Source organism: Puma concolor, chromosome E1 (genome assembly GCF_028749965.1).
Source record: "Puma concolor isolate L17-30 chromosome E1, mPumCon1.1.hap2, whole genome shotgun sequence".
Taxonomy (NCBI): Eukaryota; Metazoa; Chordata; class Mammalia; order Carnivora; family Felidae; genus Puma; species Puma concolor.
Genome location: NC_141680.1, coordinates 36,188,616 through 36,476,973, shown reverse-complemented (window position 1 = coordinate 36,476,973; position 288,358 = coordinate 36,188,616). Strand labels below are relative to the sequence as shown.

Genomic DNA, 288,358 nt, shown 5'->3' with positions numbered 1-288,358 from the left:
CAGCAATGCGGCAGAGGTCACAGGCAGGGACCAGACAGCAAGGAGTCCTGGACCTTGGAGTCTGGACCGAATCCTCTAGGCGATGGGACAACACGCATGGGTTCGAAGCATGAAGACCAGATCCAGTTTGTGAATTAGGTCATCCTGGCCGCGGTGGGCGAGCTGCTGGGCACTGGGAATGACTTGGGAGTCACCGGCAGTGTCTGTGGTCATCAACCCCGCGGAGGCATGGGATCATCTGGGCAGGGGCCTGGGTGAACTGTCGCCTCCAAGTTCGAAGCGCATGGCAGCGGTCTGGAGACCCCGGTTACAAGAGCGACCGTGGCTGATGAACTACTGTGCACCGGGCCCCGTGCTCTGTATGCACCGTCTCCTCCAACTCTTGGAATCCCGCACAGAGGTTTCGTCACCCCCATTTTGCTGCGGTTTGGCGAGGTAGGGAACTCGCACAGAGAGACCCAGCTAGCCAGTGGCAGAGAGGGCGTCTGAAGTCAGGACTCCTTGTCACCGAAAGTTCCTTGGCTTCATCCCGCTGTTGCCCCAACTCCTGAAGGATGTGGTTGAGAAGTTCTCTTTGGTCATTGGTTGTTGGGTGGTGGGTAGTCGAGGGGAGACGATGCTTGTCCAACCTGGGAGGGGAACTGTGACTTCAGGGAGCTGAGTCATTCATGGAGGGAGAGAGCTTCTGCAAGGTAAGTGGAAGTGGCCGGGGTTGGCGGGGGTCAAGGTGGAGGATGGACGGTGCTCCCAGGGTGGTGAGACAGCCACAGAGGCAGTGGAGTGCGGATGGGAGGCTCATCTAGAAACCCTCAGCCATGGTACCCTAGAGAGGCTCTCAGTTTGGGGTCAAGGTCAAGGGTCCCAAGGCCGAGACCACATGATGGGCAGAGCGTCCAGCATCCAGGAGGGCCATGCAGAATTTGCCCTCTGATGAGCGAGCACGGAGGAGCCAGCCTTCCCTGGAGGGTGGGGCTAGCGGGTATAACCTAGCAGAATTTATAATCTGGTGCTCCCTAGGAGCTCCTCCCATGGAAGCCGCCAGGGTGGTTCCGGGCTTCAGGAGCGTGGATACCACACACACAGGTGAACCTCATATCCATGGCAGCCATGGTTGGATGGTGTGATGAGATTTTCCGGCTGCTCTCCAAACTGGTATCCTCGTCGTTCTGGGCACACAGCCGGAGGGCACCCCACCTCCCTTGGAGTTAGATGTGGTCATGCGACAGAGTTCTAGCCTGTGAAATATGCCCATTCTTCTTCTAGGCCTGCTATAACTATAGAAGTCTTCCCCACTTGTGTTTGCCCTTTCGTTCCTGGCTGTCAACACCAAGGCCATCTTGGAAGCCATGTGGAAGGTGACAGAGCCCAGGGACTTGAAGATCTCCACCTCTAACCAACCATCAGACCTGGGCCCGCCTGGGGCCATTTATGTGAATGGGAAACCAACTTCACTGCGCTTACGCGCTGTCATTCTTGGGCTTGTGTTTCGAAGCATTGACTTACCCTCATAACACAGGTAGCCACGAAGCTTTCAGGCCACAAGATCTCTTAGCTTCCGTCCCCAGCTATTCTGACACCCGCTCAGCACTTTCGGCTCCCTGGCCTGTAGCAGATGTAGAAATTCTTGGGGAACAGTTCCATCTCACTGGGCACAAGCCGGGTCACTTGTCTTGGTTGACTGAGCTATGGAGGTTGGATGCACCCTCTTGGGGAGCCAGGGCCCTGTAAAATGGTTTGCCCGCCCTCTGAAGGTGGCTTAATTACTCCTTCCTGGGACACTGACCTCAGCGAGGACCAGCTGTCTCCAAAGTGATGGTACACCTGTGCTTTTGCCTCCTATTGGATCTTCTGTCCCTGACAGCACACAAAAGGCACCACCTTCTGTAAGGCCAGCTCAGAGGAGACCAGGGTGCCCAGATGTGAATGGGTGTCCCAGCTCCCGGGGGCCCGTGGCTGCCATTGAAGGCCGGGCCTTTCTCCTTGTTGAGGAGGCTGGCTATTGGGCGATAGGGCTGTGGCAATGGCAGTGGAGTTTCTCTCCCCTCTGTTGAGCCCCGGAAATGTTGGGGTCTCTTTGACAGTCTACTCAAACTGGTTAAAACAGAAAAAGGGGCCTCTCTTGGTAGGTCACCAAGGAGAGCCCCAGAGTGCCCTCAGCCAGGGCGTCCCTGAAGAGCTTGGAAGTCGAGTTGGGGATGTGGTTCCTGGAGCTTCATCAGCTCCAGGCTGCAGCTTCCTGCCCCGTCAGCTGAGGGGCCGGAGCAGAGAAGGGTCTTGATGCGTCTGGCATGGCAATCACTGTAACCAGAGTGGGGTTCAGCCTGAGTCACCGCCCAACCCCGCCGCCTGGGCGGGGTCTGGGTGGGAGAAGTTAGAGCTTTGCCTTCACTGAAACTCAGAAATAGTGAGAGGCACCTTCATTCTAAAACCAGTATCTGCAGGGGCGCCTGGGTGGCTCAGTCGGTTAAGCTCGGACTTCGGCTCAGGTCATGATCTCGCAGCTCACGAGTTCAAGCCCCATGTCGGGCTCTGTGCTGACAGGCTGACAGCAGTGAGCCCGATGTGGAGCTCAAACTGATGAACCGTGAGATCGTGACCTAGCCGAAGTCAGACGCTCAAACAACTGAGCCAGCCGGGTGCCACCCAGACAGTCTTTTGTCCTAGAAGCCGGAGAAGAGTCTCCTTTAGTTGTACTCGGGACCTTTGCCTGATGAGTTGGATAATCCGGGCTCTGTGGACTCCACAAGTTCATTGATATTCTCCAGCTTTTCTCATTAGCACAAAGTAAGCAAGCTATTTTAATAACCTCAATACTTCTTCTTGGGGGCATGACAAGGACATTGCTTGGTCCATTGTTCCCTTTTAAAGAAAACCAAACAAAAGAAGTTTCTATAATTGTCATTCTGCTCTTCTCATCTTTTTTTTTTTAATTTTTTTTTTTTGAGAGGGAGAGACAGAGAGAGAGATCGTACATGCTTGGGAGGGGCAGAGAGAGGGAGACAGAAGATCCAAAGCGGGCTCTGCACTGACAGCAGAGAGCCCGATGTGGGGCTTGAACCCATGAACTGGGAGATCCTGACCCGAGCCGAAGTCGGACGCTCAACCGACTGAGTCACCCAGGCGCCCCTGCATTTCTCATCTTTAAAGGGAAGACTTACACTTTCTGATTTCACAACTCATTACGAAGGGGAGGTAGGGAGGATTGCTCCTGGGGAGGCCCTGGCTAGACACAGCAGGGCCCGGGAGGTCTACACTGGGGATAACACGGGCCTGAGGACTGGCTGTCTCGGAAGTGACACTGCCCTGGCCTGTGACTCTTCAAGGCCACATTGGGCAGCTCCCAGGGAGGTTCTCCGGGTCCAGAGTGACCCACTGCAGGATCCCATTTGTTTCCCATTAAATAACACGAGGAGTGTGGGTAGAGCCATCCCACAAGTTGAGGGTTGATTCCCAGCTGCTTAACTGTCCAAGGAATAACTAGAAAACCTTGCGCTCTTGACCTCCAGGGTCCAAACAAGGCTGTGCATGCCCCCCCGCCCCCACCTGGATTTGAACTCCACGCAGTTTGTCCTGCACATTCAAAGTTCAGCAAAACGCCTGGGATCCCACAGAGTCATTACATCGAGGTGACAGTAGTCTGGGCAAAGGTGAGGTTCCCCATCTTCTCCGCTTCAGAGAGCACCAAGCCTCGTGGTGGCAGAGGGCTGAGGATGTCCCAGGATCCTTCGAGTTAAAAGTGACAGAAATCCAATATGAAGCAGCTTAGGCAGAGAGAGGAATTTACCAGAACCAACCAACCAATGGCAGGAAAGCCTTGCACTCAGGCACAGTGGTTTCTGGGACATCCCCCCCCCCCCGCCCCTCCCAGGACTCTCCTGTCTCAGCCCTGCTTCTCTCTCCCCACATGGTTCATTCCCTCCCCCTATGGACTTGGTTCCTCCACTCCCGGGAAACACCGAGAGCTTTGGACTTCTGTATCAGTCAAGAACACTGGGAGGGCACGGAAGACCCACTAGAACCACAGGGTCAGAAGAAGGATGGTTGTTCCCTGAAGGAGGGATTGGGGAGACCAAAAGGCAGGTGCGCATTTCATTAAGGAGCCCGGCTTATCACGGCCACATTCTTTATGGCCAACATTGTACAATTCCCTTTATAGGAAAGATCCAGATGGGCAAATCCATAGAGACAGAAAGCAGATTAGGGTTGCCAGGACTGGGGGAGGGGGTACAGGAGTGACTGGGTCTAGCTAATGATCGTTGCACAGCATTGTGAATGTCCTCGATGCCACTGATCTGTCCGTCCTTAAATGGCTAAAATGGTGGTGTTTATGTGAGATGTATTTTGGAACAATAAGAATAATAAGACAGGCCTCCTTCAGACAAATAGGTGGGGGCCTCAGGCGTCGAGTTTTGGATGAAGATGGGAGTGGGCTCCAAATGGGCTCCCTCCCTGGGGAATTGGAGGCACCATGGCGCACCGGCCATGGGGCCTATCCTGAGCAGGCGTGGCGCGGGCTTGACGGACTGCCGCTGGCTGGGCCCTCATATTTTTCAGAAGGCCTCACATGAAGATTTTAGATGCTCTCTCTAAGTAAGGTTGTCCATGCAGAAGCAGAGAGGCACTGGTGGGACTGGAAGTTTCTCGTACAGACTTGAATTGATGCTCTGTCCCTGGACCACGGCATCTGCATGAATTAATAACGTCTATAAGTCCTGTAATTATCTGTGCCTGGCACCATTGTAGTGTAGGATGTTTTTAAAAGATTGAAGTCTGTAGTTCCCCCGTGTGTGGGGGGCTGAATGAAGGTTCCCAAAGAAATCCATTCCTAATCCTTGGAAGGTGCGTTAGCTTCTACGGCCCAAAACGTGATTAAGCTGAGGATTTTGAGATGGGGAGATTATCCTGGATTATCTCGGTGGGCCCTAAATACACCACAAGTATTCCCATCAGATCGAGACATCGGGAGATGTTACTCAAGAAGAGGACTTGGGGGGGCGCCTGGGTGGCGCAGTCGGTTAAATGTCCGGCTTCAGCCAGGTCACGATCTCGCGGTCCGTGAGTTCGAGCCCCGCGTCGGGCTCTGGGCTGGTGGCTCGGAGCCTGGAGCCTGTTTCCGATTCTGTGTCTCCCTCTCTCTCTGCCCCTCCCCCATTCATGCTCTGTCTCTCTCTGTCCCAAAAATAAATAAAAACGTTGAAAAAAAATTAAAAAAAAAAAAAAAAAAAGAAGAGGACTTGGGTAGACAGAGGCAGATTGAGGTGGTGCAGCTGGGGAGCTAGAAGGCAGCAGAAGCCGGAAGAGATTCTCGCTTAGATCCTTGCCCAGTAATGGGTCCTCCCCTAGATCCCCGCCCGGCTACGGGTCCTCCCCTAGATCCCCGCCCGGCGACGGGTCCTCCCCTAGATCCTTGCCCAACGATGGGTCCTCCTCTAGATCTTTGCCCAGCGATGGGTTCTCCCCTAGATCCTTGCCCAGCAAAAATTGATTTCAGACTCCCGGCCTCCAGAGCAAGAGGGATAATAAATGCTGTTGAATTAAGCTACCATACTTGTGGTAATTTGTTATAGCAGCCACCAAAAACTAATACACAGTGACACAGAGCTATCATGAGGTCACAACTAGTACAATATTCTGTCTTCCTGGAAATGCAACATGGATGTCATTTTTGCTGCAAAAGTTCTGACATTTTGCATCGCTCAAAATAACATCAATTTTTGTTTCCTGGAGCCCCGCGTGGTCAATACCAGTGACCTCCCTGGGAGATCCGTTTGATGCTGGTGTACTGACGACTGTCAGCGGGTGCCCTGTGCACCAGATGCAGTAAACTTCTTTCGGTTCACTGGTCCCCTTTCCTCAGGTAGGTGACTGGGGGGTCAAAATCCTGCACGTGGAGGGAGGCAAGTAACTGTTGGGGCCACACACTTCCAGACTTGTGCCTCTTCAGTAGCCCAAGCATTTGGAGCCAGAGCAACAGTCTGAAAGGGAGGGGACAGGCAAGAACAGAACTTCCAGGGAAATGAGGCTGAGTATCCGGTTCCGGTAGGACAAGGCTGTTGAGGGTTGAGCAAACAGGAATTGAGAGACCAGAAAGGGGAGTCAAGGCTGGTGGTTCGAAATGGAGACTGTGAAAATGCCTGGCGGTCCAGAGGCTCCATGCAGTTCTCCTGGTCCTGGGTTATTCACAATGCTTCCTCTCTATTCTTGACCGGTCACATTAAGCACAGAGCAGACCCTCAGCCTTCTGGCACCGATTTAGGTCGTGGTAGTGAGGGTACAGAGTGTGTGGGGGGAGATAGAAGGGAAGGAGCCAAGGGGAATGGACTCTCAGGACTGTGGCTCCAAGGATTTGGGGGAGCAGCTGGAGGGTTTGAAGACCCATGAGCGTCTCTGCCACCCAACCCAGGTGGCAGAGATAAATAAATAAATAAATGTTTTTAATTTATTTTTGAGAGAGAGAGACAGAGAGACAGAGCGTGAGTGGGGTTGGGGCAGAGAGAGAGAGAAACACAGAATCCAAGGCAGGCTCCGGGCTCTGAACCATCAGCACAGAGCCCGACGCGGGGCTCGAATTCGTGAACCGCGAGATCATGACCTGAGCTGAAGTCGGACGCTCAAACCACTGAGCCACCCAGGCGCCCCTCAAGTTCATTATAGATAGATGAAAGAGAGAGAGAGGTGTGTGGCGGGGGGAGAAAGATACGGACTGGTAATTAGCCATTTTCCAGCACGTCACTGTCGGTACAGGTGGAAGACACTACTCAAAACTGATGACCCGTTTTCTACATCCTTCTGGGCTCCGAGTATCCCTTCCCAGACAACGCCCAAGTTGTGTCTTGACTAAGAGGAAGTTCCATCCCTCCCTTCACCACTGAGGACACAGTCAGATTCGGGGTTTGCTGGGAACGGAAGTGTGGCGGCGTCTGACCTCCCTCGAGTCACTGCATTAGTGGAACTAAGCCAGGACACGCATCAGGGTTCCATCTCTGCTAAACTGTCAGCCGAACAATGTTGCAAAGAGAAAATCACCAGAGCTGGAGCGGTGGGTGTCTGGAATTCCTCTCTGGAAGAGGACCGTGTGGTCTGGGCACAGGGCTGCTGTGGCGAACAGGATGATGTTCCAGCGTGGCCCGGGGCTGGAGGACCAGGCTGGGGTCTTCACAGATCTCCCGTGAGAGATGCTGCAGAAGGAAGCCGGTGGGTGGGGTGTTATGGGTCTGTGGCATCCAACAAAGGTATATTTTAGGATGGATTTGTCCTGGAGAGGGAAAGTAGATTTGTGGGTAAATTATAGTGTTCACAGGAAGTAATGAGACCTGCTGCTTCCTGGCCAAGAGCCGTCCTCACCTTCTTACTGAGAAAACTCTGGTTCTTTGTCATGTGAGCAGTCCTGGGCCCTTGGGCTCCTTCCTGGTGGGGGGGATCATGATGTCTCACTCCTCTGGCCAGTGATTGATTTAGGAGTGGAATCTGAAGGGAAGACTGTGGAGATGCCTTTGGGAAGGATTTAATCCTCTTCTAGAAAGAGCTGTTGAGGGAAATGTCCCAGCTCTTTCTGGGTGTGTTGGTGTTTTGTGGGGTTTTTTTTTTTGGCGGGGGGGGGGGGAGGCTGGAACTGTTGCAGCTACTTTGTGACCATGAGGAGTCAAGGCAACATGGTGAGGGCAGGTGACCTCCAGTCACAACCTTCATCTTAGAGCCATCCTTGGGGGACAGGAGGTGGGAAGAGGCCGAGAGGCCTTGGGGTTAGTCGAGGGGAAGGCTACGATTCCCTGCGACAGTGATGTTGAGGGACTTCCGATGAACCAGAAAAAGCGAGTAGGGGAGCCACTCTTGGACAAGACGACGGTGTCATAAACTAGATTCATAACAAAGAGGACAAGGGAAGTAGACAGGCAACAGGTATCTTGGAGGCAACTCGGGAGTCACTTGACTAGAGAGGATGAAGCAGAGAGGAGTCGCAGATTTCCCTACAGTCGAGAACCAATGCGTCACCGTGGACCACACAGCCCTGTCCTCCATGGCCCCGGCCCGTCCTTCCAGACACATCCTCTCCCGCTCATCTCCTCGGCCTCTAGAATCCCGTCAGTCGTGTGCATCTTTCAGTTCCTTCTCTCTGCCCTCGGCCTGTCAGTCCCTCTGCCTGGAACATTCTACTCACCCCTCACCTGCCAGACTCTGACTCCCCTTGCAAGCTGCCTCCTCGGCAGTGCTCCGGGCCACCCTGGTGTGGCTCACCGGCCGCCCTGGGCTTCCTCAGCGTCCCCTCCTCCGAGACGAACCTGAGTCCGCTGTGTCCACGCTGCTGCTCCCTCGCTGCTCTGCACGCGCCCTGGGCCTGAGGTCAGCTCCCCACGGCCCAACCCCAGCCTCCCGGGAGGGGAAGGGGCCACAGACTGAGTTAATCACTAATGGCCATGATTCACTCAATCCTGCCCAAGTAATGAAATCGCTATGACCCCTCACCACAGATGATGGGGTGGGGAGGAGGTTCGGAGAGCTTCCGGGTGGTGAACACCGGTCCTGGTGGGGGGTGGGGGGGGGGAAGGGTGCACTTGGCGAGGGCTCAGAAATCCTTCCATGTCTGGCCCTACGCCTCTCTTCCATCTGACCGTGCCTGAGCTGTGTTCTTTATAATAAACTGGGAACAGTACGTAAACTGTTTTTCTGGGTTCTGTGCAAATTATCAAACCTGGGGAGGAGGCGGTGGGAACCCCCCCGAATTTATAGCTCATCAGTCAGAAGTCCTGGTGGCCCAAGACATGCACTGGCATCTGAAGCCGGGGCAGTGTTGGGGGACGGAGCCCTTAGCCTGTGGGGTCTGATGCTAACTCCAGGTACTTAGTGTCGGAATTGAATTAAACTGCAGGACGCCCCGTTGGTGTTGGAGAATCGCTTAGTGTGGGCCCCCACCCGACCCGCATTTGGTGTCAGGAGTGTTCTGTGGGTAGAAACAGACCACGGTCGTGGGTGACTGGGAGGCACAGGGGTCTTATTGTTTCTGGGCGTTCTGGCTGTTGCCCTGGTTTGGGGAACCAGACCAGCCCCTGGGCTGAACGCCTAAGCCTTTGAGCTGACCGGTGGTGCCCAGCCCTGGGGGTTCTCACAGAACCACGAGGGGTCCACAGAAAACACTGTACTTACGAACAACTGTACGTGTTCTTTTTTTTTAAATTGTGGTAAAATACACATAACATAAAAGTTACCATTTAAACCATTAAAAAAATTTTTTTAATTACTATTGATTTATTTTTGAAAGAGAGAGAGAGACAGAGCATGAGTGGCAAAGGGGCAGAGAGAGAGACACACACACAGAATCGGAAGCAGGCTCCAGGCTCTGAGCTGTCAGCACAGAGCCTGACATGGGGCTTGAACTCACAAACCGGGAGATCACCACCTGAGCCGAAGTCGGATGCTTAACCGACTGAGCCATCCAGGCGCCCCCATTTAAATGATTTTAAAGGGTACGATTCAGGAGCATTTAGTGCATTCACATTATCGGGCAACCATCACCATTATCTGGTTCCAGAACCTTTCCATCACCCTCAAAGGACATTCCATACCCATTAGCAGTCACTCCCCATTCCTCACAGCCCCTGGCCACCACTAATGTGCTTTCCGTTTCTCTGCGTTTGTTCTGGACGTTTTATACACATGGAATTGTGTAATACATGGCCTTTGACTTAGCTTCTTTCACTCAGCACTATGCTTTTAAGGCCTATCCACATTATAGCATGTATCATGTTCTCAGGGTTGACTAATAGTATAATATTCCATTGCGTGGATAGATACCACATTTCGACATCTGTTCTGGAAGTCACTGAAAGGGAGAGGGGTCTCCTTGGCAGGGCAGATGTATGCTAGGGGCTGGCGAATACAGCCAGGAGCACACGGGACCCAGGAAGCACCTTTTAAACCCTGCCTTGTCTCCCTCATTTGGATGATTTATTCGAGCCTCCCTGGGGAGACAGGAGGTCCCCTGGCCCGGTAAGGGAGGCCTCTGGTCAGCCCCTGGATGCTGTCTGTGCCCACGTGGGGCTTCCCCACCCCAGCAAGGGGCGCTGGGGCAAGTTTGGTGCCGAAAAGTTGTTTTCTACCTGGACTGCTGGTGAATTTCCACCTTGCAGTGCTTTTTCCCTCAGTTTACTCCCTAGATATTTGAGTGATAGAAACTTTGCCCTTGGGGACTGCCAGACGTCCCTCAATTCTGGTCTGCAGCCGGTGGGAGTGTGTGAAGAGACAAACTCCCTACCCCAGTGGGATCGGGACAAGTTTTGCAAGCCCTCCGGGTGATTCTTACGTGTGCCAGGCTCCGGATTCTCTACAAGACCCTCCTTCAAGTTCATGCTCAGACGAGGACCATGTACTCTCTGCAGACAGTGTAAGTCTGCCTTCTAAATTACAGCTTCTAGACTAAGAGCTCATGTCTCCTCTTTCTGAATCCACCCAGGGAAACCAGCCAGAGTGGTGGCTTATTCTGTGGGCTATACTTGTAAAATTTTATGCATCTATTCATTCAATAAAACTTTACACCGGGCACCACGCGAGGTGTGGGAGACGCAGTGGTGACTAAGGCATGGTCCCTGCCTCCAAAGATCTTGAGGTCTGGCTGGGGAAACACGTAGTCACCAGGACAGGACAACTTCCCAGGTCAGGGAAGCAGGAAGCAGTGACTTTTTTTTTTTTTTTTGAGAGAGAGAGAGAGACAAATTGAGAAGAGAAATGCACCAGAGTATCATAACGCCATCAAAGGCATTTTAGCATTCTCGATGATTTTCATTCATGATTCAAGATATAAAAATAATGAATTTGGGGAAAAAATAAATTTGGGGATGCCTGGCTGGCACATGCCATGGAACATGTGATCTTGGGGTCATGAGTTCAAGCCCCACATTGGGCATAGAGCTTACTGAAAAAAAAAATAATACACTTTGTTCTGGATGTGCTATTAAAGTCTTAGGCCAGAGAGAGAGAAAATATCTTCCCATTATGGAAGATTACCCATAGATAAGAGGAAGAACCATATGACCTCAGTATTAGAATAAGCTGTTGGACTCTGGAGTGGCTTGTAAACTGAATGGACTCCCTGTATGAGAAGACATCTGACTAGATGCCTCTGGGGAACCAAGAATGCTTCTGGATGTCGCAGGGTGTGCAGATGGGACTCTGAAGTCTCCTGGTGCTTACATGATCAAGGTCATCTGGGGAAGCAGCTCAAAACCCTGGCTGCACCTTCAGAATCATCTGGGAGCTTGAAACCTCTCACACCGGGGCCCCATGCTTGTGCCTTTGACTTAGTTAGGGTAGCGTTCAGGTGCTGGTACTTTTTTTTTTTTTTAATTTTTTAATGTTTATTTTTGAGAGAGAAAGAGAGAGAGACATAGAGTGTAAGCAGGGGAGGAACAGAGAGAGAGGGAGACACAGAATCCGAAGCAGGCTCCAGGCTCTGAGCTGTCAGCACAGAGCCCGACGCGGGGCTGGAACTCACTAGCCAGGAGATCATGACCTGAGCCGAAGTCGGACACTTAACGGACTGAGCCACCCAGGCGCCCCTAGGTGCTGGTACTCTTTAAAAGCTCCCAGATGATTCTGAAGGTGCAGCCAGCGTTGAACCACTTGCTGTGGCGGGAGGAGAAGCGTGATGTGAGAGGAGAGGTTACTGAGGACGCAGTGGGGACAAACCTCTCTGCACAACAATGTGGGGTAGAAAGGAGTTGGAGAAGGAGCTACCAGGGCAGTAGGTGGAAATCTGGGTGGGGGGGGGGTCATATCCCTAGAGCAAAGGGTTTAAAGGTCACGGGCTCCAGACAGATGGAGAAAACCGGGACTGGGTATATCATTTAGGGTCAAGGCCGCCGCTGGCGGCTTTAGCAGCAGGTGCATTGGCAAAGTGCATGCGGGAAGCTGGATGGGAGCACGTGGATTCGGGAGGCAAGAAAATGGACACAGAAAATGCAGACCGAGGCTCCAGGCGGGGAGAGAGGCAGGGTTGTGGATGGAAGGGGAATGTGGGATCAAGGGAATGATTTCGTTGTGCAGGATGGGTGAGACTTGAGTGTGTCCGAGTGCTAATGGAAATGGTGCAGGAGAGAGGAGGCCGTGAGCGTTTGGGAGAGAGGAGACATAAATGATGATATCAAGTTGCTAAGAATGTGGAAGAGGAGGGAAGGGGAGGGAAGGGGAGGGGAGGGGAAGGGAGGGGAGGGGAGGGGAGGGGAAGGGAGGGGAGGGGAGGGGAGGGGAGGCATGCAGCACATTAAAACCTTCAATCGAGGGGCGCCTGGGTGGCTCAGTAGGTTAAGCGTCCGACTTCGGCTCAGGTCATGATCTCACGGCTGGTGAGTTCGAGCCCCACGTCGGGCTCTGTGCTGACAGCTCAGAGCCTGAGCCACCTTCAGAATCTGTGTCTCCTTCTCTCTCTGCCCCTTCCCAGCTTGTGCTCTGTCTCTCTCTGTCTCTCAAAAAATAAATAAATGTAAAAAATACAAAAAAAAATAATAAGAAAAACCCCTTCAATCGAGGGACGCGTCATCTGTTGTGACAGGATGGAAGATGGAAAGGGTGGACAAAGGAGGAAGGCTCATCTTACCAGGCGGGTTCCGAGAACATTCATTCACCCACAGTTTACTCGTGGATGGGGTTATTTTCAAGGGCATGTGTGTGGCCTTGACACATGCCCTCGGGTCCACTTCCGCTCTTCCAGGAAAACAGTCTGGTCCTTTCTCTTTCCTCTCTTCTCCCCCCGTGGCAGCCAGACCTGGAGCCGCTGTCCCAGGACGGGTTCGCTGGTGGGGGCCCCAGCTGTGCCCTCTTCCGGGCCATCTTTGCCACCTGTGGCCGGGTGTCCGGCCAGTCAGCCCGCCCTGACCCCGTGGCTCGCACCCTCGGGAGGAAGCTGGGAGGTTGGAGCCGTCCTGAGGGCCCTGGCCCCAGCTGCCCCCTCGGTCTGGGTCTCCTTTACTAGGGAGTCTTGCGGAGAGAAAGGGGCTCAGGCACAGCCAGCCCCTAGATGCTAAGATTGATGAATGTGGTACTGTGCTAGGTCCTAGCACCAGGTCCCCTGGTCGGGGATCCCCAAGGGGAGGACTAGCCGTCGGGTTCAGACATGGAACCCTCATCCCGACACCCTCATGCCCATTGCCCACAGTGGAGGGCTCTTTGCCTCCTCGGATCCTTGGGTTCCTGAGGCCACACTGGGCAGACGGACAGATTCAAGGTCACTGCTCCTGGGTTGGAACCTGAAGGGCGGGAGGGACCGACTCCCCGGAACAGGCGTTTCGTGCCCCCTCTTTCCCTTCACGCTCACCTGCACTTCCCTGCTGCTGACTGGGGAGTAGCACCTCACAAATCTTCGGGGCAGCCCTCCCTGTCCTCTGCCATGATGCCTGCCTGCCGGGCTCGGCGTCAGAGAGGCCCGTTCGTCCAGGGCCCTCCCTGGCAGGACATCCTCCTGGTGGCTCCTGGCGAAGGGGCCTGGCCCGTTCTCTGCCCCTGTTCTGTGTGCCACTGACCCCGGCCTATTTCGCGCTCACGGGAGATTCCCAAATACCGACACAGTGAGTGGTTCTTATGTTTTCAGCTGGCAGCTGGCGAGAGTAGTGCTTAACCGACCGGTCTCCTGTGGTCCAGCCTTCACTGAGCCGCACACCGGGTTTGTTTCATGTGTTTGTTTGTTTTCGCAAATCCCCACTCCCACACCTGCCCAAAACAGAATCCAAAGTGCAAAGGAAACATTTTTTAGATATATATAAATAACTATTTATATATTTTTACATAAATATATATATATTCTTTTTAATGTTTATTTGTTTTTGAGAGAGAAAGGGAGTCAGAGTGCGAGTAAGGGAGGGGCAGGGAGGGAGCGAGACCCAGAATCCCAAGCAGGCTCCAGGCTCCGAGCCGTCAGCACAGAGCCCGACGTGGGGCTCAAACTCACGGACCACAAGATCATGACCTGAGCCGAAGTCGGACGCCTAACCCACCGAGCCACCCAGGTGCCCCGTTAAATATATATTTTTAGGGGCGCCTGGGTGGCGCAGTCGGTTGAGCATCCGACTTCAGCCAGGTCACGATCTTGCGGTCCGTGAGTTCGAGCCCCGCGTCGGGCTCTGGGCTGATGGCTCAGAGCCTGGAGCCTGTTTCCGATTCTGTGTCTCCCTCTCTCTCTGCCCCTCCCCCGTTCATGCTCTGTCTCTCTCTGTCCCAAAAATAAATAAAAAAAAAAAAAAATTGAAAAAAAAAATATATATATTTTTAAGTTTATTTATTTATTCTGAGAAAGAGAGAGGAAGAGAGAGAGAGAATCCCAAGCAGGCTCCATGCTGTCAGCGCAGAGCCTGACACAGGACTCGAGCCCACAAATCATGATGAGATCACGACCTGAGCCGAAAACAAGACTTGGATGCTTAACCTACCGAACCACCCAGGCGCCACAGGAAACAAGTTTTTTTTTTATTATTTTTTTTAACGTTTATTTATTTTTGAGACAGAGAGAGACAGAGCATGAATGGGGGAGAGTCAGAGAGGGAGACACAGAATCCGAAACAGGCTCCAGGCTCTGAGCTGTCAGCACAGAGCCCGACGCGGGGCTTGAACCCACGAACCGCGAGATCACGACCTGAGCTGAAGTTGGACGCTTAACCGACTGAGCCACCCAGGCGCCCCAGGAAACAGTTTTTTAAACGGAAGGTAAAATCAGGGCTTCCTTCCTGGTGGTGGTGTAGGCATGGGTTAGAGACTCTCCCCTCTGAGTCGAGACCACAGGGACTCATGTGGGCTCACTCTTCTCCGGCCTCCATGGCTGTCTTCCAGTTCCCTGAATGGTCCATGTAACCAGGCACCTCACAGCCTATGCATGTGCTGTTCCCCCCTTGCCTGGCTGCCTACAGTTCATCGTTCAGGGGCCCAACGTCCACATCACTTCCCCTGGAAGCCCTTCCCTGACCCCAGCTCTAAATTGGAAACAGGGCTCCTAAACCCTGACCCTCCCCCCTGGAATCTGAGCCAGCCAGGTGTTCAGAGTCCACTCCAGCTGACTTCCCACCCTTCGCAGGTGGACAAACGGACCAGGCAGAGGAGGCCAGCCCATATATTTCCTTTAATCACCCCCGAAATGTGCCATTTACCTTTTGTGCGAGCGTTTGTCTAGTATCTGTCTCCTCCACCAACATTCCAAATCCACGACCCAGGAGGCCCTTTAATTCACTCCATCCGTCTCCCCAGTTCTAAGTACAGCACAGGACACACTCTGACTCCTGAGAAGTGCTTCATGTGTAAATAAGTGAAGAATCAATCAGCCAAAGGGTGATTGAGGCTTAGGGTCTGTTGATGGTTAAAAAAAAAAAGTTGTAAAACCCTTGTTCTAGTTACGGACATGCATACGTGTCCTGAATCACAGCAAAGAACAAACATTTGAGAGCCTCAGCCGTAGAGCACTTTCCTTCCCCAGGGTCCCAGACGGCAGGTAGGGCTCAGTTCAGCCTCTCCCTCAGCACCTGCCTCCTGTGATCCCTCCAATGCCAGTAACCCTCTTGCCCTATGGGGCAGGTCAAGGCTTCCAGCTGCTGGGCCACGTTCTCGACTGCTCTGGCCTCCCAGGTTCTGCTGGGTGCCTTTACTTTGAGACCATCTTGACCCTCGGCTCCTGATAAAGAGTAAAACGGCGAAGAGAACACACTCCAGGGAAGCAATTAGCTGGGCAATGTAGGAGGCACTCAAAGGGGCAGGTCGCAGTGGTCGTGCTAATGAAGCCTTGACCCTGGCCTTCTGGATTAGGTAGCATGAGTCCACAGGTTTGTGCAGGGTTGATTGAAGCAAGCCCCCATGCTCACTGGGCAGGAAAGTCTTCCGTGAGGTCTGGCAATGGGCTGGCATCTGAGCCACTCCGAACCCGGGGGCCTTTATCAGCCTCAGCTGGGTGGAGGAAGTTGGGAGGAAATCCAATTGTGAGCTCAATCCCATCGTCATCTCTCCCGGGCGAGTGCTGTCCTACATGGAAGGAGTCTCTTCTTCACCTTCAAGGGGCTAGTCATGTCATTCTCTTTCCCCTTCTCCCCTTCTCCCTTCTTCCCTCCCCTGCCAGCCGGCAGTCACTGATGACACGTGGCCCACCCTTCTCCACTGCCTCTCCAGCCTCAGCCTGGAGCAGAGAGCTGGCCTCCCTCCCTCCCTCGTGATACTAACCCAGGGCCTACCCGAGTGCTTTGCTCCGGGTGACGGGGCCTCCCTAAGGCTCCCCACCCTCCCCTATCACCTCTTTGCCGCATCTGACCCTCGCCACCTTTCAGAGTCTCACTGACATAGTCCAACCTTAAAATTACGTCCGAACCCCTCACCACGATCTATAAGCCCAGCAGGGTGTAGCCCCTGCCCACCTTGGCAGCCTCAGCCACTGGCTACTTCTCTTTTTTTTAATTTTTTTTAATGTTTATTTATTTGTGAGAGAGACAGAGACAGAACGTGAGTGGGTTAGGGGCAGAGAGAGAGACACACACAGAATCCGAAGCAGGCTTCAGGCTCCGAGCCATCAGCACAGAGCCTGACGCGGGGCTCGAACCCACCAGCCGTGAGATCGTGACCCGAGCCAAAGTCAGACGCTCAACCGACCGAGCCACCCAGGCGCCCCGACTTCTCTCTCCTTCTGGGCTCCGGCCTCACCAGCCTTGCGTCGGAGCTGGTTAAGACTCTCCTCACCTCAGTTGAACCCTGCTTGACCCACTCTTCCCCTCCTGGTAGGCTCCCTGCCCCCCTCCCCCGCCCTGGGCCCCTTGCCAACATGCACCGGTTGTAGTTGGATTCCTGAGCACGTGACTTCCATACCTTCCTCTCCACCTGGACCGTCCACTTCCTGAGCACCAAGGCTAAGCCTGGTTTCTGTCCCCAGGGCCTCGTATACTACCCGGCACGCAGCAGGTATAAAATCAGTCTTTCCCCAGTGAATGATTATTGAATGACAACCCATTTCCCTGCGGCTGGCCCGGTACCCCTGTGATCATCCCAATGTTTGGTACGTTGTGAATTGTACAGTGACTCCCCCACCCACCTGACCCCCTCCTGACCCCCTTCCCACCCCCCTGCCTCAGTTTCTGGGGCTCCGTCCTAACGCAGACTTGGGACTGTAGACTTGAACACATCCCCCAAAGCTCTGGTCTCCCCTGACACAGGCCTCCCTTCCTCCCTCAGGGCCGGGTTCAGTCTGTGAGGTATTTATTCACTGTCAAGGTAGGCGAGCTAAAAGTCCCCTTCCCAGATACCACCTTGGCTCAGTTTCTCTTGGGGTTACAGTCACGAGCCAGCCCTGCTTACCAAAGCCCGTCAAACCCTCTGCGTACCGAGCACCTTACCAACCTCTGCATCCAGGGCCTCTGGGGCTGGCTCAACCCGGCTTTATTGTAGCCCACTGGTATCCCACGACCCATGGGGATCGCTGAGAATCTGCATCCTTCTCCGACACCCCATCATCCTGCATAGCAGTTGACTTTCCAATTCTAAAACCAGAAGCTAGTTTACAGGGCAGACAAGATGAGACGCCCCTCCAGCTATTGGGGAAGGAAGGAAGGAAGGAAGGAAGGAAGGAAGGAAGGCAGGAAGGTAGGCAGGCTGTTGTGACAGCTGTGGATTGCCCACCCAAAGCCAATCAGAACCTCTTTCTCCCCTTGCTGCAAAGCAAGAACCATCTCCAGACTCCCTTGCAGCTACAGTCATGTGACACAGTGCTGGCCAGCGTGTGGGTGTGGTCGTGCCACACTCTCGGGAGCTGTCCCCTCCCTGAATAGATGGACGAGTTCCAGGGGCTTCGGCCCTCCCCCCTAATCTGGGCCTGGAATGAGGAAGTATCCAGGGGAGCAGCCACCATTGGGTGTTAAGGACAAAAGGCACATGCTGAGGGTGACAGAAAAGGCAGGAGTCAGGGCCCTGAGGAATCAGCCAGGTTGCCTGGGACTTCCTGTTCTGTGAGAAAAGTAAACTCCTAGTTCTTTAAGCCGCAGCGGCTCAGCATCTGTTACACGCAGCCGAATGCACTCCAACTTGACGGTTCTTCTGACCGTTGATCTTTAACCCTCAGGGTCACTGGCCTCCTTCTGCCAAAATGCCTGTGACCGTGCCTCCCCCACCCACACCCAGCAGCCATGGCGGTGACCCCCACCCACAGTCACCCTTCTGTCTCCGTTCACCTGCACCAGCGCCAGCTGTAACACCCCCCAGGAGGCCAGAGCGACTGTCCAGCTGCCACCCCACCCTGGGTCTTTGTTGCCCTTCCTGGCGGCTGGGGCCTGACCTCTGCTGCCAGCTGACTCTGGGTCCCCGGCGAGACCCAGGGGGTCTCATGGTTCATTGTGTGGTCCAGCTGTGACTCCCTGAGGCCTACCCCAGGGCTCTGGACTGCCCCACCAGCCCCTTTCCTGGTGTTACCCTGCAGTAGAGCTTCTTGGACATTCTGGGCAGAGAGAATGGCCTGAACAAAGGTATAGACCGTATGGTACACATAGGGGGCCGACTGTTCTGGTGTGCCCGGGTCTAAGGAGTCTCCTGGGAGAGAGGAGTTTCAGGGCTAAAACTAGGCTAGTCGCAGGCCAACCAGGAGGGCTGGTCATCCGAGTGGGGCATTTGGAGAACACCAGTTGTTCTGTCTGGCTGGACCATCAGGGTGAGCAGTGAGGCTGGAAAGGTGGTAGGGGCAGATCTCAGAGGGCCCTGCAGGCCGTTAAATTCTGACCGGGAAGGGCCTTGAAAAGCTTTCAGCAGGTGTATTCGTTTCCTGTGGCTGCCATAACAAATCGCCACAAACACAGTGGTTTAGACCAACAGAAATGTATTGTCTCACAGTTCTGGAGGCCAGAAAGCCAAGGTCAAGGTGTCAGCAGACCTCCTTCTCTCTGGAGGATCTAGGGGAGAATCCCTTTCTTGCCTTTTCCAGCTTCTGGTGGATGGAAGGCTCCTGGGCTTGTAGGCCACATCACTCCCATCTGTCTCCTCCTGTAAGTGCCCCCCCCGCCCCAACCTCGGCATCTCAGATCTCCCTCTGCCTTTCTCTTACAAAGACACCTGTCACTGGATTTGGGGCCCTCCTGGATAATCCGTGATGAGCACATTTCAAGATCCTTAATTCCCTCTGCAAAGACCCCTTTCCCAAGTAAGACCACATTCACAGGTTCTGGGGGTTAAGACATGGACATAACTTTTGGGAAGCCGCCATTCAACCCTTTACAGCAAGGAAGCACGTGTTCGAGTTCGGAATTTGGAGAGAAGACTCTGGAAGCAGAGAAGAGCGTGGTTGAAGAGGGGCTCATGGAAGCCTGGGGAGGAACCAAGGGCCGTGGCATGGTGAGGGTGGTGGACCCCACTGGGGCACCTTCCTTCGCCTCCAGGGATGCCCCCTGCAGACTCTAGGTTCCTTCTTGCCCAGAATGGCTGGCGGGCCCAGGGGTGGGCATACTCTCCCTTGCCTGCCTAAAGCTGGTCTTTGGAGTTCTGGTTTCCTGTCCTAGGACCACTGGTCTCTCTCCGGTGTGACTGACTCCAGGAATATTCACTCCTGCCCTGCAAGGGCCCGGTCTGCTTGATGGGATCGTCCGTTCATTCAGCATACACGGGTAGAGTGCCTGCTCTCTGCCTGCCAGGGGTCCGCAGCCCAGTCTGGGTGATAGATGAGAAATAAGCAGTTTCGGCGCCACATAAACGGTGCTCAGGTGTATGTATCATGGGCAATCCCAGGAAGGTGACAGGCCAGGCCATGCTCACAAGGGGCCTCAAGTGTGGATTTTTGACATTATCCCTGAACCAATTTACACTCAAACGAACAGCGACCTGTCCTGACAGCGTGGAATGATTAAACCTTGCCACGGGTTTTATACCCCAGTTTTGGCCTTTTGTTTTGTTTTGCTTTTTCATTGTAAAAGCAATACCAGGAACTCCGCAAATGAGAGGTGGCGTGGACCTTCCTCAGCCCCTGAGATCAGGAATGCCTCTTGAAAGACTCGGGGCTGCCAGATGGGCTGGGAAGGAGTTGGCCCGGAGAAGGAAGAGTGTCCATGGCAGACGACAATGTCGGGGGTGGGGGGGTGGGGGGCGGTGCTGGGGGGGGGCGGGGGGAAGACTGCGTGGAGCTTTTTAAGGATCTGAATGAGGCAGCTTCCAGAGTTTGAGAAATGATAAGACTGGAGAAGGATACTGAGGCAGAAGTTCATGGTGATCTGGGTTAATTGCTTTGGCCTTCATCTTGAAGAGGTGGGAAGCCATCTTTAAATTTTTTTTTTTTAACGCTTATTAATTTTTGAGAGAGACAGAGCATGAGCAGGGGAGGGGCAGAGAGAGAGAGAGAGAAAAAGAGAGAGAGAGAGAGAGAGACAGAATCTGAAGCAGGTTCCAGGCTCTGAGCTGTCAGCGCAGAGCCCGACGCAGGGCTCGAACCCACGAACGGTGAGATCATGACCTGAGCCAAAGTGGGACGCTTAACCGACTGAGCCACTCAGGCGCCCTGGGGAAGCCATATTTAAGCCGGAAGTCTTCAAGTAATGGTTCAGTTGGGAAGAGGCCTGTTTCTCACGCCCCACCCCCACCATGTGGTACCCTACAGTGGGGATCAGGAATGCATCTGGTTTTAGGAACATGTGTCCCTTTGCACAGCAGCGTGCAGGTGAGCAGGGAGACCCAAGGGTCTGAGACCTTCTCATTTCGCTTCGTCTGGAGGGGAAAAAACAGTAAGGCAGAGAAGGAGGGAGTGTGTGGGTGGGGTAGCCAGAAGAAGCTTCTAGGATAGGGACGGGCTGAGCAGGACGGAGGCTGTGCCCCTATTCGTAGCATTCCCATGAGCCCCAAGGCCTGGGAAAAGTGGAAACAGGGGCTATGGCTCTCCCCCAGCAGAGGAGAGCAGTGGAATGGACAGTCACTCTGCAGCCCTGTGGTCTTTTGGCTTCTACACGCCCGTGTTTGTCTTGGCTGAGAGCTGTTTGGGGCTTTTTGAAGCTGATTCCATGAAGGCAAAGCTGGAGGAATCAGGACATGGGATCGCAGAGGAGGGAGCTGGAAGGGGCCTCAGATGGGGAAGCAGAGGTGGTCGCATAGTGAACTGATGGCAGACCAGGCTGAGAACCCAGGACTCCTGACTCCTTGCACAGTCAGGAGTGCTCAGCCTGAGCACCATGGAGCTTCCCAAGTGGGCAAGGGGTCCGACACGGGGCTGAAATCCACTGAGCACCTGATGCCCACCTTCTCCAAGGAGGCATCTGGGGGCTCAAAAGTGCCCAGAAGTTGTGTCTCCTGTTCTTGCTTCCTGACACACAGATCTGTTCAAACACTGACCAGCTTCCAGGGACTCAGCCCCCTGTCCCGGGTCTTAGGGGCAGGGGTCTAAGGAGGCCAGGCCGGCCAAGGGGGCTGGGCTATGCCCCACCACAGCCAACCCCATAATTCTCAGATCTCGATTCAGTGTTGCCTCCCCCGAGGCCCAGTGGGGACCCTCCCATGTCCTGCTCCGCACAGATGCCTGGAGTCACGTGTCCCACAGCTGAAGGCTTCCCCTGTTCGCCTCCACCATCTGCTGAGGCCCCATAATTATTCCGAAACCCAGTGCAGTCTCACTCGGAGGGGAGAGTTCACACAGCCCTGTAATGTAACCCAGGCCCGCGGCCGCTCTGGCAGGGGGTCCCCAGCTGGGTAATGAGCTGCCCGCTTTATTGAATTCCCTGGCTTGGGTCTGACGAATCACAGCCTGTAGCCAGTGCAGCCCGGGCCTTCTGAGAAGGCCTCTGAGCACCCTTGCTGGGGACTTCTTTCTCCCCAGCACCCTGCTTCTTGGCTTCTTACATTCTTCCTCCTCCCACAGAGGTTTAAATCAAGGATCAGGGCAGGGAGGCTCCCAGGGGGTTGGCCTCCCCCAGCCATTGGGGAGAAAGCGTGGCTGCCTCGGGTCCAGGGGCCCAAGCAGGGTGGATCAGCGCGGGCTGCTGCTTTGCCTTTCCTGGGGCCGCCCCACGTAGAAGCAAGACCTGCTGCTCCCACCCCCACCCCGTCTCCCAAACCTACTGACTTTCCCCTCACCTCCCCTTTCTGGAGGCCTGGGCCCTGCAGAGGGAGGGCCTTGGCCGAGGAGGCTGTGCTGCGGGCCAGGCCTTTCCGAGGGGGAGTGAGTGCCGGAAAGCACCTTCTGTGCTCCGTCTTGCCTGCTGCTCAGGCTCTGGGACCCACCGGGCCTCACATCTGCACAACAGCAACCCCGGGCCTCTCTCCCCCTCCCTGGGCCCCCAGCATTTGTAGGGACCCCCCCCCAACCAAGATGGCCCTCACTATCCTCATCATGCGTTTGCATGCTGTGCTCTCTCTGTGGACAAGGACGGTCATCTCTGTCTACCTAGGAATAAGCACATAGTAGGTGCTTTAAAAACCATCAAGGAAAGAAAGGGGGAGGAGATGCTTCGAGAGGTAAGAGGTTTGATCCGGGCGTCCCCACATGTGTGGCCGGTCCCCAGAGGGGAGAGGCCTGGGCGATCTGGGAAGTGGTGTTCCTGTGTTGTCCCGTCAAGGCCCCCGCGGCTTGCGAGTTGTTATGTGAAGGGTGAGCCTGAGGTCAAGGGTCACCCAGAGCCCACTGTCCGGGGTGGCTTCCTGCAGCTACACCTAGAGTTGGCCTTGAACCCACCCTGGAGCGGGTGAAGGGGCTGTGGCCGCCCCGCCCCCGACCTCCGCAGTGGTGGGAGCTGGAGAGAGCTCTTCCTGAGTTCGAGTTCAAGTCCAAGCGTGCCCACTGTCCCCCCCGGGGGGGGGGGGAAGGCAGGTGACACTCCCGAGGTCGGGGCCCTGCTCAGGTGACTCAGCCCAGGCTCCGCTCCAGGGAGGCTCACACTGGCTGGTGGGAAGGAGGCCTGGGGGATGGTACCAGGGGTGTGGTGAGGGTGGGGTCCCTGCCGCCCTCCAGAGAAGACAGACACGAAGCAGTCAGATCTGAGGAAGTGTGGGAGGGGCCCAGGAGGACACTTCAAAGTGCTCCCAGAACAGCTTATAAACAAGCTGGGCTGGCGGGGTGGCCTGCAGGGGACCTTTCTGGAGGGGCTGGAAGCAAGCATGGCTTGTGTGAAAAGCATAGGACAGGGGTGCAGCAGGGAGGGCGTGAGCCTCGGGACCCTGGGCAGGCCCAGCTAGCCGCTCGGTGACTCGGTTTCCTCTCTTGTACAATGGAGGAGCTCACAGCGACATCTCCCGGGCTCCCTCCTGGGGCTGGCGTGAGGGTCGGCGGGATGATGTAGGTGAAGACACCGTGTGGGCTCCGAGCCCTGATCAGATGTTATTTATTACTCTGAGCTGTGTTTTGGTGGGAGACTTGGAAGGGCTGAGAGGGAGAGCTGGGGCGTTGTAGGCCCCTTCTTCCCTGATGCTGTTTTGAAAGTTCTCAGAGTGGAATGGCCAGAAACGGGGCCCTGGGAGGGAGAGAGGCCCGTGGCCCTTGACAGGGCTGAGCTGGGAGGACACAGGCCTTTCTCAGTCAACCCCAAGGAGTGGGGGGGGGGGGGGAGCCTCCCCGTCTAGGCCACCTCTGCTCTGTCCCCACTCCCCTGTCCCTGCCATTTCCTCTAGTGGTCTCAGGTGACTCCCCAGAAACCAGTCTCTTCTCCCTGGATACTTGTCCCCAAGTAACAGGGCCGTGACAATTCCTCTAAGCCCTGCTTAGAAATGTGTCACCGTCCATTTCCCTCTGTGATTTCAAAGGAGGCTGCACAAACTGCATTTGTCAAGTGCGGGGCTCAGGCCCCGCTCCGAGCAGCTGGAACACGGGTTTATGAAATTACAGGCAATTCAGAGCAGCCGGCGTCGCCACTGTCTGGCTTCATTACGGGGACCGGCCTTGGAGGGGGAAGTTTATTCCAATAATTTAGGGAATTGAGACCTGACACCCTGTATTAGCTCTTCGACATAAGCAGAAAAGACAGATCTTGCGGAACGACCCGCACTATGGGGAAGGATGGGTGCAGGCAGGGAAAAGGCCACACACGCAGAAGAAAAGTCTGCAGGGCGGAGAAAAGGGCTGTGCTTTTTCTACAGTCAAATTAGATGGCCAACGCTAGCCCTGAAGGGGAGAGTCGACCTGGGAAAGGAAGGTCCTGGGCTCCGGACTCAGTTTCTCCATCTGTGAAATGAGAGCACTGCTGGGGGCCTTCCAGGTCCCTTCTGGCTCCGACTAGTGCTGGGACCGCGCCATCTAGTCTCCCTGGGACACAGCATCTCCGTCGCCGCTCCTCAACTCCTGTGTGGTTGGGCCTTTAAAAGGTACCTCTCTTTTCTGGGGATCCGTCTCCCCGCTACCTCTCGCCCTCTGGGGGTCAAGTGACCAACGCAAAAACATGTTGGCCAGCTCACTTTTCGGGGGCGTTTGACATACCTGCCCTTTCCTGTCAAACGGGAGAGACATGGTCCCTAACCTCCCGGCAGCTTCCGACTCTCTCCCTGCCCCCCTCCACCAAGACAGCGTCTGATGTTTCACCAACTGCCCCTCCGGCCTATAAAAACCAGAGCTGAAGCTGCACCTTGACAGCAGACCTGACAGCCAGGTGGGGGAAGGGAGGTTCCCAAAGGCCGCAGCCCGCACCCGGCAAACTGGCCGCCCCGTCTTCCCGGTCGACGGTGGCATCCCATAGCGCTGTGCGATGGGGGGGGGGGGGGAGTTGCTTAGCCTCTCTGGGTGTCTCTTCCTCAAATCTGCCACGAGGGTGGTTGGTTGTGAAGATGAAGGGACGTGATGTGTGCGGAGAGCCTGGCACATCCTGGGAGCCCCGTAAACACTAGCAATGAGTCACTGCCCACGGTGGCTGACCTTGGGCGAGGTTCTCCAGCCCGGAACCTTCTCCTTGGTAAAGTGGGGGGAAGTGACAGGACGGCCGAAGTACACTGCACCGCTGGAGGGCTCAGGGAACCTGTGTGGTGGTTCGCGAGGGCGGCCCCGCCGCCCAGCGCTGTCCTGAGACACTCACCGCGGAGGTTTTCTCGGAGCGGACGAGTGTGTCAATCGAGGAGCGAGGAATGTGATAGGTCCCGGCAGCTGGGGGAGCCGGAGCATATCTGGTATGTGTCTCTGGAATGATTTGGGGGCAATTCACCGAAGTTGGAACTTGAGCCGTGAACTGCCCGGGACAGAGAGATAGGAAGCTGTCCGAGCGCACACCCCCCCCACAGGGGGACCTGGTGCGGGGGCGGGAGGCGGCTTACACGGCACAGCGCTGCTGCTCAGGCCCGCCCTGGAATGGCCGTGAACTTGTTGTTTTTCCACGTCATTTGCTCTCAAATGTGCTATCGGGCCAGGCGATGCTAACCCTGTGGCTGCAGGTCCCTCCTCGTAACAAGCGATTGTGTGTTCTTCAGAGGTGGCCACGGGGAGGAGGGGGCCCGGCCCGCGGAGGTGGGGGAAAGGGAAACAAACCGCTCCTTTACAGTGAGCTTGCGTGTCCCGGAGCCAGCTCCCCCCCAAAGCACATGCCATTTCTGGCCCTTGAAGGGGTTAAAAGGCCTCCTGGAGTCAAAAACAAGCAGGTGTCCCACCGTGCCAGATACGCCGCCTAAACCGCTTCCAGCTTTTTTTTTCCCCTTCTGCAACAAGTCTGTGATCAGCCACGGGACAGAGGAGCCAGCAGCCCGCCTGTGACAGGCATCAGGTTAGCTCGCTCCCACTTGGGTGGCGCGCCCAGGATATAAATCCAGGCTCGGGCCCCCGCCGCGGCTCCTCTCCCTGCACGCTCAGGAGAGGGAGTTTCCTTGCGAAGACCTTTCCTTTATCTGAAGCCGCACGGCCCAGCGGGCTGCACTGACTTGTTGGAGGCAGCCGGAGGCAGCCCCACCGAGAAAGCCTGCTGGGGTGGCGGGGAGGGCAGGTGTCTGTAGCCCAGAGAAGGAGAAGGTCCTGGGGGGCCCCAGCCCCTGGCCTCGTCCCAGGGGAGGTCTCTAGCCACCATAGACCGCATCATGTGGGCCCCGGGGTGCTGCCGGCTCTGGTCCCGCTGGGCGCAGGTGACAGTGTTGCTTCTGCTGCTGGGGGTGCCCCTGAGAGGCCTGGCAGTGCCACCCATCCGCTACTCTCACGCTGGCATCTGCCCCAACGACATGAACCCCAACCTCTGGGTGGACGCCCAGAGCACCTGTAAGCGGGAGTGTGAGACGGACCAGGTGAGTGGGAATCCAGACGCCGGACGCGGACCACGTGAGTGTGTTAGTGGGGGCCGTGGGCTGGGGAGGCTCAGGAGCACCTGGCAGGGCCCAGGAACACAAAGGAAGTTGGGCCCCAGGCCGCATGGAGATACGTAGGGCGTGATGTCTGCCAGGGTCCGAGGCTCCGATGAAGAGGTGGGTGTGATGTCCAAGCCCATCAGGGATGGCGAATCCTGGGATTCCCAGTCTCGTGTTTGCCGAAGGCTGCTCGGAGCCAGAACTAGGCCAGGCGTGTCGTGTGGTCTGGCCCAGCCCTTCAGCCCCCCATCAGCAGGTGAGAGCAGACCCTCAGGGCAGTGCAGCGAGTGGCACAAGGTCCCGTAGCCAGGGATGGGAGGGTGGGCATAGAAGCTGCGTGTCTCTGACAACGGAGTGAGGCCTCCAGGCCACCTGCCCAGGGGTTTGCACCCTGACCCGGAGATCAGACCAGGCTGATGGGGAGAGTAGGCAGGAACAGCTCTGAATAGACTCTCTGGTTGGCCCTGGGAGGGAAGTGGAGTGAGCTCCAACCTGCCAGCTTCCTCGGTCCTCCCTTCTGCTCTCATCAGAGCAGCCTGGGCCAAGCAGGGCAGGGCTGGGGTTAGAGCAATTCTCTCCCGGCTCCCGAGTCCAAGGGCCATTCCTGCCACTCCCCACAGGGGATGGAGAGCGTGCTGGTACCTAGCAGCTGCCTGGACAGAGGCGCTTCCTGCCGGCCTGGCCAGTTCCTAGGGCTCGGGGCTGGGCTGGGCTGGGCATCACCGGGGCACGGGAGAGACCCTGGTGCGGCCTTTTCCAAATGCATGGAATCCCCAGAAAAGCCCAAGATAGCCCTGCAGAGAGTGGCCTCTGCCCCATGGTGTCCAGGGGACAATTGTCAGACCACTCGGGCCAGACGCTGCCAGTGAGCGATGGTGGTGACGGAGGAAAGGGAGATAAGGAGTGTGGAGGCAGAGCACTCCCATTCAGCTGAGGTCACGCGGTTCACTGGCTACATTTGCAGGGAAATCTGTTTCAGTGGCTCAGGCTGGCCTGATAAATCGGGTGGCGCGTGGGACAGGGAGACTCTGGCTGATTTGGCGTGTCTTGGGGAAAAGGCACCTGTGTGGGGCTAGGGATTCATGAGCCTCTGGGTATATTCTGGGCCCTTAAGCAAAAACTGTTCTAAGAAGTCCTCCTAGGTTCCCTGTGCTGAGACACCTGCCCCTGGTCTCTGAGGACCCAACCTTTCAGGGACATCGGGGTCCTAAAGGAGCTTCCTGGGCCAGTTCTTAAGGAATTTGATGACCCTTGGGCCAAGGAGCCGGGGCTCCTGTCTGTTCCCAGTCCCTCCTGCCCTCCAGCGCCCACTGGGTCTCTCGCCCTCAGACCCCAGCTCTGAGATTCGCCCATCCCCGGACCAAAGCCTCGCCTGGTGTGGCCCAGAAGTCTATGCCAAGCAAGGGCTGCAAAACAAAGTCCCCATTCTGAGCCGAGAGGGGAAAACAGTAAACAGGTCAAGCGGGCAGGCTCCACACAGCTCCGGTGGGGGATTTTTTTTCCCCCCTCTTAGCTGATGTGGAATGTCAAAGAGGCTGAAATAAAAGTCAGAACCACAAGAGGCCAGCCCTAGTGGGGAGTAATTCACAGAGCCACTACCAGGGCGAAGGATTAGGACCGTTGCCCGCCTGCCCAGCGAGTACGATGTGTTATTGTCGAAAACACCACGTGAAGTCCTTGTTTGTGTCGGCCCCAGAGCATGTTGCTAATTTCGAGGAATTAAACTAATGCCTTATGTGGCTCCACAGAGAATCAGGGGGGATTACAGCCTAGTAAGTCCTCGCTGACGGCTTTGCTGACCTTTGCCACCCAAGGGGACTGTTTTCCTTGTTGATTTCCCCATGAAACGTCCCACACGTCGGAACTGAGCACCTGGGTCTGGCACAGCCCTCTGTGGTGAGACCTGGCGTCCTGGGCCTGTCCGGCCTGCCCCTCCCCTTGGCTTTGAGCGAATGCGGTCCCTTCACAGAGCTGTCGTTCCTGACGTGTGTGTGTGTGTGTGTGTGTGTGTGTGTGGGTGTGTGGCCGGCCTCGAACTTCTGCCCCGGAGGTGTCCGATTTTTCCTTCTTAGGGTTTGGTGTGACCTCTTCAATTCGGCCAGGGCGTCCTCACCCCAGTGGAAAAAAGACAGAAAGGCAGGCTCATTTGTTCCAAACCAGACCTCAGAACCCCATCCACCTGGAGCTTGAAGCCCTTATCTGCCACTTGCCGGCTCTATGGACTCGGGCGTCACTTCTCTGAGTCTCTGCCTTTTCATCTGTAAAATGGTAGTAAGAAAACTTCCCCTCTCAGAGGTACGTGGTCCACCTCTTCTCACACTACTGGCTGTGTGACCTTGGGCAAGTTACCTAATCTCTCTGTGCCTCAGCTATCACTACCTGTGAGGGGAGGATGATGATTGGGCCCACCTCCCGGGCTTGTGATGAGCCTAAGTCGGCAGGCAGAAACGTTCTTCGTGCCTCCCTGGCAGATAGCAGGTGCTATGGATACGCCAGCCACTCTTACTGTGAGCACTTTTGGCTCACGGTAGGCAGTGAGCAGATACCGTCTCCCTTCCACGGGAACTGTGGGGTAGGGGTGGGGGAAGCCTGTCCGCTCTTCCGGCTCGTCCTCACTCGGGCCTCTCGATCTGGCTCCCTCTGCAGGAGTGTGAGACCCCCGAGAAATGCTGCCCGAACGTGTGCGGGACCAAGAGCTGCGTGGCCGCCCGGTACATGGACGTGAGAGGCAAGAAGGGCCCGGTGGGCATGCCCAAGGAGGCCACATGCGACCACTTCATGTGTCTGCAGCAGGGCTCCGAGTGTGACATCTGGGACGGCCAGCCCGTGTGCAAGTGCAAAGATCGTTGTGAGAAGGAGCCCAGTTTCACGTGTGCCTCCGACGGCCTCACCTACTATAACCGTTGTTACATGGATGCTGAGGCCTGTTCTAAGGGCATCACGCTGGCCGTCGTCACCTGCCGCCACCACTTCACCTGGCCCAACACCAGTCCCCTGCCGCCCGAGACCACCGTGCGCCCCACCACGGCCTCCCCGGAGACCCCCGGGCCGGATATGGTGGCCCCCGCTCTGCTCAACCACCCCGTGCACCAGTCGGTCACCGTGGGCGAGACGGTGAGCTTCCTCTGCGATGTGGTGGGCCGGCCCCGGCCCGAGGTCACCTGGGAGAAGCAGCTGGAGGACCGAGAGAACGTGGTCATGCGGCCTAACCACGTGCGCGGCAACGTGGTGGTCACCAACATCGCCCAGCTGGTCATCTATAACGCCCAGCCCCAGGACGCTGGCATCTACACCTGCACGGCCCGGAATGCCGCCGGGGTCCTGCGGGCCGACTTCCCACTGTCAGTGGTCAGGGGGGGTCAGGCCGCGGCCACCTCGGAGAGCAGCCCCAATGGCACGGCCTTCCCCACGGCCGAGTGCCTGAAGCCCCCCGACAGCGAGGACTGTGGCGAGGAGCAGACCCGCTGGCACTTCGACGCGCAGGCCAACAACTGCGTCACCTTCACCTTTGGCCACTGCCACCGCAACCGCAACCACTTTGAGACCTACGAGGCCTGCATGCTGGCCTGCATGAGCGGGCCGCTGGCCGCGTGCAGCCTGCCCGCCCTGCAGGGGCCCTGCAAGGCCTACGCACCTCGCTGGGCCTACAACAGCCAGACGGGCCAGTGCCAGTCCTTCGTGTATGGCGGCTGCGAGGGCAACAGCAACAACTTCGAGAGCCGCGAGGCCTGCGAGGAGTCCTGCCCCTTCCCGCGGGGGGACCAGCGCTGCCGGGCCTGCAAGCCCAGGCAGAAGCTCGTCACCAGCTTCTGTCGGAGCGACTTCGTCATCTTGGGCCGGGTGTCCGAGCTGACCGAGGAGCCCGACTCGGGTCGTGCCCTGGTGACCGTGGACGAGGTTCTAAAGGATGAGAAGATGGGCCTCAAGTTTCTGGGCCGGGAGCCGCTGGAAGTCACCCTGCTCCACGTGGACTGGACCTGCCCCTGCCCCAACGTGACGGTGGGCGAGACGCCGCTCATCATCATGGGCGAGGTGGACGGCGGCATGGCCATGCTGCGGCCTGACAGTTTCGTGGGAGCGTCCAGCAGCCGGCGGGTCAGGAAGCTTCGCGAGGTCATGCACAAGAAGACCTGCGACGTCCTCAAGGAGTTTCTGGGCTTGCACTGAAGCCCCGGCCCCTCCCCGGCCCCCTCCTTGGCCCTCGTCCACCCACCCGCCCCCGACGCCCCTTGGTCCAAAAGCTGGGCAAGGTCAGGTTAGACGGTCTTAGGCCAGCAGGGAAACAGCAATCGGTGAAAAATGGTGGAAAAAATGGCACCAGAGGTTCTTAGATCAACGAGTCTTTGGGTTCGGTAAGGGGCCCGTATTTTCTTTAGCTGAGGGGGACAAAACGAGAAGCCTGTAGACGCACATTATTCCTGGTGACCAGTCTGCTTGTGTGGATGACCCTCTCTCTGCTGGCCAGCCCCCTCTGCTGGCTCCCCCTGTCCCCAGCTGGCTCCCATCCAGGGGTCCGGAGAGGGCATCTGCACGGTGGTCACCGGAATCACAGAGTGGATTGGTCTGCAAAAGGGGTAGGTGGGGAGAAAAGGAGGGCCCAGGGACTCGTTGGACAGATTCCCCACAGCCGCTATGGGCAGAGACTGCTTCACGTGAGGGCTTGTGGGAAGTGGGAAGGGCAAGGCATGGTCTGACCCAGCACACAGCTGGCCCTGAGGTGGCGGTCAGCCCATGCCTCGGCCAAATTGGCTCTGTGGTCCCTGAGGCCACCATGGCACCAGCAGAATACACGTGTTCCGTGTTTCTCCTTGGCTTTATTGATTGGTTTATTGACGGTCGATTTATGAATTCAGCTCTGTTCAGTCCAACTCAGTGGGCGCTTTGTGAACACTTGCTGGGTGCCAGGTGCTAGGGCACAGAGAGGTATTAGTCACCGCCCAGCTCCTAGTTGGCTGAACGTGAATGTCCAGATCCCAGGGCTCCCACCCCCACCCCCACCTGGCCCGAAGCAGACCCATGGCTGGCCCTCCCCATTTGCATCTGCCACTGGCTCCCTCGGACAGAAAGCAGATAGAAGCCCCAGGATCTGTCCTGGTGGGAAGGGAAATATAGGAAGAGGAAAAGTCGGGGTTGGGGGGAGTGGGTAAGTGAAAGACGAAGAAGGGAAGGAGGAGGGGAGACCGGCCTGGGAAAGAAAAGGAATGTTGCTCGATGCTTCCATCTGGTGGTGGCCTTGGGAGCTGCAGGGACCTGAGGAAAGCTCTAGGTGCAGCCCGGCAGGGCAGGTTTGGGGATGTGACAGCTTGTTGGTGACTTCTTGTTTCTGGACTTCCTGAACAGGACCAGCCACCCCCTGCCCCCCCCACCACACACACACTAAAGGACTTGAGAAAGCCACCGTCAGCTCTACATCTGCCCCCCATCCCTCCTCAGCCCTTCATTCTGTCCTGGCCCCTCCAAAGCTGAAGAAGGTCATTGTGGAGCCTTCCTCAAATGTAGGGAGGAAGATTCCAATTAAAAGCTCATAGTATCAAAAGCCCTTCTTGTGTGATTTGTTTGGCTTAATGTGTGTGGGTGGGGGGGTAGTGTCATTTGCTCCGGTGACCTTGCAGGAGGGAAGTCTGGCCAACGGGACCATATATGGGTGACAGAGGGACACTAGCATTCGCCCCACTTTGGAGCTCTGAGGCTCCTTAAATGCGGTGCTCACCGCAGCTCAGGAAAGCTGAGGCCAGAGAGGCCAGGTGACTTACCCAGGAAGATAGGGAGCTTAGGCCTGGATGTTCGGACTTCCGTCCCAGGCTCCCTGCCCGTCACGACAGCATGGTGGGCCAGGGGCAGACTCCACTGATGGTGTCGTGTTTGGAGGCACGATGTTGGAGGAGATATGAGTGGGGCAGGAAGAGGCAGGCTGCCCAGCTGTGGCTCCCTAGGGGGCCTCTGGGTGAGTCCGGGTCCCGAAGCCCTACGTGTGCTCAGAGCACAACGCTCTGTTCCCAAAATGGGGACAGCAGCACCTTTGGTGTCGGGCGCCTGTGGCTATTCCCTGTCCTGGGAGTTGTGGCCATGGCATGCCCCACATCTCGTCTGTCCCTGAGGCTGTGAGCCGCTGAGCACCAGGGACCCCTGCCCCCTTTCCACTTCCCCGGGGGGGTCTTCCGGGAGGAATCCACACCCAGCCCCATCCAGCCTGGCCAGGTCTGGCCCATCCCTCCTTAGAGATAATTCCTGCAGGAAGGAGGAGGCTGGGATCGGGAGACAAGCTGTTCCCCGACAGAGAAGAGAGGCCAGAGGAGTGGGGGCTTCTCAGGTCACCTTGGGGAAGATGCTAGGCACAACACTTAGCCACCAAGGAGGTGTGAGCACTAACCCCAGGCTCCCTCCCTGCTTGGGTCAGGGAACCAGGGAGGTAGGGGAGGACTCAGCACCTCACCTGCCCTCAGCAGTTTGGGGACGTTCTGCCGCACCTGCTTCTAGGTGGGGGTGCCCCAATAAATGACACACTGCCTTAGAGCCTGAGGGGTCAAGTGTCCACATGCTAGCACCTGTCACCTCCCTTCTCCCCGCCCCCTCCCTTGCACGGATATGGGGCCTGAGCCCTAGTGGCTGCCTGGTGGAGGTGTGACATTCAGGGGACACCAATTTCAGATCCACCTAGGTCTGAACGCGGGCTCTGACACTTTCCCGGTGCCTCTCGGAACCTCAGTTTCCTCATCTGTAAAACAGAGGGTGATAAGTGCACTTCCTGGAGACTTGGGGAGCTTGACCCTGTTAACCTTGCCAAACCGGGAGAAGGAGTCTGGCACAGATGGCTGTCCCCGGGCCTCCTCCTTGCCCTCAGCAGCCCCCTGGCCAAGAGCAGTCCCCCAGGACCTAAAGCCCTTGCCGCATCCTGTGGGGCCTGGGGTTTCACGGACGCAGTGAACATACAGCTTCAAATATTTTATTCTGTTGCTCACAGAGCACATTCAAACTGATCATCCCTCACGGGCTGATGTGGGGTTCAGAAACTATAGGCACTTAGGGAACGGGCATCTATTATAATTTTGGTCCTATGACATGGCATTCAGTTTTTCGTCCTCGAAACCAAGCCTGAGTCTCTGATCTCCGTTGCTCAAGTGTTACCCAGTAACTGACCTCTGATAGGTGCTCAGTAGAGCTTGAGCTAAATTCCCGGGGCCTGGTTGCCAGGTAAACTGGGGAGGCTCCCCAGCTGGGGCCCAGGACACAGTGAAGCGGGTGTGTGTTGGGGGGGGTGTCGGGGGATTGAGCTCTCCTCCAGGTCCGAGGCCAGACTCACCTGCCCCCCTGTCTACACTGGACACTCGCTCCTTCCCTCCTTGCATCCGTTGGCTCCCCTCCCCACCCTCCCTGCTCCAGTCCATCTCTCTGTTCGCCTCTTCAGAGGCCTGGTCTGGCGCCGGCTGTCTCCGGACCAGCCTGAGGCCTCTGGGGCAGGACAGCTTGGCTTTTTCCACCCTCCGCCTCCCCCAGCACCTCCAGCCTCCTAGGACACTCTGCTCCATTGTCTGGCCAGCTGCTCCATAGTCTGATGTCACCCCCTGGACAGTGGGGCCAGAGAGCAGGGACCAGGGGCGGAACCTGACGAAGAAAAGGGAGAACAAACACACAGCCACATGGTGATTTCCTTGGGGGGGGAGGGGGACGCGGGGGGGGGGGAGAACGCGTGGTCGCCAACGGTCCTGTTGTAACAGCAGCACCGAGCGGGCGCTCAGACACCGTTTCTTGTTGCCTCCGCCACAACCGTACAGGACAGAACCCTGCTCTGCGGGCGGGAAAACTGAGGCTGGAGGAGGCCCGAGACTTGCCCACAGTCGCCCAGCCGCTACGTGGCAGAGTCAGGACTTGAATGTAGGCCATCTGCTTCTCGCAGTGTAGGACACGCATCCAGCGCGTCGGCCACACGCACACGCGCACAGACGGCCCGCTCTTACGACGTGCCACGTGCCACGGTACTTCTATCACACACCTAAGCAGTCGTGGCCAGCATTCCTGAGCGAGACATCGGCCTTGCGCCTACTTGTCCTCCGAGACTCAGCTCCGCTGTCCCCCTTTGCGCTTGCACCATCCAGGCCAGAAGCACCGCTTGGGGGCCCTCCCGAGGCTCGTGGCGGGGGGAGCCCAGCACCCAGGGCTCGCCAGGGATTTGCTGGATGAACAAAGGGTCCCGGGGCCAAGGGCCACGAGGTGCACCAGAAGGCTCCAGGGCTGGGAAGGGGCTTCTCTGGGGTCTTCCCTGCTTTTTCCCAACTCCACTTCCTGATACCACTGCCTCCTTCCCCTCCTTTTCCTCCCTCTCCTCTCCCTCTTCTTCCTTCTCTTCCTCTTTCCCCTCCTTCTCCTCCTCCTCCCCCTCCCCTTCCTCCTCCTCCTTCCACCGCCTCAAGGAGGCTGAAGTCTCTCTCCTGCTCTGGGAATGTGTGATTAATATAGGCAGGATGGGTGGTAGGGTTCCTGGGTCCTATTCTTGGCTGTGGCCTCATTCTGGAATGTGCCCTGAGGTCAAGTGACACTCATCTCTTGGGCTGAGGAAGGAAGAATAACCCTCCAGCTGGCATTCTCCGGAGGGAGAGGGAAGGGCAGGCAGGTGGGCAGGCCCACCACCCCTCTCCTTCCCGCCTCTCTGGCTCCTGAGCTCTTCAGCATTTCTATTTCAGGGTTGAGTAGGAATCTCTGTGTCCACATCCCAGATTACCCCAGGACAGGACTATTGGCATCGTGGTCTCCCGCAACACCCTGGCCACGCTCAACCCCACTCAGGTGAAGGGAAGACAGGACTCAGCTCCAACATCTCCTAGACCGGACCCTCCTGGAGGTGGGACCTCTTTCCAGCACGTCTGTCGCGGGGGGGGTGGGGGGGGTGGGAGGGGGAGGGTGTGCTTGGTTGTTCCCTGCCCTTCTCAAGTCTTAATGTTGCCAGAGCCTTGACAGGATGTGAAGATGTACCCATCCTGATCATTCGTTTGCGGTCTTGGTGTGAAGGACGCACCCCGTTCTGTCTGAAGATGGGAGCTGTTTTGTCTCCTTTCTGTGTGGGCAGCCAGGAAACAGGGGGGACTGGGGCATTGGCAGGGACCCTCAGCAAGAGAGAAGCGCAGTCCCCCAAAAGAGGGAAGGGACACTTAACTGATGACAGCTCGGATCAGGCACTTTATTGGTTTTTTTTTTTTTTTTTTTTTAGTTTATTTATTTGGGGGGGGGGGTGAGTGGGGGAGGGGCAGAGAGAGAGAGAGAGAGAGGGAGAGAGAGACACTCTAGGTTGTGCGGTTGGGGACCAGCAAGCAGACACAGAACGTAGTAATGTAGTCGAGGTGGGAACCTCTGGGACAGTCACGGAGGCTCTAAGAGTGTTTCTCCAGCCTTCGTTCCTGGCCTCGACACCTCAGAGCAGGGAGCTGAGCTCTTACTGACTTCCTATTTCAAGCACTATTCCACATCTCAATGCACCACAGGGGCCAACAGAATAAAAGGGGATAATAGCCCTGGAGTCTTGGTGTGACCAAATAACTCAGATTCAGAACGGTCCTTAACAATCATCGTAACCAACGGTTTCACCTTATGACCCTAATAAGAGGAGAAAGCTGGTGTTCATGGTTGAGCGCAACACAGCTTTTGTGAGACTTGCACAGACGGTGACTCGTCCCCACCCCAGAAGGTGGGTGCCCTTTAGCAATCAGATGCCCCTTTACCATGACTAATAGCTAACAGCACCTAATATGTGCTCATACAGTATCTCCTTGAATCTTCACAACCCTGTGAAGGGCAGGGAACAACCAACTTACCACGATTTCGGAGACGATGACGTTGGGGGTCAGAGAGATTGAATAGATTGCCCACAGCCCCCTGGCCAGGCAAGGAACCAAGCCTAGGTCGGTCTGGGAGACTCCAGAGCCCGTGCATTCAACCACATGTACAACATCTTCCACCACGGAAGAGTGAAATATGGTCTGCTCTCGCTTTTGCTTCCTCTCCCCTCCTCACGAATCCAAAATTAAGTTTCACTGCCTAGGATTCTCATGAAAATGCATGTTTTGAGGCCAGCTGACCTCCCCTAAGAAGGCTGAGCACAAGCCCTCGAGGCTAAGCCACAGGAAGAGAGAGAGTTGGGGTGAGGGAAGATGGGGGGGGTCAAGCCCCACCTCACAGAAGAGTGGAGAGAGTTCAGGTTGTTCCCTATGCTTAATGCTCTACAGATCTCACACAATCTTCACAAGAACCATAACAAGTGGGACTTTTCAGAGAGGAAATCTGGGGCTGCGTAGCTTTAAGAGGGTGAGTTCAAGGGTGAGTTTGGGATTCAGTTCAAAGTCCTACTCCAAAGCCCATATTCTTTCTGGTACAGGGTTACTGGGAATAATTTTATTTGGAGGCTTAATGAGGCCCCTAGAACATTCGTACTTAGCTCTTATAGCAGTTACCAAGGATCCCGTAGGGAAAACCGTGCGGCCTTAGAGCTCCAACCCTGCTGGGGAAGGTGGGCTGAGGCATGGATGAGACGCTGGGGTTTCCTGTTCTAAATCCAGATGCATGCTTCTTTCAGAGCAGTGATGCTCTCTCAACAGGCGCCGGTCCCATGAAGGGGCTTGGCCAGCTTGTGGCGGTATTTTCAGAGGATGACAGAGTAGCTCAGCTACAAAGGAAACTTAGGGGAGCCTAGGGAAGGGCATTGACTAGGGAGAGTGACCCAGGAGAAAAGTTACTTGGGGCTGTTAATTTCTGGCTTAGATATTTATTAAGCTTTTCCTCCAAAGCCTCATTCTTTGATTTATGCTCAACCTGGAAGATAACTGTAGGCATCCAAAAAGCCAAACTGGAAAATGCAACAGCTGAGCTCTGAAAAGACTTGTTCCTTTGGTTGGTAGAATATGGGGTTAGAGGACGGCAGGTGGGCGTGCCCTGGGGGTGTGTGTGCAGTGAACATACCCATTCCACCCACACCGCTTCGGTGTGCTAGCCGGTGCTACCCGCTGGGAGCCCTGATATTTACAAAAACAGAGTTTTGTCTCTAAAGGTAAGAAAACAAATGAGATGACCCCTAGAGGGAGCTTCTAGCCTGAGGAGGTTTCCAGGGTAAGCATCTTGTAAAGATAAGAATTAGAGTCATCCCCGTGTGCAACCTACTTCCGCTCTTGGACTCCTCACCAGATCTCCCCATCCCACGCCTGGGTTTGATGAATAAAGTTCTAAACCAGCTCTCTTTCACGGTGTCTTTCTGGTCAAAACTTGTTACAATGAGGGGCACCTGGGTGGCTCTGTTGGCTGAGCGCCTGACTCTTGATTCCAGCTCCGGTCATCATCTCACGGTGTGGGGGTTCGAGCCCCGCATCGGGCTCCGTAACCGACAGTGTGGAGCCTGTTTGGAATTCTGTCTCCCTCTATCCCTGCCCCTCCCCCATTCGTGAGCACTCTAAATACATACATACATACATACAAACTTGGAAAAGGAAAACACTTAAAATATCCAAAGTCAAAGACAGCTTCTCCTGGGAGGGATGGGCTGCCAGCCGAGCTTCCAGTTTGGATGCCCTCTGCCTTTGTGAACCCCAAGGCTTAGCACACATTCTTCCCGCTGTGGACACATCAGATGGAGGAAAGGACCAGAACCAGGTTTTCCCTCCACCAGGGCTGGGACTTGGAGGGAGCCCATGCTTCCCCGGATGACCCATTCTTTATCACTTCATAACTCCCCTTGCAATCTAGAATCCCTCTGATGGACACGCCTCTCCTTTTTCTGTACATATTTCCACATTCTCCTGTGTATGATTATTTGGGCATGGGTGTTATCTTTTGTTAGAATGTAAGCCTCTTGAAAGGTCCTAAATGTTTATATGTATCATCACCAGTTCCTACGCCAATAGATGCTCAATAAATATATTGAGTGGATGAAACAGGTGTTGTTTGAAATGACATCTCCCTTTGTCTGAGACAATTTAGGGACCTGAGTGGACTTGGACCCCAGGGAGGCTCCTGAGTCAACCTCACTCTTTGGCTATGTAAGTACTAGAAAAGCCTGGGACTGAAGACTTCAGGGATGTGCAGCACCTCGCATTACCTCTCAAAGAATCTGAGTACCCAGACAGTAGTAGTGATGTGGATAAATACAATGAGCACGTGACCTTCAACTCTCACAGCCTGCTCCACCGTGTTTTTGCTGATTTCCCTTTCCTTGCTGTGCCGGGCAAAGGCTGATATTCAAATGAGGTTGGGTTGCCGAGGAAACCACCTCTTGCAGGACCATGCTGGGTACTCAGGGGGTCTTGTCACAAAGTGCATTTTAGATCATGTCCCCTAAATAATCAAGTATGGTTCTTTCATAAAGCCCTCCTATTGAGGCCAACCAAAGGAGCAGACTAGTGTAGTGGGGAAGGATCACAGACCTTGCAAACAGAATCCCACAGTTCAAATCCAATCCTGGCTCTACTGGCCATAACTGTCACAAGCTTCCTGCTTCCGTTTCTTTATCTACAAATGAGGGCAATAGCACAAACTTCAGAGGGTCCTTATGAAAGTTAGGTGAGTTAAAATGTACAAGTGCTTGGGGGCACCCGGGTGACTCAGTCAGTTAAGCATCTGACTCGTGATTTCGGCTCAGGTCGCCATCTCACGGTTGGTGAGTTCGAGCCCCGTGATGGGCTCTGTGCTGTAACTGCGTTGAGCCTGCTTGGGGTTCTCTCTCCCTTTCTCTCTACCCCTCCCTATGCATGCTCTCTCTCTCAAAATTAATAAATTCTTTTTTTTTTTTAAAGTACAAGTGCTTAGGACAATATCTAGCATGTAGTAAATCTGATAAAGTGTTGGCTATTATTACTGAGATTCTGACTTTGGTCATTCCCTCTGGACTCTCTAAGAGTCCAAATAATGCCCAAATCATCATCACCAAATAAGCAGCATGCAAGGTACAGGCACAGCTACCTACCCTCCCTCAAAGTCTGGAAGAACACAATAGCCATCAGGAAAGTGTGATGTGCCCGCGCCAGGTGTTGTCGTCTTGGGTCCCCGAAATTCTGCAAAGCCTCCACTAAGGGGAACTGATCTCCAGGACAAGTCCCAAGCCTGTGTGTCCAGAGGCGTCCTCTTTCACTGTTCTCTCACCTTTCCCAGATCCTGCAGGAAGGGCAGACAGAGGAGATACACCCTAGCCACCTTCCTACCGGCTGCCAGACCCTTCCCCTCTGGCAGAGGCTCCTGGGGAGGTAAGGTCTTACCTCCATCTCTCTATTCCTTTTACGCAGAATCTGAAAAGTTCTTTGAACAGTTGTGGCTCAGATAATAAGTCTCCTTCCCAAAAAACATCTCTTCCTAAAGTACTAAATAAATAAATAGATAGATAGATAGATAGATAGATGAAGTTTCCTTTGTATCTTCCAATCTGTTGTAGGTTTCAGGAAGATGACATTCCCTAGGTGAGCTTCTGAAAACTGGGTGGTTCTTAAAGTCCTCAGTTAAAGGGCCTCAGGTGACACCTTAGTTTCTAGAAAGGCCGCCCAGGGACCACAGCTGTCTTAAGCACTGGATTGAAGTGGTTTGGAAATCCCATCATGTTTCCTAGAAATAGAAAGGAGTTAGCAGAAAGTCTGTCCCCAGGACTCTACCGAACTTTACCTTGACAGGTAGTTTACAAAACAAAGAGTGTTCTTTTTGGGAAAAGAGCTCTGGGGTCAGTAGGCAGATCTCGATAATCTGAGTGAAAAAAGATGGGGCGCCTGGATGGCTTAGCCGGTTAAGCGTCCAACTTTGGCGCAAATCATGATTTCGCGGTTTGTGAGTTCGAGCCCTGCGTCAGGCTCTGTGCTGACAGCTCAGAGCCTGGAGCCTGCTTTGGATTCTATGTCTCCCTCTCCCTCTGCCCCTCCCCCCTCCTCTCTCTCTCAAAAATAAATAAACATAAAAAAAAGAAGAAGAACAGGCACACTCATTACAAAACAGATCGAAATCCAAACTTCGTCCTTGCTAGCAGTGAATTGGTGGGCGGTGGAGGGGTGGCAAGGAAAAGCAGTCTGAAAGGGGTGCCTGCAGGTAGAAACAGAGGCATGAGCCTGCATCGCAGGGCATCGGGGCTACAATGGACAATGTGATTCCATTTCGTGACCTATACTGACAGGAGTATCCAGTGTTCCCTTCCGTCAGTGTCCAGAAGTCATCCACGTATACCCATTTGCTACAAACTAAGCTAGACTGAGGCCACGTCCATGCTTGCCACATCTCTTTCTCTGTGCGCCCAAAGAGGCGATGGCCCCAGATTCTCCCAGCTCTCCCAACAGTGCTCAGGAAGCAAGAGGAGACTCAACAGCTCTAGGAGGGCATGCGGAGACCCAGGGCTTAAAAATAGCTGCAACCTGACGGCTGGCAAGGAAGTTTATGTTCGACTTGAACCTCCAGGACCTAAAAACCACAAAAGCAATGCCTAGCTCATTCCGTAAATGTGGTCTTTCCACAATTATTCTCGAAAGACTCGAGTGTATAGACAGAAGGGATGCGACCTACACTATATGCCAAGGTTTGTCTAAAAATATTTTACACCTGTTCTCTGTTCTGCACACTGGTCATATTTTATCAGTGAAGTAAAGTACTCGTAATGCCAGGAGGAATGTGTTTTTCCTTCCAAGTCCTCCATGTTTTTCCCTTCTGGAAAGCAAACCTCCTCTTCGCTTCTACCTGCACTAAAATCAAGCCAGCACCGTTATCCGTAGGACGTATCTGCCGCCAGAACCACATTTAACTACTCCTACTCTCAAGCCGGTGTTGTTTAAATAGGAACAAGCGTTTCAGGACTTTTCACACCAGCACGGACCGCTTGGCTGCTCCCAAAAGAAACGTCCACTTGTATTCTGGGTTTAAACCAACTTGCTGATTGAATGAAAAACAATGCTGAAACATGGGTTTCCCTACCCGCGCCTCAAAACTAGAGACACACGCTCGGGGGTATTTAATCACCAAAACATGAATCGAGTCGCTGTTAGGATATTACTGTAGGATTTTTATTGAATTCTCGGTGGATGCAAATTACAGATGGGACAACAAAATGTTGGTATAACAAAGATGGTTATGGTTTGCATTTACATTTCTGATGTCAGAGGTCAACAAACGGAGGGTGAAAGTCAGGACTTTGTGCCTTCTAAATACTGTAAACCCCGAAGAACACATGTTCCATTACCTCACGGACAACGTTTCATAGCGAGGGGATTAGCACCTCAGGAACTGCCTGAGGAAGTATATTGATATCATCGCACCCATTCTGCAGATGAAGAAACTGAGCCATCTGAGTCAAATAACTTAATATGCTTAAGGAAGGAATCAGACTCCATAGCCCCCAGGCATGAGCTGCCGCCTGATTAAATGTTTTCTTCTAGGGTTTGCCCGATTGTGAGATGATCTCAAAGCTCCACTTGCGGACTATGTATAAAGCAAGTCTTCTAAAATATAAATCTTGAACCTCAAATATTGAGAAATATTTAGTAGAGGTTTACTACTTCACATTCCACTAATAACACGACTTTTAGCCCAGGCTAAACCTCCAAGAGCCCAGCCAGGGGTTCAGCAATCCTTAGTCCATCGAATTCTAACCCTAAATCCTAAAAATTGGCACTCAGCCTAACGAAATTTAGTCCACATAGAAACTACTGAAATTCTTTTCAGCCATTTTAAAAACAGGTTTTTCTGGGGCTCCTGGGTGGCTCAGTCGGTTGAGTGTCCAAATTCAGCTCAGGTCATGATCTCACAGTTCGTGAGTTCGAGCCCCACGTCGGGCTCTGTGCTGGCAACTCAGAGCCTGGAGCCTGCTTTGGATTCTGGGTCTCCCTCTCTCTACCCCTCCCCCACTCATGCTCTGCCTCTCTCTCTCAAAAATAAACATTAAAAAATTTTTTAATGGGTTTTTCTGTTTATTGTGCAGTTTAAACATGTTCCAAACTCATAACAACACTAATGGGAATGCAAGTTCATCCATAACAGCTTATGCTTTTAAAGTGCAACTTTTTACAAATGCTTGTGTCGAGGGCTGACTTTCAATAGATCGCATTGAGGGAGCTGCTCTGCTGTGTCCGAAACCCTAACTCAGAAGCCGGTCATCTAACAATGGTTTAGCACTAGGTTCCCCACGAACCTAGTGCGTTGTGTTAGGAGCCAGGGAGTGGCCCCCATCCCTAAAATGTAATTTTATAAACCTAAGTGTATTTTGATTTTTTTTCAAGGGAGGCTTTCAGAACCAGTTTGGAATAAGAGGTCATTTGGTTTCCTTAGTGTTTTAAAATTAAGGGCAAAAAGACCATTTACCACAACATCTATACATACAGAAGTCATACGGTCTATACATACAGAGTTTCCTTAGTGTTTTAAAATTAAGGGCAAAAAGACCATTTACCACAACATCTATACATACAGAAGTCATACAGTCTATACATACAGAAGACATACGGATGTCCAAGTGATTTAGAAGAAAATCACAGGTCCTAGAAACACATTGTTGAAGACAAGAGCAAGGTGAGGAATGTGTGAGAAAAGAGCTGCAGGAGGTCAACAATTATAATTCTACTTAGAAGTAATGGGGCCACTAAGTCTACTGTCTTAGTCTGAGAGTATCATCCAGTGGCTCTAAAATGAGAGAAGCAACTTACATTATTGAATTAAGAAGATCAACAAAAGCACTGACTTAATGACTTCTAAAAACATTTCCAGAAGGCCTGTAATCATAGTTTATGGCCACCGGAAATATCATGTGTATCTCCCCCAATACATCATCAAGACTCCTGAGCATGGTCAAGAACCTTCCATTAGACTCTTCTCATTAACGCCCTTGTAGGGATTCTACCAGCCATGTGGCTAATACATCAAAAATAGTCTTATTCCCCTAACGTCAGGTCTTAAGAACAACTAATCCCAGGGAACAAAGCATCAAGTTGAAGAGCCTAAATTCTGGAACTTCACGGAGTTTGAATTCCAAGCCTGCCACTTATTGGCCCCACAATCGTGGGCGAGTTGAATGGTCTCAGCCCCGCTTCTGTGAACTGCGTCAGAACTGTGCATGGCATGTAGTCAGTGCTCTATGAGCATTTGTTACTCAAATGATTTAAAAGGTTTTTTTAAATGGCTTTAACAGAAGTGTTGTACTGATGTTCCAGGTATATGCACAGATACTGATCCAAGGTTCGTTAACCATGAAGAAAGTGTCTTCCTACGATAACACACCAAAAAACTGAAGACCTTGGATCTTAAGTGGCCTCCCGGGCCAAATCGATTAAGCATCAACTGATTGGCATAGTGAACACTATCAACAGTTTTATTCAGCAATGGCGATTTTACATACTTGTCTTCTAATGAGGCTGTTTTCCTCTTACCTGATCTTGCCCTAGCGTTATTATCCTTCTGATAACAGCATGCATTGTAGTCAAGCAAAGGTGCATTTGTACCCTACCATACCTATGCTATTTTCTGTGTAGGGAAAGGGTATGGGAGATCTCCAACCAGCATTTTACCTCATTAGCTTGACTATGTCCAACTAGAGATACTTTTTTCTGTATGTTACAGTGACTTTTTTTTTTTAAGTTTATTTAGAGAGAGAGCGCACACATGCAGAGAGAGAGGGAGAGAGAGAATCCCAAGCAGGTTCTGTGCTGCCAGCACAGAGCCTAAGGACGCAGGGCTCGAACTCACAAACTGAGAGATCACGACCTGAGCCAAAGTCAAGAGTTGGATGCTTCATCGACTGAGACACCCCTATTTTTTTAAGTTTATTTCTTGGAGATGGGGGGAGGGGTACAGAGAGAGAGAGAGAATCCCAATCCCAAGCAGGGTCCGTGCTGTCAGGGTGAGCCCAAAGTGGGACTTGATCTCATGAACAGTGAGATCTGACCTGAGCAGAGAGCAAGAGTCGGGCACTCAACTGACTGAGCCACCCAGGCACCCCCCCCCCCCACAGTGACTTGTTTTAAAATAACCTACCTCCAAGGGGTGCCTGGGTGGCGCAGTCGGTTAAGCGTCCGACTTTAGCCAGGTCACGATCTCGCGGTCCGTGAGTTTGAGCCCCGCGTCAGGCTCTGGGCTGATGGCTCGGAGCCTGGAGCCTGTTTCCGATGCTGTGTCTCCCTCTCTCTCTGCCCCTCCCCCGTTCATGCTCTGTTTCTCTCTGTCCCAAAAATAAATAAAAAACGTTGAAAAAAAATAAATAAAATAACCTACCTCCTAAACATTTGTGCGAATCTCTCAATTAAAATGCCTGTACATAAGACAGCTATATGAGAATGAAATTAACACAAACACACATTGGAACATTTTACACTTAGGGCACCTTTAGTTTCACCTTCAAAAGCTAAGAAGTTAACCACAGTAAATAAAGATTGTCATTATTCTTTAAGGAGGCGTTTTTGTTGTTGTTTTGTTTTTTTTAAGGAGGCATTTTGACTGAAGGTCTACATTTGCCATCTAATACAGGCTTAAAGCTATTCAAAGGAGATTTAACAATACACCTGATTTTAGAAAAGACAGTCAGTAAGGAATATTCTAAACCCAAAGAGCTACTTTTTGGTATCATCTTATTCAATCATCAATGAGCTATGCAATCTGTAAGACAGTATTTTGGACACCAAGAATGGGCCATTCAGAGGCTGCTATACCGACAGTATCCATAGTTATAGAAGTAAAAACAATGAGAAAGACCTATTAAGATAATTAACTCATCAGAAGTGCCTGGCTGGCTTAGTGGTAGATCCTGAGACTCTTGATCTCAGGGTTTGTAAGTTCAAGTCCCACGCTCTGGGTATAGAGATTAAAAATAAAATCTTTTAAAAAAAATTTTTTTTTAAGTTTTATTTATTTTTGAGACAGAGAGAGACAGAGCATGAACGGGGGAGGGGAAGAGAGAGGGGGAGACACAGAATGGAAGCAGGCTCCAGGCTCTGAGCCATCAGCCCAGAGACCGACGCGGGGCTCGAACTCACGGACCGCAAGATCATGACCTGAGCCGAAGTCGGACGCTCAACCGACTGAGCCACCCAGGCGCCCCTAAAAATAAAATCTTAAAAAAGAAATTAACTCATCAAATCGTCAACTAAAACATTTCCCACAAAGGGTCAAGAGTGTGACAGCAGAATGGGGAGAAAAAGATTTGGGACCAAGATGTTAAGTAAGCTTTTCTAAGGCTTTATAAGGTATGCTAGACAAAAGTACCTTTTTAAAAAAAAAAAAAAATTTACTTTTGAGAGAGAGAGAGAACGCAAGCAGCGGATGTGCAGAGAGAGAGGTGGACAGAGAATCCGAAGTGGGCTCCATGCTGATAGCAGAGAGTGGGGCTTAAACTCACCAACTGAGATCATGACCTGAGCCAAAGTCAGACACTCAACCAATTGAGCCACTCAGTTCCCCTGACAAAAGTGCCTTTTGAAAAATTTCCATTCCTGAGGATGCCCGTCTGGCTCAGTTAGTGGAGCACGTGACTCCTGATCTCGGGGTTGAATTTGAGCCCCATGTTGGGTGTAGAAATTACTTAACAATAAAATCTTAAAAAGAAAAATTTCCATTCCATGGCTAACATCAAAACCACAAGAAACAAGTGTTGGCAAGGATGTGGAGAAAGAGGAACCCTTCACACACTCTTGGTGGGAATGCAAACTGGTGCAGCCACTCTGGAAAACAGTATGGAGGTGCCTCAAAAAGTTAAAAATAGAACTACCCTATGACCCAGCAATTGCATTACTAGGTATTTATCCAAAGAATCAAAAATACTAAGTCAAAGGGACAGATACCTGCACCCTGATGTTTATAACAGTCAAATTATGGAAACAGCTCAAGTGTTCATTGGTTGATAAATGGATAAAGATGTGGTATATGTCTACATATATATACACACAAATATTATCCAGCCCTAAAAATGAAACCTTGCCACTTGCAACGACATGGATGGAGACAGAGAGTATAATGCTAGGGGAAAGAAGTCAGAGAAAGACAAAGATTCTATTCGTATGTAGAATTTAATAAGCAAAACAAATAAGGGGGAAAAAAGAGACAAACTAAGAACCAGACTCTTAACCACAGAGAGCAAACTGATGGTTACCAGGGGGGAGGTGGGTGGGAGGATGGGTGAAACAGGTGATGGGGACTAAGGAGTGCGTTTGTTGTGATGAGCACTAGGTGACGTATGGAAGTGTTGAATCACCATATCGTATACCTGAAAGTAGTATTGTACTGTATGTTAACTGGAATTAAAATAAAAATTTAAAACATACTTCCATTCCTAATGAGCAAAAAGGGCAGGAAAACAGTGCCTCTGTTCATTCTTTAAAAAAAAAAAAAAAAAGCCTTCAAGGACACCAAGTTCAAATTGAACTGATTTTTCTGAAGCCAATCAAGACTGACATATGGATCAATATGAAATTTCTCTAGGATCTTTTGGCAATACACACATCCATAAGATGTGGGAGATATTCATATTTACATTAAGCTCAATTACTTAGAATCTGATTGTATGTATTAGTGTCCCAGATTGTTACAAATTCTATGTATATCTACTGTCCCGCTGCCTTCTGATGGTCAGAAGAAGTATGTTAAAACTGGAGTCTTTCTTTGGGGCGCCTGGGTGGCGCAGTCGGTTAAGCGTCCGACTTCAGCCAGGTCACGATCTCGCGCTCTGTGAGTTCGAGCCCCTCGTCGGGCTCTGGGCTGATGGCTCAGAGCCTGGAGCCTGTTTCCGATTCTGTGTCTCCCTCTCTCTCTGCCCCTCCCCCGTTCATGCTCTGTCTCTCTCTGTCCCAAAAATAAATAAACGTTGAAAAAAAAAATTAAAAAAAAATAAATAAAAAACTGGAGTCTTTCTTTGTAAAAAAAAAAAAAAAAAAGATTCGTAAAACATTTTTTCTGGTAAGCCTAGAACCTCACCCAAGTCTCTAGCAGATACTAGAACTTAAAACCATTAGTGAGTGTTCTTATAGCTATTCAAAGTTGGGGATCACAAAAGCACATAATTGATGGTGCTGGCAGACCGGATCTCCCGGTTCCACTCACTATCCCAGTACCTCTTCATAGCCTCATTCTGTCCACTCAAGGACAAAGGCCTCACCATGGAGCAGACAGCTCGGCTCGGTTATGCCTAGTGCTTGTGTTTTTAAAACTTTTTATTGCTCTAAACTGCATGGGTAACAGACAAAAGGCTTTTTGTACATTGGTGTCCAAAAAAACTCATTTAAGACCAAATTTATTTCACCAGGAACCCAGACAGTGTTGGTTCCTACTATATGTACAAAGTTTTCCTCCAATTCAAGGCAAATTTTTCACCGATACGATGTCAACACACTATCAATGGACATTTAAACAGTGAAATGACTTATTTTACTTCAAAAATAGCGTCTTTCTCTTCTGACTCCTCACTTTTTAAGAACCCCCTTCCCAAGCCACTACAATTTGATGTATTATAGGTGAGTAATCTTTGAACCTCCCCTCTACTTCCAAAGCAGCAGATTGGCTATCCAAGTGTATTGAAAAAAAAAAAAAAAAAAAAGGTAAACTTTCTGGGAAAATGCACATGGAATACTAACATTGAGCAACCTGTCCAATCTTCAGATTTTGATCATATATTCTCCAGCTAAATATGACTGAACTTTAAGTGTGAGAATTAGTAAACACACCTAATCTTCTTAGTTAGGTCAGCTGTTTTGTCCAAGCAAGGTTTCTGAGTTATTCATCTCCCATGCAGAAACAGAAAACCGATCCAATGGCCTCCCTCTATACATTTCAAATAAACCCTCTCAGGTTACCAGTGAATTTCATTTTATCATGTGACTCTCTTACATGTCAGCAGACACACTTTAAAACTTGCTGTAAAATAGGGTTGGCTAGCCGTAGCATAACCATCCCTATCACAGGGAGACAGGTGTGGGCTGAAGAAAGCTGCAAATGAATGAATGAATGAATGAATAAAATCATCCCAAGCACTGGCCAGGCAACAGCTTCAAAATAAAGACCACAAGAAGTGCTTTTTAATTTTAAAGAATTTTAATACAAACTTAATATAAACTATTTCAGTCCCTCTTAACATGTAAGACACTGACTCAAAATACTTTTATACCGTTTTTTTCAAGTATTGCACAATATAGGTACAAAATTAATATTTACGATTACATTTCTTCCATAATATATAGCAAAAATCTTTAAACCTTTAACAGAAAATACATTTTTTTTGAAAAAGCAAATATTCGTACATTTTAATTCCACCACTAAAGGAATATCCTGTACACAATTTTTAGAATAGTTGATGTCTTTAAGATGGATATTTTACAATTTCAGTAAAAAAAATACAACATGAAGCTGCTGCTGTCACAGATCACTGTAGTAAAAAGATATAAATGCAATACCATGTCGTAGAAACAATATATATATCCTCTGATATTTTACAAACTTTGTACTAAATTAAATTATACAATTAGAAAAGACCAATAAACCCACTTATTAGTGCCAATTTTTTATAAAAAAAAAATCAGCCATGTCCTTGCTATATCTTAAATACTGTAAGAGGCCATATCTGAGAGTATACTTTAAAATATACAGTCAGTATAAAATAACTTTGTGCTTGGTTGGCAAATGAAAAATGATGCATGTTTTATTTTTGTAACCAAGCCTGAATGTATCCTTACTATAAGCTTTAAAAAAAAAAAAAAAAAAAAATCTCAAGGAGGTGAAAAAAAAAAATCCCCCTTGGGCCCGTGCATTTCAACTCATAAGATACATTTTTTTCTTTTTCTAGTTAGCCATGACAGGCTGGAATTGCTGGTTAGAATACTGCATGTTATTTAGGCTAAAATTCAAGCCGTCGACAAAAGACTTCTCGTTGAGGCCTCCATAGGCCGCAAACACATCAAAGGCATTACTGTACTGGAGAGGACTGAGGTTAAGGGGGCTGTCACCTGGGAACATTCCATTGGTACTACTACCTTGACCCTGCATGTTAGGAAAAATAAATTCCTTGGCATTAGGAGAGAGAGCAGAGGCTTTCTGCTGTTGCTGCTGCTGCGGCGGCGGTGGGGGCGGCGGTGGCTGGGATGGCTGCTGTTGTTGCTGCGGCTGCTGTTGGCTACCCAGGCCAAGCCCGTACAGAGAGTGCATTGAGGAAGAGACGGCTTTCTGCTTCAAGAGGTCGTTCACATTTAAGCCGAGGTTGATAGGAGAAGTACGTGCAACCTTGTTGCTGCGGCCGCTGTTCTTCATTTTGGTAGAGCCGAACTTGGTGGCAGCAAAAGTGGCAGTGGTGAAGGTTAAAGGCTGAGTGGACCGGGGCATGAAGGTAGGGCTTACAGCAGCAGAGTGACCAAAGGGAGGCGACGGAGAGCTGGACACTGATGAGGCTGGGTCACTGATGGGCATAAAAACCTGGGCCTCTGGGTTAAAGCTGTTTTTGATCTCCTTATCCAACTCACATCCATTTTCATTATTATCATCCACATAAAGCACCTTCACTGGTCCCTTTTCACCAATTTGGTAGGAAACCTCAAACGGGTCGATCCAAACACTAAGATCCTGTGGCAGATTGCCACGAACATCATCAATGTCCAAGCCACTCTCTTTGGATGCTTGTTCAATCACTGGGTCCACTTTCTCCCCTATGTGTATACATCTAAACCCTGATCCTTTGTATGGCTTTTCAGGATACCAGTGCCCTTCGTATTTCTTCTTAAGAAGTCTTTCAAGCTCTTCGCCAAAAATGTTGACACGTCTCCTGGGAAGCTTATTGTACAAATATGAGATAATAAAATTTAGTGCTACTTGGATTTCAAGCTGCATAGCTGCTATGCCACAAAGTGAGCTCTGTGTTTCAACTCCCCCCTACACACACACACACACACAAGTGTTCAGTTTGTGGCAGAGAAACAAATTCTCATTCAGAGTGCTGGTATTCTGTAGGTTATCCTTCACCTTGAGTGGTCTTGCTCCTTAAAGAAAAACAAAACAAAACAAAAACAAACATGTCCAAATAAGATAAATCTCAGTCCCACAACCTCTTCTACCCCCAGAGTAACGTTACTTTAGGAAAAGTTTAATAGGCTAGCAAGTCAGAAAAATATAAATAGCACAAAATAAAGGAACGTATAATAGAAAATTGTTTATTGAAGTTCAAAATCTCATGGGAAAACTTAGGATTTACACTTAAAACAAAATTTTCAACCCTATTACTTTTTTTTCTTTTCCTGAAAACAGTATCTCTCTAGCGCATGTAGCGTATTTCTTCCCTCAATTCTCACAAGATTATTATTTGGAAACTCTACTCCAGACACCCGTCCACCCACCTCCACACACATATATACCAGTTTTAGAAAGTGATCATATTCCTATTCACCAATTTAGAAGTGAATTTTATATTTCAATTCATTCTGGATTTATGCTGCTTCAATCTGCTGTATCGTTAAACATTTAGACATTTGAGGAGTTAGGGAAATTATTTTGATTTCCAAAGTACATGATGCTAAAATTAAAAATACTAAATACTAAATGAATTGCCAACCTTGTGAACGATAATTATGAAACAAATTATCCCATATAGCTGCCCTCTTGAATACTAAGGGCATACACTGTAATAATCGAGGTTCTCTGTGCCTTTTCTTTTCAATGTATATTTTTCTAAGTCTGAAAATTTCTCTTTAGCAGCAAGTGCAACAAAAGCAATAATTAATTTCAACACTCCATTGATTATTCTCTTTAAAGGGGAGGGCTTCTGAGTTTTATTCTGATTTTCAAAACCACCTCCCTCCTTCACGATAAGAGAACAGCCGGGGAGGCTGGTACGATAAGGTCGACCTTTAAACGTTTGCTGGATCAGCACTGGGTGGGGAGAAGAAAAGATCAAGGGCAAACAGAAGATATTTGCAAAAGGAATCTATTCGTACACTGAGGCTGATTTAAAAGGGCATTTAAAACTCAAGTTGGTATTAATCCATCTGTTCCATGTTCCATATTCGTGATGACAAAGGGAAAGGATCCCCGGCGGCCCACAAACTACACTCTGCAAGCCCAAAGCCGGAGTGCCGGCGAAGGCAGCTGATTAAGCCAAATTGCTTGAAGGTGCAGCCGAGCGAAATTCAGGCTCCGCGGAAGGTAGTTTTAAAGCAACGCCTTAAGACAGGAGTGTGAAGAATTACATAAACAGCCAGTTGGGTCTCATTAGATTTCAGCTCACAGCCCTCGGAGCCCAAGCGCTGGAGCAGCAGCAAGCAGCAGCAGCAAGAGGAGGAGGTGGAGGAGTAGGAGGAGGAGGAGGAGGAGGAAGAGAGGAGGAGGAGGAGGAGGAGGAAGAGAGGAGGAGGAGGAAGAGAGGAGGAGGAGGAGAGTACAAGTCTCCTCCGAAAAGGAGGAGGAGGAAGGCCACGAGAAATGGCAAAGCAACCACTCGGGGCCGGGCACCCGGCAGGTCGGGGCGCCGGCCGCTCCGGGTCAGCCGCTCCCCTCCCCCCGCCGTAACCTGACCCGCCGCTCCCGCCCCCCGCCCCCCGCCCGAGGCTCCTGGGACCCGGCCAGAGCCCGGGAGCACCGGCTCCCCCGCACCATTTTCAGTCCCGGCGGCCACCGGCCCCGCGGACCCCAGCGTCCCCCTCGAGCTCGCCGCTCCTCCGGGCGCCCCAACCCCCGATTCCCGTCAGCTCGGCCCGGGCAGCCCTTCCCTGCTCACCCTCCCGGCCCGAGCCGAGACCGACGCGCCGGCCGGCCCCGCCTCCGGGCCCCGGGCGCGCTGGGGCCCCTCGGAGCCGCTCCCCTCCGCGCCCGGGCCGCGACGCCGCCGTCCCCGAGGGCCCGGGGCTCGACGCCGCTGCAGCCCCTCCGCCTCCGGACCCCGCCCGCCGCCCTTCGATACTTACTGGCTGCTTCCACCACAGACCCGGCCGCTGGGCGGGGGAGAAGGGGCGGCAGGGCGGGGGCTCGGGAGGGTCGGCAGCGGCCAGTTGGCTGAATGCAAGACGGCGCCGCCGGGCGGAGGACGGGGGCTTCGGCGCGGGTCTCAGGAACTCGACCCTTGTGGCTCGGGGTGGCGGGGACGGGTCAGGCGAGCGCGCTCGCTTTTCCACACAGCCCGGTGCCCGGCCCAGCGTCCCCGTAGTGCGCCCACTCCGCGCCGGGCCAGAGCTTCGCTCCTTCTGCCGCGGCGCGCGCCCCGCCTCTCGTTTTATAGTCTCCTCCCTGCCCCCATCCCCTCCCGTAGGGGTGCGCGCGCGCCCGCCTCGCGTCACACAGCTCCGGGCCGCGTAACCATTCCCCGCCCTGCGGCCCCGCACCCCAGACCCTCAGCAGCGGCTCCGCCCCTGCCCTGCCCCCCGATGCCATTGGTCAAGTCTCGCCTGCCCATGTCCTGACGGGCGGCGGAGGGCCGAGTGGACAAGGCCACACCCCTCGGGCTCCACGATGGCCAATGAGCCGACGTTCTGGAGCCACTGTGGGTGGGATTAAGAGAAAGCTGGGAACGGGATTGGGGGGCAGACGTGCCAGTGAGGGCGACGGGAGTGGGTGGGGCGGCTGACGCTAAATCTGGGCGGAGAGCACCGGAGAGAAGAGGGGGGAGGGGAGCGAGGCAGGTGGCGGGGCGGCGGGGAAGAACGGGAGGAGAGCCTCGAGAAGGAGGGGACAGTTTACAAAAATGCACTACCCGAGTGGGACTGTGGCCCAGGAAAATCCCACTCGTGAACGAGCTACCAAATCGGCCTCCAGTGCACCCAGGAGAGCCTAGAGAAAGGGCGAACTGTGACAGGGACTCGTGCACCCGATTAATTGAATATTAATCACCTCAGGGGCCTAGGCCAACTGCCACCCAGAGAGTGGCAACAGCAGAACCCAAAGCTGCCGTGCCAGGCTGGGGGTGGGGAAGAGAGACCACCTGGCCACACCTCCCTCCCAGGTGACAGTTTAACTGCCTCTGCATCTCACTTCAGACCTCCCCATGCGATCTGGCAGCAACTCGGACGTGGGGTGGCTTGAGACTGTAAGAAGAATCACATTTTATCCCAAAGGTCCCAACCCAGGCCTCCGTGCCAAACTGCGTACGTATCCAAGTATATATATGCATGCGTGTATTCAAATGTATTTTAACATAAATACACACAATAAACACGGTGCCTTCCTGTAATGCACGTTTAAGATAATCTTCGGTTGAAATGTGAGCGGGTAAACAGGGAGCGGGGAAAGAGAGGGACTCCAGGGAGGCGGGTAAGCGCCCTTTTCACAACCTGCAGCAGAGAAATACACGAAGTTACAGTGGGAGTGGAACCGAGCGTCCCTCTCGGCTAAAAATATTACTCACAGGTAGCAACGACGCCTGATTGGCCGCACTTCTCCCTTAGCAACTAGGCGATTGGCTGTCTGGTATCCAGGAGACAGACGTCAAGCTCGCACTGGGAAAAGAGGAGAGAAAGTCTAGGCGGAGGGATGGTAGGGAGGGGGAGAAAGAGGAGCAATGAATGAAACGCCCGGCGCTTGGCCTTCTCTCCCCGCTTTCCTCTGAGCTCAAGAAGTGCTTCCTGGAAAAACACCAGCTGGGGCTCCGCCTTCCTCTTAAAACTGTGGGGCCTGAACTCTCAACCTGCTATAAGGAAGTTAAAGCGCAACTCCCCGAGGAGTGGGGTGTCCGCGGAGCCGGCTGTGTAGACCGGTTGTGCTGTGCCCGCACACATCCGCTTTAGGTGTTAGGCCTAGAGACTTTACGCTTTAGGCATGTAGCCTTTTTCTCCACTCTGACTCCCGTGCCCTCGTGCCTCCATCCCTGGTCCCCTTTAGAAGGAACCGAACTGGTAGAGGATATTTCGGAAATTTCTAAAGTCGCCATTGTGGGGACTGGCAGTGGGAGGAAGATTGGTTTGTAGAATGGTTTGAGGGTGGGAGTGGTCAGTGGCCGATTTAATGTTTATTGTACAGATTCCTAAAACTCCTGCAGTCTGTTTTAAGAACATAGAAATTTTACTCAATGAGTGATTTTTCAGTCTTTGGATTTTTTGTAACAAGGAAAAGTGGGATTTGATTGTGAAAGTATGGAAGCATTTTATTTTATTTCTTGGAAGCATTAAAATTTTTTTTTAATGTTTATTTTTGAGAGAGAGAGACAGAGTGCGAGTGGAGGAGGTGCAGAGAGAGAGAGAGAGAGAGAGAGAGAGAGAGAGAGGGAGACACAGAACTCCAACCAAGCTCCAGGCTCTGAGCTGTCAGCACAAAGCCCGACACGGGGCTTGAACTCACGGAGTGTGAGATCATGACCTGATCACAGAGTGTGAGATCATGACCTGAGCCGAAATCAGCCGCCCAACCCACTGAGCCACTCCGGCACCCCGGAAGCATTTTAAATTAAAACTCCCCTTTCTCTACATCAAGATATTCTTTCAGTGTTTTCTACTTTTTGCTCAGTTGTAACTTTTTGTTTTCTATAATGAGCATTCCTTCCATTTGTTATAAAAAATGAGTTATTTTTAATTTTATGATTAGCTGAGCACAGAAATTACAGGTAACAAGATGGGAAATTTGGGGAATGGTTTATCAAGTGAAGCACTTCATTTTTCATGTGCTCCAGAGCATAATTTCTCTTACCATTAGGCAAATGATATTACTGTACCAAACATCCAGAATTGCAGGACCATGTGTGAGGTCATGTGTCCTGATTTGTAATTTGGAAAATATATCACTATAATTAGAGGAGCATATTAGGCTTGGCTGAGATTAAAATGTCTAACCAAAGATAGATGAATTGTAATTTTGTCTACCTTATCTATACTTTTCAAGAATTCGCAAAAGGAAGGTACAAATTCTCTTTTCTGAATGTCCCCAATCTATAATCCCAGGCTTAAAACTCTAGAGCACTCGTCTGATAGGTTCTGATTAATTATCAATAGCGGTAAATAGAGTTTTTTAATAAAAAATTTAAATGCCAAAACTGTATGAGTTATTGCAGCTCAGCCCAAGGGTATGAGGACTTTTCAGAGCAGGTATAAACACACACGCACATGTGGAGGCCCCATGATATGCTGGGCAAAGTCCTGAAGGGCAGGTATCTGAATTTTACCCATTTCTATCAACCTTCATATCACTCATCTATAAAAAGTGTTGGATGACATAATCTCTAACATCTCTTTCAATTAAAATATCCCACATTTAAAACTCAATGCCTTTAAAGTAAATAACATAGTTATTTTATTTTATTTTATTTTATTTATTATTATTTTTTTATTTATTTATTTTTGGGACAGAGAGAGACAGAGCATGAACGGGGGAGGGGCAGAGAGAGAGAGGGAGACACAGAATTGGAAACAGGCTCCAGGCTCCGAGCCATCAGCCCAGAGCCCGACGCGGGGCTCGAACTCACGGACCTCGAGATCGTGACCTGGCTGAAGTCGGACGCTTAACCGACTGCGCCACCCAGGCGCCCCACATAGTTATTTTAAAAATATAGATCGCAAATACAGGGAAACCAGATTCATACTCCTCCAAGTCACGAGGTATAAAATTCCCCTTACGCAAGTTTACACTTTAAAGGACCCCCCTCATATGGCTTATTACTATTTAACATTTACTTTGGAATTGTTCAGGGGAGTGGACTGCTAAATGACTATTTTGATTAATGGAGGGAAAAAAAATAAGCGTTCGATAGGAGGCTTCAGGTGGTATTGCAACAATAGGTATTCCTCTCTCTGGGCGAGTAATAGTCACTGAAAATCACAGTCTTTGCCTTTCCCCACCTTGCGTTCCACAAGATTCCTAGAGCAATGCCTTACACTGAAGGTAAACGAGTATGTTCCAATATCATTGCGAAATACAGTTCTTGAAAGTGCGCTGAATTATTATCTTCTTCACACACACAAACACACACACACTCCCACCTTGATTTCTGACAGATGTGTCCTAAACCTTGTAATTCTCATTCTGTTTCTTTGCAAACTGAGGATTACAGGAGAGTCACCATCTCCTGATGTGTACTTAGCAAGGCTTATTTTACTTCTAGAGAATCAAACTTTTATCTTTATTTGAAAGTTAGCATGCAAGCATGATATCTTTCTCATCATTGTCATTCATTTCTTGCAGACTGTCATGCACACTTTAATATTATTGAGAAGGAGCAATTATTAAATAATCATTGAGTTATTAAAAACCAAGTAAACCAATTCTCTCCTAAACATTTTTCTTTCCTTTTCTTTTCTTATTTACTTTGAGAGAGAAAGAGAGCAAGAGCAGGGGAAAGAGAGAGAATCTGACACAGGGCTCAAACTCACGAACTGTGAGATCATGACCCGGGCCGAAACCAAGAGTCTGATGCCCAACCGAATGAGCCACCCAGGCGCCCCTTTCCTAAACACTTTTCAAAGGAAGTCACACACTTATGACTGAGGAAACCTCAGTGTGGTTTCCTGTGGCTTCTCATATGGGTTAGTGGAGGAGGGCCATACGTTGTCTAAAAGAGATGGGAACACAGACATTGTAATTGAAAGATAACTAGATAACACTGAACAAACCCATTTATCTTTGGAACAGGCAATCCCACTGAAGCAACTGGGTCCAACAGGAGAAGGTGCCCTTATAACCTGCTTACTCCCTGTTATCTTGGTGAACAACAATCCAGACCAAATCTTTGAATTTCTCTCCATTAGCCAAGGATGAGGATTTTGATCTCAGGCACAAATTACATTTGCAGATTCTGGGAATGATACAGTGTTTATAACATTCTACCTGCAAAGAACATTTATTCAAAGCCTCTGTGAGCTAATAGTGTTAGAATACTTTAAAAGTATGAATTCTAGACTTCACCTGTTGTAGCCTGTCTGCTAAGAAAAATGGAAAATGCTCTGTTAAAATGATATGTCAATTTCAAGCATAGATTGCATCCGTTATTACGCAGCTCTCCTTACTCAAACAGAATTACATAACAAAATTCTAGTTTAGAAAAGATATACATGGTCCAACAATATATATTGTATTTGAGAGAGAGAGAGAGAGAGAGAGAGAACACACACACACACACACACACACACACACACACACAAAGCTGTAAGAGCTAACTACATGTTTTCCCAGGCTTCTTTGCAGTGGAATTAGCATTGTGACACAGTTCTGACAAAGCAGTGTAAACAGAAGTCAGTGGGGAGGGTTTCTGAGAAAGCTTTGCTCTTCTTATGAAAGGAACTTATTCCAGTTACTAATGCTACATAACCATCCAGAACTTAGTAGCATAAAACACCCATTTCACTATGTTCTCGGATCCTGTAGGTCAGGCGTTCAGACAGGGTAGAGGGGACCAGATGGCCTTTCTAGGCTCCACAACATCTGGAACTTCAGCTTGGAAGATTTGAACATTCAAGAATCATCCGGAGCAGATGTGTCTAATAGAACTTTTCTCCAATGATGGAAACGGCCTATCTCTGTGCTGTGGCTACTGAGCACTTGAAATGTGGCCAGAGTGACTGAGGAACTAAAGCTTTCATTTAGTTTTAATTAAATGTACATTTAAATTAGCACAGGTGGCTAGCGGCTCCTGAGTAGAACAGCATGAATCTGTCTGGAGGCTTCTTCACTTATCTGTCTAGTACCTGGGCTGGGACGACCCAAAGGCTGGGCTCAGTTGACACCGTATTGCAGCGTCTACACGTGGCCTCTGAACCTTCCCTGTGGCTTGGGCTTCTCCCAGCATGGCAGCTGGTTCTCAGAGGAAGCACCTCAAGAGAGAGTTTCTGAAGAGCGAACATTCTAAGAGAGCCAAAATGGAAGTCGCGTGGCCTTTTACGACCCAGCCTTGGAATTCACAAAGCCCCACTTCTGCCATACTCCATTGGTCGAAGTGATCAGAAGCCTGTCTAGATTCAAGAGGAAAGCCCAGAGCCCCCCACCCCCCGCCACTCCCACCACCTCCAAAGGGAGGAATGTCAATAAATTTGTAATTCAGTGATTTATTCCTGAAGTATAGTTGACTTACAATGTTAGATTAGTTTCAGGTGTACAACATAGTGATTTGACAGTTACATACATTATTCAATGTTCATCATAAGTGTAGTCACCATCTGTCTCTACATTTAAGAGTCTGCTTAGTTTGTTTATTCATTTGTTTTGTTTTTTAGATTCCATATATACGTGAAATCATATGGCACGTGTCTGTCTCTGATTTATTTCACTTAGCATAACACCCTCTAGGTCCATCCATGTTGTCACAAATGGCAAGATTTCAGTCATTTTTATGGCTGAGTAATATCCTCTGTGTGTGTGTGCCTGTATGTGTGTGTGTGTGTGTGTGTGTGTGTGTGTGTGTGTGTATACCACATCTTTTTCATTCATCTATCAATGCACACATTTTACATATAAATCTTTAACTACATCTCTGATTATTTCTTTGGGATTGTTCCCTAAGTGTATTTATCAGATATCAAAGAGAAGGGATAGTTTTTAAACTTTTTTTTTTTTTTTTTTGAGAGAGAGAGAGAGAGAGAGAGAGAGAGCGTAAGTAGGGAGAGGGGCAGAGGGAGAGGGAGAGACCATCCTAAGCAGGCTCCATACCCAGTGCAGAGACTGACATGGGGCTCAATCTCAAGACTGTGAGATCATGACCTGAGCCAAAACCAAGAGTCGGACGCTTAACCAAATGAGCACCCCAGAAGGGATATTTTTAAGGCTCTTAATACATAATGACAACCCATTTTCCAGAAAGACTGTACTATTTTACACTCCCAGTGTATAATTATGTCTATCTCACTACATCCTAGCCAGCATTGACCGCTAGGATATTTGTTCTATTCTTGGCTATTTGATAAATAAAATGGTATCTCTTTGTTGTTTTGATTCACACTTCTTTGATCATGTGTAAGATGAATATGTTTTCACATATTTGTCAGTTCTTTGCACTACGCTTTCAATGAATTTTCTAGCCACGCTTTTTCTCCACATTTCTATGAGAGGTCTTTGAATTTTTCCTCTTTAATGCATGTGAGCACCTTGCATATCGTGTGCCAAATAGTTTGCTGAACATGATTCTGATCTTAAATTTCATTTTAGAACTTCCCCAAATGTTCTAGATGGTTTTTACTCATTTTATTTTTATTTTTTTAAGTTTTTATTTTAATCACTCAGTGCTCATGACACTGAGTATACTCCTTAATTCCCATCACCTATTTCAGTCATTCCCCACCCACCCCAGCTCCTCTATGGTAACCCTAAGTTTGTTCTCTGTAGTTAAGAGTCTATTTCTTGGTTTGCATCTTCCTCTTTTTTTCCCTTTGCTCATTTATTTTTTTCTTAAATTCCACATATGAGTGAAATCATGTCATCTTTGTCTTTCTCTGATTGATTTATTTCCCTTAGCATTATACTCTCTAGCTCCATCCATGTCATTGCAAATGGCAAGATTTCATTCTTTTTTATGCCTGAATAATATTCCATTGTCAATATATGCCACATTTTCTTTATTCATTCACCAGTCAATGGATACTTGGGCTGCTTCCATATCTTGGCTATTATAAATAATGTTAATATAAAAATCAGGGTGCATGTATCCCTTTGAATTAGTGTTTTTGTATTCCTTGAGTAAATACCCAGTAGTGCAGTTAGTGGATCATAGGGTAGTTCTATTTTTAGTTTTCTGAGGAACCTCCATACTGTGTCTCCAGAGTGGCTGCACCAGTTTGGATTCCCACCAACAGTGCAAGAAAGTTCCTTTTTCTCCACATCCTCACCAACACCTGTTGTTCCTTGTGTTGCTGATTTTAGCGATCTGACAGGTATGAGGTGATATCTCATTGTAGTTTTGATTTGCATTTCCCTGATGATGAGTGATGTTGAGCATCTTTTCATGTGTCTGTTGGCCATCTGGATGTCTTCTTCGGAGAAATGTCTGTTCATGTCTTCTGCCCATTTAAAAAAAAATTTTTTAATGTTTATTTATTTTTGAAACAGAGGGAGACAGAGCGCGAGTGGGGAAGGGGCAGAGAGAGAGGGAGACACAGAATTTGAAACAGCCTCCAGGCTCTGAGCTGTCAGCACAGAGCCTGATGCGGGGCTCGAACCCATGAACCATGAGATCATGACCTGAGCCGAAGTTGGATGCTCAACAAACTGAGTCACCAGGCGCCCCTCTTCTGCTCATTTAAAAAAAAAATTAAACATTTATTTATTTTTGAGAGAGAGACAGAGACAGAGTGCAAGTTGGGGAGGGGCAGAGAGAGAGGAAGACACAGAATCCGAAGCAGGCTCCAGGCTCTGAGCTGTCAGCACAGAGCCCGATGCAAGGCTTAAACCCACAAACCAAGAGATCATGACCTGAGCCAAAGTTGGAGACTTAGCTGACTGAGCCATCCAGGTGCCCCTCTTCTGCCCATTTTTTAATTGGTTTATTTGTTTTTTGGGTGTTGAGTTTTAAAAGTTCTTTTATGTATTTTGGATACTAACCCTTTATTAGATATGTCATTTGCATCTGTCTACTCCCATTGCTTAGGTTGCCTTTTAGTTTTGTTGAATGTTTCCTTCGTTGTGCAAAAGCTTTTTATTTTGATATAGTCCTAATAGTCTATTTTTGTTTCTGTTCTCCTTGCCTCAGAGGACCTATCTAGAAAAAAGTTGCTACAGCCAATGTCAAAGAAATTACTGCCTGTGCTCTCTTTTATGGTTTCAGGTCTCACACTTAGGACTTTAATCCATTTTGAATTTATTTTTGTACATAGTGTATGAAAATGGTCCAGTTTCATTCTTTTGCATGTTGCTGCCCAGTTTTCCCAACACCATTTGTTGAAGGGACCTTTTCCTATGAGATATTTTTTCTTCCTTTGTTGAAGATTAATTGACTGTATAGTTGTGGGTTTATTTCTGGGTTTTCTATTCTGTTTCATTGATCTATGTGCCAGTGCCATACTGTTTTGATCACTACAGCTTTATAATATAACTTGAAGTCCAGAATTGTGATGCCTCAAGCTTTGCTTTTCTCTTTCAAGATTGCTTTGGCTATTCAGGGTTTTTTGTGGCTCCATACAAATTTTAGGATTGTTTGTTCTACTTCTGTGAAAAATGCTATAGGTATTTTTATAGGGATTGCATTAAGTGCATTAAGTGTGTAGATTGCTTTGGGTAGTATAGACATGTTAACTATATTTGTTCTACCAATCCACGAGCATGGAATATCTTTCCATTTCTTTGGGTCATCTTCAATTTTTTTCATCAGTGTTCTATAATTTTCAGAGTATGGGTCTTTTACCTCTTTATAGAACCTCGATTTCCTTCTTTTTTTTTTTTAAGTGTATTTCTTTAAGAGAGAGGAGGGGGAGGGACAGAAAGAGAGGGAGAAAGAGGGAATCCCAAGCAAGATCCACACTGTCAGGGTAGAGCCTGATGTGGGGCTTGAACCTGTGAACCCCAATATCATGACCTGAGCAGAAATCAAGAGTCGGATGCTTAACCGACTGAGTCACCCAGGCACCCCTAGAACCTTGATTTCTTATCTATTTTAGACTTTGTAGCATTTGGCCTTATTGAAAGGTTATTAATGCTTTAAAAAAAAAAAGGCAATGGGCGCCTGGGTGGCTCAGTTGGTTAAGCATCCAACTTCAGCTCAGGTCATAATCCCATGGTTCATGAGTTGGAGCCCCGCATCGGGCTCTGTGCTGATGGCTCAGAGCCTGGAGCCTGCTTCAAACTCTGTCTCCCTCTCTCAGTCGGTTAAGCATCCAATTCTTGGTTTCAGCTCAACTCATGATCTCAAGGTCATGAGGTGGGAGTTCCTTGCTGGGCATGGAGACTGCTTAGGATTCTCCCTCTCTTTCTCCCTCTGCCCCTCCCCCTGCTCACATGCTCTCTCTCTCTCTCAAAATAAAATAAAATATAAAATAAAATAAAGAAGAAGAAAATGCTTGTGAACTGTAAAACCCTAAGTAGATATTAACATTGTCTTCCTTCCTCCCTCCCTTTCTCCTCATCCTGTTCCCCCTCCCCTCCCAACCTCCCCCCTCCTCATCTCCTCCTTTTCCCCCTCCTTTGCTTCTTTTGTCCAATGGAAATTTGATTCAGTTCAAGGAAGAAATAATGTGAAAGTGCTTGTAAACTATAAACAGGTATTAGCGACACTCTTTTCTCTCATATACAGTGTCACCAACTCTGTCATTTCCGTCTTCAAAACATCTCTCAGAACCTTATGCTTTGGTGTTTTAGATTGTTACTTAATTCTTAGGTTATCTTGCTTTCCATGTGTTTATGTCCTGTCTCCTATGTTGGATTGATTCCAAGCTTTTTTATGTCTTTGCACATGAACTCTGTAGGACCCTGCAGTTGATCAATATTGACTGATGGCTTTGCTCTGTAGTTGCCTAATCCAATGAAAGAACACAGACTATGTGAGAAAAGGGAAAGGTACTGAGACTCTAGAGAAGAGGCTGGATAGGCAGAAGCCAGATACTGAGGGCCTTGACTTAGGAAATTGGGAATTTTGCTTTTAACAGACAAGAAGACATCAAATGATTTTTCAGTAGGGAAATGACATTGTTGGAATTCTGTTTAGAGTATATTTTATTTAGCTCTGAACCCCAGAGCCTAGTACAGTGCTTGGTACACAGGAATTGCCCTATCGGTCTATGTTTAATTGCTTTTATCAATGGAGTATTCTTCACTTGTTCTATTATTTTGAAGACGAAATACTTTGTCTTTTAGCAAGGAAATAGACCCTGTCTATAGACCAGTATTTCTACCCACCTTGGTACAAAAGAAAAGGGAACAATTCTCTGGCAGGGTATAAGCCCAAAGCTTTTGGTTTCTGGAAAACCTAAAAATTTTCTGTGGAAAATTCTGCTGGGACCCCAGGAAGATTAATTCCTTCTATCTCTACTTTTTCTGTCCGTGCTGGGTATTTTAGACACTATCCATTCCTGTTTCCTCCAGCAACAGTCCTGGGTTCTGTTTGAACATCTACCATTCTGCCACTCTCCATCCATCTCCTTCTGTTGGGTCCTAAGATCTATGCTGAAGACAACTGGAACATGGCATTGTCCTGGCCACTGTGATGGGTTCAGGGATGGTCACTGACCTAGTTAGGCCAAACAGAATCAGTAACTCTCAATTGTGTTTGAGGCATTGGAGATAAGGACTCTTTCCCATGAAATGTGAGCCTGGAAGCATCCATTGTTGAGGCTGCTGCGGCCATCTTAGTACCATCAGAAGAGAGCCTACTGGAGAACTCAGCTAACACAGGCAAAACATGAAGGAAAACCAAGTACCCAAAAAAGACTTTGAGCCCCTACATCACCTCTACCTGGACTTTTCAGTTACAGGCTGTCTAAGCATGGGTCTCCCCAAAGAGCAGAGCCTGACCAAAGGGCTCTGTGCTACCCCTTTAACAGGACGTGAAATACTGGGGAGCAGGAGTGAAGGACAAAGGAAATAAAGCAGCAAAGGAGGGAGAACCAACCCTCCTTGGCATTATTGGGCCAGCCACTGTTGAGTACAACTGTTTGCCCCCCATAGACCAGTCCTCCAAGAAGCTGCATAAACTGCATCCCAGGACAAGCCATCTGAGAAAAGAAACAGCCAAGAATTTACTCACCAGTTCCCATTTTCCACTGGTCAAAGGGTGTGTATCATGAGCCGTTAACGCTCCCACATTTCTGGGTTTGGGATATTGGAAGACAAGCAAGGTCCTGCACCTCTACGTCAACTGGGGAGTCCTGAGGCAGGAGGCCAGTGACACAGCATGAGCCGAGGAGCCATCAAATTGTTCCCCTTGTGAAGTTAGAGCTTGTGCGGATCTGGTCACAGCCTCTGGAAGGAGAGAAGGTGAGGCCGAGAGAACCTAAGTGGTGCCTAAGAGGCACCTGATACTCCTGAGTTGATAATAAGTTCCTTTTTCGCTAAAGCCAGCTGGGTTAGGTTTCTGCATAAGCAATCTTGTGTTTACAACTCCCATCTCCCCACTCCCTAGGCTGCTGTCAACGCTCTCTGCCTGGGCCATCCACTTGATGTGAAAGTGTGTGCTGTCTTTGTGTTACTTAACTGCACTGTTTTGGTGCATGTCCTATCTCTCCAAGAGATCTGCATGGCCGCAAGGGCGGGGCATAGCTTCTACTGCCCTGTGCCTGTGCCATTCACAGAATGCTTACCGAGTATTTGGCTGAACTGACTCTTTCAGTTTCCTAAAATTCAGAGTTCTGCTATTGGACCTCTCGCATCCCAATGTGCTTTTCCCAATATATGCTGTTGTTTTAACCTGTTAAAAGTTGTCATTTGGGCAGTTCTTACACAGTGAATCACCCCAGGATCTCATGTGTCCAGCAGCATTTGGATTCTAAAGTTAAATCACTGTTCTTCTATTCTCACTATGGTTAATAAGAACAACTATTAAGCGACAGGTAGAGTAGCTCTAAGAGCTTTGATATTGACCAATATAGGAATTCTGGAAGTGAAGACCGGAGAAAACAACCAGAACGGAATAATGAAATCATGGGCAGGAACTGATATATTAATGAGATAAAAAGTAAAGATTTGAATAGTAATCTTGATTCAGTAGATATCTGTGTCCTTGTAGGACTTTCCAAGGACAGAGGTTCTTTTCAGATATCCATGAAATAGTTTAAAATTGCCTGCGTAATACATCATGAAGAAAATTTCCGTATTCCCAAGTAGAAACCTTCTGACCCAACAGTCTACGGAACCTTAACACTAGAAACTAACAATCAACATAGCAAAAAAAAAAAAAAAAAAAAAAAATCTATTTGCTTGCAACTTTAAAGCACTTTTTGCAATAGCTCTTGGCATTAAAGAGGAAATCAGAGCTGAAATTTCTGAAATTTGTAGCTGAATAGAAAATCAAAGCTGAAACGTGGATCACTTTAGACTAATGACAACACAGATACTACCTACCAAGTTCTATATGATACAGACCCAGTGATAATCAGGGAAATTTAATACCTTAAGCACACTTATTAGAAAATGAGAAACACTAAAACTAAGTTTTAGTTTAAGCATGCAGTTCAGGACGCTAGGAAAAAGAAGAAGGGTGCCTGGGTGGCTCAGCCAGTTAAGCATCCGACTCTTGATTTTGGTTCAGGTCATGATCAAACCCCCGAGTCAAACTCTATACTGTCAGCACAAAGCCTCCTTGAGATTCTCTCTCTTCTTCTCTCTCTGCCTCTCACTCACTTGCACTCTCTCTCTCTTTCCCTCAAAATAAATAAATAAACTTAAAAAAAAAAAAGAAAGAAAGAAAGAAAAAGAGAAGCAAAAATAGACCTAAATCAAGTAGAAAGTAAAAATTAATAAAGATAAAATTGATAAAATAATAAACATCAAGTCTCTAAAATCAAAAGCTGCTGATTGATAAAATAGATAAAATTTGTACAAGTCTGATTAAGGGAAAAGGACTCCAACTGATGATTTTATTTATTTTTAAAAATTAATTATTTATTTTTTAAAAATAGGCTCCTCACCCAACATGGTGTTTGAACTCACAACCCTGAGATCAAGAGTTGCATGGGTGGCTCAATTGGTTGAGTGTCCAACTTCAGCTCAGGTCATGATCTCATGGTTCGTGGGTTTGAGCCCCGCATCAGGCTCTGTGCTGACAGCTTTCTCAGAGTCTGGAGCCTGGAGCCTGTTTCAGATTCTGTGTTTTCTTCGCTCTCTGCCCAACCCCCACTCATGCGCGCACTCTCTCTCTCTCTCAAAAATAAATAAATGTTAAAAAAAAAAATAGTTGCATGCTTTATCACCTGAGCCAGCCAGGTGTCCCTCAAACTGATGATTTTAGAAACAAGAGAATAATGTGATTATAAAAACAGGTTATTGGGGCACCTGGGTGTCTCAGTCGATTGAGTGTCTGACTCTTGATTTCAGCTCAAGTCATGATCTTATGGTCTGTGGGATTGAGCCCTGCATCAGGCTCTGTGACAGCATGGAGGCTGCTTGGAATTCTCTCTCTCCATCTCCCTCTGCACTTCGCCCACTCATGTGTCCTCTCTCCCTCTCTCAAAATAAAGAAATAAACTTTAAAAAAAAGAAGCAGAGGCTATTAAATAATTTAGAAAATACTATGTACAACTGGATTAAATCTGGATGAAAATAGGGAAAATTTAAATTATCTTAATTGACTTAAGAAATAGTATCAAACCTGGGGCACCTGGATGGCTCAGTCGGTTAAATGTCCGACTTTGGCTCAGGTCATGATCTCGTGGTTCACGAGTTTGAGCCTCACATCGGGCTCTGTGCTGACAGACACAGGCTCTGTGTGCTCAGAGCCTGGAACCTGCTTTGGATTCTGTATCTCCCTCTCTTTCTGCCCCTCCCCAGCTTTCACTTCTGTCTCTCTGTCTCTCAAAAATAAATAAAAACATTAAAAAATTAAAAAAAAATTTTTTTTTAACGTTTATTTATTTTTGAGACAGAGAGAGACAGAGCATGAACGGGGGAGGGTCACAGAGAGAGGGAGACACAGAATCCAAAACAGGCTCCAGGCTCTGAGCTGTCAGCACAGAGCCCGACGCGGGGCTCGAACCCATGGACCGTGAGATCATGACCTGAGCCGAAGTTGGACGCTTAACCGACCGAGCCACCCAGGCGCCCCTTAAAATTTTTTAAAAAAGAGATAGTATCAAACCTAAATAGACCACCAACAATAGAAAAAAGTGAAGAAAAAAAAACTAATTTAAAATTTATCCACAGTGGAGCGCCTGGCTGGCTTAGTTGGTAGAATATGTGACTCTTGATCTCGGGGTTGTAAGTTCAAGCCCCATGATGGGTATAAAAAAAAAAAAAAGTAAAATCTACCCACAGAAAAGAAATGAGGCTAGTGTGGTTTTATATGGTAGGATCTTACAAACTCATTCCAGGTGGCTGACATAATGCTGCTATCAAAGCAGACAAACATAGAACAACAAAGAAGGAAATCAAAAGCTAAATTCGCTTATAAACACAGATTTTAAAAACCCTAAATGAAATATTGCAAATTGGATCAGTGTATTTAAATAATGCAAGGATGGGGGCGCCTGGGTGGCGCAGTCGGTTAAGCGTCCAACTTCAGCCAGGTCACGATCTTGCTGTCCGTGAGTTCGAGCCCCGCGTCGGGCTCTGGGCTGATGGCTCAGAGCCTGGAGCCTGTTTCCGATTCTGTGTCTCCCTCTCTCTCTGCCCCTCCCCCGTTTATGCTCTGTCTCTCTCTGTCCCAAAAATAAATAAAAAAAAAAAAACGTTGAAAAAAAAATTAAAAAAAAAAAATAATGCAAGGATGGTTCAACATTAAGATATTTGTTAATGAAATGTACTGCACTAATACACCAAAGAGACAACTTCTGATCATTTCAATTGGTATAAAAAAAATTAATAACATCCAATATCATTTGATGATTGGGAAAAAAACAAAAACAAAAAACCTTCTTATTAATGAAGCAGAAAAGAAAATATCTTTTGGGGGCACCTGGTTGGTTCAGTTTGTAGGGCATACCATCTGACTTTGTCTCAGGTCATGACCTCACGGTCTGTGAGTTCAAGCCCTGTGTCGGGCTCTGTGCTGACAGCTCAGAGCCTGGATCCTACTCCAGATTCTGTGTCTCCCTCTCTCTGCTCCTCCTCTGCTCAGTCTCTCTCTCCCTCCCAAAAACAAATAAACATTTAAAAATTAAAAAAAAAAAAAAGAGACTACTTAAGTAAACTAAAAAAAAAAAAAGAAAAGAAAGAATACATCGTTAACTTGATAAAGTCTCCATCAGGAACCTACAGCTACAACAAATGCTAAACTGAATGGCAAAGTATTAGAAACATTTTCTTTAAGGTCAGGATTGAGATAAACCGAGCTGATACTATTTGTTATTAGTAAACAAGCTTGGAGTACCTAGTCATTGTAGTAAGATGAAAAAAAAGAGGTACATATCAACATGAAAAGAGACAAAATGGCATTATTTCTAGCTGATGTGATTATTCATTCAGAACCTCCAAGATCAACACCTTAAAAAATGATTGTGACTTATGAAAGAACCTAACAGGGTGGTAAATCAGGAAGGAAACATATACACCCAGAAAAAGCTAACAGCTTTCCTATTTATCAGTGATAATAAATTAGGAAGTATGATCAAAAGGGTTATGAATCATATTAATAATAAAAACTATAAGGCACTCAGAACAAATTATCAAAAAATATACAGGACTTACTATGAAAAAGCTATAAAACTTTATTAAAGTATGTATGAATATTGAATATATGGAGAAACAGCTTATCTTCTGAAAATGATTTTTAAAACTCAGTATTAAAAAGAGATTAATTCTCCTCCAAATTAGTTCCTATTGACATTCTAGCAGGACTTTTTATGGATATGCTGATTCTGAAATTCATCTGGAAGAGTAAACATGCGAGAATAGCCAAGAACATTTTGAAATAGAAGAATAATGCAAGGAGTACCTCCTGTTATATATCAAGACATACAACAAAGATAACAAAGGTTATAAGAACAAAAAATGAGGGGCATCTGAGTGGCTCAGTTGGTTAAGCATCAGAGTTCAACTCAGGTCATGATCTCGCAGTTCGTGAGTTCGAGTCCTGCGTCGGGCTCTGTGCTGACAGCTCAGAGCCTGAAGCCTGCTTCAGAGTCTGTGTCTCCCCCTCTCTCGGCCCCTCCCCTGCTCATGCCCTGTCTCTCTGTCTCTCAATAATAAATAAACGTTAAAAATTTAAAAAAATAAAAAAGGATGTTTACAAGAATAAAAAATGAGGTATTGATGTAGGAATAACCAAAGAGGTGAGGAAACAGAACAGAGAGCCCTGAAGTATATCCTGTATATATAGGAACTTAGTTTATAATAATGATGGCAGTTACAATTTGTGGGGCAAAATGGTATTGAAGCAATTGGTTATCAATTTTAGGAGGAAAAAGTTATATCACAACATGCACAAAAATTACAGATGGTTTAAAAATCAAAACATTTCAAAGCCTATAAATCAACAAGAGATACATATAAAAATATTTTTACTTTTCGCATCTTGAGTCAGGGTAGGCCTTTCTAAGGAAGTCCCCAATCCCAAAGGCCGTAAGGAAACGATCAACAGATAGACTACAGATAGATTTATCCGTTGATAAGCAGATTAACAAACATTTAAATCTTTGGTATAACTAAAGAAACCATAAACTACATTAAAAGACAAATGGCCAACTGAGAGAAACTTTGCAACCTAAGCAAAGAGCAAAAGACTGATACCACAATATATAAAGAACTTCTACAAATCAACAACTGAAAGATATAAACTCAATGGAAGTTGCCCAACAGTAAATGGAGTCAATTCAGTGAGGGGAAAAAAAGCCCAACTTATTAATAAGCTCATAAAATGACAATCTCATAAATAACATGGGCAACAAAAATGAAAACAATGAGATTTTTTATCTTATCCACTGGTTTGATGACACCCAAAATTGCTAATTGTTAGCATTGACAAAAGAGTGGGGAAAAGGATCTCTAACAGGAATTCAAACTGATTAAGTAGGAGGGTAGGAGTGAGCACCGACACCATTTTGTAGTAAGAACCAAAGATATATCTTTAAAGATACTTTACAGATAATTACAGTTTAGAATTGCAAAGGAAATGGAAACAACTTAAATGTCCACCAACAAAGGGTAGTTGAATAATGTTGATCCACCTTGTACTTGAAAGCTCCCGAGGAGGTGGACCCATACTGATGGGGGAAGATCATGTATGTACCGGGCACTGTTCTCCATGTTTTCCGTCTATTTAATCCTCCCAGAAGCCCAATGAAGAAGACACCATAATTTGAGCTATTTCACAGACAAGGGAACTGAGGCACGGTGGAGTGAGTCGTTCACCTACACAGGTGGTTGGCAGAGCTAGGATTTAAACCCCAGTGATCTGGCCCCAGAGCCTGTGGCTTGACCATGACCCTAAATCCTGCTTCCATATGACTATGATATACTGGGAAGAAAATCAATCCACAGACAAATATTGAACGATCTCATCTTTATTAAAAGTGGAAACTGGGGCACCTGGGTGACTCAGTCGGTTGTGCATCTGACACCTGATTTCGGCTCAGGTCATGATTCCAGGGTGGTGGAATCAAGCCCCATGTCCATGCTGAGCGTGGGAATCAAGCCCCATGTCCATGCTGAGCGTGGGATTCTCTACCTCTCTCTCTCTCTTTCTCTCTCTCTCTGTTCTTCTTCCCTGCTCAAGAGCTGTCTCTTTCTCTCTCTAAGATAAAATAAAATAAAATAATTTTTAAGTGGAAACATGTTTTGGTGCATGGGAAAAAATATTTACATTTAGATAGAGAACTTTGGGGGTGTTGGAACGGGCACTTCATTTTGACACCATTCTTTATATGTTGCTGGAATTTTTCACAGCAAGGAGTCATTTTTGCAATTAAAATCATATCATCTTAAATATATTTTAATATATATTATGTAACATATTATAAATAATTTATATATTCTTTTTTTAATGTTTATTTTTGAGAAGGAGAGAGCGCATGCACACACAGCAAGGGAGGGGCAGAAAGAGGGAGGGAGACACAGAATCTGAAGCAGACTCCAGGTTCTGTGCTGTCAGCGCAGAGTCCAAAGTGGGGTTTGAACCCACTGACCGCGAGATCATGACCTGAGCCAAAGTTGGACACTTAACCAACTGAGCCACCCAAGTGCCCCTAATTTATATATTCAAAATATCTTTATATTTGGAGCTTACTTCTTTGTTTATATGGTGGGGGTTTTTTCCCAGAAAAGAACTATTAGTTCAAACTATTATCTTGCAAAAATGAGAACAGAATGCTATACCCCACCTAGCTGCCTACGTTCCAAAAGCGTTTATTTATCACTTAGGAAGGGATCTGATTTCTGTGTATTTGGGAGTACCTGTTAGTTACAAGAATTCTGTGAATAGCCTGGCTAAAATGGCTAGAACTTAACACCTGACATATTCCCTAATAGATTTTCCCTTTTTGTTCCCCGGTGTCTGGACTTTCCTTGCACAAGCTCTTAGTAAGATTCTATGCTGGGTGCAGAGGCTATAAGACTGAGGAAGTCCCAGGCTAGTGGGGGCATAGACAGTTCCCAAGTCAGACACCAGGGAGCCATCTTGGATACCCCTTCTTGCTAACCTGCCACTGAGCCCCTCAGTCTGACCTCCTACCTGTTGATTTGGTCCACCCACCACTGTCCAGGACACAAGCACCTCTTTCCTCGACCACGGCAGCAGCCTCCTGGGGCCTCTCCGGCCTTCACTCCTGCCCCATTACCTACCACCCCACAAGCAAATCAGACATGTCCCCATCCCTCCGCCCCCACCAGGCTAAACCCATCAGTGTCTCCCATTTCTCACAGGAGGGGGACCAGAAACCTCACTGCGGTCTGCAAGGCCCACAGCCCAGAGTTAACACAACCTTCCTCCACCTTCTTTTACTTCCTCAAGCTTACCAGCTTCCCTCCCGCCTTGGGGCCCCTCACCCCACCCTGACCTCATTAACCTCTACTTAGCTTTCAGCTGTTATTTCACTTCTTCACGGGAAACTCCCAACCCTCACTGTTCGAGCTCTTTGCCCCCATCAGTCAATAGCTGTCTGTAAGGCTGTCTATAAGGTCCATAATGGTAGGAATGGTGTCTGTTTTGTTCCCTGTGGTATCCTTGGAGCCAAGCACAGAGCCTGGCTCACACAGGTGCTCAGTGAGCACTTTGGAAGGAAGGAAGGAAGGAAGGAAGGAAGGAAGGAAGGAAGGAAGGAAGAAGGAAGGAAGGGAAAAAAGAAGGAAGGGAGGAAAGGAGGGAAGGAGGAAAGAAGGAAGGGAAGGTGGGAGCGAATGAATGAGTGATGCTGTTGAAACACCAGACAGAATATGCTGAGGCTGTCTTTGCCTGGGCGGTGAGGGAGGCATTGCAGAACAGAAGGAGGCCTTGAAGGGTGGGCATCTCTTCACAGGCGGGGAGGGAACAAGGACATTTCAGACTCAGGAGCTGCAGAAGGCTGATGTAGACCCCTGTGGTTGTCACGTCAGAGCGAGGAGAGGCAGAGACAAAACCGGCCAGCCTGGCTAGAGTTCTGCCTACCAAAAAAGAATTTAAACTTTCTTCTGTAGGTAATGGGGGAAACTGGGAGGGTTGGTAGGGAGTCCCTCCCCACTCCCTTGCCTTTCCCACCCCCTCTTCCTTCTGCAGACAGGGAACCATGTCTCCAAGTGCCGGCTAGCACGCTCTTGGTTGGGAAGGAAGCAGCAGGCGTTTGGACGGGACGGTGCTCAACGGACCCCTTTTCCTGGCCCTGTCCCCAGATGTACGAAGCAGAGCTAGCATAGTAGAAAGGGAGATGCTCCCCAGCGCCACCACCTTCACCCAGAGAGGTGTCTGGGAACCCCCCAAGCACCCAGGGCCCTGAGCCCTAAGGGCAGAGGCTAGAGGGAGGAGTTAGGTCAGGTTGAGACTCATTAGCGAGAATGACAACTTGAAAGAGCCACTGACGAGTGCCTGGGGAGGGTCCCTGAGGGTCTGCCCCCGTCCAGGGTTTCTTCTGCGCTGTTGGCTTTGCCTCACTCAGGGCAGTCGCAGGGTTGATTCCAGGGATCCAGCTCTGGGACGCAAACAGGTTCCACCTTCTCCCAAGCCACGCAGTCACCTCTCTCTGAACAAGGTTGCTGAGTAAGGGGGCTCAGGGAGCCACTGAGGTCCGAGGATTTGCAGCCTCACCTTGAAGTTCCCAGTGTTCCAAGTGAGGGCAAGGACTCCTGCCCAGGGTGGGGGTCAGGGGAGGCGAGTGCCTGCAAGGCCAGGATGCCACCGTGTCCATGGACATTTCAAACATTTCAAAATTTCAGAACCATGGGAACTACTGACTTCTGTGCTCCCCAGCCTGTTCTTTGGACCTGAATTTGCACTTCGATTCAACAGCATTTATTGGGTGTCTGCTCTGTGCAAAGCCCCGTGCCAGGCTCTTAGTCATAAAGGCGAGTGATTCATGATCCCTGCTTCCAAGAGGCTTGCAGTCTAGTGAGGGAAACCACATTCAAACAATGTTTTGTCATCTTCGGAATCCTTGTCTATTTTTTTCTTCCAGCACTCTTTTTTTGGGGGTTTGGGCTTGTTTGGTGTGGCTACAGAGAAGGTTAGATGTGCTTCAGAGTCAGCATGAGCTGACTGGGAGGAATAGGGCTTCACTAAATCCTGACCACTTATCAACTCTAGTGGCCATTCTTTTATAGTGGGTGGGGGGGGGGGGATGGGAGGGCAGCCATCTTTCCAGGCCTCATTGATCTCTCTAGATTTTGAGATTGTTTCAGTTAGCTATTGCCGTGTAACAAAGCACAGTGATCTGTTTCTCACCATGCTGTGGGTTGGCCGTGTGGGTGGTCCTTTCAGTCTCAGCTGCAGTCACCCACGTGGCTACGGTCACCTGACTTGGGCTGGGGGGCCCAGTGCGGCCTCATTCACACATCTGGCCGTTGGTGCAGCTTGTCCGTTCTCCCAAGTGGCCTCATCCACTTGGAGTGGCCTCCCAGGGGCGCTCTCAAGGTTATGAGAGGGTGATAGTAGAAGCTGGAAGACCCCTTTAGGCCTAAGCTCTGGACTTTTCATGTTATTTCTGCCATATTCTGCTGGTGAAAAATGTCATGAGGCCCATCCACATTCAAGGGGTGGCAAAATTGAATGGACTGCTCACTGTGGGGGAGCAGCAGCACCACACAGCCAAGGGGTGTAGATATAAGGAGGTGCCATTCATTGGGGCCATTGTTCGAACAGTCTAGAACACAGAGGCCTAAAAGATGTAACCTATCAAGCGTTTGCTTCAGGACAGCCGGAGAGAGAAGGTGTAAGTCCCTCTTCTCTGCCAGCATCTATTTCCATGATCTTGGAAAGGGTTCTGTTATCTTTTGCCAGCACAACATGGCCTACGGATCCAGTGGGCTCTGGGTTCCACGGAGCCCACCAGACTACATAGCACCATTTGGCTGACCCCCTCGAGTTATCCTCACCAGGCCCCAGTGGTGTGCTGGTAAACTAGACTGGGGTAGCAGTAGGGTCCTGATTTGTAGCCAGTTTCTCTGGTGCAAATACGCCTCCCACGGCCAACTGCAAGCTACCAATGTGACATCACCGAATGAGGAGTTTGGAATCAATACGCATAATTGAGTTTTGGCCCTTCACAAGCCAGCTGCACACCTTTTCCTTATCTCCGAATTTTCTAGAAAAAGCGAATACAGATTAAAGAAAAAAAAAAAGCAAAACCCTTCTCGGTGCTGAAAGAATAAAATGCGTCACGAAGACAGAGTCTTGTTCAGGTAGATGGGGATCTCCGTAGCCACGAGGCAGGCCGTGGCAGCCCCCGAAACTAGGCAGGGTCTAAACACGCCCAGTGATATCTGTGTGTGGGCATAGACCATTTCTGAAAGGGTGCTCACCTAACAGATCGTGGTTATTTCTGGAGCTGATGGTGGGTGGGGGTGAGGGACCCTGTCCTGATGTATTCCTGTATCATCTTCACTTTCTTACAGTGAACATGCGTGCAGTTTATAATTACATAATAAAACCAAAGAAGCAGATACAGACCCAGCAAACATTAGAGACTGATGTAGATAAGACAGGGAATTTGCCCTGGTCAGGGACGCAGCCGAGACAAGGACCCAGGTCTCCTGACGTCTGCTTCAGAATGCTTCCCCACAACCTTCAGGCTGCCCCCACTCTGTAAGCCACAAGTTGGGAAGAAAGTGATCACTCTGCCACCAAAAGCTCACGGAGGCTGGGAGAACCTTACCCTGGGAAAGTGGACACAGCCGGAAGGCAGCCTGCTGGGCGTAGCTTCTAGGCTTGGTGGGCCACTGAAAGGCAGTGCCGAATCCCTTGGGGACGTTCCCTCTAACCTCCAGAGGAGGTCTGAGCCCCCCCACTACCGTCAGTCAGCAGTGAAGTTGTTGTTTTTTCGGGGTTTTTTTAGTCTTGTTCATGTTGTTGTTGTTAAGAGTTTAAGCGTTTCTTTGATTTGTTTTCCCCGTTCTTGTGTCCTTTTGCTGAAACAACCTTCGGGCTTCAATAAAGCAAGTACAAGGCCAACCAAATTCAGCAGGAAAACAAGCGTCAAGAAATTAATGAAAATAACACACCAGGAGCACCCTTATCTTGCAACGGGGAGACATTTGTTTTCTTTTTTTTTTTTTTTTTTTTTTTTTTTTTTTTAAATTTTTTTGTTAACGTTTATTCATTTTTTTGGGACAGAGAGAGACAGAGCATGAACGGGGGAGGGGCAGAGAGAGAGGGAGACACAGAATCCGAAACAGGCTCCAGGCTCTGAGCCATCAGCCCAGAGCCTGACGCGGGGCTCGAACTCACGGACCGCGAGATCGTGACCTGGCTGAAGTCGGACGCTTAACCGACTGCGCCACCCAGGCGCCCCGAGACATTTGTTTTCAAGGAAAGTTCTTGCTGGTGTTGTTCAGGATGAGCGTGGGAGAGGGGTCAGGGAGAAGGAGCCCCAGCAGAGCAAGACAAAAAAAGAAAAGGAAAGAAAGAAAGAAAGAAAGAAAGAAAGAAAGAAAGAAAGAAAGAAAGAAAAAGAAGAGAAAAAAACCTCTCTGAACACAAAGCAAGGTGGTTGCATGGTTGGGATACTGACTCACCCTTGGCTCAGAGCCGTGTTCAAGGCCGAATGGGACGTGTTTGGAGACCCAGTGGGGAGATTTCTTTTCTGGTCTGGACTGACCCATATGGGCCAAACCACCCAAGCCCTTGGAGGTGAAATCAGTTCAGCCCAGCCTTCAGGCTCGTTTGGAAATAGTCTGTATTTTCGATTTCATTTCCAGTTCCATGGCCGTGTCCTCCCCCTGTGGGGGTGAAGGCTCTTTGAGGGCAGCGTCCTTATCTCCTTTGTCTTGGTGTCTCTCAGAGTGCCTACGGTGCTAGTGCATTCTTGGCAAGCGATCAGTAAATGTGTATTGAATGGAGGAATCAAATTCAAGGCAACAAATAAATACATGTGTCAGATGGACTTTACTAGTTGGTTTTGGGGGCAGGGCGGCCATGGGAAATTGGGAATGGGTAGGAAATAAACGATTAAATAACAGGTGGTCAGGATATATCGTCCACCTCAAAGAGCTTACACATCAATCCAAGAGACAAACTCCGACACAGATGTGGGTTAATTACCCACCTAGCTCTTGCCCTGGGGGGGTCTATTGATTTCTATAGGATGTGACCGAACTTGAGACTCAGTCTTGTCTTTCTGTGGCTCACCCCTGTGGGGAGAATACCAGCACATGGATGGAAGAAGTGTGGGGTCCGTATTGCAGTGGCTGTGAGGGCTGATCGAAGCTCTAACATTCCGTGTAGGTCCTCAGCATTCAAGGACAAGGGCCGAGGTCCAGGGGTGGGGAATGGGGCAGGAGCAGGAGGGGCAGAAGGCAGGTTCCAGCCAGGGCCCTTAAAAAGTGCCAAAGGTCGAACAGGAGAAAGCAAGTTCAGATGTCATGTCCACAGGGCCATCGGAGGGCTATAGGAGGAAGAGGACCCAAGTGGCCGTGGAATGGAGTGGGGTCAGCCTGGTCCAGAAGTGAGTGGCCTGGAAGTGTCTGCACAGGACTGCAGAGGTGCTAGCTGTGAGCACGAAAGTCCAGGGTCAGGACAGACACCTTGTACGTGGCCGCCGAGCCTTTCTCGTGTTCCTCCCGACCAAGCCCCACAAGGTAGCCCAGGTCCCAGGAAGGGGAGCCCTGGGCAGGAACGTGTCCTAGACTCTGCCCTGCCCATCAGCCCTGCTCCACGACAAAGTTTCCTTCCGTCTTCTGTGCACTGACAAAAAGACAGTGTCAATGAGCCTTTTGTAAAGTTAATTTCCATTTCCAATTTAAATGACTGTCTATTCTGGGGTGCCTCGGTGGCTCATTTGGGTAAGCGTCCACCTCTTGATTTCGGCTCAGGTCATGATCTCAGGTTTGTGAGATGGAGCTCCAAATCGGGTTTTGCACTGACAGTGTGGAACCTGCTTGGGATTCTCTCTCTCTTTTTCTGTCTCTCTCTTTCTGCCCCTCCCCTGCTCTCTCTCTCTCTCTCTCAAAATAAATAAACTTTTTTTTTTAATTTTTTTAACGTTTATTTATTTTTGAGACAGAGAGAGACAGAGCATGAACGGGGGAGGGGCAGAGAGAGAGGGAGACACAGAATCGGAAGCAGGCTCCAGGCTCTGAGCCGTCAGCCCAGAGCCCGACGCGGGGCTCGAACTCACGGACCGTGAGATCGTGACCTGAGCGGAAGTCAGACGCTTAACCGACTGCGCCACCCAGGCGCCCCTAAATAAACGTTTTTTAAAAATACACTTTTGGGGCACCTGCGTGGCTCAGTCAGTTGAGTGTCCAACTTCCGCTCAGGTCACGATCTCGCGGTCCGTGGGTTTGAGCCCCGCGTCGGGCTCTGGGCTGACGGCTCAGAGCCTGGAGCCTGCTTCCGATTCTGTGTCTCCCTCTCTCTCTCCCCTTCCCCCCCACCCACGCTCTGTCTCTTTCTCACAAAAAAACATTAAAAAAAATAAAAATTAAAAAAAAAATCCCTTAAATATCTATTCTGAGATTATGTCTGTATTACTTTTGGTGATGAGATGGATCTTTTATGAAATCATGGTGATGGTCGGTGATGCATGTTTTCGGTTGTTTAAATAGTCTCACTTGGCTAAATTAAGAAGTTGGCAGCATTGGGTCCCCAGATTGATGGAGGGAAATAATAAGACATCAAATCCCAGTCCGGATATTTCTGCTCTAAGGGACTGAAATCCTGTCAGTCAGAAATCCTCAGCCACAGATCCTGGCTGCCAAAATATCGTCGTCGTTGTCACCAACACATGCACAGCACACACTTTGAGCCAAGCTCTACCCTAAACTTTTGCATATGCTAATTACCTCCTGCCCATGGTGTGACCTCCCAGCCCCCCTATATCTACCTAATGTCTGGATTTGGCCTTTCCCAGTGTCAAATGAACTCCGGTGCTGATGGCTTCCCTACTGCAGGTGTCATAATCTTTTCCCTAACCCCCAGTCACCTAGAAAGTAGAGTTTCACCTCAAAATTCCTACCTAGTGGCTGTGTCTCTCTACTCCTTGCAGCCAAATCTTCACCAGACTCTTCTATTGCCTGCCTTGTTGGGCTTCCTCCCCAGACACTGGCAGACCCTCTGAATACTGAGCACAGTCCCTGGAAGGAGAGCACCCAGCTGCCTAGCTCCCGGTCCCCAAAATAACCACCAGTCCAACTAGCCCCTTCCTCATTTACCTACCTCCAACCCTCCGGGGCCCTCATTCTATCATCCCAGCAGGCTGACTTTACCGTTTGCTTCCTGCTAGAATCTTCCCCAAACAGATGCCCCGCCACCGTGTGAAGTTTCTGGGTATAGCCCTTATCCTGCCTCCTCTAAGCAAAGCAAACTTTGAGTCGAGCACTGTACTCTTGGGGCACCTGGGGGGCTCAGTCAGTTAAGCATCTGACTTTGGCTCAGGTCATGATCTCACGGTTCGTGAGTTTTGAGCCTCGCATCGGGCTCTCTGCTGTCCCTGCTTCGAGCCCGCTTTGGATCCTCTGTCTCCCTCTCTCTGACCACCCCCCCCCCAAATAAATAAAAATTTTTAAAAAATACTATGCTCCGCCCCAGGCCTGGAGCTGTTGCTCAAATAACCATTGAGAGCATTCCATGTGCCACTGTTCTACGAATTGCTCGCGCTAACTCCTGTGTGGCTCACCAAAACCCTACGAGGTAGGTATTACTGACTCTTCGTTTTACAGATCAGCAAGCCAAAGCCCAAAGAGGTAAAGTCACTTGCTCAAGGTCACACAGTCGAGAAGTGGCAGAAGTGGGCTTTGAACCCAGGTTCTAGAAGGTTCCACCACATCGCTTGGCTTCTCCAAAATGTCTGAGAAGCCCTGTACTGGGAAGTTTGGAATCAGAGGAACCTCTTTGGCTTCTGAGCCCCATGACTGTGGGAAGTCACCAGCTGTCTGAGTCTCCGTGCAGGTGCCTGCCATGGTTTTGCAAGGGTCGACACTCAGCGGACACAATGGTCTCCCGCACCCCCACCCCCTCCTTCCCTGAGGTGAAACCCTGGTGACCACACCATGCTGTGAGTGGGGCCTAAGGTATTTAATTCAGCACTCTGAGAATGTCCGTCTCAACTGAGAAAAATAAACCTGCATCTATCTGTGAAGCATTTGGCAGCTGACAGAGGAGGTGAATGTTGGTTCTTGAAGCGTGGAGTCTGAAGTCTGGTTGCCCAGGTTCCAATCCGGACTCTGTGATAGTGTGTGACTTTGGGCAAGTTGTTTCCTTTTTCAGCTTATTTATTTCGAGAGAAAGAGAGAGGAAGAGAGAGAGAATCTCATGCAGGCTCCACACTGTCAGCACAAAGCCCCATGAGGTGCTCGATCTCCTGAACCATGAGATCATGACCTAAGCCAAAACCAAGAGTAGACAACCGAATGAGCCACCCAGGCACCCAGACTTTGGGCAAGTTTCTTAACTTGCCTGTGCCTTTGTTGTCTCATCTGTAGGGGTGATAATAACCATATTGTAATACCTACCTCATGTAGAGTTGTTGCTTATTATAGAGACTATAGTATAATTAATATAATATAATATAATATAATATAATATAATATAATATACGTATAGACCTTAGAACAGAGCCTGGCACCCACGATAAGTTCTTCATAAGGGTACACTGTTAGTCTCTGAGGTTAAGAGAATGTGTACGTTACCACCATTTTAGTCAAGGAAACGAAGCATGTCTGAGGGGTTGAATGATATGCTTAATACCACAGGGCTTCTGGGCAGGTGGACTCAGAAGGGAAGTCCAGAGCCCCTGGTGAAAGACCTACCCGCTCCTCCATTTCTTCTGTGGTTCTTTTTTTTTTTTTTTTAATGTTTATTTATTATTGAGAGAGACAGAGACAGAGAGAGAGCGTAAGCAGGGGAGGGGCAGAGAGAGGGGAGACACAGAATCCGAAGCAGGCTCCAGGCTCTGAGCTGTCAGTACAGAGCCCAACGCGGGGCTCGAACTCACGAACTGCGAGATCATGACCCGAGCCAAAGTCGGTCGCTCAACCAACTGAGCCACCCAGACGCCCCATCTTCCAGTGGTTCTTAGTTCCATTTCTGATGTGACGAGAGTTGGCTGTGATTCCCAGGCGAGCTACCAGTTTCCGACCTCATTTGTCCACGCCTGCAAAAATCAGGCTCCTCCTAACGACACCCGGCTGCTCAGAGCAGACCTGGACCCACTGAGAAGCTGTCCACCTACACCTCGTGGCTAGAGCGAGGCCGGCAGTGGGGAGGACCCTCACCTCCATCAGGTGCCTGATTATGCAAATCTGGAATGTGCGAACTGAAGGGGGAGGACTGTGGCCTGCCGAGGGATGATTGAGGAGGCTGGCTGGTTTTATCTCCCCCGTTGTGCAGGCCCAAGGCCTCGAGGTGAGAGCCGCTCAGCTGCGGGATCTCCATTGCTTTATTGCGGGCGCTGGGGCAGGGAAAGCTGAACTGGGTTAATACAGTTCTCCGGTGACTCATCCCAGGAGCGGACCCGCGATGGATAATTAAGCTATCTTGGACCTTATTTCAGGCCCACGCCCCCAAGACGAATGCTCTAAATTTGTTTATCAGTCTCCAACAATGGGCCACTATTCTCCCTCCCCACAACCCAGTTACACAATCTTTCCCCGTGTCTTTCAGCCACCTACTGAAAAATCGGTCTGAGCGCTGGCTCCCCATTCCTCCGCCAAATGCCCAACGGGTGCATCATCCCGACCTTGATGGATTCACTCTGCTTGACCTTGGCGGAATCTCGACTCTGCTCACCAGGATCCCCCCAAAAGTGAGGCATTTATTCTCCTGCCTGGGTCTCCTGCGGACAGATTTTGGTCTCCCCCTAAATCTTCCCAGCATCATTGGCTTCAAACTGGAACTAGACCTCCTACTTAGCCATCTTACTGTGCCTAATAAGCGCCCTTGGATCTTCCAATTCTCTTTGATCCAAAGTACTTGGGTTATTTTTTTTACTTGTTTAATCCTTTTTTTTTTTAATTTTTTTTAATGTTTATTTATTTTTGAGACAGAGAGAGACAGAGCATGAATGGGGGAGGGGCAGAGAGAGAGGGAGACGCAGAATCCCAAGCAGGCTCCAGGCTCTGAGCCATCAGCCCAGAGCCTGACGCGGGGCTTGAACTCACGAACCGTGAGATCGTGACCTCAGCTGAAGTCGGACGCTCAACCGACTGAGCCACTCAGGCGCCCCCTAATCCCTTTTTTAAAATGTTTTTTAAATTTATTTTTGAGAGAGAGAGAGCAGGGCAGAGGCACAGAGAGAGGGAGACAGAGGATCCAAAGTGGGCTCTGTGCTGAGAGCCCAAGGCAGGGCTCAAACTCACAAACCATAAGATCATGACCTGAGCCGAAGTTGGATGCTCAATCGACTGAGGCACCCAGGCGCCCCTACTTGTTTAATTCTTTAGAAAAAATATATAAATAGCTCATGTCTGGGGCACGTGACGGGCTCAGTCGGTAGAGCATGCGATGCCTGATGTCAGGGTGGTGAGTTAGAGCCCCACGTTGGGCCTAGAGCTTACTTTAAAAAACTAAATTAAATTAAATTTAAAAAATAATAAATAAAAATAACTCATGTTTGTTGTAGAAAAAGGAATACAAGTCATCCATAATCCTGTTCTATATTTATATAGAGCTCTATATTTATAAGTAGTCTCTATAAACATTTTGGGGGTACATCCCCTTGGACCTACCTCCCCATACTCCAAAGTTTACCTCCGTCCCCTTCCTTCCTTGTTGGGGCACCACCGATAGGATCCTCCCCACCAGCCTGGTATACTGAAAGTGCGCAGATGTCATTTATTAATGAGGATCTACTATAGGATGGGATATATCTGTTAATTTCTACGTGGATCTAGATTGTGAAGCCAGCTTCTTTATGGCCTCGGTGTAGCTCCAGGTGAAAATGTCTTGCCTGCATTTCTGGAATCACTGCTCCACCCCAGGTCTCCTGTCCTCCAGCCTCCAGAGTGAACAACACAGGACACTAATGCCACCAGTTCATTCTTCTGCTTGCAATCTTCAATGGCCATCCATTACTTTCGGGATGGACTCAAGACTCCTTAGCCTGGTGCCGCCGGCTCTTAGTGACATGAGGCTGCCTTGTTTTCCTGTCTCTTCACTTGCCTCTGCACGAAGGGTACACCCCTCTATCCTTGTCAGGCAATTTGCTCTTCCTAGAACGGGGCTGCTCTCTGTGCCCCAGGATCTTTGTATCTACTGTTCCCTCTTCCTGGAATGACTTTCCCCTCCCCCTCTTGTGACTGGATAACTTCTACTCTTCCTTCAATCAAGCCCTTCCTTAACTACCTCATGTCCAACCTTGTCCCATCTCAGCTTAGAGCTTCCTCTCTGTGGGTATACCATGGTACCTGTAGAACTTATGACTAGAAACCTGCTGTCTTGTCCAGACTATGAGCTACAGTAGGACAAGGGCCCTGGTTGTTTTGTTACTGTTTTTGTTTTAACTCTGTTTTTCTAGCCACTAACAAAATGTCTGGCACATAGTACACACTCAGTTCAATTTTTTTTTCAGTCTAGAATGTAAGAATGAGAAATAGACCTGTAGCTGCCCAATGTTATTGCTGCTGACAAGGCGAGCATTTTTATCAGATCGAGATAGAGCGTATGTTGCAAATTTGATTCAGACACTAAGTTTGTACACACCTATGATCACATGCTGTATTTTGTGTAAATTCTCTCATTTAATCTCATTTCACAACAACCACATGAGACGGGAATGATTTCCATGTTCCAGGGCTGCAAGATTCAGGGATGTATCAGCATCTCATAAGCAGTAAATAATGGATCAGAATTTGAACCGAGGTTAAAAAAATCATGACCATTCTCTGAAGAAATGATTGGGATTTGATTGTCTTTAAGGTTTTTTGGATGCAGAAATTTGTTTCCCCGTCTGGTTCCGTGTAATTTAGCAGCGGAGTAATCGTGGGTTCACATCCCTTCTCAAAGGTAACCAGGAAAGGGACACCTGGGTGGCTCATTCGGTTAGGCGTCTGACTCTTAATTTCGGCTCAGGTCACGATCCCAGGGTGGTGGGACAGAGCGACATGTCAGGCTTTGCACAGGGCATGGAGTCTGCTTAAGATTCTTTCCCTTGGTCTCCCTCTGCCCTGCCCCCACTCACGCATGCTCTCTCTCTTCCTGTCTCTCTCAAAAAAAAAAAAAAAAAAAAAACTTAAAAAAAGGGTAATCAGGGAGTTTGTGAATAAATTATGGATGGAGCGATGGTCCTGGTGCTACTTTCCTGCTGACTTTCCACGATTGTGACCAAGTTGCCAAGGTCCTGTTCTTTCCTGTCCTGTCCCGTCCTGCCCTGTCTCACGAGTATGATAAGCTTGCTCCGGTCATGTTTCCTCAACCAAACATTTTCTGCTCAACTTGAAGAAACGGCAAATTGTTCCTCACAAAGAAGATACTGTCAATCCAGGTGACATAGTTGGTACCTTGACCTGTCTTGAAGATCCTAACAGAAGGACGCTAATACTGAATGTTCTTTGTTGCCAGAAAGTGCCTTGCTAGACTCTGTAGGCTCTCATTCACTCATTCCTTCAAAAAACACGTACAGAGGGCCAAATAATCCCAGTTAATAACAGTAGCTAACATTCATTGAGGGCTTAATATGTGAGAAGCACTGGTCAGATGCTTTCTAAGTAGTAATTCGGTTAATCCTCACGGTCGAGGATTCCCTCAGGCGGGAGCGATGAAGACAGTTTTACAAATGAGTAAACTGAGAGACAGAGAGGGTAAGTAACTTGCCCAAGGCCACACAGCCTATCAGATCCTGCCTCTTCTCCCAGGCACAAGACTCTGCCAGCTTTGAGTCAACGGAGGTGAGTAGGACACAGGTCCTGTCCTCAAGGATCTTATGTACTCATGAGATAGAAACCTGGAGCAAACACCGCAGTACTCTGGTCTTCCCCTATGCTAGGGTCCTGTGCAAGATGAAAAGACACATCAGAAAAGGATGCTTGCTGGCTCACTGATGACATCAGAGGAGTCACGGAGAAGGTGACACTTCAACTGGGTCTTGAAGGACTGGCACGAGGTCAGTAGATCAGAGAGGGCGGGGTTGGCCGAGGAGCACAGCTTGTGCAGAAAGGACTGGCAGTTCAGTGTGGAGTGGAGGAAGACTGGCTTGCTCGAAGAACAGTGAAAATTCCGGGGGGTTGGCTCACAGGGTCCCAGGGGAACACAGCAAGAAATGGGCTGAGTAGTCAGTTGGGCCCAATCACAGAGGATCTAAAGGAATTGTACTTTATTTCGTGAGGAAGGAGAGGTATTTTAAACACAGGAATGGCATGATTCGATTTGTGCTATACCTGTGAGCAATGGGGGGAGTGGAGAGAATCAAAAAAGGAAGCCAGGAATCAGTGAGCCAATTCCTGGTTGGAATTAACGAGGCAAGAAATGCACAGGTCCCGGGGCGCCTGGGTGGCTCAGTCGGTTGAGAGCCCGACTTCGGCTCAGGTCATGATCTCGCGGGTTTGTGAGTTCGAGCCCCGCGTCGGGTTCTGTGCTGACGGCTCGGGAGCCTGGAGCCTGCTTGGGATTCTGTGTCTCCCTCTCTCTCTCTCTCTCTCTCTCTCTCTGCCCCTCCCCCACTCGCACTCTCTCTCTCTCTCTCTCTCTCTCAAAAATAAATAAACATTAAAAAAAAAAAAAGTAGATCGACTGGACTTGATGGCGCTAAAGCCTCTCCCTTGGGCCTCATGTAAATCGGCTGGCATCAACCCCAGCGGGAATAGAGGAGGAAGAGATCTTTCATTGGACTGATTACAATACAAAGGAGTGGGTGGGCCATCCACAGAGTCAGGTCGTTGATGTCTGATGGCTGGAGGAAGGTCTTGAGGGCAGGCTCCACTGGCTTGACCCACCCTGGAGCCACACCGGTTTCCTTTCTGCCCCTCCTGCTCAAAGACCTTTGCCTGGGTTGTCCAGCCTGGTTTCCCCAGGGCCGAGGCCAGGAGCCTCTGGTGTGGATCTCCGGGGTTGGCAGGGCTGGTGCCTGGGCACAGCTCCTGTTACAGCTGTGCAGAAACGGGGCGTCCCACTGTGTGGGCCACATTGACGCCCCTCTGGGAAGTCCAAGAGCCAAAGGCCGGGAGGACTGGGTTGAAACCCCTAGTCCAAAGGGCCAGGGCTGGGGAGGCAGAGCCAAGCATTTAGAGTCCAGCAGATGTGAGGCAAGAACAAGCCAGAAGGGCTGGATGATTGGATTTGCTGTTTCCCCTGAAAGGCTGGTCTGCATATCATGCATGGGTTCTGGGAACTGGCAAAAAGGCACAGAGGTAGGGCACCAACCATGTGCCTTTCCCCAACGCTGCAGAGGAGTGGCCCTGTCCCCACATGCCTCCCTCGGCCTCCCAGGTAACGCATCCAATCCATCTGGGTGTGCTGTGGGTCGGAAGGAATGAAGACGGGGCTCTCTCTCCCGGGGAGGTGGAGACAGGAGCCCGGTGCACAGACAACAGGGCCTGTGAGAGACGGCTGTCCCCCATTCTCCCTCTCCAGTTTCCTCTCTTCACAAAGAGAAAAGGAATGAATGGGGTCAGCAAAAGCCAGAGGCTGTGTTTAAGCTGCCCGAGCCGCTGAGCCAAGCGGACAGTGCCCGCCTGACCGTTCGGGATGCCCACGGAATCCAGGGCCCCCTCTCAGAACATTCAGGGCGGATCGACAAGGTTGGCCACAGGGTGAGGAGGTGGGTGGGGAAAGCGATAAGGGGAAATGAGAGACGGCAGAATAGCCAAGGGAGCAGCAAAGAGGAACAAAAGAAATTGGGGAAGGAGCCTAGAAGTGGAGGCCCTGTTTCCTGTCTCTGCTTCCTGCAGCCTCGTTCCAAACAACGCACCGACAGCTGGGCCAGGCAGGGGTGGAGGGGAAGGCCCGAGCGGGGGTGGGGCGGTGGGGACCCACTGGGGCAACGTGAAGCCTGCCGGGCCTGATGGGAGATGACCCCGGGTGCCCCGGGCCGCAGCCAGGGGAAGGAAGGTGACATGGGAGGAGAGGGGCAAGGAGCCCCACCGTCACTGCACACACTGCAAGCTGCCTGCACCTGCTCGATCGGCTCTTCATTTTATTAACTTCAATTTGTAACTGGGCTGATCAGCCATTGTTCTTCCCGGAGGGTGTAATTAGGATGATAAATAAAGCCAAGTGGAGGGTCTGGACGACCAGTGGCTGTGTATTCTGTGTCGTGATGAGCCCAGCCCCCCCGCCACTCCCCCCCCCCCCCCCCCCGCACCCTCCCCGGAGAACCCATTTTCCAGCTATAGGTTTGTTGCTTCACTGGCTCTTGTGGAAAGCTGACGTCTCAGAGGATCCTCACACTTCACTGTCCGGAAGGAAGGAATCAAGTTGACAACCTCGGTCTTCTAGGGACCGATTAGCTTAGGGATTTACTGTAGGAGCCTTTTGAATTTAGAGCCCCGAGCCTCAAGTCGATTCCAGAAGTCACGTCTCCTGCATGAAACCTTCCCTGGCCCGGTATGGGCCTCTTTCCATCTGCCTCGTCCAGGCTGGACCCGGGAGTCTCTCAGACCCGCCCCTTCTCTCCATGACCACTGTCCAGGCTCAGGTTCAGGGCAGTGTGGTTTTCATGTCCACCACTCCCTGCTCCCGCGGGCTGCTCTCCATGCTTTCTATCTCACTTTGTCCAAAGCAGTGTTCCTCGAATGCAAGTCTCTCCACGTCTTGCCCCTGCCTGTGAGCCTTCTAGGAAAATTACATCCCCCGCCCCCCACCAGAATCACACAAAGCCTTCCATAACCTGGCCCGTCCACTTCCAAGGCAATCCCAAACATGGCCAGTCCCTCACACCTCTGCGCCTTTGCACATGGAATTCCCTCTTCTTTGAATATCCCTCTGCCTTCCTCACCTGGAAAACTTCTATCCACCCTGCAAGGTCCAGTCCCAATACCTCTTCTTCGAATGAGTTTCCTACAGCTGCCCCTCCTTTGAGCTTTCAAGGGACTTTACACTCACCTCTCTATTTAAAAAAAAAAAAAAAAAGTTAACATTTATTTATTTTTGAGAGAGAGAGAGAGAGAGACAGAGTACAAGTGGGGGAGGTGCAGAGAGAGAGGGAGACACAGAATCCAAAACAGGCTCCAGGCTCCGAGCTGTCAGCACAGAGCCTGACGTGGGACTTGAACTCACGAGCTGCGAGATCATGACCTGAGCCGAAGTCGGACACTCAACCGATGGAGCCACCCAGGCGCCCTACACTCACCTCTCTACCGCTGCTATCTCTTGCCCCTGTATGTCTATCTTTGCTCGGTCTAATATTGGCCCGCCACTGTCTACAATCCTGTGTGTCATTGTGTCATTCTGGAATTGTGGATGCATTTGGGACAGGGATGGTTATCTCTGAGATGTTTTTTCTTTAAGGCCCGGTCCAGATAAGGACCCAATGTAGAAGGTACAAAAAAAAAAAAAATGTGCTAGATGATAAAGCTGTTGTTACTGCATACCTGGCCAAGTGTTTCAACCAGCACTAGCTGATGGAACTTTCTGTGATGTTGGAAATGTCCTGCATCTGCATGGCCCAACATGGTGGCCACTAAACTACATGTGAGCATGTATTGAGTGCTTAAAAATGTGACTGGTGTAATCAAGAAACTAAACTTTTAATTTTCTTTAATTTTAACTTAATTAAGTTTGAACAGCCACGTGTGGCTAGTGGTCACCATAGTGGACAGCACAGATTTGGATCAAGCCAATTTAGAATAAAATGTAGCCTGGGGGCACCTGGGTGGCTCAGTCAGTTAAGCGTCCGACTTCGGCTCAGGTCAGGATCTCAACAGTTGGTGCATTCGAGCCCCGCGTCGGGCTCTGTGCTGACGGCTCAGAGCTTGGAGCTTGCTTTGGATTCTGTGCCTCCCTCTCTCTCTGCCCTTCCCCCACTCACACTCTGTCTCTGACTCCCAAAAATGAATAAATGTTTAAAAAAATTTTTTAGAATAAAATTTAGCCTAAAGACATCTTACCCGTGTCAAATTCAGTCCCTCATAACTATATTGCAATCTTTGAAAAACACAAATGCTGGGGCGCCTGGGTGGCGCAGTCGGTTAAGCGTCCGACTTCAGCCAGGTCACGATCTCGCGGTCCGTGAGCTCGAGCCCCGCGTCAGGCTCTGGGCTGATGGCTCAGAGCCTGGAGCCTGTTTCCGATTCTGTGTCTCCCTCCCTCTCTCTCTGCCCCTCCCCCGTTCATGCTCTGTCTCTCTCTGTCCCAAAAATAAATAAACGTTGAAAAAAAAAAATTAAAAAAAAAATTTTTTTAGAATAAAATTTAGCCTAAAGACATCTTACCCGTGTCAAATTCAGTCCCTCATAACTATATTGCAATCTTTGAAAAACACAAATGCTGGGGCGCCTGGGTGGCGCAGTCGGTTAAGCGTCCGACTTCAGCCAGGTCACGATCTCGCGGTCCGTGAGCTCGAGCCCCGTGTCAGGCTCTGGGCTGATGGCTCAGAGCCTGGAGCCTGTTTCCGATTCTGTGTCTCCCTCTCTCTCTGCCCCTCCCCTGCTCATGCTCTGTCTCTCTCTGTCCCAAAAATAAATAAACGTTGAAAAAAAAAATTAAAAAAAAAAAAAAAGAAAAACACAAATGCTAATGGTAATAATAAGGGGTTAAATGTTATTTTGATAGCTCAGACTGGGGTAATATCACAGGGTCATCATCCAGTCTGACTTTTGACCATCCAGGGCCATAGCATCTGTGGGCTCGCTTAAAACATGCTGGGGCCAGAGGGATCTTGCCAGTAAGTGCCTTCTAAAAATTTGGACCGTGAAAGCAGCTAAATGAGCTACTCCTGGGATGGGCAATGGTATTTTCCCAAGCAGGGGACAACGTTTTCCCGGGTATCCTGAGATCTGAGGGAAACTATAGGGAAAGAGTCTTACAAGGAAGAAGGTCTTAATTTATCCTGAAGGAGCCACCTGTTGGCCCAGGCCTAAAAACTTCAGATCAGGGACCAGAACAGGCCCAACTCAACAGACGTGCAGGGCCCGGCCCCCTGGTTTCCTTAATTCTTACTCCATCGGAAGAGCCTTTCTTTTGCCTGTACTTGCACCTCTTGGCAACTAACTAGCAAGGAAGCTTCACCCTTTCTCTCTGGCAGCTGCGTCCTTTGTAGCAGCTAGGGGAGCCCGGAGCTCTCTGGTGAGTGGGAGCGGGGTGGAGCGAAGGTGAGGGGACATGAGAGCGGAACAGGGCCACAGGCAGCAAAAAAGCAAAGTCCTCTGGCCATACACATCACCTACCCCAATTAGCAGCCCCGTACTTCGGAGAAGGGGGACCCGCGAACAGAAGCATTCAACGACCCTGGGCCTTGAAAAGAAATGGTTTCATTTTGGGGGGTGGCAGGCAGGGGGAGGGGAGTGAGGCTGCCAATGTGGCCGCTGCTCTGTTTAAAAACGCTCTCGGGGGCACCTGAGTGGCTCAGTTGGTTAAGCGTCTGACTCTGGATTTTGGATCAGGTCATGGTGTTAAGGTTTTTGAGTCCTAGCCCCGTGTCAGGCTCTGTGCCTGCTTGGGATTATCTGTCTCTCTCTCTCTCTCTCTCTCTCTCTCAAAAATAAATAAATAAACATTAAGAAAAAAACCCCCACACATTCTCACGTAATGGCGCGAACTAGCAAAAGGAAAATAATTACAGCATTTTAGCCAACAATGCATCTGCTTAAACTCAGGTATAAATAGATCCTCAGTCCTCCGCTCAGCATAACACTTGAATCTCAACGGTGAGCAGCCACGGGGAGGGGGCAGGGGACTGTCTTCTGGGGAAGTGAGGGGGCCCTCCCCACCCCTGGGCATTGTCTTCTGGCGAGGTGAGGGGGCCCTCCCCACGCCGGAAGCACCAAACCGCCGTAAAGTACCGCGTGGTCTCTGGGGAAGAGAAAAGGCCAAGACAGGGAAGGGCAGCATCCAAAATCCCTCCCTCCTCATACGTTGTAGAAGGGTATAGCCACTCTGGGAAACAGTTTTGGGCAGGGGGTGGTTCTTAAAGAGTTAAACAAGCTTATGGTACCACCCAGCCATCCCCCTTCTAGGTACTAATGCAGGGAAATGAAAACCTGCGTCCACATAAAGACTGCTATACAAATGTTCATGGCAGCTTTATTCACAATAGCTGCAAGCTGAAAACAGCCCAAATGTCCAAAAACAAGGGAACCAGTGAACACTCTACGATTTATCCATACGGTGGAATATTACCCAGCAAGAAAGAAGAAAGAGCTCCCTACAGACACAAGGATATGGATGAATCTCGAAATTATTACGCAGAGTGAAAAGACACAAGGGTCCAAACTGTCTGGTAATATACATGAAACGGACAAATCTGATCTATAGGAACAGAAAGCTGATCAGCAGACGCCTGGCAAGGGATAAGGGAAGGTGTTAGGGTAATGGACATGTTCTAGACCTTGATTATTGTGCTAGGTACAAAGCACATACATTTATGACTCCTCAAATAGTGCATCTAAAGCGGGTACATTTTATTATATGTAAATCAGAACTCAATAAAGTTGATTTAAAAAATCATCCCTTCCCAAGGGCCTGGCTGAGGGGGCCGGAGCCTCCACACTGATAGAAGTGGCCACAGGCCAGCCGGCTCCTCCTACGAGGTGCAGACAAACGCCTTTCCAGAAAGCCCAATCAAAGATCAGGGAAGTCTCCCTCGAGGCCTAGTAATACCACCAAGCTGGAAAAACAGCTCCCTGGCAGCCTGGAAAAGGTCCCTCTCTGGCCCTTGATCCTTAAAAGGCTGGAATTTCTGGCTGAACAAGAGGGCCTGGGCTCAGTCCCCGGCAGCTTCTCCTCAGCTCCGGGCAGGATGCCCAGCCACCCTCACACAGGTGCCAGCTTGCTGCCCAAGCCCAGGACCTGAGGGCCCCAGCAGGTCCCCACAGCCCTGCTGGGGGCAGAGAGAGGCCTCCCGATGCCCAGCCCATTCTCTGCCTGCAGAGCAAGTTTGCAGGGGAAAGAAGCGACGCCCCAGCTCCCACCCAGCCCCCCAACGAAGCTCAGGGAGTCCGGGAGTCACCCGAGACCTTTACTCTGAATGGGGCTGGCTGAACAGCCCCCAAAGGGAGTCAGAAAATTGGTGACAGAACAGGCCCTGGAGCCTCGGACTTTGAACCCTTAGCGCAGTGCCCTTTCCTCCACACTGGACTGGGTTCCCAGGTATTTGCCAGGGGAGGGATTTTTAATGGGGCTGGTTCTGAGCAAGAGCTCTCCGGGGCAGGGCCTATGAAACAAAGGGTCTGTGTGCCACAATGGCTGGATGGCCCTTGGGAGGGAGTCCTGTGGCTGCTGGTTTGTCAAAGTGAACATCACCTTTGCCCACTGGCTGAGGCCAGAGTTGGCTGAGGCCAAGGTCCTCCCTTCAGACCTTTCTTTCTTTCTTTCTTTTTTTTATGTTTATTTATTTATTTTGAGAGAGAGAGAGAGAGAGAGCGAGAGCAGGGGAGGGGCAGAGAAAGAGAGAGACAGAGAATCCCAAGCAGGCTCCACAATGTCAGCACAGAGCCTGATGCCGGGCGTGATCTCACGAACCGAACCACGAGATCATGACTTAAGCCGAAACTCAGATGCCTAACCCACTGAGCCACCCGGGCGTCCCATTCAGACCTTTCTGATTCCGCCTTTCAGGGCCTTTGAGGCCCATTTAACCCTCTGTGGGATCTCGGAGAGGTTCTATTCACCATGAGATCTGCCCTTTTGGACCGCAGGGGATCTTCAAGGGCCCCAAGAGCCTCACCTCCTCTGCTCTGTCTGCTTTCATCCATCTCTGTCTCTATGTTTGTTTCCCCTCCCCCACTCACTGTTATCACCTGCACCTGTTTTTCCTGCCCTGCTCAATCTCTCCAATCCACAGGCTGTGAATTCCCAGGGGTCCCCTCCCCTTATCTTCCAGGCAGCTGTTGGCCTTGGCCTGAAAGGTGCAAAATTAGCTCTTCCTCTCCTCTTACCCGCTGCACTTCCAGTAAACCAATAGCCACACATCACAAGGGAGAGCCCAGGGTTAGGGGGCTCAAGAAGTCCAGCGTCTGGCTGTCCCTGCCACGTGGCCCCTGCCACACGATGTGACTGTGAGCTGGCCACTCATCCTCTGCTCCTCAGTTTCCCCATCTATAAAATGAGAACACCTTCACTCTGTTATCTCAGCTCTGCACCACCCCCCAGCACTCTCTCTCTCTCTCTCTCTCTCTCTCTCTCCATGTTTTAAAAGTTTAGGGCTATCGGGGCACCTGGGTGGCTCAGTCGGTTGAGCGGCCGACTTCGGCTCAGGTCATGATCTCGCGGTCTGTGGGTTCGAGCCCCGCGTCGGGCTCTATGCTGACAGCTCAGAGCCTGGAGCCCGTTTCGGATTCTGTGTCTCCCTCTCTCTGACCTTCCCCCATTCATGCTCTGTCTCTCTCTGCCTCAAAAATTAAAAAAACGTTAAAAGTTTAGGGCTATCAAATTACATTTATTCAGTAATTGTTAACCCAGGAGCCAATTTCGTATGAAACAAAACCAATCAGAGCTTCTGAGCTGCATGCCACGGTTTTGTTTCATATAAAACAGGGTCTTGAATTAGTAATTACTGAATAAATGTACATTTATCATGTTCCGCGTTATAATTCCAGCAAAGAAACTTGACATTTTAGTTAAGCCTGTGTAGCCTTCACACAGATAAGCGTTCTATTTCTGCTAGGCTTTTCAAAAGATAAAAAAGTCAGCCCCAGGTCTCTCCCTCCCACTCTTTTCTGGGGGTGGGGGGAATGGGGAGTCAGGGACAGGTGATCTTTAAGACCCCTTGTGTTGCTGGGTTAGCAAGCCCCAGTGTGTCCCATTGGCCAGCACATCAGTCGCTCATTAGGCACAGTATCATTGGTCCCGCCTACCAGTGCCAGGCCTCCCATCAAATACCAAAGAAAACGGCCAGCAGGACCAGGACCTGGGCCCCAGGACCTGTCCCAGCACAAACCTCTCGACTCCTTGCCTGCCTATCCAACCCACAAGAATTCAGGGCAGTAACAGTGGAAGCAGGAAGGGGCCACAGTTGGGGACACCTTAGGAGTTTCCCAAGGGAAAGAGAACAGGTGCCTTGGCCAGAAGACAGCACCGGGGACAGAGGCTGTTCTCTAGACCATCTCACGGGGTTTAAAGCAAAGGTGCAGGAGAGCTGACCTCCTCACAACCCCCGTCAAGACCTTGTTCCAAAGATGGGAGACGGCGAGGCCCAGGGGTGTCACTTTCATGCTGTTCTCTTTCTCTGTCCCCTGTACCTCAGGTTCCCATGGACTAGGTCAAAGGCCCTGAGCTGGACAGGATAACCTGCGTTTCCAGTCTTGGCCCCACTTAGCCCTTCCCTACCCTCCCTACTGAACATCCCACCTCAGGGGCTCACAGGTGCTTCCCATTCAACCTGTTCAAACCAGCCCATTACTCTCTCTGGCGGAGGGGAATTGTCCCTCTGGCTGGGTTCCCCAGCTTTGCAGGTGGCCACCTGTCACCCCAGCCCTGCTTCTGACCCAGCCCTGATTCCTCCTCCTCCTGGCCCCTCCTCCAGATCTCCAGGCCAGGGTTCCAGGCACTAAGAGGGTTTCCTCCTTCACCTCTCTGCAGCCCCCCACTCCCGCCCCATCTTGTCTTCCACGCCCTCAGCCCAGGCCTCATCTAGCCCTCCTGGACCGTGGTAGGGTCCCACCTGCCCCCCGCCCTCCCCCCACCCCCCGCACTGGAATCAGACGAGCTTTTGAACTTTGCCTGGGACTGATCATTCACAGCCATGGTCAAAATCTTTAATGACTTCGTCATCCAGAGACTCAGCCTGTGCGAGAGGGAGAATGAAAGAAGTAAAGGCAGTAACCCGAGTTCTTGGAGGGAAAGATGAGGAGTCATCCATCAGGTGCAGAGACAGGAAGTGACTGGCTCAGGGTCACCCAGTAAGGCAGAAGCAGATTGGCATGTTCATGGGCCGGTAATGCTCTCCCTCTGACCACTCCCCTGTGTACCTACTGGACACTGCGCTCCAGCCACACAGAGCTTCCGTGTACCCTAGCATGCTGTTTCACAGCCCAGCTTCCTTCCTCATGCACTCATGCCCTTCCTCTCTTCCCCTACCTCCACAGTCCTAGCCACCTGCCCAAGCCCAGCTGAAATGCCGCCTCCTCCAGGAAGCCCTCCCTGAATGCCTATCCTGCCACACCTCTTTTCACGTCACTCCGTACTCTCAGACTTAGGTTAGAATTAATCCTGCCCATGCCCCCTAGGAGGGGCAGGACTCCTCTTACTCACCTTCAAGGCTCCAAGAGCACCCTGCAGTGTCTGGCCTGCCACAGGTGTCCCACAGGTATTTCCGGAAGGAACTATCATAATATTTATTGTTGTTAGGAATGACTGACGTTGATGGAGCCCTCGTCTGAGTCAGCCACCGGGCTCAACATGCGAGTCTGAGTACACGCATCTTCACAACAGCTCCACCGACTAGCCCCATTTCACAGATGGGGACACTGGGACTCAGCAGGAAATAAGTCGCTTGCCCTGGTCTCACTGCTGGAAGATGGCAGATTTAGAACTCGGCCCCAAGTGTAGCTGAGTCGAAAGTCTAGATGCAGCCCTGTGCCCCTTGATCTCTGTGCTCTGTCTGCAGCCAAGACGGCAGGGAGCTGAGGAGCTCATCAGTGCCCAGGACTCCACTGGCCCCGGGTGACCCTGCCAGTCTCGGTGGCCCCCGCAGCCCCAGGCCCGAGGACAGCAGCCCCTCCGGGGGCCACAATAGGCTTTGTGACACAATAGGACTTCCACTCGGTCCTGCTATGCCAATAACCCTGGTGGTTTAGACAGTGACCTGGAATCCCCAGCCTATGGTGACAAGAGTTCCCTGCCGGCCCCTTGCCAGAGGGACACAAAGTCCCTTTGCACATAACCTCTCTTTGTCCCCCCCGTTGGCAACAGCAAATAGGTCAGGCCCAGGGCAAAATGGTAAGGTGGCAGAAGGTTGTCTAAGACACCTTTTGCGGGCTCTCTGTTCTGTTCCCTTTCCACTCTTCCACTCGGGGTTTTCTGCTGGCTGACCCCTCCCTGTGCCTCGGGTGGACGTCGGGGCTTAACCCTTCATACCCCAGAGAGCAGCATGAAAAGGACTACAGGGAAGACTTCAGGCTCTTCCGGGGAAGCGTGGAATAAAAGCGGGGGTTCTCCTTGCTCGTGAAACCTGGACTGACCTGCACCTGGTCCCCATGACAGCCTGTCATTGTCTTGTCTCTTGGGTGCCCCCTGATCACAAAGCTCAAGGGGAAACACGCTCCCTCACTTGTTTCCCTCACTGGATCCGAGGCCCTGGGTCACGGCTCCCAGATAGGGGGCTGGACACCCCCCCCCCCCCCCCCCCCGCCCCGTCCCTGCCGCCACGCCTGTGCCCCGCCCCGCCGAAGGGGCCTGCTCCTGGTCACCCATCCTGTGTGTCTGGCTTGCACTAGGCCTTTATCATCACAGGCGCCCTGAACCCCTCCCCACTTGATGGATGAGGACACCGCCGAGGCTCAGAGGGGTTCACACGCCCAGTGCGTGAGTTGCTGGGATTTGAACTTCGGTCCACGTGGCTGCAAAGTCCTTGCCGCCTTGATCCCCTTTGTTCCCGCTGGAGCCTGGGCGGGCACAGAGCCTGACGCTTCTGCTGCCTTCAACTGCCCAGCCCGGGCTGTCCCCAGGGAGCAGAGGCCAGCCAAGGACATGGGAGAGGGGCTGCCCGTCACTATGGTGTCACCCTAGCGGCAGGGTCAGCCTGCCCCGGTCAGCCCGTTCTTGCTTCTGGGACCGTGGGCAGCTATAACCAACCTGAACCTCCTTTTTCTCTTTTGTGGACTCCGAGCTAAAAATGCCTATTCCTGGAGACTCTGGTGAGGATTAAACGAGATAATCCGAGCCACGTGCTTCGCAGAGCGGCACATGGTAGGTGCTCAAGAAAACCTTGCTGTCTGCCTGTGAGCCGGGTGGGGGTGGGGCGGGGCAGCGACCGTGACGAGATGGCACAGAAAACCCACAGGAAACTTCATCACAGAGGCTGACAGCATAGTTGAGGGAAGTAACAAAACAAGAAGAAAAAAAAAAAAAAACAAACCTTAAAATTTTGGCTGAGTAAAGGCAGCAGTATAATTACCATCATTTATAAAAACGGCTTCCCATTAATGCCTAATTCCCGTGAAGCGCGACAATGATTATTTCATTAACTGTGTGTCAGATTAACTTTGTTGTAGGTTTTATTTGATTAAAACAGCGAACTCTCAACACGTATGCTCATTCTTCATAGTCTGTGGTTTCTGGAGCACAGTCCTCGGCTGATGACTTTTTCGAAATTAGAAAGCATATTTCCAGGGAAGTGTCCTGTAAAATTCAGTTAGTTTGATTCCCCAAAGCAAAGTGGGGCAAGGTAGGGGGAGAGTTCCAGAGCTTCCCGCCAGCACCCACCTTTGGATTTGCAGCAGCCAGTGACGAAAGGTGAATCACCTGCCAATCTTTTAAAAACTTTGGGGGCTTTTGTATTATTTGAATATTTTACTATGTGTGGATGCATTATTTTGTAGTAGTGGAGGGTGCTGGGATCCCCCCCCCCCCCCCCACCAACACATTGAGAACTCCAAAGTTGTTCCATTCTGGATTCTATATCCCCCGTGGGGAGACAAGGTTGCTATCTGTCATATGCACTTAAGCGCCTGACATTTTTCTCATTTTCTGATAGGCGGTGCCGCCCCCCACCCCCCACTCTTCACCCCTACCTTCACAGAGGAAAGCTGCTGACTGACAGGTCCCAGCTGCACGGGGAGATAGCTGCGAATTTCCAATAGGGAAGTGTCGTGCTTTGCCAACGCTGGGGAAGACAGAGTAATTGGCTGGAATCACAGACCTGGGCGATGGTGCAAGAGGAGACAGTCCTAGAGGAAGTCTCCCTGGGGCTGGGCTTCCACATCTCCCCTGAGGCCGGACTAGACGCATTGTATCCAGACACTCAGGCCCTTCAGTGGCCCCTTTCACCCCCAGGAGCCCTGGGCCGGGGTGGGGGGCGGGGTGCCTGCTGCCACGTAGGGGAGTTTCTGCAGGCCACACGACAGCCCGGGGACCCTCTCCCAGAGGTCAAGTGGTATGTGTTGGGGGAGGTTGGGGAGGAAGAGTCCAGTTCTAGCACTCAACTCCCACGGGGCAGGGAAGATGGGGGGGCAGCAAAAATCCCTGTCGTCATTACAGAAAAGAGAGGCCAGAGATCCGTGAGAGGGGACTCACATTGTCTCAATTCCCTAGAGCCTGTGCAGACCGAGGTGAAGGGTGGGAATGTCAAGGCTCTCGAGGACAGAGGCCAGGAAGATCTTGGATCCTGGAGGACCAGGCTGGGAGGAACTCATAGAGGAGCCCCTGCCGGTGCGGGGGCAGGGGAGGCTTGCTTGTTCCCTCCGCTCCTGATCAGAATCCTGCACCCTGGTGTGGCCTGTGTCAAGAGAGCCCCCGGCTCAGGGCTCCTGGAGACCGTCCTTCCCCAGCCCCAGCCTCCCTCTCTGTGGTCTGACTGCTTTGCCTTTGGCCACTGGACATAAGGCCTAGGGTAGCACCGTCCCACAGGAATCCAGTGTTAGGACATATATAACTTCAAATTTTCTATAGCCACATTAAATAAAAAAATTTTTTTTAATGTTTACTTATCTTTGAAAGAGAGAGAGAGTGCGAGCGGGAGAGGGGCAGAGAGGGAGACACAGAATCCAAAGCCGGCTCCAGGTCCTGAGCTGGTCAGCCCCGGATTGCAGGGCTCAAACCCAAGAACCGTGAGCCAAAGTCGGACGCTTAATCGACTGAGCCCCCCCCAGGCACTCCTCTGCAGCCACATTTTATTATTTGTTAGTTTTATTATTATTTTTTTAACATTTATTTTTGAGAGAGAAAGAGACAGACAGAGCGTGAGTGGGGGAGGGGCAGAGAGCGAAAGAATCCGAAGCAGGCTCCAGGCTCTGAGCGGTCAGCACACAGCCGGATGAGTGGCACGAACGAACGCACAGACCATGAGATCATGACCCGAGTCGAAGTCAGACACCCTACCGAGTGAGCCACCCAGGCGCCCCTAGAGCCACATTTTAAAAAGTGCAAAAGAAACAGGCGAAGTTAATGTGAGGAACACGTGGCGCCTAACCCAACATATCCAGCATATTATCATTTCAACCTGTGATCAACATCAAAATGGACGAGATCTTTTACACCCTTTTACTGCACTGAGTCTTTGAAACCTGGTGAGTAGCTCACTCGTGCAGCACCCGCTGGTTTGGGTTACACCCATTCTCAATGCTCCGCAGCCGCAGGTGGCTTGTGGCCACCATGCCTGGCAGCACAGGCCCTAGGCTTCCCTTACGCCCTGTCACTCCCCAAAGGGGCGGTCGTTTGGTCTCCAGACTGTGCTACCTTTCCCCAGTGCAGGAGCAAATCAACCTTCGGCTGGGCGATCGTCTATCTTACCTTTGTTTCACGAGGGAGGCCGGTGGGGAGGCCAAGAGCCCTGAATTGGGCATCAGTGGGCACTGCCACTCAACCTGCTGTGTGACCTTGAACAAGTCACCTGCCCTCTCTGGGCCCCAGTCCCATGATCTGCCGGGAGAGGGGTTTCTATTACAAAGTTTCAAGCAGTGAAACTTGTTTTTCCAAGGAAATCTCACACAGAAGCCCATGTGTAAATCAGAGGCCAGAGTTGCTGTCGTTTGAAGAGGGTGAGAGCTTGGACCCGGCCTCCTGCAGCCCCAGCCCTGGAGGTACCTCGTAGCCAAGGCCCCAGAGGACCTAAGAGGAAAACCCAGCACTGACACTCAGTCCAGAGGTCACATTTCACACATCATTTTATGAACACGCAGAACAACACGGTAGGCTGCTTATGGACCCATATCTATAGTAAAAGTAAGAAAATGCAGACGGAAAATGCATCAATTTCAAGTTCAAGGCCTCCTCTGAGAAGGGAGGAAGGACACAAGCTAGGGATGGCACTTGGGTTCTACTGTCAACATTTAACTTTTTGACCAAAGGAGACCTAAAGAAAATATAGCAAGATGTTAACATTTGTTCAAGCTTAAGGTTGGGCGTGTGGCTATCTGCACTTCTCTGTATGTTTGAAATATTTTATAATTTAAATTTGCTTAAAACTTTAAAAAGGGTAAACATATATAATCTGATGTCACTTTAGGCAAAGAATTTAAAAAAAAAAAATAGCAAAGTCAAACGTAAGTTCCCTTCCCACCCTCTCCTTTCCACCCTCCCACCCCTACCCCAATGCTCCCTAAGACCCCTCCCACCTTCCTGCTCTGATAGTCCCGGAATCCAGGTGCTGAATCAACCAAGGGTCGGGGCTTTGGGGAAAAGAAATAGAGCCAAGCAGTTATTCTATAAGCACTGATTGTACCTATGGGTGTCAGACATGTGGGGCGTCCGGGGTGATTAAGACCTGACTCCTGATTTCAGGAGAAATCCAGGAGGAGAGACCTTCCCTGGATGACCTGGCCCCAGTGGGAGGGAGAAGGCAGGATCTGTCCCTCCCCTGGCCCCCATGGCCCCCAATCTGTAGCCTTTCGCACCCCCCCGCCCCCCCTGGCCAGTTCTTGCTGAATCACCCGCTCCCATCCCAGTCTGTCTCTCCAGTACACTCAGATTGCTCTGGGCTTGCCCAGCCAGGTCTGGAAGACACCGCTTCCTTCCCCCTCTGATATCTGTGCACTCCCCACGAGCCCTGTCTCTGGTTCCTCCCAGCAGCCCCTCCTCCCATGTCTGCCATGGCACATGCTGGATGCTAGGGAAGGTTAGGAGACTTGCCAAGGTCATCTTGCTGGGCTGGGCACAGCAGGCGGTGGAAGGCTGTAGGAGGACAGCCATGCACCAGGTCCGGTGGGGTTATTTCATCCCAGCAAACAGGTCCTGCTGGTTTGCCATTTGGAGAATTTGGCCCAGATCCCCACAGCCTGGTTAAATGGTAACTTGTCTTTGGTTGTTTGTGGAAAAGGGACAGAGGAGGAACAACCAGCTGTGAAGAGGAGTGGGTTCGAGACCCAGCTAGCTCTGGCTTCGGGACCATGTGTGAAGCTTATTTTCTGTATTTGTTATTCTTTTCTGTACTCTCCCCCTCTCACCCATCTTCCTGGGCAGAAGGAGGTGCGGTGATGGTAATAACAGAGCTCCACAGCCATCGGGGGCCTTTCATTGGGAGATTGTTTAAACAAGAGCCGCTGTGCCCATTTTACAGAAGGAACCACAGAGGCCGAGAAGAGTGAGGTCACTATGAGTCACTGGCTTTCCTGGCCTAACTCAGACCTGGCTCCATAGGGCCGAGCCAAAGAGGCAGAGCAGGCTGGGGTGGGGGCAGAGGCTTCGCCTGACAATCTCTGGTTCTTCCAACAGAGTCGACTGTCCTTGTTGGCCTTTGATCCCCTCAGTTGTGTGGTCAGAGGGTGGGGGCCACCCTCCTCCCTTTGTGCAGCGCCTGCCTTATTACAGAGCTGGGCACACAGGATCTCATCTGCCCCCACGACAACCTTCTTCGTAGGCAGGGCCGGTTTTACAGACCAGGAAACTGAGAGTCAGCGAGATTAGGGCCCTTGTTCAAAGTGTCACAGCTGGTCAGCCCGAGGGAGACCAGGCCTCCAGACGCCAGCCTGGGACACGGACATGTCTGCGGTTCCCAGGCTGGTGCCAGGCCTGTCCCTGCTTCCTGCAGAAGGACCCCGGGACACAACATCTCCGGTCTGAGTGTTGGGCTGATGCGTGCTAACGACCCACAAAGACTTGTCTCGGAATGGACAGTCAGCTGGAGAGCAAGGATCCAGAACAGTCCTCCATTTTGCCCTTTCAGGCTAGGTTAGCCCGTCTCTGCCCTGGCACAGTCTGTCTGCTCACTGTCAGGGTGCCAGTGCCGGCCGAGTTTACTGTGGTCTGCCTGACCATTCCTCCAGCATCAGGGTCTCACTGGTCACCATGTGCTCACCTGGTGTCAACACTCCAGTGAGAAGAAGGAAGGTGGAGGGCCCCCACCCCCAGCCCACAACTCCAGGCAGGCAGAGGGAGTTTTTTCCAGCTTTTGGAGACCTTGGCGAGGCCCACACACCCGCTCTCAGTCCGTGTGAGCCCTGAGGTGTCCAGGGTGGGCGGCGCTCCCTAGTCAGAGATTACATGCAACAGAACACAGGCCTGCGTCGTCCGGTCTCCGTGGAGTCCTAGTTGTGACTCCCTTTCCTTCTTGGTACCCTGGAAAAGATGCCACCTTCCTCAGCGGGTCCTGTTCAGGTGCAACGGCCTGAAGCGTGTGAAGGAGCCCTCCCCCCACCCCAGGAGGCCCCCGGGGTTTCCCCAGGAGGAAGCATGGCATCCTCACCCCCGAGCTGGCTCCTGCTCCAGCAAGGCCACCGGATGCCGAGCTGGGGCCACAGGTTCTTTACCGGGGACTCTGTTAGAGGTCGGTGAGAGGCGGGAGCCAGGGTCACGGGGAGGGCAGGCCGAGGACAGCCGCCCACAGCAGGCCGCAGCTGGGGCTCCCCCCACACTGAAGGCTGACCTCGCTTTCTCCCGCACGGAAGCCATGTTGTGTGAATCATCATTTAGCCTCTGCGGGAGCCTCCCTGAAGCTGGAGCAGGTGGCCCTGGCGGACGTGTTCTGGGAGCGGGGTGCTAGACCTCGGCCCCCTGACACTGGGCCCACCTTCCCATGGGGAAGAGGCCGAAGGATGCAGCCCTGGAAACTCCTGTCAGGTGCTTCCAACCTTTGACCCAATTCCTGCCTCTCTGGGGGAAAGCCAGACTGGGAAATGGTGTGGCTCGTGTGCTGGGGGGGCCCCACGTCCAGCCACTGTCCTTTGATGGAGTCAGACAGCTCCCTTCTGCTGAGAAAGAATATGTCTCAAGTGGCCATCATGTTCTTCTTCTGTGTATGTGCGCGGGGGGCGGGGCAGATCGTCAGGCCTCTGTTTCAAAAGGGGCTTTTGGTCTCCCCACGCCTTCCGGTGCTCCTGCTCACAGGTGCCTGCCTCCCTTAGGGCACCCCTGTGGATCACTCTGCACCCCCAGCATACTAGACTGGGGCGGCCCTTACACAACCAGGGTGAAACCAACAGTGTCACGTCACAGTCCATCTAAGCAGGAGGCCACAGCAGGTGACTATAAGTCAGTTCAAGGCCGCGAGGGATGGAGGGTCCATAGGGACCCAGGGGCAGACCATGATATGTGTACAGCAAAGCTCCTTCCTGTCCTCCCCTGGGTACACGGCCTGGAAAGCAACCCCACTTCCTTTGGCCCTATCTCACTCAGCTACTGGGCAGCCCACACCCTCCGTCCCCAGCAGCAGGCCGGGGCCCCTCACCCTAGGAGGTAAAGGAAGAGTGGGAAACGGAATGAGGGGCTGCGGCCGTCCTACCGTTAGGTCCGAATGGCTGTCTAGAACTCACAGAAGCCCCCCGAGAGGTTGATGAGGGACCCCTGGCGTGGTGGGAGGTCTGCCCTCCCTCCAAGGGAGCTGAGGGCCCGCAGGCACAGGTGTCTGAGTGGAAGCTGAACAAAGCCTGGCAGAATGGGGGTCCAGATCCCTGGCCTGAGGCTGAGCCTCTGTGAGTAGGACAGGCCCCAGCAATTTGCCCAAAGATGGAGAGCCTCAGGCAGGGCTGGACCCCAAAGGGGATGGGCCAGGAGGGGAAAAGCTGGTGGTGGAAGGGAGCTGGCTGCGGGGCCTCCTCCGAGAACAGCCCATCCTCTTGTGTGCTGGGATGGAGTGGGTGGGTTGGGGGCACAGCTGGAAAACAGACGGTGCCCCTGGCCAGAGCTTGGGAAAGGAAATGGTTGAGGGAACCTTCTGAGCATGCTGCCCGGCCCCTGCAAAGAGCCTCAGAGGAAGAGGCGGCAAAGAGGAAGCCCCCACGGCCTTTCTCAGGGCCCTCCAGCCTGCACACCACAGGGGGGGTGAGCTCTCTGAAGCTCACACCCTCTCCTGCACCGTGCTTACAACTCCCGACTTCCTGATTTCCCAATTTCTCCATTTCCCGATTTCCCGCAGAACCGTCGGTGTTCTCCCCACTGTGCAAAGCACAGAGGTGGTTCCACCCCAGGGCCCACCCACTGGGCCCAGGGGGACCCATATCCCCATCCTGACTCCCTCATAACTCAGGGTATGATTGGGCCAGTCACCCCTACTTTCTGGACCCCTGAATCCTCACCTGTGAACCCAGGACGTGAGACCAGAACAGCCCTGAGCCACCATCCGGACCAACAGTGGCCCCATTCCGTGACTTTCCTCACCAGATGCCACCCCCTCATCCTCCCCTCTCCCAGGGGGAGCCCATGAATAATTGTGCCTTCTCCTCCCCTGTTCCCAGGCTCCTTTCCAGGATCCTATATCAAGGGGTGTGGCATTCAGGGGGCTCCCCTGGAAACAACCTAGAGTTCCCATTCACCATTGGAATAGGTTTTTACAAATTTACCACGCACCCATATTATTATCTGATTGTTTAATCTTCATGCAAGGTAAATATCATTAGCTCTATTTTACAGATGGGGAGAGTGGGCCTCAGGTCTGTGGCTTGCTCAAAGTCACCTGGCAAGACAGGGGAAGGGCCGAGCTCCCGCGTGGGGCCCGGGACTGGGAAAGGCCCGCCCCAGCATCACGTAGAGCCCCCAGGTGGCCCTCCTCTGTGGGGCTGCAGCGTGAACACCCAGGCGCCTCCATTCAGGGCCTGGCTCTGCAGACAGCGGAGCCTGGTGATGTCAGCGTTGCCATGGAAACCCTTCCCCGGGCGTCGGGCAGGACCAGCCTCCCCGGCACAGTTTCCCTTTGTGTGGACTTTGCAATGTGTTGCCAAGGCAGTGGGGCCTGCTGGGCGGGTTGGCAAGGGGTGGAGAAAGCAGACAAAAACCCACATCGCATCCCAGCAACCAGCAGCTCACGACTGGGCTCACCGAGCCCCTGGGAGGGAGGGGCCACAGGCTAGGCTTTGAGGGTGGGAGGGGAGACCCTGCACCCCTGCACAGGACCCCTGCCTGGAGATAGCCTTTTAGCATCTTTAGTGCTCTGTTGGGGTCCTGCCACCTCAGAATCACCTGGGCTGGGGTCTTATGGAAAAGTCAAATTCAGGCCCACCGCAGTCCCCTTGGCAGGGGATGGGGACTAGCTGTGGTTTAACCAAGTCCCCAAGGCAATTCGGGTGTGCAGTCAATTCTGAGAACCACCCTCTAGGAGATAATGAGGTTTATTGAGCACCGTTTCCCTAATTTATCTTGCATAATCCTCTCCACAGTCCTGAGAGGGGGAGGTGAACAGAGGAAATAAGTTTGGGGTTTTTTTTTTTTGGGGGTGTGTGTGTGTGTGTTTTAATCCACATTGTACAGGGGAAGACGCTAAAATTCAGAGAGGTAAATCCCTTGCTTGCCCACGGTCTCCAAGTTTGGACGTGGCAGAGTCTAGATTCAAACCCAGGGGTCCAAGGCCCTCCCCCGCAGGCCTCCCCACTGGCAGGGGCTGGCAGTCCGACATCATTAGCCTCTTCCTCCTGCTGGTTTTCCAGGAAGAATCCTAAGGTACCTTCGTAGAGTGCGCCAGCTCTGTCCGAAGCCTCCCATCAGCTCCCAGATCTGAGAGGAGCTTGAGCCCGCGGAGAAGCGCAGCGCTGGGCCCCTCGGCAACCGCAAGGCCACCCGCAGAGGCTCAGAAAGCCTGCGGGGCCCAGGGAGGAAGGCCTGCCCTTCCCCCACCGGGGCCCTCCCGCCACGCCCTCCTCGCTCCCAGCCTGCCGGGGCCTCCTGGCTCTCTGGAAAGGCTCCCGAAGTCCCTGGTCCCTCCCCCATGCCCCGGGGGTAGGTGGCTGCTGACCCAGTGCACACAGATGCCCCAATTCTTGGAAGCCTCCAAAAGAGAAACTCTTCGACCTTTGCTGGCCTGGCCGAGCCTCGGAGCCGAGCGGACAGCTGACTGCCTTCTTGCGTCCCACCCCCACACCTCCTTCGCTGTTTGAAGACCAGCCCCCTTTTTCTGAACGACCTCTCCCGGCGCTCGAAGGGGAGGATCCCCGCACGTTAGTTACTTTCGGGGTTCTATGCTGCCTGTGACTCTGGGAGGAGGTCCACACCCCGGCTGACAAGTCCCTCCCCGCCCCCCACCCTCCTCCGCCAGGTCAGGGCTCCCCCTCTGCACCTGCATCTCCCTTCTTAAAGGTCGACAAACCCCAGTGAGGTCGGGTGAGGGCTGAGCACAAGCCAGGGATGCCAGGAATGGTTGGGCAGTGAATGGCGATGGGGCCTTCTCCGCCCGGTGCTGGGCGCGACTGAAGCCAGCCAGTGTTCCGGCCCTAACCGTGACCGGGCTCTGCCTGCCACTCTTCCACTGAAGAAGTATTTCCTGAAGTCTGTGCTACGTACTAAGAAGGATTAAAAAAAAAAAAAAAAAAAAAAAAAGTCTCCAAACAAGCCAAAAAAGGATGGAGGGGATAAAAAAAAAGCCCCGAATACCTAGGATCCCTGCCCCCATAGAGGAATACAATCTAGTTGTATTTCACGGTTAACATCACCTTGGAACAGAAAGGACAGATACCTCCAAATACCAACCACGGTCATCTCTAGCTGGTGGCATCGAGGGTGACTTTTAAATACCTTTTGCCAGGGGCGCCTGGGTGGCTCAGTCGGTTAAGCGTCCGACTTCAGCTCAGGTCATGACCTCGCGGTCCTTGGGTTAGAGGCCCGCATCGGGCTCTGTGCTGACAGCTCAGAGCCTGAGGCCTGTTTCAGATTCTGCGTCTCCCTCTCTCTGACCCTCCCCGGTTCATGCTCTGTCTCTCTGTCTCAAAAATAAATAAACGTTAAAAAAAATTTAAAAAATAAATACCTTTGCCAAACCCTGTAAGCAGAGTTGCCCCCAGTGAACATGAGTGTTTCTCGGGAGCCTCTGAAGAACGTAGCGTTTCCAGCGGGTTTGGAGGGTGGGTCAGAGGTCAGCAGGCTCCGGATAGGGGCACACCCAGGCAAGTCGATAAGGTTCCCCAACCCTATTTCTGCAGGGTGGGTGAGGCTGCCTGGGCTGAGTCCAGGCCAAGGGGCCCCTGGAGACTCTGACCCCAGCCTGAGAGGGCCTCCGCCCTGACCCCATCCAGCCTGGGGAAGCAGAGCCCAGAAATGGAGGACAGCTTTCCAAAAGGGGAGGGACACCAGTGGAACCTGGCCTCTTAGTCTGTTTCCTCACCTGTAAACGGAAACAAGAGTACCTCTTTCATAAGCTGCTGGGGGAATTAAATGAGATAACTGGCCCCTTGGTCCTTAGAAGGAACCTGGCACATAGTAGGTACTCAGTAAACACCCCTGAATGAGAGGATGAATGCTGAAGCTGGCCATTTTCCCTTACTGGGTCCGAAACCACCCTCGGTATGATTTCAGAGTTGTAAAACATCCTCTCCTTTATAATTTGGGTGAGAAGCTTTCTCCCCTCCTCACATTCTCCAGCACAGGCTGTAGCTCAAGCCCATGGCCCAAGTTCTCTGAAATTTTTCCCAGTGCCCTGGGGCCCAGGTAGCCCCTGTTGGAACTTCATCGTCCAGTCCCACCACACCCCAAACAGTGGCCAGGGGAATGAAAATGATTTGGACTGTGTTGTGGGAAATGGAGGCATTTAAAAAGCCCTGTGAAGGCCCAAAGATCCACCTGCAGACTGCAATCTATGTTCTACATTTTAGCATTGATATTGTTAAAATAACACCTTTACATCTTATCGGGGCCTTTCTGGGGAATGATTTCCTCCAAAGGGGAGACCATAGTAGGGGGGATCTCAGGCCTTCTGGCTGCCCCTGGATGGCACCAGGCATTTGTGTGTCCTGTGCTGACCAACCACATCTCCCTTCAATGAATTTTCAGTCACCAGTGGATTCGAGATTTGGCAACAATCTGAGGCATTGAGTTTTTTGCTAGCAGATGAGATGGGGGCCTCTCTGGAAGCAGAGGTTATGAGTTGTGTCCTGAACTTGCAGAGGGTCCGCTACAAGGCTGTTGGCTTGGGACCTGGGGGAGAAGGGTGTCCTGGAAAGACCTCCTTCCCAAGCTAAATCAGATTAGAGTTTCTACCTCCTCTTCCCTTCAATAATCCCAGCATTTGATTCCCTAAGCAACCAGGAAGCAGGCCAGGCAGAGATGATCCCGATCCCTACTGCTAGGGAAGAAATTGAAGCCCAAAGAGTGAGTTATCAGGGTTCCACAGGAACTAAAGTCGAGCCCTAAGACCCAGGATCACGGTATCGAAGATTTCCCAAACACCGTCTCTGGTCATATCTCCCCCAGGGGACTTTGTGGGATTTCTTTCCCTTTGTAAATTTTATTTTGTAATCATTACACAAAGCCCATGGTAATACCTATGAGAAGGACCCCAAATGACCAAAAAAAGATAGTCTGTGGCCCACAGCACCATTCTGTAGTATTTCCACATGCTTCTTCCCAGCCATTATTCACAGGACAGTCCTATTTCATTGCCTCTGAAAATAAACATTTTTCACACTTCTAAAATACAAATGCATTTTGTAATTGATGGATACACATAATGTGACTGTATTTTCTTTTTCCACCACAAAAGAAAAGAAAAGAAAAGAAAAGAAAAGAAAAGAAAAGAAAAGAAAAGAAAAAAAATAAAAAAAGAAAAGAAAAGAAAAGAAGAAAGCTTTTGGTAAATCTCCTGTGTCATAGAATCAAGGAAAGGTCATTTTGCAAAGCTGTAGTAAAATCATCAGTGTGGTCTGCCTCCCAGCTCTCTGCACTTCCTTGTAGATCCTTCAGCACCAGCAAAGGTTAAGGACAACCAGCCCGGACTGGATGAGACCCAGTGTTTCCTAATCCCAGACAGCTGGCCACCCCCACGCAGGACACTTGGGCAATGTGATTAATTTCAATATAAATCAAAACAGCAGGAAGACCTATGTAAAGGCACTGCTCTTTAAATCCCAAGGGGGAAAGGGAAGGAAGGAAACTGATGTTGAGTGAGCACCTACTGTGTGACAGCCTGGCGGTGGGGAATCTGAGGAATGAGGAGGGCCTCTGGCCCCAGATTGGCAAGGAGGGGGATGGTCAGAGCGGGCGAGGAGGTGGGCGAAGGTTTCCAAGTGAATAAGGAAGAATAGCCCAACTGTAGTGCTTTCTGACCCTTGGGAATGAATAAACCAGAAGAAGATTTTTCTTTCCAAAAAGCATCTTTAGATTGAATGTGTCTTGGGGCGCCTGGGTGGCTCAGCCAGTCAAGCATCCCTTGATTTCGGCTCAGGTCATGATCTCACGGTTGGTGAGTTTGAGCCCTGCATCGGCTCCAGGGTGAGAACGGGGAGCCTGCCTGGGATTCTCTCTCTCCCCTCTCTCTGCCCCTCCTCTGCTTGTGGTGCTCTCTCTGTTTCTCTCTCTCTCTCTCATAAATAAATAAATAAATAAATAAATAAATAAATAAATAAATAAATAAATAAATAAATAAATGGAATGTATCTTGTTAAGCTGCTCGTTTTCAGATGGGTCAAGTTACTGGCAGGCAGCACCTGTGCCTACACCTCATGGGTCTGAAATGATGAGTCTCAGTACCCCCTGGAGGGTTGCTAACCACAGATTGCTGGGCCCCACCCTAGAGGTGCTGATTCAGTTGTTCTAGGTTGGCGTTTGGGAATTTGCATTTCTAACCAGCTACCGGTGATGCTGATGCTGCTGGCATGCGTGAGGATTACTTGAGGAGCATTTACGAATGTTGGTGCCTGGACTCTCCCCCAGGACTGTGATTTAATTGGTCTGGGTGCAGCCTGAGCATCAGGTTTGTCAAAGCCTCCGGGTGATTCTAAAGTACTGACCAGATTGAGAACCACCGGCTTTATGGGAAGAGCCACCAGGCATAATTAAGGTGCCTCAGGTCCGGAGGGCTCCTTGGATTTCATGGACCACCTCCTCAGCCTTCCCACATTGGGGCCTGCCACCCAGCAGGTGTCTGAGGGCCAGAGGGGAACAGTCCCATGCAAAGTGGACTTCCATACTTGCATCTTTGAAACCAAATAAAGTGTTTGCTAATGCTGGCAAGCATATCGCCGATGTTTAAACTAGGAGAGGTCAGAAAACCAAGCCTCTGGTTCCTCTGAGCAGGCATCCGGGCATGCGACAATGTCCAGTTCCTCACAGGCACACATTTGCCAGCTTGCCAGAGTTCATATCACTTCCTGGTCTATCAGCTCTTTTTGGCCTGAGATACTCATTGATTTTTGCTGCGTGGAGCCATTGGCGGCCATCCCCCTGTTAGGGGGCAGGTATGAAAGCACAGGTGATGTGCAGGTAGGAACTCAGATTGATACTTTCCACTGGAGAACGGAGACCTGGGGAAAGAAGTGTGTGTGTGTGTGTGTGTGTGTGTGTGTGTGTGTGTGTGTGCGCGCGCGCGCGCGCACGCGCACGCGCACGCGCTGGGTGTTGAGGAGTGAGGTTAGGCCCTACTTTTAGCCTGGAAAATTGGGGCTGGGGGTGGGGTGGAGGGCAGGGCAGGCACTAGACTAAAACTCAGCTCTGTCAGAGACTTGCAGGGTGACCTTAGACGACTAACACCCTCTCCCCGTGCCTCAGTTTCCTCACCTGCCAGGTGACCTCCTGGGACCTTTCCATTATAGGAGCTGGAAAGACTCCACAGCTGGCAGCCTTGGGTTGGGAGGAGGAAGAGGAGGAGGCTTAGGGAAGGGGCCCGGCGGGGCACACTCATGGCTTGTACCTGGTCTCACCCCCAGGCCTCCAGGCTGGGCTCTCTGGAACTCCACCCAGTTCGTATACCAGCTCCAGTGTGAGGCACTGTGGGTGGCCAGATGGGCCCATTCCTGTGGCTTTGCCACCTCCCTGGCTGTGTAGCCGTGGGCAGGTCACCTAACCTCCAGGGAGTCTCAGTGTTCTCACATGTAAAATGGGCTGGTAATGGGTTGCTGTGAATAGCAAACAGCTGAAGTGTGGAAAGCGTTTAGCGCAGAGCCCTGTGGGCAGTAGATACTCCAAGGTCACCATCATCATCATCATCATTGAGGAGATACTCAAGTTGTGTCCTGGGCCCTGTTCATCTCCTGAAATCTCCCCCCAGTCCCAAGATGCATCTCCTGACAAACAGGGATCCCACTGCCCTCGTAGGGTCCTACGGAGCCTAAGTGCCCTAAGATGGGGTGCTGGCCAACCCCAAGTTCGCCTTGATGATTCCTCAGCCTTCCTGAAGACCTGGGCCCCTGGAATCAGGCTGCCCTCTGCCCTCAAGCCCCAGCCTTCCTCTTTCCTCTGCCAGCTGCCATGCCTTGGTGCCCAGAACCCTCCGGGACATAGAGTCTAACAGCCTACTCTTCACCAGCTGTGTGACTTTGGCCGAGTGACTTAGTCTTTCTGAGCTTTTATCAAATGGAGATTCCTCCTATACACTACGCTCTATGAGCACAAGGACGGTGTTTGTTTTAATCACCAGTATATTTGTTCCCAGTACCTAGTCCAGTGCCCAGCATATAGTAATTGCTCAACAGATATTGTTGAATCAATGAAGGGTTGGCCTAAGGATTAAATTAGATAATATATGTAGAACATAATCCCAGGCACACAGTAGGTGTTAAATGACTGTTTTCTTGGATCCCAACCCACCTGAATCCCTGGACCTCCTTGCCCTTTCTCGGCGGCTTAGCTGTTGGGACACATTCTGGGAACTTTGACCACGGATCACCAGGCCCTTGGCTCCCACACTTGGCTCCCACCTACACGTCTCTGGCCAATTTCAGCAGAAGAGCCAGCCCCAGGGCCCATCCCACATCCCTTAGACACCACATTCAACATAATGGGCGTAAGGACCACCTGACGCATGCTCATTCCTGATCTGGGATCCCTGCCACCTGGTCAGTCTCCCCTCCTTTCCATTCCGTCTGTCTCCTACTTCATGAGGAGCTCCCACCACCACCCCCGCCCCCCGCCCCGGCTGACACTATTCTACTCTTGCCCCTCAGCTGGCTCTGAAAGAGACACCTTTCCTCCCTCACCTCATCTCCTACCTCAACGAGCCTTATTCACCTTTCAAAGCCAGTTCGATGTCACCTCCCCTAGGAAAACTTTCAGACCCCACCCAGCCTAGATTACAGACTCCGGCTCTGCTCCCATATTGCCGGTGCATGACTCCATCCTTGCACTTACCGTGTTATTTTATAATTATCTGCTTATGTGTCCGGCTTCGCCATTAAATGGTTAGTTTACGGGGGCAGAGACCATGCTTATTCATCATTCTACTCCTCTGTGCGTGGCGCCTGGCATGGAGTAACCCTCCTTTCAGATCTTACTGCTTTGTAACAAATCACCCCCACGACTTAGTGGCTTAAAATTGTCTCTTGTATTTTTGCTCGTGCTCTCGCGAATCCGGAATCTGGGAAGCTGTCAGCCAGGCAGTTGTCCCTCGGGGTCTGCCATGGGCTGCGGTCACCCGAAGGTTCTCCCCGGCTGGACACGCAAGATGGTGCATCCGCGTGGCTGTCGCTAATGCTGGTGGTTGGCTGGTAGCTTAGCTGGGTTTTCTACCAAAGTCCTGCATGTGGCCTCTCCAGGGTGGTGGTTGGCCTTCTTCCGTAGCCTCGCTTCCCCCAGAGCAAGGTCCTAAGACAGCCAGGAGAAAGCTGCGTGGTCTTTTCTGACCCAGCCTTCCACTGCATTCTATAGGTTACAAGTGAGGCACTAAGATCAGCCCAATTCAGGGGGAAGAGACGGCGACCCCACTTTCCAATGGGAAGAGGGTGGAAGAATTTGCAGACGTGCTATAAATCCACCATGGCCCTCAACGTGTTTGTTGGACGGTTGGATGGATGGATGTCACATTGCTCTGCACCTCTCCCCTCCCCCGCCATGGATGCCTAGTAGTTCCCTCCTGCCTGCCTCCTTCTCCTGCACCACCCTGACCCCAGCATTTTTGAGAATTGGCAGGGCAGAGCAACCTAGTGGTAGAAAAACCACAGGCTAACAGCTCACGGCTCCTGCCTCCACATGCCGGCTGCCAGCTGGTGCGGGGTGCTGGGGCCAGTCCCTCCCCTGGCCGGGGCTGCAGTTTCCCTGTTCAGATCATGAGATGCTGGAACGGACACTCTCTGAGCCCCTCCCTGCTCCAGCATGAGGCACGCGCACACCTTCCGTCTTGCTTTCTGCAAAGGTGGCTGGAGGCAGAGTTCAGCTGCCATTTGCAAGGCTACCCCCAGCCTTCGTGTCTTTGGGGGTCGGTTTCTAATAACACAAGCACACACAGCACATTCTGGGGTGAGTCAAATGTGAATTCCCCATGACCTTCCCTCAGGCCCTGCCTCCCTCCCCCAAAGGGGACTGCCCCCATCAGTGCAGGGACCACCATTGTGGCACTTTGAAGGGCATCCACTTTTGTGGACACTGCAGATGCAGAAAGAGTTCCGCATCGGGGCGCCTGGGTGGCTCAGTCCGTTTCGGCTCAGGTCATGATCTCACAGTTGGTGAGTTCGAGCCCCGTCTCGGGCTCTGTGCGGACAGCTCAGAGCCTGGAGCCTGCTTCGGATTCTGTGCCTCCCTCTCTCTCTGCCCCTCCCCTGCTCACGCTCTGTCTCTCTCTGTCTTTCAATAACAAACGTTAAAAAAAAAATTTTTTTTTTTTTTTTTTTTAAAGAAAGAGCTCTGCAGGGATTGGCAGTTTGTTTTTTAATATAAATGGGACTCTACTGCTCGTGTCGCGCTGCAACCTGCTCTTTTCTGCTCGCGGCTGTCTGGGGCAGATGTCCATGTCTGAATGGAGAGATCACCCCCCAGTTTGTTGCACTGCTCTAGAATATGCCATAGTATGCACGCTCTGGAGTTCACCTGCCCATTCTCCTCACTGTCAAACATCTTCTAGGTTTCTAATCTTCCATTATTCCCCACAAGGCTGCCATGGGCTTGTGCTCAGCGCTCCCTGGGCTTGCGAGGCTGCGGGACACGCCGTTTCTGCGCAAGGTCGTTGGGAGCCTCTCTCAAGGCCACCCGAGTTCAGATCCCCAGGGCAGTTCCCAGCTGTGTGGCCCGGGACGACTCACTGGCCCTCTCTGAGAACTCCCGGAGGAGCAGGGTAAGGCCAGCGCCCGCCTCCCCAGGCGGCTGAGTGGGGGCGCCCGCAGGCCAGGCGGGGCGGGCAGGTGCAGAGGCGGAGGGCCGGGTCCGGCTCGTTGCTGCCGCACATCCGAGCGGGCCCTGACGCCGGTTACGTAACTGGGCCGCTAATGCTGCTTTCCTGGTCGATGGAACCCAAATTAAAAGAGGAAATTATTCTCCTGATGCTCAGCTCGCCTAATCCCCATCTGTCTCTCCCCTGGTCCCCCGCGCTCGCCTCTAAAGGTCTTGAATGCGCTCCAGATTTCTAATTTAGTTTGCTTATGCAACCAAAAATATTATGGCCGCGTTTCCTGGGGGTGATTAAGTCTATATTCTGGGCTCCAGGCACACTAAAAACAGCAGCGCCAGGGCCCCGCGCCGCTCGCGCGCACACCACGCGCCGGCTTTTTTTGGTTCCTCTGAGGCGCGGGCCGCTCTGCAGCCGCGGGGGCCGAAGGCGGGGAGAGCAGGGCGGACCGCCCCGGAGCGGGGAGGGGTGGGGGGTGGGGGGAGAGCCTGGGATGGCCCGGAGAGGAAGGAGGGAAGTGCAAGCAGGGCGGCGGGCCTGGGGCGCCCGCCCACGCGGGGGACGTCGCGATCGCAGCTGCTTGGGGTCCACTCGGAACCTCCGCCTGCTCCCGGGTCTTTTCTTCTCAGGCGCTGACTCCTGTGTGCCAGGCGCAGGAATCCATCTTTCCCGCGGATGCTCCCACCCAGAGATCTGTTGAAAGATGTTAGTTACACCATTGTCTATTCTGGAGTAGCGAAAAATTGGAAAAGGACACGTCTATCAGTGGGGAGCGATCCAATAAGTGAGGGGAACGTCAGCACTGATTTTAAAAAATAATAATAATACTGAGGTAGATTAACATGTATTGACGTGGACCAGATCGTTAATTTTTTTTTTTTTTTTTAAAGCAAGTCCCAGAAAAGTATACAGAGTGTGTCCCACTTGCGTTGTTTGGATTTTCCTTTTGTATTCTTTGACTCCTAGGAACAGACTGTGTTCATGTCTTACTTGTATCATTTGCTTTCAGTGTTGGGGGCGGGGCCGAGAGAAGAGCAGGGAGCCAGGACTCTAGTATATTCTCTGGAAGCAGTGGTCAGGTCAGGTCAGGAGTGGGACGGCTGGAAGTCTCTGCTCTCCGCCAGACCCTGACCACCGCGCTTTCACATCCTGGCTGCTGGAAGTCTTGGGGCTGAGGAAGCGATGGGCACCTGGCCTGGCAGGGCAATGCCGAGGGGCAGAGCACTGAAACTTGGCTTCTAGTCCTGGAAGGTTGGCTCTGCTGGCCAGGCCGCACTTCTCCCTGCTTCTCTGGCATCCTCTGCCCTGACAGCCAGGCCAGGGCCGGGTGGCAAAGGGGTGGCTGCCCGGCCACCAGCGTTGAGGCCTGGGGCCAAGAGTGAGGACCCAGACACTCCCGGAGAAGTGCCCCCCTACTTGGAGGCTGCCTGTAGGCCACGGGGGCATCTCCACAGCGCACGGCAGACACCCCCAAGTGAGCACTGATTCCAGCAAGGTGCTATGTTTCATGTCAGTTTCCAGATCATTCCAGGAAACCCTGTATGGAGTTAACTTACTCAGGTTTCTTCATGTGAGGACTCCTCTGAGCCTTCAGTATACTCGGGCACACCGAGACTGTCCATAAGGGTGTACGAAATGGAGCTTTTGCCAAAAATATGTGACTCAGGAGCCTAGAGACCCTAGAGGGCCTAGAGAGCCACAAACCAATGAGCTAGTGAAGCAGGAGACCAGATGTGGAGGGCGAAGGACAGTCTCCGGCACAGATTGAGGACATTTAGGACAAGGATGATTAAGTATAAGGATGTGTGGAAAAAAACAGAGGTCACCTCATCTGCGAGAGATTCAAAACCACAGTCCTGTCCATAGGATGTGTGGGCGTGGCACGTGGGCCCCGGGCAGGTGCACGGGGCCCCCTTCATCTGTTTTCTCAGGGCTTGACCTCTGAGCACATGCACATAGGTTCACCCCCCTAGGCACATGCCGGAGTCCTCCACACCCATCACAAGCTCACACAGAATATACCCAGGTGCACCTGTAAGAACATACACACAGCTCTTCACGGGGGCACGCCCACTCGCGCACACTCACACACACCAATTCACAAGGCTCACTGCACACGTCCGTGGACATACCCAGGCACACACGCACACAAACCCTCGTGCCCAGGCAAACCCACGGGAGCTCGCCTGCGAGAGGGCAAGCCCACAAAAGACACCGAAGCACAGACAGAAGCACGCATGTTCACAGCACCCACACCCCCACTCGTGGGCACACCCTGGGGGGTCCGTGTGGCGGAATCCGGACGCCAGCGGGCATGTGCCCAGAGGGCACACCTGTGCCTGCACACACTCAGTGGTTCTCTTTTTTTTAATGTTTGTTTTGAGAGAGAGAGAGAGAGAGACTGAGTGTGAGCGGAGGAGGGGCAGAGAGAGAGAGAGGGAGACACAGAATCCAAAGCAGGCTCCAGGCTCCGAGCCGTCAGCACAGAGCCCGACGCGGGGCTCGAACTCACAAACTGTGAGATCATGACCTGAGCTGAAGTTGGACGCTTAACCGACTGAGCCACCCAGGCGCCCCGCACATTCAGCGGTTCTTAAGGCCGCCACGGGTCCCTGCTTCTTCCCGTGAGCCGGGCCAGCGGGGGGTGGAGTGAAATGTGGCTCAGAAGGAACAGCGCATTTAGCAAAGCAGTTTGCAGAAGGCATGTGTCCTTCGAGTATTTTTATCTTTAGCACTCATACGTCTAGCAGAGTCTGGCTGGCTCCGTATTGCTACCAGGAAGGAGGGCAGAAGTGGCTGGATTTTAAAGCAGATGGCCCCTGGGTGCAGAGGACCCTTGCCTCCCACCCCCCACCACCAACGGAAGCCTGCCCAGGACCCCCCATCCCCACCAGGAAACTGGCCAGCAGGGCAGACTCCGCGGCCCCCTGGCCCCGGGGAGAGGGGAGACGGTCTGCCAGCCCCCAGTCCATCCCCCCTGCTCAGGAGCTCAGCTCTCCATCATCCTTGGGTCTGGGCTCAGCCAGTGAGAGGCCTCTCCCCGGTTTCCCCACATGTATGCATGGATGGCGTTTTCCACCGTCCCTGAGCTGGCAGAAGGGCTGGGCATGTGCCCTGTGGCCCGCTGGCTGATCGCAGACAGGCCGATGGATTTCGAAAGCTGTTTAATCCCTGGGTTCTGACGCACCCAGTTCACCACCAAGCAGGATCTAGTGCCCACGGATCTGATGTCAGAGGGCGGCCCTGGCACCGCTCCATCCTTCCTGCCCACATGGCAGCGTGGCGGAGCCGATGGAGAGAAGTGGAGCCCCAGAGCCTTCTCTTGAATCACAACCATTTTGCTTCCCACCAGGCCTGCAAACCTCAGCACCTTCTAAAAAATGACTAATAGCACAGAATGAGAATGATCACGCAAAGACTGATAGCAAGGAATGATAACCAGGAGCTAGCGAGTGACGAGAGCCAATAAGCGAAACATTACGACTTTGTGTTTATTTTGAAACAATAATAAATGTATTTAGGCAGCGGGAAGAAACTGGAAAAGCTAACAGTGCCTATCTTTAGAAATTTATCATTCAGCAAATATGCATTGCACACCTACTGTTTGTCAGACTGTTGTTTCAGGTGCCGCGTTATAATGGGAAAGGACAAAACCCTCAGGAATCTTATATTCTAGAGAGTTAACAGAAAAGAACAAATTCCTTGGTTCAATGAATACTATTTTTAAGGGGTGACAAATGCAACGGGAAAGGGGTGGGGAGAAGGGATGTGGGGTACGGGGGTGGTACTTAAAAAAATTTTTTTTTAATGTTTATATTTTTGAGAGACAGAGTGCGAGCAGGGGAGGGGCAGAGAGAGAGGGAGAGACACAGAATCCGAAGCAGGATCCAGGCTCTGAGCTGTCAGCACAGAGCCCGACGCGGGGCTCGAACCCCTGAACTGCGAGATCATGACCTGAGCCGAAGTCAGCCGCTTAACTGACTGAGCCACCCAGGCACACCCCCCGCCCCCGGGGGTGGTCATTTTTAATTGATTTTTTTGAGCAGTTGTAGATTTACAGAAAAACTAAGACAGTGCAAACAGTTCTCCCAGACCACTCTTTCTACATAAAGTTTCTCCTCTTACTGACTTACAGGATATCTCACATTATAATGGTGCATTTGTTACCATTAATTACATAATTATTGACTAACATCTATAGTTTATTCAGATTTCCTTAGTTTACCTAATTTCCTTTGTTGTTGTTGTTGTTGTTGTCCTGGGAGTCCATCCAGGAAACTACCTTATACTTAGTTGTGTGTAGGACATAAATTCTTTCACATGGGAAAGTTGCCTCTTCCCCATTTGTTACTGTATCCAATCACTTATTTATAATGGACTCATGGATGTTTATTTTACATTTGGGTTATAATCCAGTGGTATTTCATTTTGTCGCCCAAATTGTTCTAGCTTCGGCTGCTGGGAGCTCTTTCGCGTGGCTCTGGTGCCCTTTGGCATGTCCACCCTGCATTAGGTTTGTTTGTTTGTTAGCATTTCCTTACTTTCTGGCACTACGAGATGGTCCAGGCTGGTCTCGTGTATCTCCACACACAGCCGTAGAATTGGCCATTTCTCAAGAATCCCTGGTTCCTTTTACTGGAGACGATGAGAAATATCTGGGCATGAGGGGTGTTCTTTAACTTTTAATTTGGTAGTTAATGAAAGTTTCTCCAAAGGTAACGTATGAGTGAAAACCTGAAGAAGGTGAGGAGCAAATCATGGAGACACCGGCTGGAGGGAGCAGGGGGTGGGGCCGAGCACTCCAGGGAGAGGAACCACAAGTGCAAAGGCCCTGAGGTAGGCACGTGCATTGTGTATACAAGGAACAAGGAAGCCAGTGTGGCTAGAGCCAGATGAGAGGCGCAGGGGAGGATATGGGAGAGGTGGGGGAGATGCAGATGGGGCAATCACAAAGGACTGTGGCTTTTCCCCAGATTAATCAGGGTAGGGGCAGGCAAGTGACAAAATATAACTTTTTTTTTTTTTTTTTTTTAAATTTTTTTTTTCAACGTTTATTTATTTTTGGGACAGAGAGAGACAGAGCATGAACGGGGGAGGAGCAGAGAGAGAGGGAGACACAGAATCGGAAACAGGCTCCAGGCTCTGAGCCATCAGCCCAGAGCCTGATGCGGGGCTCGAACTCACGGACTGCGAGATCGTGACCTGGCTGAAGTCGGACGCTTAACCGACTGCGCCACCCAGGCGCCCCATAACTTTTTTTTTTTTTAATGTTTATTCACCTTTTGAGAGACAGAGTATGAGCAGGGGAGGGGCAAAGAGAGAGGGAGACAGAGAATCCGAAGTGAAGCAGGCTCCAGGCTCTGACCCATCAGCACAGAGCCCGATGCGGGACTCGAACTTAACGAACAAGGAGATCATGACCTGAGCTGAAGTCAGACGCTTAAGCGACTGAGCCACCCAGGCGTCCCTAATCTAACTTATTTTTTTTTTTTCAACGTTTTTTTATTTATTTTTGGGACAGAGAGAGACAGAGCATGAACGGGGGAGGGGCAGAGAGAGAGGGAGACACAGAATCGGAAACAGGCTCCTAGCCATCAGCCCAGAGCCTGACGCGGGGCTCGAACTCACGGACCGTGAGATCGTGACCTGGCTGAAGTCGGACGCCCAACCGACTGCGCCACCCAGGCGCCCCATAACTTATTTTTTAATAAAATCCCTGGTCACTGTGCTGGGAATAGAGTGAAGGGGCCGAGGGCAGATGCCACTGTGATGATGTTGGCTTAGATCAGGTCATGGCGACGGAGGCAGGTGAGGGACTAATTCCAAGGCAGAGTGACAGCATTTTCTGATAGACTGGATGCTGGGTGAGAGCTGGAAGGACTGTGCTAAGGTTTGCCCGATTCTGGAAGAAGGCAGTTGGGGGGGGGGCAGGCTGGAGGAGGAGCAGGTTTGGAGGGATCCTGGGAGCTCACACTTTGGACACATTAGTTGAAACTCCCCTCCTGCACCCAGTCTGGAGTTCAGGGCAGAGGGTGGGCAGGAAGTATGAAATGGGACCAAGGCCCGGGTGAGAAGCAGGCCCCCGCCTCCCGGCCCTCTCCCCTGGCACAGGTGCCCTCCAGGCAGTGGGTTTAGGGTCGTGTTGTGTGGACGCCCTCAGCCAGAGCTGAACAGAGGCCCAAGGAGCCGGCTCTCAGTCGTGAGCAGATAAAGGAAGCTTTGAGCAACCTAGCCCCAGATCCCAGCCAGTGCTCGGTCAGCTCCCAAAGAACCCCGGGCTTTGCTTACATCAGGATTTACCCTTACATCTGGGGCCCTGAGCATGGAAATGCCCTAAGTGGAGAATGGGTTTTGGGTTTTCTCTCCAGCAGGACGCCTCCCAAGGTGGGACTTGGGGGCCATATCTACTTTTGCCCAGCCTCTGGGCGCCTGGCCGGTCATCAGCAATGCAGAGTAAATGGAGGACATATTCTTGAGGGCAGCCTCCCTAGTCTGTGGGAGGTGACGGCATGAGGTCACTGGACTCCTGAAACAGGAAAAATGGAGGTGGGGCCAGGGAGAAGGGCAGAAAGGAGGAGAGGTGAGGTGATAAGAGGAGAGGGAGTTCTGAGGGAGAGACAGGGGAGATATAGGGAGGCTGGCAGGCCTGGGCCCATCTCGGGGTTCTTAGGCTGACGAATGGGAACCATCAGTAGGGCCTTCCTGCCTCCCCGCTTTTGCTCACCCCCACGTGGGCCCATCAGCAAACACTGTGGGCCCCGCCCTCATGATGCATGCAGTCAGACCACCTCCCACCACCCTTCCTGCCTCCACCCTGGTCAGGGCACCACCTTCTCTGACTCGTACTTCTATAAGCGCCTCCCCCATGCCCCATGCCCTGTTTTCACCCCTACAGTCTGTTCTCAGAGCAGCCAGAGCGATCCTTCTAAGACAAAACAAGATCAGGCCATCCCTCCAGAAACCCTCACAGGCTCTCCCCACCAGCCCCAGAGTGGAAAGACCTCCCCTCAGCCCTGTTCAGCCTTCCCTCTACCTTCTGGTCCTCACTCCAGTCCTCATACACTGGCCTCCTCATTGCTCCTCTGACGCACTAAACATTGCTTGCCTCAGGGCCTTTGCACTTGCTGCGGCCTCTACCTGGACCATTTCCCCCAGCTCAGATGTCACCTGCTCAGAGGCCATCTCTGACCACCCTATCTGAAATAGACTCCCTCCCGCCACTGTCACTCACCACTCCCTTTACCCAGTTTGGTTTTTCTTAAGATTTATCCCCACTTTATATATATTTGTATGTCTTCTCTACTAGAATTATTTTGCCCAGCAATGTATCCCCAGCACCTGGAACAACCCCCAGACAGGTAGGTCTTCCCTACACATTTGTCAGATAAATGAATAACCATCTCTCACCTCCTAGGGGTGGCTCAGGCCGCCCTCTTCGGGTACAATGCACCTGGCTCTCACAAGTTCTCGGAGCTACACAGAACCTGCTAAACATGGGAAGGAAACCCACCAAAACCTCAACGGAGCCAGCCACACCCTCTGTCCATCTGCGATGCCACCGTGCCTTCCCCATTCCCTTCCGCAGGGCTGAACCTGACACCTTCCTGATGCCTGCACTAGACAGGCCCCAGGTCCTTCCAGGACACTGTCCCCTTGCTCATGAGCTCAAGGCCCCAGAAGGTCTCTGGCCTTGTCTCTTGTGTCACCACGAGCCATAGGGATGCAAAGCAATCTTGCTAACAAGTATGTCTGAACTGCTCCCTCCCCTGCTTAAATCCCTTCTCCAGTCCTCAGGATAAAGACCAAAGTCAGGGCACCTGGGTGGCTTAGTCCGTTAAGCGTCCAACTTCAGCTCAGGTCATGATCTTACGGTCCGTGAGTTCAAGCCCCACTTCGGGCTCTGTGCTGACAGCTCAGAGCTTGGAGCCTGCTTTGAATTCTGTGTCTCCCTCTCTGTCTGCCCCTCCCCTGCTGGTGCGCGCGCGCGCTCTCTCTCTCTCAAAAATAAATAAACATTAAAAAAAAAAAAAAAAAGCCCAAAGTCCCATGTGTCTGCCTCCAGCCCCTCGGCCTCTCCAGGCTAACCCCCCAGTTTTCCTTCCTCTGTGTGCCTGTTGGGATCAGCCCCGACACCTGCCGCCTTCCCCTCGCCCTACCGACAGGCCCTCCTGTCTGCAGCCCTCTTCTTGCAGGATGGCAATTAATTGTGTTATTACCACTGACTTTCCATTTTGAGTTCTTGGGGAGCAGCCTGGCTGCTGGGCAGGGCGAGCCCGCTGCTCTGTTACGTGTTTATCAGGAGCAGCTGTGGTGGGTGAGATGGGGCCGGTGGAAGCCGTGGAGAGACGCAGGTCCCCTGGTCTGTCCCTTGGCACCACCGCTTCCGACCTGGCCTCAAACCCTAAACTCCATGAGGGGGGACCTGGGTCTCTGGCTCAGGGTCTGATACAGCAGAGGCTCTTGGGAAATGTCCGTTGATTGGTCGAATGACTGACTCTAAATAGTAGCTCTGAGTGATTTTTTTCCCTTTTCTGCATTTCTGTATTTTCCTATTTTAACTTTTTTCTTTTTTTAAGAGTGAGAGAGAACGAACATGAGTGGAGGAAAGAGACAGAGGGAGAGAGAGAGAACTCCAAGCAGGCTCCGCGCGGTGAGCACAGAGCCCGAAGCAGGGTTCGATCCCACGAACCATGAGATCATGACCTGAGCCGAAATTGAGAGTCGGACGCTTAACCAGCTGAGCCACCCAGGTGCCCCTGTATTTTCCTATTTTAAAAAATCATGTACGCCCCTCACTTTTTGAAATGAAACTACGGGGCGCCAGAGTAGCTCAGTTGGTTAAGTGTCTGACCCTTGGCTTCAGCTCAGGTCATGATCTCGTGGTTTGTGAGTTTGAGCCCCGAATTGGGCTCTGTGCTGGTGGTGCAAAGCCTGCTTCGGATTCTGTCTCCTTCTCTCTCTCTGCCCCTCCCCTGCTTGCTCTCTCTCTCTCTCTCTCAAAATAAATAAACATTAGAAAAAGTTTTTTAATAAAAAACAAAAACTTTACCTTGCAAAATCATTCTTTTATTAAAATGTCGATTAAGGAGCACCTGGGTGGCTCAGTCGGTTAAGTGTCCGACTTCGGCTCAGGTCATGATCTCACGGTCCGTGAATTCGAGCCCCACGTCGGGCTCTGTGCTGACAGCTCAGAGCCTGGAGCCTGTTTCAGATTCTGTGTCTCCCTCTCTCTCTGACCCTCCCCCGTTCATGCTCTGTCTCTCTCTGTCCCAAAAATAAATAAAAACGTTGAAAAAAAAAATTTAAAAAGGAACTCTTCCTGTATCATCCGAAGCCGAACAGACAGACAGATGCACGCCCCGGGCCCCCCTCATAAGTATGTACCCGACAGAAATGTGTCCATAGAGTCACGAAGACAGGAACTAGAATATTCACAGTGACACTATTCATGACAGCCAGGAACTGGAACCTACCCAAATGTCCATCAACAGTAGAACAGGGGAAAATGTTAAGTCACATGGAGGCAAGCTACCGGTAATGAGAGCAAATGCCCTATATATATGGGTGAATGTCACCAACATAATCTTGAGGTGGGGTTGGGAGTCGGGAGACAGGTCCCTCTGGGGGTGGCGAGGGCGTCCCGAGGGGGCTTCTGCGTACCGGTTCCCCGGGGAATGCTGAGCTTGTACACTTCCGACTTATGCGATTTTCCGTATGTAATCTTCTATATGTATATTTAACTCCAATAAGAAAAAAATTAAGGAGAAGAAAAAGACATGCACCCTGGAGCAGGTTAACCCCACCTGTTTTTTCTGTGCAAAGGGAGGTGGTGGGCAGATGTCTACCGTGCCTGTGCTGTGCTTGCCCCTCATTGGTGCCACCAGACTTTCTCTCCCCCCGCCCCCATTTCTGAGACTCCCCAAGCTCCAGACTGGGGATTCTGGCTCCGTGAAGCCTCAAGGATGCCGGGAGCTCTGGGGTCAATTCCCAAGGTAAATGCCACCGTTACAGTTTAGGCCCTAGAAGCGGGCCTGGGGCTATCCCTCCCTGGCTGCCTTACCCTGGGCGGCCCTGCCACCAGCTGTCACAAGCCATGAGCTGGGAGGCAGGGCTTGGGGGACAGGCTTGGCGTGGGAGGTCAGAGTGCAGGGGTATGGGCTGCGTGGGTCCCCGGATTACGTCCACGGCCTCTCTGCACCTTGGGCCTTTGGGTGAGGCTGTGTTCGCCTTGGTGCCTCCCGCCCCACCCCCAGCAGAGAACACCTGCGTCTCCTCCACTCGCGGGCAAGGGCAGCCCAGGGGCCCCATGTGACCTTGCGCCTCGCCCCCAAAGATCCCCGCGGGTTGGGGCTTTGGGAGGCTAGGTTGCCACAGTCAGGGACCGAGGAGGGTGACCCGGTGAGGGGCGCAGATGAAGCACTGCCCTCTGGGGCCGGGCCAGGCACGGTTATTTATAACCACGGGTCGCCTTACCTCCTGACCTTCAGCTGGGGCCCGGCGAGCCGCAGCGATTAGCATCTCCTGCCGCCCATTATGAACAAACACCCCTGTGTGCCCGCCCCGGGCCCTGCAGGAAGCAGGATGTTGGCCGGAGCTGGTGCCCCGTGGCTCCCTCAGGTGAACCCGCCACGTGTGAGTTGGGAGAGGTGGGTGCGTTTGGGGGAAAGGTGTGAGAAATACTCAGAACTACTCTCGTCCCGTGGTCAACTTCCCAGGTTGAAAATGTTGGTCTGCTCTGGGTGGCAGTTTTGTTTATAAGAGGGGGCTCCCCAGCCTTGTCTGCTCAGAGGGCTCCCTCCTTTAGTGGGAAGGAGGCAGCCCCGAGACTGGACCCCCTCCCCCCACACAGTCCCTGGAATCACCTAAGATAAACTGCACGCCCCCGCAGCAGTGGCCCCTCGTTCCTCCGTGCAACCGAGGCTCTGGGGAGCAAGTGACTGGCCCAAGGTGACACGGCCACCCATGGCAGATCCCCCACTGCTGGCCGATGGGAAGCAGCTGGGCACCAGGCCCCCTGATTATGACAAAGGAGGCTGGGGTGGGGAGGGCCTATCCATTCATGCGATACAGTTTTGCTGAGCACCTGCTAGGTGCCAGGCGCAGTTCCAGGCAGAAATGCTTCCCCCTGTGGAGCTGATGGTCTAGGGCACAAAGGCAGTGCCTGGAGCCACAGTCCAGGCAGCTGTTGCGGGTCTTGAGTCCCGAGGAGGGAAACTGAGGCAGGGGACAAGAGGGCTCAACAGTGGGTCCCCTCCCCCTGTGCAGCTTCGAGTGACCCGCACCCAGGGCAGAGGGCGAACGTCTCGCACAACACCCGGTCTTGGCAGTCATCCTGGAGGAATGGTTCTGCCGTGGGGCTGGTTCTGCCCAGGGAAGGGAAGAACTGAGTCAGGAGGTCTGTGGGGGCTGGCGGTGAGGGAGGGAGGAGCCTGGGTGCTTCCTTCCTTTTCCACCCTGCTCTCAGGCATTTTGAAATACTTGGAAGGACTTCGGCTGTGTGGCTTGACCATCCCCTTGCCCTCTCTGGGCCACAGTTTCCACAAATAAGATTGAGGGGGGTCAGCTGGGATGAGCCGTTTCGGCTCTGGCTGCCTGGGGTCCTGGTCTAGGGACACAGAGACTCTCCACTCCGAGTCCGGCTCCGTCTGTGAGTGTTCCTCTCGGCTGGAAGGGGCCCAAGGGCACAGGCCGGGGGTGAAAGTCAGGAATGGCCAGCTCTGAGCGGCTTGTGGTGGCCGGGAACCCAAGCAGTGTGTCAGGAGATGCCGTGTGGGCACACGCATGTGTGCGTGCAGCCACACGTGGGTTCAGAGTGTGCTTTTGTGGGTAAGTGGCTGAGTAAAAGACTCTATACATGGAGAGGGAGTGGGTATCTCGGTGTGTGTGTGTGTAGGACGGTTTCCGTGGGAGCAGAAAGGGGAGAGTGTGTATACAAGTGTGCGGGGGGGGTGGGGTGGGCAAGTCACACGTACCTAGGTCCAGGTATGTACGTGGAGGTGTGTGTGTGTGTGCGTGTGTGTGCGTGTGTGTGTTGTGTTGGAGGAGTGGAGGAGTGTCTCAGAAGCTGGGGTTGGCTTGAGGCAGGGAGTGAAAGCCTGGAGGGGCCTCTCCCTCGCTCTGTAAACCCCCTCTGCCCACATGGTCAGCCTGTGGCTGACAGGCCCTGACCAGTCCATGAACTCAGGGTCTGGAAGAGTCAGCGGCTTTTCCAACCTCTTTGCCAAATGGGATGTCAGCACGGGGGCGGAGGTGGGGGGGGGTGTGCTGCAGTCTGGGGAAGGTGGCAATGACTTCATGACAACTGGCTGCAGAGCAGCTGGGGGGAAGGGGCGGTGGGGAGCCGGGGCCTGGCTGGGACGAGGAAACCTCCCGGGGATCCTCTACTGGGTGGAGGAGGCAGCTCAGCCACAGGCCCACGCTTCCTGGGGACACTTTGGTTGTTTTGAGCGGGGGGGAGCTGTGGCTACGCCAAGGCCTCGTGGGAAGGTGGGAGGGGGACCTCTTGAGCGAGCCCCCTCCAGGGGCGTTCATGCATAATCCCATAGACACTTACAGCAACCCCCGTGAGTTAGGGACTCTTATTCCTATTTTGCGGATGAGGAAACTGAGGCTCAGACAGGCAAAGGGACGTGTCTGAAGCCACATGCCAGAGGAAGTGGTGGAAATGGCCTGGGAACACGGGTTGTATTTCCTAGTCTCTGCCCCAGAAACAGAGGATGATGGGGGACAGGGAGTCCTTCACGTCGGCTCCTTTGTGGATACCTTGAAGTTCAGGGATGGGACCTTCCCGGAGTCCTCAGACCCAAGGCTCCTTATCCCCCCCAAAGGGCCTCCTTCTTGGGGAGGCTTTCCACACACTTGTCCACAATTGAGGGGGTGACAACACCCATAACCACGCAGGGGGGCCACCACGAGTAAATGGAAGCCTTTGCCAGTGGCAGACCCTTTCTCTGAGCACAGGCCAGAGGTCAGGCCCTATTTCAAGCAGAAGACCTTGGTATAGACCAGGTGGCCTTGACTCACAGGGATCAGACTTGCTTGGCTCCTTTGTGGGGTTGGAGGGGCCCCGAGATCACAGACACGGGGGTGGGTGCGAGCACTGTCTTTGTGCCCAGAAGCTGAGATCAGCTTTTGGGGCGCTCTTTCTTCAGCCATTTACTAGTTTCTCATAATAATAATAACCACCCCTGCCCAAGCTTTATAGTCCACAAAATACTTTCACAAACACTCTCTCACTCAATCCTCACGAGGAGTCAGTATACCCATTTTACAGAACAAGGAACGGACGGACGCTCAGGGAGGGAGCTTTTGGGACTAGTCTCAGATCACAGGCCGGAACGTGGCCGATGTTCCGGGTGCCTGAGGCTCTGTCCAGATGGGATTCAAAGGGGCATGGGGACAGCCAGGCCGCACCAGTGACCAGCACAGTGACCAGACAGCCTGAGAGCTGTGTCAAGACCAGTCCTCAGCCTCCCTTCCAGCGAACACTGGGGCTGGGGGTGGGGGGAGGACGGAAAGCAGCAAAGTGCTGCATGGGAGCGGGAGAGGGTAGTGGTGGGGGGAGGGGGTTCCCTGCTGACCTTGGTCCTTGGGCCCAGGTGGGGACTGCAAGGGCCCAGTGGTTCCTGGAATGTGAGCCCACGGACCGGGTGCCCACTGCCAGCTGTTGCCATGTTCTCATCTGTTTGTGGCAAAATGAGAAAAATAAGGACAACATAGTGAGGTTTTCACAGAGCCAGACCCACTCGATGTGAAGCAAGGCCCTTTCACTTGTACTATATATTTTCATCTGTGTGCGTGCGTGTGCATGTGTGTATTTAAAAGGACCTTTCCTTTGACATTTTCTTTTAATGTCCCTAACTCAGCAAAATACAAACCTGGTGACCGTGTCAGATCCTAGGTTGTTTTCTGGAAATGTCAGTGTCCTGAGAAATCTGACGGATGGGAGCCACTGGGCTAGCTCTGGTCCTAGGTGAGACCCGGAGTGGAGGGAGTTGTGTTTTCCCTGAGGGACGATGTCTCAATGGCTGGAAAAACCCCGAGAGCGGAGAAGAGGTTGGGGTTCCTGCCCAGACAGCCCTCACAGCCCCGGAGCCCAGGCATCCCCAGGAAACCCTAGCAGAAGGAACATCTGAGTAGCCGCACAGGGAATTCTGAGAAAGGCCACAGGGCCGGTTCCCCGTGCCACACGCCCTCAGCCTCTTCTCTGACCTGGAGCTGGGAGGAAACATTCCCTTACCGCTCACCCCTGCCTCCCCCAGCCCCCCAAGGCCGGCTCCAAAATAGCCCAGGCCCGGAGGAGACGTCATAGGGCCGGCTGGCTGCCTGCCCCTTGGAGAGGACAAATATAGAGGGACATCGGACACCGACAGGAGACCCGGGACCTGGGCAGTCCCGTGGCTGGGGCGGCGTCTGCCCCCTCCTAGCCCTGCACCCACTCACAGGCGGCTGGGAGGCCAGCGCCTCCAGGCCTGGCCAACCCACCCTGGGACGTGTCCCAGCAAGCCCGGAGTGGAGCCGGAGGCCGGCCCCGGGGGGCACCGGGCAGAGCTGGGTGTGTCCATGGGGACACGTCCTCTGTCCGGGGGTCTCAAAGCACTTTTATAAGCGTCATTGCCCACAGGCCCCTCCCAGGAGCGGGAGACAAGAGGAACCGGGGTGTGTCCCAGGTGGAACCACCCCTGCCCTGTGTTCTTTCCAGCTTCCGAAGGAGGCCAAGGCTATAAACTGGGGGGGCGGGGGGGGGGGCGGAGAGGAGATCAGGCGTCCAGGCCAAACCCCAATAAACTGCTGGTTGAATCGAATTGCAAATAATTAGTCCTGATCGCCAAAGCTGCCTCCACCCTCCACTCCCGGGAATTAAAGGTCAAAGGGCAGAGCTGCTGACGCAAATGTCAGGGGAGACTCGAGATTGGGAACAGCTGGGCTCCTGCTCCCGGCTCAGCTGCCCGAGGTCGCCGGCCCCCAGCGCCCTGGACACGGTGTCCCCCCACCGGCTGGGCCCGTGGCGCTCCCGGCGCCCTCAGGGAAGGGGGTTCCTCCGCTCCCTCTCCTCTTCGGGCTCTAAGGTCCCCAGAACTTGACGGGAGGTAAATCGGAAATTCCCGTGGTGTTGCCAGATGCCTGGGAACCTGGGGACAAGCAGCAGCTCAGAGTCTTGTGAGCCTCCCCTCCCACGCCTAAAACAAGGCGAAACCTCTGCCCCCTCTGCCCCGCTGCGTTCCCCTAGGTGGACCCTGTGGCACGCCCGCCCGCCGCACCTCCCTCTGTGCAGCAGTGGTGACCCCCAGCGGTCAGTGTGGGACTTGAACTTGGGCTCGGGCAGACCCCGCTGGGCAGCCTCAGCCCGGGGCTGGCAGCCGAGGGCTCTGGGGGTTCGATTTTGGTAAGGGGGGGGGGGGGAGGGGTTGCTGGTGTTTGGAGGTACTTTTGTACGCGTTGAACTTTCCTAATTATACTGGATCTCGCCCTGAATGTCCCACTATGAGCACATGAGCATCAACGTGTCTGAGAATGCACTATCATCTCGCCTTAAACCTGCCCCTCCTCCTGACTCTCCTGTCTATTAATAGCACCACCGCCCTCCTGTCCCTCGGGCTCCAAACCCAGGAGTCATCTTCCACTCCTGCCAGCACTGGGCTGGGTGCCTGGTCCGGCCCCTCCTCGCTCTGTGTTCCCTCTTCCATCCTTGATACTCATGGCCACTACCCAGTCAGCCGGCCTCTTACCTGAGTGACGGCTGCCCTCAGCAATGACGCTGGGCCAGACCTGGGTACGGGCCCAGCCCCCTCCACTGACTGGCTGTGTGGCCTTGGGCGAGGTACTGAACTTCTCTGAGCTCAGCATCCTCAGCTGTAAGATGAGGATAGTAATCACAGTGCCTGCCTCCTAGAGCGTTGCATGAGTTATATGATAGGATGGACGTAAATACCCTGCCACATAGGACATGCTCAGTGCACGTCAGCTGTCAGAGACCTTCCTTCAGTCCAACACCTCCATTTCACAGACCATGAACCCGAGGCCAGAGAGCTGGAATGAGAACTAGCATCTGGTGTTGCGTTCCAGGTGTCTTTACAGCATGCGGCAGAGCAGGGGGAGCGGAAGTTCCTGGAGTCTACAAGCTTCCCCACCACTGCCTCCGTCATCGCATTCCAGAACCCAGAACCAAAGGCCACCTCCTGAGTCCACTGGTCCCATCCACTGGCCTTTAGGGGCAGATCCACCTGGGTAAGTGTTGAGGTCACTCAGTCATAGCAGGGATCTTCTGGAATGAGACAACGCCAGGTCGCAACCAGTGGTCATGAGTCAGGGCGACCCATCTGCGAGCTGGTGAGGGAGGTTGCCCACCCTTAGGGCTGCTGGACATGCAGGGGCGTGGCCACACGGGGTTGGGGGGGGAGGGGGCGCCTCCCACTGCCCCGCCCTCACGTCTCTCTCCCAGCTCACACTCACCCCCAAGGGGTCCCCAAGGGGCCCTCACAGCAGGCACCCCCCCCAAGGGAAGTGGGCCGGCTGACTCAGCCGGCTTTCCATCCAGACCCGCTTTCTCTGGAGGCAGATACTCTTAACAGTCACTCCATGAATGAGCCCCTGGAGCCCATAAACTTGAAACTGAAGGTGGGAGCCTTCTTCTGGGGAGAGATTTTCAAGGGGGACTTTTACCCCCAAAGAGGCGGCAGACCATCCAGATTCAAATGTGGGCCTGTCCCAGAATCTCTGGACGCCTGCTGGGTAAGACAGTCGTTCTCCAGCGGGTGCGCGTCTGCTCCTGAGACATCTGGCAATGCCAGGAGACATTTTTGGTTCTCACAACAGCATGTGCTACTGGCATTTGGTGGGTAGAGGTCAGGAGGCCGCTAAATACAGAGAGGTCGCACAAGAGAGTCTCCTCCTGCCCCTCGTGTCCGGGGAGAGAGACCCTGGTCTCGGAGTCCTCTGTCCGCTGGGGAAGCCCCTGCCTCACCACTGCCTCGAGGGTTGAGGAAAGCAATGCAAACGTAGGACCCGGGGCCAGGCCCACCTCCTGCCCTGTGTTTGAAAAGGACCTTCCTGTCCCAAGGCCTTTTCTTGGCCTGGGACACCCTAGCTGTGCCCAGGTGGGCAGAGGTGGGATGGGCACACATCCCGACCACCCTCTCACCGTCACAGGAGAATTTTCCGCAATGCTTTTGGTGTTTCTGCTCTACCCTGCCTGGGGCGGAGTTTCTAGAACAGTCCATCCGGTGCTCACTTAAGCCTTTCAACAAAGAAAAAGCAGGCCATGGAAGGAGGAGCCCGCCCTCCTGGCATGTGAATTGTGTTGGAACCTGGGCACTCACCGTTTCTGCTCTCAAGCCTTGGGTCTCCCTCGGTCTCTTTGTGATCCATCCACCCGCCCCCTTCACTTGCACTTGGGGGGCAGAGAGAGGGGAGAGGACCAGAGGAAAAAATCCTCAGACTCAGCAGGAAGACCCCAGGCGGAGAGGAGGATTTGTGTCGGAGGAGCCCTGGGCAGAGGCAGGGGGATGACCAAGAAGACCTTTGAAGGTGGTGTGGAACTGAGGCCAGGAGCTGGCCAGCTCACTTCAGCTGGCACCTGCCCTTCCTTCAGCCTCGGCGGCCGTGGGGTCAAGTGTCTTCGCTACAAAAACTGTTCCCAAATAAGGCGCTGCCGTCTCCCCTGAGACGGGGCCGGGGTGCCCGGATCAGAACCCTTACCCCCTGGCCAGAGCTCTGCTTTGCTGGTCTACCTGACTCAGGTAGAATAGCCTATGGGATTGCATTCGAGGAGGGTGGGTCAGGCCAGTTGAAAGAGTGGGACCCTGTGGCCTTTCTGGGGGCCTCTTGCTGAGACTGGGGGATCCAGGGGATTCAAACCACAACCACCCCTCCCCTTCCCCCCACCTCTGGGTCTCAGCTTAAGGCACCTGTTCAATGTGGTGCGAGGAGGGAGTGGGTGTCGAGGGCAGACAGGGCACCACCACCTTCCAAACCCCAGCAAAGGTGTCAGGCTGGGATATCTGTCTGGAAGCCCAGCTGACCAGAGGGACAAGCCCAGACTTGCAGCTGTTCCTGAACAGGAAGCAGCCCGGGGGTGGGGGGGTGGGGGGGGCAAGCACTGAGGAAGGGCGGAGACCAGACCCAAGGACTTCAGACAGGCTGAGTACCAGTGAAAGGGCCTCACGAAAGGGTCTGGACCATTCTCCAGGTAGGAGCACTCTCCTGCCACAGGAGTCTCGTCTCTGAGGAAACGTTTTTGTCTTAAGTTGGAAATTCCTTGCTGATGGTGGGGCACCCCGACTTTTCCCTTTTCTTCTGTAGTTTTGCTCTGCTGCTGGCACGCCTGGGAAACTGCCCACCTCCTCCCAAGAGCCCCATGCTCCTGCCTTCCCAGGGGCGCTGAGGCTGTGGACCATCCCACCTCCGACATCTTCTGTGAGGGCTCCTTGGCTGGCCAGGGGCGTCCTGCCCAAGGTGTGCTCCCATCAGGAAAGTTCTGGGCTCTGGCCCCTAAGAAGGGCCGGGCAGCCTGGTGGCTGCTTCGAGAACCCTCATCCCTCTGGCTGTTCGCACTCGCATCCAGCTTTCGCATCCAGCTTTCCCGCCATTCTCCACAGCCACAAGGCTTCTGCCGTCCTCCCGCCCCCACCAAGCGTGGCTCCCAGGCCCTTCCTCCGGCTTTGCACTGGGCCTTCTCTGCTGCAGCTTTGTGCAGGAGGCTGGGCAAGGACGGAGGAGATCTGAACAGCATGCAGGTGATTAGGAGTGGTCTTCCTGACCCCAGTGGGGTGAGGGGCAGAAGCCACCTATGGAGTCTGTTGGCTGTGGTTTGGGACATTCATAACCACCTGACGAGGGCCCTGGAGCAACCCTGAACACTCTCAGGCATCGAACTCCCCAGGCCTGAGGATGGCAAATGCTGTCGCGAGATACCACTGTCCTCCAGACCCGTGTGTGTGTGTGTGTGCACGCACACACGCGTGCATGGGGGGCCCTCTGGTCTAGAGCACCTACAGGCCATGGCGGAGGCTGCAGCAAGGGACCTGGCTCCCAGCCCACCCAGGCTGGCCTCATCTCCTCCTTGGGCCTGCCCCCATTAAGCTTCAAGTCTCACTCTCCCCCTTGGCCACCAAGAGGACCCAACAGCTTCTTGCAACCACCTTTGGTGGTGGTGGTGCGGGTGGGAGCGGCCCTAGGCGGTCCCGATTCCTACCCTCTTTCTCCTGATGTTTAGAACCGTGGGGTGGAAAGGGATCCTAGAATTCATCTTGCCCAACCCTGTCATGTGACAGAAAACTGAGGGCCACCTGAAGCTGGTGGCTCCTCAGAGCAGTCTGAGACGGGGAGAGTCCGGGTTCCCCGGCACAAGGTCCCTCGTCTGGATGCCCAAGGGCCAACCCCAGCAGTGGTGTGGGCTTGGAGTCGGAGTCCAGCCACACAGCCCTCTTCCTCTAATCCTCACCCCCACCGCTCCTTTTCAGCAGCAGTTATAAAATCCAGGAAACAAATGTGGATTGATGGCCTATAAAGGGCTTAGTTAGTGCTGTGACCTGCTGAGTTATGTAACTCCCATTTATTATTGGCCTTGGCTGAAGTTTCTATTGAAGCAGCTCCCTAAGCTGACTCCGTGACATTTCCTTTAGCCTTATTCATAGGTGGCCACAGCAGAAATTCCTCTGTGACTTCAAAGGCCAACCATCAGTGGTGTGGATGCTTTCAAAAACCCCCTTCTTTAATCCCTTGGGCCAATGTTCCTCTCGCCCGTATGAACCCCCCCCGCTCACCTCAGCGGTGGGCCCACCTTGCCTTCCCTTCGGGTCCCCAGGCTGTGGGCTGCCTTGGTGGGGAGGCTGAGAAAAGGGGTTTTCCTTGACCCCGGTGAATGAAAGAGCAACTCAGGGCTGTTGAGAATCAAGAGGCAGCCTCGTAGAAAGAGCACTGAACTAAGGGTCGAGAGTTCTAGTCAGATCTCTGCTATCGGCGTTAACAGCCACTCTGGGCCTCAGCATGCTTGTTAGGAACGGGAAGTGTTTACCTTATCTGTACAAGGTGACCCCCCCAGTAGGCACCTTCCTTGGTCTGGGTTGGCCTGGGATGAGGGGCTGGCAGTCTTTCTCTGGGTGCTGACACACGCGAGGCTAATACCAATGTGATGCCACCTTGTGTTCGGAAGGGAGCAGAGCCCAGCCTCTCTTTCAAGGCAGCTTTCCAGAACAAGTTCATTTCCCATGCCCCCACCCCTTTTCTGCTCTGGGCGGGGGTGGGGGTGTGGGGGGGGGCGTACTGGGAAGCCAAGGACCTAATTGTCAACGCCCACTTCTCCTTTTCTCCCAGGTGATGCCAGAGAGGCCCCATGGAGAATCTCTCTGAAGGCTCACCTGCCATCCTAAAGTAGTCTCTTCCCAGGTTCAAGAAGGAAAAGATAGACACTCCAGGGAAGCACGGCACCCAGAGAACTCAACAATTTCTGTCTTCTTTTTATTTAAAAAAATAATTTTTTAAGTGTTTACTTATATTTGAGAGACACACACACACAGGGTGTGTGTGGTGGTGGGGGGGGTGGGGAGGCAGAGAGACCCAGACAGAATCGGAAGCAGGCTCCAGGCTCTGGGCCGTGAGCACAGAGCCCGACATGGGGCTCGAACTCAGGAGCCACAAGACCCGAGCCAAAGTCAGACGCCCAACCGACTGAGCCCCTCAGGTGTCCCTGTCTTCTTAGTTAAGACAATACTCCTCCCACTCACAGAAGTAATGCCTTGACGCCTCAGAGACAAACTGGTGCATCAAATGAAGCGGCTGGTTTGTACCTGGTGGTACAGGTTATAGGAATTCCCTCCATCAAGGGTCTGGCGGGGCCTGAAGGCTACTACTCATCCTCATAACTGAAACTGCACGTGGTGCAGATGACTTGCCCCTAGAGAGGTGTCACCTTGGAAGAAGCCTTGGAGTTCATCCAAGCCAAGCCACGGCTCTTAAAGGAAAACTGAGGGCCCAAGGCAGGAGATGACTTTTAATGGATCAAAGGGCAGAGAGGGGCTAGAATGAACAATTTTGTATTGCGACTTGGTTTTTGAGATGCTGACTTTGGGCTCACGTCGTATCACACCAGAGGGGTCTTTGGAAGAGAGGGCTGTCCCCGGGGCCCCAGAAACAGGGCCTCAATATGGGGCAGAATGGTCTGATAAACCCTCAGTTGGGCAAAGCCCAAGACTGGGTCTCTAGATCAACCCAGCTGCGCGGAGGCATCTGCCCAGTTTCTGCCAGGCTCCTCTAGGAAGGGCAAATGCTGGAGATGCCACTAAGCAGTGGCGTCTTTTCTGGTTAAAGACAAACCAAACTTCTGGGGTGCCTGGGTGGCTCAGGCCGTTGAGCATCCGACTCTTGATTCCGGCTCAGGTCATGATCCCAGAGTTGTGGGATCGAGTCCCGTGTCAGGCTCTGTGCTGACAGCATGGAGCCTGCTGGGGATTTTCTCTCTCCCTCTCCCCCGCTTGCTCTCTCTCTCTCTAAAATAATTTAAAAAGTTAAAAAAAATAAAATAAAAAAGTCAAACTTGCTCCTGTTTCCCTATTTACAGTCCCAGGTAACCTCCCCAAGACAGACATGTAGACTGCCTACAAAATAAAAAGCCTCTGTCCACAGAAGCAGAACAGGCCAACAACAGGTGGCAAAAGGCAGCAGCTGAAAGTTCGCTCTGGGACCTGTCCCTCACCCGGGCTAGCCAAAGGTAAGGGGAAGCATGCTCCATGAAAAAGGCCAACAGGGAAAGAAGCTGAGGCCTCAGTGGGCGAAGGATACAAATGCTGGTCTGTTAGTGGTACTTTACATTATCTCACTTAATCTCCAGCAATGCTGTGAATGAGGTATCATTATTTACAATACTCCGGATGAGGAAATTCAAGTCTTTGAAAGACTGCCCCACTCTCTTTGGGTATGTCTGCACTGGAATCGTCCTGCAAAAATCCTAACAGATGTGCATCTGATGTCGTGCATCTGATGTTAATATTTTGTTTAATTCTGTATGTCTGCTCCCAACCCGTGTATATGCGGGAACTGGGAATTTCATTCTTCCCATAAAGCAACAGATACTGGGAATAAGTATGTTTCGGTGGCATCCAAATGTCAACCTTACCACGGTTTTCATGCTTCGATCTGTCCCTCAGGGTGCCTGCACAGGATGAAATGAACTCTTCGATGCGAAAGAGAATATGGGTCTCCTCCGCTGTTGAATTTTCATGGAACACCCCTTGTCCTTAAATTGGGGAGGGCAGAGCAACAGAGAAAGGTATTCACCGAAAGGTCCGATGTAGGCCCATGTTACCTGTGCTTCCTAACCCACTTCTTTTAGGACAGACAACGTCTAGAACACTGCTGGACTGGAAATAATACGCTGCATTGGGGCACCTGAGTGGCTCAGTCAGTTGGGTGTCTGACTTCGGCTCAGGACACGATCTCACGGCTCGTGGGTTTGCGCCCCGCATTGGGCTCTGTGCTGACAGCTCAGAGCCTGGAGCCTGCTTCGGATTCTGTGTCTCCCTCTCTCTCTGTTCCTCCCCTGCTCATTCTCTGTCTCTCAAAAACAAATAAACATTAAAAAAATAATAATAATGAAATAAAGAAACAGAATGGGTAAGTGACTAGTGAAAGGTCACAAAATTAGGCAGCAGTAGACCCAGAATTCACACCCAGGTCTGGCTTGAGATCTGGTTCTTCTCTCAACACGCCTGCAGTGGCCTCGAGGGTGGAGTCGTCTGGTTACAGCCTCAGTGAAGACCCGAAGCCTTTACTTCTGTCAGCTGGACCTGTTTACCAATGGGCAAAGGGCCCCTCCCAGGGCCAGCCAGGCCTCTGGATCACCTCATTTACTTTTATGAGTAAACACCTTCAGAAAGTGCTATTAGATGTTACGCAAATGCAGGCTAGTCACGGTAACATCTGAAGGGTTGGGGCTTGTGTGTGTGTGTGTGTGTGTGTGTGTGTGTGTGTGACAAGATAGCCTGACCGAGTGAGTGGGAGACGAAATATCCCCTTTACACTCTTAAGGTAGCAGTAAGTTCAAAGTACCCTAAGCTTCCAGTATCCATGAATCAAAAAGTACAGAGTAATGGGCTGAGCCTGGGGTGATCACGCCTGCTGGCGGGTCACCATGTGCTGCTAAGAACCAGCTAAGAATGAATGAAGCTTTCTGCTCCTGGAAAACAGATGTGTCTGAATCCAGATGGGCTTGAGCTCCTCTCAAGCAGCTGTTCCCGATGGAAGGAACAGAATCACCCGATATCTGTTTTTCCAAATACTCCAATAGAACAGGACACTTCTGAGGGGAGAGGAAGAAGGAAGCAATTTCTGGAACAAGCTCACGGGTGAGCCTGGCCGTACCCCCCAGCCTGGCGGGGGGGGGGGGGGGGGCGGGGGCAGAGCTGCAGCTCCTACAGGAAGTTGCTGGTGCCCTAAGGCAGGGGCTTGGTGCTCTGCCTGCCTTTCCTTTGGGCCTCAACTCAGATCAAATCACAAGTACTTTTTGTCTGTGGCTGGGAGCCAGTGTTCTGCTGGGACATAAAGTCGAGGACTGTCGTCCTGATAAATTGGACATTTTAAGAAATTAAAACATCTGGGCCTCCCGGGGGACTGGGCAAAACCCTGGGTGTGCAGGCAGGTGGGTATGGTTGGTATTTGTACAGACAACAGACCAAGGCCAAAGAGCCAGAGTCACGGAAGCAGAGAGGGCTGGAGCCAGGGCTTTTTCAGATCACCTGGATACGCCACCCTCCTTTAACACGTGACAGACCGGAGGTCCGAAGGTGTTATTCCTCAGCAGAAGCCACACATCACACTTTACCTGCGACGCCTCACAGATGCCTGGGTCCAGGCCCAGCAGAGTCCAGTTCAGTATTCAGGGGTGGAGTTTTATGCCTTTATGAGTGTTTCTGGGGTGCCACGTTAAATAAAGTGACTTGCCCAGGGTCACCGTAGGGGTAGAGCTTGGACAGGTCTAGAGCCTTCTTTCCCACTGTATACCACCCAAGTCTCTAAAGGGAAGGAGTTTAAAACCGAACTGTGTTGGGGTGCCTGGGCGGCACAATCTGTTAAGCGTCCGACTCTCTGTCCCGGCTCAGGTCATGCTCTCCCGAGTTCCAGCCCTACACAGGGCTCTGCGGGGACGGTGTGGCACCTGCTTGAGATTCTGTCTCTCCTTCTCTCTGCTCCTCCCCAGCTTGTGCTCTCTCTCTCTCAAAATATATACATAAAAATAAAATAAAACTGAACTATATTATTATGAGTATTTAAGACATTCTGAGAAGTCCCTCACTACAAAATCTTTCCTAACAAATTGGCCACTGCAGAAAATTAAGCCCGTGCCCTTTGTGGTCACCAGGGCTCTCCTGCCTACACAGAATGGGAGAAGCCTGGGGGCCTGGTGAGGGCGAGCTCGGGGGCTTAAGCAGTCTCTCTCCACGAGGGCCCGAAAGACAGTTTCCCCACAGGGTGGGACTGCCGGCCACAGTTCCCGTGCTGAGGACAGTGTTCCGGTCCCGTTCCCCCAACAAAAAACTACAATGAATGTGTCCTTTCCTGTGCTGCTCCCTGGCTTCTCACCTGAAGCCTGGCTGGCTCAGTAAAATGACTGAATGAGGCTGAAAAGAATTCATCAGTTTCCAAAACAATGACTTGGCAGGCCCCGGAGGACTGAGGGGCAGTTGGGGAAGGTCCTGTCAAGCAGGAATGAGCCAGGCTATTAGTTATACTCCAGGGCATCCAACCTCAACTGGATGGATGGCTGTGCCTTCACCGAGTGAACTGTCCTGTTAATATGCTGATCGGGGCTACTTTTACCGTCACGTCAGAACCCCACATTTCTTGTAAACAAAATACACCGGATTGGACTGAATACCACTGCACTGAATGTGGGTTCACATCGTGCTACCACATGATTAGTTTTATAATCATCCTTCCTTCCAGAGTCTCTCCCAAGCAAATGGGTCACAAGTAAGCACACTGTATTATTAACATCTACATTACAGCCTGCCTCTCGTTACTGAGTCAACCTGGCAAATGGTATGCCTTGTATCATGTGTGGGTTGTTACTCAGCACGCCCACATTTCTAGAAAGCCCTATTGTCTATTACTCACATCTCATTTGAACATGTGAGCCGAGCAGACATGTTCTTCCTGCATTCCCCACTGCTCACCTTCAGTCAGTGTCAAAGGGTGACAGTCCTCACCCTCAGAAATGCCCTGTGTGATGGGGGGAGATGATTAGACTGTTGAATAAAAACCAAGTCCAGACCCCTAGGAAAGGCAAAAACAAAACAAAATACACTGGACCTCATACGTGTTTCATATACATATTTATATATATTTCATGTACAAAGTTACATTCCGAACCCCAGGGATTCCATAATAGAAATAAATACCGAAATAACTACATTGCTAAGTGAGCTTTTTGCTCATAGAAATGAAGCCTCAGCCTCTAAGAGACAACAAGTGGGACACTCTAGAACCCATTTCTCAGATTATAGAGGCCAGTAAAAGTCTGGATAAAATGTCTAGGACAAAAAAACAAATTCAGAACATAAAATGGTTAAAATATATTCAAATATATTGAGAAATGTACGACAAAATTAATAATAAAAACTTAATTTTTTAAGAGAAAGAAGAAGACATTTAGTGTTACAAAACAGCGTCACCCTGTTAGAAAAGCACTGATGATTTCCACATTTAATTCTCTCTTCTCTACTCTTCCCATGTTACAAACGGGGGCCAAATGAGTCCCTTTCTCAACATGATCAATTAAGAAGAGCCCTAAATCTGGTGGAGTCCTTTGGTAACGGTCATAATACTCACAAGGAAATAAATATTCAGTTCCACAGCATTTGCAAGAAAGACGCACATTCTTTAGGACAGTTAATATTATGAGACAATTGTTTTGCTTTGTTTTGTTACTAAGGCAGCCTATGTTAAAGGGTCTATTCTCAAATGTAGTAAGACCTTTACAAGAAATGAACAATACAGCAACTGAGAGAATGTATTTTCATCTTTTCTATGCAAACACACTTCATTTGAAAAGTTATGTGCTGCATACTTTGTGCTCAAAATGTTTTACACTCTCAACAAGCTGCATCTATTAAGATATCCCTTCCTGTTTAAAAAATGTAGATCCACACAGGTTGGAGACAAACACTCTCAAAATGGTGTAGTTCTTCAAGAACATTCTCCCTTTGCCTCCCAGGGATTTTAACCTGCATTTCATAGTAAGCATCGGGTTGGGGTATGTGATACTGACATTTGTGTAGATTAGCAATGGTCGAGCGTCGGCAACTTCTCATGGTTCAACCTCATACATAACCCACGCATAACAAAATGAGAAAATTCTCGGGTATCCCTTATTTCTTCCAACAGGGGCAATACATGTATTTTTTACATGGAGAGACCAACCCGAGGTATTCGAGCCTCTTCTCTACCCTCGAGTTGGAAGCTATAGGCAGTGTGCACCAACGCTTCCCTGCTCGCAAGAAGCTTACATTTTGGTTCTTACCAAAGTGAATGTTACCACCTTGACCAAAGTGAACGTTACAAGAATATAAACCTATTGTTGGGGAAAGGGAGGGGGAGGGGAGTAAAGTGATCTGCAGAAGATACTTAAACGATATTACAATTATATAAGGACAAGCCCTTAAAACAAATTGTACAAGCATTTCTGTACTCTCTCTAGTCCCTGATGTTAATGAACAGGGCCACAGATAATCTGACGGCTTTAGATAAAATAGCTACACCCCTACACTAAAGCCAGTAAGAACAATTAGAACCACTGTAACATGTACACATTTTTCATCTTTTAACTCCTGATTTCCTAAATTACATTTGATCACACAAACGTGTACAAACTGAACAGCAAGTGGGGTCTGACTCTGGGATGTTTATTTCTTGGGATTAAAATTCCCAAACACTTTGGTGTCTCCTGTTTGTGAAATTATACAACAATTCCTCCCCACAAATGTTGTAACGACGTGGGGATTTTTTTAGGTAGTGCCCAAAGTGGCTCATATTTAAAATAAAAATATAGCTGAACGCTATGAAAAGGGGGCCTAAGTTTTGGTGCCTTGAAAAAGTGACTAAGTATCTCGAGCAAAAAAATCAGCCTTTCACCGCAGCTTTTGCCAAAGGGGGTTCCTTTCTCCTGACCATCTGAGGTGGCCACCGCTTCATCGTGTACACGATGTGCTCACAGACACATCGTGGCCCAGTGGATTCAAAGGCTGCCTCCGGCTCATTAAATCCCACGTATTTATCAATTAGCTGAATCACGCAGATGCTTGAGGACAGCGGCACGCTTTTTACAAATACCTCTGCGTGGCAGCTCAGAAACAACCAACAGCCGGTGCTTCAGACCACTTACACAGTCTGAGTCCTGTGTTTGCTTACTTTTCCTTCAAGCACTCCTTCTGAGGATCGGGGGCCCTTATTCAACAGGTTTATATTTTTAAAATAACACTTAAATTTCTATTTAGCTTTGCTTAAAGAAATGGTAAATCACTCATTTTTTCAAGAAGCTCGAGAGGGGGAGAACTGCAGCGTGATGGTCTTTAAAAACTTATTAAACAAGAAAACCCGTGAAACCCGGACTCAGCTTTTGAAATGGGTGTCATGAGTAAAAAGATAAACATGTCAACTCTCACTTTACGGTATCTTGGCCTTGTCTTCTTCCCCTTCATCGCCTTCCTCTTTGCTGGTGGCATTTTCATCTCAAAAGGGCACAAAAGCTTCAAGGTGTCACTTACGTACAAAATATCAAGTGCTAGTTGTTCTGTAGTTCTACACAGAACCAGAGAAAATACTGTTTCTAATCAAATCCCTCCTTCAGTTCACAGGCCACTGTATCACGGCTGCTGCTTTACTCTTGTGAACCGGCAAGAGCAGTCCCAGCACCACTGGTGAACAGGTGAATGTTTTACCTGGAGAAACCTTCACCAACCACCACCATCCATTGATACAGGAACCCAAAACACAATTTCCTTAAAGACAAATCCTCCCACTGCTGAAGCGATCTTCTGAGCCGTATCAACGATAACCCTTTCCGACATGTCAGTATGAAAACGAGGGAGACTAGTCTCAGAAAGAATCATCATCACAATATCCAGAGAGCAGGCCTCATAAACTGTAGAGCTCTAATAAGTCAGAAACAGGAATCTTTTATTTAAATAGTGTAGTCTTAATTTCTTCAATATAAAACCCCCCCCCCATCTGATGAAAACAAGGTTTTATATACCATATATAAACAAGATTTGTCAGATTCGAAAGTGAAAGTAATTTACAATTAGCTTTTAGCCCCCTGGGACACTTAGAGACCTCCTGATAATCCACCTGATACTAGTTTGTGTCAGTTTTATAATACACGGGGAAGACTATAATTGTACCAAATGGTATAGTTCCACTTATCAAGTGTTCCCATGGATTCCATTATTAGCGACAGCTCAAAAGTGACCCCATCAAACGAAGTGAGTGACATCAGCTGTGGCAGAGTGAACCACATCTGGATTGCTTCCTAGAATTCAGTTTGCAGAGAGTAAACATTCTTTGATTTGTTCATAACGTACTGAAATCGCCTGGAACACTGGTGCAGTAAAACAGCTAGTTCCTGTATTGTTACGGGAAGGACAGGTCTTGTGATAGAAAGTTAACAGGAAAAAAAAATGCTCACACATTATGTGGTGAAACTGATTTCACAAAGAGAGCATTAAATTAAGGGGAAAGGGAAAATAAACCATGCAGAAGAGACAGCTTCCCTGTCTCCACCGGTTTCCTATGTGCTCACTCATTGCCATACAGCACTTGCCACACTATCAGGTGACTCCTTTCTGCTTTGGCGACAGAAGGTTCAAGTGGAAGATCCTCTCCAAGAAGTTCTGATTCTCCACCTTCATCACCTGGGGGGCGATAAGGAGACTCGGGTTAGGTGGAGCATGGAACACGCAAGCCCATGTACAGGTCTGTGAACAGTGTGCACAAAATCCGGCTGACTCCCCTTCCAGAGCACACAGTACAAGAAATACCCTGGGTCAGAACCTTCACTCGCCCAACTTCTAAAAAGGCGAATTCATTTCAGACCACAAGGATAAAAGTGAGTTCACTATACTACATTGGAAACTGACCCCAATACGTCTGCACGCTGACATTAACAGAAATGAGGAGAAGCCAAGAAGTCAAAGCCATCCAACCCTCTGTCGATCCAAAGGGACAGGGTCTACTCTCATTTATTTCAAACTGAGAAGTGAGACTAGATGGGACTATAAATGTGAAAGCGTGGAGATAGCGCCCACACACCAAACTAGCTACATCCAAGCAACCCCTGCTTGTCGTCAGTGACAGTAAAGCTCTCCAATCAGAGACAACCCATAAGAGCACACAGAAACAGAAACTGTTTCACATACTCCTAGCAGTAGGAGACAGCAGATTCGCCACTCACTGTACTGAGATACTGAGTTTTTGGGTTTTTTTCTGTTTTTAAGATTTTATTTTTAAGCAATCTCTACACCCAACATGGGGCTCGAGCTCGCAGCCCTGAGATCAAGAGTCGCACGCTCTACCGACTGAGCCAGCTGGGTGCCCCGACACTGAGCTTCTTCAACCCATGATTGTCAAGTTTAGGACAGGTAGTGAGCAGACAGTATGGTGATGAAGAAATGAGACTGAAGTCACAGACAGGCTATAGGTTCTCCCAGAAATAGCTAAGTGAACTCGAGAAATGAGGTCCTGATCAAAGACACTGCTCTCCAAGGCCCCGTGCAAGCAAACCATACTCCTCTCTCCAAAGGTGCATCATCAGGGGGCGCCTGGGGGGCTCGGTTGGTTAAGCGCCTGACTTCAGCTCAGGTCACGATCTCACGGTTTCTGAGTTCAAGCCCCGAGTCAGGCTCTGAGCTGACAGCGGAGGGCCTGGAGCCCGCTTCCGATTCTGTGTCTCCCTCCTTCTCTGACCCTCCCTTACTCACGCTCTGTCTCTCTCTCAAAAATAAACAAACATGTAAAGAAAATAAAAAAAACAAAAACAAAAGCAAAGGTGCATCAGCGGTGTTGCTGCAGCCGAGCAGGGCTATTCTAACCAGCTGAACAACTGGTCTCATGGCACAGGCTCTTTGGCGGAACCCTCGCTACTTCTGGCCTCAGGGGCCAAGACACACCGCCCACCTGCTGTAGTTCTGTCACGTGTCTCCCCTGAACGTCAGCGGGGCAAAGAAAACATCGCTACCATGAGCTGGGAACAGGGACAGCGGAAAAGCACCTCAAGGTTTGCATGTTTCTCTGCAGGCCAGACTCTCCTTTACCCACCTCCTTCCACAGCAAGGTCAAACTGTGTGCTGGGGCATGCTTTAAAAGGCTCAAGACACAATCTAAGAACGTAAAAACTCTGGTCTGGTTTTTACATTTAAAAACGTTATGCTAGGGGTGCCTGGGTGGCTCAGCCAGTTAAGTGTTCAATTGTGGACTTTGGCTCAGGCCATGCTCTCGTGGTTGGAGAGTCTGAGCCCCGTGTCAGGCTCCGTGCTGGCAGCACGGGGTTACAGAACACCATGGAAACCGAGCTCCCAGAACCAACGACTTACCCATTCGGAAGTCAATGTAGCCCTCTCCTCCGCTGATGACGAGCATAGACTTCAAGGGCGTCTGGCTGCCAGGCTCCTGTGCAGATGGCCCTGCTCTGTCACCTGTTAGATCTGTGCCACCACTGCCACTTTGTGGACTGACGACTTGACCTATTTGTGACAGAAAAGAAGTGACTATTACTTATCACGGACTGGGGTGGGGGAAGGCTCATTTTCTCTGAATATTTTCAGAAAGTTGAATAAAAAGGTAAATATATTGTGATACAACCAAAGTATTGGGAATGCCAGAAGCCTCTATGTGATCAGAAAACACCTATAAGAGTCATAAGAACCCAATTTGAAAATCTAAGTAGAGCCATTTTGCGCCAAAGCAGGAATGGATCCAAATCCATTATGAGACCTGTGTATGGCCAGGCAGGTCTTAGCTGCCTGCTTCAGAGTATTACAATCTACATTGTTTGATCTGAGGGGTTACAGAAAAGGTACATGTGAATTTGTGTAAGACACTGGAAAAGGTCTTCAACTTAAGTGCTATGAGTTTGGATATTCATAATTAATATTTCAAATATTTCAAATCCATGGTTTTCCTCTCATATTTAAGAAAAATACATCTTATTTGTAATTTAGATTAGGCAAATAAATTACTAGTACATGTGCCATTTACTCTAAAGTTTAAGTTGTAAGGTCGAATCTTTGAGCATGAAATGGGACAGAAACCCTAGGGGGAAAACTTCCAGGCGTGGGTCCTGCTTGCAGGTGGTCAGTCACATCAGTTTAGTATCGTCAGTGGACAGAACATTTGTCACCGGATATCACCACTACGCCTCTCACCTACATGGTGCTTTATAGTTCTAGGGCACTTTCATTAATTTTCACCACAAGTGAGGTCAGCAGAGCAGAGATCAGTCACATCCACTTAGGAAATGAGGACCAGAGGAGCACCTGGGGGGCTCAGTTGGTTGAGGGTCCGATTTCGGCTCAGGTCACGATCTCCTTGTTTGTGAGTTCGAGCCCCACGTTGGACTCTGTGCTGACAGCTCAGAGCCTGGAGCCTGCTTCAGATTCTGTGTCTCCCTCTTTCTCTGCCCATCCCCTGCTTATGCTTTGTCTTTCTCTCTCTCTCAAAAAGAAATAACATTAAAAAAATTCTTAAAAAAGGGGGCGCCTGGGTGGCTCAGTCGGTTAAGCGATGGACTTCGGCCCAGGTCATGATCTCACAGTTCGTGAGTTGGAGCCCCATGTCAGGCTCTGTGCTGACAGCTCAGAGCCTGGAGCCTGCTTCTGATTCTGTGTCTCCCCCTCTCTCTTCCCCTCCTCTGCTCACGCTCCATGTCTGTCTCTCAATAATAAATAAACGTTAAAAAAAAAAAAGTTAAAAAAAAAAAAAGGAAATGAGGACCAGTCACAGAGGTTAAGTGACCTGCTCAAGAGAACTACGTGAGCAGCAAGGCAGGGACCCCTAGCCTGCTGCTCTTTGCCACAATAGTGCTACAGGCACCCGAATGTGTTCTCCATCCCTTCCTGTACACAATTCTGATGACAGGGGCTTCCTTCTAGCCATCTCCTTTATTCGGCCAGGACCATTTCTGGAACCCTGCGGTGACAAAATAGTACCACTGCTTTTCAAAAGCAAGCACGTCTCTTACATAAAAATCAACAAGTTCGTCTTGGGGGAGAGAGGAGAGATTCCAAAGCAATTTCATTCAAATATCCCTATAGTGCTTTATTCATTATAAAAAACCTCCAATTATACAACTTTTCATATAATATATTGGAATTATCTGTAATACCAGTACTTAGCATTAGACTAGATAGTGGACCAAGGGATAGAAGAGATGATTACATGCAACTTCTCGACAGAATAATCTAACCCACCTGGGACTGCCACAAAGAATTTCACTGCGTCCCGGTGCCCGTGGAAGCAAAGCTGGGCATGTGCCATTGAACAATAGGGTATAAATGTCCCTGGAGTCACTTTATCGCTGTTTTCATCACCATATACGCGGATTACACTTCCAGGACGATTTCCTGGTGCTCCTGAGGTTTTATTTGCTGCAACAGAAAAACCAAATACCAAATATTTCCCCCTAGGAAACGGTGATGATGCAGGATGTTACTGGTTAATCCTTATGATATTATCTAAAAGCTACAGCCAGTTGAGATAAAAACAAGGGCAGCAATGCCAACTCAAGACAAAGCTGGGAAAAAAAAGATAATATAGCATGCTAGTTATTTTTAAGTACCTCAGTAAATGGAGTAGGGGATTTTGCCAGTCTAGCAATAACTAAGCTTACTTTTTAAACATATCTATTAATTAAAAAAAAAAAAAAAGGCAACATTTAAAAAAAACCCAGATTTGAATCTTAGGGATGTCTATTTTATGTTGTTGTTGTTTTTTTAATCCCCATTTTAGAAGACTAACCAGTTACACCGTTTAAAGTAAATTTGTATATTTTTCAATAAAAATTTCATAGTCTACCTTCTGATTTTTCTCCCCTGTGGTAAGAATATCTCTCTTGGGGGGGTGGGGGGTGGGTGGTAAAAAGCTGTGTTTAAAGGATCCAGCCACGACAATAAGGTGGCTTTTATTTATACCAGACTGGTGGTTTGCTGCATTATTTTAGAACAACCAGACTCACAAAACATCCCCATTCCATGGGCCAGTAAGTGAATGAAAGAAACATGGCTGGTAACAAGAGTAAACAATGGAGATTAATGACAGTTTTAAGAGATGTTTCGTGTTTTTACTGGAAGGAAAACAAAGTCCGAAAGAAAGTTCAGCTGCAACAAAAGATGATAAATACACTAAGCCGCTGAGCAGTAGTTTGGTGGCCGTGTAACAAATATTAAAAAACAAAACGGACAGGACACCTGCTGCGATGCAGTGACTGCGAGTGGATGGCATTTAAGAACATTCAAGAGGGCATCTAGAGCCAGAGGACAGCCTCCCAGTGGCCATCAGAAGCCAGGAAGAAGAGCTGGGTTCAGGATCTGCACTTACCCCTCAGCCCCAGTAAGCGTCCCTGGTGGAGGATTACGGCTACAGTGAGAGAGGAGGAAAGGGACATGGAGAGGCGCACGGCAGGGGACAACACCACCATGAGCCTCCACTCTCGCGGCTTCTCTTCCAGCTGCCAGCTTGGCACTCCAAGCCCCTAACTACACTAACAAAGTCCAGCTTGGTATAATACCAACATGAAAAGTTCTTACCAAAGCCTCTGTAGAATATCTCTGCTCAAAAAGGACAATTTGATTTACTGGGAGTTTGCTTTTCTTAATTATAAAGCAATTTCAAAGAACAACTTAACAGAGAGCACTTTCTAAATGCTATTATTTCCCCTTTTCCTTTAAGAAATCCTGTTCAAGCGGCACCTGGGTGGCTCAGCCGATTGAACGTCCAACTTTGACAGCTCAGGTCACGATCTCATGGTTCGTGGGTTCAAGCCCTGCACTGGGCTTGCTGCTGTCAGCATAGAGCCTGCTTCAGATGCTCTGTTCCCCACCCCTCTCTGCCCCTCCCCTGCTCACTCTCTCTCTCAAAACTAAAACTAAATAAACATTTAAAACAAAGAAGAAGAAATCTTGTTCAAATGGCTTTGCTAAAATGGAACTCTCTTTTACAAAGAACTGAAATGAACTCATGTAGGTTTATAAGTAATTACAGAAAAGACTGCTGGGATTAAGAATTTAGATTCTTCAGAGGCATGTGTATGGCTCAGTCGGTTAAGTGGCCGACTCTTCAGCTCAGGTCATGATCTTGCATTCTGTAACGATGGTGCAGAGCTTGCTTGGGATTCTGTCTCCCTCTCTCTCTGCCCCTCCCCCTCTTGCTCTCTATCTCTCTCTCTCTCAAAATAAGTAAAAAGAAACAAAAAAGAAAAAGAAAACAAAAAAGAATTAAGGTTCTTCAAAAGCTCCAGATAGACCACCTTCCACACCTCCTGTCTGCCCCCTGAAGAAAGGTAGGGAAATTCTGGGATGTTAGTGTGTGGACTTAGGGCACTTGTTTTCAAAACATTCCCTGCCCATGAATTCTGTAACACAAAAATGCTCACTGGATGAATAATCAATGTAATGGAACATAATATGAAAAACATACAATGTATATACTTTGTTCACAAAAGTAACAATAATGAAACATAATCTAAAAAACATACAATGTACATTTTGTTCACACCATTTACACATACAGGAGAGAAGGCTTGTCTCCAGCATAAGTGCTTGCTTGCTGACCTTAGAAACTTCCCACAACATTTTCTAAACCTCAAATAAACCGAGTAGAAGTAAAGTAACAGCTGGAGAGATGAAACACCAGAATGATTCTAGGCACTGGTTCCGGATATCGATGTATTAACACTGGAAGAAAGCCGGACTCGAACCTTCTTCTAAAGGAGGAAATAGGACTGGGATTCCTGAATTGAGAAAAGGAGCTTCTTGCAATGCAACGCGTATAGTTACAAATGTTGGTCCCGATGCAGGGACACTGATATTCGCTACAGTTTATAAGTTTTGTATAAGTCACGAAAGGACAATAGTTAGGTCTTTGTCACCGGCTTGATTTTCTGAATTACCACAGATTTGCCAATGCCAAAACCATTCCTTCTGCCTGAATTCTGGACACAACTACCTCCTGCAACTCTTCTGTCTGTACTGTGGCATTCAGCTAAAAATATACTTACTTTCTGTCAATGGGATGGAGATAATGACACCATTTCCTGTCCCCACCCACAAACGATTGCAAGACACCATAAGAGCTGTGATCCTCACAAACGAGAAGCCCAGTTTTCCAGTACCTGTAGAGCAGGGGGGAAATTTTTTATTGAGAAACTAGAGCAAATGATGTTTTCGGTTCCAAGTCCCTCACAGAATGGCTAGATTAACACAAGAGACGGGAATGTCGACCAGAGCCGGTTGGATGTTTCCTGAAGGTGCACATCAAAGCACATTTTCAATGGGCTTTACAACACCTGTCTGATAATTCACGGTTAATGAAAAAAGAAAATTCGAAAAGTGGCTGACATCACATTACCATCCAGAAAGAAAATTCTGTTGATCAGGAGGTAGGACACAAGATTTAATTAGGGAGCTGCAAAATCCAAACTCCAAACCAAACCCAAAATAAAACAAAACACAGTGGGGCACCTGGGTGGCTCAGTCGGTTAAGCAATCAACTCTTGACTTTGGCTCGGGTCACATCTAACAGTTCGTGAATTGGAGCCCCACATTGGGCTCTGTGCTGACAGTGCAGAGCCTGCTTGGGATTCTGTCTCCCTTTCTGCCCCCCCCCCCCCCCCCCCCCCCGCTCAATATCTCTTTCTCAGAATAAGTAAAAATAAACTTTAAAAAAAAATTAATAAAACAAAAAACAACTCAACAAAAACAGAGTTTGCTAGATTGGAAAATCAAATGTCCTTTGTTTTTATAAGCTGTAAGAGTTCTGCTTTGCCTTAAATTTCCTTGCAGAGATAAAAACAATCTTAGTCAAAACGTGTATTCTTTCCTTGTTTACATACTTCAATTCTGCAGCAGTTTAGAAATTTTAGGTACCACAGACACATAATGTAGGGAGATGGGATGTATTTTTCATTTGAAGGGAATTTCTACAACTGATCTTATTTTCTGAGACTTGAAAGAGTAACTCATAAATAGGTAATAATACATTGAAGACAAATAGCATTTAGTCACTCACAGGATCTACTTATAGGAACCGAGAACATGATCACAGAGTGTTAGAAGTTACAAGGAGCCTTAACGACCATTCAGTCTAAGCTAGAGATCTTTAACCTATAGTCATAGTATACCCTGAAACTGGCTTGTGTTTATGACATTCTTAACCATCACAGAGTGCTAAATTAGGCTACAGCAGGGAACAAGCCAGCAATGGTCCCTGCCTTTCATGGGCTTATGGTCTTTGGGGGAGAGAGACAATGAACAAGAATCAAATAGTAAATAGTATTGGTGCAACCACAATAATGATAATCCCATGAAGAAAAAGTAGGAAGAGGACCTTAAATCAAATTAGAAGATCAGGAAAGGTCTGTCCTGGATGTGACATGTATGCTATGACCTGAAAGCCAAGTAAAAAGGGGCCAAAAAGAACTTCTCAGGCACAGTATAATAGCACACGTGGGGGACCTGAAATGGGCAAGAACTTGGTGAGCTTGAGAGTGGTCCAGGCCATGGGACCAGTTCTTCGTGGTGGTGTCACAAAACATCACCTCATCTAAAGGCAAGAATATTCTGGAAGTGGCTGGCATTACATAAGTATGTCATGGTGGTCTTTGCACATTGGTTACTACGCAGAGAACAGACTGGAGTGGAAACACAGAGACCGGTTAGGAGGTTCATGGATATCCAGGGGGGTAAGGAAGACAGCCTGGCCTACAGGGATGTGATGGTAGAGATAAAGAAGTAACTGATTTAAGGTATTTTTGGAGGCAGACTTGACCAGCTCCCAGTGATGGATTAGGTGTGGGGAACAGAGAGGAGTCAAAAATGATCCCAAGTTTCTGTCAAGGACCACGGAGCACATGGGGCATCTGCCTGGCATGTCCAGTGATAATGGCTCACTAGTCCTGAGGCAACTTATTCATTGGCTCTACCTAGCATCTGAGACCATTTAAAAATAAAACATTTTCTCCAACCGATAAAGATAGAATGCTTTGGAAGCTTACCTAACATTTTGCTTACATAAGGCTCAATGTCCACATCCTGTAGGTGTTGATAAGTATGTGCATGATAGAGACGGAGCGTGGAATCCAAACGAATGGAGACCCACACTCCGTCCCCCACCCACGCAAGCTGCCGCACCTGGCTCTCCTTCCTGGGGTGCGCGTCAAATGATTTCTAGGAAAGATTGTTCAATCACAATGTTACTTTGATTATGTAAGAGTTCGTGTTTAAAAACTGAGTTAATTTACACAACAATTTGACAGACTGAATATTTTAAAAGAGGAGCCTAAATAGCATTTACTAAATAAATGTGATTACTCTTACATACACACTTTTCTTACTCCAGACTACAAAACAAAACAAAGAACAAACAACGGGTGCTAGATTTCAGCACTGTGTAGGGATCAACTTGCGAAAGGAATACTGGCATATCCAGACTCTGTAACAAGTCCAACAAAAAGGCTGAATTTGATCTCAGGATTTTGTATTGTCGTAAAGCAAAGCATGAAGAACCTATTTATAATTAAACAAAAAGGAACCTACAATGCTGCCTGTGCGTGTGTATACCTGCATGGAGGAAACGGATTTGGGGGTAAAGAAACCCACCAAGTGATTAACTTTGGGACTTCTAGGGAACAGAATGGGATTGGGAACAAAGGAATAAGGACTTTGACCTTAAAATTTTCCTGTTTTCCTTTTTTAAAAATTATTAGAGGGGCGCCTGGGTGGCGCAGTCAGTTAAGCGTCCGACTTCAGCCAGGTCACGATCTCGCGGTCCGTGAGTTCGAGCCCTGCGTCAGGCTCTGGGCTGATGGCTCAGAGCCTGGAGCCTGTTTCCGATTCTGTGTCTCCCTCTCTCTCTGCCCCTCCCCCGTTCATGCTCTGTCTCTCTCTGTCCCAAAAATAAATAAACGTTGAAAAAAAAAATTAAAAAAAAAAAAAATTATTAGAATGAATTTACGTATTGTGGCCAAACTTGTAAGAAAGCAATGCTGAGAGGTTTTTATTTTCACAACAAATTCCCACTGCAATCTTATTTCTCAGTCTAGGACACATAGAGAGGGGTCTGCCTGCATACATGTGGGGCAGCGGAGCCTGGAGAAGCCTCGTCCCAAACAACCCACACAAAATTAAACCTATCAAGAACCCTGTGTCCAAATCATACACATATGTATCCATAGATATTCAGACTCAGTCGGCTGAGCAGCCAACTTCGGCTCAGGTCGTGATCTCATGGTTTGTGGGTTCAAGCCCTGTTTCAGGCTCTGTGCTGACAGCTCAGAGCCTGGAGCCCGCTTCAGATTCCGTGTCTCCCCCTCTCTCTGTCCCTCCCCTGCTCATGCTCTGTCTCTCTCTCTCTCAAAAATAAATAGAAACATTAAAAAAAATTAAAATTAAAAAATTAAAATTAAAAAATAAAAATGAAAAAAATTCATGCGTGCATCCTCCTTCCTAAAAAAACAAAACAAACCACTTCCCACTACAGTCGTAAGTGGCAAGAGAGATGAAGTAACACAGAAAGCTAAGGTGTCGTCCAATATCATCACTCAAGTGTCCTAAAACACACAGACTCAGAAAACAGTTTCTGAAGAATCTAAAAATAATTAGAGTCTTAGCGTCTCCAGAAAATACGAATTCAGTAAGTACCGGAAGCATGCATGGGTTCACTTACCTCTATTTTCATAGCCTTTGGCTGAACCACATAGATTTTGTTCCTGTAGCCACACCAGACTTTGTCATGGACCACAGTCATGCACCGAATAGAATGGTGAGGCCGTCCAAGGTCCAACAGGTGGTAGTTTGACAAATCCCACTGCCCATCTTTAAAACAAGAAATGGATTATTAGTTAATGCACATCACCTTTTCCTCAATTTTAACACAAGAAACATTTTATTTGCGTGAATTGATAAATTTATTGATGAAGCACCGCAAAATACCATGTAGTCACTTTATCTTTTCTTTGCAGAGACGGACTCTCATTCTGTCTACTGCAAAGTTGGGAAAGAGATGTCACAGGTCATCTGGTCCCATGAGCCACCTGGTGCCTGGATCTCCACACTAACAACAGCAGTGATGGGATAAATCAGCAGTAAGTTATCTGCTTATAATAATAGTTTCAGAATTAGAATGGAATAATTATTATTCCATATTATTCCACTAAGAATTAGTATAATTCTTTGGATAATATCTCTCTCACCGACTTGCATTTTGATGTTTCTTGGGTAGATGTTAAGGACAACTTGTTGCTAACACTTTAGGAATTACGCGCATAGTCATTTTAGTGATGACAGAAATACAAATGGGAATCAACCACTGTAAGCTTGCTTTGTAGACCTTGCTTGAACTATTTCAGTGAAAGAAAACATACTGCCTCACAAAGCAGCTGCTGCATTTTGCAAAAGCTATGAATTGTCTGAAAAAATATTCCCCATGCCTGACTAGCTCAAGTCTGCCTCCTTGTATATAATCACCCATTAGTTTGTAGTTTTGCCCAATGGAAATAGAATAATCCAGTCCCACTTTTTTGTTACTGCCCTATGTTTTCTCCTCTCAAAATTAATCATTCTTGGCATGTGCTCTGTACACATCCCAGTTTACAGACCCTTCATCCTAACTCTGCCTTGTCCGTGTTCCTTTAACATGTTGTTTGTCCACCAGAGTGGGGCAGGATTATCACCAGCCCTGTCCTGCACATGGATTTCTATGAGGCTTAATATGTTCAGTAACTCAGGGGCATCTGGGTGGCTCAGTCAGTTAAGTGTCCAACTCTTGGTTTCAACTCAGGTCCTGATCTCACGGTTTTTGAGTTCAAGCCCCACATCAGGCTCTGCATTGGCAGCTTGGAGGTTGCTTGGAATTCTCTCCCTCCCTCCCTCTCTCTCTGCCCCTCCCCCACTTGTGCTCTGTCTCTCAAAATGAATAAATAAACTAAAAAATAAAAAGATGTTTAGTAACTCACACTGAGTTTGTGGTCAACCGTTAGGTACTTTTCATTCTTCAGACATGTTGCCCCCCTTTTTACTCTTCTGAACCCCAATGCAGAACTTTATATTTAAACATATTACATCATGTATTTTGTCTGTTTTCTTAATATAATTTTGGATTCAGCCTGCCAAAACATTTACTACCACTACCACATTTTTTCTAAGCTTTCGTACTTATTAGCTGACTGTGGCGTGAATAAAAGCCTCTGTGCCTCCACTTTCCTCACCTATGAGGATGACAACAGGACCCTCCTCAGAAGTTGCTGTGAGGATTAAGCTCACACAAAGTCTACAAGGGTCGGAACAACGTAAAACTGAGCACCCTCACTCTCTGACTATACGGAGTCATTAACCAGCAATCTCTAGGGACCGGTTACAAAGACACCCAAACATCATCTACCCCACATTTTCCCAAGCCCAGAAAGATAGGAGACTTTGGGAAAAGCCCTGCTAAAATCTGAATTCAGTGTATCTATGTTTATAGAATATTCTCCTGCTCTAGCAATCTAATTTCTACCTAGAAAATGAATGATCATTTTGGCTGATACATGTACCAAGGAGTTAGGAAGTATCGCAGGCTCAATTCCCTATTTTCTTTAACTTAAGGCAGGTTTCTGGACCTCCACCAGCCCCTGTCTGCTGATGACAGATATACTGGTTGTAAAAAGAGGAAGGATATAAATAACATGACATGAAAATGATTACACCATATCCAATTAACAACTTAAAAACTTTCCAAATCTAAGTGGTCGTAAATTAGTGTTTAAAATATTGAAAAAGAGAAAGCATTTCCTCTCCCTAAACTTCTCCTAATTAAGTATACTAACGAGAAACAGGTGCCTCCGTATCACATTATGCAAGAGCACCTTGAAACGATAAACTATATGCACGCACATATCTACTAAAGTCATACACTGTTAGCACTCAGTTTAAACCCTTACTCTTTCTCCTATTAAGTATCATTTCTTTAAAACAGAGCTAATCTGCTAGAAAATGCTTTTGCAAAGCAACAGATTAGTGCACACTCTATATTCGTAACAACTCACCAGCTCCTCTGTGAAAGATTGCGAGGGTGCCGTCAGCCAGGGCCACTAACACAATCCCTTTCACATGTCTGCAAACAGGAAACGGGGTTTCAGAGCGCTCCATGTGGGAATGTGGGAGGTGCCACATGCTACTGAGCTAGAAGTTCAGAGGCTCTCAGAGGGCCAACCCATGATAGACAAGGAGCTTACACCAGAACCCAAATAATACACTCTTTTCTATTTTTAAGTAATTTCTACACCCAACGTGGGGCTCAAACTCACAACCCCGAGACCAACAGATTGAGAAAGTCTTGCTATGAAAATGTCAGCTGAACTAAATAAACAGCCTGTGTGGTGACTCAGTGGTTTTACTTTCTGGCCCAAGCTTCTCTCACTGCAAAAGGTCCACAGACCAGAGACAGACTCCTTGAGTGGACTTTGGAGTTTTTGATAGTCAACATATGGAAACAGACTAGTGAATCAATGCCCCAATCAACATATTCACAAAGTACAAAGTATAAAAAGTATCCTAAAACAAACATAAATAGGTTCCAGAGTACTAAAGAGCTCACACTATGGTGAGGAATCAACCTGGCAAGTGTCACTTAAAGCTCTACTTAAGAACTATTTTACTTTCGGGGCACCTGGGTGGCTCAGTCGGTTGAGCATCTGACTTCGGCTCAGGTCATGATCTCGCAGTTCGTGAGTTTGAGCCCCACGTCGGGCTCTGTGCTGACAGCTCAGAGCCTGGACCCTGCTTCAGATTCTGTGTCCCCCTCTCTGTCCGCCCCACCCCTGATTGTGCTCCGTCTCTCTCTGTCTTTCAAAAATGAATAAACATTAAAAAAAAAAAAAAAAGGACTATTTTACTTTCTAGTAAGAGTCTGAATCTCATTCGTCTTCTCTGACTCCATGAAGAGGGTTTAAAAAAAAATCTGGATACTGACTTAATCGTGAAGCACATGTCAGCTTTAATAGGCTTAAAAGATAGTTTATATCAAAATACATATTTGTAAAAGGAAGAATTTCTAAAATAAAACTTACACAATACTGAGAATCGAATCTTTAAGTTTAATGGAATGGAGGCATCCTCTCCACTGGGCTACAGAAGAGTGCACATACAGACTGCAAGATCAAAATCAAGACTGGTAAGGCACAGAGAACATCAAGTCGCTGCTTACATCTCACAATGACCACAAAGTCCCTTTAGGAGGAAAGAAGAATTACCACAAAAATCTTAGGAAATAACAAACAGCGAGAGTCTAATGCAGAGAAATCAGCTGCTTGAGCAAACAGAAACACAGAAGAATGAAAAGCCAGAACCAGAATAACACATGATCGGTTAGTTTCAGGTTACAACATACTTCAGGATCCTTGGCTAACCTCCTTTTTAAAAAATTACCTTACTTTTCTACCACACGGAACTATAACTGTCTGATAACAGTCTGGTTTATTACATCAGAGAGTGGCAAGCTATGCCCCGCAGGCCAAATCTAGCCCTTCATCTGCCTCAGTACAGTGTGCAAGATAAAAATGGTCTTTACATTTTAAACAGTTGGGAAAAAAAAATCAAAAGAGTATTTTATGACATCTGAGACATGTGAAACTCAACCTTCAGTGTCCGTGAAGTGTAACTGAAACACAGTCACACTCATCTACTTATGCACGGTCACGGCCATGGCTGTTTCTGTGCCACCACAGTGGAGTTGAGAAGTTGCTACAGAGATTATATGGCCACAAAGCCTAACGTATTTCTTATCTGATCCTTCATAGAAAAGTTTGCTGTCCCTCCATCTTGTAGTATTAGACCCCTATGGAAAAGACGCACTAGTGACCTTGCTTGACCTGCAGGAAAGCACAATTTTCTGAATCTCCGCACAGCACTAGAATGTGAATAAGCTATGTAATGTTAGTTATCTCCTAGGCTTTGAGACAGGGATCTGTCCTGGTTTTTGTAGTAACTCTACCAAGTGGTTATGTTTGGAACTGGGCCTTCCCCCAGCCAGAAAGATTCATTTAATCACTGGTACTTCTTGAATACACTCTAGCTATATAAACCTTCTGTGCATCAATAATTCTGTCTCTGTGCTGTCCAGGATCTTCTATTTCTGGATCACCCAGATTTTAAAGTTTTATTTACCTCTTCCTCCAAGAGAATTATATAAAGAGAACATTCTATGACAAAGAACTATATGATTTACCATTCATACGCAGCGCAAGTCCAGTTTATGAGGTAGCTGGAACATCATCGCAAAATCTGCATGTACTTGAGTTCTCTGCATATTTCGTTGTACGCCGACGTACCACATTTTACTTACTTATCTTCTGATTCCAAAAGCAAGAGTCAAAAACTAAAGATACTTCAATATTAAAAGAGCCAGCACCTACCAGCCGTTCTGAGCTCCAAGCCACATAGTTGGTAAAAGGCTACTCATTTTCTGGGCTTCTTCTCTTACCAGGTCTTGTTCATTTGGCAATACTGACATCTGATCTTTATACGCATCTGAGTCATTACTGGGAAAGGTGGGGAAAGGCAAAAGATTGCAGTAAGCTTAGCTAGTTTCCAGAGACTGAACACTTCTATATTTTAGTTTAACACTTGGAAAAAATAAAATCAAACACTAGACTTCCAGAAAAGCCAAATTTAAGTGCTTATAATAAGTATTTCAATAGTTATACCAGAAGTAACATTAACATACTAGAGAGGACCAAGGTGCACATAAGGGAGTTAAGACACAGTAATGAAATATAGCAGTTAATATCCAGACTATAATTATGGCTCTCCTTTACGGTTCTTTTGAATTTTATAAGTTTTTTCTTGGGGCGGGGGGGGGGGGGGCGGGAAGCAGAGGAAAGGATGGTTTGTTTAAAAATCATATACACACACAAAGGAATGAGTATAAAGAATTTTCTAAAATAAAGTATTAAGTTAAAACATGCTTGCATTCTCTCCCAAGACCTTCTTTCTTTTGGATTGTCAGAATATTTTTAGAAAAAGATAACTGAGCTATCAAATCCAAAACATACCTGCTAATTCTAAAAAGATGAGTTTATTCTTAAATTAACAAATGTTAATAGGCCCTTGACTGTTCTATAAGCTAAGAGGAAGACTATTAAATTGTAAAAAGAATCACATTTAAATGTATCCCCATCAGCTTTCTATAAAGGCCTAGAGAAGGCAGAAAATAAAATTAAAGAATTCACTAAATGGGCCGGTATTATCAAACACTTTAAAGGAAGGAAGAGCTGTTTGGGGCGCCTGGATGGCTCAGTTGATTAAGCATCCGACTTCGGCTCAGGTCATGATCTCACGGTCCATGAGTTCAAGCCCTGCGTCGGGCTCTGCGATGACAGCTCAAAGCCTGGAGCCTGCTTCGGATTCTGTATCTCCTCCTCCCTCTGCCCCTCTCATGCGTATGCTCTGTCTCTCTCTGTCTCCCAATAATAAATAAACATTAAAAAAAGTTAAAAAATAAAAAGGAAGAGCTGTTTGCCAGAAAACAAACTTTACAAAAGTCATCCAAGCCGACATGGGAAATCCAAACTGCCAATTTTGTAGATAACTAGGGTTGAAGTAAGAGGAGGACTGGACGGAAAATGGCACAATCACAGTTTGAATGGAAATGAGAAAAGAAATCATATGAGAGGAGAAAATGGCCAGGAAGATTTTGACCAGGTAAGACTTTTTTTTTTAAGTTGTTAGAATAGAGAACACATTGAAGGGGGGCAAGGAGGGAGTGGAAATCCAGAGCGAATGCAGCGGAAGGGTAAGTGGAGACACAGACACACTGGGAACGCATAATGACACCACAGTCTGCCACGATCCCATTAGCGGGAATCCCGTGGCTGCTTGAGAGGATTCTGGTTCCTTTTACATAAACACTTATCTGGTTTCCTGAGTTGCCGACCCATCCATATACCTTGACTGATACACAGGCGAGAGGTCCTCTGGGATTTGAACCCCCAGGGGGTCTGTGAAGACATGCTCTGTGTAGACGCCGGGCTGGGAGGCGTCCGCGGTGTCTTCAGCTGTCCCTGCATTGCCTTCTGTGGCCTCCGTAGCTTCTTCTGCCGTTGGAACATTCTCATCAACCTCACTATTTTCTGCTTCCTTTTCTACAAAATAAATAACACATGCTAGCCATTCGGAATTTGAGCTTTCCTCCCAATAGTTTCCCCACACAAAACACCCCCGTAGAATTCCACTCCACCGACCCCGTCCTCCTCCACTGTATCATGAGATACTAGAATCCTTAACAGTCATCACAGTGTCTTCTTTCAAGCTCTTTCATCCTCGTCACTTCAAGACCTACATTAAGTATGAGTCCATAATGAGACACGTGAGACAGGCTCAGACTCCGGACACTGAAGACATGTAAGGAGGAGAGAGATACCTGGTGGTTTTTCCATCACTGGAGAAGCACCATTGGTACTAGGGGAAGTGGCGGCTGCTGTCACACCTTCTGTAGAACAACCAACTACGGTGATGCCCCCCAACAGGCTGTCTGTCTCTGCTGAGCTGTTGCTGGTCACGCTGCCACACAGAGACGCTTTGTCTACCTGTCCAGATTCTGAAAGCTCCTCTCCCGCAGGGTAGTCTGTTTCTCTGGCTCCTGAAAAACGAGATAAACCTTTTTCTAATAGCTAAGTAAACCCCTGTAAGTAGCATTTTCTCCATTAAGGCAACTATAGGTTTGAAATGAGGTTATGGAGGGGAGACAAACAGCTACTCGAATACACTGCCAGGAGGGTAACTTTAAATTTTATTTAAACTAACCATCACAAAATGAGAAAGTAGCTTAAAAAATTGGTATTTCTATTCCTGCAAGCACAAGTAAACATGAAAATGTCACAACGTGACACTTCTGTTCTTCAGGAGCTCCTCAGCAGCCACCTAATGAGGTTTCAAACAAGGAAATCTATTATCTGACAAATCAGCAAGAACAATTTTTTAATTATCAAGATTACTATTTAAAATCTGGACTTCTGGGGGTGCCTGGGTGGTCCAGTCGGTTAAGCGTCCGACTCTTGGTGTCGGCTCAGGTCATGATCTCATGGTTCGTGAGTTTGGGCCCCTCATCATACTCGCTGCTGTCAGTGCACAGCCTGTTTGGGATTCTCTCTCCCTCTCTCTCTGCTCCTCCCCTGCTCATGCGCATACTCCCAAAAATAAACATTTAAATAAAAAATAAAATAAAATAAAATAAAATAAAATAAAATAAAATAAAATAAAGTAAAATAAAATAAAATAAATTGAAATGAAATGAAACGAAATGAAATGAAACGAAACGAAACAAAACAAAACAAAACAAAATAAAACAAAACAAAAGAAGGACTTCCATGGTGCCACAGTGGCTCAGTCAGTTAAGCATCCAACTTTGGCTCAGGTCACGATCTCACATTTTGAGGGCTGAGCCCTGCCTTGGGCTCTCTGTCTCTGTCTCTCTGCCCCTCACCCACTGGTTCTTGTTTTCTCTCTCTCTCTCTATCTCTCTCTCTCTCTCTCCCTCCGTCCCTCCCTCCCTCCAAATAAATAAACTTTAAAATAAACAAAAACGATAAAATAAAATATGGACTTCCCACACTATTAAAAACTGATCATCCTAGGGTGTCTGGGAGGCTCAGTCAGTTAAGCATCTGGCTCTTGATTTCGGCTAAGGTCATGATCTCACAGTTTGTGAGACTGAGATCCACGTCAGGACTGTGAGTGCAGAGCCTGCTTGAGATTCTCTCTCTCTTCTCTCTCTGCCCCTAAACCATTCTTACTCCCTCTCTCAAAAATAAGCATTTAAAAAAAAAAACTGATCACCCTAGGTGTATACAGTGTCTTAGGATATTAGTGATACATTTAATAACTAAGCATTTGCCATATAAAGATAAATCCCTTCAGTTTTATTTAGAAAGCTGTTTTTATATAGACATTAAAATATTTTATTGGAGTAAGATATACATATATAACATAAAACTTTATAATTTAATGTCCTTAAGGGTTCAGTTCAGTGGCATTAATTACATTCACAATGTTATGCAAGCACCACAACTATCTATGTCTAAACCTCTTCCATCACCCACCCAGAAAATCAGTACCCGTTACACAGTAACTCCCTATTCCCCGAGCCCCTCCTGGCCCAGCCCTGGTAAGTTCTAATCCATCTCTGTCTTTGTGTGTCTGCCTAGTCTAGATCCCTTATATAAATGGAATCATACAACATTTGTCCTTTTGTGTCTGGGTTATATTTTGCTTGGCATGTTTCCAAAATTAATCTATGTTGTAGTACATATCAGAATTTCATTCCCTTTTATGACTGAGTAATATTCCATTGTGCAGACATATCACCAACCTGTTTCATGTTTAAACCAATGTTTAAACATCACATAATATTCAATACAGAACTTTAGAAATCCTTCTCTTATCAATCAATCTAAACAGGCTCTTACTCTCTGCCCACCAATCATCTTCTCATATTACCGTGTTTCACTTTCTTCATAGTACTGAAAATATCTTGTTTAGTCATTTGTTTCCAGTTTAGTTTTGGTCTTCCCCAACTAGAACATAAACTCCATGAGAGTGGTGCATGACCGTATCTCCGGTAAATAAGTCAGTTCCTGCCAATACAAAGATGTAGATGGTAGGGAGAAAGGGGTGTGGCTTACCCTTACCTGGTACACTGGCTATACAGAGAACATGAGAGTTACACACAGTAAAACTGTCTAGGATGTTGCCTGGTTGAATAGCATCAATAATGATTACTTTTGTAGCTGAATGAGTGCTGGTACAGATCCAGACTAGACTGGATAATTCTTCTTGATTTTTTAACTCCTTCTGTTGTTCCTATGTATACAAAGTAAAAAAAAAAAAAAAAAAAAAAAAAAGAATGTTTAAAAGAATACGTATGTATACTTCATAGGTCAGTGCTATTACAGTAAAGGCCAATGCTATTTTGAGTTTGCAGATTATTTGAAAGATTAAAAATATAACCACCTTTCAATATTAATTAGTAGACTAGAAAATAGCAGTGATAAAAATGTTCTAGTTCTTGACTGTGATGGCTCCTAAATGGGTGCATACATTTGTCAAAACTCTTTGAACTGTACCATTTTCAAGTGTATATATAGCTTATTGTATGTAAAATATGCTCTAGAAAAGAGCACAAGGAATAAGCAAAGACGTAATAATCCCAATTAGAAGCTGGTCCAGAAAACAGTTTTGGACCAAAGAGCAAAAACGAAGAGGTCAGATGTTAGTGCACACGCTTACCTTAAGTTCCTGGTCTAACTTGTCTAAACTACTCTGTGATGCACTTCGCTGTTTACTGCCTTCTGTATCCAAACCAGCAACATCTTTGTAAAAGACACTTGCTCCAACAACAGAACCACCATCTCTGGTCTTCCCACCTGATAAGTTGACTCCAACAGCACACCACAGCTTTTTGGGTTTAAGAAGAAGAAAAAAAGGTATTACATCTATTTTGTCTCTAAAAATGTTTAGAATATTTCACATTTCTTTAACAATCTAATGATTAGGAATAGAGGTCTTCTTCTTTCTTTCTTCCTTTCCTTTTCCTTTCCTTTCCTCTTTCCCTTCTTTCTTTCCTTCCTTCCTTCCTCCCTCCCTCCCTTCCCTTTCTTTTCCTTCCTTCTTTTCTTTTCTTTCTTTCTTTCTTTCTTTCTTTCTTTCTTTCTTTCTTTCTTTCTCTCTCTCTCTTTCTCTCTTTCTCTCTTTCTCTCTTTCTTTCTTTCTTTCTTTCTTTCTTTCTTTCTTTCTTTCTTTCTTTCTTTCTTTCTTTCTTTCTTTCTTTCAAGTGGGGCTTACTCCCACTGGGTACTCCCCAACATGGGGCTTGAACTCAATACCCTGAGATTAAGAATCTCATGCTCTGAATCAGACAGGCACCCCATGAATACAGGTCTTTAATATTCAAGTATCCCAGTTTAAAACTATAAAAGAAATAATAACCTCACTCACAGAAGTAAAATTTAAGCTTTCTTGGTTTTAGGGGGAAAAATCCACCCAGAGCTTAAGAAATATTTTCTTTAACTCCAAAATTAATCTACCTTCATGGATGTATCTTTTTCATCTAGGGGTCTGAGATAGACAGGCACAGGTAGATTTTTCATCTTATTTTCCCCTTGGCCATTGGTTACCTAATAATTAGGAAGAGGAGAGAAAAAGACACATTGGTAAGCCTCATCAAAAGTGAATTCGCAGAACCACTGAGCCATGAGCAAGCCCTGATAGTACATATTTATTCTTTGAAATCAACTTCAAGTTAATTTTGTTATTCTTATTTGAAAAATAAGCAGAAAGTCATCAAGTGGCAATTAGAAACAATAAACAAGATACTACGGGAGCTCTTAAGAGATACACTAATTCATGAACATGTTCGTGCGTATGTGTGTTCAGGAGCATGTATGTGTGTGCATGTGTACACATGTGCTGAGTCTTTGAGCGGAGGAAATATGGAAGCAGACAAGTTCCTGTAGAAGTGAACTGAGTTTTACATCAATAGTCTGAAAGGCTCCATGACAATGGTTTCTTAAAACTTCTAAAAAATAGATGTGTTTTTTTAAAAAATGAAATCTTCAAATACTGAAATAGGGCAGGATACTCATTAAACTCAATAGCTCCCCACCCAAATTGGATTAAAAGATGGGCAGATGATCTGAATAAACATTTTTCCAAAGAAGACATACAGACAGCTAACAGGTACATGAAAAGATGCTCAGCATCATTAATCACCAGGGAAATGCAAATCAAAACCACAGTGAGATATCACTTCACACCACAATTGCTATTATCAAAAAGACAAGAAATAACAAGTGTTGGCAAGGATGTGGAGAAAGGGGAACCCTTGTGCCTCTGTAGGTGGGAATGTAAATTGGTGTACCCACTGTGGAAAATAGGATGGAGGTTCCTCAAAAAATTAAAAATAGGGGTGCCTGGCTGGCTCAGCCAGTAGAGTATGTGACTCTTGATCTCGGGGTCGTGAGTTTAAGCCCTGCGTTGGGCACAAAGATTACTTACAAAAAAAATTAAAAATAGAACTACCATACAATGCAGCAATTCCACTTCTGGGTATTTATCTGGAGAAAACAAAAACATTAACTTGAAAAGATATATGGATCTCTATGCTCACCGCAGCATTATTTACAGTAGCCAAGACATGGAAACAACCTAAGTGTCCATCGATAAAAGAACATAGAAAGGAAATATGATATACAAATACAATGGAATATTATCCAGCCATAATGGTATCTTGCCATTCGTGACAACATGGATGGAACTTAAGGGCATTATGGTAAGTGAAATAAATTCAGACAGAGAAAGACAAATACCATATGATCTCACTCATATGTGGAATCTTAAACAAACATACAAAGCTCAAATACAGAGAATAAACTGGTGGTTGCTAGAGGCAGGGTGAGAAGTAGGTGAAGTGGTTCGTAAAGGCGGTCAAAAAGTGCAAACTCCCAGTTATAAAATAAGTCATGGGGATGTAATGTACAGCACGACAACTATAATTAATAATACTGTATTGCACATTTAAAGTTGCTAAGAGAGGAATCTTTAAAGTTCTCACTGCAAGAAAAAAAATCTGAAACCACGTTCAGTGATGGATGTTAACTATTAACTAGACTTATTGTGGTGATCATTGCAAAATATACAAAAACATCAAATTATTATGTTGTATACCTGAAACTAATATAATGCTATATGTCGACTCTACTTCACCAAAAACAAAACAAAACAAAAACACAAGAAACAAACCAGCAGGATACCTCAAGTCCCACACACTTGAGAAACCTCCTGTTGACCCTCTCCCTCCCTCCTCACCGACTCAGGCACTTCTTTTGGGCTCTGGGGCTCCAGAAAACAGCCTGAGAACCACTACCCTGAACCCTTCTCTAAATGTGTGCCAAATCAATGAACTTGAAATGAGCAGGTTTTGAGACCTGTATTTCAATTCCTTCGTGCCCAGAGACACTCCTCTCCCCTTGCATTTCCACTAGAGGCTCTTACCATGTTCACATGTTACCTGTTTGTACTTTTGAGGCAGACTCCAGCCAAAAGCCTGCACTCTACCATCTTCCTTCTGGACATGTGCCTTTACCTGGCGATACTGTTCTCTCTTCTGTTCTCTGCGTGAGGCTAAACTAGCTTCAGTTCTAAAAGGAAAAGAGATATCCCTTTTTAATTAAGGGGATATAATAACAACAGCATCTCTCCCCCTTCCCACTAAGAGAGCAAAAATAACAACCAAAAAATTACATAATTTCAGAAGAGTTTACTTCAGACTTCTGCCTTAAGAAGTATTATCCTAAAGCTGGTCTTTTTAAAGTTTTGCGGGGGGTACAGCGTTCAAGCTTTAACAGATTAGCAAGCAGTCTGTTTTATTATGTTTAAACATCAGCCATCAGATTTCTATCAGGTTTCAGATTTTGGCCATATGAAAGGGAAAAATTCTTAAATATCTTTAGTTCCTCCCTTTTTTGTTCATTCAACAAACATTTACTGAGAATTTTCTAATGCCTGGGAATGTACTAGAAGTGACTGAAGATCAATAAATCAATATGGTCTTAGGAAGATAATAAAAGGTTCATTTCTGGGCCCCGTTAATTTGTTTCCGAAGACAAAAGTGCAAACTGACTGGATAAGCTTGTGAATGATGGAGTAAAATAACAAAGAAAACTACCCTGAAAACAGTTGGTCTTTCTTTGGGCTATTTAAATTTTTGTGAGGTGATTTGCTGTGTAGGTAGTAGTTAACCAATCTGTGTGCCAGACACTTTATATATAATTTAACCCTAGTGTCCCTGAGCCAGGTTATCATACTCATTTTACAGGCAGGGACACTGGGGCTCGGAGAGGTTAGCTTGTCCAAGGTCACGGACCTAAGGAGTAGTAGAGTCAGGAGAGAAATTCAGCTACTTGTGACACCAAAGGAAATGTTCAAACATCCAGGATATAGGCTCATATAGGCCTTTAACTCTACTGATATTTGTCAGTGTTGTTATACCAGCAACAAGGAGACATTTTCAAGCAATTCTCTGTTTATGAAAGCCCTGACATGCAATTTTCATAAAAGATATTGACTACAAGTAATTTACTTAAAGGTACGCAGCCACATTACAAAAATGGTTTCTTTATAGACTTATTGTGAACCTTATAGCTGATCTGATAAGCGGCAAGAATATTCTTAACTGTTAACTTATTTTTAGAGCATAAGCACAAGTCTGGAAAATACTTACTCTTCGCTAAGGAAATCAAAGGCTTTGGACTTATCCCCAGGGAGCTGAGATAAGGTGCTGCTTCTTTTCTTGACAGAAGGAGTAACATGAGAGGTGGGTGCATTGTACTTCAAATTAACAGGTGGTTCAGGTTTCTTAGCAGTATTACTTGAGGAGCTAAAAAGTCGGCTGAAACTAAAGAAAAAAGTGAGAGTGAGAGAGAGTGAGTGAGAGACAGTAAGAGCCTTATTATATGCACTGTGAGAAACAATCCATAACTTTCCACAAGTTAGAATGCTTTTTACAAGGCAATGAGTTAGAAACTGGCAGAAAGATTTTTGTAGTCATATACTACTTAGCAATTAACTCACTCACAGCCAAACTCACATTCAGTAAAGAGAAACTATTGCTTAAAATGGCAGACCCTTGTTCTTCAATTAGCAATTCACATAATGAAAGGAAGAAAGTCTTAAGTACAGGGAACTTCCTGTAATAAAGAAATAAAGTAAGATGGTTCCTAGCTCCTACTTGGTGAGTAGTGGTTAAATAGCAAGGTTATGGCTGCAAGATTTGAACAGAAGCTTAGTTTGCCAATTCTAAAAATAGTAAGAAAGCACTGGAACACATATTGCCATTTTAACATCTTATACATATTTCTATTAAGCTCAAATCATAGATCTACCTTCACATCCACTGAAAAGAATGAATACTTCCAATAAACAGCAGATTCACCAAAAAATGGATGTTTTAAGCATAGTAAATGCACAGTACTTCTGGCAGGAACATAATTCAAGTCCAAAACACACAAATATACACACTTCTCAAACCTACAGACACTAAATTTCTAAGCTTTACTTTGTCAAGTTCCATAACAATCACAGAACCAGCGAATCCACGTTAACTTATTCACTGAGGATCCAGGTAATTATCAACTCTATGAATAATTTCCATAGTTTTTATTTAATTTAGCAGAAGATTCCACCAAATGCACAACCAACATGATGCAGCTTACGATAGCATATGTTTTGTCCTCAAGAATAGCCTTACCGAGCTGGCATGCTACATATTAAAAAGAAGAAGTACAGTTTAGCCATATACTCCAAATTTTAAAAAGAAAGAAGACATAAAATCACAGTTAAAAAAATTCTGACTGTAATCTTCTTGTTTCAAAGTGCTCTCTGATATCTTTATTTGTTTTTAGTTACTTACAACTGCCAAATGCTTGACCTTTTTTTTTCCTGCATGGCTGGATTTTCTCTTGATGCACTACATTTGAAAAGAAAAACAAAGAAAGAAAAAATGTTTTATCAGTTAGGTGTTCTAGCTTTCTATCTGAAGAACAGAGGACCCAAGAAGTTCATGAAATACACAAAGGAGAATCAGCAATTAAATTCAGTAAGTAGTTGCTTTGACCTATCAACTGTCAGTCAACCTGTAAAGGCTAATACAACTAAGATAAATAAAACACCATCCCTTCATCAAGAGTCCAGTCTGCTAACAGTGACAAGACTGTTATCTGTGCTAAACAGGCAGCTAACATGCCTGAATGTTAATATTTAAAATTTTTTATTGAAGAGATATCCTCCAATTCTCCCTTATGTCAAAATACTGTCTTATAAATCCTAAACCCTTATCTTTACATAAAGGTCTCTATCATCTCATGCTCTAAGTTCTCATAAAATAACCTGTAACTTTACTGTTCTGATGTGTCATTTTTCACAGGACTAAAACTTTCCCATTACTGAAAAGATCACCAGAGATGGGGATAAACTGGTAGTTCAAGAAAATTTCAGAAATTTGGCACTCCATACCAATTTAGTAAGGTGGTAAGGATTCCGCTTTCACTATCAGAGTTCAGTTTTCACGGTTTTTTAAAGGACTGAATTTAAAACATCTTTTAATTCAATGAAAAAGTTAAAAGTGAGCTACCATTTCTTTTGTGGAACACCACATGGCTGTTAGAATTAAAAATAGCAATGATGGGGCGCCTGGGTGGCTCAGTTGGTTAAGTGTCCGACTTCGGCTCAGGTCATGATCTCACAGTTCGTGGGTTCGAGCCCCATGTTGGGCTCTGTGCTGACAGCTCAGAGCCTGGAGCCTGCTTCTGATTCTGTGTGTGTGTGTGTGTGTGTGTGTGTGTGTCTGCCCCTCCCCACTTGCACTCTGCCTCTCCCTCTCTCTCTGTGTCAAAAATAAATAAACATTTAAAAAAATGAAAAAAAAATAGCCATGAAAAGTAGAACCTGTCTATATACCTCAATTTTTAAAATATTTATCCATTATTTATTTAATATCCATTAAATGTGAGAGTTAAGAACAAGCTTCTTAGTACATCAATTTCTTTGACCAATTAATGAAGATCAAATTCTGATCTCCTTCCTTGTTAGCAGCTATATGCAATTACAATTTTAGCAAATTGTCAATGTGCTATACAAAGTACTTTCATTCTAGTACAACATTGGTAAAAGATGTATAAACTGTTAAATAATGTAATCACAAACAAGTAAAAGTTGGAGGTTAAAAAATATGCTTTAATATGATGTATTGGTGTATATGTACTGTTATTGGTAAATCTGACATGGGAATCTAAACACAAAAATATGGGCGGAGTGCCTGAGTGGCTTAGTTGGTTAAGTGTCCAACTTCGGCTCAGGTCACGATCTCACAGCTCGAGAGTTTGAGCCCCGCATCAGGTTCTGTGCTGACAGTTTGGAGCCTGAAACCTGCTTTGGATTCTGTGTTCTCCTTCTCTCTGCCTCTCCCCTGCTTGCACTCTGTCGGTTTCTCAAAAATGAATAAATGTTAAAAAAAAAAAAAAAAATTTTAAGTAAGGAACACTGTTACTAAGTATGACCATAAGATGGCAGCACTAGGTGTGATCTAAGATCCAACCAACAAAGATGTCAACAGAAGGTACATTTTGCATGAATAGTCAGAAAGGAGGGAAAACCAGACAAGAGTATTTTTACAGAAAGACACTGAGAAAAATGACTTAGTTTCTTGTTTGGCACAAGAAATTTTTATCTTTTCCTGACATTATTGCAAAAGTGGTTGTCAATTTCTATATTCTTTTGAAAAATGACCATCATTCATAAGTAATAACAATTACCTTTTAGAGGTCATAGGAACATTTGCCAAGGGCCCTTTGCTCAAAAGGCACCCACTTTGATCACATTCTGTTCCTAATTCCTAGTGTTACTTTAGAAAGTATCTCCTAGTGGGGTGCCTGGGTGGCGCAGTAGGTTAAGCATCTTGGTTTTGGCTCAGGTCATGATCTGACAGCGTGGGACCCTGCTTGGGATCCTCTCTCTTTCTCTCTCTCTCTCCCTCCCACGTTTGTGCACTTGTGGCTGCACGATCTCTCTCTCTCTCTCTCTCAAAATAAGTAAACTTCGGTAAAAATCCAAGTTAATTAAAAAAAAAAAAGGTATCTCCTAGTAAACAGAGTAAGAGGTTTGGATCCCCAAGGCAAGACTCTAGTTCTGAGTGAAGGAATGTTCAAACCTAGGAAACAATACTAGAAAAACACCAAGAGGCACTTCTCACCGAATCATCTCTGTCCATCGAACAGCTTCCTGAAGCTCCATCAATCTCTCTTTATACTGGTTTCTCTCCATTAGAACACGGGCCATTTCTACTCTAGTAAACCGCTTCCTCTGGGCTGTGGGAATATCACTCTGTAACGAAAAGAACACTGCCGATCACTCTGGGAGCCTATGTCTGTTTTGGTGTTATGTTAAACTTAAAGCTTTGAAACATTTCTTAATTTCTAATCTACTGGATCATTTAAAGAGAAATAATCTTCTAAAAATAAAATCAATAGAGAGATTTAAATAATTACCTATGATGAAGAAAGGTATACAATTTAATTTCTGAAAATAGAGATATTGGAATATACCGTAAGGAAAATACAAAGAACAGTGTAGATTTTGAACTACAACCAAAAAAGATTAACAAAATATATCTATATAGACTTAACAAGCTCGCCTGGAAATGTTCCTCTAATAACATTATTTTCAGTTGATGTTCTACAACAAATGCTAATTATTCAGCAATTTTTACAATTTAGTTCTGAAAGGGGTTCGTTTACCTCAGACTACCCATCATATACATATCCAAGGCTAGCACAGACAGTAAGTGTACAGCCTAGTTAGATTACCGAGGTGCCCAACTCTAAGAGTCACTAAAGCACCAACAGAAATACAACAAATGTATTAACTAGAATTCTTCTTAAAGAGAGGAAAGGATGTGACTGTGGTTAAGACCCAAGAAGGCATGCTCAAGTCAACTTCCTTCTACTGTAATTCCTAAATGCTCTTCTGGGGAGGAAAGTTGGTTTAACTGCAGGGTTTCTGTTTTGCTGAGCAGAGTATACACATTGGGGATCAAAACGGAAATGGTGGAAAAGTTAAGAAAGAGGCTGAGCTTAGCACTCAGGAGTCTCCTACTTTGTCCTCTCCTTTAAACAGAAGTCAAACAGCAGATGATGAAAGGACTTCGAATCTGCAACATGGTAACCACACTACAAGGTTATCTACCCTCGCAGAAGACTTGTACTAGACTGTTCACAACAACATTGTTTGTGGTGTTGTAAAAAGCTGAAAATCACCTAAATGTACATTAATAGGAAAGCAGATACTTAAATTGTAATATATTCATACAATGGGATATATATAAAGCAGTGAACATGCAAAACTTACAGCATTATACGGTAACACAAGTGATCTCAAAAACATAATACTGAGCAAAAGAAGTAAATCTTAGGGCACCTGGGTGGCTCATTCGGTTAGCCATCTGACTCTTGGTTTCGGCTCAGGTCATGATTTCATGGTTTGTGAGCTCAAGCCCCACTCTGACAGCAAGGAACCTGCTTGGGATTCTCTACCCACCCACCCCCGCCCTGCTCTTCCCCTGTGTTCGTGCACACACTCTCTCTCTCAAAATAAATAACAAGTAAATCTTCAACTATGAAATAAAAAATAAAAAAAAATGAAAATTGAACCATATTTTGTAGTGATACATATATGTATGATATGATAAAAAAATTTTTTTTAAATATATTTTTATGTTAGTTCTACTACGCCCAACATGGGGCTTGAATTCATGACCCTGAGATCAAGAATCACACACTCTACTGACTGAGCCAGGAAGGTGCCCTGATAAAATTCTTTTTTTTTTTTCCAAAGGTAAGAAAATGATAAATATAGGACAGTCGTCTCCTCTGGAAGGGGGGAGCACAGGGTATCTTCACTGTTTGATAATGTTCTAGTTCTTAGGTTAGGCGGTGGGGTCCTTATGTTAATTTATTATGTTTCGTAACTTACATGTGTTATGTATATTTTTGGTATGTATCAAGTATTACATATTAGGGGCACCTGTGTAGTTCAGTTGGTTAAGTGTCCAACTCTTGGTTTTGGCTCAGGTCATGATCTCATGGGGTTGTGAGAAAAGCCCCGCATCGGGCTTTGCACTGGGCATGGGGACTGCTTAAGATTCTCTCTCCCTTTCCCTCTGCCCCTCTCTGTCTCTCAGAAAAGAAAAAAAAAGAAAAAAGAGTTTATAAACAAAAAGTGAGACTAAAGGGGCATCAATTAAGCATCTTCTATGGGGCACCCACATATCTCAAGGCTGATGCTTGACCAGCAGACACCTGTTATAGGAATAATAATCTAGAAGCCAGAAGAATTACTAGTATGCTAATTATACTGGCAAGAAACTCATATTCAGTCTTTTGAATTTGCATATGTTGGAAACAATATAAGCTGATTGACTCCTATTAAAGTTCTAGAGCTCATCTTTTTGTTTAATACTATTAAACAACTTTTATTATTAAGCTTTCATATTTCAAATTCAAAATTTGAGACAAAACAAACAATAATAAATCCCAAAATGTTTCAACTGGTCCTTGAGCTTGAACATGCAAATGCAGGTCAAGGCACAGAGCCACAAGAAAAAATAAGCACACCACAGGTCGCCAGAAAGCTCAGCACCTGGATACCACGTGGGAACACGAGCTATCCTATTCAAGACCACAAACAGACCATCTCTTTTCTTTTTAAGTTTACTTTTATTTATTTTGAGAGAGAGCATGCACACGCAGGTACAAGCCAGCAGGGGAGGGGCAGAGAGAGAGGGAGAGGGAAGATCCCAAGCAGGCTTCATGCTGTCAGCGCTAAGCCAGATGGGGGGCTCGATCTGACAAACTGTGAGATCATGACCTGAGCTGAACTGAGTCGGGCGCTTAACCTACTGAGCCACCCAGATGCCCCCCGACTTTCTTTTTATAATGCTATATCTAAAGATTAACAAGATTTTCTCGAAATACCAAAATGTGGTAAGAAAAACAGTCCAAGATTGTAAACCTACATCATCATCGTCTTTTGCTTTTTGTCGTGCATCTTCAGCTTCTGCGCGAGCTCTAGGGGAAAAACGGAACATGTTATTTGAGTTGCACTCATCTTTTCAAGGAATAAAAGAGTAGGTCACAAATGTTAATCAACACTAAGTGATTATCTGTCTCTTTCCAGAGTATTTAGCTGCTTTCACTTAGGGCAAACACTGATGTAGCACTGTTCTCAGGGAAAAAACCGGTGTCGAAGAAAGCGGGGTGAAGGAAAATAATGACTATTGCTAATTTCCTTACTAGCAAATTTTAGAATGGTTCTACTAACTTTTTTTCACATCATGACAGACCCAGAATGTGATCGTGGTATCACGGGGTGAGAGGAGGCGCAGGCTCACGGCACAGTGGCCTTTTCCCAGGCAGCTGGTACCCGTCTCGGGGTGACGCCTGGGCCCCTCTGTGGTACACCAGCAAAGACAGGTGGGTTCAGAAGATTCCAGAGAAAACTTACTTCCTAAGCTCTTCCTCCAGCTCCTTGTTCTTTTCCTCCAGCTTCAGTTTGGCCTGTTTCACAGCCTCCAGCTCCCCTTGTAGCACATCTTTCTCACAGGTCAGCTCATCCACCTTTGCTATCAAATCATTCTTCACTACATTCAGAGCATTTCTAAGAAACACGTATTTCGAGTGTATCATTACAAATAAATACTCTTTCTGTCTTTCAGCTCATTCTCTTACAGACTCAAGTAATTATACAACCAAAGCTGAATAATTGAATACTTAAGAGATATTCCATGTGGTGCCATTTGTAAATAAAGATTAAAAAACACAGAGCAACCATCTAAGTTTTTACTCTTCTCACTTATTGAAGAATACACGGATAAAGCAAGGCAGATCACCAACTAATGAAAATGACAGAATTAACTAAGATTAAATTTTTACAAAACGGCATCATCCATACGTGTACTGTTGTTAAGTTCTGAAAAAAAATATTACCTAATCAATAAAGTAAGGTTTATCCTTGAATTTACCTTTAATAATTGATGAGGGAAAAAAGTCTAAAGAAAAAAAAACTGGAAGAAAATCTAACATATAGATCTTTTGGATACAGGTAGGTATAGTGCCTCTAACTGCATTCTATTTTGGATATACCTGGGTGTCCCAAAGATGCTCTGACATAGCAAATTAACAAAGGGCCACGGTCTGCTTTGCCACATGACTCAGAACCTGCCTGAGCCCAATATGTCTGAGGGCCTAAGACCCCCAAAATTATACCTGAAAACCTCCAATTATGGAGGAGAGCTCTGGAAAGGTGGCCTGGGTATACATCGAAACATGTATGCAGAAATAAAGACACCCCAGAGGAAAAAGGTAAGAAAATAGGCATTCCAGAGGAAGGAGCAAAAAAAGCATAGGACATATGCAGAAGGTTGAGAGAAAGGCATGCACACTTGCAGAATGGAAAGGAGATGAAAAATATTTCTGCAAAAACCAGAGCAAACAAAACATATCCATCAGTGAAAGTAAGTCCCATCAACCATTTCAGAAGGGGAACGAGATAGGGTAGCGAGCCTGCAGTTGCATGCGGTGTTAATTTGAACAAGGGTCACTGACTCAGATGAGAAAATTCAGTATCTTGTGCTCCTTGTTAAAATTTTGGATATATACTTACTTGGTTTCCAACAGTTGTGTATTTTCTAATATAAGATTCTCAACTTCACGACCCATTCCTACCAAAACAATAAAATAAGAACTCTCAAAACACATTATCAAAAATTACATAAACTTGTATTATAGTAAACTATAGGCTCAAATTTTAATTTATAAATTTTACCTGTCCTTTAGTAACCTTATTTTGTCTATAATTTTATTTGATATATCTACTTGTGTAGGTTATAAAATCATAATTATCGATCATAAAACAAAGCTAAAGATTTTGTTAGCCAATTCTTTATAACTGTTAGTCTATATTTTGTTTCTCATAGATAGTATTTCAAAATGATTAAGACTTTTCTGCCAAATATTCTAAAAAGTAGCAGTACTTAGAGAAAAAAAAAGAGTAAGCATTAATACAGATCAAAAATCATTTCCAAATCACTGCTGATATTGTAGGCTTTTTGCCTAAAAATTAGGTCTTACTAAGAGAGAACTGGCAGAAACAAGGCCAAAGAAAGACAGAACCCCAATGCAGATGAAACCTTACCAAAGAAATTATGGTCTTAAAGCCCATGCATTCCATGTAAAGCAAAAACAAAGAACAAGAAATGTTTTATGTAAGAAACAGCATGAAAAAAGATTATTAATCTGTAAAGTTTTATGCATGATATGAAATACATCTGGAATCACAGTGTTATGATTTAATGCATAATGATGTGCAAAAGACAGAAATTAAGATGATTTCCTTCATTTATAAGGATGCTCTTTGATATGTTTTACCAATTCTTTTACACAATGAAAATGGATTAGAATGAAAACCCCACATCAATAATATAAAGTTTCCCTCCAAGTGCCACCTCTGAAATGATAATGTTCAGTTATTACTTTACAGAATCCTGTTTAATAATTTAACGAGGACTGTAAGGTCGGCAGATAGAGCATTCAATGCAAGATCCAATGCAATGATCTTTAGGGAGAAGAAAGTTATTTAATTTGCTAATTATAAGAAACTGAAGAAATAAAACAACACACTAGGGAATGTATCTCAAAAAGTTACCAAATCAAAAAAGCAAAACAAAGCAAAACAAAAGACCCATCACTCACTTAACCCAGCTAATGCTGGAAAATACACATTCGGCAGAAGAAGTAATATTCACACAACCCAGCAAAACAGAAGGGAAATATCCTAAAGAAATTTTTCTAAAGAAAACTACATAAGGAAAAGGAATTGTTTTTTCTTTAAATAATTTTTTTAAGGGTAGTATTTCTAATGGCTTAAAGATTATTTAAAACAAAACCAACTTAGGAATGCTAAAAATTCAATGCTTACATATACGGAACTCATATTTTGTCTATTATAATTATCTCAAATACTCTCAAAGATCAGGGTACTTCTACCATGAAGAATTAAATATCAGAAACAGTAGCTTATTTAATCATCTATATATTCTTCAAAAAGTGAAAATAAAGACAAACTAAAAAAGTTTCCAGATTCCAATTCCAAAATGAATTTTGGCAAGATACTGCTGAAATATGTGCTTTAAACACTAATGTTAACTTCCAATAAAGCTTTACAGTCAGAAGAAATAGGGTTTAGATTGGTTGAAAAAAGCTTATGTAATGACTGTGTTTGCTATAAACTCTCAAGCATGTAGGGAGATAAGCATAAAAGCTGAAAATATATGGGAGGCAAAAAAAAAAAAAAATAGTTGAGCAGAAAAAAATGATGAGAAAGCATTACATGAGGATAGCAGCCAAGAACACCTAGCTTAAAAAGCAGTAATATTAAAGTATTTAAAAGCATACACACCAGAATATTCCCCTGGGTAAGCAGCCCAAGAGAAAAATGAATGAGAATCACAATTAGATTGTTTTTAGAAAGCAAGATCTATGCTCATTTGTGACAAAATGAGAGAAAGGAGACAATAAAATTTAAAAGATGTAGAGAAACCAACCATTAGCTGAACACAATGTAAATATTATAAATAAGAAAAAATCTTGAAATATGTACCATATGGGAATCATATCTGATAATGTAGTTTCTAAAGTTTACACATTCTCAGGAAGAGTTCTCTCAAAATCTAGTGTATAAATTTAATATGTGGTCAATAGGATTGTGCAAAATTTTCATTTTGAAATGTACTGATAAAAACTAACTCCTAACTATAAGAAAAACATAACTTGAAGTGGCCCCATTTCTATTCAAGGCTTCAACCAAACATAAACGTAGATCTAACATATTTGCCAACTTTACCTATTAAAAAACAAGCAAACAACTGCCTGGCAGTTTTGTAAATCATAGAAGTCTCCCTTGGATGTTAGCACCAATCCTCAAGCTACGTCCATAGCTGGGCCTCCAAATGATCTGTTAATCCCTTGAGAAAGTATGCACAATTTTGTCTACCTATACATGCATTTTCCCAAAAGTACACTGCTTTCTTACAAATTCTCCCATAAAGGAGTTCTAATTCTAAAAGGTGAAAGAATCACAGATTTAGAGGTGAAATAAAACTAATAGAACTACGTAGCAATCCATTCACTAAACTGCTGTGCTGTGTGCTAAAGACTCACTAGTGAGCAAAGGACAGAGTTGTCTTGGCCACACAGAGCTTAGAGCCCCAGGGAAAGGAGTATGTATACAATTATAGTAAAGAACAAAGTGTGGCACATCGAAGAAAGTGAGGTCCATGAGAATACATTTCATGGACAATGGAGCTTTAACTAGGGGATCAAAGCAGAATTCCAACAAGAGGATATGCAAGGGGATATAGAAAGACATAGATATATAGTTTTTTTGTTTTTTTTAAAGAAAGGGAGCAAACAAGCTTTGGTGATTGGTTCTCAAGGAAGCAGGAGAGATCCTGAATGGAGAACTGAGTGGACATTGAGCTCATTCATTCACTGAGACAGTACACTCTGGGGTAGGAATAGCCTTGAGGAACAGGACAACGAATGATGAACTGAGCTTTAGGCACATCAAGTGTAAAGCCCTATAAATCATCTTAGAGGTGTCTTGTGGGCTGCCTGGAAGTAATAGTCTGGGGCTCTAGAAAAAGATCTTAGAAGGAGATAAAAACTGTGGAGCACTTTTCTATGAAAGCCAAGAAACAAGAGCAAATAAGATTTCACAAAGAAGCATGCCTGGGGCACTGATATCTGAAAGGTGGGGAGAGAAGAGGATCCTGTAAAGAAGACTGAAAAAGAAAAGAGGCAGGAAAGAATGCAGGAAAGTCTGTTATCACAGAAACTCAGCAAAGATGGTGTTAAAGACAAATGCTACCTGAGAAGTCATATGAAAGAATGCAGATGGAACCAGAAGGAACCGCTGGATATAGCAAACAAGAAGGCTGTTTCAGGCAAGGAGAGTGCAGGGAAGAATGTCCACACAGACTGCAGGAGAAGAGGTGCGAGTGGGAAAAGGGAGATCCTGCCAATTTAAAGTAGCTACACATTCAAAAAGTCCGCTTTGTTCACTGATGTATCACAAGCATCTGGGAGATACCTCGCTGATACTGCTGCATAAAGCAGAAATGCAAAGAAAGTGAGTGATTGGGTGGAAAAGTGCTGAAGGTATAGGGTCAGAAGAGGGCAGTACTTTGATTTTTAAGTGGAAAAGATCTGAACATGCTTAAATGAGAAAAGAAGAAGTAAAGACAGTAAAGTTGAAAATATAGAAGATAACAAGAGAAAGAAAATCCCAAGAGTAGGATGTATGATTTCCAAGTTCTAGAAAGTGGCCATAGAGAATACATGAGTAAAGTGAATAGAAAAAGAACTGATGAAAATAAAGTCAAAGGATAAGGACAAACGGGGGTAGGGGGAGGTGCCTCTTTTAAATTAAAATCAGAAAAAAATATTCTAAATGCTGAGTATAGGCATAATGATTGCGAAAATTTATATCCTTGAACAAGAAAAGAGTTCTACAATAATATAGTAATTAAGAAAATGAATAATGAATCACAGAAATGGACTATGTACTTATTTATCAACCCAAGTCAATTAAAGAACTTTGGGAAACAATTTTGTTAGTTTCACTATCTTCCATTTAGTATTACACTTCAATTGCTATCACAGAACTGTACAGAAGAGAAGCCAGGGAACACATGTATGACTTGGAAATTTCATTTACCATCTTTGACCACAAGGTATTCATGTAAGCATGAGTCACTACACTTAAGGTAATAGAGTAAAATCTTCTAATCTGGAACATTCTAGAGAAAAATATATTGGTATCTGAAAAAGGGAAAAGACACTAGTTTACAGTCTATTTCTTATTTTCAAAGTAGAAAGGAAACCAGAGTTATCAGGATTTTGCTGTTAACCTATTCATTATGCTTAATTTTCTGACTTAAAGAGTGGAAGCTTTCATCTGATTTAAAAGACCACAATTATCTCTAAATACTATGTGGCTTCTTAACTCTTTACAAAAAGTTAAGTTTGGAACTACCAACCTCAAAAATTATATTATTCAATATTGGATTATGAAGTAATAAAGAGTATACATTAAAAAAGCCCTTCATTCATGGGGCACCTGGGTGGCTCAGTCGGTTAAGCATCTGACTCTTGATTTCACCTCAAGTCATGATCTCACTGTTAGTGAGTTGGAGCCGTGAATCAGGCTCTGCGCTGCCTGCATGGAGCCTGCTTGGGTTCCTCTCTCCCTCTCTCTCTGCCCTTCCTCTGCTTCCTCATTTTCTCTCTTTCTCTCCCTCTCAAAATAAATGAATAAACTTAAAAAAAAAAAAAGTGCTTCACTCTGGTTAAATACAAAGAGCAGCATGAAAGAATTTTGGGGGGTATATTGATTCTGCTGGTGATTATAAATTGTGCCCATTTGTCAAAACTCAAAAAATTCACCATAAAGAGTGAATCTTACTGTATATAATAAACACTTAAAAACTCTTCTTTCTAACATTTTTTGCATATACCCTTCAATTTTGCCAGGGACTCAGTTTCCTAAACAGAACTTTTTATGCATAATTAAATGTTAACTAAAGTTACAGTGTAAATTTAAATGTTAAAAAATGGAATGTTCCTTAAGAATTAATCTTCAGCCCTCCTTGAGAAATGCAAACTCATTCAACTGCTTCCAATCTTTTACTTAGACGTTAACAGTGGAAGTCTATGACTGAGAATAGTTTTATTTATGATAAACTTTCAATCTCCCTTGTGAAATAGACTGTGAGCTTCATTTAGACACAACTTACATTTCCTTCAAAAAAATACTTCAAACTTTTGAGGACATAATGGTAATCAATAAATTTAACACAAATTAACACAAGCAATCCCATTCCATATTCACAAGAACTAACAAAGAGCACCTTTTGAGAACACTATATAGTCTTTATTATAATTACACTAATAGATACAAAAACTTTTTTAGAGACCAGTATCTATTCCAAAGGCATAGGTTTTTAATACGGTAAGATTTTCAATTTCTGTAAGGTTTTAAATTATAAGAAGGGTACATCAAAGCTAACTGACATTAAGTCAGAATCTCATAATTATCATTAAAAGAAACTTTATAGATCACCTAGAGCAGGAGTCTACACATTCTTTATGTAAAGGGTCAAATGGTGACTCTTTTGTCTTTGTAAGCCATATGATCTCTGTTACAGACTACTGAACTGCTGTTGGGTCCAAAGCAACTACACATAATAAATAAACAAATGATAGTGGCTGTGTTCTAATAAAGTTTTATTCATACACACAGGAGAGGAGCTGGATTTGGGTCAGTGAGCCACAGCTGGCTCAATCTTTGAACAAGAATCCAGTTCCTTCATTTCATAGTTAAGAAACTAAGATTGGGAGAGGATAAGCCATTTGGCAAAGGTCACCAGATAAGTACTGAAAGAGCTAAATGCAGTATTCTTTTCAAACCAGGTGTTCTTCAACAACACAAATTCAAAACTGATTACATCCCATAAAGCTAAAACAGAATATTCTGTGTAATCTCAGAAAAAAAACAAGTATTATATATTCTTACTTAATTAAAGTCAACAGAATTTAAGGAAATCTACTTAAGGGGCACCTGAGTGGCTGTCAGTTGAGCACCCGACTTCGGCTCAGGTCATGATCTTGTGGTTTGTGAGTTCGAGCACCACATCAGGCTTGCTGCTGTCAGCACAGAGCCTGATTTGGATCCTCTGGCCCCCTCTCGCTGCCCCTCCCCCACCTGCACTCTCCCCAAAATCAGTAAATATTAAAAAAAAAAAAAGAAAAAAGAAAGAAAAAAGAAAAGAAATGTACTTAAGCCAGGAACTATCTATCAGTCTATACACACACACACACACACCCACACCCACCCCACTGTGCTCCTTATGTGTAATATTGTTCTTGGAATATAGCACAGACTCAATAAAATGTGCTATGTGAATTTCAAAATACAAATTTAAATGCAATTCAATTTGAGAGACATCCACATGCAAAGATGCTTTCATTTAAAATTTTCATAATCTCAAAGAATACTTTCCTATTAATTACCTGAAAGTGCAATCACTGTGTGCTACTGAACTGTTGAGGACATTTTAAAGTAATGTTCAATTAAATCATTTAAAATCTATTTTTAAAACAGTATGATACTTCTTCAGATAAGCTATCATACCTAGTAAATCCGCTCCTTCATCCACATCTCCAATTAGGCCTGAGCCAGCTGAAGACAGTTCTTCAAAGAGAGATTCTGTATTGCGATCAAAAGCTTTGTTCTCTATGCCTTTGGTGGGAGTGCTATGCAACAAAAACAACACAAACAAATCAACAAATGTTACAAAGACGCTGTCAACAGTGTAAAATGAATACAATAGGCAAGTAATTGCCTATTAAATTTATATTTAATACAAAACATAATTTCAAAAGATTTCTGAAAGGTTTCCTAAGAAATTCTCATCAAATTTCACAGATACAATGACTGAAGAGGGGTGCCTGGTGGCTCAGTCAGTTGAGCGTCTGACTTTAATTTCAGCTCGGGATCTCACAGTCGTGGGATCAAGCCCCACGCTGGGCTCTGTGCTGATAGCATGGAGCCTGCTTGGGATTCTCTCTCTCCCTCTGTACGCCCCCCCACGCCCCCCCCCCCCACAACAGCATTCTCTCTCTCTCAAAATAAATAAATAAACATTTATAACAAAAGAACAAAACAAAAATACAGGATGAAAATACAGAATGACAGCCAACAGAGCACTGTTCTGCGTGGCATCTGGCACTGTATAAGCGCCTTACCAAGAATGCCTTACTGAATCCTTGCACCTACTCTATAAAGGAGGCGCTATCATCCCAATTTTATAGAAGAGGAAACTAAAGAGATTTAGGAACTTGCCAAGATTGTCCAGCAAATGAGAGAAAGAGGCAGGATTCAAACCTAGACAGTCAGATTTCAGAATGCATGATGTTAACTACCGTGTTATATGTTATCTGGGTATAACTTGGCATGGCCGTTTTATTTTTCTTTTAAGGGAAATTACAGAATCAATTAAAATTTATAATATAAGTACCCACTGACCCAAAAAGCCAATGTCTAAAAAAATCATAAAAAAACCCTGTCATAAGAAGGAAATTACAAATGTAAAAGGATGATCAGAGTAGCATTCCTATAGTAGCTAAAATTGAAATGACCTAACTGATCATTAACAGGACAGAGGTAAGTTATGGATATACATAAAAGTTAAAGACTTTTAACTTTATAGTTAAAAACATCAAAGTAGAGCTTTACAAACTAAAGAAGCCCATTATATAGAGGTGCTTTTTGTTTTTGTTTTTTTAAAGCAAGTTACAAAACTGTATATATAAGCCCTTTATTGCAGGAATATGGAAGGAAATGGGGAAATGTTTGTGTGTGCACTAACATTATCCTGCACAGGATTTCTAGTTAAACTTGGTGGACTAGACATAGTAATTTGTCACCCAATAGGACATAGAAAATAGATAAAGAAATTGCAGCAGATGAAATGTGAACAAAATTCTGTTAAGATAGAAAACAGGCCAGTAACAGAAACTGATTTGACAGACCAGGAAAATCTGATAAGCCACTGGGGTTTAGGGAGGATTGAACACAGCACGTTGCCAGAACCTCTGAGAAGCCCAGGAATTGAAGGAACCAGCAATCTATAGACAGGTGCATGCAAGGGGGAGCCTAAAACAGAAGGATGGGACAAAAGCACAAGAAACCCTGTGACAGTGAGGTCCAATCCTCCGGAACAGTGACACCTCCCCCCCGCCCCTAGAGAACTCTTGCTTTTGGCTCAGGTCCTGATCTCAAGGTCATGAGATTGAGCCCCATGTCGGCATGGAGTCTGCTTAAGATTCTCTCTCCGTCTCTCTGCCCCCGCCCTGCTACTAACCTAAGCCTAAGCAAACAAAACAAAATCCCACTAGGGTTTTACTGAGTCCAGAAAAAACAAAGTTGTAAAAGAAAGTAAACGTAATCAATATATTCTGTGGCTAAGCTGTGATCAGTATTTATATAGTCATGATGATTTAAATAATGAATGCTAATTTAACAAACACAGAGACAGAATTATATTGGGAGGATGAAAGGAAGGATGGTGATTTAAGGAGCTATCCTTGTCATCTTTCACTGTAAAGCCAACAGCTAGTATCAGCGTTTTTAAAATCTGGTTCCTTGGGGCACCTGGGTGGCTCAGTCAGTTAAGCATCCGACTTCAGCTCACGTCATGAACTCACTGTTCATGGGTTCAAGCCCCATTTCGGGCTCTGTGCTGACAGCTCAGAGCCTGGAGCCTGCTTCAGATTCTGTGTCTCCCTCTCTCTCTGTTCCTCCCCTGCTCTCACTCTCTGTCTCTGTCTCTCTCTGTCAAAAAATAAAATAAAATAAAGATTTAAAAAAAATTTTTAATTACAAAAATAAAATAAAATCAGGTTCCTCATTTGATCCACAGAACACAGAAAGTGATTTGAGTGACTGTTGTCTCCATTCTAGATGCACAGGAGTGTAGCTAACTCATTAGCACAAGGGATGCCCTGGGGCATTAGGACTTAATTTTCTCACAGAATCTCAGCTGAGAAACAGAAGGAGCAAGGAAGAGAACCATAAGGATGTGATTCCGATACCTGAAGAAAAATGGCAAAAGAGAACTAAGACGTGGCTGCCGCCACACCACAGCCTCAGCTGTGCCGAAGCCCAAGTTCTCCATGGACAACCTGTGAAGGCCGCTCTAGTGAGGTCGATTGGGGCTCAACATACTGGGGGAGAGTTGAGCTCAACATTGACCTGCCCCACAAGAAGGTTGGTATCAATTCCGAGCACAGCATGGACACTCGCTGGAGACCCTGGGAAAACAGGCAAAGCTGTTTCCCACCTCGGCCCCAAGTAGCAAGGGCCTGGATCCCTGCTCCCAGGACGGACCAAAGGGGGCATGACGCTGATCCCTCTCCTGCCTTCTAGACAGACCTGGGGCCTGGCAGTCCTGCCCAGCAAGGGGAGTTCCTACAGAGAGCCTTCCTCGCCCTGTTCGTTTCCCCAGAAAAGTTGAGCCACTTTTGTTGGGGCAGGGGGTGGGGGGTGGGAGGAGAGAAAAAGATAATGAAGAAGAGAGAGACACTGCCTACTGGGAATGGGAATGAGGGGTGGGCAGGGGCAAGGGACTACTACTGCCCTTCAAATTTTGTATTATTACCACTTGACCTTAATACTGCATACATGTATGAGTCTAATAAAAATATTTTTAACTTTTACAGAGGTTCAGAATGACAAAAGCACACAAGTGCTTATAAGCAGCAGCATCTCCTAGGCTTAGGAGAGGACAAATAAAAAGCAAATTTCACTTTTTACACTCTGCATTGTTTACATCTTTAAATAAACAGTAAGGAAAAGATGTTTTTGGGAATGCAAGCTGGTGCAGCCACTCTGGAAAACAGTATGGAGGTGCCTCAAAAAAACTAAAAATAGAACTACCCTACAACTCAGCAATTGCACTACTAGGCATCTATCCAAGGGATACAGGTGTGCTGTTTCGAAGGGACACATGCACCCCCATGTTTGTAGCAGCACTACCAACAATAGCCAAAGTATGGAAAGAGCCCAAATGTCCATCGATGGATGAATGGATAAAGAAGATGTGGTATATACATACAATGGAGTATCACTCGGCAATCAAAAAGAATGAAATCTTGCCATTTGCAACTATGTGGATGGAACTGGAGGGTATTATGCTGAGTGAAATTAGTCAGTCAGAGAAAGACAAAAATCGTATGACTTCACTCATATAAGGACTTTAAGAGAAAAAACAGATGAACATAAGGGAAGGGAAACAAAAATAATATAAAAACAGGGAGGGGGACAAAACAGAAGAGACTCATAAATATGGAGAACAAACTGAGGGTTATTATAGGGGTTGTGGGAGGGGGGATGGGCTAAATGGATAAGGGACACTAAGGAACCTACTCCTGAAATCATTGTTGCACTATATGCTAATTTGGATGTAAATTTTAAAAAATAAAAAATTAAATTAAAAAAAGAAAAGAAAAGATGTTTTCACAGGACACAGCCTTTGAAATCAGAGAGTCTTAGATTGAATGCCAGCTCCACTTGCTAACTTGGTAATCTTGGGCAAGTTACTATACAATTCTGAGCTTCCTTGACTGTTAAATGGGGATAAAGATATTTACTTCAAAAGGTTGCAATTAAAACTATATTAAATGAGGAGCACCTGGGTGGCTCAGTTGGTTGAGCGTCCAACTTTGGCTTAGTCATGATCTCACGGCTTGTGAGTTTGAGCCCCGCATCAGGCATTGTGCTGAACAGAGCAGAGCCTGCTTGGGATTCTTGCTCTCTCTCAAAATAAATAAACTATATATATATATATAATTTATTTATTTATATATAAATAATATATAATATATATATTTATTTATTATATTTATTTATAATAATAAATATATATTTATATTTATATTTATAAATATATTTATATATATAATATATATTTTTATATTTATATTTATATATTTATTTATTTATTTAAATAAATTAATTATTTATTATATTATATTTATTTATATATTATATATAATATATATAATATATATAATATAAATAATATTATTTATTATATATTATATTTAATTATAAATAAATAAATTAATTAAATAAATATTTATTTAAATATTTATATATTTATATATTATATTTATATATTAATATATATATTTATATATGTTTATATATGTAAATACATATATATATAAAATATTAAATGAGGATAATGACAATACCACCTAACATTTTATTAAAGTAGGCCCTTTGCCAATGGTTTAACATACATTTACTTCTCACAATCATCTTAAGTATTATCAGAATTCTTTCCTTTTCTTTTTTTTAATTTTTTAATGTTTATTTACTTTTGAGAGAAAGAGAGAGACAGAGGCGTGAGTTGGCGAGGGGCAGAGAGAGGGAAACAGAATTTGAAGCAGGCTCCAGGCTCTGAGCTGTCAGCACAGAGCCCGACACAGGGCTCGAGTTCATGGACGACTGGAATTCATGGACTGCTAGACCATGACCTGAGCTGAAGTCAGACGCTTAACCAACTGAGCCACCCAGGCACCCCAGAATTCTCTTTTATGGATGAAAAAATATATCTCAGATTCAAATCCAAGGCAGTATTTGAACCCACATAGTCTTACTCTAGGTTCATGCTTTTAACCATGTCTGCAGTGATCAATCAATGGTAATTTTACAGTCATTATTATTAAAGGATAAATGTTATGGATGATCAATCAATGGTAATTTTATAGTCATTATTATTAAAGGATAAATGTTATGGATGAAATTAGGAGAAGGGAAGTAGCTCCTGAGTGACATTCTTGAACATCCATATGCTTTAGACGACCTTGATTAAGATTTAGATGACACATAACAGTTCTCTTGCCACCACTAAACAGCCTCCCCATGTAAAATGAGACTGATTTCTTCCAATAATGATAGCATTACAGTTTAGGGGGTGGGGGGAGTCGTTTTTGTTTTTGAGTAGGCTCCAACGCCCAGCACGGGGCTTGAACTCACGACCCTGAGATCAAGAGCCATATGCTCCACCAGTTGAGCCAGCCAGGCACCCTGAAATCATTTTTTAAGGGGGTACATAATCGTTTTCCTGATCTGGGGAAAGGAACAAAGTTTGCTCAAATTGTTACTTCCCCTACTCCTGTTTCTGTTTCCTCAAATTCCAGAAAGTATTGGTTACACCTTGGCTGTCTTTTTCCCCTGTCCTTCCATATGTTTCTAACCCCTGATGCTGCAATGGCAACATTTCACAAAATATTTAAACCATTTCAAAAGTGGAAACTGGAATATAATACCAACATTTCTTCAGCAAAACATTTGAATGCATTTTTTCTGCCCAGAGACCAGAGAACAACAGTATGCTTCTGGGAGAGGGGAAAAGGAAGGATAAGATGTCTTAATTTAACATTTACGGTACCTTGAGCCTTTATATCCACTGAGATCTTTGTCCATATCCAACTCAGGAGTGGATTCAATGATTGCTTGAACTTCTGACTTCTCTTCATTTTCAGCAGAACCTTAGGAAAAGGACAAGATGACATAAATAATGCATATATCACATACTGCCCCTAATATAAAAATCCTGTTGCTTTAATGGTTGTAAATTCATCATTTCAACATAAAAAAATTTTAAGGAGTGGGTTCTAGGAAACATGGGGTTAGACAACATGTCATATATTCAATTAACAGTCAATATCAGAAACCGGTTTGTTTTGGGTTTCTTGGGACACAGTCCATTGCATCTCAGGCCAGAACGCCTTGTTTTTGTTTTTTACTAACTAAGGAGTGAAACACAGAGAAATTAAAGATGAAGACTTATGATCTAAGGCCAGGGGCAGAAAAAGACTGTTCTCCTGCGTTTCAGGCTCCCCAAACCCAGCTGTCCAAAATTTTATTTGATCATCACCTCTTTTCAGCTTATTTACAATTGAAGATAATTTTATAACTCTAAAGCAGTAACACTCCTAAAATGTATCTTTTCATACCCACATGATCTTTTCCAGAAAGTAACTGAGGTAAGAACTGAGGTCACTTACCTGTCGATACATTTCTAGTTTCTTGAGCTACCTGTACTTCAATATGCTTGCTTATCTCTGACTTATTTGGTGTATCTGCAGCCTTCACAAATCCTTCATTATCTTCCTTTAAGGGAGTATCCGTAGGAATTACTGCCACATCTGACGCAGCTGTTGATGCTGGAGTGGTAGCTTTAGATCCTCCTTGGCTAACATCAGAAAGTTCATCCTACAAAATAAAAAGAATTATGGTAAAATCTTTAAATGATTCATTTACTTTAAACCGTTTTCTTAAATGGGTTAAGGAAAAGACTTACAGAGAGAAAATTCTATTAAAAAATCAGTAATAGTCACTGACTGAAGGGCACCCAGGTGGCTCAGTTGGTTAAGCACCGAACTTGGGCTCAGGTCATGATCTCACAGTTTGTGAGCTGGAGCCTTGTGTCGGGCTTTGTGCTGACAGCTCAGAGCCTGGAGCCTGCTTTGGATCCTGTGTCTCCCTCTTTCTTTGACCTCCCCTGCTCACCCCGTCTCTCTCTCTCAAAAATAAATAAACATTAAAGAAAAAAAAAAAAAAAGACTTAGTGAAGTGCTTACACATACTAAGTATTTAAAGTGTTAGCAATTATTACAATTTATAACAATACACTCTGCACAACTCTGAGAGTTCTGAAACACATGGCCTAAGGCAAAAGTATAAATAAACGTAACTTATTATGCTATGGTGGGGGATGATCTTTAGTGACTTTTATTTCTCCCTTTAAAATGCTATCCTTTTTAACTATTAAAGAACGTTGTTAAAAACTAACAATATACCAAGCAAAATTAAAGCATACTCTAAGCTTTGTATTACACCATCTGAGAGATTTAGGTTGGTTTTGGTGCTGAGAAGTCAGAGTGTGCTCAAATTCAAATTTAAAACTCTACCCAAGTATAAGAAAGCATTTTTGTCATACGGTCAACTACTGGTGCTATGGTGGACAGAAATTACAATGAAAGCAATCACACTTGGAGAACTTTATCACCAAAACTCTTAGCTTTACAACATTAAAACATTTTCACCTTCATTATCATCTCCTAATATTAATTTGCTATCATGAATTTTGATGTAGTACAAATTTCACTACCAAGAGTAGCTGAACAAATATAAAACCAATTACCAGATGAGAATATAGATTTACGTAAATTGTATTTGCTGTGGCAAATCAAGAGCGCTTTATCCAGAAGATGTGGTGTATATATACAATGGAATATTATTCAGCCATAAAAAAAATAATTAAATCTTGCCATTTGCGACAACATGGATGGAGCTAGAGAATATTATGCTAAGTGAAATAAGCCAGTCAAAGAAAGACAAATACCATATGATTTCAGTCATATGTGGAATTTAAGAAACAAATGAACAAAGTGGTGAGGGGGAAACAAACTGAAAACCAGACACTTCACTATCCTGAACAAAAACATGGGTCGCAGAGGGGAGGTGGGTGGAGGGATGGGTGAAATAGATGAAGGGGATCAATGAGTATACTCATCTTGATGGGCACTGAGGAGTATATGGAACTGTTGAGCCACTCTCTTATACACCTGAAACTACTATAACACTGTCAGTCTCAAATATAACACTGAAACTAAATATTTATAAATAACTGACATTATATGACTGAATATATATATACATATATGTGTGTGTGTGTATATATATATATAAACTGAATAAATAACTGAAATTAAAGTTTAAAAAAAGTTCTTTATCCCTTCCACAGTGTCCTGCCCTCAACTCTTCATCCCTATCCCAGGCTCTGAGGGTTGTTGTTATTTTTTTCCCCTGATTTTTGTTTGTAAATGATGAGAGACGTAAAACATCACAGAATGTGAATGCCACTCCAGCATGAGTTACCCATTTAAGAGTCTGAGTATTGTGACTCTATTGGTGGGCTTGAGCTCTAACACATGGTTAAAACCCAAGTGTTTGCCAATGATGTTCATCCCAGAAAATGTGTGCTATTCTCCACATTTATTTATTTTTGAAAGACAGAGAGACACAGAGTGTGAGTGGAGGAGGGGCGGGGGGGGGGTGGGGTACGACACAGAATCCGAAGCAGGCTCCAGGCTGAGCTGTCAGCACAGTTTGCGGGGCTCAAACCCACAAACCATGAGATCATGACCTGAGTTGAAGTTGGATGCTTAACCGACAGAGCCACCCAAGCGCCCCTACATATATATACTTCTAAAGAAAGAGTGTACATATGACATAATTTGTAACAGCAAAAAACTGCAAACAACTTAAATGCTTCAAAACAGATTAAGCAAATTACACCATATCCATATAAGAGACTAATATGCAGCAATTAAAAACTGTGTTGTAGAAGGGTACTTCCTGAAATGGAAAATTTTCAAAATATTTTGCAAATGAGACTGGGAATTGAAAGAATTCAGTGCAGGGGTGCCTGGGAGGCTCAGCCCGTTAACCATCTGATTCTCGATTTTGGCTCAGGTCATGATCTCACGGTTATACGATTGAGTCCCTCAGCAAGGAGACTGCTTGAGATCCTCTCTCTCCCTCTGTGTCCCTCCACCACTCACGTGCACACATGTGCACACGCACACTCTCTCTCTCTCTTTCAAAAACCAAAACAGAACAAAAGAACAATTCAGTACAGTATGAGCAATTTAAAAAAATATGGCTAGAAAAAGCTCTGTTACAACAATGATTTTGATAGTGGTTGCGACTGGGTAGTTGGATAATGAGTGATTTTTGCTTTTCCTTTTGCCCTTGTTGGCATATATATATGTATATACACACACATATATATACATACATATATGCATATACATGTAAGTAGAAAAAATTACAAAACTTAGAATATAAATCTATATATGTAGTCTCAAACTTCTAGCTATATAAAGTGGCTACAGATAACAGGTAAAAAAACTTTTTACTGCTTTTAATATTTCTCAGTTTCTAAATTTTTTAACGGTAGGCACGCATTACTATCATAAAAAGGAAAAAAGTAAATTAAGTTTAAAATCAATTTGAATTGGGGCGCCTGGGTGGCTCAGTCGATTGAGCATCCGACTTTGGCTGAGGTCATGATCTCGTGGTCTGTGAGTTTGAGCCCCGCGTCGGGCTCTGTGCTGACAGCTCAGAGCCTGGAGCCTGCTTCAGCTTCTGTGTCTCCCTCTCTCTGCTCCCCCCCCCCCCCCGCCCCCCATGCTCTGTCTCTCTCTGTCAAAAAAAAAAAAAAAAAAAAAAAAAAAACATTAAAAATTTTTTTTAAAAAATAAAATAAATTTGAATTAGTATAACTAGATGGAAGTTATCTTTCACTTTGGAAGAAAGTTTTGAGAAAACCATTCATACTACTAATGAATTGGGAGCTATCCATTCATTACTGCCTTGTAAGTTTAAGATAACTGCTTATTTGTCACCTGAAGTGCAACACTAAATAACCACATGCTGATAAAATTAGCTATAATGTGGAGAGCCTGGGTGGCTCAGTCTGTTAAAGGTCCAACTCTTGGTTTTGACTCTGGACATGATGCCACAGTTCATGAGATGGAGCCCTGGGTCAGCAAGAGTCGGACACTTAAACAAGTGAGCCACCCAGGCACCCCACAAAGAAAATGTTTTATATTTGTCATGGGCTATCCAAATAACATGAGGTTTTTTTTATCTGTAACTTACTTCCCTTTTATACTTTTACCATATAAAAATATTTTACACTCATTAAAATAGCTCACTGTGTGGGCTGTACTTCTGGATCTCAGGGACACAGCATGAGAGCTGAGGAGGGAAAAGCTGTGAATTTCAGGGGACAGTTTTCAAAAGTGGCATTTCTTGTTGGTCCCCCAAGCAGTGGTGACATAAAGCTCCTGAGATTAGTAAAAGCACTGACAGGAAAAGTATCTGCTACAGTGTTTGCTTGGAGGCACCATATTCTTTTAAAGAAAAAAATTTTTTTAATGTTTATTTTTGAGACAGAGGAAGACAGAGCACAAGTGGGGGTTGGGGCAGAGAGAGAGGGAGACACAGAATCTGAAACAGGCTCCAGGCTCTAAGCTGTCAGCACAGAGCCCGATGCGGGGCTTGAACCCACGAACCGTGAGATCATGACCTGACCCGAAGTCGGACGCTTAACCGACTGAGCCACCCAGGCGCCCCTGGAGGCACAATATTCTTACACTGCACCTACTACAAAAGAAATTATGAAATTCTGTCACTAACAATGCCTCCAACTAAGATACAGTGAAGAAAGACAAGCCTAAATATTAACCTGTTAAAAGATAAAACACATCACTTTTGGTCAACAGTAGGTTCATAAGATAGCATATGCAAAATGAGAGAAAATTCTTATTAGAACCTAATGGAAACTGGGAGCATTTATATAAATTATTCAATATAAAGTTGTTACAGGGGAGTTGCATGCTATTATTTGACATTCAGTCTGTGACTTGTGGAGACTTCCAATTCCTATTTTATACCAGTCATTTGCCAAGTTGTACTGTTTTAGCTAATGGTCTTTTTTTTTTTTTAAGTGTTTATTTAAATTCCAGTGAGTTAATATACAGTGTAATATTAGTTTCAGGTGTAGAATATAGTGATTCAACACTTCCATACATCACCGAGTGCTCATCACAACAAGTGTACCTCTTAATCCCCATCACCTATTTAACCTACCCTTCTGGGAACCATCAAGCTTGTTCTTTTTTTCCCCCTTTGCTCATTTGTTTTGTTTTCTAAATTCCACATATGAGTGAAATCATATGGTATTTGTCTTTCTCTGACTGACTTGTTTTGTTTAGAATTATACACTCTAGCTCCATCCATGTCTTTGCAAATGGCAAGATTCGTTCTTTTTTATGGATGAGTACTATTCCAGTGTGTGTGTGTGTGTGTGTGTGTGTGTGTGTGTGTGTGTGTGTGTGTGTGTGTGTGTGTGTGTGTATGCATATATATATACCACATCTTTATCCATTCATCAGTCAATGGACACTTAGGCTGCTTCTATAGTTTGGCAATTGTAGATAATGCTGCTATAAACAGTGGGGTGCATGTTACCCTTTGAATTAGTATTTTTGTATTCTTTGGGTAGATACCGAGTAGTGCAAATTGCTGGATCATCGGTTAGTTCTATTTTTAAATGTTTGAGGAACCCCCATACTGTTTTCTAGAATGCCTGAACCAGTCTGCACTCCCACCAACAATGCAAGAGGGTTCCCCTTTCTCTGCACCCCTGCCAACACCCGTTGTTTAGCTAAGTCTCGATTACAATTGCCTCTTTATGTGAAGACCACTGCCCTACCAATTCCAATTACCTGGTGTCCTTAACACATCCTCTTCAAACATGTGGCACTGGGTGCCTTACATGGTTGTCAAATCTCTATCAAATGTACTGATTTTGTAACCCATTTCCCCCCTCCAGTTTTTACTGGATTCTCACATTGTAGGCTGAGCATGTCACTGGAGAATGTCCACAAAAAGAAGGACGCTGATTTGGGATTCCAGTGCTATGCCTACAGGGGAACGGTGCTCTGATGCATATTAAATTGTGGTTTTTTTTTTTTTTTCAACGTTTATTTATTTTTGAGACAGAGAGAGACAGAGCATGAACGGGCGAGGGGCAGAGAGAGAGGGAGACACAGAATCGGAAACAGGCTCCAGGCTCTGAGCCATCAGCCCAGAGCCCGATGCGGGGCTCGAACTCACGGACCGCGAGATCGTGACCTGGCTGAAGTCGGACGCCCAACCGACTGCACCACCCAGGCGCCCCTTAAATTGTGTTTTAATAGAATAGGCGTCCTTCAAAGATGTTATGTGAACAGGCAAAAAGCACAAAAAGATGCTCAACATTACTAATCATCAGAGAAATACATATCAAAACTACAACATTACCTCACACTCATTAGGATGGCTATCAAAACAAACAAACAGAAAACAACAAGAGTTGGTGAGATGTGGAGAAATTAGAACCCTTGTACACAGTTTGTGGGATTATACAATGGTACACCTGCCCTGGAAACAGTGTGGTATTTCCTCAGAAAATTAAAAACAGAACTGCCACATGATCAATCCAGTAATACCCCTTCCAGATATACATCCAAAAGAACTGAAAGCAGAATCATGAAGAGATACTTGCTCACCCATGTTCATAGCAGCATTATTCAAAATAGCCAAGAGGTTGAAGACCCAAATGTCCATCAAGAGATGAATGGACACATCAAATGCGGTCTATATAGACAATGGAGTATTTATTATTCAGCCTTAAAAAGAAAGGAAATCCTGAAACATACTACAACGGAGATGAATCTTGAGGACATTATGCTAAGTGAAATAAGCCAGTCACAAAAGACAAATACCACATGATTCCACATAGATGAGTACCTAAAGTAGTCCAACTCATAGAAGAGAAAGTAGAATGGTGGTTACTGGAGCTGGGAGGAGGGGGAACGAGCGACTTGTTTAATAGGTATAGAGTTTCATATTTGCAAGACGAAAAACCTCTGGAGATCTGTCTCGCAACCATGTGAATATTCTTAACATGGCTGAACTGTGTACTTTAAAAAATGAGTAAGATGGTAAATTGTGTTGTTTTTTTTTTTTTTTAATTTTTATTTTATTTTTGAGAGACAGAGAGATACAGACTATGAGAGAGGGAGACACAGAATCCGAAGCAGGCTCCAGGCTCTGAGCTGTCAGCGCAGAGCCCGATGCGGGACTTGAACTCACAACTGTGAGATCATGACCTGAGCTGAAGTCAGACGCTTAACCCAGGCACCCCGAGTAAGATGGTAAATTGTATACTGTATGTATTTTACTACACACAAAAGAAAACAGGTGTCATTACTTTTAGCTTCACTTGAGATACCATGGCGAAAGCTATCTGGTCTTTGTGCCCTTTTCTTACTGGTTTTAGAGATCAGGCTAAAAGTCTACAAGCCTTTAGAAAATATTTTCAGTTGTTTCATTCATCAAACGCCTCCCTCGTGTGCTCAGTCCTGTACAGAATACATAGGTCATGTGTTAGTCACCACTGCCCCATAAGTATTTATGTTCTGAGACACTGTAAGTTTACAATTACTGAAGATAAATTATTCCACGAAGGACAACTTGGAAATGTCCAGTGTTTTCCTAAGTAGCCTGCTTGACTTCATCTGAAATAAGCCAAATAAAAGTGCAAGCAACTCTGTTACATAAGTCTGTCTTTTTTTTTTTTTTAATGTTTATTTACTGAGGGGAGAGAGAGAGAGAGAGAGAGAGAGAGAGACAGCACTAGCATGAGTGCGCCAGCCAGCAGGGGGGAGGGGCAGAGACAGTGAAGAGAGAGACTCCCAAGCAGGCTCAGTCCCACAAACCTCGAGATCACGACCTGAGCCAAAATCAAGAGTCAGATGCCCAACTGATCGAGCCACCCAGGCGCCCCCTAAGTCTGTCTTTTGGAGTCAAAGATTTTTAAGTCTAATGAAAGTAAAGACAAAATTACAAGAGGTAACCAGCTCCATGAATCCCCACTATAACACTTATCACCTTATATTTTAATTTTTATGTTTACATTTCTTTCTCCACAAGTAAAAGTGAAATGTCTAAAGCAGTGGTTCTTAAGCTCTTTTGATTTACAACTCTCTGTATGGCATAAGAGAAACACAAAATTCTGTATGTACATTTATTTTCTGGAAAGTTTCATAACTTTGATTCTTAAAGGAGTGTGTGACCCAAAGAAACACTGAGGACCTTAACTCTAGACACAGTTAGATGGACTAACCCTAGATGTTAATTATACTTTGGGTTTAAGAAAATTCTGATTACTAAAGGAGAGGTATGAATGTCCTGGCCCTGAGGATATTTCTGAACAAAGGGGGCGCTGTTTCACTGTCACTGAGAGATGAAGGGCTTCCATGGACCTGGGTGAGTAGTGGGTAGCAGAGAATCTTATTTGTTGTCCTAACCTATCCCCAGTGCCCAGCGTATCAAGACTGACGTGAAGAAGGCTCCCAACAGTTGTTTAGTCAATAAAGCCAAATGGTGCCCTGATTGAAGCTAAAGAAATCTGCTCAACTAGGGAGGCAGCCCACGGGAAAATGACACGCTGGGGCAGTCTCCAGGATACATACAAGTTATGTCCATTCTGTCCCGAGGAAGGCATCTGCAAATTTGTACAGGGGTATCTGTATGTTTCTTACCTAGGAAATGGATAGATGGAAATAGGCTGAATTTCCATAGGATTTACTTATATTTTCTCTCCTTTATTTTAAAACGCTGGCTTTAGGGGAGGAATAATTTATAGATTACAATAAAGCCCTAGCAACCACTGGAGAGGAAATATAATTTTCTCCTGTATTTCAGTGAAAAACATCAGTAGTCTTGAGAACAGCAGATGAGTAAATAACCAATAGTTAATCGCTTTTGTTTACTTTCTGTAAAGTGATCTGAAACACCATTCTCACATTCTGTTCTACAGCCTTCAGAGGTTCAGGACCACTCCTGGGAAGAAGGAAATATTATACAAGAGATAACAAGATCACGTATTTACTGGGTATATCTGGCTTGCTCTACCTCTCAGGATAATAAGATCTCTGTAACCTACTGTTGTTGTTGTTGTTGTTTGGGGCTTTTTTTTTTAATGTTTATTTATTTTTGAGAGAGAGAGAGCAAGCGAGCAGGGGAGGGACAATGAAAGAGGGGGACACAGGATCCACAGTGGATCCACAGCCAGCTCTGTGCTGAGAACCTGATGTGGGACTCGAACTCATGAACCACAAGAGCATGACCTGAGCCAAAGTTGGATGCTTAACCGAACGAGCCACCCAGGTGCTCCATAATCTACTCTGTTAAAATGAGGGTTTGGGGGCTTTGTTTTAATTTTATTTAAAAACACCTCCTTAAGCCTCTAGTTTAAAAGATAATCATGGCTCAGAAATCAGCACTTGGATCATGTCTTACCTAACTCTTTACCAATAAATGGCACACCATTTAATCCTTTTGTCTTTTCACACAACTCTGAAACCCTCCTGAAATCTATTCTAATCATCTTGCATATTTAACATGCAAAACATTCCAGTACACTTGGAAATGTTTACTCCACCCTCCTCTCACCCCACTGCCATATCTGAAACTGTTAGATATCACTAATAATCGAAGGATGACCAAGATTGAAATCCTTTTTCACAAAAACAACTATTTGTTCATTTTCTTTGTTTCTATCTCTACATTTGCCCTCTATAAGACAAGTGTTTCTCTCAAACACAAAGCAACTACAAGCTTTAAATATTCTTGGTCTGGAAATTCATCAAAGTGTTTTTCAAAGCCTAAAATACGGCTGCTAGCTCTCTGTTAATTCTCTCAAAAAGCCATAGATTATCAAGGCATGATTCACTGTATAAAAAACACACCGCCTTTCAATGTTTGTTATATGATCTTTGACTCTGGGTCATCATCATCTTTAACCCTTCTCAACTGTTCAATTTATCAAAAGCTGGCAGGGGGGTGGGGTGGGGGTGGCTTTGGGTGGCTCTCTATCAAAATGGAAAAACTGTGAACACACATTTTTTAATAAAAAACAAACAGCAAACTACAGGAAAATACTTAGGAGTATATAGCCATTTATCTTACAAAGATATTATAAGTATGTATTATCTATGTGCATATATAAAAAAAAAAGGTCTAAGGACAGATATACCAACGATTCACAATGACTACAGAAAAGTAGGGAATTTAGACTTGGAGAAACTTTAGTCTAGATTCATCAATGTTATTTAAAATTGGGAAATTGAGTTAATATTTAAAAATTATGAATCCTGTTTTATAAAATATTTGGACACAGAGAGCACTTTAATAATATTTCTAGTATCTGGTATAGTGGGTACTAAATAAATACTTTTTTTTTTAATTTTAATATTTATTTATTTTTGAGAGAGAGAGACAGAGACAGAGACAGAGACAGAGACAGAAACTGAAGCAGGCTCCAGGCTCTGAGCTGCCAGCACAGAGCCTGAAGTGGGGCTCAAATCCACGAACCGTGAGATCATGACCTGAGCCAAGTTTGAACACTTAACCAACTGAGCCACCCAGGCACCCAATAAATACTTTTTAACACAAAAAGCAAAGTACTCGGTTTTCAACATGATATTATTAGTTATTTTTCCTATTCTAAAAGCTTGTCTAAACATTAAATATCAATAAGAATATAATAAATACTTATGTGTCAATTACTTCAAAAGAAGCCATCTTTGATGCAAGCTTTAAAAAACCATAATTTTCAAATGGTATTATTTATATTTTTACCAATTTTCATTCTCAGCATACATTAGCACCTTGGTCAACACACTACCCGGTAAATATGCCAAAAAGAAAAAAAATCTCACTTCAAACACCCACTAAGAAGGAACTGATTCCGGGGCGCCTGGGTGGCGTTAAGCGTCCGACTTCAGCCAGGTCACGATCTCGCGGCCCGTGAGTTCGAGCCCCGCGTCAGGCTCTGGGCTGATGGCTCGGAGCCTGGAGCCTGTTTCCGATTCTGTGTCTCCCTCTCTCTCTGCCCCTCCCCCGTTCATGCTCTGTCTCTCTCTGTCCCAAAAATAAATAAAAACGTTGAAAAAAAAAAAAATTTAAAAAAAAAAAAAAAGAAGGAACTGATTCCATTTCCCCTTCTCAAGCAAGATTTTATTTATTTATTTTTTTACATCTATTTATTGTTGAGAGACAGAGTGAGATAGAGCACATGCTGGCAAAGGACAGAGAAAGAAGGAGACACAGAATCTGAAGCAGGCTCCAGGCTCTGAGCTGTCAGCACAGAGCCCGATGCGGGGCTAGAACCCACAAACCGTGAGATGATGACCTAAGCCGAAGTCAGTCACCAACTGAGCCACCCAGGCGCCCCTCTCCAAGCAAGATTTTATTTTATTTTATTTTTTTTTTTTTAATTTTTTTTTTTTTTTTTTTTTTTAACGTTTATTTATTTTTGGGACAGAGAGAGACAGAGCATGAACGGGGGAGGGGCAGAGAGAGAGGGAGACACAGAATCGGAAACAGGCTCCAGGCTCTGAACCATCAGCCCAGAGCCCGACGCGGGGCTCGAACTCACGGACCGCGAGATCGTGACCTGGCTGAAGTCGGACGCTTAACCGACTGCGCCACCCAGGCGCCCCTCCAAGCAAGATTTTAAAGGGGGAGAACATATATACCTTACAATTTTGTCAGTTGTACCTCAGTAAAGACGAAGGAATGGATGAACATACATACATACAAATAAATAAATAAATAGGGAGAAAGTACTGAAGATTAAAAGCAGTAAATTTTCCATCTTTTATTCTCTTCGAACCCCAACCATCAGCTGTGGCTGGTTCCTGAACTTATCATATGAGGATATATGTGAGGAAAAAAGCTTATATACAATAAATGAAGTTACAGAAGAAATTCCTTATCCTTTGTCACAAGCAAAATCATGAAATATACAACATATAATCCATTTTTCTTAAAATTGTATTTTATTTTACCCTATTCTAGACACTAATACAAAAATCCAAAAGGAGGTAATATATAGTGTAAACAAATGGAAAAACACAACATAAGCATCAAAGAAATGCTACAGGCAATCACGTTTCAATCAACAAGCACATTCAATCCCTGAGTAGCAGTGAACTGTAGTGAGGGGACACAGAAAAATAAAAGAGCGGGGGGCATCTGCTGGTGCCAGAAAGGAAGTGAAAGATACATAAGTCAACCTGGAAAAAGCCCCCCAATTCCAAAGCTGTAACAATTTGAGCAACAAAATAAATGATAGCACTAGATAACCCACAGAATAAAATAAATATCCGTGAGTTCAAACAAGGAAGGAAGGAAGGAAGGAAGGAAGGAAGGAAGGAAGGAAGGAAAGAAGGAAGGCAGGCAGGCAGACAGGCAGGCAGGCAGAAGGGAGGAAGGGGCTCACCCTCACAGAAGAATTAAAGTTAATGTAGAATGGATGAAGAAAACAGAAAATAAGCATTGGATCACTACAGTAATGACTGTAAGATCCAGTGACGGATATTAAAATAAGTAGCTGAAAGTTTGAAGAGAAACGGGATATTTGCACAGTCTCCGAGGAGATCCCCCAAGACACTTATGAACTATAAAGGGAAAAACAGCAACGATGGTGGAGAAAGCCAACACACAGCAGCTACACCAAGCAATCTAAGTTAGTCACCACTAAGGCACACTGCTTCTGTGGCATTCTTGTCAAAACATATAACCTCAATCTAATCACAAAAAATCACCAGAGAAGCTCAAATGGTGGGACATTTTACAATATAATTAACCAATACTCTTCACGCCTCAAGGTCAAGACTGAGGAACTGTCACATGTTAGAAGAGACTGGGGACACTTAACTCAGTGCAAGGTGGGATGCTGGACTGGATCCTGAACCAGAAGACAGTAGTGGAAAAACTGGTAAAATCCTAATATAAGTCTACAGTTTAGCTAATGATATTGTACCCATGTCAACTGTCTGTTTTAATAATTGTATATACTATGGTTAGTTAACACTTGATGATGGGTGATGGGTAACCAGGAATTCTGTACTGCTTTAGCAATTTTTCTGAAAGTCTAAAATATTTCAAAATGAGGAGATAAAAAAAAAAACTGAGCCCTTTAACTGTTTAGATATTTTTAACTACACACATTTTATAGTAGGAATCTTTAATCACAAAAGATTACAGGATAAGGTTCAACTACTATACAAATTCAAGTTTGGAAAAAGTGAAGAAATAGGAACTAAATGGTCAACCACAAATGGAGGAGGATGGAAGATTCTTCTGCACAAGAATGCTGGCTCTGTTACCATTTCCTGTTCTGTATGCTAAGCACATCCCCTGAAGAATGCAGCCACACACTGACCACTGGCTGGCTTCACATACCAAACCCTGCTAACAAGAGCTTTTCACAGCAGTCCAAAAGTATTTCAAGTCATATGGTTTTAAAAGAACTCTTAAACTTTTGACAAGTAGGTCCCCCTCCAATTGCTTTTTATTTTAAATTGTTTTTCTCAATTCTAAACGTCATATTCCACTAACAATCACCAACCTGGGATACTCTTTGAAGAAAAAGATATTTGGTGGGGGGGAGTATATGCTAGAAAACAGCATGAAAACATTATGTACAGTACAGGATTCTTTAAATACCTCATTCTCTCTCTTTCCATAGCTGTGCGTAAGGAAGGGATGTCTGAACTCGAAATATGTCCAACAGTAAAGAACTCGTACAATACATCACCAGTGAGAGGACAAAGGGCTCTTGGCAGGCAGTTTGGCAATGTCTATCAAAATTTTAAATGTATGTTTTGATCCAGCAATCCCACTTACAGGAATCATAAATACAAGCATAAAATTATATGTAAGGTTATTCACTACAGCATTGTTTATAATAGCAAAGGACTAGGAAAAACTGGGGTGTCCCATCAAAGTAGATTTTAATTATAGCCAGGATATGTGAACCCTTCGCCTCCACCCTTCCTCCAGGATTCTGATAAATCAATGATCTTCCTTCACTCCTTTGTTTTCAATTTCTCTTTCTACTGGACCCTTCTAAGTACACAAGCAACAAGGTCCCTCCCATACTAAGCGTACCTTCCCTCCCACCCCCTCCACTGCTCAGGCAACTCACGTTGTCCTTTTCCCTCTTCCCATTACAACTACCTGTTTTGAGTCCTTGACACTTTCTTGTTCCTCTTTTCTTGACTTCAACATTCACTCCTGTTACTGGCCCTGCAACTCAAACTGCTCAAACCTACACCTACAAATTCGATCTTCACCCTACATGACGTCTCCACACCAGCTGAGCCTGCTAACGACTGCTTCCATTCTAAAGCCCTCTCATCCTTTGACTTCCAGGGCCACAATCTTTTGCGGTCTTTCTTGCCACTTCCAGCCAGTGTCCTTCTCTCCACATACATCTTCTGAGTCTCCAGTCCAGATTTCCCCCATCCCCACTCTATGTGGATGCTGCCTTCCTCACCTGCTCAGGCTCTCACACCCTATGCCTAGGGTGTCTTTCTTGGGGAGGTCTTTGTCACCCTGTTTAAGATCTGACACCCGCGGCGCCTGGGTGGCTCAGTCGGTTAAGCGTCCAACTTCGGCTCAGGTCGTGATCTCGCGGTCCGTGAGTTCCAGTTTGAGCCCCGCGTCGGGCTCTGTGCTGACTGCTCAGAGCCTGGAGCCTGTTTTGGATTCTGTGTCTCCCTCTCTCTCTGACCCTCCCCCATTCATGCTCTGTCTCTCTCTGTCTCAAAAATAAATAAACATTAAAAAAAATTTTTTTTAAAAAAAAGACCTGACACCCAAAGCCAGACTGCCCCTTTGCATGGATGTCCTTCATGCTGCCAGGGCCGTGGCACCTCTCTCCACTAGGTTATTCCCTCATGATATACTCCCAAGCTTGTGTGGGTTACATACCTGCCCAACCCCCACCCCACTTCACCCTATGGTGCTTCATACTGCTCTGCCCTAACTACCAGCTTTAGCACTAAATTGTGCAGAAAGGACACAGGAAGGGCAGATGATGCAATACTACAAAATATAAATAATTACAGCTTTATAGTAAGTCTTGATATCTAGTAGGGCAGGTTAGTGTTTTTATTGTTCTTCTTCAGGACTGTCTTGGGTTATTCTTGGTCTTTTGTTCTCCAAGCCTTCTTTCTTTGCAGCTTGTTGGTGAATATAATTCAGTTGGATGAACAACCCTACCGTAACATTTTTTGCCCATTCCCAGACTTAGCACTTTAACAATACTTTATTTACTTACTTACCTATTTATTTAAGTTCATTTATTTTGAAAGAGAAAGAGAGCATGCATGAGCGCGGCGGGGGGGGGGGGGGTGGTCAGAAAGAGAAGGAGACAGAGGGAATCTCAAGCAGGCTCTGTGCTATCAGCACAGAGTCCGACTCGGGGCTTGAATCCTTGAACTGTGAGATCATGACTTGAGCTGAAACCAAGAGCCCAACGCTGAACCAGCTAAGCCACCCAGGTGCCCCTATAATACATTTTTAGCAGAACAGCTTAGGTGATTCAACACAAGTTGCTTTTGACCTATTTCGCTAGAAGCACTTCCAGTAAGAAATGTCTGTTAATGATGCAATATAAACTTCTGCCTTGAACTGATCTCTAAACTAGATCTGAGGGTCATTAACAGGGTGTCAGGTGAGGCTTTGCATAAACTGTGGCATTTTGATTGGCCTTCAAAGAAGGCTATTTCTACTGGGAGTAACCTAAGCAGGACAGAAATATATATGTGGGAAAATTATAAAAGAAAGCAACTGGATGCAGCAGTTCAGGAAAGGCTTGAGGGCCGGAGATTCAAATCTGTGAACAGACGTGTGGAAGGCATTTACAGACATGGGACTTGAGCTACCCAGATTATGTAGAGAGGAGGGCTGAGCTTTAAGCTCTGGGGAACTCCAACACTTAGAGATCCAGGAGCCACCAGGGGAGGGGGTGTCCTGGAAGCAAAGGGGAGAAAGCATTTCAAGAAGTTCAAAGTATTTGAGTGTGTCAATGCTGCTACAAGGTAGGGTGGGAATGAGAATTTCCCCTTATATTTATAAAGATGGATGTTCTGGGTAACCCTTACAAAAGGGTTAAGTCAACACAGTAGTTATTTTTTTTCAACGTTTATTCATTTTTGGGACAGAGAGAGACAGAGCATGAACGGGGGAGGGGCAGAGAGAGAGGGAGACACAGAATCGGAAACAGGCTCCAGGCTCTGAGCCGTCAGCCCAGAGCCTGACGCGGGGCTCGAACTCACGGACTGCGAGATCGTGACCTGGCTGAAGTCGGACGCTTAACCGACTGCGCCACCCAGGCGCCCCTCAACACAGTAGTTAAAACAAAAAGTCTCAGAGAAGAGAAGTGAAAACCATTCCTCAAACAGGCCAGTTTGTCCCTGCCTCAGAGCCTTTACAGATGCTATTTGGTCATCCTGAAACATGTATTCCTCTAGACTGTTCTGTACACCTGTACCTCCCTCCTGTCAGGATGCAAATCACCTCCTCCAAGAGGCCTTCCTAAGTAAACACCCTTCCCCACTAATTACTCTTTAGCCCCTTACACCTTGCTTTCTCAAAACAGTATATCACACACATAAGACAGTAAATCACAATACTTGAAATCTGTTACTTCATTTATTTGTTAATCTCTCCTACAAGAATACAATACATGAAGGAATAACATGTACAAACACTTTTTAAGGGCAACGTAAACATTTTTCTGGATGCATCATTCCTGAAAGATCTTCTAGTACCTGAAGATACAACTTTATTGTTTTTAAGTTATTTACTTTGAGAGACCATGCACGTGAGCACAAGCAGGGGAGGGGTGGAGAGAGAGGATCCCAAGCAGGCTCTGCACTGTCAGCACAGAGCCCGACGCAGGGCTCAAACCCATGAACCATGAGATCATGACCTGAGCCGAAGTGGGCCGCTTAACCGACTGAGCAACGCAAGCGCCTCTGAAGATACAACCTTATTGACTACAATTCTCTGGCGGTATGAACTGTGCAATACAGCAACAAAGAAGGTCCGTAATGTTAGAATCATTGGCAACCCCCCCGTACTGCCATTCTTCTGCCACGAAGCTTCCTATAGGAACCTATATGTTCCTTGGTTATAACCCATCATGTGGTTTTCTCACAGAACACTTTTACCTTAACGTTACTTCAGAGAAAACTGTGTTTAGTAAAATTAATATTAATTAGAATTCTCACCTTCAATTTCTTGTTCACAATGGCAGAGCATACCCTAAATCCAGCTAGGTCATCCCCAAAGTTCTCAGAGAAATGAAAGTTGTAGAAAACTTTAAACCAGAGATAGCCTAGCCCACTTTTTGTCATACATGGACACCAAGACCAGTGATCCATAATTAAAACTCCTAAACCCAGGTGGCTCAGTCGGTTAAGCGTCCGACTCTGGCTCGGGTCATGATCTCACGGTTTGTGAGTTCGAGCCACGTGTCAGGCTCTGTGCTGACAGCTCAGAGCCTGGAGCCTGCTTCTGATTCTGTGTCTCCCCCCCTCTCTGCCCCTCCCATGCTCAGGCTCTGTCTCTGTCTCTCAGTAATAAATAAATGTTAAAAAAAATTCTGAACTCCTCAACCCAACTCCTAGCCTTTTGTAAAGTTAGAGAAAGCCGTCTGGCTTATGACAAGGGCCTAGGTAAATAACAAAGTATGTTCTAATTATTAGACAAACGTTAGAAACTAGACTTTTGTTATTTTGTAATGTACCACTTCACTCCTGGAAATTATTAGTTGAGACCTTTATATCATTTAGTGGCTCTGTGTCCAGAGTAGAAAGAGATAGGATTTTATTCTAGAAACTCTATGGGAAATACTTGCCTTAGTATCTCTAAGAAGGATACAAAAAAAACCCTCCCAGGTTTAAGTCCATATTAATAATCTGTTAATCAGTTTATAACTTGTCAGTGAAGTTCTGGCACAGCATGTTGCTGGATTAAATAAATAAGAGAATTACAATCATCATCTCTTTAAGGTTCCTTTTTGGAATATAAGTAAAATATAGTTACCATATGGTATATATTTTTGATGTACTAAAAGTATCCCTCCTACTTAATTTTGTTTTGGGAAAGGGACACAGTAAGTAGGTGTATTGAGGGAGGGGTGTTCTGGAAGATCTATTAAACCTACAGGCATGCTTTAAAAAAGCTAGAGTGGAGTAGCAGTGAAGAATTAGAGAGTCTCCTAGAGGCATCGATGTGGACTGCTACCGAGCACATGCATGGTTAGATTCTAATAAATTGAACGATACGGAAGAGAGAAGGGGAAAAGGTGAAGTCAGTCTTACTGTTAAAAATACTTTTCAGTGGGAGAAAAGCTATCAAATATTTATTGATTGCTTACTGTTTCGAGCACATTTCAAAGATCAATGGAATGATTCTAAATGCCCCTACAAAAACCAAAAAACAAACCACACAAAATACAAAAAACACAAAACCTCCACTAACTGGAGCTGACAGACCATTTATATTATCCAAAAAAAGTCTTCCTAACATCTAAAACAAATAATTCACTTAACAAACACATTCTGAGTGGGCACTATGTGCTAGGCACTTTTCTAAATGCTAAAGATACAGTAGTAAGTAAACCACATGGATTGTAAGTGGAGGGAAATATACTAAATAAGTAAATGGCTTAGTATTTTAAAAGTATCAGAGTTACCTTTAAAGCACTTAGACCATGATAAGTACTTTGGAGGGGGAAAAAAAAGAAAGAAAAGGAGATAAGATGTAAGAAATTTATTTGTATTCATTGTAGGTAGCCTATCTGTTTTATTATAGAGTAGATTTTATAATATAACAAGGTTCTTTTAGAATCAATATTCGCAGGGGGCGCCTGGGCGGCTCAGTTGGTTAAATGTCCGATTCTTGATTTCAGTTCAGGTCATGATCTCATGAGGTCGTGATTTGTGAGTTTGAGCCCCACATCGGGCTCTGCACTGCTAGAACAGACTGCTTGGGTTTCTCCTTCTCTTTCTCTCTCTCTCTCAAAATAAATAAATAAACATAAAAAATATATAACCCAGGGACGCCAGAGTGGCTCAGTCAGTTAAGGGTTTGACTTCGACCCAGGCCATGATCTCACAGTTTGTGAGTCTGAAACCCACATCAGGGTCTGTGCTGACAGCTCAGAGCCTGGAGTCTGTTCAAATTCTGTGTCTCCCTCTCTCTCTCTGCCCCTCCCCTGTTTACTTGGGTGCTCTCTCTCTCAAAAATAAACATTAAAAAAAATTATATATATATATATATATATATATATAATACATATTTTTATAAAATATATCACTTTGTAAGGTACAAAATATAACTTCATATATTTTTTAACTATTAGTATATCTCCCCTCTTAGAGTTTATTATTAATTATAATTTATTTGATATGTTCTTGGTCAAGAATATAATCTATAATAACTAACCACAAGGCCTTTTAGCTAAACACAATGCACTTTTGAATATTGCTTTATGAAGGATTTTGAGGGGAAAAAAACATGTTTAGGAAAAAAAAATGAAGGCGCGCCTGGGTGGCTCAGTCGGTTAAGTGTCTGACTTCGACTCAGGTCATGATCTCGTGGTCCGTGAGTTCCAGCCTTGCATCAGGCTCTGTGCTAACAGCTCAGAGCCTGGAGCTTGCTTCTGATTCTCTGTCTCCCTATCTCTCTGCTCCTCCCCTGTTCATGCTCTTTCTCTCTCTCAAAAATAAATAAACATTTAAAAAAAAAAAAAAAGTGAAGCCCTACTAAATTGTGAAGCTTCCAACAGTGAACCAAGGATTTCAAGCACCAATGATTTTCATTTCTAAAAAACATTACACTCACTAGTCACCCCATCTAAAATTTATATGATCAAATAAAAATCAAAATAGCCTAAATCAAACGGAAATTTTGGTTATTAGTGTCATTAGTATACTAATCAAGATATAACAATGCTTGACTTTGTTTTCCTATATAACCTGAAAGGAACAGTAAAATACTAACTCTTTGGGAAGAACTCATTGCTAATTTAAAACAAAGGCATTAGTTTTACAAGCTAAAATGCATACAAACTTTCATTTTACTATGTTTCAGCTGTCTCGCACTTCTAACTTGGATTAGAAAGTTTATACAATGTGTTGAGGGAGCGTAGGGCAAGCTAAGGGCAAAGTACAGGCTAACAGTTCCCTGCCCCTGCCTGCCCCCCCTCCCCCCACCAGGTGGAATATGTGTGATATTCCTCGGATGCTCCTGGTTGCCCAAGAACAAAGGAAAGGGGTTTAAGTGCTTGCCATGGTGATGTGGGAAACTAAGGCAAATGAAAAATTAAACTCCCTTACTGCCTACAGGCCACTGACAAGTCCTTGAAATGGGCAGAATAATCTCCCTCTAGGAGGAGCCTGGATGACGATAACACTTTGCTAGGGGCAAAAGAGAATCTTGGCTTAACATTATCCTGACGCCCCTCTCAGGAACCTGTAAGTCTACTTTAACATACAAAAATTCCTTTGGAAACGTCCTTTATCTCAACTCCCCCAAGATATATGCTGGCAAACATACTCCAAGCTTATGGCCCCCAATATACATCTGAAGGGTCTCATGACTGAGGTTTTACTAAACATTAATATATGGTGTTTCCTTAGCAACAGCTAGCCCCTCAAGGTCCTGGAAACCTTGTTTCCAAAATTCCTTCACGACTTGCTCTATCCCTGACCCCCTCCCAACCTGAGGGTATGTAATGGGTTACCCACCACAACCCCAATGCAGCTCTTCCAGCGCACAGGTCCTGCCCCCCATGCTATAATAAAATCACCTTTTTGCACCAAAGACGTCTTCAAGAATTTTTTCTTGGCTGTCGGCTCTGGATCACCCCCCAACCATGACCCCAAAACTTCATCACAATGTAAATTAAGATTTCATCAAAATTAAGCTTACCTTCAGGCTGGCATGAGAACGTGGTTGACTTAAATCCTGAAATTTCCATTGCTCTGATCCAGGGGTCTCTCCGCCTTTCTGAGTATCTGGTGTAAGCAATCCGTCTCCAGCAGGTAATGGGAAAATCCCTAATGATATAGGACGTTCTTTTCTATTGAAGAGGGGAGAAAAAATTAAGCATTCATTCATTTTTTATTTTAATTATCATGACTATAAGTAATAAGCCTGGGCTGTCACTGGTTTAGAGTAGTAACTCTTAAAAAATACTGTCTGCCTATCTAAACAAGTAAGTAGACTTACCAAAGAGAAAGGACAGTCTCAGAAGTTCAAATTAGCCCCAAGAAATTAATTAAGAAAAGTAATAACTAATAGTTTAAGAAACCTTCTAAGTTACTGATGAGTTCCTTCCCCGGGAAGCAGTCAGTGGTCTGGTTTCATAGCAACAAAAGCTACTAAATTTTCATTCCCGCTTACATTAGCCATCGGGAAACTGGCAACCTCCTCCTTTGGAAGGAAGTACAAGCTTTGCTTCTAGACTTCCCAAATCCTCAAACCCATACCTAGATGCTTACCCAAGCTTCTTCAGGGTACATCTTTTCTGCCTAGAGGAAAGTCTGTGTATAATCTAAACCAGGACTACCAATTAATTGATAAAAAGAACTCAAGAGAGTTTTAATCCTTAACAGCAGGAAAGCGGTATTTTTCTACAGAACCAGTATATGCATTCCTTTCAATCACGGTACTTATGAGAAAACCATTGTCAGTTTTTCCAAACAAGGAGGCCAAAAAATTCTATAAAAGACTGTAGAGTTTCCAGTGCTTTGTGGGAAATTTCAATGAACAAGAGTTACAATTTTAATAAGAATAGAATTTCAACTAGAAACACATCCTTTGGTGAGGCATAGCAGATTACAAATCAAAGGACTTTTTATAGGGTGGAAACCAGCCTAGGAAGAGGTCGTCCTGGGTCATTAACTCAAAAGAGAGGAAACTGGCAAGAAAGGAGACACTAAAAGTTTGGGGCCTCCTGGAACTCATACCTCTACTGGTAAGAATGTAAATTAGAATAGAAACACTAAGGCTGTAAATAAAAGCGGGAAAATACTCCGTTTTGCTAAGTTATTCTCTAAGCTCATTTTTATACCAAGAAACTTAAGCCACTTGAAATGTGCCCTCACTTAACACAAAGGATATATGCTCTTCCATTCCAAACTACAATCAAAGGATTAGTAAAACTGCCAGAACACCTTCTTAAAGACTGGATGAAGGAAAAGGATTGAGACTGCATTTTGTCAAAGGTGTGTGCACCAGGAAGTAAAACAGGACTTTTCTCTATTACTTATTGATCATTTCTTTACATGTGGAATACTCTTCCCATTTGATTTGGGAAAATTCAAATGCAGGTAGGGAGGACAATAAAAGGCTAGATTTTAAAACAAATTTGTTTATAAACAATCTATGAGCTTCCAGAACATCCAAACGACAAAAAACTAAATTAACTACTCAGCTATTCTGTTTAGACCAGTTATTCCCTACTGCTGCCTCAGCAGTAAAGTTTTTATAAGTCTGTAGTGAAAAGAGACATTATTTATAATATCCTTATTGCATAACATAGGCCATATTGTATACATATACATTTCCATATATCATAGAACCTGGTCCTTCCTGAGAATGATGGATTTTTTCTACATCTTTTCTGCTTCCTTGATTTTAAAATCCCTTTTCATCAAATGATGGTGACAATGTTTAGAAAGCAAATTTTGTTTTAATGTCCATACCTGACAAAATAAAAAGTTGTTAACCTGATGTTTATCCCTCAATTTGGGAAGAATATATTTTGGGAACCAAAAATCTGAGGGTCTAAGTGCTACTTAGATAGATGACTTACTTTTTTGTTGTTGTTGTTGTTAATGTTTATTTATTTTTGAGAGAGAGAGACAGAGCACGAGCGGGGAAGGGACAGAGAGAGAGCGAGACACAGAATCCGAAGCAAGCTCCAGGCTCTGAGCTGTCACCACAGAACCTGATGCGGGGCTCGAACTCAAGAACTATGAGATCGTGACCTGAGCCAAAGTCGGACGCTTAACCGACTAAGCCACCCAGGCGCCCCACTCACTTATTTTTTAACATATCTTAATAACTTAAGCAAAAAGGTGTGAATTTAATTAGTTCAATGGAAAGTTCTCTAACCCACCCAGGAAGATAAGACAGACTTCATGCAAATCCATCACACTGCTAACAGAAATCAAAACACAGGCCAGGCGTTAGACTTCTCTTCCTATACAAATGACAGCACTTCATTTTCACACATATCAAGTACTGTAAAAGTATAAACCAACTGGAGGAAGGAGCCTGCTATAGATCCAAGTTTTGCTTTTCCCCTCCTGTTAACTAAGCCTATAATCCAAAATACCAGTAGAATTTGTACCTGTTTATATTGCTTTTCTTAATCATTTAGAAACTGCTCTATAGGGAGGGCATTCAGAGACCATCAAGACCTGACGATCTGGGTTATAAGATTCCAACTCTGGAAAAAATATTACTACATCCATGCCTTCTCTCCTTATTTACTGAGAAGTTATATGAGAGTTAAGTGGAGGAAGGACATGCAATTATGCAAGTCAATCAGAATCCTACTTTTAAAACACACTGAAAGTTGAATGTTTGTTGCATGTTTAATACTCTACACGTTAAAGGCTCCAGTGAAACTCACAGAAGAAACCAAAGAATGGGATACAATGTGGGAAAATATCAAGTGACAGGTTTAAATGCCTGGTGTTTCCATATGCTATTACGGTCTAGAAACAAAGCCATCTTTGACTATCAGAACCCTTGTTACATTCTTTTAAAAACTGGCTTTGTTCCATATTTCCGCTTTTCAGTTGGTTATTTAAATGTTAGCTGTGTATAAATTCTCAATTAGGTTTTGAAACAGCTTTTTGGCTATACAGACATTTAAAACAAATAACCATAAATAAAAATTTTTAAAGGATTGGTCAACACTCATCATGTGGCAAGCCCTAAGAAGGATGGTCTGGCCACATTATCTCATTTAACCCTCATAAGAAAATAGGAATTATTTTCCAGTTGTCAAATTAGGAAAAGTGATGCTCAGAGACATGAGGCACTAGTAATCCACAGAAGCGAGACTCAGAATCAGACCTGTTGCCCTCCAAGGCGCATGTAGCTTCCTTGGAACCTACCTATTTTCTTGACAATTTAATTTTAATATTGAAGATTTTAATATCTTTATTCAAGCAGATCATCGGCAATTTTTGCATCAAGAAACTGTTTGAATTTAGTCATAAGGTATTTTATCAATAAAATAGCTAAAGTTCTGGAAAATAGTTCTGCTACAGATGGGGTACGTGTAAGTGACTACAAATTATTTACTTGTTTGGCTTACTAAATATCTTGCAACTGACTGAAGACGAAACAATAATCTCACAATTTTTAAAACTATCCAAAGGGGGTAAGAAGGGTCCTACAGCACACAAGTGGCAGAGCATTTATTGGCAAGGCAGCCCAGCTCCAAAGCCCACTGCGCGGCACTGCCTTCTCAGACAGAACCCAAACCTAAGACGGCCCTTTCAAATTAGTCTTATTTCAATATTCTATATATTCTTAAGGTCTTTTTAATTTCCTAAAAGCCTAAATATACATATAAACAAATCTTTTATGTACTCAACATATAAAAGTAGTTAGATCTCTTCCGATTTTTATAAAATGAGGAAAGAAAATAAATGACCAAGTATCTAATTTTAGACCACATATGAAATTTTAATTTCTGGGCCTTAATATTAAACATGAACTGATCTATGAATATAAAGAACACATTGAGGGAATTTACTAGTTTAATTCATCTTAATTTATCTAAATCCACAATTAGAAGTTGAGAACTTTAAGGAAACATTTAAATAATAAAAGCTACACACCATGAGCCTTCATTTAAAACCGCGCACAAAGCAGAAATCTGAACAAATCAGATGCTTTTGGTGTGATGAATTAGAAAACAAAAGGCAACCAAACCCTTAAATATCTGAAATGTAGAAGATGGTTCTCACAGGGTGCAAAGGAGAGTGAACAGCAGCAAAGCTCTGGAGATTAATGACTACCCCCACAAGCAGGCACGGATATTTGTCACCCAAGTCTACAAAGAAAGGGCACCATCTGACAAAACAATAGTGAATAGGCTTTGTAAAGCTTTCACAACTTTGATGTGTAAATAATGCAGGGAAGCTGCATTCCTGGCCTTAAAAGGTTTAAATCCTTTCACTTTAAAATATATTTTGTTTTAGAAAGAAAATATTTAAATTGTCCGGTCCTGGGAGTTATTACCAAAAACTGCAAAATTGATGCCTGCATGTTCTTCAGTCAAAGGATAACTGAACAGAATAAAACCTAGAGCCTGTGTCTAATTGACTACAAGTCTAAGCATAAGAGATATTTGCCCCTAAATGCTCATATGCTAAACGCAGAGGCTGTATAAACTTGGACCCGGTGTTTTACTCTTGCTCTCCCTTTACTCTCTGAACACTGCTTAAAACAAGACCACACTGACCTTGTACTTGTGTATAAGTACAATTATGAAAATCCTTTTCGTAAGTCGGCGGTTTCCAAAGACAAAGCCGTGTCCCTAGGTGATGGCCTATAAATTACTATAAATAAGAACAGAAATCCTAGCTTCAGGCCATTTTCCATTGTTTCAATCTGCAACAGAAATGGTTACAAAGCAGACCTGTGAAGCTAAAAATTTGAGAAAAACCAACTAAACAGGGGCTTCTAAGAGAGACTAGAGTACCTGAGTATCCTTGGTAGGTTCTGCGTCAGAGCTGGCACACCGGTAGAAATAGAAAAGTGCACAAGCAGCAAAACAGAGAGAGATACTAAGATAGCAGAATTAATGACCACCGCCCCGCCAACAAAGCCAAACACAAACAGCAGCATGCATCCAGGACTCATGGCGCTGTGCTGGCATGGTGAAACACCCGAACCAGGAGGCCTACACGGGGGCCAAAGGGATATCTTTGTAGTGAGGATCTGTCATTCAGCTGCTGCCACAAAAACAATGCCATCAGCAGCAGCTTTCCACTCCATCCTGCAGCAGCCCCGAAGCGATGACGTCATCCTGCTCTCCCCTCCCCACCGCACAACCATAGAGCTGCTGCTCCTAGCATTTATGCAGCAATCTAGAGCGACAGCCAGCCTATTAACTATTTTCCTCTCCGCTGAGAGTCCTGGCTTAGCTCATTGGCTACAGTGCTTGGGAGATCTACATAATTTATTCACACTCCTCCATCAAACACCAGTCTAACCCTTTCAAACACGCCTCTGTACACAAAAAGGACTTTAAACCAGTTATACAGGAGAAATGAAAATCTTTCAGCACTCCCATGAATCAGAAAAACTTAAACCTAGTATAATCGCCATTAAGTATTACAAAACAATCAAAATACCTCGGTATGCATATGCTGCTTATAGGGTATGGCTCACGATTTACCTTTTCAACAGTGAGGGCTGTTTCTATTTTTCTATGCTATTCTCTCCTATAGCATTCCAACCATAGTAGAGAGCTTTTTGAATCAGCCTAACTATTGTTCCAGGATTAAAGAACAGAGAGAAACAGAAACAAACAGATTATTTCGATTTTTCTCAAGGCAAAATGTTTAACAAAGCTTACCTAATTCTACTATGAGCTGTGGACTCTAGTTGATCACTCCCTGAGAGCTGATGAAGTTTTGTTCTTTCTAAGTGTTCCATATAATTATGGATCATCTATTTTGAAGAAAGAAAAAAAAATATGCAAAATTTTAAGGCTAATATCTGGAATGAAAACAACAAGGGAAACATTTTTGTAGAAACTTATTTACCAGACTACCCACAGTTCTATGTAGAAGATTATTAAGTATGAAAAAAATTTTAATGGCAAAGGAATATGCAAATGCTTACATTTAGGGATGCTGCTATCCAAAGAAGTAGCCATCATGTTGCTTAGCATAGCAAAAACCTTTTTTTAATATGTGATGTTACCAAAAGATATAATTTTGACATAAATACCACAAGTTAGGATACAGACATTGTGGAGGCAGTGATAAGAGATCACTGATTAAAAATAATAGAGGGCATCTGAGAAGTCCATGCACTAAACTGGGAAACAAAAAAGAAATTAATGTGAAACTTGAGAAGAAACTGTACCCTTCCTTATGTGGTGATCTTTTCCCATTTTACAAAGAACTCAGAGTATTATCACTTTCAATTTAATTTAATTAAGTAATTTAATTTAACTTAATACCAGGATGTTTATTTCTTGTGTTTACAGACTTCATTGAAAGGATGCTAAAATATTTTCTCTTTTGTTTGATTGTTAATTTATTGGTATCACTGTTTGATGTAATCATCTATAATAATAGCAAGGTAAATGAAAAATCACAGCATTTTGATTTTAAATCTTGGATAAGGAGCCATAAGATAGACAACTGAATATGTTCAAGAGTATCAAGTATATAAACTGCCAAGAAATCCAATATTTCTATTTAATTTTTGGTCATCTATAGTTTCACTTTTTTTTTTTTTTTTTTTTTAAATTTTTTTTTTCAACGTTTTTTATTTATTTTTGGGACAGAGAGAGACAGAGCATGAACGGGGGAGGGGCAGAGAGAGAGGGAGACACAGAATCGGAAACAGGCTCCAGGCTCCGAGCCATCAGCCCAGAGCCCGACGCGGGGCTCGAACTCACGGACCGCGAGATCGTGACCTGGCTGAAGTCGGACGCTTAGCTGACTGCGCCACCCAGGCGCCCCTATAGTTTCACTTTTAAGAAACCTAAATCTGGGGTGCCTGAGTGGCTCATTGGTTAAGCAACCAACTCTTGATTTCAGCTTCGGGTCATGATCTCACAGTTCCTGAGATCAGGTCCCGTTTTGGGCTCCACACTGCCAGCGTGGAGCCTGCTTGAGATTCTCTCTCCCTCCTCTGCCCATGCACAGTCTCCCTCTCTCTCTCTCAAAAATAAATACGCTTTGAAAAAATTTTTAAAAAGAATCCTAAATCTGGCATTAAAACATGTAAAATGCAATTTTAATCATAAACTCAAAAGGCCTTTGCTAGATACTAATGTGCTATGAATAAGAAAAAATGAATTTAAAGGAAAAAAAAGGTATGTTAGCAATCTAAAGGAATGTAAATTTGAAAAGTAAATAAGAAAAGGTTACTGTCTTTCTGAGGACTATCCCTTGAATTCTTAAAATTTGAATGTTCTTTGAATGCTTGAAAGCATGGAACAGCTTTGTAAGCTTCTAAACTTTAGCTGTTATGATCATGGATTTCATCTCAACTATAACAAAATATGCACTGTAGCACATTAAAAGGATAACTATTGAAAGAAAAGAGATTTTGAACAAATTTATAAAATTTCTGTTTAGATTTTTTTTAATGTTTATTTTGGAGAGAAAGAGAGAAAATGGGGGAGGGACAGAGAGAGAGAGAGAGAGAGAGAGAGAGAGAGAGAGAGACAGAATCTGAAGAAGGCTCCAGGCTCTGAGCTGTCAGCACTGAGTCCAACACAGGGCTCAAACTCAAAAACGGCAAGATCATGACCTGAGCAAAGTTGGACGTTCACCCAACTGAGCCACCCAGATGCCCCAAATCTACAAAATCTTTAAAAAGCATGTTTTATTGGGAAATTTTTACTTGGCGTGCATGTACAAAAATTAAGAAATATGTAAATCAGTTTGAAAGTGTTATTTACTTCAAATAAACAAAAGGCCGAACTGATGCATGAATTAAGCAAGTAATCTGTCAAATCAAACATTATAAAAGAATTAATCAGGGATTAATTGGGTGGCTTAGTCACTAGAGCATCCGACTCTTGATTTTGGCTGAAGTCCTGATCTTGTGGTTCGCGGGATCAAATAAGAAAAAATATTGAGGAAATTAATCAGCTGCTTCCTAATTAAGACTAATCTAAACAAGAATTATTTCGGGCAAAGAAAAATTAATGTAGAATTACAAGGATATGGTATATGGAAGCATTTTTTTTTTTTTTTAAGTAGACATCAGGTTCCATCCAGAGCCCAAAGCAAGGCTAGAACTCATAACCCTGAGATTAAGACCTCAGCGAGATCAAGAGTAGGACACTAAACTGAGCTACTCAAACGCTCCTGAAAGCAATTTTTAAAGTTTTAAATTTAAACACACTTTCCATTTTTTAACATTTTATTTTTTAGAGACAGAGCACAAGTCGGGGAGCAGCAGAGGGGGAGAGAGAGAGAATCCCAAGCATGACCTGAGCTGAAATCAGGAGTCAGACATTCAACTGACTGAGCCATCCAGGCACCCCCTTTTCTATTTTAAATGTACAGGTTTTTCTCTTTAACCTCATTTAAGGAACATACTTGCAGAAATACAGTTTATGATTCTGTGTCAGCACATCAGAAATAATGAACTGTTTTCTTTTTGTATCACAATGAACTTTAAGGAAAAAAAAAAATGAAACTAATATAACAAAGTGACGATTGGGCCAAATACGTAACAACTTAAATTTTCAAAACATTTTAGAAAACCTAAGTTGAATTCTTATATACCAGAGAGTAATCATATGCAACTGATTAACTCAGATGAAAGAATCTGTTTCCCTAAGCATTCAGATGATGAAAATAGAAACCTCCCCTAGACTGCCTTTAGAGTAATCTATTTATTCAATATAGAAAAATAAAAATTATAAATGCAAAGACAGAATCCATTCTACCCCCGCCCTCAAATAGTCCATTCTATGGATTGACTCTTATCTTAAATGATTAAATTTAGTTTTTCATTTATACCATGTTGAATTATTTGTTTATACATAATGTTGAATTCTAAACCTTCTTCAAAAGACTGACCCCTTCTTCAAATGATATATCCCAGATATATTAGGTATTCTGTATAAAGTACAGAATAATAACAAAATGGCAGCTAACATTTATTGAGCACAACTCAGTCAGTGCATTTACAGCTACTGTTTCATTTAATCCTCACAACAATATTACAGTTTTATAAACTCCAACTTATGGTTAAAATAACTTGCCCAACCAATTTGACCACCTAGTTAATGATCAACTGTGTTCTAACAGCCATTAGCTAGTTGGCTTTAGGGCTAAAACTCAGGTCCCTCTGACACAGTGGACTTAAGAAGTTAAGCATTACAGGACTGGTTTTGTATTTGCCCTTTTAGTCAATTTCCTAGGCAGGCAATAAGCTCATTGTTCTTTCTTCCTCACACCCACAAGAAAACCCCACACCCTAAAGCATTTCCTGACATCTGAAATAAAATATGCACTATATTCTGTAAATGCACCAAAAAAGTAGAAAAAATAAACTGCACATAAAAATCTTGATTCTAATTACAGGGCTTCACAATATAGCTCTGTTTAAAAAAAAAAAAAAAAAGTGAGTGGGAGGGTAGGATCAGTGCTGCCAGACAGAAGAGAGAGGTAAGAAAGTAAAAGAAGACATGCTTTAGATAATCTACTATTGGGTCCACTGGCCCTATCCCTCCTGATCTCATTAGCTGTAATTCTCCATTTTCTCAGGTAAGCACAGTAATTCACACATATTCAGAAGTCGATTCAGCAACAAACAATAGGGAGTCATGAAGAAGGATCCCAAGCACACTGTCTGGAAAATCCTAAATCCCCACCACATAGAAACATCACTACCGAGGTTGACTGTCATCTTGATCTTGGCTAAAACTGAAAAGTAAGGCAGTAAGCGAGGTTTTGGAGACAACTGGCATGTATTCCTCTAATCGTGTTGTCGTGAATCTCTCCATATGCAGCCCAAGAATCATAGATCTATACCTGCAAAGCCACTATTCTTAAAGTTGTTGCAATGCCATAAGGCAAAGAGGCACAGAAAAATTTCTAGTGTTTTTAACATTTATATGTTCCGTACCTAAAAGTGTTATTGAAAATTCAGACAGGGGCACCTGGGTGGCTAAGTCAGTTAAACTTCTGACTTTGGCTCAGGTCATGATCTCATGGTTTGTGAGTTCGAGCCCCACATCAGGCTCTGTCCTGACAGCTTGGAGCCTAAAGTCAGCTTTGGATTCTGTGTCCCTTTCGCTCTCAGCCCCTCCCCTGCTCACGCTCTGTCTCTCTCTCTCTCAAAAATAGGTAAACGTTAAAAAAAATTTTTTTAATAAAAAAATAAAAGAAAACTCAGTCAACAGGGGCGCCTGGGTGACTATGGTTTCGGCTCAGGTCATGATCTCGCCATTTCGTGGGTTTGAGCCCCACAGTGGGCTCCATGCTGACAGCATGGATTTTCTCTCTCTCTCCCTTTCTCTCTGCCCCCCCCCAACTCTGTCTCTGTCTCTCTCAAAATAAATAAACCTAAAAAAAAAAAAATAGAAAGAAAGAAAGAAAGAAAGAAAAAGAAAGAAAAAGATTGATTCAGGCAACAGAATATGAAGACATAGGTTCAAATCCAGTCACATACTAGCATGGAATTTGGAACAAATCACTTCATATTCCCTTTCTAAACTTCAATCTGTAAAGTGGGGTGGATGATGGGAGTTTGGCCACAGGATGAAATAAGAATGCATTTAAACACTCCCTGATGTAACACCAGAGTTCAAGTTTTGGGTAACTAATATAAGAGTATGTACACATGTGTCCCAAGTGCCTCACAATTACTTAATGTTTTTATTTCCTCCACTGCCTTCTTGAAGGCAATATCTTCTTTTAAGTATATTCAGTAATTGGTACAAAATTTTTGATTTCTTTAGAGAGAGCAGTTATTCACGTTATAAAAAGAACCATAGGAGATTTCTCTTAGGCAGAAAACAAGGTATTTGATAAAAGTGCTATTTATTTTTTTTTTTAAGTTTATTTGAGAGACAAAGAGAGAGAGAGAAGAGGAGGGGCAGAGAAAGAGAGAGAGAGAATCCCAAGCAGGATTGCACTGTCAGCACAGAGCCTGACGTGGGGCTCAATCTCACAAACCCTGAGATCATCACCTGAGCCAAAATCAAGAGTCAGACTTTTAATCAACTGAGCCACCCAGGCACCCCAAAAGTGCCTTAAATTTAAACAATTCTTTTATGTGAGCATAAAAAAGGTTACCTTAGTTGCAAGTGATAGTAAAAAAATAAGGTTAAATCCTTCAAACTTCCTTTCCCTGAAGGTTTCCAGAATTTACCTTCAGGATATCTAGTTCATTAGCATAGAAAGCTATTTTTAATTGCTAAATTAATAATGGCATTTCTAGTACAGATGTGCAAACACAGGAAAATGTGGTCTAAGGCAGACAGACCCATATTTCAGAGCAGCTACATCTGTGTTACATAAGCTTTCCTGAGGGCAGAGCAAAATAAGAAGGAGCCTATCAGGGCAGAGGAAAAGAAGTTGCTTATGATTGAGGGAGGGGACCCTGTGGGGAAAGCTGTGTGCGACATGTGAAACCTGTCTTAGACACTGGACTGGCCCAACTCTTGGTATTTAAGATCTTCCTGAGATCTCTTTTTCTTCCTAGTGTCATTCTCTGAAGGAATAGAGAAATAGGAAACTTATTATATCTTTTCGTTAGAAGTTAAGATATCAGACTTTTTTCTGTAGGAACATATCTCACTTTTATTAAATAAATGAGAAAAATATGAAATTTCACTTCACAGTAATTCTTTTAAATCATATATTCATTTTATACATACTTCAATTTAACAATCCTCAATTATTACACAGGTTAGAACGTCGACGAGAAAACAAAATGATTGTTCATTATTCATCACTATCGATTATCTGTGGCAATAAACATATTCCCCCAAACATATTTCTATTTTTTAAAGTTTATTTATTTTATGAGAGAGAGAGAGAGAGAGGGAGACAGCGCACATGTGTGCTGGAGAGGGGCAGAGAGAGAATCCTAAGCAGGCTCCATGTTGTCAGCACAGAACCCGAGTTCCAAGAACCCCAAGATCATTACCCGAGATGAAATCAAGAGTCAGCTGCTTCACTGCCTGAGCCAGCCAGGCACCCCAAACATATATCTAATTATAGCACTGATGAGCACTGCTGGTTGTTCAGGCACTGGTCTGGTGTAAAAAGAACCAACAACAAGATTACCCATCAACTGGTTTTGAGTAGTCTTAGTATCCACCAAATATCATCTTATTAAATGTGGGTATTTTTCACACACTGAAAAGGCTGCTGCTTAAGCTATTCCTGTCTTCTCAGGGCTCCACGGTTCCAGCCCTCTGGTTCCAGCCCTCTGTGGCCAATCTTTTCCCTCCATCACTGAGTGTCAATTCTTCATGTGTGGCTACAAAAACTAAAATCGTAATAATCAAACCTCATATGTCAGAAATTCCATCCCCTCCTCAAGAAAGTATTAAGCACATTATTCCAAAGCAAATGAAACTGGACGCAGTGGGGTTTTATCTTCCTTAAAAGCAACAATATAGGTTCCCACCACGGGCAGGCTAAGAGATCACAAACTAGTGAAAGAAAAATGGAAGCTGAAAATTGGAACCATCTGCATCTTGGGAGAGATTTCGATGAGCAAGGGGAAAAAAAGAGGAGTTACTTTTTGCATATAACCAACAATGCTTGAGTCTAATGAAAAGTCTATTTTATCGAGGCTTGTGAACCCCAGACTGACCATGAAACACAAAAATCATTTCCATGTTAAGGAGACTGTAACAACAACAACATATGAAAGGCTGACAGAGAATCATAAAAAGGTTAAAAAAATGCTCAGGTACATTTTCTTATTTGCTTTGGAGAGATTATGTGCTAAAGTTATTAATTTAAAATAATGAAATTTCATGCAGAAAACCTGTTTTAGAGTCATTCTGACTTAATACACCATTTGTGTTCATGTTATTTGTTATGAGCTTAGTGCAAATAAGTCCTTTATACTGGATTATAAATACAGAAACTCTTACCAATAATTTACCAATCCATCATATCCCAACTGGTAACAAATTAATTCTGTCATATTAGCATCATATAGACTTTTTATTATGCACATATTAGCCAGCCAAAGAAACAACTATTGGAACTGTCAATAATTGTGTTATTCTGTGGCACACTAATTCACATGAAAAGTTAATTCCAGATTAAAAAAAAAAAAACAAAAAACAATAAAAGTCAACATTTGGTAATGAGGTAAATACTACAGGAAATTTAATGTTTTCTGGACATAATCCCCCCAAAATTATACCAGCTCACATTCAAAGAAAAATCAAGACGTGACTTCTAAGGTTAATTGCTTTATTTAAATATTAGCATGATAAGAACACAGAAACCCACCTCAGTGTGTCTCTGATGTAATGCATTATATTCCTTCTTCAGTTCTGCTTCTCTTTCTTCAAGTCTGCTAACTGAAATTAAGATACATATATTTAATCAGAACAAAATATAAGAAATTTACTTGAAAATCCCATCTCTAAAACCTGGAATAGATTATCCCTAAGTCTTAGCAACTTTAGGACTCATTGCTTCTCAAAATCAAGCTCATTTCACCATCCTTGATAAATAAAACTTTCAGGTACAGGGGATAAACTGGCTTTGGAAAAAAAAAAAAGCCCCTATGGGGCGCCTGGGGGGCTCAGTCTGTTAAGCATCTGACTTCGGCTCAGGTCATGATCTCATGGGTTCGTGGGTTCAAGCCCCAAGTCAGGCTCTGTGCTCAGACCCTGGAGCCTGCTTCGGATTCCGTGTCACCCTCTCTCTTCCCCCCACCCCCGCTCTCACTCTGTCTCTCTCTCTCTCTCTCCCAACAATAAATAAATGTTAAAAAAATTTTTTTTAATTTAAACATCAAATTGCTTCTCCTAATATACAGATGTTTATAAAGTCATCCCACGTACATAAGTTTTCAACATGATACAGAATTCTCTTTCAAAAGTACTTTACAAATCCCCTCATAGAAGTTTTAACTTCTATGGTCCCAAATCATTGATTTCTAACATTATTCAAGCTCTTTTCCACTACTGAGCAGTATGCGAAATCATCATTGTTTACAAGTACTTTTTCTGCTTCAGGTCTTAATTTCAGGGACTCATCTTCTTTTATTTAGCTCCCCCTGCTGGAGTTTGTGCATGGCACTGATTGGGGCAGTGCTCACAGAGTACATCTTTACAATACTTTTTTTTTAAGTTTTAGATCCTGAGATATAGAATATTAGGACAGGATTTCATAGGAAATAATGGTATCAGCCAGGATTGATTCTGAGAGAAGGTGGAGTTCAAGCAGGACCACAAAGAAATTAAGTTCCAGTATTCAGGACAGATGGTGATGAGAATGTATGGGCACCGTTACCACAGAGAAGGGGACCCAAAACCACAATGGTGGCGAGGCAGAGGGGAGACTGGCCAGCCCAGAGCAGCCCGTACTAGCTAAGGAGCAGTGAGGGACAATCTGATGGGGAAAAATAAAGCTGGTGCCACAGGAGCTTGTCAAGATACTCATTTAAGTCTGTTTAAAAGACAGATTAATTGGAAATGTTCAGGTGTGAGGGAGGGTCAGCAAGCTGCAGACACGCAAGGCCGCTCGGAAGCCGCGGCCTGTGACCGAGGCAGATGGCTGTCTGAGTAACTACTACAAACCAGAACAGTGCACGCACGAAATGTTTGCCTGCACCGAATGTTCACACGGCGCACCCCGAACGGCGCCTAACTTGTGCTGCCAGGACCCTCATCTCTGGTTTGTGCGTTTTTACTTGCCACCTTTGAATATCTTGAAAATGTCATTAATTAGAGAAACTGTAGGCCTGTGGCTAAAAGCAATGATAAACAAACTTGTAATGCAGAGGTATTGTGATAACACAGTAGATATCGAAACCATAATAATTTTTAGTGCTGCTTCTGTGATTTTCATTTACACACAGGAAATCCAAGCAAATTATAGATATTTAGTTACAATTTCAAAAATGTAAAATGTAAATGTAAAAATGCAAAAAATGTAAAAAAAAATGTAAAAAATGTAAATGTTTTCTACTATTTTTTGTCAATTAAATTGATCTAAAACCTTAAACCTGAGACTACTGGGTGAACCTTAATCTTTTTTTTTTTTTTTTTTTTAGTTTTTATTTATTCTGAGAGAGAAAGTGAGACAGCCCATGTGGGGAAGGGGCAAAGAGAGAGGGAGAGAGAAAATCCCAAGCAGGGTCCTCACTGTCAGTGCAGAGCCCAATGCGGCACTCGAACCCACCAACTGTAAGATCATGACCTGAGCTGAAATCAAGAGTCAGACAATTGACCGACTGAGCCACCCAGGCGACCCAAACCTTATCTATTTTTAAGTGTTCATCTGTGTTTATCAAGATCTTCTTGGTATTGTGCAACAAAACTAAAATTGGAGGTTGAGTCTGAAGTAAAATTTCAACTATCATCCATAAACTTCTAGTTTAAATTTGTGCCCAACAGTACAGCCTCATTATTTTCATCAGCTCACTCGACATGAATTCATAAAACAGATTGATATCAGCATCACCACCACTACTAATAGAAGCTAACATTTTATAGTGCTTATTACGGACCATGCACTGTCCTATGTGCTTTCCATACACAAATTTATTTGAGCCTGACATGAACCTTCTGATGAAGTATTAGTACTACGTTCATTTTGGAGATGAGAAAACTGAAGCAGAGGTTAAACAACTTGTCCGAAGTCACACACAGTTAGTAAATGGCAAAACTATAAGATTCCTAATGGAGGAGTCTGGGTCCAGAATCTGTTTTTAATTACCATGCTATGTTGCCTCTCAAGAAATACTCCTTTTAATCTGTTCATATATTGGAGACTACTTTAAAATTTCACTTGGGGGAAAATTGTATAGACACTGCTCCTTTGGCTTCAAACAAAAACACCCTCCATTCTTATGGAAAGAACCTAGTCACAGACACTATGGCTGAAAGGTATCAAACCGCCAAGAAGAATACGGCTCTAACTTTATTAATCATCAGGGAAATGCATATTAAAACCAACATGTAACACAGTTGTTGCATGCCCATCAGAACAGCTAAAATGAGAAACACGATACACCAACTTCTGATAAGAATAAGGAGCAAGGTGGGACTCTCATATACTGCTGTGGGAATAAAAACCGATAGACCCCATCTGAACATCGTTTGGCAAGATTTGATAGAGTTGTCTATTTGCCAACCCCGTGACAAAACAAGTTCATTGCTAGGAAATGCATAAGGCATTAAAAAAAAAAATTGTTTAATGTTTATTTTTGAGAGAGACAGAGAACGCAGGTGAGGGGCAGAAAGAGAGGGAGACAGAGGATCCAAAGTGGGTTCTGTGCTGACAGCAGACAGCCTGATGCACGGCTCGAACCCAAAAACCGTGAAATCATGACCTGACCCCAGGTTGGACGCTCAACTGACTGAGCCACCCAAGCACTCCCAACCTAAAGGCATTTAAAACAATGCTCGAAGCAGCATTATTTGTAATAATCCAAACCTGGAAACAACCCGAATGTCCATCAACAGCAGAATGGATAAACATTCCTGTACGGGAATACTATTCAACCCCGAGAATGAAGAACTTATTTGCACACATCATGGATGAATATCACACACAGGAGACTGAGGGAAAGAAGGAGAAGCCAAAGAATACAAGTTCAAAGACACACTGAGCTAATCTGAAATTAATCTGAAGTGTCAGAAGTCAGGGTAGTGGTTACCTTTGGGGAGGAGTTAGTGACCGGATTAATTTACTGTGTGTACAATCCCACCCTACCCTAGTCCAAATACAATGTACACCTACTCACATAGGTATTTTCTTTGACTTCAATACTCATTATTCTCTATGTTATCCAACAACTTCTCTGAGTTCAACATCTAGCAGAGGATTTAAACAGACTATTCAGAACCATTACAAACAAATTGTGCCAATTTTCCATTAAAATGTATAAGGAGAGGTGCCTGGGTGGCTCAGTCAGTTAAGCGTCCAATTTCAGCTCAGGTCATGACCTCACCATTTGTGAGTTCAAGCCCCACACTGGGCTCCGTGCTGAGAGCTTGGAGCTTGGAGCCTGCTTTGGATTCTGTGTCTCCCTCTCTCTCTGCCCGTCCCCCACTCATGCTCTCTCTCTCTCTCTCTCTCTAAAATAAACAAACATTAATTTTTTTTTTTTAATAAATAAAATGTACAGGGATATGGGGAATGCCTGGGTGGCTCAGTTAGTTAAGCGTCAAACTCTTGGTTTCGCTCAGGTCATGATTTCATAGTTCCTGAGTTTAAGTCCCGCAACAGGCTCTGCATTGACAGTGCAGATTTTCTCTCTCTCTCTCTCTCTCTCTCTCTCTCTCTCTCTCTCTCTCTCTCTCTCCTCTCTCTGCTTCTCCCCCACTCTCACTCTCTCTCCCTTTCTCAAAATAAATAAATAAACTAAAAAAAAAAAATATATATATATATATAGGGAGATGAGCAAAATGTTACCAGAATGGAGAATTATAAAAAGAAAGAAAGAAAGAAAAAAGATGGGCATCATGGGAAAATACATTGGAATCACCCACTTGAAGGTCATATTGGTGATATCTAATAAAATAAGGGATGTATATATCCTTTGACTCAGCACTACTACTCTTACTTACCCCTACAGAAGCACAGCAAAGCCCAAAGATGTGAAAATGGATGTTCCATGCAATACATTTTATAACAACTCCCAAATTGGAACCAAATGTGTCATTAGGTGGTTGGTGATGTGAATTATAATAATCATACGATGGACACGACGTGGTGGCTTTGCTACTTCCTAGCTATGTTACCTTGCGTATATCAATCTCTCTGGGCCTTAGTTTCCTTACTTATACTCGACAAATAATGATAGTACATTAGAGCTGGTATCAGGAATAGCACCTGGCACACATGTGTTTTTCAAATTCAGCAAAGGTACTGTTAAAAGGAATGCGCTGTATATACATGTGCTGACATGGGGTGGTGCCTAGAACTGAACGGAAGGGTGATGAATGTACATTGTTATACCTTAAAATAAAAAATAAAGGTGGAATCCTCATCCAATAGAATCGGTATCCTTATAAAAGCTCTTTTTCCCCATACATGCAAAGAGAAAAGACCATATGAAGACACAGAGAGAAGGCAGCTATCTGCAAGCCAAGGAGAGAGACCTCAGAAGAAAGCAAACCTGCCAACACTTTGATCTTGGACTTCCGGCCTCCAGAACAGTGAGAAAATAAATTTCTAGGGTATTTTGTTGTGGCAGCCCTAGCAGAGCAATATAGGAAACGCATCAACGTCACCTTGGAAAGAAGCTTGAAGTTTGTACAAGTGATGTGGACAGAGCTGGGCTTAAAGCTTACAGAAACAGGTCCTCGCTGGTTTGATGGCAATTTGCTTATCAATGTTGGTTTGGCTTTGTTGCAGTGTATTACTACTTAACAACAAGACCGTGTGAAAGGAGATATAAAACCCCAGTATACCATGATTGCCAGAGATTTCCTACATTTACCTTAATGAACGTGACTATTGTTGAAACTGGCTTAGCTTCATCTATAAATATTCCTTAGAAGTCCTATTAATCATTTTGCTCTCCCTTAAACATTTTGGATTATCCCTATCTATACTTCCTTAAGCCTCCGCCCACAGTTTTCTAGCCCATTCAGGTTTCTGCTTAATTGATTTCCATTTGACATCACATTCTTACTTTTGCCTCAAAAATAACATGTGATTATCAACCCATTTTCTAACCACCTCTTTCAAAATATACTTACTAATCTCATAGAAATTGTCCATTTCTATTTTTCTTAGCATACATCATACAAAAAAAGGCATTTAGGGGCATCCGGGTGGCTCAGTCGGTTGGGCGTCCGACTCTGACTCAGGTCATGTCTCACAGTTCATGAGTTCGAGCCCTGCGTCGGGCTCTGTGCTGACAGCTCAGAGCCTGGAGCCTGCTTCGGATTCTGTGTCTCCCTCTCCCTGCCTCTCCCCTGCTCGCTCACTCTCTCTCTCTCTCTCTCTCAAAAAAAAAATGTCAAAAAATTAAAGAAAAAAAAGGCATTTAGTACATGCAAACTACATTTGGTTACACATGACTTGCCCCTTACCCTGTTTGTTATTTTTATTAATCAACTTTCTTTTTTTTTTCAACTTTATTATTGTTTTTTTAATGTTTACTTATTTATTTTAGAGAGGAGAGGGGCGGAGAGAGAGGGAGAGAATCCCAAGCAGGCTCTGCACTGTCAGCACAGAGCCCAACATAGGGCTTGAACCCACAAACCTCAAGACCATGACCTAAGCTAAAATCAAGACTCAGACACTTAACCGAGTAAGCCACCCAGGTGCCCCTCAACTTTATTTTTATTTATTTATTTATTTTTTTTTTTTTTCAAACGTTTATTTATTTTTGGGACAGAGAGACAGAGCATGAACGGGGGAGGGGCAGAGAGAGAGGGAGACACAGAATCGGAAACAGGCTCCAGGCTCTGAGCCATCAGCCCAGAGCCTGACGCGGGGCTCGAACTCACGGACCGCGAGATCGTGACCTGGCTGAAGTCGGACGCTTAACCGACTGCGCCACCCAGGCGCCCCTCAACTTTATTTTTTATAGCAGTTTTAAGTTCACAGCAAAATTGAGTGGGAAGTACATAGCGCCCATATACCCGCCTCCCCCCACCTGCCACAACCTCCTCCACTATCCACATCCTGCACAAGAGTGGTATGTTTGTTACAGTCAATGAATCTACACTGACACATCATTATCACCCAAAGTCTATATATAATGTATGTTAGGATTTACTCTTGGTGTGGAATATTCTACAGATTTGGACAAATATATATGACATGTAACCACCACTATAGTTTCATAAAAATAGTTTAACTGCCTTAAAATTCCTGTGCTCCACCTATTCATCCCTCTCCTTTAACCTTGGCAGCAACTGATCTTTTTTACTGTCTCCATAGTTTTACGTTTTCCAGAATCTCCAGAGCTGGAATCACACGGTATGTAGCCTTTTCACATTGGCTTCTTTTATTCTGTAATACGCATTTGGGGTTCCTCGGTATCTTTTCAGGGCTTGATCGCTCATTTCCTCATTTTTTAAGTTTATTTTATTATTTTTTAATTTTATATTTATCTTGAGAGAGAGAGAGAGAGAGAGAGAGAAAGCAGGCAGGAGAGGGACAGAGAGGGGCGCCTGGTGTCTCAGTCGGTTAAGTGTCTGCCTTCAGCTCAGGTCATAATCTCACGTTCATGGGTTCAAGCCCCACATTGGGCTCTCTGCTGTCAGCACAGAGCCTGCTTCAGATCCTCTGTCCCCCTCTCTCTCAGCCCCTGCCCCACTCACTCTCTCTCTCTCTCTCTTAAAAATAAATTAATTAATTTAAAAAAGAAAGAAGAAGGAGGAGGAGGAGGAGGAGGAGGAGGAGACACAGAAATCCCAAGCAGGCTCTGCACTACCAGCAAGGAGCTCGACATGAGGCTTGAACCCACGAACTGTGAGATCATGACTTGAGCCGAAACGAAGAGTCAGATGCTTAACCAACTGAGCCACCCAGGCGCCCCTCCACCTTGAGTTTTAAAATAAAAACAGGCAAATTATCTCATGGTTAGAATGTCTGCATAAGATAGATTTAAACCCGTAGAAATGATCATCAGTGTCTCTAGCCTAAGTATTATCCACTTTCACCCTCCTCTCTACTCCAGTGTAAGAATAAATTATAGTCTATTCATCTCAGTCTATTTACTTGAGGTTCTTAAGTGATCTGTTTCTGTATCCCATTATGATTAAGCAGAAAACTTAAATTTGTTACTTTATATCATTATATCCAGAATGTATCATTGACAGCTAATTATATAAATCAAAACAAAACACCAAAATACATTACCTATTAAGTAGTAGACCATTACACACCATTACAGATGTAAATGGTGTAAAGCCACACCATTACAAAGATGGTTCAAACATTAAGTTATCCACTTTCTCATGCATGAACTCAGAACTAAACAAGCCAGGATATCGGAATCCCAAGGGATATCTTCCCAAAGGGGTTGTTCATTATCCTCAACTCTGCAAAACTACATAGGCTTTCAGATGGCCAAGTTAGAGTTTGTTTTTTTTTCTGGTTCTGAGACTAGCGGATACACAGGCAATTAAAAGGCAGGGGGAAAGGGGAGGGGTCCACCAAGGTAGGTCCCCATAATGGAATATCATTCAGCCCTGAGACGGAATGAAGTACTACTGATACATGCTACAACACGGATGAGCCTTCTGCCAGGGGAAAGAAGCAAGTTACAGAAGACCACATCCTGTATGATTCCACTTACATGAGATGTCCAGAATAGGCAAATCCATAGAAACAGAAAACAGATTAGTGGCTGCCAGGGGCTGGGGGAGGCAGGGCACGAGGAGCAGGTACCATAGGTATGGGTTTCTATGTGGAATGGCGAAAGTGATGTGGAATTAAGGTGCTTGTGGTGGCTGTACAACCTTGTGAATATACTAAAAACCCTTGATTTGTACACTCTTAAAAAGGTGGATTGAACAGTATGTGAATTATATATATATTTTTTTTATTTTAAGCAGGCTCCACACCCAGCATGGGGCTTGAACTCAAGACCCTGAGATTAAGAGTTGCAAGCTCCACCAATTGAGCCAGCCAGGCACCTTGTGAATTATATATTTTTTTAAAGTGACAAGATGTCATTCAAAACCTATTCCTAGCACAAGCAGCAGAAAATGACATAATTGAGTAGTAATCTATTTTTTAAAGGAAAAGACAGGAAGTCAAATGATAAGAGAACAAATGAAAATCTCAACACTTAGTAAATGTTTGTTGAGTAAATGAAAATGCAGCGAAGAGTTTTAAAGTGGTAATAAAAATTAAGCCAGAATAACATTGAAGTTATTTAAACCTCAGATTTCGGGGGCACCTGGGAGGCTCAGTTGGTTAAGTGTCTGACTTCGGCTCAGGTCATGATCTCGCAGAGCCCCGCGCCAGGCTCTGTGCTGACAGCCCAGAACTTGGAGCCTGCTTCATATTCTGTGTCTCCCTCTCTCTGTCCCTCCCCTGCTTGTGTCTTCTCTCTCCCTCTATCCCTCTCTCTCTCTCTCTCTTTCTCAGAAATAATAAATAACTTAAAAAAAATCAGATTACATAAGAGCACAAATTATAAATACTATATTTTCATTAAAATTTGCCATCTTTTCTTCCTCAGATAAATCACAAGTAGAAAGAACAGGCAGATGATCGCTAAGCTGTAGGTACATTCACTCTCTTGCCTCAACACTTGAGCAAAGTCATGCGCCACCTACTAAAGCTCTTAAGCTGAGGCAAAGACTGGCCGGATACTAATCAGTTTCCTCTTTCTCTTAGACACCCTGCTTGATGGCATGCCCCAGCCTCTACAGTTAGCTCCTGACTGAGTTACAGCCACTGAAGTAGATGCAAATGCTGTTGTGCGCCACTCCTGAGGCCTGGTCCAAAAGAAACCTTCCACACACAACTGTCCATTCCCTTTCCCCTCTCCTCTACCTTACTGCAAGCGAGTATGATGAACTTGGGAGCCAGAAGTTGGAAAGAGCCTGCATCTCTACTGGAAACATCTGTTTTAAACTTCACATGAACAAGAAATAACATAACATTGGAGTCATTACATATGTATTTTGTGGCTTGGTTACTATAGCAACTACAGTTACTTTAACCCATAAATTAGCTTATAAACACGCATTAAATCTAAATTCTCTTAAACATTCTAAATCATCGAAGGTATGTTACCCCATGGTGATTTTAAACAGTTTATGAATTTGTTATTTTGGATGATTTTCTGGACGTTTTTCTAAAGGTGATGATTTTCTCCCACCTAAAACCTCCAGCAAAGTACCTTGGTAGAAACTATCTACGACTGTATTTCATGTTTTCTTTACCTCTACTGTAATTCAAAATATTAGTATTATCTTTTTAGGTATATGAGTTAACCACCAAGATCAGGTAATCCAAATTCAGAACCTCTCACTCTTTTGAAAATACTTCAAATACTCAGCACAGCATAGTCAATGGACTCCATTTTCTCAAGGCCTAGGCCACATGAGATAGAATGGTGTTTAACAGAGAAGTACTTTTAAAAATGCTGGGAAGAACCATCTCTTCAAAGTCCTAAATGCCACTAAATAATCAGTAAAGGGGAAAGAAAAGGGAAGTGGGATGGCCCGGGAAAAGCAGGAAAGAAAGGCCCGACTGGGCAAGGATGGCAGACATCCCTGACAGCCTCAAGTACCATAAAGTTAACCTATGTCTATTATTGCTGCATTATTTCTGAGGTGTAGTGAAAGATCATTTCTTGTTTCATAGTTCCCATGTGTACCCAAATGTGAGAATTATCCCAGGAAAAATCCTAAAGCCTTGTCATTTTATTCATCAAACTAGTCACAACCTGAGATTAAGAGGAAATAAACAAGATTCTGCTCATCCTTCCTACCCTAAAACAACAAATAAACTAATCTGCCACTTTTTAAAAAACTGGTAATATTCTGAAGAACAAATAAATCAAATGAATCAGGACATCTAAAAAGAAAAGGGGGGAGAGGGCAAGAAAATAGAAGAATCAAAAGACTAATCCAAAAATTTCCCCTTTTAATAGCTAATAGAGATAATTCAGCCTTGTTTTGAATGCTCTTTCTTTCTATCCATCTTTCCAAAGAGCAAGACGACATGATTAAGGCAGGAAGAGCCACCTGCTCTGCCTGCTCAAAATCAGAGCTTACCTCCTTAGATTGATGGCCTTTGCCAAGTTTGGAACACCTTCCATCTCTGTTGTCTTCTGCCCCATCAGACTGCTGATAGGCCTATGGGGGGAAGAAAGAGAAACAGACCTGCTAGAATGCCGTATCCAACTCATTATTTGCCTTCTCAAAAGGAATCATCAGTTCTTACTATTCATGGAAGGCAGATAATCCAATGGTTATTTGGCCTCAAAAGATTGGCAATGGTCTTTCAGAAGCCTTTCCTTGAACAATTGAGCATCGGAAGTCTCAACAGGTAAGCAAGAATCAAATGCCGACTTAAGAGAAAACAAATCTCAGACAACCACACCAAAACAGTAATAAAAGCCTCTCCTCTGCCAACTACGTCCTATACCGTGTCTCTAAAATTCAAAAGACTTTCAGACAGATAGATGTTATTAATCAATGGCAACATGAAATGCTAAAGATTTCTCATGAATTGATGATCCTATCCTAAAAACAGAGTAGAGTAACTTCAAAGAATCTCCATGGTAGAGATCTGACCTAGTCTCTGTCTTGAAGATGTTACCTAATCCATCCACGTCCGAAAGGTGGCTACTCTCCTACCTAAAGTCTCTATGTAGGAAGAGTCCATGCTTTCCCCTAGCATACATTCCTATGTATCACCTTACCTTCAAGGTTAAGAAATACTTCCTCATGATCAACCAAAACCAACAAATATATTTTCTCTAATTTAACCTTCCAAAATTACAGAAAAACAACTTGGTGTCTTCTTTACCTATACCTTTATATGTTTGAAGTAATCAAATCATTTTTTATTCTGTTCTCTAAGCTAAATCACCATAAATCCCTTCACCGTTAGTCATAAAATTAATTTTCTCTGAAACTTTAGCTCTGGATATTAATTATAAACTATAACCTTAAGCTTCTCAATAGACAACACTAGACTACAGAAATGAGAGAGTCCAAATACAGACAATGAAACATAAAACAGATCTGAAGACCACATAGGATATTACTTAATGAAGCAGAAGTAATAAAATGCTAGTGTTTGCATCAATTATCCTGTGCTTAATTTTCTACTTTCCCTCTCAGATATAGGCTCTTAAAAAAGAAACCCTTGTATAAAATTTATTAAACATGCAGAGGTTCTTAATATTGCAAAGAAGTAGATTTAAGCTAAATGAACTTAAAAAGTAGCTATTTAAAATATTTTTTAGTTTTTTATTATTTTTTATTGGGGGGAGGGGGAGAGGGGAAAAAGAGAGAGAGAGAGAGAGAGAGAGAGAGAGAGAGAGAGAGAGACTCTTAAGCAGGCTCCAAGTTCTGCGTGGAGCCTGACGTGGGGCTCAATCCCACAACTCTGGGATCATGACCTGAGTCGAAATCAAGAACTGGAACTTTCAACCAACTGAGCCATTCAAATGCCCCAAAGGTAACTTAAAAAAAAAAAAACAACAACAAACTTTCTGTATAATGTATTCCTTTTTTTTTTTTTTTTTTTGGTAAAGTTTATTTATTTATTTTTGAGAGAGAGAGAAAATCCCAAGCAGGCTCTGCGCTAGGGACGTGGGGCTCCATCTCATGCACTGTGAGAACATGACCTGAGCTGAAATCAAGAGTCAGACACTTAAGTGACTGAACCCACCCAGGCACTCCTTACTTTGCCATTTTTTTAAATCAGGAGACATAAAACTCCTAAAGCCGCCTTATTAAAAATCTGCTTTCAGCAAAAATACAAATCATCAGTTTTCTATTTTAATAAATGTAAAAATAATACAGAAGAGATTGCCTAATGACAAGAAAAAAATTAAAGTGGAAAAAGTGACTTATTACAATATTATTCAAATTCTCAGAATATTAACATTTACTGCCAATCACAAAGCCCAGGAAAGGCGCTAATAAAGCCTTTTCTTAACCTGAAGGCATTTTTTCTAAGTGATTTGAAAAACAGTGACAGAAAATATTTAGGCTCTTCTATTAACTGGTATGAATCTATACCTGGTAACTTAAAAATGGTTTCTCTTTCTTCTGTGTTGTGAAAATTCTCAATTGACCATTCACATTATTAACAGACAGACCTGGCTTATGAATAATCCTCGAATTAGAAGTCTGTCCTAATCCTCTTATTCCTTTAAAATAAGAAAATATGTACATTAATAATTTTAATACCTCCCCATGCTTTCCACCTAGTATATGCTAATACTTATAAAGTGTTTTCCTTCCAATAATAATATATGTTTCAAGGTATTTGAAAGTAACTTATTAGACTATGATCTTGATACCAAATTTAAAAAACAAATGAATGTTATTTGGGGGGAGGGGGTGGAAAGAGATAAAGGTCAGAATAAAGCTCCACCACAAATGTCATCAATTATCCAAAAATCATTTTTCCATTTAATTTTTAAAAATAGGTTTGTATTCAAAGAAAGGAAGACCAGATTCAGAGAATACTTCCTAAGTAGCTTAAAATCACTGCCATCATCTCCACAATTGAAGGGAAAGTCACCTGTTATAAATTCAAGGAGCTTAAGGGAAACAGTTTTCTCAAGAGAGAATCAAACAATAAATGATTCCATATCAGCTCTGTGTGTTAATATGTTGCTAATAATGAGTCAAAGTCATAAGTTATGATGAACAAAATGAAATATGCTACTAAACCTTACTTCTCCAATTCTGTTCATATTAAAAATGACCAAACACTATTATAAATCAAGAACCACTAAAATATTCCTCTTCCTTGCCCTGCTTCCTTAAATATATTCTAAGAAAATTACCAAAAGATAAAGAAACCTATAGGTTTGAAAAAATATTTACTCCAATATGATTCACTACACTGGAAAAAGTGTCCAACTAGCCAACAGAAATTTGCTTTAGTTTACCTGTATTTATTTTTACCCTGATTCATTCTTTCATTCCACAAAGGATTTGAGATAGCTTATAAGAATATATCCTAACAATTCATTATAAGTGTGTAAAATACAGATAAAAAAAAAAAAAGAAACAATTTAAAAATGCCAACCAGGTAAGGTCCAACAAACTAGTCCTTATGGTTGCACTTCTAAGTTTGTTCTGAGTTTCCAGAAGCCAAGGTAAAAAAACAAAGTGGCCATTAAATAATTCTCACTAGAATAAAGGAGAAAACATAGTTCTCCAGAGAAAACAAGAATTGATAATTAGATGGCATAGCTTCTGGATGATGGGTGTAGGCACACATTTAAAAAAGAATAAAGATTATACAAGAGAAACATGACAGAGTTAAGGAAAAGATACAAAGTTATACATACACTCTAACTGAAGTGATATAAAAACATAGCACATATGGGAAAAGACTAGATGGTCACATACAGCCCTTCCCCCCACGATATGGAGTTCTTTGACTGCAATGACCATATTACATAATTCTGTACCACAAACATACTCTTCTGTACCAAGCTAAATGCCAGGCATACAGTAGTATGATATTTTTAACTATCTATATTTACTTGGCTCATTTAAGGTAATATTTGGCTTACAAGACAGAAGTACTCAATATACAAAAGAACTAACGAATATAAAGTATTTTGTGATGAAGAACCCATTATGCCACATCTTGAATAGCAAGGCTGATTATAGACTCCTTGCATAGTTGTCAAGAACCGACAGGCCTTTCTCAACCCACAATTTCATTTTTCCACTCCATATATGTTTCTGATTCTTCCTTAAGGCTCACAAGACATTAACTACAAAGAAGCATTATTGTTACTCCCAGATAAGAAATCATATAAAGTGGCATTTTAAAAAATGCTTTATTCATGTTGGAAAAACCAAAACATATCCTACATAGTTCAAATTTTGAAAAGAGAGCAACTAGAAATCTCCAAAATTAAACATGACCACAAAACTGTAACAAAATTTTTATAGACTCAACTTCTCAACATTGTGAAATCATACCACAACCTGAGAGATTCCATGCTATCAAAAGCCGTAAAGTATGTCCTTTAATTCAGTTCCTATTTCTTGATGTTTTCTTGCTTCTCAAAAGCAAGTGACTACAACCAAAATTTCCCCTTTTAATACAGGAAGTAATCTTCAAAGCAGAACTTGGGACTTTCATTGTGGCTACTTTTTAAAGAGGATATGTGTCCTAAAACATATTAATCACAAGTGACAGAGAGTCTCTAAAATTAAAGACTCTTAACATACAAATATAAACATAGAAATTAGACAAGATACTGCTATCATATTGCATGCAAAAAATGGCACTAAACAGAAAAAATTGCACCCATCCCTCCTCTATTATAAATATCATTATCAGTAATTTCTGTGGCCTTAAGTTTTTATTACAGATGTTAGAAACACAAAAAATACACTCAAAACTGAAAGTTTAAGACAATACAAATATATATTGCATTACAGTAACTGTAACAATCACGATATATTCTTTTAAAAAACTGATAAGATTAAGTAGTCTGGATATTCTGTTGCCTATCATACAAAAAAATGTTCATATACTCTTTTACGTACACTGGTTTACATTTGTTTTCATCTTTTTTTTTTTAAGTTTATTTTTTTTTACAAAGAGAGATGCACGAGTGAGGTGGGGGCACAGAGAGATGGAGAGAGAGAATCCCAAGCAGGCTCCATGCCATCAGTGCAGAGCCCAACAGAGGGCTCAATCTTGTGAACCATGAGATCATGACCTGAGCCAAAATCAAGGGTCGGACGCTTAACCGACTGAGCCAGCCAGGCACCTGTTTTCATCTTTTAAAAAACATATTTCCCGTCCTGGTTTTCCAAAAGGGTAGGGAACTGGTGATACTTAAAGATTATCTCCTATCAGAGATCTAGGCCAAAGCCTACAAACTTTAAGTTATAAGATGAATACATTCTTAGATCTCACATATCACATGGTGACTACAGTTAATAATATTGCAGTATATATTTGGATTTTTAAGAGACTAACTCTTAAGCATTCTCACCACAAAAATTAAAATTAAAAAAAACATAATTCTCAGGTGACGGATTTGTTAACTTGATTGTGAGAGTCCTTTTGTAACGTATATGTATATCAAGTTGTCACACTGCACCCTTGAAATATATACCATCTTATTTGTCAATTACATCTCAATAAGTCGGGAAGGGTAAAAATATAAATGAAAAGATTACCTCCTACCACCACCTTTTTTAAAAATAAGGAGCTTTGACTCATTTAGAGATCGGAGGGAGAGAAAAACTAAGAGCGTAAAATGAAAAAACATTCAAATTATTTTCCTCCCCTAATTTTTTTCAGATAGTTAAATGTGGCAAAATAAAGTCTTGGAAGAAAATTTTAAAATACACTAAGATTTCATATTATACCCCGTTAAAGCTTAAAGAAAAAACAGAAGGAAGAGAGAAGAAAGCAACCAGATGCAAAAGAAAAATATTCCAAGATATCAAAGGAAAAGGGAGGAGACAAGCATTAATAAAACATGACTCATTAAAGCCTCAGCTCACAAGCCAAGAGATCTAGTGTTACAAGCTTTGTGCATCTGAACGGTCAATTTTGATTAACCACAGTTACAACTTCTTTTTAACTGTTATTTAGACACCAAGATTTATTTCAAACTGGGATAAACTCCCAGGGAGAGAATTTCTTGGTGGGATATTACATTATTAATGAAATTAAATAATAAAGTTTCAGATTAAATTTAGCTCAAAGACCACATCTACTTGAAGAATTTCTTCATCACTTGCCTAGAGAATTAGCAATTATTTTTTAAATGATACCTTATTTTTTTAATTACTTTAAATTAAGATGGAAAACACTAGTAATCAGTACTTCTCAGAGAGAAATGAGAAGAAAGATACCACCCAGCATGACAATTCCAAAAAAGTTGGATATGATTCACTGGACTGGATAACAAATCTTAGTTAAGAGATTGCTTATTTTGTTTATATTTACTAGAAAGGAACAGGAAGCAGGTTTTTGAAATTTTAGTAATTAAAGGGATAAAGTGTATGTGAAAAAAATTAGTAATTTATGCCATTTAGGTACTTTTGTGAAAAAAGTAGCAGTATTTCCTTTGAACGTAAGAAAAATGCTTCAGGGGAATTCTTCCTATAATATCTCCCTTATCATTCGAACAGATTACTTACTGTATGAAAGGATTCTAGACAAGAAGTTCCTTTCTAGGTCTTAATCCAAAATTTGGAACTCTTCAGGAATCAAGAGGAAAATACAGTAAGTAGAACAATGAGGTTGTCAACTGTGCCTTTAGTGTCTGGTTCTAAAATACAATACAATCTCTGATATAAAACACAATCACGTTAGGATTAAAATATTATCTCAACAGCTAATTTTTCTTCTTCTTTAACTAGAGAATGCTCAACTCTTGAAATGTACCAAAAGCTTGCGACTGCCACAAGACTGTTTCTCTAGAGGAGTGGTACTCAGCAATGTGACTCCAGTAATATATTTGTTAGTGTATGCACTGTGGAGTCCATCATCCAGCTCTCTAAGACCTTAAATTCCTGAAGTAATTTATTCTATTCCATTCCATTCCATTCCATTCCATTCCATTCCATTCCATTCCATTCCATTCCATTGCATTGCATTCTAATCCATTCCAATCCATTCTTTTCTATTCTAAGAAGGCTCTACATGCAATCTGGGGCTTGAACTCACAACTGGCTTACATGAGCCAGTCTTGATCACACTCTGAGCCAGTCAGGCGCCTACCCCCCTTAAATTTCTATAGTGGAATCACAGAAGTCATTCGATACATTCAATGTGAAAAAAGGAAAAGATAGGGCCCTCTAGGTATCTACAAGCCTAAAAGTACAAAGAGAAGACATATGGCTCATTTTGTCTCACTGTAATTGGCTTCTGTAACCAAACATTCACTGGCTCCCTTCTATGACATCTGCTTAATAGCCATGTCAGTTCTCCTTGAATTCTACAATGATTGAACTCCAGATTCCAAGCGATTCAGGATTTAGCTCTATTAGGCCATTCCAGAATGCTAGAAGAAGCAGTCAGTTATCACAGTCCAAGCCTGGTAGTCAGTGAGGTTTAGCCACCACGAATTCCTGTCCTTGACAGCAGGTGTCACTATGTAGCCTTAATGGTTGATGTAGGAAGAACTATGGGCCACCTCTCACTCCCAAGGATTCTGAGAGTTTACAGTGCTGGGAGGGAAAACTGGAGAGCTCCTCTGCCTGCCCAAATCAAACACGAAAATAGGCCATCAAGTTTCTCCCCATTTCTTTCTCTAATTTTGACTTAATTAGGTCCACTTTCATTAGCCAAAAAGAGAAATCATCCTCGGAGTTGGAAACAATAGTTATTTTTAAATCAAAAATAAGATAAAATTGTACGTAAAAATGAAATAATTCTGAAAAATGATATTCTGTTCCTTTAAACTCCCTCGGTTTTCCACTAGAAAAGAACGAAATGAAGAAATCAGTATTTTTTTTTTTAAGTAAACTCTGTGCCCAAAGTGGGGCCTGAACTCACGACCCCGAGATTAAGAGTCACATGCCCTACCAAGTCAGCCAGATGCCCCCAGAAGTCAGTAATTCTATTACACACACTTCAGAGCTAGAGTTTTTGTCACATTTTTAAATTTCAAAGCAATACAGAAAGCAATGGCACTTTGTGTAATTGATCAAAATCAGAAGAAATGATCCACATGCACACACATCAGAATCCTGAATAATGGATATAGTATAATGTTAACCACCAACAAAGGCTCAGAGCTAAATTGAAGAAGAGAGTCTTAAATGTATCTTTGATTTAGTCATTTCTGTAGACATCAGTACCATGTGAAAATGTGAACAAAAAAGGACTAAGCCTAGCTTCCAGGTCTCACTCTTCAGCCTGGGATGACAATTCCAAGCATATACTTGGAACACCAGTCAAATGTCAAGATGAGTCATTGCACTATTAGAGCCCACTCTTTAATGTGCAATTACAGAGGAGAAGTATTTTTACTTACTCTGGTCAGCATAGTTTTTTGCTTTGAGTTCAAGTTGTCTTGTTTGAGATTCTAAAGATTCCACTCGGGTCTGTAAATCCTTTTTTTCCTGTTCTTGAGAGTCTTCAAATTCAATGAATTTCTAATAGAAAAAGAAAAGTATTATTTTCATTAGAGAAATGAAAATTTTTTAACATTATCAATTCCTGTGTTTGTTGGTATCAAGAATCACAATTAGGCATTAACTACCCAGAAAGATCTCAGAATCAGGAACTTAGATTGATTTTTAGTTTCTCTATAAAAACATCCAAATATAGAAGGAAAAAGATGACACAGTAGTTTATGAAGTGCTTCCACTTCATATCATTGGCATTCCAAAGAAAATACACACATCCTACTCCAAATTTATGAATACTTTAACTAGCATATTTGCATATTCATGAGTTAAAGACATAATTTTTTACATATTGCTGTACAGAACATGTGCAACAAATGGAGAACTATAGAATGATGATGTGTCAATAAATATTTGTTCAATTGTTTAATGATTCTAGATTACCTGAACTATGGAGTTTAAATTCCTGAGAAAAAGAGAACTCACTAGAAATAACTTCACCAAAAATTCAATTTACTGAAACTGTTCTTGTCAAGAAGATTATCACTAAATCTCAGTCTCTTCATCTTAATTCTTCTATCAGTATCATTTGACATCTGATCACTCACTCCTTGAAACTTTTTTTTTTTTTTTTTTTTTTTTTAATTTGGCTTCCAGGACTTTGTTTTCCTTCTACTTTACTGGTGGTTCCTTCTTGGTCTTCTTTGTTGGTTCTTTCTGTTCTCCCCAATTTCTTAACATTCACAAGGTCAGTCGTTGGATAACTTTTTCTCTTCATTGTTTACTCTTATTCTCTGATGATCTCATCCAGTTCCATGGCTAACTATACTAACTATATGCTGACAACCTCCAAATTTCTAGTCCAGTCTCTAGCCTAGACCTCAATTCCAGATTTACATGTCCAACTGCCTACTGAACAACTTCATCTGAATGTCTAATAAGCATCTTAACCTCAACATGTCAAAGCTTGCTCCTCTTGGTGTTAGCTAGCTCCTTTAATTACTGTGGTCAATTGTTCAGGCTCAAAACTTGAGTCAGCTTTGAGTCTTCTCTTTCTCTAACACCTCATATCCAATCCATTAGCAAATCTACCTTCAGATCCAACTACTTTTCATCATCACCACCATCAGCGTGGTCTGTGCTACCATTATCTATTGCCTGGATTAAGGCCACAGCAACTGCCTCCTAGCCAATGTCCTTATTTCCACCGTTGCCCCTACAACACATTCTCAACACAGTAGTGAGAGTGAACCTTTAACAAGTAAGTCAGATGGGGCGCCTGGCTGGCTCAGTTGGTAGAGCATTCAACTCTTGATGTCAGGGTCTTGAGTTCAAGCCCCATGTTGGGTGTAGAGATTACTTTACGAAACGAATAAATACTTTTTTAAAAAGGGGGGTAAGTCAGATCAGTTTACTCCTCTGCTCAAAATCCTGAGATTACTTACGTTCTACCAAAATCTTTACCATAGCTTCCCATGACCAACACAATCTACATCATCCTCTTCTACTCTTCCTCTCCCCACCCCACCTCCCTCACAGTCTAGTTCAAGCTTCCCTGAAGAACCTTTGCAGCTGCTTCCTACAGTCTGGAATCTCTTCCTCCACATATCCAATTGGCTTGCTCCCTCCTCACCTCCTTAACATCTTTGTTCAAATGTCACCTTCTTACTAAGATTTTCCATGTGGTATTTAAAACTGCAGTTACCCAGTCCCTACTTACCTCTCTGCTTTTCTTCTCTCCAGCACTTACTCTCATCTAACATACTATAAATTTCGGTAATTATTTATTATCTGCTTTGCCTCACCAGAATGTAGACTCCATGAGGGTAGGGATTTTTGTTTTCTTTGCTGTTGTATTCCCGGTACAAAGAATGATGACAGCTCAAATATTTGTTAAAGAAATGAATGAATAAACAAATTTTAAAAAAACTTTCAGAGTAAAAAACTGAAGCCCCTATAGAAAAATATAGAGTTCACAAGAAAACTTAGATATCACTAAATACACCCTAGTTTTAATATGAAATTTCTTGTTCATTACTTGCTTTATCTGTCCTGAAACTTTTCAGTCACTATAGTGGACACTGTTTTTTGTCTGCACACATTGCCCTCCTTTGTAACTTCTCTCCAGTTCCACGCTAACTCTATTCAGTCCACATAATTTAATTGGTGAGGACTCCATCTCCCTAGAGGTGGGCATATGACTTGAGCCAGACAGGTCATTCTTCTCCAGGATACCTGCCAGTTATTAGAAAGAATACTACCTCTTTTCCTCTGGAATCACAAACTCTTAAGAATTTATTAGCAGGCTTAAGCTGCAGAGGGACATCTTTTTTCCAACATACGGAAAGAACGAGCCTGAGAAATGAAGCCAATATAAAGAAAAACAAAGAGCAAGGAGGAATAAAATCCTAATCAAAGGTACTATTTGAGTCCTAGATTCAGTAGTTCTTGGAGCCAGCATTTTCCAGTCGTTTTTTTTTTTTCAGTTACATAACCCAATGCATTCCTATTTTACATAAGCTTATTTGAGATGGTTTCTAGCATAAGAAACTGAAAGAACCCTAACATACTCATCTACTTTCCCTCAAGAGCCATTTGATTTCCTTATATTAGAGAACATTTTCCTGATCTTTGGACGTTTGAAACCTATAACCTCGGAAACATTGGTTCTTAATCATCCAGAGGTCCACAGACCCATTTGGTAATTTGATATATCCATGAACCATGTTTCCCCATAAAAAATGCCTGCATCCAACCCGAGTTCTGCCTATTTTTTCTCAGAGACTCAGGGAGCCCTTAAGTCCTTCCACAAACCACACATTTAGCACCCATGCCCTATACATTTTATTAACATATTCCATATTTGTGAGGCTTCTGGGAAGCCTCAAACCACCATTGTTTACTTTTCCAGAATACTAACCCAAAGATGACCCTAAGTAAAAGGGGTAAAAGTTTCAGTAAATGTAAGACAAGAGGCAACTGGACAAATCATTCATTCATTCATTCATTCATTCATTCAAAAAATGTCTCCTATCTACTCTGTGCCGGGCACATGGAACATGACTGTGATTACCACACTATCCCTGCCTTCAGAAGGTGTTCACTGGCTACAAACTGAATGCAAACAGGAGATATAAAGGTTATGTCGAACAGAAAATCAATAGCTATACAATAGGATGTTGCTGATGAAGTCTGTATAAATTATTTCAACATTTTGCCAGAGGACACAAGCAAAGACTAAGAATTAATAAGAAAAAGTAATTATTTTTTGGCCTGCTTTGAAAATGATGCTCCCATGGCTAACTGAACTGCTATATCTGGGTTAAGTAAGCAGAAATTTTAGGCTTCTTTTGTGCTATGGATAAAAGGCTGTTTTAAAGAACAGACAGTAGACCTGAAATCATTATTGCACTATATGCTAATTTGGATGTAAATTTAAAAAAATAAAATTAATTAAAAAAAAAAAGAACATACAGTAGATATTTACCAAGTAACATTTAAAATGATGTGCTACTGGGCACCTGGGTGGCTCAGTCGGTTAAGTGTTTGACTTTGGCTCAGGTCATGATCTTGCAGTTTGTGAGTTTGAGCCCCGCATCGGGCTCTGTGCTGACAGCTCAGAGCCTGGAGCCTGCTTCAGATTCTGTGTCTCCTCCTCCCTCTGTCTCTCCCTGTCTCTCAATAATAAATAAACGTTAAGAAAAAAATTTTTTAATGATGTGCTACTGAACTTCTAACAAAAATCTTTACCACTAACAGATTGGTAGTTGCCAGGAGCAGGGGGTAGGGGTAGGGGAAAATGGGTGAAGGTGGTCAAAGGGCACAAACTTCAGTTACAAGATGAGTAAGTTCTGGGGATGTAATGTACAGAATGGTGATTATAGATAACACCACTGAACTATACATTTGAAAGTCACTAAAAGAAGATTTTGTAAGTTCTCACCACAAAAACAAAAACTAATTATGTGACATGATGTTAACTAACCTTACTTGTGGTAATCATTTTGCAATATATACATATCTCAAATCATTATAGGGTTGCCTGGGTGGCTCAGTGGGTTGGGCATCTGGCTCTTCGTTTCAGCTCAGGTCATGATCTCACGGTTGGTGGGATCGAGCTCCGTGTCGGGCTCTGAGCTGACAGCTCAGAATCCTGCATAGGATTCTCTCCCCCCCTCTCTGCTGCTCCCAGGCTCACCCTCGCTCTCTCTCTTAAAATAAATAAATATACATTTTTAAAAAATTCATTACACTGTACACCTTAACCTTCCACAATGTTATACATCAATTATTTCTCAATAAAGCTGGGAAAAAAAAAAAAAAGCCTTACTACTATTCTGCCTATTCAGAACCTCTGATAGAAGAAACATCATCATGAACACACAGCTTCATGTTTGCTTTGTTTCTTAGCGACCCAGTTTGGCTACAGAAGGGCATGAATAATCCATAACTGTTTAGCAGTCACTACACTACTATCTGCTTACTGTACAAGCATTATTTACACCTACCTAGATGATTCATGTTTCAATATTGTTCACATTTTTTTATGACTACTGAGGCTTTATATCTATATCACCTCAAGTAAATACAGCAAAAGAAAAAAAAAAGAGACCCCCCCCCCCCCCCGCCCCAAAATGACGTGACAGTTCACGGACTGGCAGGGCTATGTATCTCCAAATGTAAATCTCTTGTTTCTGCAGTTTCCCTTCACAGGAAGGGACTGGCAATAATGAAAATATTGCAAAGCAAATACATAATGCCAGTCCTTTCCTTCAAGCAAATTAAAACATAAACTTAGTACAAAACGAACTACCATCTCTCACAAGGGTGTATATGTTTGTTTTCTCTCTTATTCTAAACAGCAGATCCTAAATTAAGCTTTTTGGAATCATGAACTCCTTGGAGAATCTTATGAAAATAGATCCTTTCCTCAGGAACACAAATATATGAAAGGTAAAACTACGCAAACTTAGTGCATCTTCAAGGTCTACAAGAAATCAAGAATGATTTTCCACCATTTATAAAAACAGTGAATGTTGATTTCTTTTAAAATCATCTTTTAAAATTCTCTCTGTTCATAAAAGTCCCAATTTTAAATGTGTTATTATATCTTGGTTTGGAAATGTACATCTGCCACCCTCATTTAAAATACTAATGATGGGGGCAGGGGAACGCCTGGGTGGCTCAGTCGGGTAAGCACCCGACTTCAGCTCAGGTCATGATCTCACGGTTTGTGAGTTCAAGCCCCACATGGGGCTCTCTGCTGTCCTTGCCGAGCCCACCGTGTCTCTCTCTCTCTCTCTCTCTCTGCCCCTCCCCCACGCTCACGCACGCTCTCTCTCTTTCTCTCTCAAAAATAAAGAAACATTATAAACAAACGAACAAACAAACTGATTAAAAATTGAAAAAAAAAAAAAAAAGAGAAGTATAAAATGGGGGACTAACTTGATACGAGAGACTATGGGAAAACCTTCCTGAGACATTTGAGCTGAGACCTGAAAGATAAATAAAAGTTCATCAAGCAAAGAGAGGCTGAAAGAAACCAAGGGCATCCAGAATGGCCAAGCTCAAAGACAAGTTAAAGAGGATGGCTGGAGATGAGGCTGGACAATTAAGGACCAAATCCTACAGGACCTTGCAGAATACTGGATCATATCAGAGATACTGAACTCCACTCCTCCTTTGGAAAGCTCAGTGTGAGACCATATGGGAAATTCAATGGAGGGAGCTGAGGGAGTTTGAGAGGAGAACCAGGGTGTGTAAAGGGAGAGAGACCAAAGGTCACCACAATAGTCCAAATGAGAGAGGATTATGAACAGTGGCAGGGAGAATGGAGACAAGGATGAATTCAAGATAATTTGTTGGAGGGAAAGTATACACAATTGGTGACTGAAAGAACGTAAGGGAGAAGAGAGAAGGAAAAATGAGGAAAGAAGACCGATTTCCGGCTTAACCAATGATGGAGCTGGTGATATTGCTTATCTGAAATAAACAAAGCTACAATAGCCAAATTATGGAAACAGCCTCACTGTCCATCAATTGAAGAATGGATAAAGAAGATGTGGCATATATGTATACACTGGAATATTACTCAGCCATAAAAAAAGAATGAAATCTTGCCATCTGCAACAATGTGGATGGAGGTAGAGAATATAATGCTCAGTGAAGTAAGTCAGAGAAAGACAAATACCATATGAATTTACTCATAGGTGGAATTTAAGAAACAAAATGAGCAAAGGGAAAAAGAGAGAGAGGCAAACAGAGAAACAGACTTGGTAACACTTGTGATGAACACTGGGTCATATATGGAAATGTCGAATCATTATATTGTACACCTGAAATTAATATTAAACTGTACGTTAACTGGAATTTAAGTAAAAACTAAAACAGCAAAGGAAGTAGGTAAAAGTTAATATAATACAATTGATATATATTTTTTTAATGTTTATTTCTGAGAGACAGAGCATGAGCGGGGGAGGAGTAGAGACAGAGGGAAACACAGAATCTGAAGCAGGCTCCAGGCTGTCACCACAGAGCCTGACTTGGGGCCCGAACACATGAACCGCGAGATCATGACCTGAGCTAAAGTCAGATGCTTAACCAACTAAGTCACCAGGTGCCCGTAAAATTGATTTTTTTTTAATTGATTAAGGCAACTGCCCCTTGGGATTTTTATCTGTAAATAAGTTATCTCATTATTTGGAGTGTAACTAGCACAACCCACCTGCAGGTTAGCAATATGGATCACAGGCTTTAAAGAATGTATGAGAGCGGTGTTATTTTTCATATATTCTTTAAGGACTTTGTTATATGTAGTATGATCCTAAATTTATATACTGGAGGAATAAATAAGCAAAAGAAAAGATGTGGAAGCATATATTAAAACGCTCATAGTGGCTATTTAGCAGTGGTGGGATTAACGGTGATTTTATCTTTTTTAATAGCCCTTACCCTTAAGTAGCCTAAAGTTGCATTGTTTGTTGGGGTTTTTTTCGTACAATAAATATGTACTATTTACATATTTTAAAAGAATAAAGGAAAGTGGAAAAACGCGTACTGAAGGCCTATACCTCCTCAATGGTAGTGAAGCTAAACATGAACCTTCATTTACATTTCAGATTAGAAAAGTTGCCAAATTAAACACTAATATTACTGCTTAACTAACCAAAAATGATTATGGGTGTTTTTCTAAATACAATTAATCAAAACCATACTCTGAAATAGGATACTGAGAGAGGAAAATCAGTGTGAAGGGAGAATTCCACTTTAATTATATACAGTTCATGCTATATGCCATGACCTTACACTAGATCTGTTGAAGTCGAAAGCTACAATACAGGGTGGAGTATGTCAGCACTAGGATATAGAAGTGTGGATCCATCCCAGAAAGACTCTAAAAAGAATGTAGAAAATAGATTCATTTTATAGATATCATTCTTTCCTATAAAGGTACTTACAAGAGAGTTCCAGTTACAACTAGATTTCCTTTTATCAACCCAAATCTGCATCTAATGCTGTATTTTTACAGGACTTGAGGCTTTATCACAGCCGGAGACATTTTGAAGGAGGGGGCGGGGAAAGTAAGCACATGCTCAAAAACAAAGTAAATGGATACTAAAAAGAAGCCTATTGGCAGGGTGCCTGGGTGGCTCACTTCGATTAAGTGACTTTGACTCTGGTCATGATCTCAAGGTTCATAGGTTCGAGCCCCGTGTCGGGCTCTGTGCTGACCGCTCAGAGCCTGGAGCCTGCTTCAGATTCAGTCTCCCTCTCTCTCTGCCCCCTTCCCTGCTTGCACTCTGTCTCTCTCTGTCTCTTTCTCTCTCCCAAACATAAACAGTATATATTATTTTAAAAATAGAAGCCTATGGGCATTCATAATTGATTAAGTGTGACTTTACTTCTTGCCAGTGGAATAACTTCATGAAGCTGGTCTGCCTCCACTACATTTAGCAAATGCTGGGGTTAGGGCAATATCAAAATCAAGGCAGGAGAAGGGCAGTTTTTCAAATTACAAAAGCATCCAACCCTGGAAAACTCTAGCTACTCCCCTCCAGCACGGGAGTCTGTCAGAGCCACTCAGGTATGTTGCTGTGGAGTACACATCCCTCCCTTCACCCCTTTTTGTCTCCCTCTTTATGTCCTCTGTCACCAACACACTTCTTTAAAAAAGTGTGCGGTGGGGAGAGTAAGAGCCCATGCATATATGGCTTTTGTTTTAGCATGTATGATAAATCCCTCTTCACTAGATACCCTTTGCCCCTCTCAATTACTAATCAGCCAACAACACTGACATTAACTTCAGACAGAACTCTCCTGAGAGCAACTAGACACTGTTAAAAAAAACAAAAACAAAAAACAAAACAAAACAAAACAAAAACTCCATAGACAATACAGACTTATGTTAGGATCTAAAAAGAATAAGCTTTGTGATGAGGCAAAATGGTTTCAAGTCCAGATGGCCTATAGGGGCTGTTTTTCTCCACTGTTGTGGAGAAAAAAACAAATGAATACTTTGAAAAGCTAAGCTCACCAAGTTTAAAACAAAACAAAACAAAAAAAAAAAAAACAAAAAAAAAAACCCTAGAGACTGTTCCTAATTGGAGTAAAGATTCAAGAGCCAAAAAAAGAAAAGCCCTTAAAAATAGTAACTTTGAGGGGCACCTGGGTGGCTCAGTTGGTTGAGTGACCGACTTCGGCTCAGGTCATGATCTCACAGGTCGTGAGTTCCAGCCCCACGTCGGGCTCTGTGCTGACAGCTCAGAGCCTGGGGCCTGCTTCAGATTCTGTCTCCCTCTCTCTCTGCCCCTCCCCCACTCGTGCTCTGTCTCTCTCTGTCTCAGAAATAAATAAACATTTTAAAAAATATATTTGCTGGGGCACCTGGGTGGCTCAGTCGGTTCAGCGTCCGACTTCAGCTCAGGTCACGATCTCGCGGTCCGCGAGTTCGAGCCCCGCATCGGGCTCTGGGCTGATGGCTCAGAGCCTGGAGCCTGCTTCTGATTCTGTGTCTCCCTCTCTCTCTGCCCCTCTCTCGTTCATGCTGTGTCTTTCTCTGTCTCAAAAATAAAAAAACGTTAAAAATAAATAAATAAATAAATAAATAAAAGACCACATATTTAAAAAAATATATATATATATATATTTGTTTGGGGTGCCTGGGTGGCTCAGTCAGTTGAGCAACCGACTTCGGCTCAGGTCATGATCTCGCAGTTCATGAGTTCAAGCCTCACGCTGGATTCTGGCTGACAGCTCAGAGCCTGGAGCCTGCAGCCTGCTTCGGATTCTGTCTCCCTCTCTCTCTCTGCTCCTCCCCTGCTCGCACTCTGTCTCTCTCTCTCTCAAAAATAAAAATAAATAAAATAAAATAATTTTTAAAAACTATTTTTATGAGACAACTGAGAAATGTGTATACTGATTAAACATTAAATATTATTAAGAAATCATTTATTGGGCACCTGAGTGGCTTAGTTAGTTAAGCGTCCAACTCTTGATTTTGGTTCAGGTCATACATGAGCTCATGGTTTGTGAGACTGAGCCTCTCTCTGTCCTCTCCCCTGCCTCTCAAAATGAATAAATAAACTTTAAAAAAAAGGAATAATTTGGGACGCCTGGGTGGCTCCATCAGTTGAGTGTCCGACTTCGGCCCAGGTCATGATCTCACAGTTCGTGAGTTGGAGCCCCACATCGGGCTCTGTGCTGAAAGCTCAGAGCCTGGAGACTGCCCCTGCTCATGCTCTGTGTCTCTTTGTCTCTCAATAATAAATAAATGTTAAAAAATTAAAAAAAAATTTTTTTAATCAAATAAGTATGTACAAAGGCACATGTACAAGAATATTCATTGAAGCACTATTTGTAATAACAGATAAAAACTGGAAGGTAATTCAATGTCCATCAACAGATAGTGGATAAATACATTATGACAGAGGCATATGATGAAAACTATGTAATTAGAGAGCTGGGGTGAGGATGGGGCTAAAATGGGGGAAAAGTGGAAGTCTAAAAGAACTAGTAAAAGTTAGTAGTAACATCCCTAATACATCCCCAGTGCCATCCCAGAGCACCCAGGTGGTTCTTCTGTCCACCTACACAGGAAGTGTGTTTTCAGAATAAACTCAGTAAGAGAGATGCTAGACAAGGAAATACCGGTAACAAGTAGGTGCCAAATGGAAAGAAATGAAGTAAGTAAAAATCTACATACCAAGTAGCAATACTGACCGTCCCCTTCCCATTCCTGCCCTCACCCAGATTCTCAAGTGACTCGGCTTCTCTATCACTCACTCCCCCTGAGAATATCTTTCCTTGGCAAAACTCAAATACCTCTGAGATATAAGACCATGGGATACTGAAATCTGGGTTCCCAATAGGCAATAAACTGCTTCCAGATACACAAAGCTTCTGGCCCTCCTTTTTTTTAGTGCCTCACGCTTATAACATGAAGAGATAATTAAGGGTTATCAGGCACTTGAAGCTCAAACCTGAAAAAGAGACCAAAACTATCAGAAAAAAAAATGGGACTCTGAGGAAACAGACAAAACAGGGAACAAATGAAAACTATAATTAATATACTCAGAGACCAAAGAAAACTCACTGCATCCATGAAACCGGAACAGTATGCTATTTTTAGAAAGAGGTGGGGGCAGGGGAAGAACAAGAACAAGGAAGAGCTCTTAGAGATTATAAAAGTATGAACTGAAGAATAGAGCACTTTGGCCTATCTTTCGTGTACAAACTATACCTTAGGTAATTGAACAGTTGATAAGGGAGAAGTTCTCTTTTATAAGAAAATCAGGTAAAAATGCTGAAGGAAAAACTGAGTTAGAATAGCACCATTTCCCAATCCTTAATGAAATAATAGGGAATATCCAGTCACCATTCAGATTTTCCTGGTTATCTCATGAATGTTCATAGCCAGGATCCAAAGTCCCTACGTTGCATTTGGATGATACATCTCTTAGGACTCTTAAAGTACAGATTCCCCATGCTCACTTCAGCAGCACACATAAAACAGAGAGATAGGGGACGCCTGGGTGGCTCAGCCGGTTGAGCATCTGACTTCTGCTCCGGTATGATCTCACTGTCTGTGAGTTCGAGCGCCGCGTCGGGCTCTGTGCCGACAGCTCAGAGCCTAGAGCCTGCTTCAGATTCTGTTATCACCCTCTCTCTCTGCCCCTTCCCTGCTCATGTGCGCGCTCGCTCTCTCTCTCTCTCAAAAATAAAAATAAAATAGAAACATACAGAGAAAATTAGCATGGCTCTGTGCAAGGATGACACACAAATTTCTGAAGCATTCCATATATTTATGTTAACTGTACTGGAATTAAACTTTTTTTAAAATAAAATTGGGGCACCTGGGTGGCTCAGTTGGTTAAGCATCTAACTCTTGGTTTCAGCTCAGGTCATGATCTCACGGTTCATGAGATCAAGCCCCACATCAGGCTCTGCTGGCAGTACGGAGTCTGCTTGGGATCCTCTCCCTCCTTCCCTTTCTAATCTCCCCCCGCTCTCTTTCTCTCTCTCTCTCTCTCAAAATAAGTAAGTAAAACTTTAAAATAAAATTTAAAAATTAAGTACAGGGGCATCTCGGTGGCTCAGTCAGTTGAGCATCCAACTCTTGATTTCAGCTCAGGTCATGATCCCAGGGTCATGAGATCAAGCCCACCTTGGGCTCCACGTTGAGCATGGAGCCTGCTTGGGATTCTCTCACTCCCTCTGTCCCTTTCCCCTGCTCACACACTTACTTTCTCTCTCTCTCTCTCTCTCTCTCTCTCTCTCTCTCTCTCAAAATAAAAAAATTGGGGCACCTGGGTGGCTCAGTCAGTTAAGCTTCTGACTTCAGCTCAGGTCATGATCTCACATTTAGTGGGTTGGAGCCCCGTGTCGGACTCTGTGCTGACAGCTCGGAGCCTGGAGCCTGCTTGGGATTCTGTGTCTCCCTCTCTCTCTGCCCCCCCTCACTTGTATTCTGTCTCTCTCTCAAAAATAAACATTAAAAAGAATTTAATAAAAATAAATAAAATTAAAATTAAAAATTAAGTACAGGTTCCCCAGTGACGATCATATAAGGGAATACTATAAAGCCACTGTAAAGTATAATTTTGATCTATCTAGTCATAGGTTGTTGCCAGTTATGAGTAAATGAAACTGAACAGGCAATTCACAGAAAAGGAAGGGAGAATAAATGTAAGAAAATATGCTCAACCACACTAGTGATCTGAGAAAAGCAAATTAAAACAAAAGCTTATTTCACAAATATCAGATTAGAAACTAAAGCCAAAAAGTCTGAGTGTGTCAAGTGTTGGCAGATACAGGAAAGTAACTCTTACACACTCCCAGTTGGAATATAAATCACTACACCCCATTGACAAGTTCTGTGGCCATACCTAGTTAAGTTTACAAATATTCTAAAATCTGGCAGCTTATTTTAAAGTATGTATCTTTGAGAAGCTCTTACATGTCCACTGAATGTTACTACAGCAGAGTTTGTAGTACATAATGTGGTAATATATAACACAGGAAATAACTCAGAACTTTCATCAATAGAAGGATGGATAATGGCATACGGCACATTCATATGACGGTATGCACAGCAGTTAAAACAAAAGAACTAGATATATATGTATGTATCATCATAGACAGGTAAAAAAAAAAAACAATGAATAAACAAACTATAAAATTATATGAAAATGTAATAATATTTAGGGAAAAAATACTTATCCCAAAAAAATCCCAAAGCAATACGGCACATAATTTATAGATGATCTGTAGAAAATGTCTAAAAAAAAAAAAAAAAGATAAAATATACACCAAATTCATAGGTCACCTTTATTTTCCTTCCAGTACCACTGCCCTTCCAGAAGGCAACTTTACCTTTGTGTTTAATGTTCTGTATTTAAAAAAAAGTTTTTTTAATGTTTATTTATTTTTGAGAAGGATTGAGACAGAGCGTGAGCAGGAGAGGGGCAGAGAGAGAAGGAGACACAGAATCCCAAGCAGGCTCCAGACTGTGAGCTGTCAGCAGAGAGCCCGATGCGGGGTTCAAACTCAAGAGCCGCAAAATCATGACCTGAACTGAAGTCAAACACACAACTGACTGAACCAGCCAGGTTCAGCCAATGTTCTGTATTTTTTATTTATGATAAGTATCTTAAGTAAAAATAAACAGCTATGGGTGCCTGGGTGGCTCAGTCTGTTTAGCTTCCGACTTCAGCTCAGGTCATGATATCACAGTTCAGGAGTTGGAGCCCTGCATTGGGCTCTCTGAACCAAAATCAAGAGTCAGATGCTTGGGGCTCCTGGGTAGCTCAAGTCAGTTAAACGTCCAAATTTGGCTCAGGTCATGATCTCACAGTTTGTGGGGTTGAGCCCCACGTCATGCTCCTTGCTGACAGCTTGGAGCCTGCTTCAGGTTCTGTCTCCCTCTCTCTCTGCCCCTCCCCCACTCACAGTGTCTCTCTCTCTCTCTCTCTCTTTCTCAAAAGTAAATAAACATTAAAAAAATTTTTTTTAATCTTCAAGAATCCACAAAAAAATCTATTAGAATAAATAAACTCGGCAGGATAAAAGATCGATATACAAAAATCAAGTGTGCTTCTAAACACTTTCAATGATCAGAAAATGACATTAAGCTGCAATTCAGTCAGCAGTGCATCTGACTCTTGATCTTGGGGTCATGAGTTCAAGCCCCACATTGGGGGTAGAGTTTACCTTTAAAATAATTATTTTTTTTAATGAAATTAAGGAAACAATTCCATTTATGATTGTATCAAAAAGAACTAAATGCCTAGACATAAATTTAACAAAAAAAAAGTAAAACTTTTATTCTAACAACAACAAAACATTGTTGAAAGAAACAAAATTTAAATAAATGGAAAGCCATCCCATGCTCATGAATCAGGAGACCTAATATTGGTAAGATGACAATAGTCCTCAAACTGATCTACAAATTCAACAAAGTCCCTATGAAAACCCAAGCTGCTCCTTTGCAGAAATTGACAAACTGACCCTAAAATTCATATGGAAATTAGGGGGACCCAGAATAACCAAAGTAATCTTTATTTTTGTTTTGTTTTGCTTTTACCAAAGTAATCTTTAAAAAGACCACAATTGGAGGACATGCTCCTCAATTTCAAAACTTATTACAAAATGACAGTAACCAGGGCCCCTGGGTGGCTCAGTTGGTTAAGCGGTCAACTTCAGCTCAGGTCATGATCTTACTGTTCATGGGTGGGTTCGAGCCCCGTGTCAGGTTCTGTGTCTACAGCTCAGAGCCTGGAGCCTGCTTCAGACTCTGTGTCTCCCTCTCTCTCTGCCCCTCCCCTGGTCACACTCTGTCTCTCTCAAAAATAAATAAGCATTAAAAAAAAAAAAAAAAATGACAGTAACCACAACGGAGTGGTATTGGCTTAAGGACAGCTATATAGATCAAAGGGCTAGAATTAAGAGTCAAGAAATAAACCCTCAGATTTATGGTCAATTGTATTTCAACAAGGGTATCAAGAAAATTCAATGGGAAAAGAACAGTCTCATCAACAAATGCTACTGGGGAACTGAATTTCCACACGCAAAGGAATTAATTTGAACTCCACATATAAAAAGTAACTCAATGGGGCACTGGATTTCAGCTCAGGTCATGATCTCATGGTCATGAGATCGAGCTCCCTGTGGGCTCTTGGGATTCTCTCTCTGCCCCTCCCCCGTTCATTTTCTCTCTCCCTCCCTCTCTCTCTCTCTCTCTCTCTTCCCCCCCCCCCCCAAAATAAATAACTCAAAGGCCAATTGGCTGGCTCGGAATAGCATCGAACTCTTGGTCTCAGGGTCGTGAGTTTGAGCCCCATGTTTCAAACAGAAACTGGAACCCTTTGCCAGGGTTTCTGGAGAGATTGGTCCATATATCCATTCAGACTACTGTTAATTTAGGGGCGCCTGGCTGGCTCAGTCCAAAGGGAGTGCGGCTCTTGATTTCAGGGTCATGAATTCAAGCCCCACATTGGGTGAAGAAATTACTTAAATAAACTTAGAAAAAATAAAGTAAACAAAAAAACAAGTAAAAAGACAACCCACAGAATGGGAGAAAACATTAGCAAGTTATATATCTGATAAGAGACTTGTATATACATATAATGGAACATTATTCAGCCTTAAAAAGGAATGAAATTAGAATACATGCTACAGAGGGATGAGCCCTAAAAACATGCTAAGTGAAATGAGTCAGACACAAAAGGGCAAATATTTCCATTTACACCAAGTACCTAAAGTAGTCAAATTCATAAGAACAGAAAACAGAATGATAGTTGCCAGTGGCGAGAAGGGAGAACCAGGAACTACAGTTTCGTTGGTATGGAGTTTCAATTTCAGATGATGAAAAAGTTCTAGAGATGGAAGGAGCTTCCGGTTGCACAATGGGAATGTATTTAATACCACTGAATTATGCACTTAAAAGTGGTTAAAATGATAAATTTTATGTTATGTATATTTTATCACAATAAAAATGTTTAAGGAAAAAATATGTTGACAACTATATAAAGTGAAATTTTCACAGAAAGAAAAAATCAGGTTAATCTAATTAAATACATGCAGTCTGTTGAGGGAACGAAAATTTTCTTTTTTAAAAAATGTTTATGTTTCTTGAGAGAGAGACAGAGCAAGCAGGAAAGAGGCAGAAAGAGAGGGAAACAGAGAATCCCAAGCAGGCTCTGAGCTGTCAGCACAGAGCCCAACGTGGGGCTTGAACCCACAAACTGTGAGATCATGACCTGAGCCAAAATCAAGAATCAGACACTTAACCAAGTGAGCCACCCAGGAGCCCCAGAAATGAAAATTTTCAAAGTCAACAATATTAATACTATCAGTTGATTAGTATCACTAAGAAATGAAGTAGTCTTCATAAACATATTATTAAGAAAAAGCTGAAACACCAAATCATTTCTATCACAACTATCTTACTTTTTTAAAGTATATTCATTTATTTTTTGAGACAAAGAACATGTGAGTGGGAGAAAGACAGAGAAAGAGAGGGAGAGAGAGAATCCCAAGCAGGCTTGGCACTGTCCATGCAGAGCCTGACTCGGGGCTCGATCCCACAAACCATGAGATCACAACCTGAGCCGAAATCAAGAGATGGACACTTGGGGCACCTGGGCGGCTCGGTCGGGTGTTTGTCTTGACTCTTGGTTTCAGCTCAGGTCATGATCTCATAGTTTCATGAGTTTGAGCCCCACGTCAGTCTCTGCATGGAGCCTGCTTGGGATTTTGTACCCCCCTTTCTCTGCAAACCCCCCCCCCCCAATGGTGCTGTCACTGTCTTCTCAAAATAAATACATAAACTTAAAAAAAAAAAAAAAAAGAGTTGGGACACTTAACTGACTGAGCCACCCAGGGGCCCCCTATTGATGAGGGAGCATAAGACAAGCTGAGGCCCAAGCACAAGCTAGCATTACCCACCTCCCACCAGGTGGGGTATGTGTGACATTACTCAGGCACGCCAGGCTGCCCAAGGACAAAGGAAACAACAGAAAACAAATGGTTAAACTGATAGAGTCTCAGTATACAAATATCTTAGTAAATGACAAGAAAAAGGCAATCTTACCAATAGCCCAATCTCCAGAAACCTATAGACTCAGTTTCCTGGAGCCTCAGTATCACCCTCCCCTCCATAGTGATGTGGGGAACAAAGGCAAGAAGGAACTGGCAGACAAAATTAAGTTTCCTTATAACTTGCAGCCCACTGACAAATACTTAAGGCAGGCAGAGTGAAACATTTCTCCAGGAACTCCCTACTACCTTAATGTTAATGCTTCGCTAGAGGTAAAAACAACCTTGGCTTGACAATAGCCAGGCCTCCAGAAATCAGTGCATCTTGAGCATATGAAAATCTCTTTGGAAACTTCCCTTTTGACTTTACCTCCCCGAGCTCCACAGTATTTGGGGAGCCACTCTTCACCACTCCATCTGCCCTTGTGTCCTGTTCCATGCTTTAATAAAATCACCTTTTTGCACCAACGACTTCTTCACGAATTCTTTCTTGGCCATCAGCTCTGAACCCCACCATCATCCCAAAACCTTATCACCTATCACATATTTCAATTAAAAATGTTTCTAGAATTTGTTACAGAAAATAAAATAAAATGTAAGAGGTTTCTCCACCAATAGAAAAAAAGTTTCTAGAGTTTCATATATACTTACCTCCTTGAAAGAAGCATATCAAATAAAATGTAACCTTATGTTGATAAGAAGCATCATTATGAATCACTGTGAATCATGATTATAAGCCATACTGTATTATAGTAAGTGATGCCTTCCAGATAAAAACCCAAATTTGACAATACCTGTCCCTTAATTTCTGACTCTTGATTATGTTAAACCTCAATTCTTGCTACCCCTATATGGCATAAGTACTAGGACATTCTTTTAAAGAACATATGGAAAACTAATATTTACTACTTAAATATACCAAAAAAATAAATGTCATGTTTTTGTAGTTTTCTGAATATGTTACACACTTTAAGCCTCTCAAGAGTTTTTTTTTTGTTCAAAGATTTTATTTTTAAGTAATCTCTACACCGAACATGGGGCTCAAACTCACGACCCTGAGATCAAGAGTCGCATGCTCCACTACCTGAGCCAACCAGGTGCCCCCAGCCTCTCACGCTTTGGATCTGTGACACATAACCCAGTTAAATGCCACCCTGTCTCTGTGAAAGCTATCCCTCAGGTTGTTAGGCTTTTAGCATCTCGTATAAACAGGACTTGTTTAAAATGCTTACGTAAAGCTGCCCTACTTATTTACATTAGCCTTCCCACCAGACTATGAGCTCCTCGATGGCAAGACCCTAGACTATTCATTCTTGAACCTCACGTCTGGGCACAAAGTGTTTAATTAACATCTCTTTTACAAATGAATAAATGAGTCGGATGGATAGGTAGGTTGGTATCAGACATCCAGGCAACATTTAGTACTTAACCAAATGCCTAGAGCTTTGAAAAGCTCATTTTTCTTGTATAATCCTCACAATATTCCTGTAAGGAAGTTACTATTATTATCCTTATTTACAATTAAGAAATTGAGGTTTGGCATTAAGAAACCTGTCCATGCTTACAGAGTTAGAATGTAACAGAGCCAGGACTTGAACTAAGGCAATCTGACCTCACTGCCCTTGCCCCTGACCCAGGGCACCTTTTTCAAGTGTATTTATTTATTTAAGAGAAAGAGAGCCCACACAAGTTGGGGAGGAGCAGAGAGGAAGAGAGAATTCCAAGCAGGTTCCCCACCACCAGTGGAGAGCCCCATACAGGGCTCAAACCCACCAACCACAAGAGTATGACCTGAGCCAAAGTTGGACGCTTAACTGACTAAGCCACCTAGGCATCCCTCTAATAGATACTCTGTTAATTTGCTGTTTATAACCTGGTGAGGGCTAAGAAACTATTTTATTTAAAATAAAGATACTATGAAAAAATAATAATAAAATAAAATAAAATAAAATAAAATAAAATAAAATAAAATAAAATAAAATAAAATAAGGATACTATGGGGGCACCTGGGTAGTTCAGTAGGTTAAGCATCATCAGACTTCAGATCAGGTTATGATCTCCTGGCTCTGAGTTCGAGCCTGGCGTTGGGTTCTGTGCTGACACCTCAGAGCTCAGAGCCTGGAGCCTGGAGCCTGCTTCAGATTGTGTCTCCCTCTCTCTCTGCCCGCTCCTCTGTGCATACTCTGTAGCTCTCTCTCTCAAAAATAAACAAACATTAAAAAAATTTTTTTTGATAAATAACAAAAAAATAAAATAAGGATACTATGAACAAGTACTTTGCCTTTAAATGTTTATTCAGGAGGCCAAGATCATGAACTTTATTACACAGACTTTGAGATAGTCATTTTAGCTATTCAGAAATCTTTGTTCACTTCCTGGCCCTCAGCTAGCTTTGAGGTGGTTAACAACTGAGTAAATTACTAGATGAATTCCTATCCTAGTATAAAAGTATTCTTTAAAGATTTAAAAGTGAACAGAGCCACAAATACGTGGGTAATGTCTGTCAAATGTTTCCCAAATCATATCAAACAAATTCAAGTAGACTATTTTCATAGTAGAACCATAGACAAACAATAGCCTTTTGAAAAAGTTACCCTTCTGGTTTTACAAAAGCCTGTTTACTTGATTCCACACTTCTATGCAACCTGTTGAATTTTTTAAGAGGTATTTGTTTACAAATAGGTAGCAGTAACAAAAAATGAGGCTAGGGCAACAGGTAACTGAAAGAAAATTCAAATTGAGGATTTGATCACTGAAATTAGAAATTTTACAGGCGCCTGGGTGGCTCAGTAGATTGAGTGTCTAACTTCAGCTCGGTTCATGATTTTGCAGTTCGTGGGTTTGGCCTATGTCAGGCTTGCTGCTGTCAGCACAGAGCCCACTTCAGATCCTCTGTCCCCCTCTTTCTCTGCCCCTCCCCCACTCATGCTCGCTCTCTCAAAATAAATTTTAAAAACATTTAAAGTTTCTCTTTCTGACCCTCCCCCTCCCCAGCTTGCACATACATGTGCTCTCTCTAAAATTAAAAAAAATTATAAACTTTATTTATACCATAATAGCCTAGCAGATGCTTTTAACCAATATGTTTCAATGCCCAAGAAATAGAATATTCATGGGGCCCTTGGGTGGCTCAGTCAGTTGAGCGTCCGACTTTGACTCAGGTCACGATCACAAGGTTGGTGGGTTCAAGCCCCACTCTGGGCTTTGTGCTGACAGCTCAGAGCCTGGAGTCTGCTTCAAGATTCTATGTCTCCCTCCCTCTCTGCCCCTCCCCGCTCATGCTATGTCTCTCAAAAATAGGTAAACGTTAAAAAATATTAATAATAAAATAAAAAGAAATAGAATATTCACTATTCTTCAGGACGAACTTTTCTTCAAAAATAAATGTTTTACTATTTTATTTGTTACTATAAGTACTACTGCTGTATCCTAATTAGAAATGTCTATCAAAAGATTCTAAGCAAACAGTTAAAATTCAGTTTGGGCACTTAACGTTCATTTCTGTGAAAATTTTATTCAGACAAACTTATTTCTCAAGCAGCAATTCAAACAAATCTAAAGTGAATTAAAGTACAAAAGAAAGCCACATTAAGTTTAAAATAACCAGAGAATCACGATGCTAACGTGACTTTTAAAATCACCTAGCCCTCCTCCAAAAACAAACAGAAAACAACAAAACAAAGACATAAACAAAATAAAAAATAAATTTTTAGAAATGATAAATGAAAAAAGAGATCACCTAGCCCAACCTTTGCAAATGCAGAAGTAATGCCTACGATGTTAACATTTCAGTTTTTTAAACGCATAAATAGTTCTGGAATATCTGCTATGTATAGGACAATGTAGGTAAAGTGTCTGCAAGAATTCTCCTCAGAAGTCATGGGCCTTTTTTACATACAAAAGTCAAAGGACTTATTGAAGAATTTTTTGGAAGTTTTAGCATAACTTGGCACCAATGGTAAGGACAAATAACTTGAATGCACAAAAGAGAACTTTAAATACTTAGGCTTAGCCATTTGACCTTCAGCATATTCATCCATCCCTCCAACCAACCAACTAACAAATATCTATTAAATACCTACTGCATCCCAGTAGTTTAGTGGGGGAATTAAAGCCATCAATTAGTTTGCTATAACACTGGAAGTGCTACGAGAAGAGAAGCAGGGTATGCTGTGGGACAATATAAGAGGGGCACAAACCACACCTAGGTGTTCATAAAAGGCTTTCCAGAATTGAAATCTGAAAGATGAATACTGTTAGGGGTGCCTGAGTGGTTCACTCAGTTGAGCATCCAACTTTGGCTGAGGTCATGATCTCATGGTTCATGAGTTTACTGAGCCCCAAGTCGGGTCTCTGGGCTGTCAGCAAACAGTCTGTTTCAGATCCTCTGTCCCCTCCCTCTCTCTCTGCCCCTCACCCGCTCACACTTTCTCTCTCTCAAAAAAAATAAATAAACATTAAAAAAAAAAAAGAAAAGAAAAGATGAATACTGCTAGCCAGGCAACAGAAGAGAAACAGAGTGCCAAGCAAAGGGGCAGCTTTTAAGAAGGCCTGGAGAGAATACTATTTGCAAACAAACTCCCAAGTGTTCAGTAGGGCTCAAAAACGAAAAGATGAGGTTGGTGAGATAAGGAGTGGCCAGATCACAATGCCTTGTCTCCTAAGAACTTTAGACATTTCAAGAACTTTAGACAGAGCCACTGAAGGCTTTTAAGTACAGAAAGATCTGATTAGATTTCCACTTTGGAAAGACTTGGTACAGTATGATGGGCAATTTATTGGTTTGCAATACTAGAAGCAGATAGATCAGTTAGGGGACAGTTTTAGTTGCCCATTCATTTATTCAGAGATATTCACTGGATGCTTTCTTTGTGCTAGATACTGGTAGACAATGTGAATGACACAAAGTCCCACCTCTTTGGAGTTTGGATTCAGGCCAAGAGACATTGGCAGTCTGTATCTGAGTAGAAGAAATGGATTTGGAAGAAGAGAATCCAGAAATATTTAAAAGTTGGAAAAAATAAAATAATAATAATAAAAAGAAATATTTAAAAGGAAACAAAAGAAGGTAGCAATGGGGGTGAAGGAGAGAGAAGACTTAAGGATGGTAATGAGCTATCTGGCCAGGCAGACAGCGGTATCCCTCACAAAGAGAACAGAGGAGCAGCAGGGTTGGTAGAGAAGTTCAGGTTTGGACATGTCAGGAGACATTCATATCCAAGAAACACCAGCAATGTGGATCTGAAACTCCAGACAGACAGATCTGGCCCTAAAGTTCTTAACAGGCCGTCAACTTCATGAGAGAAGAATCTTGTCTTTGCTCACCACTGTATCCCCAGTGGACACCAGGCACACAGTCAGCACTCTCTAAATATCTATGAAATGAATGAATGGGATATACATTTTGGAATGGTCAACAAACGGTAACTAAACCCATGGGAATGAACAGTATCAGTTAGGCAGGGCACAAAATGAGAACTAGAGGGGAGCTCAGAAAGAACTCCAAGGAATACCAAAGTTAACAACGTAAAAGGAATCCAGAGTGGCCAGAAAAGAGGAAAACTGGAGTGCCTGGCTGGCTCAGCTGGTGGAGCATGCAGCTCTTATTCTCAGGTTTGTGAGTTCAAGCCCCAAGTTGGGTATAGAGAGGAGGAGAGGGAGGAGGAGGAGGAAAAAGAAGAGCAGAAAACCAAGAGAGTTGAAAGCCACAGAATCAAAATATGTTTCTTCAGACTCTTAACTATAGAGAACAAATTGATGATTACCAGAGGGGAGGTCAGTGGAGGGCATGGGTGAAACAGGTGATGGGGATTAAGGAGTGTGCTTGTTGTGATGAGCATAGGGTGTTGTACGGAATTGGTGAATCACTACATATTGTACACCCAAAACTAATATTACACTGGAATTAACTGGAATTTAAATAAAAATGTATGTATATATACGATATATATATATCATATATATAGTGTGAGTGTATGATATTTCTTAAGTGACCAAAAGAATCAAACGTTGCTGAGAAGTATGAGAAAAAGAAAAAAAAAAAAAAAACAGAAGAAATGCACTTATGAGAGCTGCTTACTTTTCTGAATTTTCAAGAAAAATGAAAGGGTAAGAGAAACTGACTATATAAATACATCTAAAGTTTCAGGTCTAAAACCTTACTCTTATGAGATGGATTCTTTCATGCATGGGCAGCTTACCTTTTATAACCTTGTTTGTTCCATCTAAAGTGCCAGCCTCTTTACTCTTTATCACATCACCTTTTTTTACTTCCTGTGTGGCATCTATCACAATCTATAATTACAGTGACTGGCTTGTTTATTTTTTAGTATAATATAAACTCCAAAAAAAGCACAGGCTACCTTCCTTGTCTGTTTTGTTTGTAGCTATATTCCCAGAGCCTACAACACTGCCTGGCTCAATAAATATTTGTTCTTTTTTTATTTTTTTTTTTATTTAAAAAAAAAATTTTTTTTTAACGTTTATTTATTTTTGAGACAGAGAGAGACAAAGCATGAACGGGGGAGGGTCAGAGAGAGAGGGAGACACAGAATCGGAAACAGGCTCCAGGCTCTGAGCCATCAGCACAGAGCCTGACGCGGGGCTTGAACTCACGAACCGCGAGATCATGACCTGAGCCGAAGTCGGACACTTAACCGACTGAGCCACCCAGGTGCCCCTATTTGTTCTTTTTTTAATTTTATTTTTATTTTTTTGTTGTTAAGCGTCTTTTAAAAATTTTTTTAAATGTTTATTTATTTGAGAGAAAGAGAGAAAGAGAGAGAGAGAAGAACAGGGGAGGAGCAGAGAGAGAGGGAGAGAGAACTCCAAGCAGGCTCTGTGTTGTCAGCACAGAGACCAACCAGTGTAAGGGTCAATCCCACGAACCGTGAGATCATGACCTGAGCCAAAATCAAGAGTCAGACACTCAACTGAGCCACCCAAGTGTCCCTCTTCTTTCTGATCATCTGTGTATCTTTTTATCTTTCTATCTACCTATGGAAATGGGATAGGAAAGAACCAGAAGATCATGGGAGTTTCCTCCCAGCTCTTAAAAAATAACTTCAGGAAGGGCCAGTGAAAATACATTTTAAAGAACAATAACAGAATGCAGTATCACAGAAAATCTCAACCTATCTCAGGGAATCCAATCAGCAGAGTCCCAAATAAAAAATTCTCAGGATCTATAATCCTACTGGAGCAGGTAAGCAGTCAGATGAGATATCCTAGAAAATATATTATAAGTCTAAAAAAAGGTTACTAGAGAAAACATTTACCATAGGGTTAGTTTCTCAATTTCTGTATTCTGGCTTCAAAGGGGAAAAACAATCCCTCATATTTTTATGCTGTAACTTTAAATAAAAAATCTTAACCAACTTTTCAGTCTTATAGGTCTCAGATTTAAATTCCTTATAGAAAAGTATCTAAACTGCAATTATTTCTTCCTTTCCAGATGAGTACATTAGATCATTATAAAAATACTAACTTATTTATCTTTGTAACAGACATAATACTATCCTCTTAAAAATTAATTCAAATAGAATATTAGATAATATCAGAAAATGTTCTCAGTGTAAATAATATTGTGGTTATGTGGTAAGAATGCTCTTTTTCAAATTATATTTAATTTTTTTTAATTATTTTTATTTTTTTTAAATAGTTTCTATGCTCAGTTTGGGGCTAGAACTCACCAGCCACCCTGAGATCAGGAGTCCCATGCTCCACTAACTGAACCAAGGTGAAATGTCAGAACATCTTTTACTTTGACATGTTCAGCAATTTAAAAGCGTGTAAATTTTGAGTGTATATATCTATATATGTATATGTATACACATACAACACATACACATATATAGGTAAATACAACAACTGCTGAATCTAAGTGATGTATATACAGATGATCAATGCACTTTTAGTTTTCCTGTATGTTTGAACATCTTCCTAACAAAAAGCCAGGGGGAAGGATTTACTGAAAAAGTTTACTGACTTAAAAAAAAAAAAACCAATATTTCAAAGTTCCTAATAACTCTATATCCTCAACTTGGAAACTTCTCTATTGTATTAATAGGTAGATTCCCCAGGGCCGCTGGGTGGCTCAGTCCGTTAAGCATCTGGATTTCAGCTCAAGTCATGATCTCAGTTTGTGGGATGAAGCCAAGTGCCCCCCTTCCCCCAAGGCTGTTAGCATGGACCTGCTTGGGATTCTCTCTCCCCACCTCTCTCTAACCCCTCCCCAACTCACGCTCATTACCTCTCAAAAGAAATGAAATGAAATGAAATGAATTAAAAAATATATATGTAAATTCCCATGGTTGAGTTCCAAAATTTTTGGAGGCACCTATTATGCCAAACTATTAGATACTACAATCCCTAAGTGAATAAAACAGTCTTGCATTCAGATAACTAGGGGCGCCTGGGTGGCCCAGTGGGTTAAGCATCCGACTCTTGATCTCAGCTCAGGTCACAATCTCACAATGCACGAGTTTGAGCCCCTTGACAGGCTCTGCACTGCCAGCACTGAGCCTGCTTGGAATTCTCTCTCCCTTTCTCTCTCTGCCTCTACCCCATTCATCCTCTCTCTCTCTCTCTCTCTCAAAATAAATAAACTTATAAAATTAAAAAAAAAAAAAAAAAAACCTAATAACTAAATACGGCCTGGCTGGCTAAGCGGGAAGAGCATGCAATTCTTGATATCAGGTTCCTGAGTTCAAGCCCCACACTGGGTGTAGAGATTACTAAAAATAAATAAATAAGCATCACTGGCTAAAATCTCAAAATGTATAGTATTATATGCACATACTTTTAAATACCAGCTTTTCTGAATACACACATTACATATATTATTAAACTGGGTCTATGTTGATATATTTGATCTCCACCAAATAGTAATTTATTTAGGTAAGAGCTGTATTCATTATGAGTGTTGAACACAGCAAAAACCTATTTTTAAAATAACTCAGCCATTAACTTGGCCAACAAAACAAATTTTTTGTCTAGATTCTAATACTATCTCCACTGGGAACCAAAGTCTCCATATGATTGAAATATGCAGTGTGTAGTGAACCGTAAGCTAAGGAGTCCGAGAAACAGGAAGCAGACTCAGGCACAGAACGGTATCACCAAGCTATGGCACATACCACAGTAACCTAGTGAGCAGTCCTTACTCTACTAATCCGTCCTCTCATTAGAGATCTACCTGATCTAGCTAGGTACCTTACCGTTTTTATATTGTCTCTCGTGATTTTAGAGTTTTTGTTGGGGCACCGGGATGGCTCAGTCAGTTACGTGTCCGAGTATTGACTTCGGCTCGGGTCATGATCTCGAGGTTCGGAGTTCTCACATCCGGCCATATGCTGCCAGTGTGGAGCCTGCTTAGGATTTTCTCTCTCTCCCTTTCTGTTGCTCCCCCGCCTGTGCACTGTCTCTCTTGCTCTTGCTCTCGCTCTCTCTCTCTCTCTCTCTCTCTCTCTCAAACTAAAAATTAAAAAAGAAAGAGAAAGAAAGAAGTTTGTTTTAAAAAAGTTTTTGTTGGGGCGCCTGGGTGGCTCAGTCAGTTAAGCGGCCGACTTCGGCTCAGGTCAAGGTCCGTGAGTTCAAGCCCTGCATCGGGCTCTGTGCTGACAGCTCAGAGCCTGGAGCCTGTTTCAGATTCTGCATCGGGCTCTGTGCTGACAGCTCAGAGCCTGGAGCCTGTTTCAGATTCTGTGTCCCTCTCTCTGACCCTCCCCCGTTCATACTCTGTCTCTCTCTGTCTCAAAAATAAATAAACGTTAAAAAAAATAATAAATAAAATGAAATGAAATGAAATGAAATGAAATGAAATGAAATGAAATGAAATGAAAACGTTTTTGTTTCTTTTAGTAATCTCTACACCCAAACATGGGGCTCAAACTCCCAGCCAGAGATCACGCTCTTCTGACAGAGCCAGCCAGATGCCCTCTCTTTTGAGATTTTAACCAAATGAAAACGTGAATGTCCCTAAAGCAAGGACACATAATGGTATCTCACTTATATACCTACATTCAGAAATCTCTGAAGGTAAAAAAAAGGATAAGATCTGTCTTAAGAGTTAATAACCATCAATGGTTAAGGGACTGCCATTTCAAAAGACAACAACCCATCACCACCACATTCAAACACGCACCTAGAGAACAAACAGATTGTTCATTTCAGAAAGGGTCTCAAAGTAGGGACTGATCAGGAGCAGTATGAAGTTTATTCAAATGGTTCAGCAAGAAAAAAACATTCGTTTGTTTGTTTTTAAGTAAACTCTAGGCCCAAACTGGGGCTTGAACTCACAACTCTGAGATCAAGAGTCACATGCTCTACCGACTGAGCTAGCCTGGTGCCCCAACAATAGTATTTTTTAAAATATGAAAATATGGGGGCTCCTGGGTAGCTCAGTCAGTTCAGGTCCAATGCTTGATTTTGGCTCAGGTCATGATCTCACAGTTCGTGAGTTCAAGCCCCACGTTGCTATGCACTGTCAGATTTTCTCTCTCGCCCTCTCTCTCTCTCTCAAAATAAATAAACATTTAAAAAATAAATAGAAGGAGTTTGAAAGCTAATAAATAACACGTATATTCAAACACGTAAGATGACAAATGCTGATACTCCCTGGACACCAATTTGCTCTCCTGTACTGACATTTGGTCACCCTCTCCTAATGCTCTACTTTTGTGAAATAAAGCAGCAAAGTTCTTTTTTTTTTTTTTTTTTTTACATTTATTTACTTTTGAGAGACAGAGACAGCGTGAGCAGGGGAAGGGCGGAGAGAGAGGGAGACACAGAAGCAGAGGCAGGCTCCAGGCTCGGAGCTATAAGCACAGAGCCCCATGCGGGGCTCAAACCCACGCACCATGAGATCATGACCTGAGTCGAAGTTGGAGGCCCAAGTGACTGAGCCACCCAGACACTCCAAAGTTCAATTCTTTAAGCCAATAGAGTTGACAGAATTAAGGCTAGAAGTCTGAAGAACCATCACAATTACTGATTTAAATAACAACAGTACTAAAGGCACAAAATAAACTTAATGTTGAGGCAGACGTGTAACTTCAGTTCTTCAACTAAGTCTTCAGCAGCCACTATCAACAAAATTTAAGTTATAAGTATGCAAAATTACTCTTCACTCCTATTCATTGATAAAAAGTCACATAACTCAGTGAAGAGACATCAAATTTTCCTTTTTAGTGTTTATTAAAGAGATGAACTTAACGGTCATTGTAAATTACCTTGCAAACAAATCAAAATTAACTTCTTCAAGGTGCCTGGGTGGCTTAGCCTCTTAAGTGTCCAGCTGCTGGTTTCTGCTTAGGTCATGATCTCATGTTTCATGGGATCAAGCCCTGAATCAGGTTCTGTGCTGACAGTGAGAAGCCTGTTTGGGATTCTCTTTCTCTCTCTGCCACTGCCCCACTCTCTCTCCTCTCAAAATAAATAAAAACACATTTAAAAAAAAATTAACTTCTTCAACAGGTTTGATTAAAATATTTTTTATGATAGGCACTTGAGTAGCTCAGTCAGTTAAGCACCCGACTCTTGGTTTCGGCACAAGTCACTATCTCATGGTTCATGAGTTTGAGCCCTGTGTCAATCTTTGCACTAACCGCACAGAGCCTGCTTGGGATTCTCTCTACCTCTCTCTCTTTTTCTATCTTTCTCTCTCAAAAATAAATAAACATTTTAAAAAATAAAATATTTCTTATGAATGAGAACTATATCAATAAAAAGAACACTGAATATCCATGCCTGCTTTCCTGCCCAAAAATCTTATCACTCCCATGTTCACACACTTCCAAAGAAAACAATTTGATTAAAGTCTTCATATAAAACATCAATTTTGTTTCTGCTTTAAGTGCTGATTCACTGGGGAAAAGTTAATTTGAAAATTCTTGGTGGTCTCTCTCACCTCAGCATTTTTTATTATTTTTTTTTTTAATGTTTATTTATTCTTGAGACAGAGACACAGAGTGAACAGGGGAGGGGCAGAGAGAGAGGGAGACACAGAATCTGAAACAGGCTCCAGGCTCCGAGCTGTCAGCACAGAGCCCGACGCGGGGCTCCAACTCACGAACCGCGAGATCATGCCCTGAGCTGAAGTCAGGCGCTTAACCAACTGAGCCACCCAGGTGCCCCTCACCTCATCATTTAATCACCTCAATTTTTAAAGCAAAAAGCCACAGAAAAGCAGTCATAACATCACGCAAATCTTCCTCCCAGCAAGGATATTCTCTCCTCAGCTCATTCTCTTCAGATGTGCTTCTATAGTGCAGGAAGGAAAGGGAGGATTGAAAAGGGTGCACCTTTATTTTTATGTGAGTCTCCCTCTATTCAATCATGCTAAATAAACTCTCACTTTGAAAATAATGGTGATAAGAAACAAGGCCCACAGAATCACTTGGAACTAAACTTCTAAGGAAAGGGTTCTTAAACTCATTTGCCTACTTATCAGAAAAGTATTGTCATTGCTTGTTACTCAAAGCAATCATGTTTATTTTAAAAGAATCAGAACTTGCACAAACAAAAACATCAAAACACTAACATATTCTTCCCAAGAATAACATCTCTCTCCAGATCACTCTGTATAAAAACTTTTGTTTTCAAAAATCACGAATAGGGGCATCTGAGTGGCTTAGTCGATCAAGCGTCCAACTCTTGATTTTGGCTCAGTCCGTGATCTTGCAGTTGGTAAGTTGGAGCCTCACATGGGGCTCCACACTGACAGTGCAGAGCCCGCTATGGATACTCTCTCCCTCTCTCTCTGCCTCTCCCCCACTTGCACTCTCTCTCAAAATAAATAAATAAACCTAAAATATATATTACAAAACAAAAACAAAAACACACTGATTGGGGGCGCCTGGCTGGCTCAGTTAGTAGAGCATACCACTCTTGACCTCAGGGTCATAAGTTTGAGCCCCACATTGGATGTAGAGATTACTTAAAAATAAAATCTTAACTCTCTCCCCCTCCACTGCTCCCTCTCGCTCTCTCTCTCACTCTCAAAAATAGATAATTAAACATTTAAAAAAAAGAAAGAAAATCATTCTAGGCCAAGGGAACAGCATCGGCAAAGGCATCACACAGGACTTAGATAAGAAATAGAAAGATGTAAGATGAGCAGAGAGCCCATAGGGGAGAGTAGCAAGTAATAAGATGATAGATATCTTGATTAGCATTCGAAACTGATCATAAATTTGTCTAAAATCAGCCCTTCTTATGTTGTCTTTAATTTTTTTTTTTGAGAGCGAGAGCATGAGGTGGGGAGAGGGGCAGCACGAGGGAGGGAGGGAGAGAGAAATAGAGAGATAGAGACAGAGAGAGAAAAGGAGAGAGAGAATCTCAAGCAGGTTCCATGCTCAGCTCGGACTTGATCCCACTACTCTGGAATCATGATCTGAACCAAAATTGAGACTTGGATGTCAACCAACTGAGCCACCCAGACACCCCTCCTTTAGGTTGTTTTTAAAGATTCACAAAAACAGCAGACTAACTACACACACAAATAATTCAAATAAAAGCAAAGAAAAAGACAGAAAGCATTCAAATTAAGTAATACCACTAGAATAAAGATTAAATTTCCGATCCCTTGCTGAGAATTCCTGCAAGCAAGAGATTAAAGTACTTTACACCCCCTAAAACATTCTCATCATTTATATACCCTCCTAAATTTCCACAAAGGTGCTCAGAATTTACTTTACACTTTCTAGTAATGGACAATTTCCAGGCTTTCAAATACTTTTGCTGTAAATACCCGGAGGCACTTTTGCTGTAATAGCAGACTCTTAGGCTCCATATTAAGGCCACAAACAGAGCACTCACAAAAAATTAAACACAGAATTCACTTGTGCATGTTGGCCTAAGAAAGACTGAATTTCTGGAGACTGGGTAAATCTTGATTTATCATCTTACATGAAAAGGGATAACAAGGTGGTTTTATGTTTATGTTCTGGGAATTGGCTCATCTAGCATTTCATCAATGCTCTCTATTCTCAGGTCATGGCTCTTTGCCCAAAGGTTTCATTAGAATTTACAGACATGTTTGAAAAAGTATCAGTTACAAAAAAAGTCATCGGACAACTCATTTTTTAAAAGTCATTTACTGGGGCACCTGGGTGGCTCAGCCAGTTAAGCATCTGACTCTTGATTTCTGTTGAGGTAAATCTCAGGGTTCCTGGGTTAGAGCCCTGTGTTGGGCTCCTTGCTGACAGTGTGGAGTCTGTTTAGGATTCTCTCTCGCTCTCTGCCCCTCCCCCGCTTATGCTCTCGATGACACACACACTCTCTCTCCCAAGACCAAATTAAAAAAAAAAAAAAAAAAAAAGTCACTTACTTATGAAATTAATATACAGTCCAGTGCCTGGCAGTTAGTTTTATTTTCTGATTCTGCAACCTGTGGCAGATGTTTTTCTTAGCACGTGTGATCCTGGCCTTTTGCCATGTTCACACAGCCCTAAAGGAGTTTAAAACTGGAGGGAGCATTTCTTTTATCCAAGGTGATAGGTTCATGTTGGGGTTGCTCCTCACCTGTGTATATATGTCTCTTCCCAGTACCTCCCATTACCCAATACTGGGGAGGGTCTGTATGAGGATGAAGACACAGCAGGCCACTGCAGTGGTAGCATAGCACCCCTGTTCTATAAATAGTGCTAATAAACTAGAAATCGCAATCCCATCTTTTTGTCGTTGTTGTTTTTTATTTTGAGAGAGAGGAGAGAGTGAGAGAACACACACAGGAGGGGCAGAGAGCAAGAATCCCAAGTAGGCTCCATGCTGTCAGCACAGAGCCCAATGTGGGGCTTGAACTCATGAACCGTGAGATCATGACCTGAGCCAAAATCAAGAGTGGACACTTAACCAAGTGAGCCACCCAGGCGCTCCACAATCCCATCTTTAGATTTTTTTTCAATCCCTTCCTCCCTATGTACTTGGAAATACTCTTGAAATAAAGTCAAGTTTGCTTGGCAAATCCAATGCCATTGCTTTGAGACAAATGGATCACAAAATTAGAACTAAAAATCATTGCTATAGTCCAGCTTTAAAAAAAGAGAAGAGGGATGCCTGGGTGGCTCAGTCAGTTAAGTGTCTGACTTCGGCTCAGGCCATGATCTCGCGGTCTGTGAGTACGAGCCCCACATCACTCTGCACTGACAGCTCAGAGCCTGGAGCCTGCTTCAGATTCTGTGTCTTCCTCTCTCTCTCTGCCCTTCCCCCACTCAACACTCTCTCCTTCTCTCAAAAATAAATAAACATGAAAAAAAGAGAGAGAGAGAAGAAATGGGGCTCCTGGGTGGCTCAGTCAGTGGAGTGTTGGACCTGATTTTGGCTCAGGGTCATGATCTTAGGGTCCTGGGATCCAGCCCTGCATTGGGCTCTGCTCCTAGTGTGGAGCCTACTTAAGATTTCCCCTCTCCCCCCCACCCCCCACCTCTCTCTCTCTCTCTCTCTCTGCCCCTCCCCCCCACTCTAAAATAAATTTAAAACAATTTTTTTTAAAGGAAAAGAAAAAGGAACTACTGGACCTAATACAAAGGTATATGTGACAAAATTAAAAGTTTAAATTAGGGCTAGGAAATAAGCTGCGAAACAAATCTCACGTCCTAATAACTTTTCAAGCATTTTTGAAAGAGAACATATTGTTGGTTCAATAATTACTTACTTAGCTTCCTTCTATCACCATGTATTTAGCTAGGTGTGCTAGATGCTCACAAACAAAGATGAACAGGACACTTCCCCTGCATTAGTTAAGTTCAAAAGAAATAATGCCAGCACAGCCTGAAAGCTTAAATCTTTGACTGTCTCAAGAAGTCCAAGGCCTATCACTTGCTACTCCAGAGCTCCAAAAGGTTCAGACTCGAGGTGAGGGCGCCGAGGTCACTGCAGAGATGCTAGGGTTAACAGCCGGCCAAGGGCACCTGTAAATTGCAGTCTGAACAAGGTTGCCCACAGTCGCCTACACCTCCTCAACCCCGCCCCGCCCCCAGTCCTCTTTATAAATAAACGGGAGGGTTTTTACGGGGAACTGTCCAAGGTGATCACCTGACACGGAGGAACGCTTTGGTGTGAGATACCACCAAAATAAAACTGTACACTCTCTATATTTACAGAGTGTTGCTCTACAACATCTAAGTGTTGACAAAGTGTCAACCAAGGCACATAAAACAAAATAAAACCTCTTTTTCAACGGGGCTAAGACGTCAAGAAGAAACTGACCGAAAGAGGGAGATCTCTAACTTCCCAAAGCAGCAACCCCCTGGAAAGGTACTGGAACCAGCGGAAGTTACATATCCAGGACAGAAGTGTTTAAATACACCCCCCCTTCCACACACACACACGCACACACACACACCATGGTAAAAGTTTGAACTGCCATCTGACTATCCTACGGTGGTCGGAAACTTCCCTAAACTACAAGCGAGAGCCAGCCACACTAAAATCGCCCTCAGTCAACCTCAGGTGCCCTCAGGCCAAGCTGCGGCTTCCTCCCCGGGCCTTGCCTCCTCACCTCCCTCCCTTCCCCCGGACACTCACTAGCCTGCCTCGGCTTCCGACGCCGGCCGGGGTCCTGAGGACCTCGCGGCCGCGGGCTCGGCCCGGGGGGCTTCGGCCTCGGGCCCGCCTCCAGGAGGCCCGGCGCGCCCCCTCCCGGGCCGGGCCGGGCCGCGACCCCCGGCCCCCCGGCCTGCCCTCGGGCCCGGCCCCCGCCCTCCCCGCCGGCGGGCCCTCACCTCCTCGGCGTGCTTGCGCAGCGCCTTCTCCCGCTCGTACTGGGTGATGAGCTGCTCGTTGTCGTCCCGCAGCAGCTCCAGCTCCACCTGGTGCTCCTGGTCCTGCGCGAATACCGAGTCCAGGTTCTCCAGCACGGCCACCACCAGTGGCATCAGCTCCTTGACCACCTCCTCGTCGTAGCGCCCGATGAGCCGCTCGAACTCGCGGTAGATGGAGCCGGCCAGGCCGGACACCCGCTCCGACATCACGGCCCCGGAGCCGCCGGGCTCCTCCTGGTACACCACACCGTCCTCCAGCTCCATGGTGGCGGGCGGGCGGCCCGGGGCGTCGCCGGCTGAGGAGGCGGCACGGGCCCGCACGGGACGGGCCCGGCTGGGGCTAGGGCTGGGGCTAGGGCTGGGGCTAGGGCTGGGGCTGGGGCTGCGCCCGGCGGGGTGGGGGGCCCGGGCCCGAGGAGGGGAGGGGTGGGGTGAGCGCACTCAGCCCAACGGCCGCTGCACCAACTGCCGGGGCGGCCGGGCCGCGCGCGCCACACGTCACCTGCGGGGCGGGACCCGCGCCGCGTCGGCCCGATGGGCGGGGCCCCGCGGGAGGCCAGGCGCGGCCGGGGGCGGGGCCATGCGTCATCGTGCGCCGGCGGAGGGGGCGCCGTGGCGTCACCACTGGGCGCCGCGCGGCGGGCGCGTTCGCCAATGGGAAAGGCTGCGGGAGGAGGGTGGCGAGAACTGTCAGCCCCGGCGGGATTTGCTGGGCGGGTCCCAAAGGAAAGGGAGGGGTTCTGGAAGAGTGACTAGCAGTCCAGAATTAACATAGCTAACATTTCTACTGCCTTTTTCAGCTCACAAAGGGCTTTCTCATTTGTTCCTCACACCAGGCGTGGTGCGGTAGACGTTCGTCTCACAGACAAGGAAAGTAGGCCCGGAAAAGTTGTGGTTCACTCAAGGTCACGCAGCTAGAACGGGAAGGAGGCTGATGTGGGGCTCAAACCAGTTCAGGTTAAGAATCTCAGGCTCAGAGAAGAGTGGGAAACTGAGGGAGAGGAACAGCAACCTTACTAAGGCGAGGTCTCCCTGAGTGATAAGGTGGTCTCGATACAACTATTTGGGGATAACGAGAGTAAGGATAGCCTGAAACAGAGGAAGTGCAAAGCATTCTGGAGAAGGATAAAACTGCAACGCCACATCTCGCACTTTCCCAAACACTGAGTTTCGGTGCTTCTCCCGTCCAACTTGGGAGAGTGGCATTTCCTGGCTCCAGCCAGCCTACTTTCTTCTAGTCTTGAAGAGGAGCAAAGCGGGGAAGGGAGGGGTTAGGGAGTCCAGGAGGAAACGGGTGGAGACTGGGGTGAATAAGTCCCATGATACGGGAGATCGCCGCCGCCTGGGAGAGCGTCACGTGTGGGGAATGACACAACACCCAAGCCTCCGGCGGGCTGAGTCAAAGATCGCCTTCCGGTCTTCTTTGCGCTCCCTAGAGGAGGCGGGAGACACTCCCAAAAATTCCTTTCCTCCGCGGCAGGTGACTCAAGGCGTATTGCGTCCGGTCTCCTCTAAGAATAGGGAAGAAAAGGCAGGACTTGGATAAAAGAAGGTTTAGGGGGGAGGAATAGGCCACTCCCGTGATCATAAATACCCTTGACTTGTTTACAACTTTAAGTTCTTCCTACCAAGTTTGAACTAGTCCCCCAACGTCTTCCAACCTGGACCCACCTGGAGACCCACAAAAACGATACGGAAGTTGGACGAAGGCCAACCTGTAAACTCAGAAGGACGAAAAAGAAAATACTAAGCCTTATAGCCGTCTATACTGCCCCCCTTTCTCACCTCACCCCACATCCACCCTTATATTGTTAGTGTATATGACTGTCAAGAGTCTTGCTCCCGATATTTCTTTTCTTTTTTCCCCTCCTGGGGGCTGTCAACTAGGTATTCATATACATACATATAAATATACATATCCTTATTTTCCTGGGAGCCAGAGGAGCAGGAAAAGCTAGGGCAAAGCTGTACTTTGTCTTTCCACAATATTATCATACACATCAAAAAATTTAATGGAGGCGTGCCTGGCTAGCTTAGTTGTTAGAGCGTGCTACTCTTGATCTCCCAGTGGCTCATGAGTTCCAGCCCCACCTTGGGCATGGAGATTACTAAAGAAAGACAAGGAAAAAAGAAAATTTAGGGGGGAAGTGTTGGTTTTTAGATATGAGTTTATAATAAAGTTTTCATAAGTATGCTCCTTTAGGCATAAATTCAACATAGAAAGAACGTTGAAAGAATGTTGAAAGAAGAAAGATATGAGTTATAAAGGCGTCTGGGTGGCTCAGTCAGTTGAGCATCAGGCTCTTGATTTTGGCTCAGGTCATGATCCCAGGGTCTGGGGATTGAGCCCCTGTTGGGCTCTGTGCTCAAGATTCTCTCCCTCTGCCCCTCTCGCCCACTCGCGTGCCCACAATCTCTCTAAAATAAGAATTTTAAAAAGGGGACACCGGGGTGGCTCTGACAGTAAAGCCACCGACTCTTGATTTTGACTCGGGTCATGATCTCATGGTTCCTGAGTAGGAGCCGAAATTGGCTATCAGCACAGAGCCTGCTTGGGATTCTGTCTCTCCCCTCTCTGCCCCTCCCCTGCTAACATTCTCTCTATATATCTCTAGATAGATAGATAGATAGATAGATAGATAGATAGATAGATAGATATAAAGAATTCAAAGAAGAAAGATAGGGGCGCCTAGGTGGCTCAGTGGATTAAGTGTCCAACTCTTGATTCAACTCTTGATTTCAGCTCAAGTCATGATCTCACAGTCCATGGGGTGGAGCCTTGTGTCAGGCTCTCGCAGACAGCACAGAGGAGCCTACTTGGATTCTCTCTCTCCTTTTCCTTGCACGCCTCCCAGCCGCTTGCATGTATGCAATGCACACACTTTCTCTCTCTGAAAATAAATAAATAAACGTTAAAAAGGAAGATATGACATATGTTTATATCTTGATTTTAAGCTTCTACTAGCTCTCAAAGGCCATATTTGTTTAAAATAAAATCCAGCCAAATATACATCAAATGTTGAATAGATATAAGTGGTCTATGTCTATCTTGGAATATTTATCATTTGTCAATAAAAAGAAATAAAGTACATGTTACACAGAGATGGACCTTGAAAATATTTTTCTAAGTAGAAGAAACCAGTTACAAAGGACCACATATGAAAGATCAGTGGTTGCTTTGGGCTGGGTGGGGGAATGAGGGAAAATGAGTGATGCTAATGAGTATGGGGTTTCTTTTGAAGGTAATGAAAATGCTCTAAAATTGATTGTACATGACTCTGAGTATACTAAAAGCCATTGAATTGTACACTTTATTATTTTTTTTAATGTTTATTTATTTTTGAGATAGCACAAGCAAGGGAAGGGCCTAGAGAGAGGGGGCAGAGGATCTGAAGCAGGCTCCATGCTAACAGCAGCGAGCCCCATGAGGGGTTCAAACTCGTGAACCATGGGATTATGACCTGAGCCGAAGTCAGACACTCAACCGACTGAGCCACCCAGGTACCCCTGAATTGTAAAAGGTGAATTGTAGGGGGCGCCTGAGTGGCTCAGTCGGTTGAGTGTCCGACTTCGGCCCAGGTCATGATCTCATGGTTCACGAGTTCGGGCCCTGCATCAGGCTCTGTGCTGACAGTCAGAGACTGGAGCCTGCTTGGGATTCTGTGTTTCTGTCTCTCTCTGCTCCCCCCATCCCCTTCCCCCGCTTATGCACTGTCTCTCTCTCTCTCTCTCTCTCTCAAAAATAAATAAACATAAAAAAATTTTTAAGTGAATTGTGAGGTGCTTGGGTAGCTCAGTCAGCAAGGCATCCAACTGTGGCTTAGGTTATGATCTCATGGTTCATGAGTTCAAGCCCCTGACAGAGGGGATCCTCTGTCCCCCTCTCTCTCTGCCCCTCCCCTGCTTGTGCTCCCTCTCTCAAAAATATATAAACATTAAAAAAATAATAAAAACAAATAAAAAGGTGAATTGTGGGGTATATAAATTATATCTCAGTAAAGCTGTTAAATAAAATTTATGAAGATAATGGCTTTATAGTAAACTCAATAGAAGCACATAACAATATGATAGAGCAGAAAGAAAATGGCTTTTACATTGAGAAACTTATAGTTCTAGTATGGACTGGTATGGACTTGAACAACTGAGGCCAAAAACAAAAAAAGCCTGTAGTTACTGAGTACCTACTGGGTGCCAATCACTGCAGTAAGGACTATCAGCCTCAGCTTCGTCTGCATAATGACAAGGTGTGTTACAGAATCTGTAAAGATTTCTTGCAATTCTACAATCCTATTCTCATTTGTAGGTGGGAGTGAAAGACAGGAGCAAGGGCCTTGAGATTTGGTCCATTAGTCAACACCTAATTGCGTAGACAGTAATCCTGCCTCCTTTTGTAAACCACCTGGATAAATTTCCAGCACCCACTAGGGCTGAGATTATTGTTTTAAGACTAAGAGTCATTCAGGAAAACAGGTCATGTTGTGAACTTTAGAGCCAATGTTTACTCTTGATTCCTAAAAGGAAGGAAATCCCATTTTAAGAGATTCTTTGGCCTTACAAAAATAGTGAGGACACTAGTGTGGGCAAGCAGAGGGGAGGAGTTGATGGGGGCAGGAAGGGAGGTGTTTCTTCCTAAGCACAATAACTATAATCACTGGGAGACTGAAATCACTAGTCCTGTTGTTTGTCTAGCCTTCTGGAAATTTTACAGTTATTTCTGTGTGAATCAAGTTCTCCAGTTTCACAAACTACATTTGCTCACAGGTGGAGAGAGGGCCACTGAAAGAAGAAGAGAAAAGAGGACTCCCAGTGCCCAAGGCACTCCACCTGTGGCTGTGTGAAATGACGAGTGATCACAAACTAGAGCACAAACCTGAATATTCTTGGTAAGACAGTCTAGCTGTGGAATTCTCTTAAAAAGGTTCAGAGGGGGGCGCCTGGGTGGCGCAGTCGGTTAAGCGTCCGACTTCAGCCAGGTCACGATCTCGCGGTCCGTGAGTTCGAGCCCCGCATCAGGCTCTGGGCTGATGGCTCAGAGCCTGGAGCCTGTTTCCGATTCTGTGTCTCCCTCTCTCTCTGCTCCTCCCCCGTTCATGCTCTGTCTCTCTCTGTCCCAAAAATAAATAAACGTTGAAAAAAAAAATTAAAAAAAAAAAGGTTCAGAGGAGTTCAAAAGTCTTTGTGTCCGAATAAGATGCATAAATCTGGGGGTGCCTGGGTGGCTCAGTCGGTGGAGCCTCCAGCTTCGGCTCAGGTCACGATCTCGTGGTTTGTGAGTTGGAGCCCCACGTCGGGCTCTGTGCTGACAGCTTAGAGCCTGGAGCCTGCTTCGGATTCTGTGTATGTGTGTGTGTCTCTCTCTCTGCCCCTCCCCCACTCACACTCTGTCTCTCTCTCCTTCAAAAATAAATAAACATTAAAAAAAATGTGTAAATCTGTCCAGCTTCTAGTTGCAAGAAGGCCTCTAGGCAAGAGCTATTCCACCTAACACTGCCCCCCCACCCCGCGTGCACGCGCGCGCGCACACACACACACACACACACACACACACTTGGAACTTTAGACTAGCAGAAACTGCTGCTAAAATGAGCAGACTGTGGGGCACCTGTCTGGTTCAGGTGGTGGAGCATTTGATTCTTGATCTTGAGGTCCTGAGTTCAAGCCCCACAGTGGGCCTAGAGCTTACTTTAACAAAATAAAAATAAAATGAAGAGGCTGAACATATGGTTGAAGCAAGAATCCCAGTATTTAAGGCTCTTTTTAATGGGTCCAAGGTGTATTGGTCATATTTGTGTTCAGGTCAATTTTTTTCTCCACTTCCTTCTGACTTGGGTTAAATGAAAGAAAAGGCCCATCACCTACCTCTGTATGTTTTTTACACATAGAACTGAAGTTCATTCTGGGAATAAAAGATATATATATATATATTTTTTTTTTTAAGTTCATTTATTTATTTTGAAAGTGAAAGTGAGCTAGGGAGGAGGGGCAGGGAGAGAGAGAATTCTAAGCAGGCTTTGCACTCTATGTGTGGAGCCTGACGCACTGCTCAGACTCATGAACTGTGAGATCATAAACTGAGCCAAAATCATGAGTTAGACGCTTAACAAATTGAGCCACCCAGATGCCCCTAAAAGATAAATTTTTTAAATAGTGGGTTGGATTTCCCCCCAATCAGACAGATACATACTCACTATAGAAAATGTGCTAAGTGGGGGCGCCTGGGTGGCGCAGTCGGTTAAGCGTCCGACTTCAGCCAGGTCACGATCTCGCGGTCCGTGAGTTCGAGCCCCGCGTCGGGCTCTGGGCTGACGGCTCGGAGCCTGGAGCCTGCTTCCAATTCTGTGTCTCCCTCTCTCTCTGCCCCTCCCCTGTTCATGCTCTGTCTCTCTCTGTCCCAAAAAATAAATAAATGTTGAAAAAAAAATTTAAAAAAAAAAAGAAAATGTGCTAAGTGCAAAAAAGCACAGAGAAGAAAATTAAAATCACCCATACAATCCCATCTTCCAAACATCACATGGTTAACATTTGGCAATCTATAGGGCGATCCAGGAAATCTTCATTGTCCTTGGGGAGAGGAGTCCAGTATGTACAAGGGGACTTGTTTTCTCTGGAGTAAGTAAGCATCCAGTGAGACTTGCGGCAAGAAACCTGAATTTTGGTCCCCACTCTACCCCCACTCCCTCACTTGAGTCTCCTAAGTAAATAGATGAGAAAGAAATAGATTAGAATTTTAGGAAACATCAGACAAACCCAAAGCCCATTTCCAAAAGTGTTTAAAAGATTTCATTGGGGATTACACTGCAAATTCATTTTGGTTGAGAAATTAATTTTGACACACTTATTAACAGGCATGCTAAGGAAAGGAATGGAGATGAGAAGAAATTATGTTTTCTAAATGCCAATTCATTTGTGTATATTATTTGAAGGAAGTTCTCAGTGATCCCAAACAACACTCTTGAAATTCACCATCTTTGAGAACTCAGTGCAATTCAGCCAACATTTGTTGCCTAGTAAATGCTGGGTCCTGTGCTAGACCCAGGGTGAAGGTTCTAGGCCAAGATTAAGATAAATACCTACACCCAGGAGTACCTGGGTGGCTCAGTTGTTGGAGTGTCCAACTCTTGATTTTGGCTCAGGTCATGATCTCAGGGTCGTGGGATTAAGCCCTTCATCAGGCTTGGTGCTCAGCATGGAGTCTGCCTGAGATTCTCTCTCTCCCTCTGCCCCTCTCCCCCACTTGCAGTCTCTCTCTTTAAAATAAAAATTTTGGGGGGGGCACCTGGGTGGCTCAGTTGGTTGGGTGGCCGACTTCAGCTCGGGTCATGATCTCATGGCTTGTGAGTTCGAGCCCAGCATCCGGCTCTGTGCTGACAGCTCAGAGCCTGGATCCTGCTTCAGATCTGTGTTTCCCTCTCTCTCTGCCCCTAAACCCACTTGCATTCTGTCTCTGTCTCTCTCAAAAGTAAATAAACATTTAAAAAATAATAATAAAATAAAATAAAAATATTTTTTTTAAAAAGATAAATCAGGCACGGTACTTTCCCTTAAAATGAGCAGCCTAGGGGCGCCTGGGTGGCTCAGTCGGTTAAGCGTCTGACTTCGGCTCAGGTCATGATCTCACGGCTTGTGAGTTCGAGCCCCTCGTCGGGCTCTGTGCTGACAGCTCAGAGCCTGGAGCCTCTTCAGATTCTGTGTCCTTCTCTCTCTCTCTGCCCCTCCCCCACTCACACTCTGTCTCTCAAAAATAAATAAACATTAAAAAAATAAAAATTAAAAAAAAGATGAGCAGTCTAGTGAGGGAGGCAGGCCTGGGAAGCATAAACCATGTGCTTAGTGCAATCTTTTTTTTTTTTTTTAATTTCTTTTTTTAATATTTATTTATTTTTGAGACAGAGAGAGACAGAGCATGAACAGGGGAGGGGCAGAGAGAGAGGGAGACACAGAATCCGAAACAGGCTCCAAGCACTGAGCTGTCAGCACAGAGCCCGACGTGGGGCTCGAACCCACGGACCGCGAGATCGTGACCTGAGCTGAAGTCAGCCGCTTAACCGACTGAGCCACCCAGGCGCCCCAGTGCAATCTAAATATGTACAAGGTATGGTGATGGTAAAGAGGGAAGAAAGTTCTCTCTGGAGGTTATTTAGGTGAAGGTATCCTGGAGGATTTTACCAAGGGGAAAGTAATCTGACAGAGATTTGACTAGGAGGTTAACTCACAGATTCAGATAAGCAGAGAAAAAATGATTTGTCTTGTCTGAACCTAAGCTGACCTACTTCCTGAGACCTCACTCACAGAACAGACCTAGGTCAAATGAAAGCTTGGTCTAAAGGGATTATTGAAACAGTCCCTTTAGGACCTAAGCGTGTGTGGTCTCCCTTGCACAAGAATACGGAGACTTTTAGCTAACTCCTCCCCTGCCTGGTCATCCCCTTAGGAGTCCTTAGAGTATGAGGGAGAAGTGGAGAAGCGTGTCTTTGGCCCACTTGATGGGCCAATTTCTAAATGCCAATTCATTTGTGTATATTATTTGGAGGAAGTTCTCAGGGATTCGGAATCCACACAGGGACCTTTGCTCTCAGTCTTCTGGTCTCTTGCTGGTCTCAAGCAAGTGATATTCCTTGCTTTCCTGGTCTCTAGATACTCAGCTGGCCTTTAAAGTTGAAGTTTTGAACTACTGCAACTCAGGCCTCCCTCCCCACCCCCCATGGATCACTCCCGGTCTCATCTGGCCTCTTTTGACTCCGATGTTATGTGAGATGTCTCTGAAGTCCGGCTGTGACGGCAGCCTTCCCTGCAGCCCTCACCTCAGAGCCACCTGCTGCCCGCCATCCAATTCCACCACCAAGTTCCCAGGCTAGGCTTGCAAAGCTAAGCCTCAAGGCCTCCCAGGACCTAACCACGCACCACAGGCAACTTGATGCCCTTGTTCCCCAGGTTACTATGGGTGGTCCTCAGGGTAGCATCTTCCTGAGCCCCAGAGGAGAAGAGGGTGGAGTCGTCAGTGGTACGTTCGTTTATTCGACACGCCTCTTACTCCCTGGGACAAAACGTGGACTTCGAAAAATGTGGATTCTATATCTGATAGTTTTATTTTCTTCACACCTGTTTTCCTTCCCTCCGTCCTACCAATCTTCTAGTCCGAAGAGTGAGGACTTTTCCCCTATGTTCTTTTTCTATCTCAACTCCTGGTTAAGTCTTAGCAGTGATTAAAAATATTTTTTTTTCGGGGCGCCTGGGTGGCGCAGTCGGTTAAGCGGCCGACTTCAGCCAGGTCACGATCTCGCGGTCCGTGAGTTCGAGCCCCGCGTCGGGCTCTGGGCTGATGGCTCGGAGCCTGGAGCCTGTTTCCGATTCTGTGTCTCCCTCTCTCTCTGCCCCTCCCCCGTTCATGCTCTGTCTCTCTCTGTCCCAAAAATAAATAAACGTTGAAAAAAAAAATTTTTTTTTTAAATATATATTTTTTTCTCGGGGCGCCTGGGTGGCTCAGCCGTTAAGCGTCCGACTTCGGCTTAGGTCATGATCTCACTGTTTGTGAGTTCGAGCCCCACATAGATAGGGCTCTGTGCTGACATCTCAGAGCCTGGAGCGTGCTTCACATTCTGTGTCTCCCTCTCTCTCTGCCTGTCCCCTGCTCACACTCTGTCTCTCTCTCAAAAATAAATAAATGTAAAAAAAAAATTTAAAATAAATAAATAAAAGTATTTTTTCTCCATCTTGGGAGCTCTGCAGGTAAAGCTACTGATATGTTGAGGGGGAAGCAGAATACTGTGGGTAGGGGACAAAAATGTTGTCTGGTTTACCAGCTTAACGTCTTGGTGTATATGCTTCAACTGATCTCAGATATTTCTCTTAGCATTCCATCAGTATCTATCTAATCTCCCTCCCTGCCTCCCCATCCCCATGTTAAGGTGATGGCAGTGGTTATGGGTGTGCAAAATATGTGAGAGAACCAATGGACAGAACCCGCTGGATTTAGAAGGTGACACAAAGGGACTCACGGGTTTCTGGCTTGGGCAAATGAGTAGATGGTGATACCCCCAATCAAGAGAGCTAATTCAGGGAGGAAGTTTGCTTTTTAAAATAAAATGTTTGCTTTGGACACTTTTGTTTGAGGACCTTCTGTGCTGGATCACAAAGAAAGATGATAAGGGGAGGCACCTGGGTGGCTCAGTAGTTGAGTGACTCTTGGTTTCCACTTGAGTCATAATCTTGCGGTTCATGAGGTTGAGCCCTGCATTGGGCTCTGAGACATTAGTGCACCCTGCCTGGGATTCTCTTTCTTCCTCTCTCTTTGCCCCTCCCCCTCCAAAGTAAATAAATAACATTACAAAATATATTAAATGGGCATGTGGGTGGCTCCGTCGGTTGAGCATCTGACTCTTGATTTCAGCTCAGGTCATGATCTTGGGGTTCATGAGTTTGAGCCCTGCATCTGGCTCCATGCTGACAATGTGGAGCCTGCTTGGGATTCTTTCTCTCTCCCTGTCTCTCTGTCCCTCCCAAATCACTCTCTCTACTTCAAAAACAAAAACAAAAACAAAAACAAAAAACAAAACTTAAAACATATATATATATACATATATATTCTAAAAAATAATAAAATAGAAAGATTCCCTTAAAACAAGACAACATTACTTTACAAATTGCCTGGGATGGATCCTGTCCTGATAACACTTTACCACCTCTAAAGAATGCTGGGAACCCATCGTCAGATTGCCACATCACCAGAGGCACGGCTGACTATTCCAAAGAAACTATTCCAAAGAAACTATGCATATGTATATATGCATATGCAATCACTGTGCAAACTATAAAGTTCAGTTACAAATGCTGTTAATATCAACCTCTATTCCTCAGAAAAGTTAAAAAATAAGGACAAGGCCAATCCACAAGCAGCGAACAGGATATGCACAATCTAAAACATAATAACATATGGTCAAATATTTTTTCTATTTGAGCCATATGGCTTATCTGAAGTAAAACAAAAAAGAGGGGCTGGGTGTTGGGAACAAGGTGTGGTATCTGGTCAGAAGGGAAATCATCGTACACAGAGCCTCTATGACCTTTGTCACTTTTTTCCTCCACATATTCATGTATGAAAATGACTCAACCCCAACACTGGCAGCTTATTTTTAGTAGGGGCAACAGAGCCAGTGAAAAACCTAAGCATAGTAACCATTGCCATTGACAGTCTCACACATCAGAAGCAGGGAACAGATACTCATTTGTTCATTTCAATTTGTTGTGTGTGACTCAAGGGGCACCGGAGAGTCGGCCTTTTTCAAGATATGTTTGCTCTTTCCTTCTGCCGCAGTTCCCGGGGAAACCCCCCCGCAGAGAGTTACTCTTTTGGACGTGAGATCTGAGCATTAGGAGATCCCTTAGCTAGCGCGGGGTGGAATCCAATGCCCTCCTTTTACAACTGAGGGAATCACCCATGGTCATGTGTCAGCTTCTGACTGCATTGGACTTCGTATCCGGAACTCTGGACCCGGTTCAATGTCACGTTCGACCTCTGTTTTTTTCAAATTCTGAAGTCAGAAGCCAAATGATACGGTACATTGGATACAAGCTCATAAGTCTGGAAGAAGAGGACCTATGTCCCATTCTACTGCTGTGTAAATGTTGCTATAAGGGAATAATATTATTTACTATCAGATTAGCAGAAATCAAGACTGAGAGGAAGATACTCTTTGCTGCTTTGTAACAATGCTAAAATTCAAAATCTTGGCCACGCACAAAGCCACGAACACCAGTGACTGAGAGAGTCCGAGCGGTCTGGAATTTGTTGCTGGGGTCTGAAATGTGCTACACACCAGCTGTGGCTGTCTTAGACAAGTTACTCTCTGCACCTCAGTTTCCTCTTCTGTAAAATGAGGTTGAGAATAAGAGCCCCCATCCCACAGGGTTGCAGTGAAGGTTCACTGAGATAATGCACACAAAGCGTTTTTGAATGGCGGCTGGCCCAGAAGTACTCAGTAAACGCGAGCTACATTATTAATTCCTGTTGAGTTATTTTTTTTTTTTTTAATTCCTGTTGAATTATTAGCAAGGAGCCAAGTTCAGTTCCATCTCCTATGGGCATCTCTTCTTGCGACAAGTCCTGTGTCAAAATCACACCCTGTATGTCTATAGCAGTGTCTCCATTCTCTTGGAAGGATTTCTATGGGATTATAGCCCTTGAAAACTACAGAGGCCACGTATGTCCAGGGGACAAGTGGCACGGTTGGAGATGGAACTTAAAACCTGGACACAAGGGGCGCCTGGGGGGCTCAGTGGGGTAAGCCTCCGACTCTTGACTGCGGGCTGAGGTCGTGATCACATGGTTTGTGGGTTCGAGCCCCACTTCAGGCTGCCAGCTCAGATCCTGCTTGGAATTCTTTCTCTCCCTCTCTCTGCCCCTCCCCTGCTCGCTCGCGCTCTCTCTCTCTCTCTCTCTTCCAAAAATAAGCATTAAAAAAAAAAACAAACTGGCCACTAGAAAGATGCTTGAAGTAACTAAACCTGATTGCCCTACTGAAGACAGCTTTTGAGGAGATTCCTTCAAATAGCATGTCCTCTACGGGAGGACTAGAGGTAGGATTATAAACAAACCTGTGAGGAAGTGCATTTTTTCTAAGAAAAAACCTTTAATTAAAAAAAAAACAACACCTTTTTTTAAAATCTCAATAAAGCTGAAATTTATTTTTTTACTTTTTTTTAAAGTTGGAATTTAAAACAAAAAAATTTTTTTTTGAGTCAATAGAAGTTGTCCAAAAATGGCTTGGGAGCGGGGGTCCCTGGCTTGGCTCAGTCAGTAGAGCATGTGACTTTTCAAATTGTTTTTGATTTTTACTTTGTTTAAAGTTTATTCATTTTTGAGAGAGTGAGAGAGACAGAATGTGAGCAGGGGAGGGTCAGAGAAAGAGAGATACAGAATCTGAAGCAGGCTCCAGGCTCTGAGCTGTCAGCACAGAACGTGACGCGGGGCTAGCACGTGAATCTTGATCTCAGGGTTGTGAGTTCAAGCCCCACATTGGGTGTAGAGATTAAATAAATAAATAAATAAATAAATAAATCTTTAAAACAATGGTTAGGGGGAATCTTGAGAAATAGCGGAGTCGCCAGCACTGGGGCTCTTCAAGCCTAGTGTGGGCAGCACGTATCAGGGATGCTGTAGCTGATGCTCAGGGCTATAAGTGAATGTCAAATGGATCTTGGAGTCATTCACAAGTTGGGTCTTGCTGATTGGGGCAGTCCTCCTTGTTCGAGGGGGGAGTTTTGGTTCCCATCAGGGGATGCTTTGCCCTCAGGGTCTTCTGCCTGAGCCAAGAGACAAGCTGGAAAGAAGAACCCAAGAAAGTTTGAAGTCAAAATGGAGGCAGCCAGGGTCCTCCTTCAATATGGTGAAGAGAAACAAGATGGGAGCTGGAATGGGTGAGTTTCAAGATCCTGTTCACTATATGTGTGATGTTAAAATTATTAGTCTGGCACAGGGCACCTGGATGGCTCAGTCGGTTAAACATCCAACTTTGGCTCAGGTCATGATCTCGTGTTTCGTGAGTTCAAGCCCTGCATCATGCTCTGTGCTGACAGCTCAGAGCCTGGAGCCTGCTTCGGATTCTGCATCTCACTCTTTCTCTGCCCCTCCCCCTCTCGCACTCTGTTGCTCTGTCTCTCTCAAAAGTAAATAAACATCAAAAAAAAATTTTTTTAAGAGTCTGTTGTTTTAAACAATAAAATAAAATAAAATAAATAAAATAAAATAAAATAAAATAAAATAAAATAAAATAATTAGGCTGGCACGGGGCACCTGGGTGGCTCAGTTGGTTAAGCTTCCAACCTCAGCGCAGGTCATGATCTCACGGTTTACCAGTTCGAGCCCTGCATTGGGCTCTGTGCTGACAGCACAGAGCCTGCTTGGGAGCTTTTGTCTCCCTCTGCCCCTCCCTTACTCATTCTTCTCTCTTTCTCTAAATAAATAAATTTTTTTTAATGTTTATTTATTTTTGAGAGAGCCAGAGAAAGAGAGAGAGACAGAGACAGACAGAGCACTAGCAGGGGAGGGGCAGAGAGAGAGGAAGACACAGAATCTGAAGCAGACTCCAGGCTCCGAGTGGTCAGCGCAGAGCCTATCATGGGGCTTGAACTCACAAACCCAGAGATCGTGATCTGAGCTGAAATCGTATGCTCAACCAACTGAGCCACCCAGGCACCCCGAAATAGATAAACTTAAAAAAATTATTAGGCTGGCAAAATTTGCTTTTGGAGTCCACCATTTCCCTTTTTCCACTACTTTTAAAATTCGAATATTCTACTCTCATTGGCCCTCCATTCCCCCAAGGCCCAATGGCTGCATGCTGCCATGGGCTACCCAAAGTCATATACCACAGTACTTCACAGAGACCCACCAGCTGCCTACACCTCCTTCTGTATCCAACCTTCAGTGATCCCAAGCAGCTGTTAAAAAAAAAAAAAAGGCTCCCCAAGCTAATTCTTACTAAAATATAAATGACTAAGTCATTCACTTTATGTGTTTTTTTCTCAGTGATACATCCGTTTAAAAGAATTTGTTTGCAAGGTTATGGTCACTACGGTTGTTTGTTTGTTTGTTTGCTAAGATATGTTTGGTACAATCACAAACATGTTGGGATGCTTGGCTGATTCATTCGAAAGAGCATGTGACTCTTGATCCCAGGGTCTCCATCTCAGGGTTGTAAGTTTGAGCCCCATGTTGGGTGTAGAGATTTCTTAAATGTTTATTTACTTATTTTTGAGGGGGAGAGAGAGAGTGTACGTGCAAGTGGGGGAGGAGCAGAGAGAGAGGGAGACACAGAATCCAAAGCAGGCTCCAGGCTCTGCGCTGTCAGCACAGCACAGCTGGAACCCATGAACCATGAGATCATGACCTGAGCCAAAGTCGGACGCCCAACTGACTAAGCCACCCAGGCGCCTCTGATCTGTATTAAACTGTCCTAGGGAGGGGCGCCTGGGTGGCTCTGTCGGTTGAGCGTCCGACTTCGGCTCAGGTCATGATCTCACGGTCCGTGAGTTCGAGCCCCACACCGGGCTCTGTGCTGACAGCTCAGAGCCTGGAGCCTGTTTCAGATTCTGTGTCTCCCTCTCTCTCTGACCCTCCCCATTCGTGCTCTGTCTCTCTGTCTCAAAAATGAATAAAACGTTAAAAAAATTAAAAAAAAAAACTGTCCTAGGGAGATAGTTGGGGACCAGGGGTGACTCCTGGCTCTGGCTTCCAGGCTCCGGGCTCTGGGCTTTCCACCTGTTTTTATCTTTTCAGTGTCACCTCCATCTCCCTTTCTTTACTCTACTGAGAAAGAATGTTTCTTAGGCTTAATAACTTCAGGTGTGTTTTTTTGTTTTGTTTTTTTTAGTGTTTATTTATTTTTGAGAGAGACAGTGAGACAAAGAAAAGAGCAGGGGAGGGGCAGAGAGAGGGAGACAGAGAATCCAAAACAGGCTCTGCACTGTCAGCATAAAGCCCGCTGTGGGGCTTGAACCCATGAACCGTGAGATCATGACCTGAGCCAAAGTCCAATGCTCAACCAACTGAGTCAGCCAGGCACCCCAATAACTTCAGTTTTGATTTTAGAAAGCTTGGGGGGGGTCTTTCCAGACCACTCTCGGAGGTGTGGCTCCTGAAAAATGACTAGATGCAAAATGAGACATGGGGATGAAGGAGAAAACATTCCGATCACGAGACAAATGCCAGGGAAAGGGCAGAGGCAGGGTCATTTGGCAGGAGTTAAAATACTCCAAAGAACAAGAACTGGAGTAAAGTATAATTTGTGGATTTAGAGGTCGAAGGTTAAAGTTCAAGGTACAGGCTGATGGCTGGGACCAGACTGGGAAAAGAAGAGACGGGATTACAGTGTAGGATACAGGAATGAGAAGAAGGCAGAGACATTTCCTGCCCACAGAATGCTGTGTGGCCCTCCGTATTTTCTAGGGGCCTTAGAGTTATAGGGCCAATCGACTAGTTCTGGTGAATGGGTCGGAAGGAGCAGT

General features: G+C 45.5%; 3 protein-coding genes, 1 long non-coding RNA gene, 1 other non-coding gene and 1 pseudogene across 12 annotated transcripts; 4 read left to right on the top strand and 2 right to left on the bottom strand.

Moving 5' to 3' along the window:
* Window positions 1-24,839: 24,839 nt before the first annotated feature.
* WFIKKN2 (WAP, follistatin/kazal, immunoglobulin, kunitz and netrin domain containing 2) lies at window positions 24,840-31,741 on the top strand. 2 transcript variants are annotated; one of them, XM_086686957.1, is made up of 2 exons: window positions 24,840-25,047; window positions 28,849-31,741. In XM_086686957.1, the coding sequence occupies exon 2, from the start codon at window positions 28,918-28,920 to the stop codon at window positions 30,367-30,369; it is 1,452 nt and encodes a 483-aa protein (XP_086543083.1). In that variant the 5' UTR covers window positions 24,840-25,047; window positions 28,849-28,917; the 3' UTR covers window positions 30,370-31,741. The 2 variants fall into 2 exon arrangements, with proteins under 2 accessions (XP_086543083.1, XP_025773300.1); XM_025917515.2 differs by lacking the exon at window positions 24,840-25,047 and adding an exon at window positions 25,091-26,142.
* A 16,438-nt stretch (window positions 31,742-48,179) lies between these two features.
* On the bottom strand, window positions 48,180-53,633 carry TOB1 (transducer of ERBB2, 1). Of its 2 annotated transcripts, none has more exons than XM_025915736.2 (2): window positions 53,483-53,633; window positions 48,180-50,132 (listed from the first exon to the last, which is right to left on the bottom strand). In XM_025915736.2, exon 2 carries the CDS (start codon window positions 49,981-49,983, stop codon window positions 48,946-48,948), a length of 1,038 nt encoding a protein of 345 aa, XP_025771521.1. In that variant the 5' UTR covers window positions 49,984-50,132; window positions 53,483-53,633; the 3' UTR covers window positions 48,180-48,945. The 2 variants fall into 2 exon arrangements, with proteins under 2 accessions (XP_025771521.1, XP_025771512.1); XM_025915727.2 differs by lacking the exon at window positions 53,483-53,633 and adding an exon at window positions 52,050-52,333.
* Window positions 53,634-123,737: 70,104 nt separating this feature from the next.
* On the top strand, window positions 123,738-135,971 carry LOC147574265 (uncharacterized). Its single transcript, XR_015244067.1, has 4 exons — window positions 123,738-123,998; window positions 129,432-129,593; window positions 134,923-135,072; window positions 135,509-135,971. It is a non-coding gene; the product is annotated as an uncharacterized LOC147574265 (long non-coding RNA).
* Window positions 135,972-138,674: 2,703 nt separating this feature from the next.
* Window positions 138,675-272,747, bottom strand: SPAG9 (sperm associated antigen 9). Of its 6 annotated transcripts, XM_086686951.1 has the most exons (30): window positions 272,318-272,747; window positions 238,967-239,087; window positions 220,603-220,673; window positions 212,997-213,091; window positions 207,317-207,467; window positions 186,901-187,108; window positions 186,282-186,381; window positions 180,455-180,576; window positions 173,867-173,924; window positions 172,709-172,861; window positions 172,221-172,272; window positions 169,401-169,531; window positions 167,064-167,120; window positions 165,876-166,049; window positions 164,664-164,793; window positions 162,682-162,771; window positions 161,885-162,052; window positions 161,287-161,458; window positions 159,021-159,239; window positions 158,547-158,742; window positions 157,015-157,140; window positions 155,671-155,751; window positions 154,648-154,715; window positions 152,289-152,437; window positions 150,619-150,790; window positions 148,624-148,737; window positions 146,946-146,984; window positions 145,820-145,996; window positions 143,945-144,094; window positions 138,675-142,267 (listed from the first exon to the last, which is right to left on the bottom strand). In XM_086686951.1, exons 1-30 carry the CDS (start codon window positions 272,618-272,620, stop codon window positions 142,152-142,154), a joined length of 3,963 nt encoding a protein of 1,320 aa, XP_086543077.1. In that variant the 5' UTR covers window positions 272,621-272,747; the 3' UTR covers window positions 138,675-142,151. The 6 variants fall into 6 exon arrangements, with proteins under 6 accessions (XP_086543077.1, XP_086543078.1, XP_086543080.1 ...); XM_086686952.1 differs by lacking the exon at window positions 146,946-146,984; XM_086686954.1 differs by lacking the exons at window positions 212,997-213,091; window positions 272,318-272,747.
* LOC147574264 (copper transport protein ATOX1 pseudogene) lies at window positions 181,992-183,195 on the top strand (annotated as a pseudogene).
* Window positions 250,260-250,362, top strand: LOC112855804 (U6 spliceosomal RNA). The gene has a single exon (XR_015244425.1). It is a non-coding gene; the product is annotated as a U6 spliceosomal RNA (small nuclear RNA).
* Window positions 272,748-288,358: the final 15,611 nt, after the last annotated feature.

Coding starts and splice junctions, on each gene's coding strand:
- WFIKKN2 (XM_025917515.2), top strand. CDS start 25,942: ATGTGGGCCCCGGGGTGCTGCCGGCTCTGGTCCCGCTGGGCGCAGGTG. Junction 26,143..28,848: donor GGGAGTGTGAGACGGACCAG/GTGAGTGGGAAT, acceptor CTCCCTCTGCAG/GAGTGTGAGACCCCCGAGAA.
- TOB1 (XM_025915736.2), bottom strand. CDS start 49,983: ATGCAGCTTGAAATCCAAGTAGCACTAAATTTTATTATCTCATATTTG.
- SPAG9 (XM_086686951.1), bottom strand. CDS start 272,620: ATGGAGCTGGAGGACGGTGTGGTGTACCAGGAGGAGCCCGGCGGCTCC. Junction 161,459..161,884: donor AGTTAGACCAGGAACTTAAG/GTAAGCGTGTGC, acceptor TTGTATACATAG/GAACAACAGAAGGAGTTAAA. Junction 158,743..159,020: donor AGTGATGGAAAAACCACCAG/GTATCTCTCTCC, acceptor TTTATTTTGTAG/AAAAGGAAGCAGAAAATAGT.